This window comes from Aulonocara sp. 'chitande type north' Nkhata Bay, linkage group LG1, assembly GCF_057382095.1.
Source record: "Aulonocara sp. 'chitande type north' Nkhata Bay isolate Kocher_YH1m ecotype deep benthic linkage group LG1, A_spYH_male_GT1.1, whole genome shotgun sequence".
Lineage (NCBI taxonomy): Eukaryota > Metazoa > Chordata > Actinopteri > Cichliformes > Cichlidae > Aulonocara > Aulonocara sp. 'chitande type north' Nkhata Bay.
This window is the reverse complement of record NC_141344.1, coordinates 24,029,073-24,290,236: the sequence shown is the minus strand read 5'-3', so window position 1 is coordinate 24,290,236 and position 261,164 is coordinate 24,029,073. Positions and strand designations below refer to the sequence as shown.

Sequence of the window (261,164 nt, the reverse complement as noted above, 5' to 3'; positions counted from 1 at the left end):
ATACAAGTAAAGACACACATACATGTACAGTAGTGCAAAGAATATTATGTAAAGCCGCTCGACAATAGTGGAAAGTATACCAATAAAGTGTATCAATATGAGTCAAAGTGTGCGTCTGCAGTTCAGCATCAACAAATAAAGTTAACAGGAGTTCATGTGACTAGTTCACATGACATAGAAATCAGCTTTTAAACAGAGTGCAGTTATGGGTTTCTTCAAATATTAACTAGGTGACAATAAATGTCCTAAAACCAAAATTAATTTGCAGGTGACAGACTAACAATTTAAAGACTGAGCTGGCACGTTGAAGCTCCAAAGACACACCCACAGATCCACCAATTAAACTGTAAACAAGACATAATCATTTTTTTAAAGAAAAAAACTTAAATGAAATTAAACATGAATTGTTTTTGAAGTTTTTCAAAAAAAAAAATCCATGTTATGCAAAAACATGCAGGCAGAAAATGCATTACTTCAAAGATCAATGAGGAGAGAAGCAGAGGCCCCGACTTCTGAATCAAAACAACAACACATGCAGATGTTTGACATCAACGCCAACTACAGAAGTGACTTAACAGCAGTGAATCTTTGCACTCTGATGTAGTAAATAACCGGATGCTTGGACGTGATCACTAATCTTACCACACTCTTACCACACATTTACAGATGATTAAATACACAACTTCCTAACCACAGAAATCTGTGTGAGGTGGCATACATGAGATAGTGGCTTCAGTCTTTCCTACTTGCTGTTTTTGTTACAGTGAAGGAGACACAGGGATGATGCCTTTGTTGTTTTGTCATAGATGATGTGAAGGTAATCATTTTCATCAAGGCCTCATTCTTAGAACAGATTGCAAATGGTAAAGATGAATTACACTGGACTCACTGTTTCTTATACGAAGTAATTTTGATTATTAATTACATTATTGATTAACAACTGACTGAAAATCAGTATCAGATAATTAAAGGTATTTACAGGTTTATCTGACTTTTATACATCACATACACAGCTTCAGCCAAAGTGCCCACTAGAGGGCACACTTGTTCAAAAGTCTACAAATATTCTAAATCACAAAACTAATGAGTCATAATTCTGGTTTGTTTTTTTCAGATGTCAAACAAATCCAGATGCAACCTGAGAAGGGAACATGAAAGAGCCTGTGCATCAATCATCCAGGGATGAGGGAAATCTCAGATGGTTGATTCTGTTCATCATTACATTTATCACTGAGACATAACTTTCATCATACTGGTTACTTAACAGCCTTTTGGAAATGATTTTCATACTTTCATGTTACAGTAAAAAAGAAATAATCCCCCCTTTTGTTGTAGATGCGTAGTATTAGATGGTGGGCTCAAGCCTGAAGCTATCAAATTGAAGAGGTGGAGGTGGAAGGACGTCTGGTTGGTGTACTACAACCCTCCTAGCCGCCTGTGGATGCTGGGAGGAGACAGCACTGTCTTATGAAGCCAAGTCAACCAGTGATACATGCAAACTTGTATCCTGGGGTCCGTTCTTCGTACCTCGCTTACTACATCCAAGATCAAATGACACATCCAAGATCAAATCATCGCGCTAACTTTGAGCTCGCTATTCCGGTTCTTCGAACACACCTGTTGTTGACGATTAGTACAGCTGGATGAAGTAATGTGAGATCACTGGGTGTCGTAAAAGGGGCTACGCATCGATAGTAGAAACATTGATCGGCAACCCTCTGATTGGTCGGCGAAAATGTCGAAGGAGCACGCTCGGTATTTTTCGGCAGCAAGAACTCTTGATTGAGGGATTTCAGGAGTTTCATAGTTTAATTAAAACGCAAGGGAACACTGCAAAGGCTGCAAAAGCAAGGAGAGAGGGCTGGCAGAAAGTTGCTGACAAATTAAACTCGTAAGTAATTTAATAATAATAATAATAATGGATTGGATTTATATAGCGCTTTTCAAGGCACCCAAAGCGCTTTACAATACCACTATTCATTCACTCTCACATTCACACACTGGTGGAGGCAGCTACGGTTGTAGCCACAGCTGCCCTGGGGCAGACTGGCAGAAGCCAGGCTGCCATATCACGCCATCGGCCCCTCTGGCCAACACCAGTAGGCGGTAGGGTAGATTTATTATATCATATTACATTATATCCTCTTTCACATTAGAGCCACAACAGGACCCACTAGAACATGGGAACAAGTAAAAGTGAAATATAAGAATATTCTACAGAATGGTAATATTTATCACTTATATTGCTTTTAGTCTCTTGAAAAGAGAGCCTGAAATAATCTGTTTGTTTGTTTATAACAGCAACCAAGAAAAGGGCAGAGCAAAAAAAGACAGGTGGTGGTCCTGCACCCCCTCGTCAACAAGTTGGTTAAGTAAATAATACCCTCACGGGAAAATCGATATCTCTCTATGAGCACACTGTCGCGCTGAGCTAAAGGATCCTGTCTATCCCGCAATATACGCTGAATTCTGAAAACTCTCCTTATCAATCTTGCACCTTCCACAATGGGTGGCTCGCGTATACGGACAGGACATGGCTGCGACAGACTTCCCAAATCCACCTTCGCTTTTATAGCCGTGGTCTCTCATCTTGATTACACGAAGTAATTTGCAATTACTACTCTGAACTGTGAATTACATCTGAAATAATCAAATACATGAAATAGAATGATTTGTCCACGGGTCATTTTTGTCCTCGAAAGAAATCTTTTGCTATCAAAAATGTGTTTTTTATTCATCAAATGGTCTGAAAATAACAGAAGTTATTCATTACTATACTATGAATGATTGGAATAAGTTTTAAGTAATTTGATTTATTTATGGGGTTTTTATTGGATTTTATAACACTTGTGGTCCTCGTGGACAAAAATGACCCCAAAGTACAAAGTGTTGCAAAGAGCCGTATTTTCACACCATACTGCTTTCAAACATCTTTGATCTTGGATCACTGATGTGTGGGGTCAAGCACTGGTCATAACAACCACAACAACAACAACAACAGGCAGCAAAATGAGGAGGCAGGTGCTCTATATTCAATGAAATTTTATTTATACAGCGCCAAATCACAACAACAGCCGCATCAAAGTGCTTCATATTGTAAGGTAGACTCTACAATAATACATACACAGAAAGTATGCTCCAAAGCCTCCATTGCACTGGAGATTTGCATACCTTGATGAGCATACTTTTTTTTTTTACCATGTTGTGCAAAGCAAAGACCAGTAGGACAAAGCACATATTGTCCTCTAGTATAATGAGGAGGGAGAATCAATGTTCAGGAAGATCCAGGGTTAGAAGATATAGAAAATATTGTCAATATTTAGAGCACATGCTACCCTTTCTCTGAAAAAGCACATCAGCCACCTGCAGAAGTGGAAGAAGGCTATGAAGTGAAGAAAAGTGATGAAGAATCTGAACTATGTTCAAGTAGGTTCTCAGGCATCCAGGACATGGTAGTCTGAGGAGCTTGGAAAGAAAGTGACTGGGCTTCTTGAAGTTTCTTGAATTTTCAGAATGTGAAACTGAAATAGAAGATGTGTCAGAGGACTACACATCATCCATTTCAATCATGATGAAGACAAAGAATCAACCAGGAAAGAGGAGTCAGCTGAGACAGAGGAATATTTGCAGTAACGTGAGGAAACACTGATCTGGTCTTCTAACCTTCCCAGTGACAGACGATGCATGACTCTCTCATGTGCCTCAGAGAAAGATGATCTACCACAGTCCAAGCACATGTGCCAGGTCCCATACTCCTTCAGTGGCTTTTATACTCGAGTACTGAAAGCATTATACACAGTGTATTCTGCTTGTATTCTGCTTTTTAACGTTCACATGCTGATGGATGCATCAGAGACCAAGTTGGGGTTCAGTAACTTGCCCAAGGACACCTTGGTAAGAACTCCAGACTAGAGCACACAGAGATTGAACCAACAACCATCCAATTAGCAGATGACCTGCTCTACAGCCAACTCAATGACGAACAAGGAGGGACAACGAGAGAGGAAGAAAAATGGACCGAATGCAGCTGTAGGCATATGTGGGTGTGTTGATTCTTACTGCCGTGCATCCAGTAGAGTCGCTACGGCCAGTTTATGACATCCTGAGTCTGGTAGAGAAGTTTTCATGCTGACACAAGATTAATCATAGAAGCACAAAAAGGATATAATTTCTTGATAAAGACACAATAGATGATCATCGTTCATGACACAAACGTGCTCCCATTTGAGGTGTATGGTGTGTGTTGGTGTTGACTTGACTTGAAACACAAGTGGGTGTTTCTCCTGCTGTGATATAAGATCCTGGTACTGATGTGACTGTATGAGCACCAAGTCCTCTTCAGAGGACTCTGTCCCCTCCAACAGAACATCCAAGTAAACCAGGGAACTTTGAGATAAAAACATGGGCAGCATGTGATGCAGGTCCAGCTGTACATGGAACATGCTAGTGTGCGATGGCAAACAGTCTGTCCTGCAGTCAGGACACGCGAGTTGTCCCTAACATTGCAGGTTTCCAAAAGAAAACAATCACCTGTAACAGCTTGTTTACTGTATATGCCCCTTGGCCTGCAACTGCAGAAAGAAAGCTGTCCATGATGGGACCAGTGCAGAGGAATAAACCTGAGCTTCCTCCTGCACTTGGGTCAAATATGGACACGCCTTTGTCCTCATGAAAGTTTGCCTTCACTCAGACTCATGCCCTGGTGTTCCTACCATGCCAAAATATAGAAAACTGTCAGGCAATGAGTTGGATTATGTGCTGCCATTAAAAATTTATAAACGCTTGAAAAAAAACTTTCTCACTAAAGTTCAACATACAGCACTCTCTAGTTATTCAGATAGTCAAAATTATCTAAACAATTAAATATTTTATTTTCTCAATTTGTTTTTGCTAAAAAACAGGGTGTATTTTTTGTAAAGAAGGTCTGGTGGCCCTAAAATGTAAAATGTTGGGTAAATTTTGTTTTAATGTGTTGGTCTTAAGTAAAACTAAGATGTAACACTGAAATGATTGACAATTTATACTTTTTACTTTAAAAAACAGTCAAATGAAGTGGGGACATTTTTGACCCCTGAGGACCACAAGTGTGATTATGTGCTGCCATTTAAAAAATTTAAATGGTTCAAAAAAAAAGTTCTCACTAAAGTTCAACATACAGCACTCTGTAGTTAGTCAGATAGTCAAAATTATCTAAACAATTAAATATTTAATTTTCTCAATTTGTTTTCGCTAAAAAACAGGGTGTATTTTTTGTAAACAAGGTCTGGTGGCCCTAAAATGTAAAATGTTGGGTAAATTATGTGTTAATGTGTTGGTCTTAAGTAAAACTAAGATGTAACACTGAAATGATTGACAATTTATACTTTATACTTTAAAAAACAGTCAAATGAAGTGGGGACATTTTTGACCCCTGAGGAGCAAAATTGTATGGAAATCGGGAGGACATTAACCGTTTTGCCCCACTGGCAACAATTGTTGCCAAAGTTTATCACTGTCATTTTCGACTCACAATAAAAAATCTCAAAGGTACTAATGCAACTTTTTCCACTTATATGCTAGTAGACAACTTAGACAAAGGTTTTGATTTTTAAAAAATCGTTTCCAAGTGCTTCCTATCGCATGACATCATCTGCTTCCCGCTCTTTCTGGCTGAAGACATGGCGGATGCAAATCATCCTGGAAAGAGGTAATTTTCATAAATTTCTTATGACTTTCCCCCCAAACATATTTATAATTATTTAATCATTCAAGTCTCTAGAGTAACCCTCCCCAAAAAAATTGTACCTAGGATAAATATTTTTTTGTTCATGGGCTTATTTCTGTGAGTGGCAACAAAAGTTGCCAGTGGGCACATAGCATGTCGCTAACTAAAGGAAAACACTGTCTGCAGGATTGCTCCTAATTTACTTATTTAAAATTGTAGAATGATGTACAATGGCTCATTTTAGTCCTTTTAGAATAATTCCTAGCTAAATAAATTCACAGGTATTCAAGGCCTCTGTGTATAGGATTTTTATACATTACCATACATCATTTTCTTGCTAGCTAAAATTCGCTTGCTAGCTAACATGTATGTTGTCCTTTCCTTAGGTACACCGTAGCAGAGATCCTGGCCATGCTGCAGGACTCTGAAACTGTGGCGGACATCACAGTTGTGCCTGAGTCAGAAATGCACGCACATGACACAGACTGTGACAGTGACCAATCTGATGATGAGGCCACTGGTGACCATAACCGCCTCCCATCAAGAATACTCAAAGGTGAAGGCTTTCTACCTAATTCGGACATGCAGCTGCCAAATCCCCCCGATGATGATCCTGGGTGCTCATCCTCAGTGAGTCAGACAGAGACTAGAAAGGTCAGTGGCACAAATGAAAATGTGACCAGTCAGATTGTTGGGCCCATGCTCCACAAAACTAAGAACCAAGACAGGAAATTCAAAAAAATCAAAATTGCGGCCAAAGCACCAGCACAAGCCAACAAAAAATATCAGATCCCTCGCTATGTCCCCAAAGAACATGATCCTGGCTTCACATCAGATGATCCAGTGGATATCTTCCTCACATTTTATCCCAAGTCCCTCAGAGATGTCACACTGGAAATGTCCAATCTCTACGCTGAACAAAAAGGGAAAACGCTCAACCTGACTGAGGATGAACTTCTTACATTCTACGGTATTCTGTTGATCAGTGGATACAACACAGTCCCAAGGCGGCGTCTTCTCTGGTCAGACGATTGTGATGTCAGCAACAATGCTGTAAAAGATGCCATGCGGAGGAACAGGTTTGATGAAATTATGTCTTCTGTTCATTTAGTAGACAACATGAAGATCACAGCTGACCCGTTCTTCAAGGTGCGTCCCCTTTTTAAGCATCTAAATGACATCAACAACACAATCCCGATAGCAGAACATGTGGCAGTAGATGAGATGATGATTGAGTATTTTGGAAGGCATGGGTGCAAACAGTTTATTAGAGGGAAGCCTATTCGTTTTGGGTATAAAATATGGAGCTTAGCATCCTCCTCCGGGTTTGTCCATCAGATGGAGCCATATGTAGGAAGCCACACACATCTGGTGGAAACTGGACTTGGTCAGGGTCCAAGTGTGGTTCTTGGCCTGGCAGAGAAAGCTGAAGTGCCACCTGGAGTCAAGTTTTACCACGACAACCTCTTCACAACCCTGTCCCTGGTGGATGAGATGACCCTGAGAGGCTATGGCAGCTGTGGCACGATGCGACAAACTCAGCTCCATAACGTTCCCTTCACAGCACCCCAGACCTTCAAGAAGACACCCAGAGGAGATGCTGAGTATCTGGTTGAGGCAGAGAAGCTGATTGTAAGGTGGAATGACAACAGCGTGGTCACCGTGGTGTTGAACATGGAGAGGGAGTTCACCGAAACTGAGGCGAAGAGATGGAATAAACAGAAGCGGACTATGGACAAGGTCAGACAGCCCAAGTGTATCCAGGACTACAACACACACATGGGAGGAGTGGACCTGCATGACCAGTTTGTCAGCCGCTACAGAGTCAACATCCGGTCCAAGAAGTGGTGGTGGCCATGCTTCAGCTGGGCCCTGAACAGTGCCATGGTGAACAGCTGGTGCTATTACAGGTACACAAGGCTGTATGTTATTTAGTGATATCACAATCGAGTTGGTGATGTTTGACTCGAGGTCATCGCTAGTGCTCTTCGGTCGACAAGAGCAACAGTGATGATATCCAGACCAACATCACAAACTCAAGTGTGATATTGCTTTTACAGAACATTCTACATATGGGGCATGACGTTGTAGAAAGGATGAAACGATGCACATTCATGCATCTATCATGCTTGTTTTGTCATTCATTTAGGTCCTGGAAAAGCGGGGAGAAGGATCTCCTCTCCTTCCAGAGGCTGGTAGCCCAGACCCTCCTCCTGCGCCATGGAACAAAGCCAAGTAGGCAGGGCAGAAGATCTTCAATGGCGGTGGCGATAACTGATGCCACCAGGTTTGATAATTTGAACCACTGGCCCTGCAACACTGGTAGCAGGTACAAGCGATGCAAGAACTGCGGCGGACGCACATCATTTGCGTGTGGAAAGTGTGATGTGCCACTACATGTGGAGTGCTTCAAGAAGTACCACACTGAGTAGAACATGCATGAAAGATGATGGAATGTATGGGAAGAAATATGTTATATATGTATATATGTTTTTAGAGGTTCTAAGAAAAAAATGTTTGTTGAGTTTTTGAGTATAAAAAAATTGAGAATAAAGAAATCAGTTCAAATTGTTTGATGTTTTGAATTTTATACAGGGGGAACCTGAGGCTCCACCTTTTTGTTATTATTTATTATGACTATATTATTATTTTGTTCTTATTATATTATTATTATTACTTCTCTATTATTATTATTAGGTGACATTTGACCTAGTGACAAGCTGTGTGACTACTGGCAACAATTGTTGCCAGTCATAAAAATGCTATTTTCTTCAAAAAAAAGTACAAAATGGAAAAAATAAATACATAACATGATTCAGAGGGACTCAACTGATAAAATGATATGCCTTACAACTCTGAAAAAAATCTGGGCACAAACGGGTTAAGAGGGTTAATAGTACATTTCCCTTTGTTTAGGAAATGACCTGTATGTATCTGTGTGAAATCAATAAAAGGATCAAGTACTGCATTATCTTTAGTTATATTGATAATATTTATTTATGGTAAAACAGTGGTAAAATATCGCTGTTGCTTTCATATAAATGGAGCGGACATACCTGAGTGGCCGCGATCTAATCCTGTTTACATAAAGTAAGCCTGCTCCCGAGCAGGTTTACGCTTACGGATCTGTTGCTATGACAGCAAGTCCAGGATGAGCTTCGGGGAACCGAACGATCCAAGATCACGCGAAATCGTCAACAATCAAATCCAGCTAACTTACTTAGCGAGGTACGAAGAACGGGCCCCTGGTGATAATTGGAGAGATGTCTGCCAATAAGTCTTTTGTGCAATATGAGAACATCTGAATAAGCAGCTCCCCCTACAGCCTCCTGTAAGGTATACACCTTTAAAGAATATACTCTCATATTTCAGAGTTTAAGAACAATTTCAACCAAACAATAATCAAACACATAGAGAGGAAGAAACAGAGAAACACAGGAAACCCTAACCACCATGTTTGGAGGATCAGACTCTTTTGTTTTTGCTTTTTTCTTCAGTAATCAGACATATCATACTGCAATGTGTGCATACATGTACACAGAATAGCGTGAATGAAATGAAACCATAACAGTAGTATTTAACTAAAACTTCTAAAGTACCCTATATTAAATAATATTAACGCTGTGTTTTTCATGTACTTTAAAATGAAAATAATGTTTAATGTCAGTTTTAGCACATATTCGTACATGAACATGGCCGTTGTCGTCTTCTTCTTCTCTCATTCTCTCTCTGTCTTCTCTCCTGACGATTTCCTCCTCTTTTTCCTTATTTCAGCACCTCCCGACAGTACCACAGTCCCACTCTTGGATGAGAGCTTAAACAACAATGAAGTAGGACAAAGGAAGCTTTTATCACAAAAAAGTACATTTGGGATGTGTCCACTAATAAAAGGCACCTTTTTCTTGTTAAAAACAAAAGTGAGAAATAAACTAATAATGCAGGTAAAACAGAAATATTTCCTGGATTTTTGCTTCTATGGTAGTGAGGTGCAGCAGGGTGTGTACTGATGAGGGCAGCCTGACTCCTTCATTTAAATTTGGTTAGACTTTGACGTCATATTGTGAGTTGCTAACCTCTGGATTAGCTCACATGTCATCACACAGAAGATCTCAGAAACTGTAATGTCAATGTCAATGTTTTCATCCTGAATTGACTGAATAAAAATGGCAGTTTTATAAAAGTTACACATCCCCATTTTTGCCATTTCCTGTCTTGGCTGCTTCATTCATGTTGGAAATATCATATCCACTAGCAAGCTGACTCTGAGGGAGACCATCAGCCTCAGCAGTGAAGGGCAGAAAGGTGCATGTGGAATACACATTACGGAATATCTCTATGTTTTGATAATAGTTTTTCAACATCTAATATTTGAGATAATTCTGATCTTTTTGTCATTAATCTCTTGGATGAGCCCCCAACTGTGCATGGCCCCCTGGGCAAGTGTCCAGCATGCCCTTTGGGTGATCCAGCCCAGCCTGGATAGCAAAATGACTCTGGACCGGTGCTGTACCAAAAAGTGATTGTCTGTTCATATTTATTCTACTGTAAAAGACTTGTTGGTATAGAATATATGAAACATATGTCAAATGTTTCCTCATGAATGATATCATCCCTTCTATCCCTTTGAAGAAGTGAGGCTCCATAAATGCTAAAGAGGTAAGTATTATTTCTCAGTTGCAATGAATAGAAAATAAACTGTAGAAAAATAAACAGAAGAAAGAAGAAGAGAAATAACAATTTAACATAAACCAGTGACACACTCCAGGGTAGGGCTGGGCTATATCATACCGTTCTCGATAATACCGGTGTAATGTTGGGCAATGATAAGAAAATGAAATATCGTGATAGAATATGGGTAAAACGCGCATGCACAGTGCCTTTGTTTACATACGCACATGGCGGCGACGCGGAATGAGAAGAGCGAAAGTAGATCGTTGAATGAAATTGGTTCGGAAAAATGCTGCAACTTCAGTGGTGTGGAACTGATTTAGCTTTCGTCCGTCAGATACACAACAAAACACTATTTTTGGTAGCGCATGCTAGCGGGCTGTCGTTATTACCGTGTTTTTTGGAAAATACGGCACACTTAAAATCAATCCTTTGATTTTTCTGAAAATCGACAGTGCCCCTTATAATCCTGTGTGCCCTATGTATGAATTCTGGTTGTGTTTACTGACCTCGAAACGATTGTATGTGGTACACGGCGCTCAAAAATCTGTCAAATGTTTTAGTACGGCTTTGCTAAGCTACGAAGCCGCACCGCTTGATGGATTGTCGGAGCATTACGGCTATCGTAGGCAGGAGCCTTGCGGAGGCTGAAAATGGCCGAAACGCCCGATGAATCCAAGGTCCACTACTGACGATATGATAATCTAGATCAGATCTCTAATCCCTAAACCTATCCAAGGAAGAAAAAATGACAGATTAGCCTGGGTAAAAGACTGAAAGTTGAGGCACACAACGATGTGTGCTGCTGGGAAAGTTTCTGGGCTACCTTTCCTCATAACAGCCATCCCTCAAGCGTCTCTCCATTTAAATTGATGCATTATCAGGGACTGTAACATCTAGTCCTTTTTACTGAATCAGCAAACATCATTCCTGTCACAAGGCAGAAGCTGCAACCACCTTTTGCCAAAGTTACATATCTTATATTCATCCAGTTAAAAAGTGTCATTGACATTAAAAAGTGTTTTTTAAGAGTGATCTGGCCAAGAGCAGGGCTCTAGTACGGTGTACATTTTAGGACATCGTCAGGTCTCAGGAAAAAAGTTGTCAGGCATCAGTCTCAGACGAAAAAATGTCAGGTCTCAGACTCAGACGAAAAAATGTCAGGACTCAGACTCAGACGAAAAAGTGTCAGGTCTCAGAACACGAGCTATCAGACAGAGAGAAAATCTTCCTGCAGGTGGCTCCATGACATTTTTTCGTCTGAAACCTGACATTTTTTCGTCTGAGACTGATACCTGACAACTTTTTTCCTGAAACCCAACGATGTCCTAAAATGTACACCGTAGCGGTGACGCTAATCAGAAGGCTGGACCGTCCAATTTCCCCAGCCGTTTACTTCCGGCCTACCCGACCTTCTGAGGACCCGGCCCACGTAGATCGTGTAGGAATGTTTAGCTTATTTTAGAGTTTAGAAATGTGTTAACATAGAATGTAGAACTATTGTAGAGACATTGACACTGCCCTCTATGTAATAAAGGCCTCATTGTGTTGTGAACTTAGGAGTAGATTGTAGGAGACCCCTCCCCCACTTGAACTGTGAAAGTAAAACAGAGAGGAGTTAATGCTGAGTGGAAATTCCCCAGAGAATGTTTGGGTGGGGGTCTCAACATTTGTAACTGGATAACTGTGGTCTGGAAGGGAGATGGGCATGACCTGTTTATTTTCAAACCGTGCATATTGTTTAAAGCCTAAATTATCTGTTCACTAAGTTGAACGTATCGCAGTGTAAATTCACTCAGTATGTTAAAGAAACGGTGTGTGATCCGTCTTAGTTATTAGGAAAAAGTGGCGGTGTGTGATCCGTCCCCGTGCGTTAAAGCAGGAAACGTGTGTTACTATTAGTTAGAAAGCGGGGTTTAAGGCCTCGTCGCCAGCTGAGGGCTGTGTGCGCTCCGAGTTTGGCAACTCCACCCTTGGTCGGACGCGTCCTTGGGATTTGCCGAGGTGGTGACCTGGGCACTGGGGGCGCCCTAAATAACTAAAGCTAGGTGTTGGATCCTAGTCACGGTTGATAACCTGCATGAGAGTGGGGGCAAGTTGCTTTGTTAGTGAGAGAACGACTGCTTGGCTCGTCCCACTGACTGCAGTGTGTGTAGACTGTGTAGTTGTGTGAAAGCGCCGTTAGAGTCGGCGTCTCGTCTGAAGTACGGGAGTCAATTAAAGTAACAAAAAGAATTTGTGTCTAAAAGTGTGTGTTTGTGGTGTGCAGAAATTGCAGCAGGAGGGCGTGTCGCGAATTGTTGCAAACTGTGAAGTCAATTGGGGGGTTTAATTTGGTTTTATTTTTTATGGGGAAGAGAAACTGCGGTATCCAGTCCGTGGCGCAGTTTGAATAATTCGTGAGGCAAATGTGGCGCGATCTGAAGATCGTGAGCCTAATTGTCCTAGTTAGGTTGAGGTGTATAAAAGTGGACGGCACCTGCTCTGTGTGCTGATCAGGGCGTTGTCCTGAATCAGCAGAAGTGTCTCGCAGAATGTTTGAATGGGACTGTGGGTTCACACATGGAACGAACGAAGAGTAAAATGTGCGTGTGTGTGAGAGAGAGAAAGAAAAGGTGGGGGCGAGTGACCAGCCTGTGAGTGTGTGTGTGAATTGCTTGATGACAAAAAGGGAGACAAAGTAGATTAGTTGATTTTCTGTGAAAAATAATAGTTAAGAAATCGTAGTGATCAAATAGGAGAAAATGAACTAAAGTAATTAAAAAATAAACAGTGGATTAGTGTTAAAGTAATGATAAATAAATTGATAAAATTAACAGTGACATTTAAAGGTGATTAAGTACTCAAGGATGAATGGAGAATTTGATTGCTGACTGTATGAGAGCTGTTGGGGTGAAAGGAAGATGAGGTTGGAGGAGTGAGTTAACAGGTTAATGTGTGGGTGTAAAACAATGGGGTAATAAAAAAAGAGAAAGAAAATCATGAAAACAAAGAAAATAAAAAGTTTGGAAGTGTGAGTGGGAAATTGTCTCCAACTGGGGGAAGCAGTGATGCAACAGGTCACCTTCTTCCCCTGCTGGACACAAAAGAAAACATAATTTGGAGTGTTGTGGATGAAAATAATTATTAACAACATCAAGAAGATTTTTGTGTTTGCGGTTAAGAACAAATAAAAATTTCATTTTTGGGGTTTAAAGTCAGAGTTTAAAACAAAATAAGTAGAGATGTGTTGCTTTAGGAGTGATGAAAACATATGCAGTCACAGTGAATAATGAAAGTCTCTCAGTCTGTCGATTACAGGTGGGGAACGGACCTGGATCAATTCTCCATGGGCAGCAGTCGGAAGAAAATTATAGGTTAAAATCATTAGAAAAAATAGAAACACCCAGCCAGAATTTATTGGCTGAATTGTTTTGCAGCTTCCTGTCCTCATCCTGAACAAGCAAGCTCCAAGGAAGCTGATCTCTCCCTGAAGACACCGAGTGCAGTTCCAGAAGCATAAGCATGAACATCAACAGTGGACAGAAGTCCAAGAGACAATACCAGAGTTCTGAGCAGAGAGGTCCAGCAGCGCTGTGGGCAAACGGCATCAGAAAGAGAAGAACCACCATCTAGATTGGATGGATGGAGATGCGTTTCCAGCAAGCTGCAACCTCACTGTGTGCGAAGGACTTTTGAGAAGACTGTCTGAGTTTGACACTTGCCATGTTTGGAGCAAGATGGCAATGAAAGAGACAGTGGGACAAAGAGAGACACGGGACAAAGCTGAAAAAAACTGACTGCCATTGGACTGAAAAGTGGGAGAGAAGAAAAGGAGCAGAAGAGGGCTGAGGCTGCTGTTTTAGTGTGGGCAATCAAATTGGGTTAAGGAATCCGGGGAGACAAACGACTGCCTGGAAGTGGAGGATTGACACAGTGTCCAGACCACCACAAAAGGGGGAGGAAGACAAGCACTGAGGTATGCAAGTGTACTGTTAGAAAAATGGAAAGGTGACACCACACATGCAGATAATATGCACCAGAGATAACAAAAAATCATACACAAAGTGTTACACATTAAAAGAGGGTATTTGTAGAAGGGGTTGACAACACAGCGTGGTTGCCTATGGTAACCTGCAAGCATTTGTGGTTTAGCTGTGCCTGACTATGACAGAGTTTTTCATTTAGATGTTTCTGAAACAAAATTTGGAGTGAACGGAGTTTTGTTTCAGAAAAAAGGGGGAAGGTACATAAAAGGATACATAAAAACAGAAAATGTATTAACCCGACTAACACACAGACACACACACATGTAATGAAGATCAAACACAATTTTAAGTAGGCAATACTGTTACCATCATCCTGTCTGGTTTATTGAGTGGGTTGAGAACTGATACATAGACGACTGAATTAGTATTATTTTGGGGAACATGATAGCAGGGGTGAACAGAATCCTGCAGCCAGAGTTTAAATGAGTGAAACTAGCAGATTTTTTGTTTTTGTTTTGTTTTGTTTTTTGTTTTTGTTTCTGAAGTATGGGGAAGGTTTTACCATGGCACCAAGTTTTACATTTGGTGTTTTCTCACCTATAAGAGAAAGAATATTCTGTGACAAGTCTTAAGACCGGGCTTCTGTATTTTTTCTTTTTCTTTTGTTTTTCAGTTTTATTTATCATTTTTCATTTTATTTTTATTTTTTGAACAGTGCACTGATTTCTGTTTGTGAATTTCTTTTCTTTAAGCAGATCTGCACGTCGGGAATTAAAAGTGCTACACGTCATTGGGAAAATTGTTGCAAGTGAGTTTCTCCACATTAAAATGGGCTCTGGAGAAAGCCACTTATTTGGGACAATTAGAAAATGAGAGTCCCTCCCTAAAAAGGATTCAGCGAAGTAATCCGATCTAAAGTTTTTCTTTTTCTTTTTGAAATGACGTCATTTTGCTGAGAGTGGAAACTAAATGCGACGACAGGTTCCACTATCAGCAAAGAAAGAAAGAATGGATGAATGAATGAATGGAAATAAAAACAAACTGACTGACTGGTAAAAGCTGACAAGACTTGACCACGACTCAAGGTTAACCTCCACCCAGACAGGATAAAAGGGTGGATGAATTTATGTGTTTCTTTTACAGGAGCAGAAAGATGACAGCAACATCTGAGGTTGCATGACGATTTAACTTTTAAATGCCATTTTCTATGTTTGTGAATCTACCAGGGGTGTGTTGCTCACAGAAGTTACTGTGAGAAAGTGTGTACACACCTGCGCAGCGCTAACATTTGCATTCTTTTTTCTACAGCATTACAGTTCTTTATGTGATTTGATGATGTGATTTCTAACAGAACAATTGGTTGGTGTTTGTTTCTCTACTACAGGTTATGAGTTGGTGATGCTGTTACACTGTGTTGTTGGGAAAATGTTGAAGGTTACTTTGACGATGTGAATAACGTGAGAAATTTCCTGTGTTGAAACCAGTGTCATTCTTTTTACAGCAGGCTTAATTTTATGGTCTTTTACGGCACCTCTGAAATGTGGATGGCCGACGGCTGCCCACCAGGATAATCCATGTGTGCTCCTAATGTTTGTTTTCCTAAGAGTGCATGTAGAGGATTCAGCAGAAAACAGACAAGTGACATGAGAAAACAAATAAGGGATGCAGTGTTTATGGAATAGTTGAATATGGGCTCATTAGCCTGCCACTATTGAACTCATAGTGATAAAATGGGTGGAGTGACATTGTTTAAGGAAAGTCACAGATTAAATTGTGGAATAAATTGGGATGATTCATGATTTGGGACAAATTATGGTAATAATAGTGATTTAATGATTGGAGAAAACCTGCACATGATACTTGTCTGTTATGCTGAGTACGTTATCACTCTCATGATCTATAGTTGGTTGCAAATGTGAAGTTTGATTTAACAGATTTGTCTTCCAGGTTAAACAAGTTAAACAAGCTTAACATGTCACTGCTGATTAATGTTTTTACACAGGGTTACAGGTTGGAGTATGGCTGCTCCAAGTGGGAAACCCTGGAGATTGTTTTAGAGAGAATGTGCAACATTCTTGTGCATGGCTCATTGGGGAGTTGACACATGGTGAAAGCCATGTGGCAAGAGGAGTGTTATTTTTAATCTGTAGATGTCGTGAGGTGCCATGACGAGAAGGAGTGGCTGAGAGGATCGTCCACAAGATGAGAGCTGAGGCCAGGAGAGAGGCTTCAGGAGGATCAGAGATCATCTTCAGCACAGCAGACATCGCACACAGAGCTGTGCTACTGAGCTTCCAGGAGATCAAGAGGAGACTTCCCACAGTAAAATCTTAAATAAAATGAGAGATTCAATGTTGACGCTGAGGAAGACAACTAAGGTGTACGACGTGCTCTGCCTTAAATCTTCAGCAGCGTTGGAACATGAGAACCTGAGGGATGGAGAGAGCGTGCCAAGCTCCAAAAGTGACAGCGCAGAGGAAGTCCAGCGATAGAATTGTGATTCTGTGTGAGGCACAAATACTAGGAGACTGGGAAATAGTTGACACCACTTTTCCCAAGGATGAAGATCACCTGAAGTGTGTCACTTTGCCATGCAGATTTGATGCTCTGCAGAGAAGCCTTCTGTGAGGGAGAGATGTAAACAGACGAGCCTTTTATCTACATTTAACTCATGTCAACTTCTCTAGGCTGGTTGAGGGGGAATTGGAGAGAAACAGTAGTGTTAGGTGTGACTGTGGTTATTGTAACTGTGATTTTTCTTATAAGTGAATTGCCCAGAGACAGACCTGAATCCATTCCAGCGACTCCACCATCACAGGCCACGGTGAAGCGAACCAAACGTAGTGAAACAGGTAAATCAGATGAGTGTTTTGATTATTATGGCGGTGTAGAGTTGGACTACGTTAAAGGGTCCACAATCTCGTATACATTTAATCTTTGTGCTGTCATTAAATGCAAGGGCTTGCTGAACAGTTGAGTCCAACATCTTTAATGGCAGTACAAAATCAGATGGCGTTAGATATGTTGTTGGGAGAAAAAGGGGGCGTTTGCGTGATGTTTGGGGATATGTATTGTACTTTCATTCCAAATAACACAGTTCCCGACGGCTCTGTGACCCGAGTTCTGGAAGGCCTAAAGATGTTGTCCACCACAATGTATGAGCATTCGGGATTAGATGACCTGCTGGAAGTGTGGATGACTTCTGTCTTTGGGCAATGGAAAGATTTCATTATGTTAATTATGGTTTCTTTGTTTGTTTTTATTGCAGTATTAGTGACATGTGGGTGTTGTTGTGTGCCTTGTATCAGAGCCTTGTTCGTAAGACTCATCAATCGTGCTGTGGGAGAATCTGATACAAAGGCAGACACCATGATGCCACTTTTGGGAAATGGGGAGTCACAGTATGAAAACATTATGGTGAGCGATTTAGTTTAGTTTTATCTGCCATAGGGCAGATAAAAAGGGAGATTTGTAGGAATGTTTAGCTTATTTTAGAGTTTAGAAATGTGTTAACATAGAATGTAGAACTATTGTAGAGACACTGACACTGCCCTCAATGTAATAAAGGCCTCATTGTGTTGTGAACTTAGGAGTAGATTGCAGGAGACCCCTCCCCCACTTGAACTGTGAAAGTAAAACAGAGAGGAGTTAATGCTGAGTGGAAATTCCCCAGAGAATGTTTGGGTGGGGGTCTCAACATTTGTAACTGGATAACTGTGGTCTGGAAGGGAGATGGGTTTTATGACCTAGGGAGTTACCTACACCCACAGTGTTTTAACTGTCACGCACACACATCCACACGCACACTCACTCATGTGCACACACATACACACAGGTATGCGTACACAGTCACACACGAGCACTCACATAGACACGCAGGAATGCGCACATGTAGGCATTCATGTGCTCGTGCACATAGACACAGACAGAGTTTGCAGCACACCGTGGGGGGTTTTATGATGGGGACGCCTCTATAAAGCTGGCTGTAACGAACAAAGAGGTGAAGATTTTTTGCAGAGGGACACACCGGCCTCGTCTTCCCTTCTAGAAGTGCATGCTTAAATGAAGATGAATAAAGATGAATAAAGGTTTTGTGAAATGACTACTGAGTTCCGGTGCCGTCTCTGGATGCCTCGACGAATAAAAGAACCGGGGTAAAACTGATTTCTTAACAATCGCGAAGGCCGGGTCCTCAGGAGGATGCAGCCCATGAATTTGGACACAATCATAGTTTCTTTCCACTGTGTTCCTGTTAGAGATGGACCGATCCGATATTACGTATCGGTATCGGTCCGATACTGACCTAAATTACTGGAGCGGATGTCGGAGATAAATAAAAAATGTAATCCGATCCATTAAATATCAAAAAAGCACCTCACAAAACTTGCGACACGGCGTAACTCGGCTCATAACCGTAGCACTCGGAGCAGTGTGCTCACGTGATAGAGCGGCTGTGTGTATTTGGAGCCTTGCTACCAAACTCAGAGGAAGTTATCCCAGAGAGAAGTTAAGCAAGTGTGTAAGTTCATCTCTGAATGTTTGTAAAGCATTCCCACGTTAAGCTTATATGGAGCGACTGCCTCTTCTCTCTCTCTCTCCCTCCCTCTTCTGCTGCTACTTCAATCATGAAACTGCTTAATGATCAGCTGATCGACTTTTCTGTCACGACTCCCGTTTCTCTTGTTTGTTTTTGGCCCACTTTGCACCAGAAAGAGGAAACCAGCGATTGAATAACAGCAGCACGTTTAACCTTGATAAGCTGTTGTTAGAATTTATTTAATATTACTTTCTACACCAGGATCCTTTTCTACGTAGCTGACGGCTGGTAACTGTGCAGGGGCGGATCTAGCAAAGTTTAGCCAGGGGGGCGATAAGGCATTAACAGGGAAAAGGGGGCACAAAGACATACTTTTCTTTTTTATTCTCATTTAAAATGTCTAGCTTTTAATAAATAATTATCTGAATCTGACACCCAAAATTTTAATCTGATGTAAAATGTATAGAAGTCAATTACTGTATATAGTAACTATTAAGTCTAATATACCCTAGCAAGCTATAGTACTTTTTCCTTTGGGAAGGGACGATCTGTGCAGTCTGCAATTCTGTAGAAGAAAGATGTTGAATCTATTTAATTATTCTTGAAAAACAATTGATTTCTGTACATTTTCTTTTCACACTGCATCAAATTAAAGTTGATTACTTCGATTAAGCATCATGAGGTGGAGGGTGGGGGGGTGGTTCGCATACTTTTTTTTTTTTGCTGGGAGTTGCAAGTTAGGTTGCTTAATATTTCTGCTAAGTACTCTTTAAAATACCAGAATAGGGAGGATGGAGTAGGTTTAAGTTTATTAGATTGATCAGTTTTGCTGAACTATGAAATATTTTGGGTGCAGTGTATTTTTCATATACAGGTATAACTGAATAGCTTTAGTGTTGTTGTTTATTTAAACTTGAGTATGAACTTATACAAAATGCAGCAAGATATTAAAAAACAGTTTTATTGATTAAAAAACACACTATATCGGATTCATATCAGTATCGGCAGATATCCAAATTTATGATATTGGTATCGGACATAAAAAGTGGTATCGTGCCATCTCTAGCTGCTGTTAATGATAAACTACAAATTTACTCTAAATGACTATTGAATATCGATATTTTAATGTGAGAATCGATTCTAGAACATAAATAATTGGTATTGGAGGAATCAATATTTCAGGATCCATCCGCACATCACTAGTTGGGAGCCGAAAGGTCCTTTTTACGGTGGCCCCTAGAGACAAAGCACGTACAAACTCCAAAACACAACGAAAGTGCTCCAGGACGCTAGGGGCAGTGTTGAGCTTGATTTGCAAAATAAACGGCAAGTTTGTCTGTATGGGACGGTCTAGTCTTCCCAGGTTGCCTAGCAACCATGATACTAACCGCTGGAAACGTGTCATACAGCTTTGTTTGACAGAAATGAAGGAGAACATATTTTGTTCATTTGTTTGTTAAAACATGATTTTTGGGCTTCATTTCTGGACTGAACAGTCATTTAAGATTAGTTAGTAAATAACAATTAGCTAATGTTGTTCATGAGACTAAAGTCATATCACTTTGGTAATGTAAATATAATATGGCCAATATTATAGTTATTATATTAATCATTATTAGCTATTACAGCAGTGAACATAGACTCTGTGTCAAATACTGAGCTTCAGTACAGATTCAAGTTGCAGCTATTTATATGTCTTATCACCTTAAATCTTCACTCAAAGACAAGTATCTTTGACAGTGCATATATAGGTGTATCATATATAAGAGACAAATGTTGTTCCTTCAGTATGTTGGCATTACTAAATTTGGCTCATTGCTTACATATATTTATAAAAAGAAAATGTACAAGCTGTGATAACTGTTTCTGATAAAATGAAGAGTAGACTGATATATTAAATATTCCTTTATTGGGTGAGAAAATCAGACCATGTCATAACTGCTTTAAGTCTATACAGAATAGATATCAGAGCCTTAAACAGGCTGGCTTCTGCTAAATGGGTCAAACTGGGCAGAAAGTCTACAAACACATAACATCCTTATAGAATATGATGTAACACTATAGATCAACTTACCTCAGAATATATAAAGCATATAAACAATTACAGCAATATGATGCAACAAACACAGCAGTGCTACTAATCAAAAATACTCAAAGCTTCATAGAACTGAAACAAACATTTATTTTTAGGTCCATTCTGCTGCTGATACATACTTTAGGTTTCTGAATATTAAACTTGTTGCTGCCTTTCATAGTGTGTAACTTGAAGGCCCTGAGTACTTTCTCCCACACTGAAAACACTGGAATGATAATATTATTTGAAAATTACCTAATAAGACTGATTCAGGACAGACAATTAGGTATTTTAAACTTTTCTAGCAGTCCTTCACAAACAGGGAACAGTCTGTCTATTCTCTCCATCTGTCAGCTGCTGCTGGCTCTTCCTCCTCCTCTTCCTCACACACTGCTGAGTTTGTCCTGGTGGATCATCAGGGGTGCAAAGCCTCACAGATGATGTGCAGCAGTGGGTCCCTCAGTCTGTCCTCACTCTGGACACTTGCAGTTGTCACACATGGAAATCAAATGTGTGATAAGCTGCAGGATTCAAACTAGAGATGGACCGATCCGATATTACGTATCGGTATCGGTCCGATACTGACCTAAATTACTGGATCGGATATCGGAGAAAAATAAAAAATGTAATCCGATCCATTAAATATCACGAAAGCACCTCACAAAACTTGCAACACGCCGTAACTCACCTCAGAACGTTAGCACGTCGGAGCAGTATGCATCACGTGATAGAGCGGCTGTGGCATGCGGGACCTGTCGGTGGTCTGGATAGCATTTGGAGCTTCGCTAGCAACCCGGCATTTCATCTCCGACAAAGTTATCCCCGAGAGAAGTAAAGCAAGTGTGTAAGTCCATCTCTGAATGTTTGTAAAGCATTCCTGCGTTAAGCTTAACAAGCGACTGCTTCTTCTTGCTGCTACTTCAATCATGAAACTGCTTAATGATCAGCTGATCGGCTTTTCTGTCGCGAGTCCGTCTTTGTTTTTGGCCCACTTTGCACCAGAAAGAGGAAACCAGCGGCTGAACAACAGCAGCACGTTTAAGCTTGATAAGCTGTTGTTAGAATGTATTTAATATTACTTTCTACTCGAGGATCTTTTTCTATGCAGCTGACGGCTGGTAACTGAGCAGGGGCGGATCTAGCAAAGTTTAGCCAGGGGGGCCGATAGGGCATGAACAGGGAAAAGGGGGCACAAAGACATACTTTTCTTTCTTATTCTCATTTAAAATGTCTAATAAATAAAAGCTGTTAATAAATAATTATCTGACACCCAAAGTTTTAATTTGATGTAAAATGAATAGAAGTCAATTACTGTATATAGTAACTATTAAGTCTAATATATATATATATACCCTAGTAAGCTATAGCACTTTTTCCTTTGGGAAGGTACCATGTGTGCAGTCTGCAATTTTGTTGAAGAAAGATGTTGAATCTATTTAATATTTCTTGAAAAAAAATTGATTTCTGTGCATTTTTTTTAACACTGCATCAAATAAGCATCATGGAGCATCATGAGGTGGAGCGTGAGGGGTGGTTCCCTATTTTTTATTTATTTATTTTTGTTGCTGGGAGTTGGAACCCTATTAGTTAGATTGCTTAATATTTACGCTAAGTACTCTTTAAAATACCAGAATAGGGAGGATGGTGTAGGTTTAAGTTTATTAGATTGATCAGTATTGCTGAACTATGAAACATTTTTCCTCTCTTTTCTTTTATACATAAGGAATGAACTCGGAAGCTGTACAGACAAGAATACTCACGATTGCCCCAGTTGTTCAACACATGCAGTGTGATGGAGTGGATGACATCTACTTTGTGGTCCTGAGAGACAAAAAAAACAAGATGGGTTAGTCGGACAAAAGTTTTTTAACTCTTGAAAGGATGGTAAATTTAGGAATACTGTGATTACTATGAGGGAGGATATACAGATAGCAGCGGGTGCTAATCTCGAAGTACTCTGGATTGAAAAGTCTATTTAATAATAATATATAATAAAACGGCATTATCTGAGTAATTTTCATGGAATATATTATGAGCTTAATATGTTTTTTATACCTCACTCATGAACAGGGTGGAAAAGTCCATTTTCAGCCCTCCAATACTGAAAATCAATCCTGGTGGATGAAGAGAAACACAGAATAAGAAGAGAAGCTTAATCCTGAAGAAAAGCACGTAGTACTACCACAAGGCCAGCAGGAGGACCAAAAGTCCCAATGCGTTCATGGCTCTAAAGCAGGGGTGCCCAATCCCGGTCCTCGAGAGCTACCGTCCTGCAGCTTTTAGATGCATCCTTGTTCCCACACACCCGAATCAAATGAATGGCTTGTTATCAGGCCTTTGCCAAACATGATGGCATGCTGAAGAGGTAATCAAACCATTTGATTCAGCTGTGTTGGAGTAGGGATGCATCTAAAAGCTGCAGGATAGTAGCTCTCGAGGACTGGGATTGGGCAGCCCTGCTCTAAAGAGACCTCTGTTGCTGTCACTACTGTAGTCAACAAAATCATCAGTGTTGTAGTCCACAGTGTCACGGTCATCAGTGTTGTATTCAACTGTGTCTTGGTCAATATTGTCAGGGACTGGACGGGGCCGTCGCCTTTTGGAAACTCTGCACAGAAAAAACAAAATCATGTAAGAAAAAATCTACATGGAAGAACAAATGGATTATGATTACAAAACATGCATCTATGTCAGTGGATGACAACAAAGAACATGTAGACCAGCACTAACCTGTGTAAAGTCTCCTTGTAGGAGATTAAGGGCTCTCCTTGGCAACCATAATAGCCGTTAGGACACTCGAGCCAAACATTAGCGGGCATCATTCTAGCTTATAATCAACAGCGGATCCGGTTCGGATGAGCTGGGAAACGACTGGATCCAAATCAAGTTCCAGACTCGCTGTGCAAGTGGACTCCGATCCGGACCTGGTTCGCGGATCTGTTAAAGAAGACATTACAGGCTCTTTATTTTGGTAATACACATTAGTCCTTCTATGCCAACTAAAATATCTTTATTGTTATATTTGTTGCCATTTCTGCTATCCTCTTGCAGGACTCTAGAGTGCGACCAATTTGGTCGCAAATGCGACCAAATTTTTCACTGGTGCGACTAAAAAAAATATTTGGTTGCACCAACTGTTTGGGTAACAAAAAAACAAAAAAAATGTATGCAACTCTCCGTGTCCGTCTCATGGACCAAACCAATCAGAGATAGTCAAGGGCGGGACCTCTCTATTTGGCCGTGGTCCAGTTGAAAGTGCAGATGGATAGAGGGAGGTGAGTAGCTTTAAATATAACTGTGTTTTGTCAGAAACGCCAGATTCTCAGATTAAAGCTCACAAAACTATTTCAACAACCACCAAACAGCAAATGAGAGCAGGTACACGGATTCCACACAAAGACGTAAACACAGAGTGGACCCGACGCATCAGAATCAGCTTTGTCTTTCTCGGCATTCTCACCCGACGGCCCGTAGACGGACACGCTGTCGGAGCTCACCGATTCTGATGCATCGGGTCCGCTCTGTGTTTACGTCTTTGTGTGGAATCCGTGTACCTGCTCTCATTTGCTGTTTGGTGGTTGTTGAAATAGTTTTGCGCTGATTCTGAGCTGCAGGTTTTGTCTCTATCCAACCAAAATTTGCAGAGCCAGCAGCAAAACAAGCAGCAAACTGCGCTTCACATTTGATAAACATCGTCATGAATTCCCTCTGACTTTTGCTGTTTTGCTTCCACCACGATAAAAATCACACCTAATGCACAGCTCTCTCTCTCTCTCTTTGTACTTCAAGAACAGTTTCCCGTCTCAAATCTCTGTTTTCTGCATTATTCATTCTCTTATTACCCACCAGTCTACCGTTGTTTACAGCGCTGTCGGCCACTGTCGTTTTCTTTTCTTTTTCTTTTTTCACTTAAATGACCTTGGACAGGAAAGCCTAATTTCTGCTGTTCAATACTGAAGAGATTTAAACTTTTTAAAATTATGCAAAATTACAGAATATTTCAGAATATTTTTAAGGTTATCTGCTATAAAAACCCAGGCCAGAAAAATCTCCTTCATGTTTTTCTGTGTTTTATTCTCAGTTACTTTGACACAAAGGCATCTGCTGTGATGTTCACAATTCTGATGAAGTCACACATGTATCAGTACTGATAAATGATCAGAATTATAATATTTCTGACTGTCTGAGGCTAAATTGAATCGAATTGGGACTTTGAGAACCGGAATCAAATGGATTATAGAAATCAGTGATGATACCCAGCCCTAGTGAGCAGCCTAGGCCCGACAGAAGTGGATGTAGCTGTGAGTAACAAGAAAAGATGAAAAGAACTATTGATAACTTTTTTGTTAAGTTAAGGCCTGATCCGTCTGAAATTCATAGCCAGTGCTCTGACACAGTGCAGTCAGTCTTTGAATGCTGAAAAAGCACAGTGTATCCAGAAAACACATTATATGCTGCAATAAATGCACTGTCCAAGTGTCCCCTCTCCCCACTGCCTTTCAGCAGCATGCAACAGCAAACAGGTTGTCAGAGGAGGCCGAGATGATGATTAAGTTTAACATTTTCTACAATATTGACAAAACACTTAAAGCACAAGATTGTTAGTTAATAATTTAGAAATGAATATTGTCTGTATGGACTGCAACTTCCCCCCCAAAAAAGTGCACATGTAAAACTGCGGTGTTAAGCAATGCGGTTGAAAAATTTGAGTGCGCCTAACTTTTGTGCCGGTGCGCCCCATGGAGAAAAGTTAGTCTAGAGCCCTGCTCTTGGCCAGATCACTCTTAAAAAACACTTTTTAATGTCAATGACACTTTTTAACTGGGTGAATATAAGATATGTAAGTTTGGCAAAAGGTGATTGCAGCTTCTGCCTTGTGACAGGAATGATGTTTGCTGATTCAGTAAAAAGGACTAGATGTTACAGTCCCTGATAATGCATCGATTTAAATGGAGAGACTCTTGAGGGATGGCTGTTATGAGGAAAGGTAGCCCAGAAACTTTCCCAGCAGCACACATCGTTGTGTGCCTCAACTTTCAGTCTTTTACCCAGGCTAATCTGTCATTTTTTCTTCCTTGGTTAGGTTTAGGGATTAGAGATCTGATCTAGATTATCATATCGTCAGTAGTGGACCTTGGATTCATCGGGCGTTTCGGCCATTTTCAGCCTCCGCAAGGCTCCTGCCTACGATAGCCGTAATGCTCCGACAATCCATCAAGCGGTGCGGCTTCGTAGCTTAGCAAAGTCGTACTGAAACATTTGACAGATCGAGCGCCGTGTACCACATACAATCGTTTCGAGGTCAGTAAACACAACCAGAATTTATACATAGGGCACACAGGATTATAAGGGGCACTGTTTTTTTTTCTTTAAAAAATGTTACAAAAACACACCTGCTGTTCTTTTTTCAGGTAGAGTGCTCTGATGTGGCAGATTGAATGAAGCAATTACTACTGTGAGTCACACTGTTAGTAATAGTTGTGACCATTTTTGCTCTTCCTTCCTGTTGTATTAGATTTAAACGTTGGTGTAAACAACTTTAACAACAGCTTCAAAAACATCTGTGTCACAGACATGTTATAACAAGGACTTTATTTTCTTTTGAAACAGTGAACAATTAACGCTGATCATATCTTGTTTGCAGTTTAATTGGTGGATCTGTGGGTGACATTTATTGTCACCTAGTTAATATTTGAAGAAACCCATAACTGCACTCTGTTTAAAAGCTGATTTCTATGTCATGTGAACTAGTCACATGAACTCCTGTTAACTTTATTTGTTGATGCTGAACTGCAGACGCACACTTTGACTCATATTGATACACTTTATTGGTATACTTTCCACTATTGTCGAGCGGCTTTACATAATATTCTTTGCACTACTGTACATGTATGTGTGTCTTTACTTGTATAAAGTTGTGTGTGACCCTAGTTTGTCCCTGTGCTCATGTTGGTTGTGTCTTTTCTTTCTCACCTTCTCTCAAGCTTACTTCTGCACCCTGATGCTCCTCAATCAGCTCTAATGGATCTTCTGGGTGAATGAGGCAAGTTGTGTAAAGCACTTTAAGTGTTTTTAGTAGAAGAGCACATGAAAGTTTACACAGCTGTGAGGTTGAGCTCTCCAACCACTTCCTAGAGAACATGACGGATACCATTAAAAAAGAATTTTCAGTGCCATGATTCGACTGTTACTGAGCCCCAAAAACAGAGCCAGATGGTGGGATTCGTGTTTTCAGTATTTGTTTTCAAAGTGCTGCTGGGAAGAGGGGGAGCTGGGTGGGTCTTCTTTGAGACGGGAGAGGTAAGATTTCCAGATGAGTTATATAGTAGCAGGTGTGTAGTTCTACAGAGAAGATAATATACAAAAGTTACTAAAGAGTAAACGCAGAGAAATGAAGACAAGAGACAGAGCCCATTTACTACCATGGCAGGAATACAAACTGGTGGAGATCTATCACCACAGCTCCTAAATGCACAGCCTCTTGATTTCAAACTACCTGCAGATGTGAGTGGATGAGCTAAAGGAAGCAACTCCACACAGAGGTGGAGACCAGAACAAAGCTGCCTCAGACCGTCCGATCTGGCCCAGTCCCTGACTTTCACTCATTTAGAATTTATACATATGACTCAAAAGTCATGCCAACTTACAGGAGGTGACACCATTAGTCAAGAAAAAGGAAAAGAAGCTTTGTTTTGAAATTAACAGAACTAAATAAAATGAGTGTAGAAGCTTGTTTCTGTTATCAATAAGTCCAAATTTGGGGTTATTAAATAAAAATTTCCAGTGAAATCTGCAAAATTCATCCATCCATCCATTTGCTACCGCTTATCCCTTTCAGGGTCGTGGGGGGTACTGGAGCCAATCCCAGCTGTCATGGGGCGAGGGGCGGGGTACACCCTGGACAGGTCGCCAGTCTGTCGCAGGGCTAACACACAAGGACAGACAACCATTCATACTCACATTCACTCGCACATTCACACCTAGTGGCAATTTGGATTATCCAATTAACCTATCCCCACAAACTGCATGTCTTTGGACAGTGGGAGGAAGCCGGAGTACCTGGAGGGAACCCACGCAGACACGGGGAGAACATGCAAACTCCACACAGAAAGACCCCGGCCTTATCACGCTTGTTTAATATACACTGACAATTAAGAATACCAAAAGACATGAAAAATTTCTTCTTCTTAAAATTTTATTCGTGTTGTTTTAAAAATATCTCTAAATTTCCAGTGGAGACAATTTAGAGAATTTTTATGTTTTACAAGAAATTTAATTCAGTCCAAATGAGTTCCATTTGAGGGCCAATTCACAATAACACAGCGCTTAACAAAGTTAGTTGAACATCACCTAATGTAAGAATTTGGGGTGTTCTTATTTCTATGACAGGTGATGTAATAAATTTGTTAAGCACTGTATATGTAGAGTAAAAACCCTACAATATAAGAGAAGAAAAACCCCAACAATCAGATGATCCCCTTTGAGCAAGCACTTGGCAACAGTGGAGAGGAAAAACTCCCTTTTAACAGGAAGAAACCTCTGGCAGAGCCAGACTCAGGGAGGGGCAAGCCCTCTGCCACGGCTGGTTGGGGGTGAGGTGAATCAGACTGCAAACATCTTAATCAGACATGTCTTACCTGGTAGGATGGACATTCGCTTGAGGAAAAAAATGGGTTAAATGGACATTTTTTCCCTTATACAATATTTAAATATGTGTTGCAGCCTGATTCACTTTCACATTTTTCCTCTCTTTTCTTTTAAAGATGGTTTCATGGGAATTTGGTTGTGCCAGCTTTCTTTGAACTCGAAAGCTGCGTAGACACGAATCCTCGCAATTGCCCCACTTGTTCAGTAGATGCAGCGTGATGTAGCGGATGAAATCTACACTGTGGTCCTGAGAGACAAAAAAAAGATGGTGATTATTATGAGGGAGGATATACAGATAGCAAAGTAAGAAAAGTCTATGTGCATGTGTCTAATGGTAGAGTGTACTCACGGGTATCCTGAATGTCTTGTACCTGCCTGTCCACCGAGTACTACAATTGAGAAGAGACCATTTACGTTTACGTAACAGCTTTATGACAATATTAAACTGGCATTATCTAAATAAATTTTCAGCAAAAAAGTACATTTCATATTATGAGCCTCATATGTTTTTCATACCTCACTCATGAACGGGGTGGAAAAGTCCATTTTCAGCCCTCTAATACTGAAAATCAATCCTGGTGTATGAAGAGAAACACAGAATAAGAAGAGAAGCTTAATCCAGAAGAAAAGCACATAGTACTAGAAAGACTGTAATTGTTTGTGGAAGGAGATCATTTACCAAAACACAAGGCCAGCATGAGGACCAAAAGTCCCAATGCCTTGATGGCTCTAAAGAGACCTCTGCTGCTGCCACTACTGTAGTCAATAAAATCATCAGTGGTGTAGTCCACAGTGTCACGGTCATCATAGTTGTAGTCCACAGTGTCACAGTCATCGTAGTTGTAGTCCACAGTGTCACAGTCATCAGTGTTGTATTCAACTGTGTCTTGGTCGTTATTGTCAGGGACTGGACAGGGCTGTCGCCTTTTAAAAATTCAGAATAGAAAAAACAAAATCATGTAAGAAAAAATGTACATGGAGGAACAAATGGATTATGATTACAAAACATGCATCTATGTCGATCGTGGCTCAAGAGTTGGGAGTTCGCCTTGTAATCGGAAGGTTGCCGGTTCGAGCCCCGGCTTGGACAGTCTCGGTCGTTGTGTCCTTGGGCAAAACACTTCACCCATTGCCTACTGGTGGTGGTCAGAGGGCCCGGTGGCGCCAGTGTCCGGCAGCCTCGCCTCTGTCAGTGCGCCCCAGGGTGGCTGTGGCTACAATGTAGCTGCCATCACCAGTGTGTGAATGGGTGGATGACTGGATATGTAAAGCGCTTTGGGGTCCTTAGGGACTAGTAAAGCGCTATATAAATACAGGCCATTTACCATTTATGTCAGTGGATGACAACAAAGAACATGTAGACCAGCACTAACCTGTGTAAAGTCTCCTTGTAGGAGATTAACGGCTCTCCTTGGCTGCCGTAATAGCCATTAGACTGAAGTCTTTGGCTTCTTCTCAACATGGCTGTAAAATGAAAGGGAAACATGGGTTAAGTGAGTCTCTAACACAAAGCTTATCAGACTTCATAACTATGATTTGAGCATGTTTCCATCAGAAGCAAATCAGTGCAGATTCTCTTAGATATAAACTTCACGGTGCCAGCTTGTTCTTTTTAATGAACAGAATAATATTTGAATCACACCCATTTATGAAATCCGCTCTTAATACAGAATTTTATTTTCCCAGTGTCTTCAAAAACAAAGCGTGATATTGTTATGATTCATATCATAGCAACAGATCACAACATTTTCTTGCAAAAAAAATCTCTTTCACATGTCAGTTTGTTTGTTCACAATGTAGCTGTTAAAATTCAGAAAAAGAGGAAATCACCACAGCAGTAAAGAAAGAGTCAAAGCAACTAAATGAATTTGGCCCAAAATCCTGTCAAAGTCTTTAGAGACATTCACACTAGAACTAAAAACTCATTGTTTATAGATAGATAGATAGATATTTATTTATTATAGTTAATATAGAATTTGGCCTAAAATCATATAAAAGGGTCTTTAAGAATTAAAAACTCTTTGTTTTTATAGTTAATATACAAAAGGAAATCAATTTTTATCAGACAAGCTGCGTCTAACAGGTAAGCAGTAAAATCACCTTTACAGTAGAATGTAGCTACTAAAAAGTGCTTTTCTGACAATCAACTGGATATCATTTTTAAAATGTTCAGATTTGAAACACATATATTAAAAGTAAGATGTGAAGCCAAAACATACTCTGTTTTTGTACTTGTTGATTTTTAGTCTAAAGATTGCACTTACCTTCACTTAAAACGAAAGTTGAAGAAACTGAATCGCTAAGTGTGCTTTTCCGTAAATTTGGACGTTTAGCGCTTCTCACTGAACTCATCTGAACTAGTGATGGGTCGTTCGCGAACGAAATGGCTCTTAGAGCCGACTCTTTGACGTGAACGACGCGAGCCGGCTCCTTATTGCGAGCCGTCACGTGTGTTTTTTTTTTTTTTTCTTTCTCTCACCCTCTCTCTCGCACTTTTTTTCTGCTTCACTCAGCATGCCAGCCTTGTGCTTTACGCTGGGCAGAGGGGGGAGGGGCAGTAGTTAAACTCAGTAGCACAGGAACAGATCCAGAGGGGGAGAGAGAGAAAGAGAGCCAGGGACAACAACGTCACATTAGAAAGGTATAGTAATCATCCACAACTATTTTCAGTTGCAGATGATAAAGGATTCAGAAAGTTTATTCATGCAGGTCCATTTGACAGAGAATGTGCATGTTTCTTTTTGTTTTCATATTTTAATTTATATTTAATTGTGTTGTGGTTTGCAGTGTTTTGTGTTGTTTCACTTTAAATTTGTAAAAGGAAAAAGCTGAAAATTTAAATAGTTAAAAGTTGAAATGTGAATAGTTGATTTTTGTATTATATGATTTATTTATTACATTTTATGTGGAGTGAATAAATAAAAGTATTTTTACGGTGGCCCCTAGAGATAAAGCACATACAAACTTCAAATCACGTACAAACTCGGAAGCATGTACAAACTCCAAAACACGTAAAAACTCTAAAACACGTACAAACTCCAAAACACGTAAAAACTCCAAAACACGTAAAAACACATACAAACTCCAAAACACGTAAAAACTCAGAAGCACATAAAAACTCAAAACACGTACAAAAGACAACAGAAGTGCTCCAGGATGCTGGGGGCAGTGTTGAACTTTTGTTACCGAGTGGCTACACAAGCCAGCAAGTACCAATGACTGGATTTGTTGTGTGGTAGTAACAGGTAAATGAACATTTTTTTTTAAATTATTTGAATATATATGAGTGCCTGTGTATAAATACACAAACAATACACACATGCTTTCAATTGTGTAATTTAAGTGATCTAGTAGCTCTGCTTTGGAAGTTCAGTTCATGCTAGAAATGTGTCTTGGAGTTTGTACGTGTTTTGTCTCTAGGGACCACCGCATATATTTATATATAAACATATATAAATAAAACCACTTTTTTTACGTTAGTAATTCCTTTTGTGCATAATTTTATAATACTGTTAATAATAAATAAATTAAAGCAACAAAACAACCTGAAGAGCCGGTTCGGAGCCGAAAGAGCCGGCTCTTTTTAGTGAGCCGAACCGAAAGAGCCGGTTATCTAAAAAGAGCCGGAAATCCCATCACTAATCTGAAACAGAAAATTTAGGTGCAGAAGAAAAATTTCAAACCGCAGCTTTTTCAGTGACGTTACAAACAGACACATGCACAAATCGAATATAACGCACGCGCGTTCCATAAGAGCAGCACTTCGTGTGCGCACGCGCAAAGGTGTGAGCGTAGATCTGTTTTGTTTTTTTTTTATGAAATTTGCTCGAAATTTACCTTTCCTTCTCAGTCCCTTTATAAACACCGCATCATATTGTCAAAATTCATATAGCATATATCTTAATGTCACGGACCGGCTCTGGAGGACTCAGGGGTCCGAGAGCAGTGTCGTCTACTGTTCTGTCCACATTTGTATGTAGAGTATGTAGAGTGTGTGTGTGTGTGTGTGTGTGCGCGTGTGTCTGCTTCTCTCTCTCTCCCCGGTCCTCGGGGCTGTTGACGGAAGCGCGCGTCGTGGGAGAGGCGTGTCCGGGCGACTGTCGTCATCGGGAGTCCCTCTTCGCTGTTGCTGGCCCACCTGCAGCTGATTACCTGACCAGCTGGTGGTAATCATCCCTCCCGGCTAGGAAGAGGTATTTAACCTGGACTCGCGGCGACAGTCGACGTGGGATTATTACTCCTGACCGGTATAGTCTGTGCTAGGCGTGTGGCTAATTGTGGATTGTCCTTCTTCCTCCAGGAAAGTCGGGCGAAGAAGCGAGTTGGGGAGCACACACACTAAGGGAGCTACAGCACGGGACGCACTGGGAGCAAGGGATGAGCACCATTGGCAAATTGCATCTCTGAGTTAATTGTTGGACTAACCCGTCTATTCACTTTATTTAAAGTGCACTGTGGCATCGCAGAGTCCTGCGTTTTGGGTCCTACTTTCCTCATCCCCATGGTCTGCCAGCCAGACCGTGACAATTAAATAAAAATTTCCAGTGAAATCTGCTAATTGAGTAAGTTAAAAAACAAGATGCAATATGCTCAATGGTCTACCTCAGGGGTCAGCAACCGCACCCAAAGAGCCATTTGGACGTGATTTCCACGCAAAAGAAAATACTGGGAGCCGCAAATACTTTGACATCTAAAATGAAGATAACAGTCTACACTGACAAAAATAATCAGTGGGATAAACATAAATCATTGTAATGGGTTGCACTTCATTCCGGTCAAATATTTATAGAAACCACTTGTTTATCAGACATGAACTATTTGTGTTAATTGTATTGGACTACTATGTGTTATATTGACAAGATTATTTTATGGTAAGCTTATTTTATAACAAATTTCTAATATATAATATATAATCTAATATATAATTGAGTGTTCAATATATAAAACTACATTAAGGCTGATTTTTCTGTATGTACTGTACACTTTCTCTCAATCAAAGAAATAAGCAAAACATTTTTGAACAATGACCTGTATTTTTGAAAATACTACACAGTTGTAACAATGGACTTTCAATTCAGGCTTCCAAAATATACATGAGTCATATTTGTACAATGCATCTCTTGAAAAACATTCCACAACATTCCTCAAAGTTATCTGCTGTAACCTGAATTCAACCTTGTGGGGCCTTATGACATCGCGCTTATGTAAAAAATAGTTTTTTAAATGTAAGAGCCATAAGGTAATATGGCAACAGGGGTGTAATTATTAAAATGACACAAAGAAGAGACTTAAAATATCATTATAACCCACAGGCACAAAACCAAGAGACCTAAACTGATTAGTATTGGCTTGCTTCTATCATTAAACATCACAATCACTAGACGATGCAATCTGTTTGTAGTGGTGCACCTTGGGAAAAAAATTGCAAACTGGTGAAATTGGTGCAAGGCACCATTTCCATTGAGAAAAATGGAAATTCAAAGTTTTAATTTTTTTTTAAAAGAGCCATGGCTTGAAAAGTGAAAACTGCAGTAATAAAGGCCCCAAGTTGAAAAGTGCCAGAAAAATAAGTTTCACTATGTACTGCAACTTTACCAGTGCTGGCTTAAAAGAAAGGATGGTACATATTCGAAGAGGTAAACATGTTGTTCCCACATCATAACTGGAAAACTGTTCAATCGTACAGTCTGGTCCTGAAAACCTGGGCCTTCTTTGAAAGGCTGTTCCTTTTGAGCTCCATAACCAGTTTCTATAATACCTCAAAGGTATACTTTTCCAGTGGGTAGGTGAGGTTCAAAGTGTACATTAGTCCAAACAGCATTGCAGCTGCTAGGGTATAGTTATCCAAATCCTGCCAGACTCTCTGGCCTTCAAGGACTATCCTGATGTCCTCAGGGCTGCCATTGGCATCTCTTGACTTTATGATGTAAATTCCCATGGTTGTTTCCTTATTAGATCGTTGAATAATGGCTTCATCTGTGGCCTAGAAAATGCAGAATTCCAAAATTTAATTAAACAGAACACTGGTTAAAGAACATTATACCAAATCTTATTTTAATCTGTGTCACTATTCCAAAAAATACTAACATTAACACATTAGGTGAAAAAAAAAATGGATTCATTACAGCATGTGATTTGAGTCCTCAGAATGCTTAAAAAGGTAATGCATGAAGTGAAATCTCCATGCAAAGACGCAGAATACTGTCAGAGCATAGAGAGGTGTTCAACTATGAACTCCACACATAGTTCTAATGCAGGTAAAGGAAAAAAACAAACAAAAAACGCACCCATGGTAAATTGTGAAAATCCCAGGTGATTTTCAACATACTCCTGGCATAGAGTGACAAGCAGCATTTTGTTAAAATTATTATTTTCCCTAAAGTGTATACACAAATTAATTTTTTTCTTACCTGGGCCGTGGGCTCCAGAATGTTCTGAAGTCTTCTTCCTATTTGTCCTCCTCGCCTTTTGAAGACCTTTATTAGTTTGTCAGATAGCACATCTATCTGTGAGAGTAATATGGACTGCAGTGGCATGGTGGTAATGCGCTTAAACTCTGCATTTATCTAAAAAGAGAAGTTGTCACATAAAAATGCTGTCAAAATCTCAAATCTCACAAGGTTACATCCACACAAAGTTGTTATTTTTTGTCATATTACTATTTATTAGCTATGGGTCCCATGTTGCTGAGCAGTTCCATAGTTGCCTTTACTTCCATACCACCCAAAGCCTGTTTGCAACCACAGCAGTTGCCTCCTTCTGGCCATTTTGCAGTTCTGCCAAATGACCCATAAACTACATCTATTATTGTCATATACACATCAAGGTCTTTCATTAATACTTAGTTAAATTAGTTAATTTGACCTTTCCAGAAAATTTACCTTACAGAATGTGAGATAACATATGCAAATCTTCACTAGTAAATAAAATAATGTTATTAAAACATTAACTGTAACACCTCTACATAACAGCGCTAGAGAATTGTTCTGAAGCAACACCAATCTGCCCTTCAGCAGGGATAAGCATCATATATCGATACAGAAAAAATAAATTTAACATATTTATACTGTCATTATTTTTATCTCTTTAAGCCCTCCTCTCAGTCTCTCTATAAATCAGTTAAAATAATTTGTTGGGTTTTTGTGTGTCTGTAACATGTTATCAGTACATTACATTCACTGCCCCAGAACATGAAATAAAGCCCCACGTCACGCAGTTCCTCTCCTAATGAGTACTGCATAGGTGTCATGCCCTAAATAAACCCACTTTAGTGAAGACACCCCCCCAACACACACAGAGCACACCCCATGGCAAACTAGCTTATTTAACTGTTTAACTAAAACATTTTAGGTACAACCAGTTAACTAAATGGACACAAGTTTGTTAGTCTGTATTCACTGAGAAAAAACAAGCGAATGTGACTGGGCACACATTGAAAAAAAGCTAATGCACATTAGCAGGGGGAGGGGGGGGGGGTGGAGTTTCAACAGAAAACATAACTATTTTCTGTTATTTTGATATGACTGGTTTTCAAAGACTGAACATCCTTCTAAAACAAGTGAAAGGCGTGAGACTTAATTATGTTTAGACCAAAAATATAAATGATTCAATGTTGGATATATTTACTGTGTTTTTACTAATTTAACAACCTCATCATTGCATTAGTCGCTTTATGCTATAGCATTGCGCTTACATTAGCTTGAAGCTCAAGGCCGTCATTTTATTTAATTTCTTTTTCTGGGCTTACAAACAGGACACACAACATTTAGATAACCGTTACACTGAATCTTGGGTCTGTGTTGAGTCTTCCAGCTGCTGACTACAGAAGCTAGATTGACCTTTCAGCATGTTTATAGCGGCTGTGGCTATGTGCTGGTAATATTACCGTGTGTGAGCAGTCACATTGGCAGCAGACATGTTTCAACAAACTAGTCATATACAAACAATATTAACTCACATTATATATGTTAATTACTAATTTGCTTATCGCATAATTTCGGTTACCATTAGCTAACTGGAGCTAGCTAACATTGGCCTTTCATGGTTTTCGATAAACAGCCCACATACCTGTAAAATAACAACACCCCAGTAAAAGTCCACATATATAAAGGGTCTACACTCTTTCTCACTGGTGTGTTAGCTTTAAAATCTTATTTACCTTCAAGTGTAAAACTCCAGATGGTAGTAGATTTTCCAAAGCGAGAGACAAAAATGGCGGACAGTGCAGCCGATTTTTCCTTTCCAGGGGGCGGAGCTTGAGGATAAAACACGACTAACTTGTTTCTTTTCAACATGATTTGTTCTAAAAGAATGAATATTCTTAAAGAATATGTGAAAATTAAAAGACAAAAATATGTTTAGATGTGAAATTTAAATTTGTCATGCTGGATATATGAAGTAATTCTATGCAAATTCAACAACCACCCTATTGCATTTTTTTCAGTGTATATATTGCTTTTTTGTCTTTATGCTTTGTGTGAACTAAAGTGTGTTGCTTATGAAATCCATGAACTGCTACAGAGAAAATGTAATTTTCTCTATATTTCTGTCATTGTAGCCGCTAAGACTGGTGGACCTAAATTTTCCCCACCACGTCTGTTCACATACAAGAGGAAGGGGAGTGAGCGGGTCAGCGCTCAGGGCACAGAAACTTAGCTGGCTTCAAACACCATTTATTTCCATAAAAGAAACTCAGCCAGAGTCACAAATACAAGATAAAATTACCCGTATACAATAAAAAAAAAAAAAAAAAAAAAAGTGTTGCAACCTGCTAAAAACCCTGCCGGCAGAACTAACTATACACTATTAAAACAAGGCTAAAACATGTTTTCCATATGCTAAAATTACCCTCCCACAGTCCCATAATCCCACAGTCCAGCCACACATGGGCGAATGGTCCTTATCTTTTTTTTTTAATTTTTTTAAGAACTTTATTTAGAACAATAACAATGACAATCTCAAAGAGACAAGCGACATATTAAAACAATCAGAACAGAATCACATCTCCTATACACCACAATGAAATCGACAATAACTAAAAGTAAACATATATACACACACACATATATTTGCATATACACATGTATACATACACATTTATATTCACACATCTACATAATAATAATATAAAAAGATGAATAACCAATACAAAAATAAATAAGAATAAAAAAAGAATGAAAAACAAGGAACAGAAATAAAGAAGACAAGGGGATCATAAAATCTCTAAAAGTGAGGTTCCATAAACAAGACATATAACTTAAATAAGGGGCTAAGAAAAATCAAACTCCTCTAAAAATCTATGCAATTTGATTGCTTGGGGCTTATTTATCAGCTTAAGAGATTTACGGAACAGGGAGAGGTCGTTTTTAAGAGCAGGCCATGAAGGGGGGGATTTAGCATATCGGCATTTATGTATGTAATACTTTGTTAACTAAAAACTCACTATTTTTGTCCATAAGGATTACTCCAATTTGAATATTTTGAAAAGACCAAAAATCAATATATCCATACTGGGACAATATTAGGACATGGAGAGATTTCCATAAATTCTGGATTGTCACACATCCATAGAACATGTGCTCTGTTGTTTCCGAAGTTGTTTTACAAATATAACAGTTGTCTAACACAAATTTAAATCTGTCTCTCATAAATTCATTGGAGGGGTAAATATTTTTTGTAGTTCTAAAATGGACTTCTTTAAATTTGGGGGGAATTGGAAATGTTAAATATTTGGTTCTGATCAACGAGATCTCAGATTTGTTATAATCTTTAAAGACGAGTGAATGTTTTGTCCTACCTGGATATAAGGTGTTAACCAAATACCTCCTCAAAAACTGATTATTGCATTTTCCATTAACCAAGTCAAGACCATCTAGTTTAACTTTATGCAAATTTGGAGTCTGTATATTTGAAAAATTGTTCTTTACCGTATTTACAAGGACTGTTGGGATATTCTGTGAAACCTTTTTATAGAGCTCGAACGAGCAACTCGTGTCATATTTCTCATTAAGCCTGTTTAATTCAAGTATATCTCCATTTTCATCCATTATATGTGTCACAGACCAAATTTGTTTTGTCATCCATTCTTCCACAAACATAGATTTCCCCCGATTCAATATCACCCTATTATTCCACAATGGAACATTGTGGGGACTAAAGTTATGTTTAAACATTAATTTCCAATTTAACAGAACTTGTTGATGAAATTTGGAAAGTTTTATGGGTAGTTTAGAAATTTCAAAATCACATACTAAAAGGAATTGGATCCCCCCCAACTTTGTTGAAAATAAGAGATGGTATCAAGAACCAGATCTCATTATCATTTTTCAAGAAAGATCGTAGCCAATTAATCTTTAAAATGCCATTCATTATTTCAAAATCGATTGCTTTTAAACCCCCCTCTTCATAATCTTTTATCAAGTCCCTGTTACTAACATAATGATGTTTATTTTTCCATATGAAATTAAAATTCACCTTATTGATGTCTTTTATAATTCTTGGTGGGATGGCTAGGGAATAAACTGGATAGATTAATCTGGACAAAGATTCAACCTTGGTCAACATTATCCTGCCAAACAACGTTAAATCTCTCTGTAGCCAATGGTTTAGAGTTTTTTTTGCATTTGTCAATTGTATTCTGAATATTTTTTTCTTCACTATCAGCCATGCATTTAGTTATCCAGATTCCAAGATATTTGATTTCATTTTTGACAGGTATATCATACAAAGAAGAGTGAGAACAATTGTGGATACTCATGAGTTCACATTTGTCCAGGTTCAGGCGTAGTCCAGAAGCATCAGAAAAGATCTTTATTGGATCTAAGGCCAATGGAATTTGTTCTTTATTTTTTAGAAAGACTGTTGTATCATCGGCAAGCTGACTTATTATTAATTTGTGATTATTTATGTCTAATCCTTTGATGTTTGAGTTTATGACAGTAATAGCAAGTAATTCAGTGGCTACAATGAATAAAAGAGGTGAGATGCTGCAGCCCTGCCTGATACCTCTCTCCACCCTGAACCTGGGACATGTGCCTTCTAAAAGAGAAACACAACTATTAATATCAGTATACAACATAGTGATCATATCCAGAAATGCATCACCAAACCCAAAATGTTTAAATGTCTTAATAATAAAAGTGTGTTCAATAGAATCAAATGCTTTATGGAAGTCCAAGAACAACATAAAACCATCATCCTTAATTAGGTAATTGTAATCGATGAGGTCCAAAACCAAGCGGATATTATTTCGGATCAACCGTCCTTTGAGAAATCCTGATTGTGTTGGGCTAATTATTTCAGAAATACCTGTTTTTAGTCTTGTGGCTAAAACTTTTGTAAAAACTTTGTAGTCTGTATTTAAAAGTGTTATAGGTCTTAGATTAATTAGTTTTTTCTTATCTTTCCCCGGTTTTGGAATTAATTTTATAACTCCCTGTTTCATTGTTGTCATAAGCTCCTTATGATTTATACATTCATTTATTGCACTGAATAATAGTAATTTTAGGTCTTCCCAAAAGTGCTTATAGAAATTAGTTGTTATACCATCTGGTCCCGGTGAACGATCAGATGCCATGCTCTTAATAGCAAAATCAAATTCTTCTATAGTCAGGTCTTCATCACAAATTTCTCTAAAATTATCATCAATTACTGGAATCCAATTACTGATTTTGTCAAAGAAGGAGGTGACATTTTGTTCTGAGTATGAAGACTTATAAAGGTTACTGTAAAAAGTAAATACTTCATTTGAAATGCGTTTAGGGTCTGTACATTCCTCTCCGTCGATTATTAGGTTACATATTGAGTTATATTCTTGTCTACGTTTTTCTAGATTGCAAAAATAGGCAGTGTTCTTTTCACCCTCTTCTATCCACTTGGCTTTGGATCGCAAATAAGCAGCCTTGGCTCTATAAAGGTACATTTCGTCCAACTTAGATTGTAAATTATAAATTTTTCCTTTTTCTTCCTCAGTCCAATTCAATTTGGCATACAGATTCATAAGTTCTTTCACTACATTTGATTCCTCTTCTTTTCTTTGTCTGTTTAACTTTTTACCGAATGCAATTAAGGTTTTTCTGATTCTAAATTTAAGATATTCCCATTTGAGTATCGGTGTATTGATGGCTTCATCATTCTGGACATCTAAAATTAATTTTTTAATAGAATTACAATACTCCTCATTTCTCAGCATCTGACAATTAAATTTCCAATAATCCTTAAATGTGTTGTTTTGGTCTTTGCTTTGTAGTCTCAGAATAATGGCGCAATGGTCACTTAAGGGACTGTTAGAAATGACTGTTTCCTTAACATATTGTAAAATTGAGTTGGATACCAACCAATAATCAATACGTGACCTGCTTTGACCATTAGGTTTGTGCCAGGTGAATTGTTTTACATCTTCGTTTAACACTCTCCATACATCTATTAATTTATTATCATTAGCGAATTTTTCAAATATTGGGTTTTTATGTTCTCTTGAAAACTTTGAAGGCCATCTATCCAACCATTCATCAGGAGTCACATTGAAATCACTTCCAACTACTATATAATCATTAGGGAATTTGGTATAAAGTTCCTTTATAACTGTAGAAATTTGATGCAGCAGGTTCTTATTCTCTTGATCATTGTTGTATCCATAAACATTAACCAAAATAATCAGAGTATTATTAATAGTATTTAACACACAGGCAACCCAATGTCCATTTTTGTCTGCCATGTTGCACAAAAACCTACCAGGACATCTGTTGAAACAAATAGCAACCCCAGCCGACCTGTTTGTACCATGACTAAAAAAATTTTTATCTCCCCATTGTTGTGACCAAAATTTCACATCAGATTCCTCAGAATGAGTTTCCTGGAGAAAAAAACAATTTGCCTGTTGCCCCTTGCAGAACAGAAAAACAGCTTTGCGCTTAATTGAGTCTTTAAGTCCCCTTGTGTTAAAGGAAAAAAAAGAAATATTAGTTTTTAATCAGATGAACAGCTTTAAAGAGGAAGTTTAGGAGATGGAGTAGGAAAATCTTGAGGTAAAAGTCCCATCATCCGAAATGTTCCACTGTATATTCCTTTCGTAGTCAGATGTCAGCCCGTACCTGGAGTCTCTACCCTGATGAGTTTGCCTTCTATGAAACCAAAAGGGCCCCTAAAGCCTGCAGCCTTGCCTTCCTTCCGTGCCTGGTCGATTTTTGGCCACAATGCTTGTCTGGATCTCCAGTCCTCTGGGGTCAGGTCTTCAGCAAAGCGGATGCCTTCTTCTTTGCACACGGGAGAAGCCTTTGTTCGCCTCCAGATGTCATCTCTCACGGCACGTCTCACAAACAGAATAATGATTTGTCGATGCTTATTCTCCACCGCTCTTCCCACTCTGTGGACAACATCAACTGCTTCTTCCATCTTCGTCTTTAGGTCCGGAGCAATCCTTCCTAGAAGTTCCACCACTTCTTCTCTGATATTTTCATTTGTTTTCTCCTTTTTCCCTTTGATACGAAGACACCATCTTCTTTTGTATCTTTCCTGGCTCAATACACGATCCTTAATATCGTCATTATCTTTTTTGATTGATTCCATCTCTTTTTCCAGGTGTTTTATTTTCTTTTTGCATTCTTGCAGCTCCTCTGAATTAAACTGCACTGATTTAGCGATGGAAGCCAGCATGGCGCTATGTTGTTGAATTTGTTTGCTAACTTCGTCCATGCGGTCATCAACACGTTTTCCAAGACTCTCAATAGCTTTCAGTATAGTGTCAGTGGATGTGTTGGAGTCATTATCACTAGCCGTACCTTTTGCTTTTTTCTCCATATGTGGTTTCTCAGGAGTATTATCAGGGGTTGTTAACAGTCTGTCCCTCTTGTTGCTGCTGGAATTAGCAGTTTCCATCGGAGCTGGGTAGTCATGCTCGCTGTTTCTCTGGGTTGTAAAAGGGAGGTTTTTCACTGCCGGAGGTTTCGTGTTGTTGGTTTTCTTCATGTTCGGGCTGAAACGTCGTCAATATAGCTCAAAGGAGTGGATTTTATAACTTCAAGATTAAAACATCGGGACTTTAGTGAGGAGTTCAGACGGATGCGACTGCTCAGTCCGCCATCTTGCCCGCCCCCCCGAATGGTCCTTATCTGAAAGGGACAGGAGAGGAACTTCTCTTCCGGTATGATAATAATAATCAAAGTGTTTTTATTGAGTTTTCAGAAAGCATATCATTCATACAGAAAAGCTCGAACTCAAGTCCTACCGCACAGTGTAAGACAAAACTATACCCAGACAGAGGAAGAAAAGAAAAGGGGGAAAAAAAAAAAAAAAGGGGGGGGGGTGGGGGGTGGGGGGAGTTGCCAGTTATGGAGTGGAAGGAAACTCATCTTCAAAATAGGAAATGAAAGGCTGCCAGACCTTAAAGAATTTCTTGGTGTTGCCCTGTATAGTAAATCTGAGATGTTCTAATTTGAGGTGTGCCATCACCTCCTCCACCCAGCGTTTATGGGATGGCGGTGTTGCCTTTATCCAGTTAAGTAGAATCAATCTCCTAGCCAGCAATGAGGCGAATGCTATTGCCTTCCTCTGAGAGGCTGTTAGTTGAGTTTCCCTCGGTGCCACACCAAAGATGGCTGTCAGAGGCATTGGTTCCATATCCTTATTAGAAATGAATGAGAATGTTCTAAAGATGTTAGCCCAAAAGTCTTTCAGCCTGGAACAAGACCAGAACATGTGGCATAAGTTGGCTGGTACCTGTTTACATCTGGGGCAGGTCGGATCGGCCCCCTGGTACATTCTTGCCAGTTTCTCCCTTGACAAATGCAGTCTGTGCAACACCTTGAACTGTATCAATCCGTGTCTCACACATATAGAAGCAGAGTGTACTAGATCTACAGCCCCCCCCCCAGTCAACCTCTGAAATGTCCAGCCCCAATTCTTCCTCCCATTTCCGTCTTACATTGTCCAGGGAGGGGGAAGCCACATTCTGAATATGTGTATATAGCGTGGACATTGTCCCCTTAGCAGTCGGATCTGTGTCCATCAACTCGTCTATCCATCCGCTTTGTGGAAGCTCGAGGGAGGGGCTGAATGACTTTTTCACAAAGTCCCGAACCTGGAAATATCTAAAGTAATTAGTCTTGGAGGAGATTCCATAGTCCTTTTCCAGTTGAGCAGCAGATATAAAAGTACCATTTTTAAAAAGATGTTTGACACATTCCACCCCAGCTCTATGCCATTCCCTAAAGGCTGTTCCCCCGAGGGCTGGGGGAAACAAGTGATTTCCATAGATGGGAGCAGACAGGAGGGCGGTTCTGTTTTTAAAATGTGATCTGAATTGAGTCCAAATTTTCAGAGAATGAGATACCACCGGGTTGTTTGTGTAAAGATGTTTGCTCAAGGGTAGAGGAGCGCAGACCAGGGAGCGCAGGGACACTGGACTAGAGACATACCTTTCCATATGAACCCATATTGGGGTTTCATCCTCATCCAACTCTTTGACCCAAAATAACAACTTATGTATATTAGCAGCAAAATAGTAGTGCATATAGTTCGGCAGAGCCAGACCTCCCTCTTCTTTCTGTCTCTCAAGAAACTCCCGTCTTATCCTGGGGATAGTTTTTTCCAAATAAAGGCAGACGTACATTTGTTCAATTCCTTAAAAAATGATTTAGGAATGAAAATCGGTATCGTCTGAAATAAATAGAGGAGCCGCGGCAGTATAATCATTTTAACAGAATTTACCTTCCCTGCTAATGATAAGGGGAGCGACGCCCACCTTTCCATATCTAATTTCGCTTTGTCCAGTGCAACTTTAAAGTTATAGTCCAGTAAATTTTTATACTTACTAGTTACATTAACACCTAAATATGCGAATCTATCCTTATGTATTGCAAAGGGATAGGCCCGGAAAGAAAGTTTCCTCGCCTGTTTATTAATGGGGAAAAGAACACTTTTGTCTAAATTAATTTTATAGCCCGACACCCTCCCAAAATCTTTGATAATACCAAGGGCCACCGGGATACTAGTGGCAGAGTTTGACAGAAAAAGGAGGAGATCGTCAGCATACAAGGACAGCCTATGGTTTTGTGTCCCCCTTTGTATCCCTACCAATTCAGCAGCCTGTCTCAGCATCATCGCAAGGGGTTCAATTGCCACATCAAAGAGCAGGGGTGACAAAGGGCACCCCTGTCTTGTTCCCCGGAATAGAGAGAAGGGTTCAGATACGATATTATTCGTTCTCACCATAGCCTGGGGGCTCGAATAAATTATTTTAATCCATGAGCAAAATGTTGGACCAAAGCCGAATCTTTCGAGGGCCGTAAATAGATAGTAATACTCTATTCGATCAAAGGCTTTGTGGGCATCTAAGGATATCACAATCTCTGGCATAATGTTATCTTCAGCAGTATACTACATTGAACAGACGGCGGAGATTGCTGGAGAGTTGTCTACCTGCAACAAACCCTGTCTGATCAGGATGTATTATCTTACTTATGACAAGCTCAATTCTAGCTGCCAGTACCTTGGTCAGTATTTTATAATCACATCCAAGTAAACTTACTGGGCGATATGACTCACATTTAAGTGGGTCCTTATTCTTCTTAAGGAGCACAGAGATCAAGGCCTGTGACATTGTTTGGGGCAGAGCTTTTTTATCAAGAACTTCCTTAAATACTCTGCAAAGTAAGGGAATCAGTGCGGGAGCAAATGTCCTATAAAACTCACTTGGGTACCCATCAGGGCCCGGCGCTTTTCCTGTCTTCATACCCCGAATTGCTTTGTCTATCTTCATGACAGATAAGGGTTCCTCTAACCTATCTCTATCTGCTGCCTCTAGTGGTGGTATTTCAAGGTTTTCAAAAAAATTCTTCACTCGGTCCCTATCATTTATTTCTGAGGTATACAAGTCCTCATAAAAAGATTTAAATTGATTGTTAATCCCCTTCTGATCTGTAATTTTATTACCCACATTGTCTCCTATCTCTACTATCATACCAGCAGCTGCTGATTGTTTCAGCTGGTAGCTCAGGAGTTTGCCGGCGCGCTCACCATGCTCATAGAGATCTTGTCTCGACCTAAGGTATAAATCCTCCTCGCGCTGACTTGTCAGAATGTCATATTCGGTCTGGAGCAAAATCCTTTTTCTATGCAGCTCCTCAGATGGAGTCATAGAATTTGCCCGGTCAACTTCTTTTATTGCTGTCATTAATTCTGTGGTACGTTTCATTCTTCTTTTCCTTTCACCAGCACTGTATGAAATAATTTGTTCGCGTACGTACGCTTTTAATGATTCCCATAAAATGCCACTGCTTATATCAGGAGTATCATTAAGATCCAAGAAAAAAACTATTTGCGAATTGATGAATTCTTTAAAATCATCATCAGCCAACAATCTACTATTAAGACGCCACATCCTCTGAGGTGGTGTATAGTCAGGGAATTTAAGTTTCAGTGTGACTGGGCTATGGTCAGATAGTACTATACCAGGGTATTCTACATGCATTACCATTGGGGTCAATTTCTTGTCTAACAAAAGATAGTCGATTCTAGTATAAGTTTGGTGTGGCAGGGAATAAAAGGAGTACTGTCTAACAGTTGGATTTGCATATCTCCATGGATCGAATATACCATATGCTTCACAAAAGGAGTTAACGCATTGAGCAGATTTACTTAGCACACCGGGTGTTGGGCTAGAGCGGTCCAGAGTTAAATCTAGGACACAATTCAAGTCTCCCCCCAAAATCAAATTATGTGTGTCCAAGTTAGGTAGTAACGAAAACAAATCCTTAAAAAATTGAACATTATCCCAATTGGGTGCGTATATATTTGCCAACACTACTGGCATATTGAATAATTTCCCAGCTACAATAACATATCGACCGTGTTTGTCTTTTATGGCGGTTGTTTCTATGAATTGTACATTCCTGTGTATAAGGATGGCCACTCCTCGACTCTTACTCCGCTCCCTGGTCTCTTAAATATGAAAAGATTTTACTCCGTTTAGCCGGTTTGTTGATCGCCCTTACGTTCCAGCTAATCAAGTTCGTGCCCATTCCGCTCACAGCCATGTCCGGTGCCATGCCAGGAGTCCACAGGCCAACATGTCCACTACGCTCCCATGTCGTCCACCATCTGGATCACACCCTGAAGGTCTGGCAGCAAAAACAGAAAAAATAAAGGGACGGTGTCTGGGAAAAAATGGGGAAACAACACACACACATACACAAGTAACACATAACACATTGCATATATGAATACGAACCCAAACACAGTGCTCATTAACAAGCACCCTCGTGGCCAACCGGTCCACCATCTCCTACACACCAAGCCCACCGTGTGCGGCTCCGTGCAAAATATCCCATGGTTCTAAAAATATAATATCACCCTCTAAGCTACCCACCTCCTAAAAAGAGGGGGGAGGGGAAAAAAAACAAAAAAAACAGTCGGGGGGAACTTGTAGCAAAAAGATCCTTGAAAATAAAATCCAGTAATACAAAAATAACATGTAAGTAGTATAAAGCAATTTCTTAAACAAAATATTCAAATATAAAACAAGATGAGGTGGTACTTCACCAATATTGCAAAATCCAATCACCAATATCTTTCCTGAGACATTTAAGTCCTTACACCAGTGTAGCCCTTATACGTAGCCAAGCTCAGACCAGCCCATATGTTTCACCCGGGAGTCAGCGTCTTCTTGATGAACTCCATGGCGTCTTTTGGGGTCTCGAAGGTTTTCGTTTGTCCCCCTTCTGGTGTAATCACCAGCGTTGCCGGATAACGGAGCCCATATCTGACCCCCCCGTAGGTACGCAGGAGGCTCCTTGCTTCTTTGAAGGCTGCTCTCTTGTTGTTTACTTCCTGGGTGTAGTCTGGGAAGATATGAATTCGTCCACTCCGACCTTCCGGCGTTCTCTCCATTTCCCTCGCCTTCCTCAGTATCTCCTCCTTCTCTATATAGTAGTGGCATCTCACCACGAACGCTCTCGGTGGAGCCCCGGCTCCGTCTCGTCTCGCGCCGAGTGTTCGGTGTGCTCGGTCAAGCGTCGGTGTCACCGATAGCCCCAGTTTTTCTTTCAGCAGTCCAGCTATGAACTCCGACGGCGTCTTGCCCGTCTCAGCCCCTTCTCTTACCCCCACGATGCGTATGTTGTTGCGTCGTGATCTCGCCTCGAGATCTTCACTACGTCTCCTCAGCGTCAGCATCTCCTTCTCCAATTCTTTCAATTTCGTCTCCATGCTGGTTATACTGTCAGACTGGTCGTTCAGCGTGTCATCCACTTCTTTTTTCCGCGCTTCCATCTTGTTAGCCAGACTGACGGACGTCTCGCTTATCAGTCTCACCTCCTCACGTAGCAACTCAAACTGAGCTTTAGTGTTATCTTCCACACTCTTAGCCCACTTTTCCATCTCGGCTTTTGACTCTTTTCTTCCTTTTTCTATTTCCTCCTTGCATCTCATGATCTCGGTTTTTGTCTCCTCTCAGTATTTTGTAATCTCAGCATTTGTTTTTTTGATCTCGGACATCATGTCTTGAGCCCACTGAGGCATGTTGTCGGCGCGTGCTGGGTTAGCAGTGGCCTTGCTAGCTGCGGCGGCAGTGTTGCTATCCGCATGCAACTTTTCTACGCCGGCACGGGTCTGTCGGTTGGACATTTTCGGTCATAAATTGCCCCGTGAGCACCCTCATTCACTCCACAGCACGAATCGTATTAACCGAGCTTCCTCAAAATGGTAACAAACTGGCGATATCACTATTTTGACTACTTTTACACGGAGCCTCCGCACGCACGTCTTCACACGGCAAAGCACATCCGGAAGTCCCCCCTCTTCCGGTATGATAAAACTCGCCAGCAGCAGACCAGGGAGGAGGCTCCTATCGCAGACCTGTCTCATCCGGACAGCGCGTCGCCGCACAGTCCCGCCCTACTCCACACCTGAACACGGCCTCCCTCGTCTCACCGTCAGATGCAGGCAGAAGGGCATCCCTGCCCTGTTGTGCATTGCGGCCATCACCACCCACTGTTGCCGTTGGGACTGGATCGCCGAACGACTCGCGGCACCCCACAGTCAGGCAGCAGTTCGTTCCACACACGTGCGGGCTTGCACGCGTTCCTATTTCTCCTGCTCACCCTTCGTGCGTCGCTCCTTTTTTCCTGTCTCTGCGCTTACTATCCCCTTTAACAGGTCAACCTGGCGGCTGATAGGCCACCTTGGGGAACGCCCCCACCTCACAGGTGCCTACAATTGTCTGTTTAGTCCACAGTGGATTAAAGGGACATGGTACAACATTAACACACATAATATAAATATGAGGATAAAACCATGCAGTATAAATATCAATAAACAAACATGCAATATAAATATCACAATAAAATCATGCAAATAAAATCAACACTATGTACCAATACACAGATTGATAAAACATAAAAACACAAATTTCCACTGTGTGACATCATGACATGAATAAAATTGTAATTTTATTTAAATAAAATTTTTATTTTATTTATGTAATTAACACATTTTGAACTCTTAAAGAAATATAACAAAAGGAAAGAACCCAGTTGAACTAAAATGATCCATGTAGCAAACAAAAACTGTTGTGAGCCGCCACCCTTATATCGTCGTTGGGCTTTTGGAGCCTTGACCTGACTTTTAAAAAATAATTGGAAAAAAAGCACTATGCTGCTAAAAATTAAAAAACAGATATTTGCAAAATTCTGCGTAAATATGTATTTCACCTGGTTAATGTGTGTGGCGGGGCGTGGTCTGCAGCGCTGCTGCAGGAGAGGCGGACGCACCTGAGCGGCACCCGCAATCACGCCTCGCCGCCTTAACGTCTGTGCCATTTATGCTGTTTTGTTGTTGTTGGTGTACGTCGGGCTGTGAGCTGAAAAGCTACAGCCGGCTGTACAGCAACTGTGTGTGAAAAGTGGTCAATAACGAGATGCTGAAAAACATGTTCATGGAAACATCGTGGAGTCTGCCGTGGTATGTTTACAATGGGACTTCTGCTCCTGAACCTCTGTGCACAGCGTCTGCAAATCGGGGCTGTACGAAGTCACTTTCATCTTTATGCAGGACTGTAAGCTGTCGTCTGTGAGGCGCAGCGGTGTTTGTTTTTAACATAATTCACGGTGGAGAATAGCTGCTGACATAATGTGGATCCGAAGATCCATAATTGGCCTACCTGGGGTTGAAAGTCTGGATAAATGCATGGCGTTTAGGCGGGTACACCGGCTTCCGCGAGTGTGACGCTTATTTTGAGTGATCAAAAAATAAAAGAATATAATTTTATGTTTGTATTTCAATATCACAATAATCTTCCAATTTAGAACTACAAGTTAAAAAAGAACTAACATGAATAAAATACACTTCAGCTAATTACTTAAAAAAACAAAAACAAATTTATTTTCCCAAGCCACACGGAGCCGCACTAAAAGGACTAAAGAGCCGCATGAGGCTCCGGAGCCGCAGGTTGCCGACCACTGGTCTATCTGGTGTCCCAACTACAAACACGTGGTTAAACCTGAAGTTACCTCACTGTAGGTTTGCTTATAATAATCAGTCCGCTGTAACTGTATGCCAGGCGTTTATTAGCAGCCAACATGAACGTTGTACACTCGTAACAGGAAGTACACATAACCCCCAGAGAGAACCACAGCGACACCTGCTGGAACTCTCCGTAACAGCAGCAACAGGAGGCAGTATGGACAACCATAACATTGCTGTTATCTACACTCACTAAACCTCAAAGCCTGCATCACAGTGAAGGCTTTTCATATCACAGCACATGCAACATGGACTTTACTTTCTTTACTTTTGGGAGTTTAAATGTTCATTTTCAAAATTTAAATCCTCTGGCCATAGTGTTATCACGCTTGTTTAATATACTCTTACAATTAATAATACCAAAAGACATGAAAAATATTTTCTTAAAATTTTATTCTTGTTATTTTAAAAATATCTCTAAATTTCCAGTGGAGACAATTTAGAGAATTTTTATGTTTTACAAGAAATTTAATTCAGTCCAAATGAGTTCCAATTGAGGGCCAATTCACAATAACACAGTGCTTAACAAAGTTAGTTGAACATCACCTAATGTAAGAATTTGGGGTGTTCTTATTTCTATGACAGGTGATGTAATAAATTTGTTAAGCACTGTATATGTAGAGTAAAAACCCTACAATATAAGAGAAGAAAAACCCCAACAATCAGATGATCCCCTTTGAGCAAGCACTTGGCAACAGTGGAGAGGAAAAACTCCCTTTTAACAGGAAGAAACCTCTGGCAGAGCCAGGCTCAGGGAGGGGCAAGCCCTCTGCCACGGCTGGTTGGGGGTGAGGTGAATCAGACTGTAAACATCTTAATCAGACATGTCTTACCTGGTAGGATGGACATTCGCTGGAGGAAAAAAATGGGTTAAATTGAAAAATTTTTCCAAGTACAATTATTTAAATATGTGTTGCAGTCTGATTCACTTTCACATTTTTCCTCTCTTTTCTTTTATAGATGGAGTTCGTGGGAAGCTAGTTATGCCAGCTTTCCATGAACTCGGAACTTGTACAGACAGGAATACTCACGATTGCCCCAGTTGTTCAACACATGCAGCGTAATGAAGCGAATGACGTCTACTTTGTCATCCTGAGAGACAAAACAAAAACCAGATGGGTTAGTTGCATAATAGTTTTCTTGACTCTTGAAAGGATGGTAAATTTAGGAATACTGTGATTATTATGAGGGAGGATATACAGATAGCAAGGGGAGCTAACCTCTAAGTACTCTGGATAGAAAAGTCTATGTGCATGTGTATAATGGCACAGTGTACTCACGGGTATCCTGAATGTTTGGAGTGGATCTCCATTTTCATCATAGACGAATGTTCCCAGGTGGACACCACTGTCGTCTAATGCTCTCTTTCCCTGAAAAGACAGAAATAAATACAGATAAAGTTGTTATCTATATACACATATGTAAAATGCAACAGTTGAACAGTGGTGCAGTGGAAATCTGTGACTTACAAACACTGAAAACATCCTGGGAGCACTGGAGACCTTTCCAGATGGTGACACCATCTTAGAAATGTGACCCAGTGTCACATGACTGATGGCGATGCTGTGTTACAGCTTAATTGTTAAATGTCCCTGGGAACCCACAAAACTCCAACACACTGCTGGGAGCATGGGTGCTCGACCCTACAGAGAAAAGGAAACAAAAACAGAGTTCAGTTTGGACCGCTAGTGTTTGACTATTAAATCATGCAGATGTGTGAGATAGTATCTTGTTTTTTTGTGAAAGTAGATTATACCTGAATAACGACTCTTGAGCTTACACAGGGTGGTTTTGCGGGTATCAATGTAAGCCCCCACAGCTTCAATCCACCCTGTTCTGAAAGGTAGGATGCTGAAGACTGTTCTTTAACAATCTTTGCTCCTGTAGACAAAAACACAGAGTGAGAAAGGAATCGCAAAACAACAACAAAGAAATTCTTACGTGAATTCTGATCCGATTTCATGTCTTACCCAGTTCCTCCAGAGCAAAGTTGGGCATCCTGTCCCCAACTGGAAGAAGGAAGTCAATTCTTTTTCTTAAGTCCATTAACTCCCTTTGCAGCTCTTGTACCTTCCTTTCCACCTGTTCATGTCTATTCATTAAGTACTTCAAATGAGAAGAACCATTCGTGTTATAATATATATATATAATAATAAACTGTCATCTGATTAATTTTCAGGGAATATATTATGAGCTTCATATGTTTTTTATACCTTACTCATGAACGGGGTGGAAAAGTCCATTTTCAGCCCTCCAATACTGAAAATCAATCCTGGTGCATGAAGAGAAACACAGAATAAAAAGAGAAGCTTAATCCAGAAGAAAAGCACATAGTACTAGAAAGACTGTAATTGTTTGTGGAAGGAGATCATTTACCAAAACACAAGGCCAGCATGAGGACCAAAAGTCCCAATGCCTTGATGGCTCTGAAGAGACCTCTGCTGCTGCCACTACTGTAGTCAATAAAATCATCAGTGGTGTAGTCCACAGTGTCACGGTCATCGTAGTTGTAGTCCACAGTGTCACAGTCAACAGTGTTGTATTCAACTGTGTCTTGGTCAATATTGTCAGGGATTGGACGGGGCCGTCGCCTTTTGGAAACTCTGCACAGAAAAAACAAAATCATGTAAGAAAAAATGTACATGGAAGAATAAAATGGATTATGATTACAAAACCTGCATCTATGTCAGTGGATGACAACAAAGAACATGTAGACCAGCACTAACCTGTGTAAAGTCTCCTTGTAGGAGATTAACGGCTCTCCTTGGCCGTAATAGCCGTTAGACTGAAGTCTTTGGCTTCTTCTCAACATGGCTGTAAAATGAAAGGGAAACATGGGGTTAAGTGAGTCTCTAACACAAAGCTTATCAGACTTCATAACTATGATTTGAGCATGTTTCCATCAGAAGCAACTCTGTGCAAATCAGTGCAGATTCTCTTAGATATAAACTTCACGGTGCCAGCTTGTTTTGTTTTTAATGAACAGAATTATATTTGAATCACACCCATATATGAAATGCGCTCTTAATACAGAATTTTATTTTTCCAGCGTCATATTGTTATGATTCATATCATAGCAACAGATCACAACATTTTCTTGTTTTTCTTGCAAAAAATCTCTTTCAAATGTCAGTTTGTTTGTTCACAATGTAGTTTTTAAAATTCAGAAAAAGAGGAAATCACCACAGCGGTAAAGAAAAGCTCAAAGCAACTAAAAGAATTTGGCCTAAAATCGTATAAAAGGGTCTTTAAGAATTAAAAACTCTTTGTTTTTATAGTTAATATACAAAAGGAAATCAATTTTTATCAGACAAGCTGCGTCTAACAGGTAAGCAGTAAAATCACCTTTACAGTAGAATGTAGCTACTAAAAAGTGCTTTTCTGACATAATCAACTGGATATCATTTTTAAAATGTTTAGATTTGAAACACATATATTAAAAGTAAGATGTGAAGCCAAAACATACTCTGTTTTTGTACTTGCTGATTTTTAGTCTAAAGATTGCACTTACCTTCACTTAAAACGAAAGTTGAAGAAACTGAATCGCTAAGTGTGCTTTTCCGTAAATTTGGACGTTTAGCGCTTCTCACTGAACTCATCTGAACCAGAAAATTTAGGTGCAGAAGAAAAATTTCAAACCGCAGCTTTTTCAGCGACGTTACAAACAGACACATGCACAAATCGAATATGACGCACGCGCGTTCCATAAGAGCAGCACTTCGTGTGCGCACGCGCAAAGGTGTGAGCGTAGATCTGTTTTGTTTTTTTTTAATGAAATTTGCTCAAAATTTACCTTTCCTTCTCAGTCCCTTTATAAACACCGCATCATATTGTCAAAATTCATACAGCACAACACATGCGCTCACGAGCCCATGTGCAAAGGTGTGTTGCAGTGAATGAAGGAAACTTTTCCATATTCACTGTCACTAATTTGTTTGATTTTGCTGTGAGAAAATTGTGACGTATATGAGAATGAGGGAAGACCACGGTCATTTAAATACGGTATTAAAGTGTAATGAAACTGTTTCTCAGAGGGAAAGCGTGGTTTTAGGAGACTCGAGCCAAACATTAGCGGGCATCATTCTAGCTTATAATCAACAACGGATCCAAAGGATCCGGGCTAGATGAGCTGGGAAGCGACCGATCCAAATCGGGTCCAGTCATGATCTGTTCCAAACTCGCTGTGCAAGTGGACTCCGATCCGGACCCGGGTCGCGGATCCGTTACAGAGCCTGTAATGTCTTATTTATTTTGGTAAAATACGTTACTTCTTTTAGGCCATCTAAAACATCTTTATTGTTGCAATTTCTGCTATCCTCTTTGCCAGATTACTCTTAAAAAACACTTTTTCTCATGGTTCTCCCTGTTTAGTTATAAGATTTTATGTTTCAAATTACCATAAAATCACAGCAGACAAAGGGTGAAAAAACAACAACATCTAAGCAAAGAGAAAGACTGCTTAGTCAGTCCAAATCAAAAGTTCAAGAGAAATGCTAGAGTCTAAAGCAAATAATCTTCTGTGTGAAGTTAGACAGGGAGTTCACTGAGCCCAGAAGATATGGGGAACAAGTCCAGGAAGGAATCAGTATCCGGCAGAGGTGTAGTTTCACATAAACACAAAGTGCAGTCAAATGGGTTACAGATTATGTTGAATCACTGTTAATATGATTGAGGAAAGGGTCAGAGATTTCAACAAATTCAAAAGTGTCAGCCAGATGATAGCGAACCTCTTCAATACACAAACGTGCAATCCTGTCACATAGCCAAACCCTAAACAAGGGGAGAGATGGTGATTGCAGGCTCTTTTAGCTACAATCATGCTGGCTTTCTGAAGGGGACGATGTTGTTATGTTTTAAAGAAATTTAATTCAGCCCAATTGAATTCATTTTAAGTAGGGGCAATTCACAATAACACTGTGCTTAACAAAATTAGCTTCATATGTTTTTCATACCTCACTCATGAACGGGGTGGGAAAGTCCATTTTCAGCCCTCCAGTACTGAAAATCAATCCTGGTGGATGAAGAGAAACACAGAATAAGAGATGAATAAGAGAATATGAGATGCTTAATCCAGAAGAAAGTGTTGTAGTCAACTGTGTCGGGGCCAGAAAGGGGCCAGAGATGTCACCTTTTGAAAATATACATGTGTATTGCAGTTGTTGAAGAAAACTTTTCTACAATCATTCCTGTGTCCCAAGTTAAGTGTGTTTCAAATATTAATAAATATTGTTCTTTTCATAAAATGTGGTTATATTTGTTCAAATATTTAGGGTTTCTCAGAGGGAAAGTGTGATTTTAGGAGACTCGAGCCAAACATTAGCGGGCATCATCTAGCTTATAATCAACAACGGATCCAAAGGATCCGGGCTAGATGAGTTGGGAAGCGACCGATCCAAATCGATCCAAAGGTTGCCGGTTCCAGCCCCGGCTCCGACAGTCTCGGTCGTTGTGTCTTTGGGCAAGACACTTCACCTACCACGTACTGGTGATGGCCAGAGGGGCCGATGGTGCGATATGGCAGCCTCGCCTCCGTCAGTCTGCCCCAGGGCAGCTATGGCTAACTGTAGCTTGCCTGAGTGAATGAATAGTGGAATTGTAAAGTGCTTTGAGGGTCTTGAATAGCGCTATATAAATGCAATCCATTATTATTATTTAAACCAACTGTTAAGTATTATTATTCATATTGCCGCATTCATTGACCTTGTTTATAGGTAATTTCATTGTTTAATCACGTTAAAATGTTCCTAATTTAATGTTTAAAAGCACTTGAAAATCCCATGTAAAATTAGGGCAACAAACTGTATTGTCATTACTGAAAATAGCCGTATTTTTATGAGAAAGTTATTTTCTGGTATTTTCTGGTATTATTTTGGCACCCCAGCTGCCGGAATATTACTGTTTTTTTGTTCAACGAGTCATTTACACCAGATTAAATATGAATCCACAATCATTTTTTGGTACAACACCGGTCCAGAGACATTTTGCCATCCAGGCTTGGCTGGATCATCCCAAGGGCATGCTGGACACTTGCCCAGGGGACCATGCACTGTTGGGGGCTCATCCAAGAGATTAATGACAAAAAGATCAGAATTATCTTAAATATTAGATGTTGAAAAACTATTATCAAAACATAGAGATATAATTTTTTTCCTAACACTTACATAATTGGTAGAATACCGTAATGTGTATTCCACATGCACCTTTCTGCCCTTCACTGCTGAGGCTGATGGTCTCCCTCAGAGTCAGCTTGCTAGTGGATATGATATTTCCAACATGAATGAAGCAGCCAAGACAGGAAACGGCAAAAATGGGGATGTGTAACTTTTATAAAACTGCCATTTTTATTCAATCAATTCAGGATGAAAACATTAACATTGACGTTAAAGTTGTTGAGATCTTCAGTGCAATGACATGCGAGCTAATCCAGAGGTTAGCAACTCACAATATGACCTTTAAAGCTTATTCAGATGTCCTCATATTGCACAAAAGACTTATTGGCAGACATCTCTCCAATTATCACCAGGATACAAGTTTGCATGTATCACTGGTTGACTTGGCTTCATAAGACAGTGCTGTCTTCTCCCAGCATGCACAGGTGGCTAGGAGGGTTGTAGTACACCAACCAGACGTCCTTCCACCTCCACCTCTTCAATTTGATAGCTTCAGGCTTGAGCCCACCATCTAATACTACGCATCTACAACAAAAGGGGGGATTATTTCTTTTTTACTGTAACATGAAAGTATGAAAATCATTTCCAAAAGGCTGTTAAGTAACCAGTATGCTGAAAGTTATGTCTCAGTGATAAATGTAATGATGAACAGAATCAACCATCTGAGATTTCCCTCATCCCTGGATGATTGATGCACAGGCTCTTTCATGTTCCCTTCTCAGGTTGCATCTGGATTTGTTTGACATCTGACAAAAACAAACCAGAATTATGACTCATTAGTTTTGTGATTTAGAATATTTGTAGACTTTTGAACAAGTGTGCCCTCTAGTGGGCACTTTGGCTGAAGCTGTGTATGTGATGTATAATAGTCAGATAAACCTGTAAATACCTTTAATTATCTGATACTGATTTTCAGTCAGTTGTTAATCAATAATGTAATTAATAATCAAAATTACTTCGTATAAGAAACAGTGAGTCCAGTGTAATTCATCTTTACCATTTGCAATCTGTTCTAAGAATGAGGCCTTGATGAAAATGATTACCTTCACATCATCTATGACAAAACAACAAAGGCATCATCCCTGTGTCTCGATCTTTGAAGTAATGCATTTTCTAATTCATTAGCATACAATGTTTCTAATGCATTAAACAATTTTAACAACTGCTTCAAAAACATCTGTGTCACTGACATGTTATAACAAGGACTTTATTTTCTTTTGAAACAGTGAACAATTAACGCTGATCGTGTCTTGTTTACAGTTTAATTGGTGGATCTGTGGGTGTGTCTTTGGAGCTTCAACGTGCCAGCTCAGTCTTTAAATTGTTAGTCTGTCACCTGCAAATTAATTTTGGTTTTAGGACATTTATTGTCACCTAGTTAATATTTGAAGAAACCCATAACTGCACTCTGTTTAAAAGCTGATTTCTATGTCATGTGAACTAGTCACATGAACTCCTGTTAACTTCATTTGTTGATGCTGAACTGCAGACGCACACTTTGACTCATATCGATACACTTTATTGGTATACTTTCCACTATTGTCGAGCGGTTTTACATAATATTCTTTGTACTACTGTACATGTATGTGTGTCTTTACTTGTGTAGAGTTACTTGTGGCTCCAGTTGTCCTCGTGCTCATGTTGGTTATGTCTTTTCTCCGTCTCACCTTCTCTCAAGCTTACTTCTGCACCCTGATGCTCCTCAATCAGCTCTAATGGATCTTCTGGCTCAGATTCAGCTCGAGCACTGATTGTGATACTAAAGACACTCCAATACGCATGCATAAAGCACACGTAGGCCAGGGCGGAGCTGCGGGCAGATATACGTCACGATGAGCTCAGAGGTAGGATGACCCTTTCCTTCTTTCTTTGTCCTTTGTTTCGTCTCCTATGCTGCACCATTTCTGAACCACAGTGTTACTTTACTGCTTTGTATTGAATTTAATCAAATACAATCCCAATAATTATCTAATAAAACAATAGTTCATCTTGTTAAGCTACTTAAAATACCACTAAATCATAGCTGTAGTTAAAATTACAGGACAGCTGAACTGAATTTTTATCTAAAATGTGGCGTCTTTAGTCCTGGGTCACCCACCCCCATCCCCACTCAGGCTCTTGTGTGTTTAAGTGTGTATATGAAAGGTTCACATCAGTCCTTTCCACCCTCTGCGTCTTCATTCAAAGAGTGCACACGTCCCTTGGGGCTAATGTGTTTTTTTTAATGTTTGTGTGTGTATGTGTGGAGTGTATGGCCACGACATTATTCTCATCACTGACTTTCTATGGGAGGAAAAAATGATGGTCCAGCCAGCACACCCGTTCCTTCCTGTCTTTAGAAAAGAGATGGGCTGAAGGCGAACCTGCTGTGAAGCAGAGCAGCCCTCAGGAGATCAACAAGACATGTAGAGAAATAAAGATACTACAGACGCATCAGCACTGTACAGCTTGCTCAATTTTCCAAACTAACTTTGTCAAAGAAAAAGGTCCAACTCACATTTTTCTCAGGACACAATATTAAAATATACATTGTACATACATTGTATGCTTCATATGAGGGTGGCTGTCGATCCCCAACTTCTCCAGTCTACATATTGATGTATCCCTGGGGAAGATACTGAACCATGACAAGGCGATTAGGTACAGACATTAAAAAAAAAAAATTAGTTGAATGTGTGTGATTGGGTTAATAAGTACCATGGTTATCAATACATCTGAACAAGAAAATATATGACTGCAAATTTGAAAGGACTGCCAAGAATGTGAGACAAATGTTCATTTTGAAGGCACCTGTTCACCAGGATCGACAAAGATGTCTTTGATTAAGAGAAGAAAAGTGGAATATTTCAGCCAGTTTTGGGTTACCCACCAGCAAAATGTTGTCAAATGTAGTCAAACCACATGTAAACTTAGCAGTATATTCAACCAAAACAAGCAAAAATGTAAAACTAATCATCATGTTGCACTTGTTTTTCTTTTCTTTCGTTGTTTTTTTGTCTCTACACACTGACCATGGTGCATCGGAACAATTTGATTCTCATTGATCGAGTAGAGCTGATGGCTCTCCCCTACTTGTAAAATCTGGATTTAAGCAAGTCTGTCAGCCACAGCTAGAATTCCATATTGCTGAAGCTGATTCGTGGCTCTGACTCATTAAGAATTAGTAGGTTTGCTGATTGCAGAGCATTTGTCTCATTCCTGCGGTGAGCTCTAGACAGTCTACCTGCAGCCAGCACGAATGGAACAAAGCTGCTTGTATAATTAAGTTCTCCTGGCTGATTCAATTAGAGCAGCCATTGCATTCATTTTGCTGCAGATGTTCCTCAGCTGCTTGGAGAGACTAATGGAGGAGATGGACAGATATATGGGAAACAATTAGACGTGACATTATTGTACGGTGTGTTTGTGTACACATCTGTTCATACATTGGAAAAAAAGCATCATGTTTGTACCTAAAAGCAGAAAAAGCATTATTTTTATTTCTTTATTTCAATTTGCATTACTACATCACACACACAGCACCACATTTGTCCTCAAATGGACATCGCTTGTTTGTCTTATCCCCTCCTCCCATGTTTCAATTAGCTCCCTTGTGATTAAATTAGGGGACATTACTTAAGAAGGACATAAATAGCAGACATGATAATGGTGCATGAGCCTTAGATAAGATATGAGCTTGTGTCACATTGTGTGCAGAGGAGATAGAGAATGCATGTCCAGATTTCATCAAAGGTTTCCTCCACAGTGTGCATTTTATATTATTACTTCACTTTGTATATCGGTGTATTTGACCATCACTGAGCAGGATGATGCACAGGGGACTCCCCCCCCTAAAAATAAATAAATAAATAAAAAAAATAAAAATGTTTTTTATAATACCAGATAATAAAAAACACATTTCTTTGAGGTATCAAGCATTTTAGCTGCTTTCTAGTCTGTGTTTCAGCACCAAGACAGGGTTAAGTGATTGGGGCTTGGAGCTTTACTAAAATAAGATTTCTCCTTATTAGATAGAGTCTTAATAAATGAGCAAAGGGCTTTTGAGATTGCCTTCACAGTGCCACGGCTCCAGATGATGAGGCTAGCTTATATTCAGTTTTTATTAACTTGTAAAAATAGTTTAAAATGTGATTTAATCACTTCAGGGTTATTTGAATTTGTCTTCAAAAGTGGGTATCCTAAAATGCAATTCACTTCCTTCTTTGCCATAACATAGTTTTAAAAATATAAAAGTCTTAAAGTGAAAATTCCTTTGGCTTGATTATTTGCTGCATTACTGTTAGAAATACTCTGCCAGATAGTGTTTGTTTAATGTTAATGTTGTAATGTTTATATTTTTACTGTACGTTATTCTTGTGGCGCCGTGGCTTTACGTGTGTTGATGCGCTTTGTTGTGAGCTGTTTTGGTGTCACAGTATTGTTGTTGGTTGCTGGAAGCTCAGTCTCTTTCAGAGCTTTAAAAAAATAAATAATAACCAATCCTCACAGCAAATGGCATTTTCCAGCAAGCAGTTTGATACCTGAACAGCTACCTTACCTCGAGTCTGCTCTTTAAATTTATGCCCGACTGCAGCACGTGAGATGTGTATCTGAATGTGCCGTCTGTAATCTCATCTCCTTGTGTCCACATTCAGGGAAAGCGGGACCTTGATTCCAAGAATTCCTGCTTATCTCTTCAGGTTGGTCTGGGAAAATGAGCTCACAAAGAAATCAGAGAAGACAGCTGAAGCAGATAAAGTGCAGTGAAGGAAAAGTGTCTTAAGACTTTTATAAATGAAAGAAATTTCCACCGGCTGCTGTTGGTAAGACCGACATAAAGAATGTTGGGGTCTCAGTACAGTAAGTGTTACTTGGGAGAAATTTAATAACAAGTCACATCACTAGACTACAGTGAGATTTGAAAACCTCTAATTAAAAAAACAACAAAAAAAAAAAACCCTTTTTACTCCCCCAAAAATTATTGATCCCGTTTAGGGAATTCTTTGTTTGCTGGTCTCCTTTTGAGATCTAAGTGCATATTTTAACAACATCCCTTCGTAGAAGAACAGATGAAAAGAAACAATTAAAAAAAACATTAGAATTTCACGATGAAAACAAAGACCAAACTATCAATGACGCCTGCAAAGACATCCCAGGAGACTCTAAATATATCTAGTGCTTATGAATCAACAAATCTGTTTTGGTTTGTGTCCAAATTCTCTCCAGATGACAGTCCTCTGCAGAAAACCCTCCCCCAACAATCTCCTCCTCCCGTAAAGGCCTGGATAAATGGATTGACTTTTGGACAAGTGACAGTTCCCCCCCCCCCCCCCATAATTGTTAATTATCATGAGTGCTCTCTGAGGTACTTTCTATGAATGGAGATGGAACTCGCTCTCTTTCTCCACCCTCTGTTCTCTTTATGGGATTGCTCCAAGTCCTCAAGGACGTCAAGAAAGGACACTGATAATGTAGGGAGGCGGTGTGGCGGATGGGTGGGGCACCTGCGTCATTCCTGCGCTATTCCGGAGCTGGTGAATTTTATGGCATCGGACGCCATTAAGGTACACCACCCAAGTCTTATCTGCCCCGCCTGATCACGAGCAAGTCTGCCCACCCTCGGATGGCTCCTCCCTGAGTCCAGATGACAGAGAGTCCAGCACTTAAAGTAATGTAAATAACCAGAGAGGAGAGCTATTTTAAGATGCCATCTTTCACTGTGGACAAGGAGGGGAACAAAGATGCAAGCCAAGCGATTGTAATTTCAGTCACGTTTTTGGACGTTTTCTTGTTCCTCAGTCTGCCATCCAGCTAGCTGAAGGGCCTAACAAACAACAACACGTCTGGAGAAGCAAATTCATGTTCAGCCTGTCCCTGCATGAAAGAAAGTCTACATGTCAAAATAACTGACAGCGGGGGGGGTCGCAAGTGGTTAGCTCGCCAGAATATAAGGAAATGATTACAATTGGCTGTAATACTCTAAAATAACAGAAGAAATAGATATCTGAGGCTTTTTCTGGTCTTTGTTCCTTCTTTTTGTAAATTATAGGTTATTTTTTTCTAATTTAGTGTGAGTGAATAATAATCCTTTTGGTTGAACCCCTGCAATATGAGTCACAGCAATCACATGCCATTAAGGTTGGAAACCACTACCATAAAACCCCCACAACAAGACCTCATCCCTGAAAGCTCACGGTTCTCTGTGCGTTTCGTTCCCGACTGAATAAAACAGAGAAAGCAGCTAAAAGAAATATATAAAGAAATATAGAAATGGACGTGCTTAATGGAAATATGACAACTTCAAATATTCAGTATTGAAGATCATTAAAAAAACAGACAAGAAAGAAGTGAAGTGACAATTTTCTCTTCTTATAAAAATTATTTTTATATATTTTTATAATTTGCTTTTTTTATTGTTTCAATTTTTTATGACATCAAAAATAAATAAACATCCTTCCTATCGTATATGAATAATTTTAACCAGCATTATTTGTCATCCTTGATTTTTTTCTCCACTCTTGTATGTACATAAAGATACACATCACAGAGAAAATAATCTGTACACTGCTGACAACAAGCAAACAACAGATCCGTCTGAACCTGCCACCACATTGTTCTGCAACTCTTTGCAAATCATGAATAAAAGCTAGAAGTACACTATCGGATATAATCCGATTTTTTTTTTCTGTTTTTTTCTTTTTTGGTAGAGGTTACATTCATATTCAAGTCTTAGTTCACTGCAGTCTCACCGGCATCAGAGCTGTGGAAACGAGAGCATCTGTTTTACCGAGCTTCATTAAGGCAGCTGATTACAAGATCATTTTAAACACTAGTTTACATACTTTAAAACAGTGTCTACACCTGACATTAAAGAGAATATTAGCTAATGCTTCAAGTCTGCTACCATCACTACTGCTTGTATATTTTCTACACGGTGTGGCACGTGATTCGTGCCTTTCTTGATTCACAGTAATTATGAGTATAGGTTCATTGATCTATAACGAACATGAGAGACGTGACTTTCTGTCTGTCTTTATGTGGAATTGTGTGAGAACTAATTTATATATGAAAACCCAGTTTAATAAAAGAGAAAATCATATCCATCATCTCCTTTTGCTGATCTGTTTCAGTTACTCTCACAGGCGGCGCTCTGTAATCATTTCCGTACAGCTGTTAAGGTGTGTGTGTGTGTGTTATTGCTTTCATCTGATTTGTACATTGAATCTAAACAGTGGTTGTGCTGTCAGTCTGTGTTGTACTTCTGATTGAATATTTCACCCTCTTTTGCTCTGTGTGAACAGTAGCATCTTTCAGCAAGTGAGCGCCTTTCTTGTTATCGATGGAAAATTAATAATCAATTAAAAAGTCTCTAAACACAGTTTTCACCAAACCAGTTAATAAAAAGAATGAATATATAGTAGAAACAGCTATTGATAAATACTCTGAGTGTATGTATGTATGTAGGCGTGTTTGCTTTACTTCACAGAAAGACCGCTTCATGTCTTGACAATCAGCAAGCTGCTACACTATATATCCTGGCACGTAGCTGTTATCCAGTCAGGCGGGGTGCTGTATTTGTAGTCCCGTAAGACGATGTTTCTTTGCTGTCTTTTGATTCTCTGTCAGTTCAGTCAATTGCTCACTTTTTGTTTATTTAATTTTCTTCATTTTACTGCGTCATTCTTCCTCGTGGTGGGAGGAGTCAGGGCTGGACTCTTCCTCTTCCTCCTCTACTGTTTCTGTTGGCAACGTATCACGGCGTGTAAAGGCAGCCGCCAAGGTCACACTCAGCCGCGGTTTCATGGGCGCCATCTCCGACAGCCCGATGGCGTTGCCACGAGTCACAAGCGTAGTTTTATCCATGATCTCTCCGCTGTGCTTGGACACCACGGCATCAAGAAAGTCGTATTTGTGTGAAATCTTGCCACTCTCAAACAGGTACTTTGCCAGGTATGAGACAGCAACGTTACCCAGAAAGGAGGCCAGCATCGATACGGTCTTGAAGGGGAACTTTTGGACAACGATTTCTTCCAGTTCTCCGGTTATATGGTGCTTCCGCTGCTCAGTCATCCAGCCGGGGTAGTAAATGAAGGGAGGAAGCTGCAGGTAGGGCTCACCTCCGCCTATACGCAGCACCATACCAAACAGATATGCAGCTACTGAGCCGTAAGTGTTGGTTCCTTTGACAAAGAGCACACTGAGCAGCTGGGGGAAGATGATGACGTAAACCAGATCTGAGCTCAGGTACCAGAGGCCGTAAACCGTGCCGGTTACCAGGGCCATCAAGGTGGCAAGACCGCCGAATACAAAGATAGTGATACGCATCACCCACACAATTTCACGGTCAGATGCCTAAGCAGAAAGATAGAAGCGAAAAATACACGTCAAGATGAATTTTATTTAAACTTAAAGAGAAAACTGTTAGTGCATAATTACATGTGTCCAAGGACCAGACATGCACTTACTGACTGTCTGAAGGCAAGCTGGTAGATGTTCCTTGCAAACATGGAGCTTGCTGAAAGGATGGAGGAGTCTGCAGACGACATGACGGCTGCAGAAACTGCTCCCAGGCCAAAAAAGGAGACAAATGGAGGGCAAAGGTGTTGGAGGACAATGGGTAATATCATATCTGCTTCAGTTTTGTTTTTAGGGGGAATGGCACCGTAGGATGTCTGGTTCCAGTCTGAGGACGGCAAAATAAACATTTTAAAAGACATCCGTGATGAACAGAAGTGCAAAATACACCCACTAATATCTATAAATCTATACAAGCACATTCATGCAGAGAAATTCATAATTCTGCACCAACGAAATTCAACCAAATAAACAGAGAAACATTAAAGCCATAGCTGGACATGCACAACATGTTAAATATTAAATATATTTGCACTGGAGAATCACATTTGTTCTTTTAAATTTCTTGCTTCTGCAAATAATAGATATAAATAATATATATTTTAGTACAGGACAAAACAGAGCAACATCACCTGTTCACTGAGGAATCTGAAGCCAGAAAAAAATCTGAAGATCAAACTACTAATTCGGTCCCTTGCCTCCCTCTAATGTAATATTTACACAACCAGCATGGTTATTAAACTGATTGCTGTTTCATTATGGATGAGGCGAACCAGCTGCTATTTACCAGGTTCTCTCAGATCTAAGGGCAACATGGATCCATCCAGAGCAGTCCCAAACAAACACACACACACACACACACACACACACACACACACACACACATACACACACACACACACACACACACACACACACACACACAAACAGACATAGAATGACACCTTCTTCTGGCTTTATACACAACATAGAAGTACTTCACAAAAGACATGAAAAGAATATAAGATAGCAGCATCAGGTACTTGGCATCTATGGCTAAGTACTGGGAGGCAAACCCATGGCACACTTTGGCTGAAACACACTCATTGTTGAATCCAACCTTCGTTTTTCATCTGAAGGTTCTTGTATAGATGTGACACTATTGTGAAGTATCAACACCTGCCACAGTATTCAGGACAGCACTTCCACTTTACCATGATGACAGAAGACAGAGCTGCTGACCCTCATCATACATACATATATGAATACACCATACATTATTGTCTCTAACCTGTGGAGGCCCCGATGGCCCCGATGAGAACGGAGGGCACAGCCATGACGAGGCACCCGAAAGCAGCCAGAAAGGAAAGGACCTGGGCGTACGTAGCCGAAGAGGCTGACAGGACTCTCTGGAAATACACTTGCCAAGGTATTCCTCCTAACATCTGCAGCACAGTTCAAATCAAGTGAATAGCACTCACGGTCAATATAATCTCATTTATTATAACCCCAAATCATAAATCTGTACAACAAGCAAAATCCTCTAATCAAAAAGATTTTTAACTGGGGGGGATAAGAAAGTTATTAAAAGCACAAGATGAGGTCATGATTGAAGGAGAAAAATACTTTTAATCATTTGCATTTAATTTGTGTTTGCATAAAAACATTAAAAAAAACCCAAACTGTGCTATAAAGTAAAACCACATTACAGTCAACTATTACAGCTTCACAGCAGCTGCCGGTAAGCGGAAGATTCATTTTGAGAGTCTAATACATTTTATTGCTGCAACAAGCAGTTATTACTATGGCAAATTCACTTTTAGATGATTTATCAGAGTAATCAGCTGGCAGAATTTGTCTCCAAAATAAAAGAAGAAACTAATACAAATGTAAATCAGTGGTTACTATAGTTCACCGATTTTAAATGCCTCTGATTGGCAGCATTCACTATTTTCAGCTCATTTCAGTCATTTTGGAGTATTTGATCAACAAATCGTCTCACAATTTAATTTATCCATCTAATTAGTGTCAGTATTTTTCCAGGGTAATAAAGCAGTGAGATAAAACATGAGATCAACAGCTCGTGGTTACAGTACCAAGAGGCAGAAGTTGTCAATCCAGACCCAAGTGTCCCCCTTCTGGACGCTGCCTATCCAGGGTGACTGGTACAAGTGCTTCACGGCAGTAACAGTGATGTCTGACACCGCAGGGTTGATCAAAGCAAAAGGGACACTGATCCACTGCAGACAAGAAAAACAAGTATCGATGGAAAAGAAGATGAGAAGAGAGACGCTGCATACAAGAAAATCCAAATAAAAGAGGGTTCTTAAAAAAATATATAGAGGTGAAGCAGTATATATTTGCATGTTTTTTGTTACACTACCGTATATTAATGAGGGTGATTTAATTTTCAGATTGGCGTGAACCTACCAGACCAACAAAGATACAAAACAGCTGCACAACATCTGTGTAGGCCACAGAGTAAAGTCCTCCAACCAGGGTGTAAAAGATTGCAATAAGCGCAGAGATGACCACGGACATCTTAATGTTGATGTCCACGATGACACTCAGAGTGGCACCTGAGATCGTGAAGAGATGAACAGATTGAAAGGATGTTATGATCACTGCAGCATCATGAAGTCAAATGATGAAGCTTGACTTCACTGACCACACCGATCGCTTATCTTGTACTGATTACAACAGTAAAATTTACCGAGGGCTGATAAGATGGCGGCAGACCAGAAAATCTCGCCCATGAGAGCAGGTATGAAGAGAAGGCCTCCCATTCGTTTCCCGTACAGCTGCTGGAACGGGTCCAACATAGTGACGTAACCTCGTGAGCGCATGGGCTTAGCAAAAAAGAGACCACCTGGTACAAAGGGTGCACACATTACATATTATGTCCACAGCCCCTGGCAGAAAAAAACAACAAACAAACAAAAAAGCAAACCTAAAGAGTCCCCCTCAGACTCTTTAGCAGAATAATACTTGTAGAGGTCTGATTAGCACCCAGTAAGTAAGAGCATTAAAGTGCTGCTTTGTTTAAATGTAAATGGGTAGAAAGATATCAGATCTGTGTCCAAATTGCCCCAAATCCTTTCTCAAGCAATATAATATCTCAGAAGCAATATAAAATCAGCAATTTGCATTATTTTAAACACAAAGAAACACTCACCCAGAACTAGACTGAGTGCATATCCAAATGGGGCTTGAGCCCAAGCCAAGCCATAATCTGGAAGATACACATACTCTGCAGTGCCATTGATGTACCCTCCTCCAACCCAGGTCGCTGGAAATTTTGCACATACACGCATCAGATTAAAGCTTCCAATATGAATTATAACGAGCAAAAATCTGAACACAAACTTGGCCAAAGTGAAATACATTTACAGAACTAATTAAAACAATCAGAAAATATTAATTTAAGCTCATTCCACTTATTAAAAGAAGAAAGTGTCTTTAAAAAAGACACCAATCTCCTTTGTGTCACTTAGTTATAACAAGTTAAAACCTCACCTGTCATGGTGAATCCACCCACAAATAATCCAATATCTCTCCCTCCGACCATGATGGTTTCGCTGCGGTCGGTGCCCTCCGCCTCTCCGGAGTGCTTGTTCTTCCATGCCGCCCAGATGCCGACGAACAGGATCAGCAGATAAAAGACCGCGATAGCCACAAGCCCCTCTACATGGATGGTCATCGTCGCAGCGGTCTTCCGCTAGGAACGGGAAGGCATCAAGACCTGTGTGGAGTCAAAGTTAAAAAAAAAGAAGTAATTATTTGGCTTTTATTTCCGACTTTTGGACAAGAAAGTGACAGAAGCAACATGTTGAATTGTTAGGTTGGTTTGAAATAAATGTATAAAAAATAAACATCTTTCTATGCTCGATTTGATGTAATGACTACTTTAACTTTTAAAATGGTAAATTACTTTTTATTCCCTGTTGCCGATACAGAAGCAAATTTCATGTGCTTTTCTACCTTTACAAACAAAAGAAAAAAAAATCGAGGTAAAGATTAACCACAAAAAGCTCTTTATAAAAATATGTTTTTTGGCTATTTTGGGGTAAAATCATCTCCACATTATCGCGTAAGATGAAAATGTATTGAAAATAAATACCATGTTTTCTTGGTACGGTTTATCAAAATAACATGATACAGCCCAAGGTGCATGTTGCCTTGTTGGGGAAAAAACATAGAAACGATTCTTTAAATAAAAAATAAACCAAACAAATTGTTCAGAATTCATTTTAAAAATGGTCAGCGGTCCTATGGTAATAGACTTTGGTCTGTCCTTTTCTTTGTCTGTCTCCTGTAATGAATCATGTACGTAAAATTCAATTTACGCACAGAGCGCATGAAAAAAAATCATTACCCATTTTTGACACGTTAAAAAAACAAGAAAGCGTCCTGTGCAAAAAGCTATTTGCTAAATGCTTCTAAAAATGTAGGAAAACTTGAAAAACATGCAGAACTTACCTGAAGTATTTTTAGAGTCATGTGCTGGGGCACTTAAGGGTAACGGAGCGCGTAACAGACTTTTTCTGAAGACCCTCGACCTTCCGCCGCACAGTGAGGAACAGTCAAATTGAACTGTTGGTGGAGGTCTCCCGGGTGACTTACTGAGGCTTATAAAAGGGGGCAGGTGCCGTTAGAGAACTGAAACCTACGTCAGAGAAACCAAACGTCCCTCTTAATGAGCACCTTGTATTGAAACGCGTCACAGTGTAATGGCTGATGTGAGTGGTGGGAGGGCGGAAGAGATTCCTTTACGCCAAAAGGAGGATGGACGGACATCGTTCACTTTTTAAAGAAGCTCAATAGCCTGACATGAATTTGAATGCGGCGTTTTTACGCACCAAATAATCAATATGTTGTGGGGGAGTTTCAAGCTTCCAGTGGCTCCTGCTCTTCCAAACTCAAGTGATTGATAGTCACTTGACTGCGCAGCCACACTTCACGGCCTTTTGTCCGACGTCCTCTCCTCGTCTCACAATCGCAAACAGCTTTGCTCCGCGCAAGTTTTGAGCGTCGAGGACGTAGAAAGCTTGTCCGAATGTCCTTGCAGGCGAAAAATTATAAAGAGACAAATATCTGTAAATAAAAAATTACTTTAAATATATATCACTCAAATTTTTAATTCCTAAAACCTTCTTGAAGACACTCTCATCTTGGACCTATTAGAACTCGTTTAAGTGTGTCTGCCACTTCCCCTTCAGGATATACTTGAGCTGTGACCACTTAATGGCTTCCTCTGCACGAGCTCGTTTAATCTGGACCTCTTGCCAAAACTGAGGCATCCAATTAGGATGGATCCTGGAGAGCAGCGGAGAGATTTAACGATACGCTCTGACTGGCGAGCACACACATACACACGCGCGCGTTTAAGTACAACTGATATCTGATAGAGGGCTGTGGTTTTTACCAAGACAAAAGCTTGTTTTAACTGCTACCCATGTACAGCGCCCTCTTTGGGAAAGACAACATTCTCGTTTCAGCACCAAGGACAGTGGACAATATTCTAACCGCTCAGACTGCGTGAGAATCTGATATGTATGATTGCTACTTCCTTTTAATTATCATAAAGTTAATATTTATATCAGCTGTTATTCCATGATTTCTCTTTGAGCTCTTTTATTTCATTTGATTAAATCATACGGTCAACAAAACAGAGTTAGACATTAGTAATATGACTTTGGAACTTACCCAGTCTAAGAGTAACAAGGGAGTCTAACATGGCTTTTCAATATACGGTTAATTCTGCAAAACACAGTCAAATACGGTTTGTTTAAAGGCCAAATTACGGCAACAATATATCACAGGAGCATGTGAAAAGCTGAGTACTTGTATGATGGCTGAATTAAAAGTATGTTTTTTTTGTTGACATCTAACTTGATTCTAATCAATATTGATGCCAAAAGCTAAAACATCCGGCAGACAGCTGGAAAGCTTTCTAACGACATGTTTCACAGATGGCTGGGACACAACCCCGATACATTTTCAAGCTAAACACTGAAGCTAAGACTCTACATTTTGTTTAATGGTTGAAGTCTCATTACATACACATTCCTAATAATATTGTTACCTAAAACAGATCAGGTGTGATATATAGCATAATAAGAGCAAGCCTAATAATTGTCATGAATGAATGTTTATGTTTAAAGAAAGTAAATTGGTCAGGGCCCAAGGAGTGGAGGTTTAATGAGCAGCTGTTGCTGGCAGAGCTCAAGATGTCTGAGAGGAAAATCAAGCGCTAAGGAAGTCAAAGATTCACAGAGATGTGTAGAGAGGATTTTCCATATGAAACATCCATCAATTTCCAAAACATGAAACAATTTTTTTCTCCACAAAATGCATTCTTTGAAAGTTAGCACATAGATACAAAAGATAATAAAAAAATAAATAAACAGAGCTTCTGTGAGACACACAGCTTGTTGGGAGGATCTAAGAAGTCTGAGTTTGAATCACAGTCTGGTGAATAAGAAACTTGATCTCTCAGGGAACATCTGCTTGTTTAGAAAATATGCAGGCCTTTGGAGAATTTGAAGAGTTGACCAAACTTATAAAAATAAACAGTCAAGGTTAAAAATAAGTATTCTATCTTCCATTTCTAAGGTTTATCAGAACTTGACAAAATCCTGTCCTTAACCAGGTCTTGAAACAAGATTAATACAACCTGAGATGAACATGACATATTACATATTATTATTTATTAAGTGTGCGCGCCTCTATGCAAGCAGAGGTTTGACAGTCTGTAAAGTTGCAATAAAGTTGCACAGAAAACGATAACATCAAGTTATTCTGCTACACGTGGTTCTACAAGCTGAGTCAGTGTGTATTTAGTTGTTGACACGCTGCTTTTGCTTCATTTTTGCCAAATTAAAAAATTAGATGGTGTAAAAAGTCATGTTTTATAAGTCATCTGCAGTTGTATTTAAATAATTATATTGTGATTATTTTTAATTTTATGTGCCGATACATGAAACCTTAAAATTGAAGGTAGTGCACTTTTTTTTAACCATCACTATAAAGTAGCAATTCAATGTAATGTCCTTACAGCTAACATGAACCAGTACTCAGTGTCTGTGGAGACTAAGTGGGCTGAAAGTTACACATACACCAACTCTGTGCAGTGAAAAACATCACTGGTCATAGATTATTAAGCTCCTGATGTCAACAAGCTTGTTTCAGCTTGCTGTCCTTTTCTGTAAGCTAAAGTGATCAAATGAGGTCTGTTCTGCTTGCTTCATATCAAATCTGTCTGTGATGTTTTCTGTTATTTATTTACAACTCACAGGATTAAATTTGCATTCACATTCACAGCTGTTTGATATTGTCAACCACAGAAAGCTTACAATTCCTTTCATTTCTTTCATTGGATAATGCAAAGAATATTTTCTGCAGTACGTAACACCTGTATAATTACAATTTATAGAGGAAAAGCAGAACTCCAGACTGTGCAGTGAACAAAACAATATTTGGGATTTGTACCCTGAAAGCACCCAAAACACTGAAAATGATTCATTTTTAATTTAAAGCTCAATTAGGGGATGGATCCTGACAAACACACCCACAAACCCCCAAAAATGCAACCACACAGTCAGATCTGTACTTGTTTTTAATGCAAGCTTTCAGCCAGCTAAAGCACAGGACAAAAAGCTTGGGTTCTTGACTTGGTGCAGACTGAGCAGATGTTTTGTTTAGCTGGTCTGCCTTCTGATCACAAGTACCATCAGTCAATTCTAAGAAGCACAATGTTTGATACATTTTCCTTTCAGCAATGAAATAAGGCAAAAAAAGGAAAACGTTAAAATACTTTCAAACAAACATTACAGGCTAGCATTACAATCGTGTATGAAAATCATTTTACAGCTGGGTAACTGATCTCTAGACCCTACAGTTACTGTTACCCATGAACAAAAATACACACGACTTATTTTACAATTTTGTCACTTCGACTACAACTGGAACAATGGTTATCAAACACAAAGCAGAGCTGCATGTGATGTTAGCTGCAATAAGGTAACAGCTGTTGCTGTTTTCTTTTAATGCGGCAGTGAAATGGCCCTCTATGCAAACTTGAAAAAAGGCGACGCACTGGAATACGTGAAAATATTTGGTATTAACGACACAAACAGCAGAAGATTTGCCTATGCTGAAGATATATATGAGAGCAATAGATTGAAATGTATCCTCAGTGGCCCTGAGAAACACAAAAAGTTGAAAATAAGAGAGCATTTGGCATATGTCAGAGGTGGGAAAAAAAATCTTTCACTTATTTCCCAAAATTGTTTGACTTTTAGAAATTTGTGTGATATATGGAGGCTCTCAAAAAGCGTCCATAAAATTTCAGAGCACAGCATTTATCTCCTGCTGTAATGGCGCAGTGGAAATGAATCGTGAGTCAGTGGGGAAAAGGACACAATAAGGGATGAGATAAATGGAAACAGACTTCTTCAGTGAGAGAATGTTTTAAATATTATTTTTCCTTTCAAAACGTCCATGAGGAATTTTAAACATGAGCACTTTGCCATGTCTTCAGTCACAGATTTCTCACTGACCTTTTCCTCACAGTCAATTCATTCTTTACATTTTTTTACTGATACCAAGTTTTTTCGACTGACAAAAATACATTAATGAAAAAAAACAAAAACCCATTCTGAACATTGAATTTTGGTACAAATAAAAGACTAGACTGCGACTTCTGGCCGATGCCCCTTCACGCCCTCATGTTCGCATTGTTTTGATTTGATCTGGAAAAAAGTGAGAAGTATGGTTAAGAAGGAATATACAGCACAGGTTTCATTTATGCACTGCTATCACTTATGATGCAGGAAACCAGAATACTGACCAAGTCGTCTGTGGAGAAAATGGCATATGCTGCAGTAACATTGATTCTATGAACCTTCTGACTCCACGTTAAACTGACGACTCGATAATTAAGCGATAATGGTCAGAGCAGAGCATTCCTTTATGAATCTGACATCATTATTAAGGATATAGGAAAGGGTACACATCTAGGCATGGTTTCACTGACATCTACACTGGATGGCCAGGAAGTGTTCACGATGTCTTCTCTGGAGCTGATAATGGGCGTCTGTCTTGTGTCAGTGATGTAAAAGACAAATTTAATGCGACATGACCGTTCAAACAGCAGTCGCTTTCTGAAACATCAGACATGTATCGGATTCAGTACCACATACAAAAGTGACCCAGATCGGATTTGAAAATATCGGATTTGTGCCGTTCACACTGTCATACTGTCATGGTCCCTGTGCCTCCCCGGCCAGCCCAGTGTGGCCACAAGTGTTTGTTGTTTTTCTCTCGCTCTCTCTCTCTCCTACCTGTCTGCCTGGGCGGAGCTCTGATTGGGCTCCTGCCCTTGGCCCACGCACCTGCAGCTGATCTCAAGCGAATTGCAGTTCTCTGGCTTTTAAGGCTGGGGCTCTGAGCTATTCGTCGCTGGAATATTGAGTAACTCTCGTTAGTATTGCCTGGCTTCCTTGCGATTCTACTGTTCCCGTGTTTGCCTTCGACTTACCCTCGTCTGTGTAAACAGGTTTACCTGGATCAGCCCTTTTGTGACCCCTGGACCCCGTGAGTAGGAAAGTGAGCTGAGCTGCTTGTGTGGAGACTGTTTGGACGAGGAGCAGAGCGAGTGCGAAGAAGTGTGTCTCCCCAGCCTATTGATCCCCGGGACCCTGGTGTTTCCCCCCTCCCTTCACGTGTATATAGCGCACCAGTGTGATTAATAAAGTGTCGTTGAACTGTGCTACCTCAGTCTGCGCCTGAGTCCGTTCCACCCCCGTGACAGAATATTCCAGCCACCATGGACTCAGCAGATTCAGCTTCCTCCCCGTCTCCCTCCGCCCCGGTCACAATGGAAGCGATCTTACAACGCCACGAGCGAATACTTGTTCACCTCAGCGAGAATGTCGCTGCCTTAACGCTAGCAGCTGCTCAGCGCACTCCATTGCCGGAACCCTCGCCTACCAGCGAACCCGCCCAGGTGTCATCAAGCTCCGCAGTACGTGCTGCCTCACCGGTTCCGGTCCCGGCTGTGTGTGAGTTTTATCTCCCCACACCTGAGCTGTTTTCAGGGGATGTAGGGAAGTGTGCGGGTTTTCTTATGCAGTGCTCTCTCCAGTTTCGCCAGCGGCCTCATGCCTTCTCTAATGACGGGAGTAAGATCTCATATTTTGTTCAGTTGCTACAAGATCGTGTGCTGACCTGGGCACAAGCCGTGCTGAGCACTAGTCCCGAAATCACTTATGATGATTTTTTGTCTCTGTTTCGGAGTGTTTTTGATAAAGGCTCCACTGCTGCGGCGGCTGGGCTCCGCCTCATGAATCTGAAGCAATGTAAGCGGAGCATGGCAGATTTTTCAGTTGACTTTGGGACACTAGCGACGCAAGCGGGGTGGGGGCAGGAAGCATTAAAGACGGCACTGCTAAATAATGTGAGCGAGGAGATTAAAGATGAACTGATGGTGCGTGAGTTACCCTCCTCTTTAGGTGCGATCATGTCCCTATGCATCCGAATAGACGATCGCCTGTGTGCACGGCGAAGCACGCAACGTCGCTTCGCTCAGCCTCGGCCACCGAGGGACGCCTCACCGGGGCCTGGAGCGGCACGCGAGCACGGCGAGGTTGAGGAGGAGGAGCAGCCCATGCAACTTGGACGTTCGCAGCTCTCGCCCGCAGAACGTCAACGGCGTATGGCCGCCGGTGAGTGTCTATATTGCGGCCGTCAGGGCCATTTTGCCTCTTCATGCCGCGCACGGGCAAAAGGGCGCGCTCGCCAGTAGTTGAGAGAATACTGGTGGGCGATATAACGACTAAAAGTTCTCTCCCCCGGCTTATGTTACCTGCAAAACTCACCATTAAGAATGTTACCCACTCTCTTCAAGCTCTAGTGGATTCAGGTGCTGAGCAGAGTTTCATCGCTCTGGCGAAAAAGCTAAACGTCACACTACACGCCCTACCCGATCCACTTGCTGTCACAGCCCTGTCTGGGCAACGCTTGTCGGACATAACCCAAATCACAGAACCCCTGTCTCTTACTCTCTCGGGTAACCACTCAGAGTGCATCGAGCTTTTCGTGTTTCAAGCACTGCGCACCCCCCTTGTATTGGGTTATCCATGGCTGCTCCAGCACAATCCGCACATCGATTGGAAGAAAGAGAGAGTAACCGGGTGGAGCAATGACTGCTACATGAACTGTCTCAAAGCTGCACCTGCTCCAACCACATCTCCAGGGTCTGACCAGCCGGTCGAGCCCCCGGATTTGACCTCGGTCCCGCGTGTTTATCATGATTTGGCTGAAGTGTTTAGTAAAGACGGGGCGCATTCACTTCCCCCTCATAGACCGTATGACTGTGCGATTGATCTCCTGCCTGGGGCTCCGCTTCCATCTGGTCGTTTGTACAGCATTTCTCAGCCAGAGAGGGAGTCTATGGAGAAGTACATTGCAGACTCTCTCGCTGCGGGCATCATTCGGCCGTCGTCCTCCCCAGTGGGAGCGGGGTGTTTCTTTGTTGCTAAGAAAGACAAGACCCTTCGCCCCTGTATCGACTATCGCGGGCTTAACAAAATCACCGTTCGTAACAAGTATCCTCTGCCCCTTCTTTCTTCTGCTTTTGAGTTACTTCAGGGTGCCACGATCTTCAGTAAGTTGGACTTGCGCAATGCCTACCATCTGGTGAGAATCCGTGAAGGGGATGAGTGGAAAACGGCCTTCAATACTCACCTAGGCCATTTCGAGTACCTTGTGATGCCGTTCGGCCTGACCAACGCCCCGGCCGTGTTCCAGGCTCTTGTTAATGATGTTCTCAGAGACTTTATTAACCGATGTGCTTTTGTCTACTTAGATGACATTCTCATCTTCTCCAAGTCTAAAGCGGAACATGAGGTATATGTGAGGCAGATCCTGCAGCGCCTGCTGGAGAATAGGCTCTTTGTTAAAGGAGAGAAATGTGACTTCCACATGGATTCAGTGGCATTTCTGGGCTACATCATCACCAAAGGGGATTTGAAACCTGACCCGGCAAAAGTTCAGGCAGTGTTGGACTGGCCCAAACCACCCGATCGCCGGCAGCTTCAGCGCTTTCTGGGGTTTGCTAACTTCTACAGACGTTTCATCAGGGATTTTAGTAAAGTTGCTCTGCCTCTCTCTAGGTTAACGTCACCCAAGGTGCCATTCCACTGGGACCGGCTGGCTCAGGAAGCCTTCTCTCACCTCAAGGAACGGTTCGCCACCGCCCCGATCCTTCGCCAGCCGGACCTCTCCCTGCAGTTCGTTGTGGAGGTGGATGCATCAGAGTCTGGAGTAGGGGCCGTGCTCTCCCAACAATTCGAGGGTAAGCTCCACCCCTGTGCCTTTTTCTCTCGTCGTCTTTCCCCAGCCGAGAGGAATTATGACATCGGAGACCGCGAACTTCTGGCCGTAAAGCTGGCTCTGGAGCAGTGGAGGCACTGGCTGGAGGGGGCTGCACAGCCGTTCATTGTATGGACCGATCATAAAAACCTCGAATACATCCGCTCGGCGAAGCGGCTCAACTCACAGCAGGCCAGGTGGGCTTTGTTCTTCACCCGGTTTAATTTCACCATCACTTACAGGCCAGGCTCCCGTAACGTTAAACCAGACGCTCTTTCCCGGCAATACGCCCCAGTCGGAGAGGAGTCCGACCCTGGATCTGTTCTGCCTACTTCCTGTGTTATTGGAGCAGTTACATGGGAGATCGAAGAGCTCATCCGGGAGGCACAAGAAACCGACCCTGATCCTGGCACGGGCCCCCCTGATCGGCTCTTTGTTCCGGCGGCTGTCCGGTCCCGGGTGCTCCAGTGGGCTCACACGGCCCGTTTTTCCTGCCATCCAGGAGTTAACCGCACCACTGCATTCCTGCGCAGGTATTTCTGGTGGCCCACCCTCATTAAAGACTCACGGGAGTACGTCACCGCCTGCACCACTTGTGCTCAAAATAAGCACTCCAATCAACATCCGTCTGGACGTCTGCAGCCACTCTCCACACCCAGCCGACCCTGGTCCCACATCTCTCTGGATTTCGTCACTGGTCTGCCACCATCTGCAGGTAACACTACAATATTGACCATCGTTGACCGTTTCTCCAAAGCTGCCCATTTCATTGCGCTTCCTAAGCTCCCCACAGCCTTGGAGACTGCCCGACTCCTCACCACGCATGTTTTTCGGCTCCATGGCATCCCTGAGGACGTTGTCTCGGACCGGGGCCCTCAGTTCACGTCGCGGGTGTGGAGGGAGTTCTGCTCTGCCATAGGAGCCAAGGTGAGCCTCTCCTCTGGCTTCCACCCGCAAAGCAACGGCCAAACAGAGCGCATCAACCAAGAGTTGGAGGCCGCCCTCCGCTGTGTCGCCTCTCATAACCAGGCCATCTGGAGCGAACACCTGCCGTGGATAGAGTATGCTCACAACAGTCACACATCCTCTGCTACCGGCGTGTCACCCTTCGAGGCGTCTCTGGGATACCAACCACCTCTGTTTCCCATGGTTGAAGGTGAGCATACTGTTCCGTCTGTCCAACATCACCTCCGCAGGTGTCGCAGGGCCTGGCGGGCCACTCGGGCGGCTTTACTCCGGACGAAGGAACGGAATAAGGCACTCGCGGATCGCCACCGGACGGCCGCCCCTGTGTATGTGGTGGGGCAGAAGGTATGGCTCTCTACTCGCTTCGTGCCCTTACGTGCCAAATCTAAGAAACTCACCCCCAACTTCATCGGCCCGTTTGAAATCAGTGCTGTGATCAACCCTGCTTCCGTCCGCTTGGCTCTGCCACGCAATATGCGTATTCATGATGTGTTCCATGTCTCTCAGGTCAAGCCAGTGGTCTCCAGCCCGTTGTGCCCTCCTTCCAGGCCCCCGCCGCCCCCCCGGCTCGTCGGTGGCCAGCTGGTTTACGCGCATCTTGGACTCCCGCCGCCGGGGTCGGGGTTTTCAGTACCTGGTTGACTGGGAGGGCTACGGGCTAGAGGAACGTTCCTGGGTGCCCCGGTCGGCTATCGTGGGTAGGGGTCTGCTCCGGGACTTCCACCGCCTGCACCCGGGTAAGCCTGGTGGGTCGCCGGGAGGCTCCCGTTGAGGGGGGGGTACTGTCATGGTCCCTGTGCCTCCCCGGCCAGCCCAGTGTGGCCACAAGTGTTTGTTGTTTTTCTCTCGCTCTCTCTCTCTCCTACCTGTCTGCCTGGGCGGAGCTCTGATTGGGCTCCTGCCCTTGGCCCACGCACCTGCAGCTGATCTCAAGCGAATTGCAGTTCTCTGGCTTTTAAGGCTGGGGCTCTGAGCTATTCGTCGCTGGAATATTGAGTAACTCTCGTTAGTATTGCCTGGCTTCCTTGCGATTCTACTGTTCCCGTGTTTGCCTTCGACTTACCCTCGTCTGTGTAAACAGGTTTACCTGGATCAGCCCTTTTGTGACCCCTGGACCCCGTGAGTAGGAAAGTGAGCTGAGCTGCTTGTGTGGAGACTGTTTGGACGAGGAGCAGAGCGAGTGCGAAGAAGTGTGTCTCCCCAGCCTATTGATCCCCGGGACCCTGGTGTTTCCCCCCTCCCTTCACGTGTATATAGCGCACCAGTGTGATTAATAAAGTGTCGTTGAACTGTGCTACCTCAGTCTGCGCCTGAGTCCGTTCCACCCCCGTGACACATACCATGATTGGATATGGGTCGCATAGGGTCAAAAAAGTCAGATTTGATGCGCCTTCGCCTGCAGTGTGAACGCAGCCTAAGTGCACCCTTACTGCTTCCGTTAGAATTAAGAGGATAAGAGGCAGCCTGGTGCTGCTATCAAATACACTTGATTAATTGATGATCAGCAAGTGCGAGCACCACTATAAACACAGAAGTTTTTGGCAGTTGTTGTGCGTTAACAGCAGTGGATCTCCCAGTAAATTCACACAAAGGTCAGAGTTACATCTCAGATGCTACAGGCCTTAGTATACTAAATGTTAAAGTTCAACAGTAAAATTTGAAAAAGACTGAACAAGTATGGATTCCTTAGAAGGGTTCCCAGGAAAAAGCCTATTCTGTCTAAATAGAAAATTGCAAACTTCTGGAACAATGTCCTTTGGACATATCAGTCCAGAATAGAGGTGTTTGGCAATAATGCACAGCGCAATGTTTGCTGAAAACCAAAACACAGCATATTAGCACAAAAACCTCATACCAACTTTCAAGCACGGTGATGATGATTTAGGCTGGTTTTGCAGCTACGATACCTTGGCACCTGGCAGTCACTAAGTTGACCATGAACGCCTCTCTATATCAAAGTTTACAGAGGAAACCATCTGTAAAAAAACTAAAGCTTGGCTGAAATTGCATCATGCAGCAAGACAATAATCCCAAGCACAGCAGCAAATCTACAACAGAACGGCTGAAAAAGAAAAGAATCTATTGAGACCTTAAGAGAGCTGTGCATAAAATGCAAGCAAACCTCAATGAACCAAAACAACACTGTAAAGAAGAGTGAACCAAAAGTGGACTGGAATTTCCTCCTTCATGTGAAAGGCCGATAAAGTCATAAAGAAAAGGTTTACTTCAAGTTACTCCTGCTAAGCGTAGTTTTACACGTGGCTGAATTATGGGGTTACCATATTTTTCAGACCATAAGGTGCACCAGATTATAAGGTGTATTAAGTGAAACAAAACAGTCTGATAAGTCAAACTTTATTCAACTCATTCTTCTTGCTTCCTCCACTTCGGTACGGCCTGTATTATTAATATACTGCAACAACATGCTCTATTCCCATGTTGTTGCAGTATATTAATAACCGACTTTATATTGTGGATGGATTATCTCAGTTGTTCTCCTGACTGAAGTTCGGTCCGTTTACAGCATCCTGCCATGCGACTGCATTTGTCTCTAACCATCAGGAACGTTCTTGTTAACTTTTATCAAGTGGAAAAAGTTAGCATTCATCCTCCAGCTTCACTGTGTTTATGTTATGCAAACCTAGCTGTGTCGCTAGCGATCACGTAGCACATCATTATAAACCAGCTAGTTCAACTTTAGTAACAACTACAGAAGTCACTGCTGTTTAGTTTTCTGTCTTCATTTATGTTGGAAGTGATAGCAGAGCTGTACGTTTTAATTTTTTTCAGAAATCTCTCAGTCAGAACATGCTATATCATATTTAGGTGGAAACTAGCAAGCTAACTTCCTGTTAACTTCCATCTCCGTTAAAATATAATAAATTCTGTTTTCATGGATGCCTAGATGTTAAACTTAATTGTTACACCTGGTAAAGCAATAACACTGATCATTTTTATTAAAGATGAAAGAATTTAGACAGTTTTTAATGCCGCAGTGATCGTTTGACCTTGGGGACCTGAAGCGGAGTTTGGACCCTGATTACTCCGCAATGCTCCCGACTTCAGTACTGTACTGTACTGTTGGTTTTTGAGAAAATTAAAGGATTTTAAGTGCGCCTTATAGACAGAAAAATACGCCTGTTAAAAAAAAACAAAAAAACTAACTGTATAAATCTTGAAAGTCATTTAAAATGTATGTAATATGTACTCTAATGGTTAACAGTGAACTACACTGTGAGATGACCTCACTAGTGGATGTCCACTTTCCCCATTTTCATGTATATTCATTCCTACTATACCTTGTAACCAGTCGACTCCCTCCTGTAAACCGTCTCCTGTCAGAGCATTGGTGGCACTGAAAAATATCAAAATACACACTGATAAAAGCACAAAGCAGAAAACCTTCAAGTGACTGCTTTGCCAAATCCACATCCTTAATACTGAGGGTGCAAAGGCAAATCGAAAGAAATCCATTAACCACTGTGTAACAAATCCCTATTTAGGGTTTTTTGTCAGTCTTGTGATTTAACATGGGATACTCTTAGTATGCTTAGCTGTGTGTGGTGTCACTTGCACAGAACATGGAATTAATTTCTTTCTTCCATGTTTAGATTTAACAATGTGCACCAAGTGACACTGTATAATTCATAATATATGAAGATAACACATATAATAAGATGTATAATATATCTTATCTGCAACCAGCATAAAAAAAGGAATAAAATCGCAGAAGGTTCCGTATATTTTTTGTTCTGGTGAAGGATAAAAAAATATTCATTTTCATTGTCAAGTGTTAACGAGCTTGTGTCAATCAATAGAGTAATTTAGTCTCAGGTCACTGAAGTAAATGTTCTAGTGTAACAGCGAAGAGATAGAAATATTTTTGCTGGGTTAATATGACATCTTGTGGCAGATAGCAGATTTATCCTGTCTTCCTCCCATCATCCTAACTGGTTACTTCCTGTTAAAGGGGAGTTTTTCCTTCCCACTGTCGCCAAAGTGCTTGCTGATAGGGGGTCAAATGATTGTTGGGTTTTTCTCTGTATGTATTATTGTAGGTTTTACCTTACAATACAAAGCGCCTTGAGGCGAGTGTTGTTGTGATTTAGTGCTGTATAAATAAAACTGAACTGAAAAATAGATGTTCATCAGAACTATTTCCAGTCATACAATATAAATGTCCCAGTATTAATATCCTGGACTTCCGCCGAGAGGAAGTGATCAGTACAGTTTGGGCATCTTAGTTCAATATGATCGTACACCAGACAATAACAAAAAACAAACTTGCATGCTGTGTAATAAAACTTGTTCTGCCCTTGAAATGGACTTTCGTATAATGTGATGCATCAGGAAAACCGCGAATGGTGCTGGTATGCTCACATCAGACTGCAGTGTAGCTGTTGTGTCTATAATAACTACACTGCTTCAATGGCAATGACATAAAAGTAAAAGCTCGTACCAGATGTGCCAGGGTTTGTCTTTGATGTTCTCCAAACACAGCAGCTGTGAGACCTTAACTGAAGTCAGAGCATCCCTCATATCCATCTTATTAGCAAAGAACAGAATGGGGATCCTCCGGTGTTTAATATCTGCAAGGAGAGAGAGATTAAAGTTTCAGAGTTGTGCTGTTAATTAGAAATGTTATTAGCTTCAAATAAATGAACAATATTTTGAAACTAAATTTAAAAAGGCAATTAAAAAAAAGAAACCTTTAAACCTGATTTAATTTTACACAAAATAAATATGTGAACAAGTGGCTAAAAAAAAAAAATCCTTACCAGGATGATTTAGTAATGTGTCCAGTTCTTCTTTGGCCACTACCATCCTCAGTTTGTCTGCGCTATCAATGACAAATATGATAGCCTGGCCTTCCCTGGGAAGAGATGAGAGATATTAATTGACGTATATCAAAACAAAAATCTTGCAAAGGCTGTTTTGGGATCACACTCACTTGTAGTAATGTTCCCAAAGGTTTCTGTATCTGCCTTGACCTGACATGTCAAACACTGTGAAAGAAAGACTAGAAGAAGAGAAGAAAATCACATGTGTATGAAGTTTATGTAAATAACGAGACAAGCAATAAAATATATTAATCTGTAACAGATGTTCAATAATGTAAAGGATGACAATACTTTATTACTGGGTTTCAATTCAATATTAAACCACAGCAGCTACCTGGATGTCTTGAACTTCTCTATGCTGAAGCCAATTGTTGGGACAATATCTTGTACCTGGGCCTGAAAAAGAAGGGCACCATGTTCTCATTAGCAGCTTCAGGTGGGGAAAACACAGTATTTAGTAGTAGCAACATTCCCTCTACAGTACTGTCTTTTTCTCATTGTATTGGCTACATCTCACCCTATCCTTGACATCCTCCTCTGTCATACCAACCCCCTGCACGCCCCCCTTCACTACATCTACAAATCTTCTCTGTGGTTTTTCACTTTTCCTCCTGCCTGGCAACTCCACATTCAACATCCTCTTTCCAGTATATCCACTATCCCTCTTCTGCACAAGTCCAAAGCATGTCAGACTTGCCTTCCTAACTTTGTCTCCGAACCGCTTGACCTGTACTGTCCCTCTGATGTAGTCACCCTAACCCTAACCCATCTTTAGCTGTGCCTCCTGTCTTTTTGTCAGTACCCCCGTCTCCAAACCATATATCATAGCAAGTCTGACTACCAGTGTGTGAATGTGTGTGTGAATGGGTGGATGACTGGTTGTGTAAAGCGCTTTGGGGTCCTTAGGAACTAGTAAAGCGCTATACAAATACAGGCCATTTACCATCTTCTAAACCTTTCGTTTTACTATTGCTGGTATCCTTCTGTCATAAATCACCCCTGACACCCATCTCCACCCCTTACACCCCACCTTCACCTTTCTCATCAGCGTTATCAACATAAAGATGAGTGATGCAACATCTCTTGTATTAGAAAGACTTACATTCGAGGGCTTCAGTCTGTTGATGATGGTGGTTTTTCCACTGTTGTCCAGACCGAGACACAGCACGTTCACCTCCTTCTTTAAGCCCAGCCAACCCGCCAACTTGTCAAACAACCCCATTGGCTACTCAGCAACCATCAGCTGTCTTTATGACCTTCAAGTAACATAACATAAACACAGAAAGATTTAGAATACAGCAATACTTTACAGCAAGTGCTGGAGATTATACAGGGTACTTCACGTGTCCTGGAAAATTCACAACATGAGGACCTGCAACTCTAAAGAAGCTGTGGTCACGCACTGATCACCCACCTGTTGCTAATCACATGCAATGGCTATCAGAAACAAGTCAGTCCTAGGAACCCTTTTAAATGTTATACTTTAGCCTGGTGACCCCGAATGTAATCACACGGTAACTGGGCTGTGCGACATAATGTCATCTGTTGTTGTTCGATAACATTAAGCCACTTCTACAAAAATAATGAGTAATCTAGACTTTATGGGAATGGGAACGTGTCCTGTGTGGGAAACGTTTCATATTTCATTGCTAGCATAGTTACAGTACTCATCGTTAGCTCTGAGATCACCAAAGGGACAGCGAAAACTGAACAAGTTCACATTTCTGCTGCATAATTAGCATTCACACTCAAGTTGCTGCAATAACAGATGGACGGCATAACGCCAAGAAATAGCGTTTGTGTTTATGCCTCGCCAAACCCAACAACATTTAACCTTGTTATCGTTAGCCTCAGCTAACGTGCTTAGTGGGCTCTAGAATATAATTATCAGTCGCTACTGCTACTTCGTTAATCTCTTGTTGTTACTGAAGCTAGTTACCCTTAGCCAACCTCTTTCCACAAGCTTTACATCAGCGAGCCCTCGTAACGCGGTAGGCTTTTAAAGCCTAGTGCGGTACTCGATATTTAAATGAACAGTCTCAGCCATCAAGGCAATATAGTTCATCGTTGAGTTACCACGACAGCTAGTGATGCTTTAGCTATGGTTAGCTTGTATTATCCTGTGCTAAAGTGTATATTGAAGATGTACTTTACCTGTAATTTTCGCTTGAGTGCCTACGTTCGAGTCGCCCTTCCCTTCCCTTTACTTCACTTTACTTAATATTAAATCGTTTTTGCATTCATTTCTCTGCTTGCCTCTTAAGCTCCATGACCTGCTGAAAAACCCACTGAGTTATTTACACTGTGTTGCTGGGAGACCACCGAATTGACTCTAGTCTGACCCCTACAGGGCAGAACAAAACTTACTTCCAATCTGATACCTTTAGCAGCCAGGTTTTAGGCACGCAAGGTGTGTCAAACATAAGGCCTAGAAGGCAGATTCACCCCGGCAAAGACTGAAATCAGGCCCACTGGAAGGCTTTGGAAAATGTGAAGATTTTTGAACTGTATTTTACTGTATATATGTTTTACAGCTTTCTCTATTGATATGGACCTCCCCCACTGCCATTCACACTACACTAAAGTAGTGAAGTAATCGATAAAATTCCAAAAAGACAAAAAAATAAATAAATATCAAATGATTAAAAATACCTTGATTTTTAAATATATTATACATTATGGCTATTGTAAATACAGAACCGTCTGGGGAATGAGCTTTTTCTGTATTTTTACACATTTATCATGTAAAGAAAACTAATACTGCTGGAAATGTACTTCTTTTGCTTCTGTTTAAATATTTCAGGGTTTAAATGTTTAGTTGACTGTCTTCACATGGACAGAAAGGGGAGTTTCATTGGGCCAGCCCACTTAAAGATCAAAGTGGGCTGTATGTGACCCCGATTAAAAAGGTGTTTGACACCCCTGCTCATTTTCATACTGATCTTTACTGACAGTATCCACTTTCCAAAACAAGTTATTCTATTATCTAGAATAAGGGAACGAAACACACCAAAAACACAATCAAAGTAAATACAACCATGAAACAATTAATCTGAAATTATCATAAACAAGAAACATTTTTAAAAGTGAAGCAATAGTCTGTTGTTTGTCTTAATTAATCTACTGATGTCTTATAAGCAAGACATTACTAACATACTGAGAACCAAACTACTTTTATGTTAACCTTCACTGTCCAAAATATTGTGTAACTACATATTTTCACTGTTAAGTCCAAATCCCTATAGACAGTTCTGATATAAAATAATGACTGTAAGCCATAAAAAAAACAACATTTCTCACAGAATCTAAAACTGTCTACATACTGAACACCTACTTTGGCCAGACATGGCTTTCACCTAGCACCTTTGATAAGCACCCATGTGACAAACTCACCTGACAGTGACACAGAAAATGTGTCAGTCTTCTGAGTGACAATTAAGATAACTTGTTTTTGAGTGAGAGATGGCATCTATGGACATCTCTGTGTGTGTGTGTGTGTGTGTGTGTGTGTGTGTGTGTGTGTGTGTGTGTGTGTGTGTGCGTGCGCGAGTGTCTGAAATTGGCTCCCTTGCCACTTCATTAGGTATACCTGTTCACCTGCTTGTTAAGGCAAATATCTTCTCAGCTAGTCACAGAGCAGGAACTCAGTACAGGTGAATAAGACCTGCTGAGGTTCACACTGAGCATCAGGAAAAAAGATGATTTAAGTGAAGCATGATTTGGCATGGTTTTTGGTGCCAGACATGCTGGCCTGTGTATTTCAGAAACTGTTGATTTTCCTGCCCAGTCATCTCTAGAGTTTACAAAGAACCGTCAATAATACGGAAAACACCCAGTGATCCAGCCAGTTCTTCGGGCTGAAATGCCTTCCTGATGCCAGAAGAGAATGGGCACACTGTTTTGACCAGCTGGGAAGGCAATAGTAACTCAGATAACCACTCATTGCAACCAAGGTATGTAGATGAGCATTTCTGAACACACAAAACATCAAAACTTTGAAGCAGATGGGCTACAGCAGCACAAGACCATACCTTTTGTTACTCCTGTCAGCTGAGAGCAGAAAACGGAGGCTACAGTTCAGAAAAGCACCACTGAGACTACAGTTCACCAAAAGCAGAAAGTTTTTATAGATGTTAACTGGATTGATTAGTCTTGATTTCTGTTGCAACATGATAGAGTCCAAATTGATGTAAATAGCATCCTGTTTTGCATCAGCTATTCAGAAAACTTCTATTCCATATATCAAAATGTTTCCAACACCTTGTTGACTTAAGGTGTAATCCTGTACTGGCAAAGTGTACCTAATGAAATGTGTGGCGTATGTAGAGATTGAGGCCAGGGGTGGTTAAAGTCTGAGAGAAAACTAAGTATTAAAATAGGGTTGTTTATTCAGGAACCAACATACTGGATAAAACATACAATTTTCACAAGACTTTTTGTACAAGACATACTGCATCATCATGAAGAGAGAACATACATTTCTATAAAATCTTTTGACATTCAGCGGTCTTCAGTTCAAAAAACATGATTGTATTTTACCATTCGGTCAATCTTTATTCTTTTAAGTGAAGTGTTTCATAAACCAGCTGGAAAGGTAGTTATTAAAGTCACACACTGTACCACACATCACCAAATGATTTCTCCTGTCCTCATCTTCTCTGGTCATGAGGTAAGAAACTTTAGACCATTCAAAGTCAATACAAACCATTGGATTGTCACTTGGAAAGAGAAGAGGTATTGGTGAACACTTGAATAGACACTAGAGAAAAGAAGTCCTAAATTCAAGTGAATGCTAGTATTTGCTGAGATAATAAAGAGACCGCATTTGGCCAACGCCAGAGGTTGGTTGTTGTGGAGGCTGTATTGATAATGATCCAGATGATGATGTGTGTGCTAACTAGACCACATGTGGTCTAGCAGCAGACCGCTCTCATACGAGCAGCATGTGGTACCTGCTACACCTAAGAGTCTGGTGTTTTGTGCAATTAGTTGAATGACGATGCCAAGGAACTTGTTTCCAGCTCAGTTTGTACACACAGTCTGACTCTGTGCAATGGGCTCACACTTGAAAGCCACTCTGCTGAATGTGGTGAAGCTGCAGGCGAAGGGACTGTATGCTGCTTATGATTCTCCTCTGATGGCCAATCAAACAGACTCCAATACGTCTGATTTCACTGAAGAAAGAGGAGAGAAGAGATAAGAACAGCAAACCTACTTTCTACAACAAGGAAAACACAAAACTGTAACAAGCAAAAAGTTGACGGTGTTAACAATGACCACATTTAACGTGAAAGCACAATAGTGGCAGTGTTGTAGTTTATGTTACACAGTCAGCATATGTGAATAAAACTTGGCTTACAGTACTGTGTAAAAGTCTTGAGCCAACATTTCTTAATAATTTACATCCAAGGAGGCAAACGTCATTGTAATTTTTAAAGTGGTCTTGAGCAATAGTTCTCCAAAGCTCGTCTTTGGACTGGCTGCTTTATCACTCATTTTCAGTGAAGTCCTTTATTTTTTAAGGTGGTTTACACTGACAAATTGTACAAACATAAAAAAGCACCTGAATTAGTGTTGTGTTACTACCTGTATGTCGCAAAAACAAATAATTTGTTACAGTTTCTTTAGTTCAGTCTAAAAATTGTCAATGACAACACAGTTTGTCAAACATGAGCTTTTTTTGTACCAAAAAGATGATTCCCAAAGTGCTATTAGCTGAAAACCTGGCATATCTTTGCATAATATGCAGTGTGTTCTTAACAAATTAGAGGAAATTGGATAAGTGGAGTACAAAAGAAGAAGTAAAGGGCTTAAAAAAAACCCTCTACACAGTAGATGAACACTATCTGAAAGTAAATTTCTTAAGAATCAGCAAAAAGAAATTCAGCAAAGACAAGCAAAGAAGTGGTCTCAAATGAGGATGCCTGTCAAGAAGCATTCTTAACAAAGGGAAAGGAGGAGAAAAGCCTGAGGTATCAGTGTCAGTAGGTCTGATTGAGTGATGAATCCACATTTGAAGTTTTTGGTCAAACCAGCATCAGTATCTATGAAGGAGGTCAGAGAGGCACAACAGTAAGTGTGTACAACCCTGTGTAAAACACGGTGGAACCTGTGTCATGGTTTCTGGGTGCATTTCAGTCAGTGGTGTTGGGGATGTTTTCAAATGAAATCATGAAAACAGAAAATGCCATCCAGAAAATATCCGATTGACAACAGTTTCATTTTCCGCATGGCAATGATTCCAATCACACTGCCAATGAAGTAAAAGCATTCCTGGAAAGAAAAACACATAATGGATGGATTGGCCTCCCCAGAGACCAGACTTTAACATTATTGAAGCAGTGTGGGATCGTCTTTATAGAAAACAGAACAAAAGGCAGCCAACATCTAAAGACGAGCTTTGAAAGTCCTTAAAAAACCTGGAGAACTGTTCCTGAAGACTACTTAAAGAACTTACAAGTAAGCTTACCTAAGAGAGTTCAGGTTGTGTTGAAGAATAGGTAAGGTAGTCATACCAATATGACTTCCAAGTTTTTTTTTTAAAACTTTACATACTACATATTCCAATAATTCCCTATACCGATTTCCTGTTTTCCTAGCAAATTTAAGACTTTTAGCACAGTATTGCAGTTCAAGTTTCTTGACCGTGCTGTGGTTAAACCAGCAGGCACACACAGCATAAAAAATAGGATATTTAAAAAACAGCTGCACAGCACTGGACAAAACTCAATAGTTGAATCGTGTTTTTTACAGTGTCAATATTTCCTGCTTGTTTTATGCAACTTAGTTTCCTTTTAGTGTACGTTTTGATAGTGTAACTGCTCTCTGTATAATTTGGCTCTGCTCACTCTATGCTCATGATTGAAATAGAATCCAGCGTCGTGTATCCTGCTGCAAGAAAGTTGTTCTTATACTGGCTCATTTTGATGGAGTCGAGCCAGTCGCCGATAGAGATGAAAAGAGGGTAATCTGGCATGTCGTCTGGGGAGTCAGCGAAACTGATATGGCAAAGAGAAAAACACAGGAAATATTCTTTGAATAAACAGTTTAGATGCATAAGAATTACCAGTCAATCAAAATTATACCTTTACCTACCTATTCTTTTCTGATAGTTTCCTTCAGGTTCAACATTTTTATTGGTTTATGATGTGATGCACTGGGACGCTACAGTAATATGCAATACATGTCAAACCTCATAATTTTAGTAGTGTAATTATGTAGCTATAATTCTTAGACATTCCTTTCTGTGTAGTTAAATGCACCCATTCTGCATCCTGAATGTTTATGCTGAAATGCTTTTAACCGTGGTTATATGTGTCCTCATACTTTTGTGTATGTTTTTTAAATGCATGCATAGTCATATATGCCATCATGATTGCATGTATTTTTTTCGATGTTTTTTATGTAAAGCAACATGCTATAGTCGTAACTGTACTCAAGACCAGGAAAAATGAATTTGCCTTATTTTCAGTGCAGAACAGCTCCATATTTTCCAGATTCTACACTATCTTAGTGTCTGTATATACTGTATATAAACAATGGAAACAGTCTCTGCGTTATCCGATACTTACCTCTGAACATCATTGGCTAGATTCAGCAGCCCACTGGGATTAATTATGAGTTTGTCGAGGAACGACAGCACATCACTGAAGTGTGGGCGCTGGCTGTATTCCTTTTGCCAGCAGTGTAGCATGAGCTGATGCAGCGTCACAGGACAGCCCATTGGTGCTGGTAGACGATAGCCTTCTTCAATAGATAAAATGACCTGAGATGAATGTCAGTAAACATACTGTTGAATCTCAAATAAAACAATGATTCATTCATTTGTTTAAAGAGTTACACTCCTCATACAAGAGACAGAATTGCAAGAAATTGAATGAAGTGTTGACTATACTGAGGAGTTTAGAGCGAAAAGCAACTTACGTCTTGATTGGACATCTCCCAGTAGGGCCTCTCTCCATATGACATCACTTCCCACATGACAATGCCATAGCTCCATACATCACTAGCTGAGGAAAACTTTCCATAAGCAATTGCCTCTGGTGCTGTCCAGCGTATTGGTATCTTTCCTCCCTAACGCAAAATAGAAACACAGGATCCTCTTGTTAGGGCGATATTCAGACTTCAGTATCATTATTGATGCTGTAAAATCTTCCAGGAGCTGCACTCACTGTAGCTGTGTAGGCTGCTTCGGTGTCATCTTCAAGAACTCTGGACATGCCAAAATCGGAGACCTTACACACCAAGCTTTCATCAACCAAGATGTTGCGAGCAGCTAGGTCTCGGTGAACATAACCCATTTCTGAAAGATAGGTCATACCAACTGCGATGCCCCGCAGCATGCCAACCAGCTGGAGCACTGTGAACTGACCATCACGTGCCTGAGGTGGTATTAAGACAGAGAGGGTACAAACAGCGTGTGAAGAAGACAATCTTCAGGAATGCACCATACCAGTGTGAACATGCATTCCCCTTACCCGGAGGAAAGAGTCCAGTGCTCCATTTTCCATGTACTCCACCACAATCATTATTGGTCTGCCTGAGGAAAAGGAGAAGGACTTGATTTGACAGCTCAACGGAAAGAAAAGAGACCAACTGCAAAAATGCAAACCCCCCCCCCCAAAAAAAACCAAGAAATGGAAGTCAAGCTGTGTAAAGAGCTTACTCTTAGTGACCACTCCCTCCAGCCTGATGATGTTGGGGTTGTTAAACTGCCCCATGATCGAGGCCTCACGCAAAAAGTCTCGTCTCTGTTGGTCCATATAACCACCCTTAAGGGTCTTTATTGCCACAGAGATGTCCATCCTGCCTGGTACACGCAAACGGCCACTGCAGACTTCTCCAAATTCACCTACAGAACACAGTAGATTTCCTTTCACTTACATAATAAAACATATTCAAAGTAAAAACTAGAAAACAGATTAAATGCTGGGTATTGTTCCTGAATCCTTACTCTAAAGTGAAAACGACAGACGAAATAAAAATGAACATGACTCAGATAGACATGCAGCCTAATCACTGGAGGAGATATATGAAATTCATCACCACTAGGCCTACTGCACAGTTAGTTGTCTGACATATTTAAAACCATGCAACTGCACATGGGTTCCACCAGATGGAGCTCATATTACAGAAACCCCTGAGAAGGGGGCACCTTCATAATTACTCAGGGGTTTATAAGCCGACACAATCTGTTCAAATTAATGAACCATCAAACTCCATTATTCAAAGCCTGCAGTGTTAGCATCTCTAAGGTCCAATACTAATATGCTTCAGCATTTCTTTTTATATAGCAGACAAACATTACTGGCAAGTTTTGCAAATGCCTATGTATCACTTTCTTGGAAAAAACACCCGGGTTGAAGTCCGATTTCATCCGTTTCATCCGATGAATTATCACGACTTACTGATTTGTATTAGTTCTTTTACCTGCGCCTATCACCCTCTCGATGCATATGTAAGAGGGGTTTATCTCTTTGGCAAATTCCTCCACAGCCTGAGTGGGGTCTTCATATGTATCTGGATCCACATAGGTCTTTATTCCAGAAAATGGGACTAGAAGAGAAACAGACAATATAATGTATTCTTTTATGTATATTGTGGAGTAGCACATAAAAGTTAGAAATGAGGTTGAACTGCTTTAATACATGAGTACAAGTTGGATAAAGTTCTTACACATTTCTCCACAACAAGGACACACAACCAGACAGAGAGAACAGTGTTAAACACATGTGCTCAGAAGAGATTGTGAAAGGGTTTTTAAACACAAACTGAACTAAAGATGAATTCTGCCCAGGGAAAAAAAATGATAATTTTTATTGATTGAGTGAATGATTGATTTTTACACATAAGGTATGGAAATTCTCATATCTAACATTATCTAATCAGGTCCAGGAGGGTATAAAAGATCTCTTAACTTTGTCTCAGAGTGAGACGTTGAATGATAGGTTATTTGATTATGAAACAGATATTAGTTTTATCAACCACAGTGCATATTTTGTTAATCTATTCAAAACCTGAAGCATTTGCAAGCATAAAGTCATTATCTGGCTTCTCTAAGCCTGCAGGACATTCTGTTATACTGAAGCCAGACTGTGCAAGAGAAGGTGATTCTTTATTCAACTGTGTTAGTCCATAATTGGTCGACTATTTGCTTCTCTTATATTGTGAGGTTTTTCTGTTATTTTGTCAAGGGATGGAAAAGGGGGCAGAAAAAGAGAAAGAAAGAGCTGGGAAAAAAATCCCCAGAGCAGTATAAAAAGACATTGCAGACAGTTAGAATTCTGCATCTTCCTCTCTGGCTGAGGCTGGGGATGCTGCTGCAGTGGTGTGCATTATGACTGGCACGAATGATAACTGGAAGTTGTCCGTGGTACACCTCAAGCAGATGAGCTTGGGACTAAATGTACTTTATAGCTGCGTCAGCTTGTGTTGTGGAAGCTTGAAGGCTTCGTCTACCCACCTCTGTCTCCAGGGTGTCTAAGCTCAGCTCTATAATAGAACAAGCCTTTTCTACCAGTTTGTTGAGCCTGGTGGCATCCCCCCACCTGGGTGATGGCTCCCAAGCACACACGAGCAAAGAACAAATAGCACAGAAAAAACTGGTGCGACTCATATAGATTTCATTCTACTGGATAGAAAGAAATGACTCATAAAAGTACATATGTATCAGCAAGGCCATTGTTACTGTTTGGCATAAAGTAAAATTAGACTCGTTCTTAAATAAGCTGCTGAAAAAAATCTCTGTCCAACTTCCAGCACCATCAAGGAAAAGACTCGGAGAGCAGTATTAGGACAGCAGATGACTGAAATAATTATCAAATGTGGACACAAGCACCAAAATATGAGTGTTTGTTCCTCTGCAAAATCCCATTAGCCACTTAAATTTTCAAAATGTTCCAATTTGGCCATCCTTTGCATTTTATGAAACAACATTTTTCACTACAGAATGTCATATAACTGATCAATTTTGGAAGTTTTACACTTAATTTTGAATTATTTTAACAAGTCAGATGTGTTACTTGAAAACTTCCTCAGAGCTGGTTTGTTTGAAGTAAAACAAGATAACTGCAGATACACATAATATGTTACATGCTGCTCCAGTGGTCCAGTAACAGTGCTGTCCAGCTTGACGGATTACCCTTTTACTCATACATACAACTAGATTCAGATATTTAACATTCATCTGGTGCCAATGAGTGAATTTTATGAATTCAGTGCATGAAGGCTTCTTTACCCTTGGCTCAGCTCTCTCACACTGGCGCACTCTGTCATCAACGTTTTTAACGGCTTATTTTTTCACCGGCTAACACAGAGAGATAATCATGTACCGCCACACCAGCAGACACTTTAGAATCACCCGATAACCTGACAAGCATGTCCTTGGACTGGTTCCGGCCTGGAACCCTCATGCTGTGAGGTGACTGGCGGCACCACAGCGGTGTTGTACTGAGTAAGTCCTGTAACTAATCTGACTGTCGTAAGTTCATTAGTGTTTTATCCTTTCCCAGTTTAGTCTATGGTAAACTGACTGCAATTATTAGAGTGCTTTATTACTCTCACCTAACACTCAAAGTACGGCATGAGCTCCATCCATAAATGCATTTTTAACATTAACATGCAAACCTAGATGGATGCTTCAGAGGATTCAGAACAAACACGCAGTATTAATCACAGTAAGTAAGTGATCATAAAAGAGTATATGTACCAATTTTAGTTCTCATATCACCTGTAAACAATTTCCCTGTAATTTCATTTACCTGCTGCACTATAGAGAAGAACCAGATTAGTTACCTGCACACAAACAGTAGCAGTGCACACTTAGAGATGGGCCTTGTGTCCAAAGGACAAGAAAATGGTATGTCGGCATGTTACAATATTTTCCTCACAGTCTTTAATGCTCTTCTCGATCAATAAAAAAAAAGCCCCAATCAAACACACACAGGTAAAATTGTTAGATTTGTGTCGAGAGCCAAACTTGTTTCCCTGCAGGCCTCAAATCGGATCCTACAAGAGCTCTCACTGAATTGCCTAAGTAAAACACAGGGCACAATAATACGTCCTCCCTATGGGGCAATCTATAACCCTGTTTTTATCTGTAATTGTAGCACCACTGTAATTATTAACTGGAACAGCAAGTTTTGTCAAAAAACCAATAGTGGGTTTCTGGCAAACTGTGAGTGATTTAGCACAGAAAATAGGCCCAATCTGTGTGACAAAAGCCCAAACATAGTGAGAGGGGACTTGAAATGGATTTTTAAGAGTCAAAATCTCACCAATAGCATGCTCAATGGTGAGCGAGACAGAGGGATTTCTTTTTGTATTTTGTAAGACGATGCAATGTGTGTGTTTACTCAAAGTATTAAAACGACAAAAACAAGGAACATTGGCGCTGCAGGTTAATCTTCTGCTTTCTGGATTACTGACTGACATTAGAGTTTTAAAAATATATTTTAAAGTCCACATATGTGTATACCTGAATTTGTAGTTATTGGTGCAGGACATTTTAACTGTAAAAAACTTCTTTTAATAAGTACAGTTAACCTAATATTTGCCCTATATTGGCTGGATACCTGACTCTTACCTGAATATAAATTTAAAAATAACATTGCTTTTTAAGATTACTTGCAGTTTTCATTTTTTTGCCTTAATCAGTTCTTTTAAAAGGCTATTTGGCTTTGATCTTTTTTCATTGCACACTAACATTCGCCTAATGTAGGTTTGAACAAGCTCCAAATCCAAATCAATCCACCCTATCTACCAGCACGTGGATGGACTGTAATGAACCAGTGTCTTTAAATGCATCCTTTTGGTCTTATTTTGTTTTTGAGCCATAACAGGAATTACAAAGAATTGAACTGTAATAACTGAGTTTCATTCAACAGAAAATAAGAGAGTCCATAAATTCTGCTCATGACAATATAAAAAATGCATAATGCATAAGAATTGTTGCTCTAAGGCAAACAGTGACCACGCTTTGTATAACTTCTTGCAAAACTAAAGTCCTGGGAATTACAACAAATGTTGTCGCACTCATCTTACCTGTGTGAAATCCCACATTAAATACAGACACACACAGACACCCACCGTGTCCACTGTGAAAGCGTGTCCTCCTCTTCTCCTCAGATTTCATCCGAGCTTTGATGTACCCCTGACACCTGCACATGTAAGACACATTAACACAACAGTTAAAGATCTGAATGAAAATGCTAAATGAAGGTAAATTAGTTTTCATTATCAACATGAAGCATGACTATTTTTTCTTTTTTGCCATTTGGCTTCTCTCTGTGATCCCACATAATCTGCCTTTTGGTTTACAAAAAAATTCTATTTGAAAACCGACATTATGCCATTATGTTCTTTTCTATCACTCGTTTTAAGAGCAATTTTTGCTCTTTCCTTGATTTAGATCTTTTTTTCTTCTTCTTTTCTTCCGTTTTAGTATTCAGATCCCCACATGTTCAAACTTTCAAGGCTCCACAGATTCAGACTCAATTGACAATCAAGCACTTGTATTAAGCAAAAAGAACAATTTAGATCCTCTTTGCAAAAACTACCCAAGAAGAAGACTGCTCTTTAAAAATGTCATCATAGGATTGCATTTTTCTGAAATGTTGCACTTTATTTACACACTTTACAAGTCACTTACACAAGATAATACTTTATTGATATTTGGGTGCAGGTAAACCTGGTTCAAAGACAATGAGATAATGAATTCACACACTGCGACTCTTCTGGATTGGTATTGTTCACACCTCACACATAAAAAAGCTGCAACTATATATGAAAATCATCTCTGCAGAACAGTATAACAGGTTTAAAGCAGACACCTGGTTACCTCTGCAAAATTTTTATTGCCAGTTACAGTTCTGCAAATTGTCCAGAAAAATGGGGAATAGGTGGATGAGTTTACTGACAAATATATAGGAATACAGTCTATAATAAGAAATCTTAGATTTTATGATTCTAAAAAGCTTGAAAATGAATATTTGGTATGACCACCTTTATTCTTCAACACAGCCTGAACTTTCTTGTAATTTCTTTACGTCGTCTTCAGGAGTAGCTCTTTGGGCATCTGGAAGGACATTGAAAGCTCTACTTTGGATGCTGGCTGTCTTTTGTTCTGTTCAAAATGTTCAGTACTGTTGAGGTCTGGACTCTGGAAAGGTAAATCCATGACTGATAATGTTTCATTCTGTGTGTGTGTGTTTTTTTTAAAATCCGGGTATGCTTTTACTGGATTTCTGCTGAGGCTTCAGTTAACAGTAGATGGATCAACCGAAGGGCCAGATGCATCTCTATGGTCACGTGTCAGGTCTGTGCCGGATTTTATTTTTCATATTTCTTAAGGACTTTCAGATATTATTGACCTGCTGTAGTTTTCTATTAAAGGGTTTTGAGGAAGTGCCAGGAAATGCCAAGTTTTCAACTAACAGTCTTTGCAAAAATACATTGTTATGCCTTTCAAACTGTGTTAACGTTGACATTCTTCAAAGATTCAATAAAATAAAAAGATACTGGCAGCCGCCACTGCTGACCTCTTGGCCTCCTAGTCAATGTACATGTTGTCTAAGTATAAAAATCCTAGTTTATCTTCCTCTTGAGTTATTGCATTCAGAAAATTTTCAGAAAAGTTGACCTCTGACCTTGGTCTTGAGGTCACTGAAATTCAAACTTGTCTGAGACTTTTAGTAGATGGACCCATGGTATGAATTTAAAAAACCTGTTTCCTTCTTCTCACCCACCAGCCTGCCCAGTCGGGTGATGACAATGATGCATCAGTGTTTTACAGCTGAAGGGTAAAAATGACAACAAATAATGAGTTTTTGTGACAGAATAACAAAAGTAGTTAAGAAAAAATCTAAGATTGGTTCTTTGCTAAGTTTTCTGTTATATGTAGACAACCATGGTTCATCTCTTGAGTCAGGTGACTTTTTCCTTGAATGACTCATAGGTCAGTGTTAAGTGGCCTATCCCTCAAGCTCCTAATAAATACACCTATAGCAGGGCTGGGGAACTCCAGGTCTCAAGGGCCGGATGCAAGTAACATCCTGGGTCAACACACCTGATCAGTTCATTACCAGCCCTCTGTCGAACTTCAAGACATGTTGAGGAGGTAATGTAGGCATTTGAATCAGCTTTGTTGGATCACGGACACATCTAAAACCTGCAGGACAACGGCCCTCGAGGCCTGGAGTTCCCCACCCCTGACCTATAGCATCAATTTGAAAATATTACATCATCTTGTTCTTGAGTTATTGCATTCACAAGATCTGCAGAGAACTTGACCTATGACCCTCTGACCATTAAACCTACTATTATTAGATGCACCTATAGTGTCAATTTGAAACAACAATAATTTCCAAACATTACTCTGGAAATGCTCAGGTACAAGGAATGAATTGAAAATGAGTAAAAAAGCAGCGAGTGTCCAAAGAGATAAGAGACTTTCAGGATGTCTGGAGAACTATTGCTCACCAGCACTTTAAAAAATTACAAGCCAGTCTGGATTCTTGGCAAAAAAGAAACACTGTATTTACTGTATATACCTTAACTACATTTCAGGTGCAAACAAAGATAAAAGTAAACAAAGTAACAATGTTGGTGGCTCATTTCCCATACAGAGTCATTTTAACATAGATAGTGATGTCATCCTTTTTTCAGCTTTTTTGTAGACTGGAGTTTAGATATGTTCAGCTTAATGTAATGTTTGCAAATTGTGTAATCAAAGATTATCATTCGGTTTGTATCACAATTAAGTCAGAATCCAGACAGAGTATCCACACTTTCTGGCCATTTTTCATTGTTTATTAATAAGTGCCACTAATGGTAAAAACGCTGTGAACCAGAGGCAGACTGAAGACAACTTTGTGAGCCAACCTGGGGAGGTTAATGGAATGAAGAAAACTGCTGGTACATGCATTACATGCTGAGTAATTAGGCAGAAAATTGGTTCAGCCATTTGTAAAATAAGGGTGTCTGCTTGGTGGCAAAAAAGGAGTCCATTAACAGACTTCTGGTTGTGGCCTCACTCTGGAGATTATGAGAGAAAAAGGTGTGTGTGTGTGTGTGTTTCTGTGTGCGTGTGCACACAAAAAAACAGGGGATGTCTTACCGTCCAGTGATTAAAAGGAAGAGGGTAAGGATGACCAAAAGGGAAAAACCTCCTACAGATGCTGTGACAACCACCAGAACTTGACCCTGATCAGCAATATCAGGATCTGAGGAAAGTGAGAACAAAATGACGGTGAAAACGGCGGAAAGATCATTCATCTGAATATTAAGAACTCTCCCTCCCAGACTTGATACCAGAGGAAGGACAAACTGCTTTGCGACACAAAATGTACTGAAAAGACCGACTGTGGTTTCTCTGTTACTAATTTAAAACAGTATCCATGTTTATACCCAATGAAAAGAAACGATCCAGGCATTTTGTAAGTTTCCTCTGTAAAAGATTAGTTGTCTCTCCTGAAATGAAAAGCCTATTTAAAGTTATTGTTGCAATTTGAATTGATTGGCTTCTGTTTTGACATTTGATTTGTTCTGACTAGGTTATTATAATCTTAATCTAAAAGAGTGAGATGTGCATGATGCGGCTGGATTGCAAGGAATTCATCATATTAGATGGAAAATTCAGCTGTACATTGAAATTATTATTATTATTTTTTTATCAATTGCATGTGAGTGACAGTCATTGATATTTATTTCTCCATGAATGTCTTAAATGCACTTTCCAGGACTCAGTGCGGTCCTGTGAAAAAACTAAGTACACTCTTTCGTAGGATTTAAGAGGGTAAGCAGCTGTCAGATGCTGCTAAGAAAATGCACTTTAACTAGGGGTCACCAGGAGGAGTAGTCACCTCCATAAAAGGAGAAGTTTAGGCATTTTGCAGGTTTGGAGCATTCAGGTGAGTTAACATAATGTCACAATCTTCCAAAGAGTGAACATCCCAGACAGTCAGCCCAAGGTCAGAGTGCGCAATGTCAAAGGAATTGTGAAATCCTAAGGACTACATCTCAGATGCTACAGGTCTCAGTTGTCATGTTAGATGTTAAAGTTTAGGACATTACAATCAGAAAAAGACTGAACAAGTGTATCATGTTTGAAAGGGATGACAAGAAAAAGTTTCTTCTCCCTAATAGGTTTGCAAAGCTGCATCCAAACATACTACAAGGCTTCTGGAACAAAGTCCTTTTGACAGACAAGACCAGGGTGGAGATGTTTGGCCATAATGCACAGCATCATGTTTGAAGACAATCCAACAGACCATGGCATGGTGGTGGAGGGGTGAAGATTTGCGCTAGTTGCAAAGCCACATAACCTGGCCGTCTAGCAGTCATCAAACAAATTCCTCTGTATAACATCACATTCTTGCAACAGGGCAATGATCTCAAGCACATCAGCAAATCTGGGGCCTTAACAGAGCTGTGCAAAAATGAATGCTTGCAAACCTCAATGAACTAAAACAACATTGCAAAGAAGAGTGTGCACAATATGAGAGACTGATAAAATCACACAGAAAACAATTAGTTCAAGTTACTGGTGCTATAGGTGGTTCTACAAGCTACTGAATCATGACGAGTACTTATTTTTTCACAGGACTGCACAGGAAACAAAAAACTGTTTAATCACATCTGCCTTTAAACAAAATTTCTCTTGCACTGCAAAATAACATCCTTTTTTTTTCCGGTGTTCGTCTTGCATCCATTGTCAGTATCAGCTTGGTGATATATATTTGGTTAATAATAAGAAGTAGCAGGAGACAGGGACATTTCCTTTACTGACATGTAAATGTTTCATTTCACATATATTAAACATTTACTTGTGGATAACTTTTCTTACATTTCTCCAACAGTTATTGTAAAATTAAAGTATACGTGAACTGTGCGACTTATGAGTTGCACTATATAATGTCAACAGACTTATATCAAATTCACTCTTATAGTGAAATGTGAGAATATTCAAGTGAATATGTACACATTCATCATCTAAAGGGTGCCATACATGCTTAAGCAGACCATCAGAACTGGGAACTTATGGAAGCTTATAAGCACTTAAATAAATGGCTCACGCCTCAATAAGCCCTGATGAGTTTCAGTGACTCGTAGCAAAGAATGATCATAAAACGTCTCCAAGGATTATATAGAGTTGGTAATCGACAGTGATGGCTCAACATCTGTGGCTTTCCAACTCCCTTTCTCTCTTGTGCATTGTTTTAAAACATACTCCAAATCCATCTGGAACAACAAATCTGCCTGATTATCAGTGCCGTTCCTCCCTAGCACATACAAACCACAACTCCCAAGTGCCCCATCCCTTGCAATCATACCCTCAGCTGCTGTTGTAAACTCAAAGTTGGGGCTGTATGCTGTGTAGCCAGCAGCAGTGCGAGCGCGCACATGGAAAACATAAACAGTCGAGGGTCTGAGGCCTGTCACCACAACACTGGGGGCTTTGGTCCGTGTTGATGAGTAGCTCAGCTGCTCTTGCTCCTAGAAAAGCAGAAACAGATTGCCAAACATGATAAACAAAGCCACATTATGGCACAAGAGATAAACGTGTTTTTGCATAAACCCATTATCACAGCAATGTCTTAACAGAAGACATCATTTCTGTCCTATTAACTATCAGAGCAGATGGTGAACAAAGCAGGGATAATGACACATTATGGATGCTCTACACTTATGTTTGGCTTTCTCAATTATTCACTGTGGTGCATTCTAGAGCAACGGCAATAAAAAACGCTTTTGCCACAAAGAGAATTACACATTGTACATAAACATAGTCTGAGAGAAGAAGAAGAACGTCATTCAATATGACAAAAAGGGTTTACCTTCTCATAATATTTCACTTCATAATCCACTATGTCTGAGGGTGGCTTTTCCACTTCTGACCAGGAGAGGGCGATGCTGTTTTGAGAGGCCCAGTCCTTCCTGACTACACCCACCAGAGCAGGACCTGAGGGTAAAGTGAAAGAGTGCAGGGTTTTGAGTCAGCTGTGATAAGAAAGCTGTGAGAACAACAGCGCTTCAAAGCTTGAAAATGATGTATTTTTACATGACTGGCATTTCTTGATAAGAAGTGTCTGTATCCATCACCGTGTTTCTACAATCAACAAAAAATACTTGACTTATTTGACTGACTTTCTTCCAATTGGTTGGCTTATTGAAAAGTGTCTTTATCAAAAGGGTGAACCTGTAAACACATTAACACTTTGGGAAGCATAAGCAAGCAAAAAAACACAATAAACAATATGTTTCTAGCACATCTGGGGGACCGAGAGTCGCCTGGCCAAGAAGCCCAGTAGACTGAGGAAACAAGTGATCCAGGCCATTTCCTGCTCTAGCCTCTGTGGTGAACTCTGAAGTATATTCACTGAATTTAGAGTCGGTACTGCAAAAGGGATTTCACAAGTGTCTTCAGTCATCAGAGAAAAGATGTAAGCATCAAAGAACCAGTTATACGGCTGCAATTGCAAATGAAAAGCTAAATAAACATCTGAAGCTGAACTTATGTAGTTTGTAGTAGACAATCTCAGGTAAAATAGCTGTTGTGAAATATCACAAGTAGGGCAGAGAAATGCATTCGGCATCACAGGAATACCCAAGATAAAAGTAAGACAGGGAAAAAACATTGATTTTGAAACATTTTATTGTCCAGCTACTGTGTAATGTTCAGTCTCAGAGAGACATTTTTGTCACAGAAACCACTAGACCTACACCAACTGTTTATCATGTTTGTCATTATTGCTGAGTTTTGGGGGAATATTTTACACAAGGCTGCTGAGGACATCATAAAATCACCTAGCAGAGAGTCAAATATTTACCATCAATTATTCATAAAGCCTCTGCTTCAACACAATATGATTTGGCAAACTAACAGATCCAGTCCCCCCTGTTGCTGTGCGTGCTGTTTGAGAGATCATTGTTGGAATACAAATTCAGGAGCAGATTGATGTCATAAATTGTCCTCATGCTCAGAGAAGCAGATAACCTATTCTATACCGAAGTCCACAGACTGGATGCGGCACTTCACAAAAAGGTGACATGTCCCTATAGCGAGTCGGATGCATTGGGGTGCAGAGGCAACTCTTACATCTTGTTAAGAAGCCAAAACGTTCTAGCAGGAGCTCAGCCCAGACACAACGCTTCACAGTCCAGCGGCTCAACCACTTGTATTTATTTTTGCAAAAAGAAAAATGGTGCACACATGAAACATGGTGTTTGATGCTGACTCCTGCAAAAATGCACACTCTGGGTGACAAATATGCAACATGCACACATCTTCAGACTCAAAGTGGTTTAAAAATGTATTTCTGTGTGAGACTGTAACTTCAGATGACTGTATTCTTCTGTGATACAGATACTCCAAAATATATCCATGTCAGAAATTTTTTAAATATAATGTTGTTATAATATAATCTTGTTATAAAGACGCCATAAAGCTAAAACTATCATAAAACTAAAGAAATGGGGGTCCACACAAAAAAATCACCTGCCAGCTTGTGGAATCTTTTCTGTGACATTTTAATCAGGTAAATGTGTGACTGTAAAAATGCATTTAAACGAGAGTTGTCTGCGTAAATGTCGAGGTTGCAATTGAGAAAGATGTTTTTCAGTTGGCTTTAGTGTAATTGAGCAGATCTTTACTATATGCATAACCCACTTAGGGGATAAAACTTTGTGAGCATCGTGTTACTAGAAGGGATTTCTGTTTGCAGCATACTGTACTGTATAAATTTATGCCTTTACTGTGTGAGAGAACTTGAGCTCGATTTTTAAATTTTTTTTTTTTCTCTAAATCTCTAGAAACCTTCTGCGCACTTATGGAAGAAGTTATTTTAGGTTCGGCACAAATCAGTCTGCTGCTCAGACACCTTCTGCTATGGATGAGTGACTCAAAGAGAACAATTATGGTCATTACAGTTTAATCACAAGTCACAAGGCAAACGATAATTGACGATTGAGCTTACTCTATAAGCTCTAGTTGGTTTATTGGCAACATGCAAAAATAGGTTAACCCTCAACTTCAAATGCTCAAAGAAATAAAGAAAGGACATGGGGGAAGAAGAGGGAGAGGGAGAGAGAGAGCAAGTGAGCAGGAAAAGCTGTAAAGAAATCCCATGGGGTTGCATCTCCCCAGCATCTGAGCATATAAATAGAAGTCAGTCTTATTCCCAGAGCAAAGGAGGATGAAAACTGAAGAGAATCCACTGGAGGAAAAAGGAGAAACAGCGAAGTAAGAGAGAGAGAATCTTCTGAATCAGGACACAACATGCATGGATTCAGCATGTGAGAACTTTGTGTGACCTGTTGTTTTTGCCTTACAAAAAGAAATCATTATGATGAAGGCAGTAACAGAGCTAAATCTTTGTTTTTTTGTCTGTTTCTTGTTTCAGGCGGATCAACAGTAAGACATCTGCGGTATGGCGTAAAATCAAAAATCGACTGCCAGAGAAAAGAGCATGGAACAGACAGGACTTCTAATGTACAGTAATTCGAAGCTTTGCAAAGCTTTGCACAGGACTCTGTGCAGTCCTGTGCAAAACTAAGAGCACCCTTACTGCTTTCATAAGAATTCACAGGGTAAGTAGCTAATGTGAGCACCTCTATAGCAGCAGACGTTTTAGCAGTTTCTCTGGTTTGAAGCATTTCATTGTGTTAACACAATCCCAGGAGGGAATGTCCAAGCAAATTCATGCCAAGTTCAGACTGTGCAATGCTCAGAGAAACCGCAAAGAAACCGAAGAGATACATCTTAGACTCTACAGGCCTTTGTTAGCATGTTAATGGCTAAATTTCATGAGACTACAATAAAAAAGAATCCCACAAAAGAATCAGCTTGCTCTGTTTGGAAGGGCTGCAAGGTTTGCAAAGTTGCATCTGATTAAACCACAAGACTTCTGGAAAAATATCCTTTTAACAGATGAGACCAAAGTGGGGATGTTTGGCAGTAATGCACACTGGTGCATTTGAGCCAATCACGACATATCAGCACAAACTACTGATGCCAATTGTCAAGCACGGGGGTGGAGAAGTGATGATTTGGGCTTGTTTTGCAGCAACAGAACCTGGGCACCTTGAGGTCATTTGACCATGAACTCCTTTGTATGCCCAAGTACTCTAGAGTCAAATGTGAATCTGTCTGACAGCTAAAGTTTAGCCCAAACTGGGTGATGTAACAGGACAATGATCCCAAGCACAGCAGCAAAACTACAACAGAATGACTGAAATAGAAGAGAACTGAATAGTGAATCAAGGCGGTGCAATGGCCCAGTCAAACGTTAACCTGACTGAAGTGCTGCGGTGGAAACCCAAGAGAGCTGTGCATAAATGTTGAAGTGAAAAGTGGACCTACCCTCCTCCACATTGATGTGAAAGACTGATAGAGTCACACAGAAAATGATTACTTTTAGTTATTGGTGCTAAAGGTGGATCTACAAGGTACTGAATGATGGGGTGTGATTAGTTTTTCACAGGGCTGCATAAAATCCTATGAAAAATTCATTTTTCATGTCTTCAACATTCTTTCCACGCTCCTTAAAAAAAAGGTAAATTAAACTATTGATTGATATTAGCGTTTTAACACCTCTGATATAGGTGCCGTAAAATTTGGTGAAACAGTCTCATTCTTGGTGAAAAGCTCCACTGAAATCAAATTTTGAATGAATTTATAGCATTTTTATTGACATTATGCCCTTTGGAAAATTTGTCAGCTATAGTCAGATAGAATTGTTTTAACCACCACTGAAAGCTGTTAGTGATTTCTTATTAATAAGTAATCTTCGGGATTTAAAAACTACTATGATGAAGACAAGTCATTCAGTCTGGAATGAACTAAACAACAATGTGCAAAAATCTTAGGTGACTTCATAATTTAAACCAGAAGTTATTTGATTTCAATTATTTCAGCAAAGGTTCAGTGCATCATTCAATCTCACATTCTGATAACGGTTTGATTCAATTTGATATATAATTCAATACAAGTGATTCTTCTGTGCTGTGATTCTGCAGTCTAAATTTTGACAGGCTTAACAGATAACATGTTCCGCCTCTGCTCGGCTTTCTTTTTTTAAGTACGGTTTACTATTAACCCAGAGTGGGTCTATATTTGTGGCTGTCCACAAATATTGTAGGTGGACATTTTTAATCTGTGCACCGAACACCTTACACAAATATGCAGTGACTTTCTGTGTGCCTCCTCGCAGAATACTGCAGTGAACTTTGTGGGAGGCATCTTCAGTGAGAAATCCTCTGCTGAGCATCAACTACAGCAAGCTCAGAGCAGAGTGCAGTTCACGCTACATAAATACAGAGATCATCGTGCTCGCTCTGCAACGCATTGCTGCCTTTAGAGGTGAGAGGACAACAGCTGATGACTTTGACCTGTGCAGTGAAACCAACTATGGAGCAGAGAATGCAAAAATAGTCATTGAGATGAGCAACTGAGACACCATGACATTGAAAAAATACCCCTCAGAACAACAGTGTGACAATTAATTAACCAAATATCTCCACAATATCTCATCTGAGTCAATGAAAACTATTCTATTTAAAGATAAAGTGGCACCTTAACCAGGCATTTAACTTTTCAAGGTTAAATAAGCACCCTAGGAACTGAGAAGAGAAACGATTACTAATTCTGATTAATAGCTTTAACATATTAGCAGCATAATGAGTCATTAATAAACAATTTACCAATGATGGAAGGGTAACAGAAAATATATTGCTACTTTCCTCTCACTACATAATCCAGTTAATTTTTTCATTCTGCTTTTAATTGTCTATTATTCCATAATTGCCATAATATCACAATCAATTATTCGAATCACCTTGCAGCATCTGTCTTAACTGGTAATGAGACTGTCCATCCACAGTCTCGCTCCCCCCCCCCCCCAAAAAAAAAAAAAAGCTTAAGCAGACAGCATTTTTCATTCCATGAACATCCCACCTTAGTTGAATTTATTTTAAACCTATGCGGCGGTTTGAAGAGTTTAACATGATTTTCAATTTTTCTTTTTTAAACATCATCAAAAAAGAGCTTCCTGGAATATTTTTCCTTAATGCATAGCTAACTCATGCATACACCGACAGCCCCTTTGTTAGTTACAAAGTAACCAACATGGCAGCAACTCAGCACATTTAGGTGTGAAGACATGGTCATGACGACCTTTTGAAGTTCAAACTGAGCATCAGAATGAAGAAAGGCGGTAAAGTATCTTTTATCTTTGGCATGGTTGTTGGTGCCTGATGGGCTGCATGAGTGTTTCAGAAACTGCTGATGTGATGGGATTTTCCCACACAAGTGTTTACAGAGAAGAACCATTTAAAGAGAAAACATCCAGTGAGCAGCAGTTGTCTGGACCAAAATGACTTGCTGATGCCAGAGGTCAGATGAGACTCATCGGACTGCTTTGAACTGATAGGAAACAGTAACAGTAACATGCAACAGAAACCAAATAACCAGTTGTTATAAGCATATGGTCATGTCTGAATGGAAAAGACGCTGAATCTTGAGGCAGATGGGCTACAGCAGCAGAAGACCATGCAGCATGCCACTCCTGTCAATTACGAACATGAAACCGAGGCTTCAATTCACACCGGCTCACCAAAAATTAGAAGAAAGGAAAACTGTTGCCTGGCCTGGTGTATCCATTTCTGCTGTGACAATTAGATGGTACAGTAAGGATTTGGTATAAACTTTGACAAAACATAAATACATCCTGCCTTGTATCAGAAGCTTAGGCTGCTGGTGGTGTAATGGTGTGGGGGATATTTTCTTGGTGTACCGTGTAATGTTGCTGACCGTGTCCTCATCATGAATACACAGCTGACAAATCTCAAGCTAAAAATAGACCAAAAATCCCAGAGGATCACCTTCCAGCACCTTATTGAATATAAACCATGAAGAATTAAGGCACTTCTGAAGGCAAAAGCACTTCCAACACACTATTATTAAGGGGACCCTACTAAAGTGGCTTATATTAAATGTCACATGTTCATTTAAATTTGCATAAAAAACTCCATGTGATGCTGAGAATCAGCTGCTGACTCAAGCAAACGTGTCATTGCACAGATTCAATAATTCAATCTTTTAGTGAATATATTTCTTATTTTTAAAACTTTACCCATTTGTCATGTAAAATATGCAGAACAGGATCACTTTTATTTATCCAAACCACAACAAAGAAGCTGCTGTAATCTCCGTAACAGAGCTACAGTGTATGTGTTGTATCAATCAACAATCAAAGAAAAGTGAGTATTTCTGGTTTCTTTTCAGAGGAGTAATATAACAAAATGCAGATGAAATAACAGGAACGAGCTGAGGAAATGACCAGCACACCATGTAAAAGTGTGGGTGATACATGCGTGCAAATGTCTTATTTGTATGAATTTGCTTGCCTGCTTGTTTGTGTGTGTGTTTCTGGCTCTCTCTCTGTGTGCGTGTGTGTGTGTGTGTGTACAGTATGTCTACTGAGGAAAGGCAGTTTGACAAGTTAATCCACTCTAAACATCCTAATGGGAACATCCCCACAGGCTGCTTCTCTTCTGCTATGGAGATTATTTTTGCATTCCAACTTCCTCCCACTGGGCTTGCTGCCTTTGCCAGAGAGATGGGTGCCAGGCATGACACATACACACCTGACATCTGGTTTGCATGGTATGATGACAGCCCATCAGCACACATTTCAGTTTGTAAAAATAAAAACCTCGACACATTATTTCTCCCTGTATACTAAAGAGAATTATGAGGAATGACTGCGAAGTATTTTCTTAATGAGCAGGAGCATAAATATAATCTTATAACTGTCTGGACTCCTTGTTGTCACTTCATCATTAATGCTGCTTCATTCTCACTGCGTCTCACTGCTTTTGACACAGCAAGCCAGCGAATTCTACACATGGGCACAGGTTTTAAAATTTTAATCTGGATCACAGTTTGAAGAGTCACCCTAATGAGCTGGTTGATTGGCCGGCTCACCACTTTGGTCCAGACTGAACAGGCTCAACAAGTATTGAACAGACTACTGTAAAATGTGGAATTTGGTACAGGCATTTCCCAGGAAATGAATCCTCCTGACTTTGGTGATAATTGGACTTGAGATGTTAAAAATAATGATGCATAATTTTTTAACAGGTTTAGATTTTTTCCTAAGCCTACTTTTAAAAAATGAAAAATGAGGAGAATTAATTAAATTACTACTTTACTTTCTGTTTTATTAAATTGAAATCATGATGCGCATGATCACTATTATATAATATAAAGATTAGCCAATTTATCAATTAAAAGAACATTATTGGTCAAGATTTTGACAATTCATGAATCATTTAAATGGTTAAAGAGTGATTTGGGGGCCATAGGCCAAAAAAATTCATAATAACCTTTCAGCATATTCAAGTAGTCTGTTATCTATGAATGTTTAAATATACTATTTTACACAATTGCTGAATTCTACTTCCATTCATACATCAGGCTGCCTACGTATCACACATACAGGACCTGCTTGGCCATGGAAACCCATGAAGCGCCCAGCACCAGAGGAGGTTTGGAGCTCTGCAGTTATTGAGTCAGCAGAGCGTTGGTGACTTTTACGCTTTGTCTTTCAGATTTCCAACCATTGCAGTTCTAGGTTATTTTTCACAGCCAAATATGAATAAGTGTAGTGCAGCTCAGGTGACCCTGAGCTGCACTACACTGCAAGCATTTCACTAGAGTAAAAATTACAGCGTGTGAATCTGAAAAGTTACATGCCCACACCAGTGATTACGTCTGTTCGGACTCTTTGTCATTAAAAAAAGATCAGAGTTCAGAACGTTAAGGACATGGTTCGGCCAGCAGTGATGGTGATGTTTAACCCAGCAGAGGCTGCGACCGGTCAAACCAGCTGTCACTAATTATCAGTTCAAAGAGTAATGAGAGACTAAACACGACGGGCCTTCTGTTGGTTTTTGCAGTCTGTTCTTTGCAGACAAGAGTTTATGAAATAAAAGCTTCTCTTTGCACCACCGCTGTGCAACCAAGAGCATTTCTTCTTTCTCAGAAGCAACGGTGTCATCAACTCTTGATTGCATCGCTTTAGTTTAAGGAGTCACACTCTTCCATTTTCATAACTTATCATTTATTTAAGCTCATCAGTTTGATAGTTTTGGTGCAAAGTCATCAGTATTTTGATCAAGCAGTTCATGAATAATGAGTTGTGAAATATTTAGAGGGCTTTAGCGTTTACTTGAGTTCATTAGATACATATTTAATCAACATTTGGGTAAACATTAAATACATTTAATCAACATTCGGGCAAATATTGTGCCGGAGTGTCAATGTGAGCGACCACGGGAAAGGGATCAGCCTTCAAAAGATTCTTACATCCAGTTATATGTTGTTTACATTTCCCAAGCTTCAAATATCTTCATCATTCACTCTTCTCGGTTTACTTAAATAAATGTCAAAGCAGTATTACAACAATGACAACTATGATTTAGCACAGACACTCACAGCTCCTCACTGTCTCGTTTGAGCTGCTGATAACTGAGATCACTGAGTACGACTCTAGTTCTCATCAGGATTTAATCTCAATACAAACTTCATACGCATGCTGAAAGGGGAGGAAACGTGCACATACATCCCAGCATAATTTATTAATCCACCTGCTTCCCTTCCTTCATCTCAACCTTCTCCATCAATTATTTCACTACTATTCCCGACCTTGAAGTTTAAGGTTAAAGCTGAATTTCAGGTCTCTTATTTTTTACTAATTCAAGCCTGAGACGATGTTCCTTTGTGAACTTGTAGATCTAGTTGACCCCGGGTCTGCTGGGTTTCACTAATTAGGAATAGGTTCAGGTCACACTGACTCTGTCAGCAATTCAAAGGTCAGGAGTGCGTTCCATTTATTGACGCATTAAGCTGGAGGGAGAGATGGAGACTTAAGAGGTCTCAGGGTCCCCAGGAAAGAGGAAAGTAAATCCCCTTCCTCATTACTGTAATGAATAACCTAAACTGCAATGCAAAAAACAATATTCATGAAGTATGAATTAGTTCCTGTCTAACCACAGTGTATTATTGGTCAAGAATAATTACAATTATGTAAATGTAATGGGGATTGACATTTATTTATATATAACTCAAAAAATGAGAAAATTACAGTGAGCAGCAGGGGTTAGCTCTGCTGCTTCACAGCAAGAAGGTCCTGGGTTTGAATACACTGGTCATCCTGAGGCCTGGTTTAAAACTTCTTCCTGTGCCTGTGTGGGTTTTTTTCCGGTACCCCAGCTTTCTCTCACTGTACAGAGACATTGTTAGGTTAACTGGTGATTCTAAATTGACAATAGTTGTGAATCTGAGTGTGAATGGGTGTCCGTCTCTCTGTGTTAGCCCTGTGACAGACTGGTGGCCAGTCCAAAGCGTACTCTGCCTTTTACCCCTGAGAAGGGCATGAAAGCTGAAAGCTCTGCCTCCCATTCTACTTTTAAATACACAGAAGAATCACGAGTAAGCCTGCAGTCTGGGAGTGAAGGGCTCTATTGGAGTGATACGGTAGTATGAGGTCTTTAAGATAAGATGATTATAATCCATCATCAATTCTGTTTAATCTCTTATGAAATTATTAATAAATTCATCAATATGCTTTCTCGTTAAATAAACTGTATTAATACAGATCCTATTTGCAGGTAGGGTTACATCTGCCTGCTATTATTACCACCACCATTTTAAAAAAGCAAAACAACCAGAACTGGAAAACAAAACGAAAGACCGCCTGAGTGAACAGGACTTACCAGCTTGGTGTGTCGTGACGGTCACATTTGCCAGCGAGCGTGCAGTCATACCCAGCCCAGAGACCCCGTTCACAGCCTCAACGTGGAAGGTGTAGCTAGCGAGCATTGCAAAGTCCAGTATTGCTACAGAGGTGCCAGTAATGCCGAGTGGCCGTGGGATAAAGTGCAGGTCAGGCTCGCACGGCTCACACTGTGTCACAGCACCGCTGCTGTCACTCCCACCACAGCGCTGGCACAGTATGTTGTAAGTGATGTCCTTTCTGCCTCCTGTATCACTGGGAGGCATCCACTGCAAGAAGAGAGCTGTGTCATTGATGAGTGAGACCAGGTTCCTGGGAGCTGATGGAGGCCCTGAAAGAGAGAAGAAAAGTATTTAGAGACAGACATTTTTTTTTTTTTTTTGGCGACTGCACTTGCCACTTTTTGAGATGGATATTCTCCAGGACACTTATGCGACCTTGAATATGAAGCAATGGCTGGCACATGATCACCATAATCTGACAAGTTTGCACGCTGAGCATATTTTTATTCCTTAGCATGTGTGTTCAGTGTGTAGGTACAGCAAGTGTGTGGGTGGTTGGCTTTCAACATTTCCGGCTTCATTCCAGCAACTTGTGTCAATTTCCCGGCTAAAATTTCAGGGTTTTTTTTTCAGTTTTCACACCTGTACAATAAAAAAAAATCTGAGCTGTTTGAGTGTATCTTCAAATATCTGCATGTAGGCGTGTGAGAGGATAGCTCTCAGAGTGTAAGAGTGTTTCATTCCAGCATGATACTTGTCAGTTTCATCGATACACCGCTCAGAAATGTCCAAACTTGGTGAGCAGAAATTTAAATGTGACTCAATCACACTGTTAAAACTTAAACAGCAAAACGAAACTAAAAAAATAAATAAAACCAGAAACAATGGGGTGAATGTTGGCACAGCAGTCACAAAATTGGATTTCTGCAAGCAGGAAAGAGACGAAAGGTTTTGTAGCTTTCTACTAACTTGTACAAGCCATAGTAGTGGGGTCTTTGAGAGCCCTGTAGAAGCCTTTATCACAGTGACAGATGGTGGCCGCCTGGTCATGGCTAGAGCTGTGTAGAGGACACTTGGAGCATTTAGTGTTTCCAGCATACGCCTTGAAGGAGCCAGGCTTGCAAGCTGGAGAAAAAAGAGATGCAAAGGGTGAGTGCTCCTTATGCAACTGCATTTCCATCAGCGCACATACTCTTAATCGAAACTCCAGCTGCTTCGCTCCTCACCTGTGGTCTGACCTTATTTCCCGAGGTACTATCTGTCACCTTCTTATTAGCTCACTAAGCCACGTCCTGTAAAGTGGCCCTTCTAAGAAATGGCACACACCTGTAAAGCCATTTCTTTTTTACAGAATAGAGAATCACAAAATCACACAACCCACATGGTGAGCTTACAAGGTTTATTAGGCCACCTGTCATAAAAACAAGAAAACGCAAGCGTTCTAGAAATCTGTCAAAGACTAAACTAACCAAATAAATATGTTATTATTTATCAGGCAAATAAACTGAATTCATGTCATGATTCAACTGAATCAGTACTTCAAGTAAATAACAACAACAACAACAACAATAATAATAATAATAATAACAATGTTTAATACATTTTTATAAATCTAGATATATTTGGTAATTGCCAGTACTGTTAATTTAGGGCAGCCGTGACAAACCTTACATTGGGCAGTGGTCTAATAAATTTGTTAAGCACTGTATACGACAATATGTTGTTTAAAAACACATTAGCACACAAAGTAAAACACATGCTGATACAGTCCATTCATCTATTATCTTAATCACAATGTTACAAGAGGCTGGAGCTTATCCCAGCGGAAAATGGGCTAAAGGTGAGTCGTAATTATGTCTTCAGACTGTGAGAAGACACAGAAAAATCCAGACACATGTCCTATCCGTGATTAACCTTAGCACATTAATCCAGATATTATTCTGAATGTTTTTCATGCAACACAGTGGCTGATGGTGAACAGTACTTCTGGCAAATGAAGATGAGAGTTACTGTAGGTAGACGTTTGTTAGATGACTGGATATCAGAGAAATATTTCAAAACTAAACAATGCAAGAACACCATGCACTCACTGTGCTGTTTACACTAAATTCTGACTCCACCATCTGAATGTTACAACTCAAACTGAGACTCATCAGACTAGGCAACATTTTTTCAATCTACCGTTGTCCGGTTTTGTCAGTGTGAATTGTAGCCTCAGTTTTCTGTTCTTAGGTAACAGCAGTGGCATCCAGTGTGGACTTCTGCTGCTGCCGACCATCTGCTTCAAATTTGACGTATCGTGTGGTCAGAGATGCTTTTCTGCTCACCTCAGTTATACTGAGAGGTTATTTGAGTTACTCTTGCCTTTATCTGACCTCTGACATCAGCAAGGCTTTTTCATCAGCTACTACTCACTATTTTCTCTTTTTTAAACTATTCCCTATGAAAACTCCAGAGACTGGGAAAATCCCAGTAGATTAGTAGCTTTTGAAATGTTCAGACCAACTCATCTGGCACCAACAATCATGTCACACTCAAAGTCACTTAAATAATAATTCTTCCACACTGTCATGACCATGTTTATATACTTAAATGCGCTGACTTCCTGAGATGATATTTTCCTTAACTTTCAGTTGAACAGGTGTACCTAACAAAGTGGCCAGTGACCATATTTTTTGCTTAAGTCCTTCAAATTGACAAAAAAGGAGTAGTAGCTAAAGGCTAAATAACGATTTTTGGCAGCAATTTGTTTTAATCAGCAGGTTTAACCCAGTTTAAGGTCACTTTGTAGTCTTGCAAGTAGGTAAAAGAGGAGCGATTAACATACGAATAATTCATTATTAAAATGTTAACACAACCTGCTTCCTGCTGAAATCTCAATCCACTTACACAGTCCATTCTGCTGACCGGGTATTTGCAGTTTTCCATCCTTAGACTGTTTCACTTTACCTCCAGTGTTACTTGCCCATTTCTTTCTTTCCATCAACCCACACAACTCTCCTTTCCTTATCTTTTCAATTTTTCTCTCCCCCCCCCAACTGTTATGCTCTGCAACAATTTTCACCTATTCTTGTTTTTCATCTTTATTCCAATGTATTTTTTTCTTTTCCCATCTCTCGTCTTCTTCGTCGCTCTTTTCCCTCGAGGCTTATCAGAAGATGGAAAAACCACTGCAGATTGCCTCCTTTTCCCCTGACTTATCTTGGCACAGAAGAATAAAGCATTAATAGTGCAGTTATTTAATATTCTGGGAATTTGTGGATGATTTTATTGCCATTTTATTGCAGTTGAGTTGAGTGATTTTTTTTCTTTCTTTCTTGAGAATATATATACTTGTGGGTGGAATAATAATTAAAGAAATAGGAAATACTGTATATATACACTGAGAAATTCAATCAAGCCAGAAGGTTTATATAATTTCAGCTTCATTTTAATATCTTCATATATTTTCTGTAAGTAAGCAAAAATACATAGTAGTTAACTGACTTTATTTTTCCGTAATCACATCATCTTCATATATTGCCTAATGCATTAATGCCTCCATTGAAATACACTACCACTTTAAATTCTCTATTGACGCTAGCCTTTTTTTATCATAAGCGTGATAAATGATGTCCTGCTGTGACACAGTCCCCAGCACTGTACAAAGGATGACTGATGGAGGATTATTACTGTTTGAAATCAATTATATTCAATTATTTTTGTGTGTGTATATAGTAATGCTAAGATATAATGTTTCATGAAAGTCATTTTTGCAGTGACACCAAATCTGTTCGTGCAGTTTCTCCAGGATCTACATACATCAGCTTTTCAATACTCAAGAGAGTACTGCATGACTGAGAAAGAAACTTCCTCCCTCAAGCTGGATTGCTGCTACTTTAGTCAACCTAGTGATGGAAACTTTCTCACTGATATTATTACACTAGATAAGACAGGAAAAACTGCAGTCTGTCACATAATCTTGGAAAATTAATGTAAAGAGAAGATAACTTGGACTATTTTAAATACACCTCCCCCGTCCTGTTCACCGAACGGAGAAACTGATCTAACTAAACACTAATCTTCAGAGTGGTATTTTTTTGTGAGTGTGGGATAAAATTCATTTCTTCTTCCAAAGAAAACTGAAATTGTATCATAGTATCCCTGCCAGTGTAAGCCTGGCAGGGATACCATGCCAGAGTTGGTACCTCTGCCAAGTCTGGCATGTAAAATAGTAGAACTAGCATAGAAAATAGCCACTTTTATGAGTATATCACATAAATGTTTATCAAAACACCCCAGACACACTACAACTTGACATTTTCTGCTCAAACAACCCTGTGCCAAGTGTGGAGTCTTTCAAGTTCCTGTTCACTATTATCTCTCAGCTCCGGAAGTGGGAGCCCAACACCAACTCTATTCAAAAAGTCCCAACAGTTGACGTCCTTTCAGCTGAGGAAGGATGGCCTATCATAGGAGCTACTGATCAAGTTCTACACTGCGGTCATCAAGTCTGTCGTGCGCAGTCTGCTTCAGACACAAAACAGGTTAGTATGACTACCTACCTAGTACTACTAGCGCTACTATAAACTCTAAAGAATGTAGAGAAAATAACTGGCGTCCCCTTGTCCAGCCTCCAGAACTCCTCAAGAACCAGTGAGCAGGCAGCAAACATGATCAGAAATTCCTCACACTCTGGACACAACTTTTTCAACTCTTCCCCTCCGGCAGGTGTGACAGATCCACCTACACCAGAACAACCAGACTCAGAAACAGCTTCCTTCCCACTGCCATTATCCTCATAAACAACTAAGTTGTACCTATGCCAAGTATTTATTATTAGGTAGTCTAGGTAGTTATTGCATTCTGCTCTGAATCTACAATGACTGTGTTCTACAACAGTTCTACATGTACACAACATTATATTTCACACATAATGCATAATCGTTGTGCTGCACCAGTCTACTTCCTTACGCATGTGTTTGTCTTATATTTTATCTGTTTGTGGTTGGCAGTAAGCCTACTCTGTGTATAATGAATCCATATATAACATATATTGTTTAGACTTTTCTAAACACCCAGTTGCTGGTAATCAGATGAACTCGATTAATTGATCAACGGCGAGTGTGAGCAACTCTAGAAAGCTTTGAAAGTTTGCTGACTTGGAGCATTCAGGTGTGTATTAACACAATGCCACAATCTTCCCAGGAGTGGATGAGAATTTAGCCACAAAGTCAGACCATGCAATTCTTAGAGAAACTACCAAGAAGAGCTACATCTAAGACTCTGAATGCCTCAGTTAGCATGTTAAAGTTCATGACAGTATAACAAAAACTAAGACTAAACAAGTGAGGCCTGTTTGTTAGAGTTGCCAAGACAAAGCATCTTCTATCTACAAAGAACATGGCTTAGGTTTGCAAACTGCAAGACCTCTGGTACAATGTCCTTTGGGAGTGGAGATGTTTAGCTATATTGCAAAATATAAGAAAGCTGTGCCTAAACAAACGTCCACTAATCTCAAAGAAGTGAAGCAACATTGTGAAGAAGAGTGGTCCAGAATTCCTCTACAATGATGTGAAAGAATGAGACATACAGAACATTATTAAAGTTATTGCTGGTTCTATTCAATTAGGGCATATTTAGTTTTTCACAGGACTGTATATAGTGGAAACACCATCAACTGAAGTGTCCTTGTATGTGTAACACCCTTGGTTAAAACAAATCTGATTGTGATCTGATCTGTGAAGGACAGTTTTTAAATCAACTTATAATTTTCCCATTTGAATCGCCAGGTAACAAAAAGATCAGTCACTACTGTATGTGGACATAAAAACATGAGGTGAGATGGTAAGCACAACTACCAAGGTGCATTTGAGTAAGATCACATAGTTTGAACTTTACTTACATAAGCTGCTATATAACCTGCCTCTAACAGGCATAGAGCTGCCGAGAGTGAGGATCTGCTACTTTCTCCCCATTCTGCATACATATTATATATATATGACACTGCAGGGCTACTGAGTCCTGCTATTTTGTTGCTATTTTTCCCCTCTATGACTTCAAGCAAATTCCAAGAAAAATACCTTGCAACTCAATAACTGAATTCTCCAATGAAGAAAGCTGCAGAAAAGTCAATAATTATGTTGCTTTTGAATATATTTTACTACTTTGAGGATTTACTTTGGAATCAATCCAAGAACTGAGAGAGGAAAAGTGCTGTGCAGCTATCTTGCCACGTACTGTAATTTGACCAACAGTGAATGATGCAAACTTAAAAAAATGATAACCATTAAACCAAATCCTCTCCTGATTAACAAAACTGATTGTCGTTTTCATTCTAATAGATTTTTTCTTGAAACCAGGTCATCAAATGTTACTATATTTCTTTAAGTAGCAATGTTGAAAGCTTTTCATTAAACTTTGAATGACAGGTGATGCATAGTTAAGCAAAAATACTATGTAACAAAGGAAGAGGCGGGAAAAAACTCTATGGATAAATAGGTGGAAAGAAATGAGCATAAATTTGGATGTAAAGAGGATGAGATGAAAGATTGACATCCAGACGGAAATCCTTGCCAAAATCACATTGCTGCTTAGGTCCTAATGAGAAGAGTAATTTGTCACCCAGCTTCAATTTTTGAGGCACCTTCATCTGGATATTACCTTCTCTCCATGCAGAGGTCCTGCCAAAGGCAACAAACACACTGATTCATTTGAAATTCCAGCTGCTCCCTGCTTTCTAGTATAAGCTAGGAAGATCACCACCAAAAAGCAATTACAATACTCATACTGATATTTCTGTCCAAAAGTCAGAAAAAACATTCCAAACACACACACACACACACACACACACACACACACACACACACACACACACACACACACACACACACACACACACACATAAAGTAATGCTATTTGTTTGCTACCACTTTTTGGGGGGATTTTGTCATGTAATCTTCCTTCATGTCATGTATTTTTATTAAAAGGAATAATATGCTTCTTTTTCCCCCATTTAACAGTACATTCTCACATTTATTGGCCACTTTATGCTTCAGCAGGAAATCTATGTCGTAACCTACAAAGTAATAGCAAACCCCTCTGAACCCCACACGGTAGCCTGACGTGCACCTCCAGAGAAATGTAATAATGTTGGATCAACGCAGCACACAAGCGTTGTGATTGGCCTCTTCAGATCAGAGAGAATAACAATCATCAGGTCAGTATAAAGAATAATAATAACACATCAACAGAAAGACTCAGAAATGTTAGCATTTCAGAGGATAGTTGAAACTATCGCAATGGACACGAGGGAAGGTACAAAGAAGTGTAAAAACTAGAGAGACAGAAGAAGAACAACAAAAAATAACCCCAAAATAAAAAACTGGCCAAAACAAAGAGCGGGAACCCACAGGAGAAAAAAGCTTTGCCCAAAAGAACATTTGGCTACACTCTCTACGGGACTATCCTGCACAATCAAAAATTACACTGAAGGGAGACTATGGGCTCAAATTGTGGTCATAAATATTTTGTACTTGTAAATCAGGATTTGTATGTGTAAAAAGAATTTGTGTGTCTGTAAAAAGATTTATGTGTGGACTCAGCCAAAAAATACATGTTAAACTCAAGTTTCAAGTTACAAGTACGAATTTGACCCCATTTTTCTTCCTTTCATCTGATTGGCCAATGTCATGTCAATCACAAATTTAACTATCCAATCAGAGAACACATGGGTTTGGCTGTCGGAGGGGCGCTTTTTTGAACTGCAGGTCCTTGAAGGGTAATACAGTTTGAAGCTGGAGGATCTCTATATAAATATCCGATAGAAGCTAGGTCCCCTAACTTTCAGCAGCTGCTGAAAGGATAAAGTTGTGGTATATCAGTGGTTAGAAATACCATTATTACTTTAGGATTAGTTTAACACAAAGTCAGGGTTGACCCGGGACCATGACTGTGAGTCACAGTGCGCAGCATAAAGGTCCTTTCACATCAGACGCAGCATGTGCTGCTAACGCTAACTGCTAACTAAAAGCCAAGGATCCAGAATTTGTTGCGCTGGGGTTTTGCAGCAGCTCTACCTGTACTAGATGCACCTGCTCCTTGTCGTTTCTATCTCTGACTTTATGTCCTCTGCAAGAGTTTCTGTTTTTTTTTTTATCTTCAAATGTTCAATAAAAACATGCATCACTAATTCATAACGAAGAAAGCTTTGTAACTATCCCCACTAGTGAAGACTGTCATTTCCACAACATAGCGCCCCCCCCCCCCCCCCCCCCCCCCCCCCAGCACTGTTGGGTGAGTAAGCATGGGTGATATTAGGCTACTGAGGTTTCTCACATTACATCATGCACAACAAAAGTTGTCAGCCATTTTGGATATGATACAGCTACTGGTTACTAGGGAGATCTGTATTCCCCAACTGGTTGGCAATGGTTCAGAATCAGAATCAGAATCAGAATGGGTTTATTGCCAGATGTTGAGGTTTACAACATTAGGAATTTGCTGCGGTGCTTCAGTGCAAACAATAAGAATTAAAGTGCTATGTAGAAAGAAAGATATGTGCATGGGATATACATTAGATATATACATGAGAATAAGAATTAAGAGTGCTACGTAGAAGGATATATACATGAGTGCAGGTGGTGATCAGTGCCAAACATGGAATGATGCAGTGACACAGCGTAGGGTCATGTGTGAGTGGCGGGGACAGTCATGTGGTTATTGTTCATGTGTCCAACAGCAGAGGGGAAGAAACTGTTCTTGTGGCGAGAGGTTCTGGTGCGAATGGACCGGAGCCTCCTGCCTGAGGGGAGCAGGTCAAACAGACTGTGTCCAGGGTGGGAGGGGTCAGCTGAGATCCGGGCTGCACGCCGCAGTGTCCTGGAGGTGTACAGGTCCTGCAGAGATGGGAGTCTGCAGCCAATCACCTTCTCAGCAGAGCGCACAACACGCTGCAGTCTCTGTTTGTCCCTGACAGTGGCTCCAGCGTACCACACGGTGATGGAGGAGGTGAGGATGGACTCGATGATTGCGGTGTAGAATTGCATCATCGTCCGTGTTGGCAGGTTGAATTTCTTCAGCTGCCTCAGGAAGTACATCCTCTGCTGGGCTTTCTTGATGACGGAGGTGATGGTGGGCTCCCACTTCAGGTCCTGGGTGATGGTGGTACCCAGGAAGCGGAATGAGTCCACAGAGGTGATGGGGGTGTCAGTCAGGATGATGGGGGGGAGTGGGGCTGTGTGCTTCCTGAAGTCCACAATAATCTCCACTGTCTTCTGGGCATTCAGCACCAGGTTGTTGTGGCTGCACCAGGACACCAGACGTTCAACCTCTCTCCTGTAGGCAGACTCGTCCCCGTCCGAGATGAGTCCAATAACGGTGGTGTCATCTGCAAACTTGATTAGCTTGACAGACTGGTGGGTGGAGGTGCAGCAGTTGGTGTACAGGGAGAAGAGCAGAGGAGAAAGAACACAGCCCTGAGGGGAGCCGGTGCTGATGGTCCGGGAGTTCCTGGAGGATGCTGGCTTTACTGGATCAAATAGGTTGCAAAGAAAGTTACTTTTGTTGGTAGCAGATTTCCATGGTTACCTGTAGTTTCATGTTTTAATTTTTGTCTGTAAATTTGAGAAAGTGCTCACAAATTGGAAACAGGCAAGGTTCAAAGTAAAACTTGTGCCTCACTGCTGTAGCCAACATGTTTCAAAGTGCACAAATTTTACGCTGAAGGGAAACTATCCCTGTTTCCTGTTTCAGTTGCACTTTTCACAGTTTTGAGAGCAGCTGGGCTGTGTTTGTAGACATGTCCGTCACTTCAATTCAAACTATGACCGCACCAATATGCTAGCGACCACAGCAATGACAAAGCCTTGTTTTTTGTACCAGTTTTTTGCCAGCTGGGGAAAATACATTTTAGCAACAGGTGGTTGCCAGGAGGTCACCGACTGGTCTCTTATACAGTGGGGCAAAAAAGTATTTAGTCAGCCACCGATTGTGCAAGTCCCCCCACCTAAAATGATGACAGAGGTCAGTAATTTGCACCAGAGGTACACTTCAACTGTGAGAGACAGAATGTGAAAAAAAAATCCATGAATTCACATGGTAGGATTTGTAAGGAATTTATTCGTAAATTAGGGTGGAAAATAAGTATTTGGTCACCTCAAACAAGGAAAATCTCTGGCTCTCACAGACCTGTAACGTCTTCTGTAAGAAGCTTTTCTGTCCCCCACTTGTTACCTGTATGAATGGCACCTGTTTGAACTCATCATCTGTATAAAAGACACCTGTCCACAGCCCCTAACAGTCAGACTCCAAACTCCGCCATGGCCAAGACCAAAGAGCTTTCGAAGGACACCAGGAAAAGTATTGTAAACCTGCACCAGACTGGGAAGAGTGAATCTACAATAGGCAAGCACCTTGGTGTGAAAAAATCAACTGTGGGAGCAATCATCAGAAAATGGAAGACATACAAGACCACTGATAATCTCCCTCGATCTGGGGCTCCACGCAAGATCTCATCCCGTGGGGTCAAAATGATCATGAGAACGGTGAGCAAAGATCCCAGAACCACACGGGGGGACCTGGTGAATGACCTGCAGAGAGCTGGGACCAAAGTAACAAAGGTCACCATCAGTAACACACTACAACGGCAGGGAATCAAATCCCGCAGTGCCAGACGTGTTCTGCTGCTGAAGCCAGTGCATGTCCAGGCCCGTCTGAAGTTTGCCAGAGAGCACATGGATGATACAGCAGAGGATTGGGAGAATGTCATGTGGTCAGATGAAACCAAAGTAGAACTTCTTGGTATAAACTCAACTCGTCGTGTTTGGAGGAAGAAGAATACTGAGTTGCATCCCAAGAACATCATACCTACTGTGAAGCATGGGGGTGGAAACATCATGCTATGGGGCTGTTTTTCTGCCAAGGGGACAGGACGACTGATCCGTGTTAAGGACAGAATGAATGGGGCCATGTATCGTGAGATTTTGAGCCAAAACCTCCTTCCATCAGTGAGAACTTTGAAGATGAAACGAGGCTGGGTCTTCCAACATGACAATGATCCAAAACACACCGCCCGGGCAACAAAGGAGTGGCTCCGTAAGAAGCATTTGAAAGTCCTGGAGTGGCCTAGCCAGTCTCCAGACCTCAACCCCATAGAAAATCTGTGGCGGGAGTTGAAAGTCCGTGTTGCTCGGCGACAGCCCCAAAACATCACTGCTCTCGAGAAGATCTGCATGGAGGAATGGGCCAAAATACCAGCTACTGTGTGTGCAAACCTGGTAAAGACCTATAGTAAACGTTTGACCTCTGTTATTGCCAACAAAGGTTATGTTACAAAGTATTGAGTTGTATTTTTGTTATTGACCAAATACTTATTTTCCACCCTGATTTACGAATAAATTCTTTACAAATCCTACCATGTGGATTCATGGATTTTTTTTTCACATTCTGTCTCTCACAGTTGAAGTGTACCTCTGGTGCAAATTACTGACCTCTGTCATCATTTTAGGTGGGGGAACTTGCACAATCGGTGGCTGACTAAATACTTTTTTGCCCCACTGTACTTACCTGAATACCTGCTTGACCTGCTCTTATGCCAACTGCTGTTGAAAGCTTGCTAGCAGTGGAGCTCCAAGTACTGCAACCCTAAATCTGAAGAAAGATGAGAGGATCGCCAATTCCTGTTTGCACTTACCTGAAGAAACTTACAGTACCTGAGTATTATTCCACTTGGAAAATCTGTGTCTGAATGTTAAATTCCAGAGTAACAACTTACCTGAAAATACTTCCCTGATCAGAATCCCAGCTTGAAGACTGACCTCTGATCATTCACTGTTGTTATTTCTTCCTGACTTCTTTTCATTAAAACTGTTTCGACTGTGTCCTGCATTTGAATCCTTTGGGTGAAAGCTTGACAACTGGCTCCATAAAAATTCCCAAAATAATGGCCGCTGTCCCCACAGGCTATCATCAGATGATAGCTGAGGATCCTAAAGTGCCATTCGTTTTGCTGCTGGTCTGCTGAAATTACTGCTAATAAGGACAGTAAGTAAAACCAAACATTGAGCTGGAAGCTGCTGACATACAGATTTAAGATAAGGTGAAATTCAACATTAGGTGATAGCTCTCTGTGGTTTCATTGCTACAATGAATTATACATCTTGATTCGTTCCATAAAACATTGATAAGAGAAGCTATCCACAGTTATTCAAAACACATCAACTGTTGAAGTTTCAGCAGGTAACCTACTGTAGCTTGGTGAAGTGCAACATCTGCACACTTGCAGGAATGTAATGACGTACCAACCAAGAGATTTTGAGTTGTTTGGATGTGTGGGGTTGGAAGTTTTCTCTTGGCTTTACGTTGTCAGAAACAGATGGAGCTGAAGAGTATGTTTACCCTGGACTCTCAGCTTTGATATGCAGATAGGAAGTTCACAGAGAATGAGTGATGCTCTCGTCTGCGCTGCGTTACAGGCCAGAGTAAACACAGTCCTTAATGGACAGAAGAGGGGCACAAACACTCAGACACACCTAAGAGATGTATCGATTCCTCATTTCCTATTCCATTTTACTCAAATTTAAAGGTCACAACTTCAGGCTGGAAGTCATCAGTGAGCAACCTACTGTCAAAGCCTGTAGCTCTGTGGCATGGTCAGGGTAAGTGGCAAAAGACAGAAAGCAACAAAAATAGAGACTAAGCAACTTCAGCTTGTTGCTCCTAAATTGCTTCATTTGCATTTTTACCATTAACTTTATTTAAAAAGAACTGTGCTGGATTAGGTGGAGTTTAATTAAAAAATGCAATGCATTTTTAAGAAAATTAAGAAGATTTTGCTGAAACCATAATATTTTCATTTCTCAGCTTCTGAGACTTATCACTTATCCTACTGGTGGGTTTCTGGTTTCGTCTGCATATCGACTCTGATTCACATGAAATCTGAAAAGACATCTCTATTAGCTTCACCCACAATTTACTGCCTCTTTATGAATATGCTGCTGTGACGAAAGGATGTGGAACAAATAGCATTAGCACTATGATGTTGCCTTATCTAGGTCATGATATAACCAGCCTATCTCTGAGTAATCCTCTTGTGGCTGACAACGAATGAAAGGAATAGAATAATAAGACACTCGATTGAGATGTCAGAACAGTCTGGCAGAATGCTATTGGGGTGGAAAGCAGCTTTTGATAAGCGCTGATGCCTTTGTTTAGGCAGCTGGGAGGGAAAGATGGACGTGTTAGTGCAGAGCTCTGCTTATATTTGGGAGGCTGGGGCTTTCCCTTTTCTCTCTCTCTCTCTCTCTCTCTCTCGCCCTCGCTCTCTCTCTCTCCCCCTCTCTCTCCCTCTTTTGCTCTTTCCCCATGCTGCCTCTCAGACAGCTTTGATCACAGTACCCTTTGAAGCAGTGTTCCAAAATGAAAACGAGGAGAAAGCAGAAGTCATCGCAAGTTCATGCCTAAACTTCCTGCAACTCCAAGCAAAGTGCACATCTTCATTACTGCATATGCTCTGACGGACCTATGGAAATTATTGATGGGGGGTTGGAGGGGTGATTGGTCATAAATCATTAATTATCATGCCATTATGCGTTGTTTCTACTCATCACCACTTTAAACCCTAACGGTAAGTTCGCTGACGCTCTCGCTGTTTCAGATTTCCACAGTAGACCATCCCTGATAGAAATAACCTGACGTTTCTGACCACAGCAACAACCGCAGCAAAGAAAAAAGCAACACTGGTTTCCTTCACTAGGGACCCTACAGTAGATGCGTGAGTCTAAGAGGAACACCCATTTTGGGAAATGCACTTGTTTTCCTTCAGACAATCTGATAATAAGATCAATATTCGTTTCATGTTCATGCATCCGCTGCAGAGATGGGAAAAGGCCCAGTCGAAGCAAAGACAACACACAGGAGGGTACTGCTTTTGGTAAATGCTCAGCCTGCCTCTTTCTTTTTGTTTGATTTATAGATGTAGTACTTACTCGATTAGCTGATCACAAAAAAACCTGATCAAATATTTTACTAATTGATTTTACTAATTGAAGTTAAATTTTGAAATATTCCACAGTTACAGCCCGCAAAAGTTATTAACAACTGAAATTTAATTAGTTATTTTATTAATCATTTAATTAATTTTTAAGATGTTGTTGTTATATGTTGAAGCTTTTTTTTATGCCAACGATGCTTTTGATTGCAGGATGTAACCACATATGAGTATTCAGTGACTGCATCATAGCCTTCATCTACAATCGCATTAATTAACCTTAATGTCACCATTGTTGTTGCTTAAGTATTATGTGCATGCAGCCGTGTATGCTAAAGCTGATGTTGCTGCTAAAGAAATCACAGGAAAAACACTTCATTAGTTACAGCTTGCTAGTCCATGGTTGCAGCTTTTTGCCTTCAGAACTAGTTCTTCACAGCACAGATTCAACAAGGTACTGGAAACAGTCCTCAGAGATCAGTGTCTATAGTAACATGATAGCATCACACAGTTGCTGCAGATTTGGCAGATACAAATCTCTCTTTGTACCATATCCCAAAGGTGCTCTATTAAATTTAGATCTGGTTGACTGTGGAGGCCAATGCATGTTACTGAGTCAACTCAATAACATGCATTTGTTATGTGTGACATGGCACATAATCCTTCTGGAGTCAGCTATCAGAAGATGGGTACACTGTGGTCATAAAGGGATGGACACTGTCCGATTGACTGTGGTGTTTAAACTATGCTCAGATGGGCAGGATACAAGACAGGATACATCCATGCGTTCATGGATCTATGATATTTGATGTATTTAGCTATCCAACTGTTGCAGCAGAAATCAAAACTCATGAGACCAGGTGTGGTTTCTCCAGTCTTCTACTGTCTAATTTTGGTACACCTGCATGAACTGTAGCCTCTGTTTCCTGTTCTTAGTTCATCAGAGTGGCACCTGGTGAGACCTTCTGCAGCTGGAGCCCATCTGCTTCAAGGTTCAACAAGTTGCTCTTCTGCTTACCTTGATTTTAACAAGTGGTCATTTGAGTTACTGCTGCACTCCTATCAGCTCAAAGCAGTCTGGCCATTATCCCTCAACATCCCAGCCTAAAGAACTGCTGCTCATTAGATATTTTCTCTTTTTGAAACCCTTTCCTGTAAACCCTCAAGACTGTTTGTGGAAAAATCCCAGCAGATCTGCAATTTCTGATGTACACAAATGCCCATCTGGAACCAGCAACCAGGTTCTAAGTTCCTTAAATCACCTTTCTTCTTCATTCTGGTGTTTGGTTTGAACTTCAGCAGGTCGCCTTGGCCATGTCTACATGCCTTAACGCACTGACTTGCTGCCAAGTGATTGGCTGATTAGATATTTGCATTAAGAAATAATTGAGTAGGTATACCTATTAAAGTGGCTGGTGAGTGCGTTTCATCACTATTCTTCTTTCACAGTTCTTTCATATCTCTGGATAGTTAATTTGATTTGTTAAATTTATAAACAGCATTTGTCAGTTTAGGTTTATTAGAGTGAGGATCAGACATTGTGATAAAACACGCTAACACAGACATCTTTTTCAACTGCCAAGTGGGTTGAGTACATTTGAGAGAAGCAACTACTGGCAGCCAGAGGGGATGAAAAAGGAGAGCAGAGATGGAGAACATATAAAAGGGACACCATGAGAGTACTGCTCCTAAGCTGGCGTCTCATCTGGAATCTCTCCTGACAGGCTTCTGTGTTGTTTAACTTGAGATGATTGAGAGCGAGCGAGAGAGAAAAGATAAATAAAAGGAAGATAAAAGAGAAGAAGATAAAAAGAAAAAAAAATTACACCCAAGGAGCAAATAAAGGCGATATTAGAGCCTATCCTACATATCAGCTGTACTCATGACTGCTGGAGTTCTCTCTGTAATGCTCTGAGTAACTACATCACCACAGGGTTACTACATGAATTTCACCCCAATCAGCTGTAAGTCTATAAAATATAGTAAGGAACACGGAGTGCTCTTCAATTGTAATCATGCACTGTGGCTCAATTTAGCTCCTGCCATAATTACAAGTAAGTCTGAGTCTTGTAATGAAAGGGAAGGTTGAAGAAAGGTTTAGCAAAAACTAGGTGTGAGCTAAATTAGCTGTGAAACTAACAAATGAAGGCAATTAGCCAGCTAGCCCTCCATCATTGTCTAATTGAGAGAGCAGGCCAAAGACCATCTGAAACAAGTAAACAGTTTCTTTAAGTCCTTTGTAATCTGTTCAGTGGATCACATTTAGGTTATTTTGATTGGACTAATTATTCTTCCCAGTTAAATTTACCCTTCATTCAAATTTGTGTTGTACAGTTATTTCATTTTTAACCTTAATTTATATTTTATTGCTTCTTAGTTAAATTTAACCTTTTTAATTTTTCATATTTATTTCCTATCTTATTCATAGCCTTTTCCTTTTTTGTTTTCTTTAGGTCACGAGCAGTTGTCCAAGCATTTCACTACATATCGTACTGTGTATGACTGTGTACGTGACAAATAAAATTTGAATTTGAATTTGAATTTGAAGCATCCTAACAAGAAGCTTCTGTACATTTTCAGGTATCAAAGGGCAAAAAATCAGACCTAAATACCAGAAATCCACAAACGGTTTCATTTTACAAGAAATTACTTTCCCATTTCAGCCACATAATTGACAGAGTCCAGAGAGGGATCTCATGAGAGCCAAAGTAATGATTCCGAAAACTCTGAAGTGATACACACAATCCCTTCCTATTTGCATTGTTTGTGATCACGTAGCAGAAAAGGATGGCAACGAAGGAAAGTGAGAGTGTGAGTTGAAATGGTGAAATAAAAGAAGAGAGAAAGAATGGGGAGTGAAGCGAAGAGTAAACAAAGTGGACAAGAGAGACGAGACGATGATGAGGGGGAGGCGGGGCTGAAAAGGGATGAAGAGAAATGGGGATGGAAAGGATCAGACAAGGATGCAGGATCTTAGAACGAGAGGAGGGAATATCAGTCCTGTAAAGTCAAACTCTTGCAGATGACTGGGAGGCCCTGGAGATCTGTGAGCATGACGCATCCTCTCCTCTCCTCTCCTCTCCTCTCCTCTCCTCTCCTCTTCTCTTCTCTTCTCTTTGCTTTTTTAGCACACTGTTAGCATACCATACTTCTCTAAAATGAGTGCAGACAGGAACACACACAAATTCCCAGAGGGTTCCCAGAGGAACCCACCCGAGGGATTAATAAAGTTCTATCTTATCTTATCTTATCTTATCTTATCTTAAATGCACACACACACTCAGAGATACATCTCGGGCTGCTTCTCACCTTGGCAGTAGCCGTCCATTTCCTCGTGGCCAATACTACAGACACAGCGGCCCAGTGGTACCAGCCAGTCTCCATCAGCACCACAGTACAATTTGGGCGTGTCCCTCTCTTCTGCGTTCTCCACACACGAACCTCTCACTTCCACCAAAGAGGATGAGTCCATTTGTGGCACTGTTTCAGGAAACGCGGCCAAGTTTCTTAAAGTTGAGGGGCACCGTTTGTAGAAGACCTTATGTGAAAGAGGAAAACACAGTGTTCAGGTTAAAGAAGTAATACTGAGTTTATGCCCAGTCTATGCGAGACTGAGTCATGCAACCCTGTTCACTGACCTTTACAGACACAAGAGCAATACAAGCTCCCACATCTTGGAAGGCCAGGTAGAATCCCTTCTGTGTGATGGGGCCCACTTCCCTGACCTCGGTGTTAAGTCGAAGGACACGATCTCCAAGATCGGTCTGTGTAAAGCTTTCATCCGCTGCTATGGTGTCCACCTTAAACCAAACACACGCTTTACTCACGTAAAGTCACACAATGACAGTTCTGTCACATGACAAGAATAAAAACATGACAACCTTAGCATAGTCAGTAGGCCGGAAGCGTGTGCTGTCGGGGAGCGGCCCGTCTGTCTGCAGGTAAAAGAGATTGAAGGTTTCCTTACAAGTACCAGAAACCCAAGGGATGGAGTTGCAGTCTCTCAGTGTAAAGCGCAGCTCCACATATACCTGAGGTAAAACATAGATTAAACAATTACGTCAGTATTATAACCATCAATAATTTCATACAAGTGTGTTTATGTTAAGCCCTTTATTTAACAAAACGAAGCCCATTTCACAAGCTCTCTTCAAATCACCGTAACTCCGTTTTTTCTTCTACAGACAAAATTTAAATGGTTTTGGGAAGAAGAGAGGACACACTTTAAGGGGATATTGTACAAGCAAAAATGCAAACATAATAGGACTCTATTAGCACATACGAAAAAAAAAAAATCTCCTTCCCCATAAGAAACACGAAGATTATTGCTTTATACTTCCAAATTGTGCTTCATTTGACTATTTTTATTACTCTCTAAGTATTTTTTAGATCAACATATCCACTAAAATCTTGCATAATTTTTAAGTTAATACTGATGCACAGCCATGCTAACAAACTTGTTTTTATGAGCGACACCGAGCAAGGTAAGAACAGTTCAGCATGTTTCTCCATTTGTTGTGCAGTAGCCGTGCCTCAAGGGTGGAGAAGCCGAGTGAGCGCAGGCCGCTGTGGTGGCTTGACAATGGTGTTAGTCTTGCCCATGGCAATGATTGGCTAATCATTACTCCTCCCCTGAAGCTCAGTGGACAGATCGTTCTTCTATCAAGAAGCCACTATTTCAAGTCACGATGCCAGACGGCTCAGTCCCCTCGAGCGAGCGAGTGCATTGATTTAACAGTCTGTATGCGGGCAATTCTCAGTCTACAAAAAGAGGTAAATGTGAAACTTGGTGCAGCAACATAGTTGTGTTTCCCACCAGCCAATGTGCACAGAAGGCATCTTACTATATCTTTGTTACAATAGACTCTGTGTTGACTGTAATAGAAATCGGTCCTAAGCAAAGTGTCAGGTTCTTATAGCTATTTGTCTGTATTTCCCGGTAGGTTATACAGAAGACTGAACTTCCTCCAGGGAGTGTGACTCTTTCTCAACCTGGGGGCAATGTCAAAACCACAAACAAAGATTTCTATTCAAGTGTTTGTCTTTGCACAAGTTTTGTGATGTAGTCCTGACCCTCTGTGCAGCTTGTCGCTGGATCCACCCAGACCGCAGCCAGTTGTTCTGGTTTGGCTCCATTACATGGCAAACCTGGAAGGTGTGTATAGGTCTGTTCTGTTCATCCATCTCTGTGATAGCATCCCACTGATTAAAACAAAAAAAAAGGATAAAGTTATTATGTGCAATGTGTCACGACACTTTAACTCTATCATTTGCAAAATAAAACTAGTATTTTTGTTAGAAAATTAATATTCTGGTGTATACATAAAACAAAGTATTCAAGCTACATTCATAAGACCTGTGTCTGTTCTGGGTAATCAAAAGAATCTCTTTAAACCTGTTTTATTCATACTCAAAGCCAAATAAAATCTTTCTTTCATATTTTTAGTACTTTTCCACCTTTATTATGACAGAAACAGAGGGGAGAGATGACAGGAAAGTGAGAGCAGAGGGAAGACATGCGGCAAATGTCCCAGGGCAGACTTGAACCCGCGCTGCTGCGTTAGCCTCATGTCGTATGGGTCGCTTGCTTAACCCGGTGAGCTAAAAGATACCCTAAAGCAAAACAATTTGTTTATACCACACACACAGTCAAAATAAAACACAAACACATTCATGACACAATCGTCTTTGGATTTTATCAGTCACACTGAGACATGACAGGACATTACAGACTCTAAATTTAACTGTAAAATCAAAGGCAACATGCAATTCATTTGATAAGGTCAGCATCAGGTCAAAGCCAGGACACAGGGCAGACTTTGCTGTCATCCTCCTCAAAGAGAGTGCCCTACACTTCCTTCTTGTGCACCATGCTGAGCTGAGGACATGTTTGAAAGATAAAAGGCTGACACTTGTTGGTGCCTTCAAAACTGAAACTGTCTTTAGCACCTCTGTGTTTCTGTATTTCGCTGCCTTGTTTTAAAGGACCTGTTATCTTCTCTGTATTTCCTGATAATGGTGGCCACAGAGCATCTGCTGAGATTGGATTGTAGTCTTTGTCCCGATTCCCTCGTTGTCATTCCACCAACTAGGACCTGGTCTGTCACAGCTACTTAAATTTCCTCTGAAATTACCGGCCTTCCTTTTTTCTTCATCCACCGCCTCACCTCCCCCACCTCTCAGATTTGTTTCCATCCATAGCTGGCATCCATAACTTTTAACTTTTATCAGGACTTACCATTGCCACTTGTGGTTACCATCACGCATCATACGTACAATACATCACTGTTAAATGTGTTTTACAGATGTTTTTTGGGGGGGAAATGAGTCAATGACTTGTTAACTATAAATTGTTTAAGGCTTTGAGTGATTTAATAAATTGGTTAAGGACACTGAGCATTTGGTTTTGAAAAGGGGATTTAGTGTTTTACAAAATCAGAAAAACTGTAAACCATCAGTAATTTGTGGATTAGTGAGGATTAGCTGATATGGATATGGGTATGGACTATATTGGTATAGCAACATATTAGCATCAAATGTGCTAAAATGGAGATTATATTAGGATATTATAATAAACACACTCATGAATGATCTAGTTTCTGAGCTGCTTTGTATAATGTATATAAGCCTTCGTTGCTTGTAGTGAAACTTAATCTGTATAGAAACATGACATTTGAGAGACACAAATTCTCTCACCAATGTTTTCAAGCTGTTGCATCAGCCAGGCTCTCATTTGTCTGCTCCGCTTTAACGGTGTGATGATCAGAGCTTCAAAAGCCCTAACATTTATTGACAGATCCTCTTTCTCACAACTCCTGTGGCATTACATGGGCAGCTGTGATTGTGCCAGATGCACAGCTGGACATGTAGTTATAACTCAAGAACATGAGACACACTGAAGACATGCCAGTGCTTTGACTTGAGTCTGAAACTTACAGCATGTAAATCATTATTTCTATTGTATGAATGGTGATAAGACATTCTGTAAATGACTTTGCTAAAAGAAAATAATTTATTTTCTGTGACTAAAAGTCAAAAGGTCAAATTGTCATGATCCTGGGTCTGCGACCATGACAGTAATTTGTGTTTTCCTGAGACTATTAGTGATTATTAGTGGACTGAGGTTTAAGATATGTATTTCCTTATGCTTCTGAGTTTGCTTAGTTCTCTGCTCCTTGTTCAGTTGAGTCAGTTCCCTTTCATATCTAGTCTGTCTCTGTCTTGTCCCTATGTTTCCGTGTCTCTTTCGCTGTCTCTTGCTCTCTCTTGCCTCCGTCATATCACTGTGAATCAGTGTTAGTGATTTCCTGTTTTATTGTGATAGTCACTTATCCGGTGTGCATCGTGTTCAGTTTTTCTTCCCTTGTGTCATTAGTCAGACTTGGATCATCTGTGTTCCCTGGTGTGTTTAATCTCCCTGACTTCCTTGTGTGTATTTAAGTCCTCAGTTTCCTTAATTCTTTGTCCCCGTTGTTGTCGTCTTATCCCCTCTGATTGTGTGAGCCGTCTGTTTGGAGTTTTCCCTGTCACCCGATTTAGCATTCCTGACTTCCTGCTTTACAGTAAATTGCTTTATGACCTGTAAACTAAGCAATAAAGCTGCTCTTTAGTTCAGACCTGCTTCTGAATGTTGGATTACTGAACTTAGAAAAGATCAAGCGGGTGCAGAGTCTGCATTGCTTACAGAGATGGGTGGTGTTTGTTCCTGTTCCTCTTTCCTAAATTCCTCACATACAATGTCTTAAATAATCAAGCCCCACCTTATCTTAACGACCTCATAGCACTGTATCACCCCAAAGATGCAGTTGGCTCTCAGACTGCTGGTTTACTTGTGGTTCCTAGAAGTTTTAAAAGTAGAATGGGAGGCAGAGTCTTCAGCTTTCACGCCCCCTTTTCTGTGGAACCAGTTTCTAGTTTCTAGATCTAGCTTCTAGATTCAGGAGACAAACACCTTCTTTACTGTTAAGATTAGACTTAAAACTTTCCTTTTTGATTAAGCATATAGTTAGGACTGATCAGGTACCCCAAATCCTCCCTTAGTTATGTTGCAATAGGACTAGGCTGCTGGGAACTTCCTATGATGCTTCTTCACTTGGGTTTTTCAGTCTTCACATGCGTATATAGCACATGCTTCCATCCCCCCCCCCCTCTCTCTCCCTTCACCCCAAACCGCTCAGCCTTTCCCTGAGCCTAGTTCTGCTGAAGGTCTTTTCCTGTTAAATTTTTTTCCCCTTCCCACTGTCGCCAATTGCTTGCTCATGGGAGGTTATTTGATTGTTGGGGCTTTCTCTGTATTATTGTAGGGTCTCTACCTCAAAATACCAAGCGCCTTGATGTCACTGCAGTGTTACAGAAACCAAACTTAATAGCATTTTCATCAATTCAATCAGTTGTAAATTTTCATAACTAAATTTATCTGAGATTCTCTCAAAAGTATAGCTAATAATATAATGTGTAACTGTGTAACAGAAGTACCGTAATGTAGCTACTTCTTATAGTCTAGATCAGGGGTCGGCAACCTGCGGCTCCGGAGCCGCATGCGGCTCTTTTGTCCTTATACTGCGGCTCCGGGTGGTTTGGGAAAAAAATTAGAAGTATTTAGCTGAAGTGTATTTTATTTGTGTTTAGTTCTTTTTTTAACTTGTAGTTCTAAATTGGAAGATTATTGTGATTTTGAAATATAAAAATAAAATTATACCTTATTATTTTTTCATCGCTCAAAATAAGCGTCACACTCGCGGAAGCCGGTGTACCCGCCGAAACACCGTGCATTTATCGAGACTTTCGAACCCAGGTAGGCCAGTTATGGATCTTTGGATCCACATTATGTCAGCAGCTGTTCTCCACCATGAACTATGTTAAAAACAAACACCGCTCACGCCTCACAGACGACAGCTTACAGTTCTGCGTAAAGATGAAAGTGACTTCGTACAGCCCCGATTTGCAGACGCTGTGCACAGAGGTTCAGGACCAGAAGTCCCATTGTAAACATACCACGGCAGACTCGACGATGTTTGCATGAACATGCTTTATAGCATCTCTTTATTGACCACTTTTCACACACGGTTGCTGTACGCATACAGCCGGCTGTAGCTTTGCAGCTCACAGCCCGACACATACCAACACCAGCATAAATGGCACAGACGTTAAGGCGGCGAGGCGTGATTGCGGGTGCCGCTAAGGGTGGCGGTTCACAACAGTTTTTGTTTGCTGGATCATTTTAGTTCAGCTGGGTGTCTTTCCTTTTGTTATATTTCTTTAAGAGTTCAAAATGTGTTAATTACATAAATAAAATGTAATTTTCTCTGTAGCACTTCATGGATTTCATAAGCAACACAGCTTAGTTGCTCTGTGGATTCTTTTAAAAAGCAGTTAAAAACTTTTCTTTTCAAACAAGCCTTTTGTTGATCTACATATTTTATATTCTTTACATTATTTACATTTGATCTTTTACATTGTGTATAATATCTATTGATTGTATTGTTTATTTTAATATTTGTGTACAACGCTTTGTGACTGCCTGTCTGTGAAAAGCACTTAATAAATAAACTTTACTTACTTACTTTAGTTGTTCACACAAAGAATAAAAGTAAAAAAAACAATATATACAGTGTTATCTTCATTTTAGATTTCAAAAAGTATTTGCGGCTCCCAGTGTTTTCTTTTGCGTGGAAACCGGGTCCAAGTGGCTCTTTGGGTGTAAAAGGTTGCAGACCCCTGGTCCAGATATTTTGCAAGCAAATGGAAAATAGGTGCAGTTATTTGGAATAGTTTTCCAGGCTTCTTGAAGGACATTCAACGCTCTTTATTTGGATTTTGCCCTTTGTTCTGTTTTCCTTCAATGATGTTGAGGTCTGGGCTCTCAGGAGCATAGTCCTCAGTTTCTTTTGCTGCTTTGGCAGTTTGTTTTGATTGTCTGTCATTGGCAGACAAACCTTTTTCTAGACGGTGAATCAAAATCTGATGGTACATTTCCTCATTCATAATTCCATCATTTTTGACAACATCCCCAAAACCACTGGCACATTGTACACATTCAGTGTTGTAGCCCTCTCCCGAACTCCCCCATACAAACATCAGAACCCTAAGAACCCAGGAACATTTTGCACTGCACTGCGTTTCAGATCTGCACTGTTGAACATTATCTCTGTCTTCTTTCTGTCTCTATCTTTTACACTTGTCTGTTTCATAAAATGTATTCATGGCACAGACAAAAACCAATACAAAGGTGAAGCGTTTGACAAGCCTCATCTTAGCACTGTATTAAAGACTTTCTGTTAACAATACCTTACTGTGGGTCCTATCAGAAGGGAGACAAAAACAAGCGGCTTTATGCATGCCTTATGGAATAGTGGGGACTTTACTGTATCTCCTAGATAAGAGAAAATGCATATATATGCGAGAGTTGAAGAATTCTACAAAATAGGGCATTTCATGTTGGCCAGATACAATGGTTCTGGATTGGAAATAGAGGCTTTGCAGAAATCCCTGAATTTGGACAGCACTTCTACACAGATTTCGACTGCAAGGGAGTCACTATCCAATAAGCCTCACTCTGGAAGCCTCCTCTGCCACTTCTTCAAAGGGTGGCGGGGCTGAAGCTTCCTCCATGATTGCACACTATTATTTCCAGGTCACAGACCAGAGCGTGGAGATCGTGAGAAAGCCCAAGTGTCTACACTGAAAACACTCTGTGGCTGGTTATTGATTTCACACTTCGCCATTATGTAAAACTGTATCTGTGACATCCACAAAATGGGGTGTTCAAAAAGAAAAAAGAAGTAATATGCAGTGCTCCTGTGTTGAGAATTTGATATGCATACATTTTAAAACACACTCACACATATCCACACACACAGGCAAGTCACAGATTAAGTGTTCTCAAATATAAATAATTAAACAACACTTTAACCTTGACTGGAGTGTGCAGAAGCAATTAATCTTCTATTAATTAAGCCATCTGTTCTAGGATGCCCTCTGGACCCAGTGGAGGTGGTGAGTGACAGGAGAATGGCGGCTAAGCTGTCATCCCTGTTGGACAACGTCTCCCACCCCATGCAGCAGACTGTGACAGCACTGAGCAGCTCCTTCAGTGGGAGACTGCGGCACCCACGGTGTGGGACGGAGAGATTTCGCAGGTCTTTCCTCCCCACTGCTGTCAGACTCCACAACAAAGTTTGATTGATTGATTGATTGAATCTTTATTTTGAACATGTTGAAAAAGTATAAAAAAAAAATAGAATTAAAAGAGACAAATGAACAAAGCAAACAAAAGGAAAACGAGCAACCACAACTCCAAATAACGTCCATGTTCAAAAAGGAGCAGGAAGAAGCATAAGCTTATTTAATCCCACCCCTTTTCCACTATCTAGTATCAATAGACTACAGAAATACCTCCTTGCAATTACATTATATGTTATGTGTAATTTTTTTTTTTTTTTTTTAATATATACACATATATGTTTCTATCTATCCATACATACGTATATACACACATACACACATACGCACATATACACATTTTCAATAACCCCATTAACACCTCAAGGATACACAGCCTACAATTATATATATATATCCATACCAACAAACCCGTGCATGCGCACACACATGAAAATATTAGACAAGAACACCCTATCAAATCTCTACCTTTTCCCTGTACCCTGTAAAAACCATATCCTTAAACCGCTTTTTAAACTGCGCCATGCTTGGACATTGCTTCATATCTTTACTTAGTCTGTTCCACAGCTTCACTCCACACACAGAGATGCAAAAACTTTTTAATGTTGTACGGATACGAGGATGTTTTAAATTTAATTCCCCCCTCAAATTGTATCCCCGTTCCCTTTTAGAAAACATTTTTAGAATATTGTCAGGAAGCAGGTTATTTATTGCTTTATATATAATTTGTGCTGTGAGAAAATGAACCAGATCTGTGAATTTTAGAATTTTTGATTTTAAGAATAGTGGATTTGTATGATCTCTGTAACCAGTTTTATGGATTATCCTTATGGCCCTTTTTTGTAATATAAAGATTGATGATAGCGAACATTTGTAAGTATTGCCCCAAACCTCTGCACAGTAATTCAAATACGGTGCAATCAGGGAACAATAGAGAATGTGGAGTGATTTGTGGTCCAGAATGTGTTTTACTTTACTCAAGATTGAGACACTTCTTGAAATTTTGTTATGTATATGATTTATATGAGACTTCCAGTTTAATTTATCATCTATAATCACACCAAGAAACTTATGTTCAAGTACTCTTTCAATTTCCACACCATCTACATGAATCTGCACTTGTGCATTTCTAAGGGAATTCCCAAATAAGATAATTTTAGTTTTACTTAGATTTAGCGATAGTTTGTTCCTGTTAAACCATTTTTTAATTTTGCACATTTCTGAAGTAATTGTATCCAGCAGCTCCTTTAGATTCCCCCCAGAACAAAAAATATTTGTGTCATCTGCAAATAATACTAATTTTAATATATCAGATGCCTTACAAATATCATTTATATAAATAATAAATAATTTTGGACCCAGTACAGAGCCTTGTGGAACACCACAAGCAATGTCCAAGCATGATGAGAAATGGACACCCAGCTTCACAAATTGTTTCCGGTCACTTAAATAATTTTTCACCCATTGCAGTACAACCCCCCTAATCCCATACCGTTCCAGTTTATTAATTAATATGTCATGATTGATTGTGTCGAATGCTTTCTTGAGATCCAGAAATACTCCAGCTGCATACTGTTTCTGATCTATAGCATTCGTAATCTCCTCAATTGATTCGATTAATGCCAGAGATGTTGATCTTTTTGATCTGAATCCATATTGACTGTCAGAGAGTAATTTATATTTATCTAAGAATTTGTCTAATCGTTTATTAAACAGGTTTTCTAGGATTTTGGAGAATTGTGGTAGTAAAGAAACAGGCCTGTAATTTGTGAAGTGGCGTCTATCCCCGGTTTTATACAGCGGCACAACTTTAGCTATTTTCATTTTGTTTGGCACTTTTCCCGTCTGAAATGATAAGTTGCAAATATATGTTAGAGGTCCTACAATTCCTTCAATGACCTTCTTGACGATTTTCATGTCAATATCATTACAATCAGTAGATGTTTTATATTTACACATGTGTACAATGTCAATTATTTCTTTTTCCTCCACTGATGTGAGGAACATTGAGTTAGGGTTCCTATCAATCAGGTTTTCACTACAGTCTGCTGATGGCAGTGACTCAGGAATTTGTTCTGCCAGTTTTGGTCCAATATTTACAAAATAATGATTAAAGCTGTTGACCTTATCAGCAGTGTTTTCCATAATATTGCCATTATCGATAAAGTATTGTGGATAACTTTGTTGTCCAGAATTATTTTTAATGATACCGTTTAAAACATCCCATATTCCTTTCATATTATGTTTATTGTTGTTCAATATTTTACTATAATACTCCTTTCTACATACACGTATAATATTGGTCAACTTATTTTTGTATTTTTTATATTTATTTTCAGCATCTTTTGTTCTTTGTTTTAGGTATTCCCTATAGAGTGTATTTTTCTTTTTACATGCATTTTGTAAACCCTTAGTGAGCCATGGTCTATCTGAATATTTGTGCTTTCTGTTGTATTTTATTGTTGGACAGTTTTTATCGTACAACTCCATGAATATTCTTAAAAATATGCCATATGCAATATCAATATCAGCTTCTTTGTACACATTGTCCCAGTCCTGATTTAATAGATCGTTCTTAAATGCAGTCATCGTTTCTTCCGTCCTTACACGTCTGTATCTCAGTTGTTCTTCATGCTGATTTTTCTTATAATTAGTGTCATAAACTGCAAAAACTGGTAGGTGATCACTGATGTCATTAATTAATAATCCGCTCACAATGTTGTTTTCCATATTGTTAGTGAAAATATTGTCAAGTAAGGTGGCACAATGTGGTGTAATTCTGCTAGGCCTGGTTATTTTAGGATGTAAACTCAAACTGTGCATAGTGTTTAGGAATTCGTCGCTCATTTTATGCTTTTTTGGATTCAACAGGTCAATATTAAAATCACCACAGATAAACATAACTTTTTGATTTGTTTTAGAGAATATTTCCTCTATGAAGTCATTAAATACTTGAATACTAGAGCCAGGTGTTCTATATATACAGCTAATTATTACATTTTTTTCTTTTTCCTTATAAATTTCAATTGTTATACATTCTAGTAAATTATCAATTACAGTTGTCATACTTTCTACCACCTTGTAGTTTAGGTTTTTATCCACATACACAGCTACTCCCCCTCCACTCTTGTTCCTTCTATTTACAAAATTCACGTGACGACCGGCTAGCTAGTTGATGCTAGCGTCCTTCCTCTCACTCACCGCTGAATGCCAATCTACCCTGATCTTCTTGTTAACACTGAGATCGCAGATACACGCAGAGGAAATTAGTTTCTCTCATTAAGTACGGAGGAGACAAGATCCCTTATTCACCCTACTGAATCAGGGCTCTGCCCACCGGAGATGCCAGCAAGTGCACTGTCACTGAATGTTGTCCAGTGGCCAGGTAGGACTCACTTCCTTGGTTGCTTATACACTTGTAATTTTATAAGGGGACTCTGAGGTAATATTAAGATGTTTAATGATGCACAGACATACCCTGTTTGTTACGTTTGCATGAATATGACCTAAAAAATAAAAAATAAATGTATTTACTCAGGAAAAATCCAAAATTCACACATTTCCAGTAATGCTTCGACTGCATCCAGTTGCAAGGCCTCTGCAGGACTTATGCCACATGCCACTGAATCAGTCACTTAAAAGATTTTGAGCAGACGTAAAGACAAAGTCGGGGAAGTTTCTTCACCATACACGGTGCTCTGTATATCCTCATTACATTGCCCTCCTTACAAAGCTTAAAACAGAAACTGAGTATCTTATTACAAGAAGCAGACTTTCTGGTTTGCATAAGATCAGCATTAAGTAATTGGAGTTCCATTATGCATACAAACGAGAGAAAATGGTGATTTGTCACTCCGTGTGCCTCAGTGTTCTAAAATGCACCCTTGGGATGTGGCATGGTTCAGTGCAGGGAAAACAAAAATGCAAACCCTGAGTTTGAAAGATGAGCTGCAACCCACGCTCTCCGAGGCAATCAGATATGCACCTACTAATCGCTCTGCCTATTAGTCCAAAGCTTAGCAGACTGTGGAATGCAGAAAGTAGGTTTTGTGTACAAAGTGTAGATCTAATTAATGTACCGAACTCATAGTAATGCTGCAGTGTGAGGGAGCAATACAACAATTGCCTCATAAAAATGCTCGCTGCTGGCTTAGTAGTGAGGCGGACCATACAATGAAATACTGATACTTAGTTTGGGGCTACGGCATTTGATTTCATTAAAAATGCTCTCGCTTAATATGAAATACAACTGAAATCACATTTATTGTCATCACATCGAGCTTGATGCTAAAAGACCTGCAACTATTACACATGTGGCTGACTTTTAGTCCTCCAGATACACCTTCTCCAACTCCAGCACCTTCAATCTGCATACAGATAGTTATCAGAAGGACAGAGGAGGATGGAAAACACCATGTAATACTTCATCACTATTTATAGCAAGAATCGCAGTACCTGTTCAGGCTTGAGACAGACAGGCGCATAGCACCTGCTCAGTTTACATGAATTTAGTATGGTGGCCATATCAATGTATTCAAGAGTTTTGGGGTTGTGGTTGATGTACCTTTAGAAATAGTTCTGCTCAATTACATCCATAGGAATTAATAATGTTTATCGGGACTGTGCAGCTGAACAGCTCATAATGTTTTAAAATGTTCTTGCTACCAATTCTCTTAAAATTAACAAATATAAAAATATGCAGTGCTGTGAAAAAGATTTAGACAAAGATTACCTGAGTGATTCACAATATCATCACATAAAGATCCAGTTTTTAAATGATGATATGTTTTTTTAAAGAGAAAACAAGCAGTTCAACTTGGATGTTGTCGGTGCAGGTGTTTGAACGCAACATTTTATTGATGATACTTTATCTGAATGAGGACACCTCAGTGAGGACAGCCGTGCAGGTCAGTTTAGCTGCACAGTTTGTGCATGTACACGGATCAGCCACAATAAAACCAAAGGCATGTGAAGTGAATAGCCAAGAAACCCTGGGTAATAGCATTCATGTTGATGTTACCTTAACTTGTACAACCTAAAAATTACTGCAAACTCAGCATACTACCCATTTCCATGTTACTCACCGACGGTTTTGGCCTGCCCAGCAGGATGGTATTCAGGACTGGCTCAAGGAACATCAGTAAGTGAGAATGCTATCCAGCCTCCAAACTCCCCATATCTGAGCAATGGAGTCTCCACCCCACCATCCAAAATGCCCACAGGATGTGCTGCTGTTAAACGGAGTCTCAGGCACCTACTAGCACCACCCCAGGGGTTCCAACTGCTGGGAGCTGTTTTTGTGAGAGCTTCTGTGCACAACATGAATCAGTGGGTGAGGCTGGGGCTTGGTGTATATCCCAATATATCCTTTCCAAAGCCTGTCCGGACGATGCCTGACGAACTATTCCTATTTTTTCGGTTAAGTAGTGTTCGCTTCCTGCTTTGACACACCAATGATGCATTACGACACACTTTAGCTCTCGCTGCAACTGCTTGAGAAGTAGTTGAAAAACAATTTGATTTTGCAGCGATGTTCAGAATGGAAAACTTGCTACGTTGGGTTTTTTCTTTCTTTCTTTCTTTTTTTTGCTTCCAGCAGTTTATGTACTGAGCTCTTGACAGAAATTTGACAGCTTGCTTCAGATGGAACTTTTGCCTTGCAGATACAAACATCATCTTTCAAATCAGCTGATGGTTGGACAAAGACCAGGCTTACATGCATGAGAAAAAAGTTTTCTTTTTTACAAATGGTGGAGTGAACCTCACCTTTGGCAGCATATTTTTTTTAGAGCCAACTAAGTCGTTAAGCACTTAATTAAGCTGGAAAATTAAACATTCGTTGCAGATTTATTTCTATTTAATGTCCTCAATTAGAAGTAGATCTGGACCTTTCCTTGCCAACATATGGCTTATGTAATTATTTAAGTCAGTGATGGCAAACTTTGTGAGAAAACAGAGTGTACAAAGTCATAAAAGCAGTGGAACAAGAAGTTAATGCTGACAAAACCTCTTGAATCACTGGAGAAACGAACAACAAACAAGGAAGTTTTACCACTTCCTTGGGTAAAACTGTTCCAGCTTCTCATTAATACAAGTATCTAATCAGTGAACCAAATAGCAGCAACTCAGTGTCTGAGGTTTAAATCAAACATCAGGGTGAGGAAGAAATGTGATTTAAGTGACTTTGAACATGGTTGTTGGTGCCAGATGGACTGGTTTGAGTAATGGTTGACCTACTGGTGGCAGGTCTTTGCTTCGACCTGTAACGGTAACTCAGATAACCAAATGTTACAACCAAGGTATGCAGAAAAGCATCTCTGAATGAACAACATGTCAAATCTTAAAGCAGATTTGCTACAGCAGTACACAGAAACCTGACACTGCAATTCATATGGGCAGTTCACAAACTTAGACAACAGAAGATTGGTCTGATAGGTATTGATTTCTGCTGCAACATTTGGAAGGTAAGGTTAGAATTTAGCATAAACAATATGCAAGAAGAGATCTATCTTGCCTTATATCAACAGTTCAGACTGTTGTTGGGGTAATGGTGTGCGGGATATTTTCTTGGCACACTTTGAACCCCTCAGTACCAACTGACAACCGTCTCTTCATGATCATCAGCTACAGTGTGTCCATCTTCTGATGTCTGCTTCCATATCACAAAGTTCAAATCACCTCAAAATGGTTTCTCGAACATGACAATGAGCTCACTGTACTCAAATAGCCTCTGCTGTCCTAGGATATATACCTAAAGCCCTCTTCTGCACACAATTTGATGGTACATGCTGAAAATGATTCAACATCAATTATTGACTCACTTCGGGCCATTTTATTGCCAAAACAAAAAATGTATATTTCAGACACCCCTTCTCCAAGATATTTTTAGTTACCTAGAGGCAATGTTGTGCAACAATAGTAAAAAACAAAACAAAACATAATAATAGAGAAAATAATTAACTCATGTATCATAACTCAACTATGCAAGAGCAATAAAAACATCAGAAAAACTTCCAAACATCTCAAAAGATTATGAAACAAAGATCTGAAAAACATTTGAAACATATTTACATATCTGTAAATATCTACACAGAGGTGCACATTACACTTTGTACGCATCACTTTGGTGTATCTGTGCACCCAGGTACCCTACATCTTCCCTTGTTTGACTCCATTTTACTCATATAGTGCAAAATCACAACCTTTATTGCCTCAAGGTGCTTTATATTGTGAGGTAAAGACCCTAAAAAAATAAAGAGAAAACCCCAAGGAAGAAACTTCCAGCAGAACCAGGGTCAGGGAGGGGTGGCCATCTGCCCCGACCGATTGGGTTGTCATATTTTGTTGGCCAGAGTGATGCATTGTCCAAGAGGAGATCTTGATTTGAAATGGGAGCTGTGGGCCTGCTTCTTCTTCTTCTTCTTCTTCTTCTTCTTCTTCTTCTTCTTCTTCTTCTCATACTTTCGAGATATACCACCATTGGTTCGCCCTCTCTTCTTGTTTTCTTTTTTGGACTTTTACAGACAATTTGGAATTTGGGACCATGTTTTCACTTGCGTCTACATCTGGAAGCTTCCCAATGTAAATCCCAAAATTGTGTTGAATGCCTGATCTTTTTGTGATTCGGCGCTATATAATTAAATTAGAATAGAACAGAATTGAACTGAATTGTTCCAGCAACATGTGAAATGTGCACAAGTACATGACATTCTCCCACAGGAAATATCCCTCATCGCACCATATTGCCCTGTCAGAAACCTTCATAAAACCTGAGAAAAAACCCTTTCTACAATTTCATATGGTCACTTATTTACAGTATTTTTTATTTACAGGTCAATTACAAAATATTCTTACGTTCTTGTCAAACCATGTGGTCATGTGACCATGCGTCAGAAAAGGATGCCCCACCATCAAATGATGCTCGATAGTGACTCCCACAACTTCCACTGCACTGAAATTTGATGCTTTTTCAAACACTCTTGGCATAGTTTAAGTTCATATGTACTGAGCACAAGTCTTTAAAATCTCTTTTCCCAGGGCAACACTGTGCTGTAGAGGAGTAATAAAGTGAATGCAACTTATAGCAGTATTTCAGATGCTCTAAACATCTTTTCTTTTTGATAAGAACAAGTTTATTGATCTTTGGCCACCTTACCAGACTTTTAGACAGAATTCTGTCATAGTCATGGGTCCCTGTGTTTTGAGTTTTAGAAAGTTTATAGTTCCTTTGGGGTTTTATTCTTTAGTTCTTGTTACTTTTGAATTCTTGGTTCTGTCTACATCTTCAGTATTGATTTACATTTAATTCTTTGTGTTTCAGTCTAGTGTATCCCCCCAGTACCCTTGTTAAGTCTTTGCCCCCCACCCCCATTTGTTACTTCCTGCTTTATTTTGGTACTCCTTTGTCTCTTGTGCTTTGTTGAACTTTATTTCCTCCTTGTCTCGTTACCTAGATTCTCTTAACCTGTGTTTCATTTCGCCCCAGCTGTGTTCATTTCTTCTAATTGCTCTCTTGTGTATATATATAGAGGTGTCTTTCTCTCAGTCCTTCTCACAGTGTCTTATTTTACTTCTGTATGTTTTTGCTGCCAAAATTGTTAGAGTCTTTTATGTTGTGATGTTTTTAGTCGGGTTTTTTGACTTTTCTGTCAGTTTAAATAAAGGCATCTTTTCAGTTTATCCTGTTGCCTTAATATTCCACATTTGGGTCCTCCTCCATGACAGCTACACTAAGAATAATACAGAAACAAACTGAAAATGTATCTACAGTGTAGGCTTTTGTTTTTTCTTTGTTTTTTCTTTTTTTCTTCCCTTTCTTTATTCAAATCAGGCAACAAAGTATATATCTCCTTTACATTGACATAGTTTTTTTTTTCCTCCCATTTTCCCCTTTTCCCTTCCGCTCCCCTCTTTTTCCCCTTCCCTTCCTTCCTCTCCCCATCCTTTTTACATAAAATATAATTACCATTATATAAACAATCATAAACAATCATATCTATGTCTATACATACACATTTATTATCCCAAATAAGTATATTCAAAGGAGGGAGAGAGGGGAAAAAAACAAAAAAAAACAACAACAAAAAACCCCCCCAAAACAAACGAATCCCCCCCCCCCCCAAAAAAAAGAGAAAAAAAAAGAAAAAGAAAAGGAAAGAAAAAAAACAACAACACCTGCGTAGGCCCATAGGCTTTTGAAATGCCTCCACTAGGGTGAGTATTTATTCCTTCATTTTTTCCACAATATTTCTGTATATCTGTTTCAAAGTTAAAAAGACAGAAGGATACTAAATAATGAATAAATAAAGGACAACTATTTGAGTCACTGCAGAGAAGAAACCAATTGGGTACAACCAAAAAAAAGTTTATAAAAGAACAGAAAGACAAAAAAAATTAAAGGTAATGGAAGAATTTGAGAAACTCAAGGGCAGACAAGTGGGAAGCAAATTGTGAAACTACCTGATAAGAGAGACATAAGACTGCATACGGGAACTAATAGGCGGGAACTATTAGGAAATTAGAGGTGGGAATAAGACGAGGAGAGGAAGTGTAAAAAAAAAAAAAACTACACAAATAAATAAAACAAAAAGTAACTTAAAGACAGGGAGCCCCAGAATGTAGAGACAAAGGAAAGTTAGCAGAAACAGTGTAAATTATTATTATTATTTTTTAAAAAGTATAACAAAAAAACCCCGAAATCATAAGAAATCCAAAGAAGCCGATTTTAACCAAATATGAAAACCAAAAATAATACATAACCTGCAGTTATCCCAGCTTTAGCCAGCATAGGCAATGGCTGCACCATGGAAGGAAGTACAGAACTGATTTAAACTTCTGGCTGGGTTTGTATCTTGGACTCAAGCATCTAAATGCCCCCGAGGATTTTTCTTTCTTTTTTTTTTTTGCCAGTGCAAATAATGAGTCACTTTTGGCCATTTTCACTTCAGCTCACTTCCAAGGATATTTTGATATTGGCAGCTGTGATGACTGGCATCATATTCTCTCCAAATAAAGGAGCAGGTTAGCTGGTATTCCTTAGCTGTTAACAAGGAAAGATAATTTAATGATTGTCAAGATGGGGCAGCAGTTTTTGGTTATCACATGCAATGTTTTTATTTTTGGAAAACCATCCATGTTTTAGTAACACATCAACAGGAATTTATGTAATTAGTGCACAAAGTCAGAAATAAAAGTTAATCTGGAGTTTCCCTTAAGGTGAAAATCAGAGAATAAATAGTTCATGTTCATAGGTGCTGAAACATTAAGATAAATGACACGTGCACACATGCGCACACCTAACGACACTGCACAGACAGATAGCATTGTATTAAAAACAACGGAGGCGGCACTCAACCTGGCTAAGAGATTTGAGGTTTTGATTAAAACAAGGCAATTTGTCATTGTCAGACTAAAGGGAAGGGAGAGAGTGGTGTTATGAAAATGTCATTAAATCTCTGTAGTTTTGATGAATTATTGATTTGATATGAATCTAGGTGGTGGAGTTTTGCTGTGTTTTTGTTCAACCAATTAATGGCATTGCTGGTCCCCATAGCAAAAACGCTGTTTAGGCTGCGTGCAAGGGAGGAGAAGCTTTTTCAATATTGGTATTTGGCCCTGAAAATATCTCAGCCTTTTGCTGCTATTTATTGGTTTTGCTCGAAAGGATTTATTACACTTTTAATAATAGCCTGAAAGCACAAACAGCCCCCACCCCACAACCACTTTGTGTCTTGAATTAGACACGAAGTCATGAAAAAATTATTGTTGCTGCTGATGGTTGCTCAGTCCCCGATGAAATATTTGTAAGAATGAAATCTACAGCAGCGCTTCTCCTTCAGGCTCAGACCTAAAAGAATCATATACTGCAATTAAATTAGTTTAATCTCTAGATATTGTAATGGCTTGTTTGAATCTGTATTCATTGCATATAAATGTTGTCGCATATGTTCTATAAACAACAAAAGCCGAGAAAACCAGACTCTGTTAAATTAAGATCTCTGGGCTTCAGGAGGTTGGTTAATTGCATCTTCAGTATTTCACAAATGGTCTCAGCTTCAAAGTGCTGTTTTACTAAATTCAAATGTATTATTTTATAGTAGATAAATGTGGTTTAATAATCAACATACGTGAGAGAATTAGATACACATAACAAACGTGAACAATGCAGTGCTCACACTCCCTGGACACTTCATTGGATATGCCAAACTGTTATTGGGTAAGATCCCCTTTTGCCCTTTAGAACTGCTTTAATTCTTCACGACACAGATTCAACAAGGTGCTGGAATCATTCCTCAGAGATTTTTGTCCATGTTGACATGACAGCATCACACAGTTGCTGCAGATTTGTCAGCAACACATCCATGATGCAAATCTTTCATTCTATCGTTTTCCAGTCTGCTCTGCTGGATTGAGAGCTGGTGACTGTGGAACACAGTGAACTCATTGTCATGTTCATAAAAACCAGTCTGAGATGATTAGAGCTTTGTGACATGGTGTTTTATCCTGCTGGAAGCCACTATTAGAAAAATGATAAACAATACTCAGGCAGCCTGTGGCATTTAAACAATGCTCAGTTGGTGCTAAGGGACCCTAAGTGTGCCAAGTAAATATCCTCCACAGCTTTACAACATCGCCATCAGCCTGAATTGTATGATGCAAGGCAGAGTGGCTCCATGCTTTTGTGATGTTTAAGCCAAAATCTGACACAACTACCTGAATGTGCCTCCAAAAATGGTCTTCTGCTGGTGTAGCCCATCTTCTTTAAGGTTTATTTTATTGTGCAGAGAACAGAGATGGTATTCTGCATATAACAATTGGTTATTCTAGTTACTGTTACCTTCCTATCAACTTGAAGCAGTCTTGCTTCTCCTCTGACCTCTGAGCCAGAAAACTGCTGCTCACTGAATATTTTCTCTTTTTCTGGCCATTCGCTGTAAACCCTGGAGATGGTTGTGTGGGGAAATCCCAGTAGATTAGCAGTTTCTGAAATACTCAGACAGCCTGTCTAGCACCAGCAACCATGCCATGTACAAAGTCACTTAAATCTTTCTTCCCCATTGTGATGCTCAGTTTGAACTTCAGCACGTCATCTTGACTATCGCTTCATGCCTAAATTTTAATGAACGCGATATGATTGGCTGATTAGATATTTGCTTAAACCATTTGAGCAGCAGGTGTACCTAATTAATATCTAATTGCGTAAATAAATTAAATCAAAGGAAGAGTGGACTTCTACATGTTTACTTACTCATAGTTACGAGGTATAAATAATAATGTTATATATGAAGCTTTAATAGTGTAATACTTTAGTATTTAGTCTTTAGCAGCTGTCCTGTGATTTTTAACTGCACGAAGACACCAATTTATTTATTAATTTGAAGTTTGTCTTTTCATTTATTTGATAAATCAAGAGAGTTTGGTACGAAGTGGAAGTGGGTCAGAGGAGAGCTGCTCTTTGACCATGTATTTGAGAATGGACATCTACTTTTCAGCAGACCTGTACTTATTTCTTGATAGACTGGCTCACGATGCACCTGCTCTTAAGTTATGTTGTACAAGACATCTAAACAGCTATAGGGAAATTATAGGGTCCTTATATTTTTTTGATGCTGAAACACGTTTCGCATTTTAGCTCTAACTTAAATGTATTTGTTGTGTTGCTAACTGCATTAACAGTTGGGGAAATAAAGCTATTTTTATATGCAGTCTCTCTTTTTTTATAGGCAGTGTAATTGGATAGCTGACTCAAAAGCTGTTTCTCAGACAGGTGCTAACTGTTCCTTCATCGGTTGAGCATAAATTAAGCCGTTAAGAGGTCTGTAGATGATTCAAAGTGTTTATTTGTTCTGAGAGGTGTTTCTGTTAATCAACATGTGGTCAGAGGAGACCTCAGTGCAAAGCAGAACAATGTGGAGTGGCCAAATTAGCAATTTAGCATATTTTGAGGGGAAAAAAAATATGGGTGATCAGAGCAACATAAAAAGACAGCAACAGAAAAGAAACAGTGATGATCACAGGATCTTTTCAATGGTATGTACGCCATTATTCAAGTCTGTCATAAAGGAAATACAGAAAGTTCACTAAACTAATGACTGCTCTCCCTAGCAGAAAAGACAGATCAGACTTTCCAAAAAGACAAAAGCTGAAAATAGGGGAGCTGTTTGATAATGGCTATAATTCCTTAGCCTCTCCAACTGAAACTGAGAGTCTGCACTTTAAACTTTTAAATTATGCCTGCGTTCAATAATATATAGACCGAACTGCACTAAGTTTATTTCTTTAAATTCACTGAAGGTACTTTGAGTTATCTGATTAAAGGGTTACACTTCCAGTTTTGAGTGAAACTGCTTTTTCCCTGTGGAAGCTTCTTTGAATAGAAGCAAATGAATGCGATGTAATGATATTCCTGTATCGCTTAAGTCGCAGATGTGCACACCCACACAGTAATCAGAAATCCTGAGGATGGATCAGATTTCTGTGCGTAACAGTATCCCTGTTTCTTTTTGAGAAAACTGGTACACACATTCTGCTTTCTCCAAACCAGCTCAGACGTGTGAAATGAGCACAGCGAGTTTTGAAAAGCTGCCGACAGAAACGGCTGCTGTGTTTGCATCAACCATACTGCTGATGCAAACACAGCTCTCATGTCTACTGATTTTCTTTAAAGTGTGTTGATTTTTCCGTCCCAGCAGCAAAATTCACACATAATATTTATTATTAGTATTATCATTACTACTAATAATGGCTAGACAGCCTTCAGAAGTCTGGAAATCATATTGTCTGGATTTGCCAGGATTTTTTTAAATGAGGTGTTACAGATTTATTATTCAAAAAGCAGAATTGCAGAAAAAAAGAGTACTTAGATTTTTTTATTTAAATAATTATTGTATTAAAAATGCACAGATTGTATAATTAAAATATATTTAAAGTACATGAAGTAAACATGCTCCTTTTCAGAATCATATACATGATATCATTGGAGCATCATTTTTGATTAAATACGTTAAAGAGTGAACATCTCTTTAATGTTGCAGCTGTTGATGATTTTAATTGCTGATTGGTAGGTAGCTTGATCTATAACTATGCAATTAATCTTAAAAAAACAACAACAACAAAAGCAAAAGGAAGCATAACATGTGAATGTTTTTTTGTTTTTTTTTAAAAAAGAGCATGTACATTAAACAAGTACTTAAGTAAATGTATTCAGTTACATTCTTACTGCTTCTACCCATGCTCTAATGTCGTTGGGGGACTAACAAAGGTCTAGTCCGGTGGTTTTAGTGTAATGGGTTCATCCGCATAAATGTCAGAGCCATGGTTTGCAGCACAATATCGCACTTTAATGAGATTATCAGTGTTGTACACTTCACCTGTCAGTGGTTTTAATGTTGTAGCTGTGTGTGTATGTCCAGTACACCCTTCTCATATAGGTGGTGTACTGTGCGCTCCTGCATGACATCTGCCACACGGCTGACCTGCGAGCTATGCTGTCACTTGCTGTCCACCTCCAATCCACTTGTTGCCTCTGAGTCAACCTTCCTCTAGGGGCAAACTTAGCATATGTTCTTAACCCCTGCTGTGCTGTGTTTTGTGCTCCCACAAGTCACCATATCATTCTTCAGTGGATGTCACATTGCTCTAACTGCTGTCAGGAAGGCTGCCGTATAAAACACGCCGCCTGATGCCCACAGGATTTTTTTTAATAAGACACAAGAACTTGTCTCCTGTCTTCATTTGACTCAAATGCAAGAAAATCTAGTCTGCTGTGGCTCAAGTATTCGATTTTGGACAAGAGAGGTTCAAATTGTAGCCATCATTGGTCTACCATGTAAAAAAAAAAAGGAGGGGGGGGGGGTATCAGAAGTTTTTTTTGATCAATAAAACCTTAAACAGTTAATAGCCTTAATTCAAGAAATACCAGGGTCACTCACCCCATTGACAGGATAAGTCTTCCAGTCCAGTTCTCCCAGTACCGTTGTGGTGTCCAACAGAACCACTAGATAGGGCAGAGTGGTGGAAAAAAAAGAAAAGGTCTCGTAAAATGAAGGAGAAAAGTTAGAAGTGAAAGAACAACAGCATAGATGCAAAGAATGACAGGATAGAGCAAAAAGAGTAAGAGAGCGAGTGTGTGAGAGAGGTTGGATGGTGAATTTAAAAAGAAGAGAAATGGAGGTGACAAAACAGGAAGAGAGCAGACAATAGTTATCAAGCTGTCAATGAGGAGCTGACAGAAGTGTAAGGCCCTTATCAAATTCAACCACCTATGAAATAACAGCTCTTAGGAAAGTCCAGCGCAACACCAACACAAATCTGCTCTCTACCTCGCTGAAGTCTGGAAAAATTAGTACTCTCCTTCTCAGAGGTCAGAGCCAAAGAGGAATAAAGGGGACAGGTGGAAGTATTATCAAACTTTATTTAACTCAACAAATCAATAATTAAGATTAAAATTGTAATAGTTAAAAAACTACTTCAAGAGATATATGGTCAGTGTGGGATCATTTATGAATTGTTCAGTAACATGTTATAACATTTTCCTACTGCATTACGTTTTAAGTGTGATGATCTACTAAACGGGACAGGCAAAAAAAAAAAAAAAAAAGAATTCTTAAAAATGTCGAAGAAGCTCCTTTAAGCAATTACTTTGATGTTCCTCCACCTATAAGAAATGACAGAAGGAGTCCGAACCACAAAAGAAGCACGTATTCTCGGAAAAGTGGTTGCAGGAGGTGAGCTGGCTTCAAACAAATGATGAATGCACAGAGATGTGGTGCAGAATGTGCCGTGAAAATCCCACTCTAGCGGACAAAAACAGTGCCTTTTATATGTACGCAAACGCGCGTTGCAACTTCTTATCTGGTGCGCGTCTTTTATTTTGACAGCGAATGCGCACCTGCGGACCACTTATGTGCACCCCTGTTTATTAAAGCCCTCAGAGCTCAGCTGCTGGGTCGCTCTCCTCGTTGTGACATGTTTTTGATGCTTTCCAGTTTGGTTTTGTACACCAAACAACATTGCATACACCAGGGATGTCAAACATTTTACACTGTGGGCCACATACTTTGATGTTAAGTGGGCCAGACGAGTGAAACTCACCTTTGTGTCGGTGCAACAATGTTTAACGACACATTTATTCCCTGAGATATCTTATTGGGAGTGAAAGAAGTGCAATTTCAACAGCATGTCAGTTTGTCTACATGATAAAGACATGTTCCTGTAATAAATGGAAAACATCTGTCAGCATGACTCTTTGGGCGGAAACAATAAGAAATTACTGTGTAAAATTAGTTCTATTAGCTCATTGGACAGACTGTCCTGTAATCATAAGTAAACATCCTGTTTTTTTTTTCTTTTTCTTTTTTTGGTTTGTTGGTTTTACTGTGGATTCATTGTAAAAAGAAATAAAAAAAAATAAAATAATTTCAAAACATTCTCAAGTAAATAGTGAAAAAACAGGAACTTTTATGCCATTTACTTGTTCATCTGTTGGTTTTTGTAGTATAACTGAGTTTGAGGGAGGTCTTTATCTGTCAAATGCTGTAAAACTTACAACAATACAGTCAAAAGTCCAAAACTTTTTATCATCCTTGTTCCAAAGCCCTCCAGTGGGCTGGATTGGGGTCTTTGCTGGGATACTGACCCTCAAGCCTTATGTGTGACACTCCTGGCACACACCATTTCTCCACCCATGGACTCATGTGGACTACTGATTGCTGATTACACAGGTCCTTTCTCTTTTTAATTAATTTAAAATACTTTTTTTCCTAAAATGGCATTCCCGCCTTTGTAGTGTATGGATTAGTGTCCTCTTCATGCACCTCCTTGTAAAAACAAAAAAAAAACAAAAAAAGAAAACGCAGAATTTGTGTATAAGTTGTGAACATGTTAAAAATCTGAAGAGTTTTGGTGCTTGATAAGGCAAGTGGCGAGATCCCCGTGATTTCACGCTGAAAGGCACTCACATTCCCTTCACAGTGTGCTTCCATACTTCCAATTGGGTGCCCATTAATTTCTTCTTTGGCAATATTTGACAACGTTCACAGGTGTAATGTATTCAGTGATGGTGACCCATGGCAGCACGGAGAGCTCTTGCTATAAAAAATAGCACGGTAAAACAGAAACAACATTTTATCTCATTTCTGCAAGTCTTTACAACAGTTCTCCCCCTCCAGTCAAGAGCATTAATCAATGAAATCCCATCTATGGCTGTGACATCATCTCTGTGAGTGCACAGTCACAGCGCCTACCCACAGGCGCACTCACTCTCTATTGTGAGTGAAAAAGAAAGAGATAAAGCCCACCTCCGACACAGTGTGTTTGTTCATTTAGCTGTGATCACATGCAAAAATGTTAGCAGTATGACGTCAGGTCAGTCCCTTTGCTCCTTTGCACATCCATTATGGAGTCACGCCAAGAGTTTATGCTCTAATAGCTAATCTGACTCAGCGACCATTTGAAAAGACAAAAGCACGGAGCAGTCTGATTTCAGCATTAGTGTTAGTGGTGGTGTTTTTGCATGAGCATGTTAACAACAGTTTATTTGTGTGAATCCACGGCTGCATTGTGTATACAAATGTAGCAATCCCTCGCTGTCTGCACTCTGGTCACGGCTCAGGCATGAAGAGAGCCATTATCTGGCCCTTGCTAAGCCCCCTGAGCCAATTTGATATGATGAATGTGCAATTTCCTTTGTCTCCACACAGCCAGTTAATTACAATCTCTATCAATAAAGTATGTCCCACTTCAGTGGTCGACATTATAGACCAAAGAGTCACATCTTCAGACGACCTGTCACTCTAGTGTACGGTGGACTTTGCCAAATCTGGACTAATTTAATGGGGTTGTGACTGTTTTGAGAACAAGTTAGATAACCAGAGTAGATACACTTAATGAACCACTTTAGTATTTACAGAGACTTCATTTAGCCTTGATTCCCAGCTGGTAATTAAGGTCTGAATTATAATAAGGTGGCCTTGCCTCTGTTCAAAAGGAGGACATAGAGAGATGTAGGGAGGGAGCCTGTGAGACAGACCAAGGGAGACAGAAAGATATTGATTTGGACCAAATTAGAAGAGTCTTTGATGATCATGAGCAATGTTCCACGGCACGTTTGGCAGCACAAAATTTTCCAGTAACTCCCTTCTCTGTCCCAAAAAGTTGATTCTGTTCAGCTGGACGCAGCGTTTTCAGTGGGAGAAAAGTTTCGTCACTCATCCAAGTGACTTCTTCAGGCTCAGCTGACTGCAGTCCCTTCTCTGTCTGTCTCTCCTTCTGTTACACATATACATAAAGCCAAGCGCACACACAAACATACATGCATAGCAATGTGGGAATGAAACTATTAACTTCCACAACTATCTTTTGAGCCAGGAAATAATGGTCCAAGACCACAGTGGAGGCAATTTGATACACCGTTTTTGTTTTTCACGCAGGCACAATTACACTGGTAATCACTTATCAGGAGTCCAAATCACATTAGTTTTGTCTGTGCATTGCTTTAGAAGCATAATAACCTGAAGCTGGTTTTTTTTTTTGTTTTTTTTTAAAAAGGTTCTGCACTATCGGATTATTGCAGAGGCACACTTTGGGAGATGTACGGTGTGGCTCTGCAAAGCTTTTGGGACAAATCTCACTGCAACATAATGAAAGGGTTTGATGGCTTACAAGAGCTGTCCCTATTTGAAGGCAGGCTGTTTTGAGTATGTTCTGTAATTTTAACCATTACGTTGATTGGTTACATTTCCTTTCATCGGCCAATGAAACCTTTGCAACTGGAACTGCCATTCCTGTAGCCAGCTATTCATACCAAGGTAAAGGGCTGTATATCATCAGACAGGACATTCAACAATATTCTCCTTCTGAAATCAGAAACATGCTCTAATATTTCTGTATGCTGTAACGCTTTTTTATGCCATAGCAGATGGTCTGAACGGGATCAAAGGTGTGATCGGGGACTTCTGCTTCTAACAGTAAAACAATATCCTGTGTAATGATCTCCCGTGTCCTTCCTTTACCCGAGACACGTTGGGTGTCTGCACATTACAGGAGTTATGTTGCAGGCTGTTTCATATCAGAGGTTTCCTGCGGAGTTCAGAAGTGCCATGGGGCTGTTTTTCCGAGAGTCGGTCCTTGTTTTAAAAAGGCGATGTGATGCACATTCCTTTCAGTGGTTTCCCAGTCTTTCACTAATCTACAGGTGACAGTAACGCAACAAGACACGACTAATGATGACAAAGGCAGGGGAGAAGAACACTTCAAGCTCATGAATTTTTGAAAGAGGCTTTGCAATTGCTTGATAAGTAAGGAAATACGCATTTACCATTTTCTCACTTAACTGTCTGCACCTTCCTTTGAAGATTTCCATTTACAAGAATATCATCCTACACTTTTATGTTGTAAAGAACTAAAGAACCTCTGTTGCTTAGCCTTCTTTGACCTCTGATTCTTGTTGTCTAGTAAGTGCACAGACCAGAAGGGTTTGGTTTTTTGTTTTGTTTTTGAAAGCCTAATGCAGAGACAAACTGTGTTTTAAGTAGTAGTTTGCAGAATATGTCTGTGCATATATGCATGCGTGCATATGTGTGTGCGCGTGCGTGTGTGTGTGTGTGTGTGTGTACTCGCAGGTGGTTCATTAACACTATCTAGACACTGAGTATTCAGGATCCCTAAATATTTTAGGATATGTATATAAGGTATGAGGATAAGGATACTCCACAAGGCTGAGCTCCACCAGGGTGACAGACAGTTCTATAAGGACCCCTGGCTTTTTTTTTAAAGTTTCCTGGATGTGGTTAGAGAAAGCCACTGGGAAAAAAATGAATCATTATTTTCTATGAGATGATAATAAAAGTGGACAGCAGCATCTAATTCATCTGACTCTGAGCACAGATGATGCAGGTTCCTGAAAAAGTCATTCCAGCGTCTGTCTAAATGTTACTGCTGATCAGATGAAATGATCCCATAGAAAGGACGACGTGTCAGATACCTGCTTCGTAAAATACAAAGCAGATCAGTGGATAAAGAAAAAAAGAGTTTTTAATTTGGTGAATATTTCATTGGCAGTAATTGTACCAGATGCTAGTTTCAATAAATGATTTGAGTACGAGCCATTTATCAAGGAAGAACATTTGCTTTGTTTTTTGAGAATTTTTGCATTTTTATTTTGATTGATCAGAGGAAAAAAAGGGCAAAAAAATGAACTCAAACTCCTGGACTCACTGTCTAATCATAGTTTAACCAACACAGGTAAACACAATGTTTGCCTGTCACACCGTGGATCTCTTCACAAGCTGAAATCATGGCTCCGTTGCAGCTTGACCTTGTGGCTTCTTCTTGTTATGTTAGGTTTAACACTTGTTTGAAAGCTTTTAATCTGCTCTGTTTACGGACAACGAAATTCTATACAATTCAATGTTTTTGTACATTTTTTATAAAGTGCCCCGAGGCAGCTGCTGCTGTGACTTGGCATTAAAAAAATATAATGTAATTGAATTGAACTAAACTGAAAATCATGCCTCACAGTAAAATAAATAGAATGTAGAAGTATACATAATCTTAAAAAGAAGCAGCAGTGACAATATTAGAAAGTTTTTACTACTTGTACTGTGCGATGTGCAGTGTGTACATGTGTGTAATCGCCTACAGTGGAGTCGGTGCTTTCACAAGGACATGTGTGATGGAGGCATGGAGCTCTGTAGATGAGCTGCTCCTCAGTCTTTTAGGTGGTTTGTGTTGACCTTCATCCACCACACAGCAGAGGTTCATACAGGAAGTGGGTTGAATGTTTTTAGTGCCACAAATTGTGTTTATGTCTGGGGGGTCTGGTTCACCTTCACCGTGCAATTATTGTTGTTGTGTTATTCTATTTACTCCATTTTATTCTATTTGTTATTTTAATGCTGGCCTTGGAAACAGATTCAGTTCTTTCATTTTTTTAACATGTTGAATGACCACCTAACGATCTGTCGAATTCCTTATGATCATCAGCTGGACAAATGCTGCACTACATAGTGGCACAGCTGGTAGAATGGTTGTGATGCTGAGATTGTTCAGCTCAGGGCAGTAGGCTGTCTCCCCTATAAGCACCACTACTGTGTTTCCAACTAACTTTATAATGGCACGAATGGGGTTACAGTCATGGGTCAAACGTTTGGAGAGCATTGGGCTCAACATTAACCCTGTGAAGTACCCTTTACTTAGAATAGAGTGAAAGAGGTTGGTCAGAGACAAAGTTTATGATGCAGGTTTTTGCAGTTTGCTGACCAATTTCTGAAGAATGATGGTGTTTGATGCAGCTCTCTGAAGTCCACTGACATAACGGTTTCATCTTTTAGTTGAGGATGAGATGAGAGGTAGGCAAAGTTATACGTATCTAGCTTAGTGGTAGAAGATGCTTCTGATTTGTGACAGGGCATGCTTCTCGAGAGATTGATTGATTGATTGATTGATTGATTGATTGATTGATTGATTGATTGATTGATTGATTGATTGATTGATTGATAATACTTGTGAGATGTTCCTCACCTGGCATTAAGACCAATGTTGGGTCCTCATAGGGTGGGGTATTCAGTTGAGGAGACTTGCTGGTCTGGTCTGTCAAATGGGGAAAGAACTGAAAAGTGTCAGACAGCTTGCAGTCATCACTGGGTGGTCTTTTTGTCCATCAGTTTATACTTAAAACCTTTCCATATGCTGTGGGATGGTTTGTTGTAAAAATAGTTCACAATGTGCTCATGTGGCTTTGAAGTTTTCCCCATGATTCAGGCTTGTTTGTCACTTTATCTGACATCTGCATCCCACTCCCTGAGTGGTATCCTCACACTGCTGTTTATCCATGGCCTCAGGCTAGGAAACACCTAAGAGGTGTTTTTATGTTAACACATTTTCTGTGCAAAAGTTTATGTAACTAGGGACTTAACCAGCATGTACCTCTAGGCCTGATTCTTCTGCAAACAAATCCCACTCTGTGTTATCAAAATTGTGCTGCAGCACTGAGGTGGCTTCCCCAGGCTGTACTTGTACTGTCCTGATAGCTGTTTTTTTGTTTTTGTTTTTTTGTTTTTTTTTGGGGGGGGGGTTGTGTTGTTTCATTACACTTAAGCTGGAGTCAGACTTAGGGAAATGTGGTCTAGATGTAAATAAGACATTTTAATGTAATTTGAGTAGAATAGACTTTGGGTCTTGTTCCCTCTTGTTGGAAAGTTGACATTTCAGTGGATAACCGGCTTAAGATCTGGTTCAAGTCCCTGTCAGCTCATCATTACTACCATCATATAGCTTTTTTGGTGTTAGCTTAGCATTACCATGCAGAGGAATACTGCCATGGCTGTCACCGTCATGAATTCATCCGAGAGAAAAAATGTTCTGCAACTGAACAACTCCCAGTCCAGGCAGCTGTGTTTTTCACTGTTCCTCGGGTCCCTCATCTGGTCTGCTCTGTAAACAAAACTAGCATCTAGCTCTATGGCTGCATCACTTTTGTAATGACTGTCACACTGTGCATCATTATTCTCAGTCGCATCTCATTCTTGTTTACAATCCAACAGGAACTACAAGGAGCAGGCTCAGAAGCGCCGGTTTAAACAGGTTCACCCAATCATGGGTATTATATGTCCCCCACGGCACATCTGGCCCTTTGGTTGTCCCTGACCATCCATGTGAGGTCAATGGAAAATTAGGATTCCCATGTAAATAAGTATAAATCATTCAGTTTGTCCCATTTGAACCATCAAATACTCTTTGATAAACTCCTCCTCACAGAATTGCTCACTTCATTGCTTTGTTCTGAAGGTGAATTTACATATGTTTATGCAAGCAAATGCAGCTTCAGTATAAATGCATTGTAACAGATGTTTATAGAAGTTGTGAGATTGCTAATCCTGAAAGATGTCAGCTCACATTTAAAAAAAGAAAAAAAAAGAAGAACAAGAAGAAGAAAGATTGATACAGAATGTAGAATTTTAAACAAGACATGGACTTATTTGTAAAGACAGAGGTAAAGCTGTGTGCTTAGTTAGTTCGTAAACAGCAGATTGCTGTGTTTAACGATTACAACTTGAATCACCATTAAGAGACTAAACACGAAGAGAAAAGTGGGAATCTCAATCTGTTTTAGCAAATCTGCAGAAGCAACAAGAACTTTTTACTAAGCTTTACACATCTAGGGATGGAGCAGTCAAGTCCAGATTTGTCATTTCCTACAAAATCCCCAAAAAACATCTCTTAGGGAGTTTCTCAAAGTGTGTTTGTTAGATTCTGATGCACTAATATGCTGAAAAAGGATGCATTCGAGAGTATGGCTCTTTCCTGGTGAACCAATAATAACAACAATTATTATAAGGACAGAGGACATTGCAGGAATTTTGGAGTTTGAAGGCCTGTACTTACAGGATAAGTAATATCCGTGTGAATATTCCATTATTACTTCATTAAAAATATTTTTCAGGCTCAACTATTCTTAATTCAGCCGTTCCCTCTGACTGTGTGGTTTCGTAGGATGAATATGCACTTTTCATTTCTTTGAACCAAGCTAAATATTTTTGCATGTGAATAAACAGATCTTACCAATCAGACCACTGCATTTGACAAGTGTAGCTCAAAGTGTGCCTCAAAGACACACCAGTACTGAATACACAATCATATAGAAATAGTAAAATAATACTATTTTACCTCAGACACACAGCTAGACACTGCTCCAGGTCAATCGGCTCTCCAAAATTATTTCTCTGCTCCCTCAAATGTGGTCCCAGCTGTGTTAACAAGAGCTAAATCTGCTCCACAGACATACTGAAATATGTACGAATGCAGTCGGGGTACAGCTTAAACTCCTGGACCAAACCATGAAATTCTTCCTGCTGCTGCCTTCTCTTGAGAACTGTGTGAACCCAAAATCTCTGTTTCACCCTTTTCTTGTTTAGAAACATCAGGACCAGCTCATCATGGCTTGATGTTGACTTTATTTTTTTCATAAATTTTTGTCTTAGGATGAATTTTCAGCAAAAATGCAATAAGTTCAGTGTGTATATACGTCATCTGACAAGTTCACATCTGAAAAATGTTAAATTGCCCATCACTTTTATGCAATAGTGTCTAATGGCCTTTAGTTAACCTTGAATATCTATGACACACAACGTATGTATCTTTGTACTTGGGAAAGTGAAAGAGTGTGAGAATATGAAGGAGCTAGCACAGTTAAAGTGGACCCTCTGTCTCTTTAGCAGTAAATAGTTCTTTGTTGTTAGGCTAGCTGCACTTGAATGGAAAATCCAGCTGTTAGCCGTAATGTTCGGGATTGTTAAGCACTTTATAATTGAGAACGGTGTCTTTTTGAGTCACTGGACTGATAAGCTGGAGTGAGACACAATCACAGCTGATCCAGTCCAAACATCCATCAGCATGTCTGCAGGAAAAAAAGAAAATCTCCAAATTGGAATCTCCTTTTCTCAAATTTGGACTTTGCTTTTCCTCACTTCTAATATGACGTAATCCAGTCAGTGACATGTGACATGGAAAAAAATGTCTCCAAAAAGTGTGGTATCTCTTCCTCAGAGCCTCTGTTTTTTGGGGGGGATGTTTTTGTCCATCGCACACATCGACCTATTTTTCCTGCTAATATGCTGATTCCATTCATGATCATGCTTTGGTAAGAAACACAGTATGTCTGTGGTGTGATGTGTAGTAACCTGTTATGTTATAAACTGCTTGGATGTGCTTAGGGAAAAAAAGAGAATATTCTATTTCATAAAATAGTGCTGATCCCATCAGCTGATTGCGCCGCTCAGTATACCCGGCCAGAGGAGGAGAAATCAGAGTTTCTGACTTGAGTTTGTCCTGTGAACCACTCGAGTCACCTAACTCAAACAGACCCTCCTCCACACAATCTTCATTCATAAAGTGCTTTGAAAAGGCAAACATTAGAGCTAACAGGTGTTGGAAACAAGTGTTTCAGTGCAGCTAGCCAAACAACAAAGAGTCACTTACTGCTAAAAGAGAGACAGTGAAAGTTGATATCCTCGGTATATCCTCGGTTTCTTAACATAAAGCTCATTGTTACATCCAATACAAAAGTGATCCCCTTACAGTGTTGGGTAAGTTACATTAAATTAGTAACTTAGTTACATTACTAGTTACTTCTATCAAAAGTAACTCAGTTACTTCAAGTTACTCGTTACTTTCAGAGTAACTAGTTACTAGGGAAAGTAACTTTGGTTTTACTCAGAATTCTCTTGTTAATGTGTTGCTTCTGTAACTGGATACCCAGCAAGATTGCCAGTCTTCTAGCTTGCTTACTTGCCACAAGTGCACTGTGCCACCTACCAATAGAAAGGGAAAAATAATGTGCACATTTCTACGAGAGAAATCCCACACCTGATTCTATCCTAGCCTGCTTTTTACATCCAACACAAAAACTGCAGTCGTGGTGCTTTCGATTGTACTCAGAACTCGGAAATTCTGCCTTTCGAATAGGAAGATGTAGGTAACACCAGACTGCAGATGAGCTGCATACAGGGCTGGACTGGGACAAAAAAATCATCCCGGGCATTTTGACTAGAGACCGGCCCACCATTATAGGAAAAATCATAAAGCCTTTGAATGAAAATAAACACTGTTGTGACAGTGATGTACACTGTTCTGATGGTATATATGTATCAATCTATCAATGATGCTCAATCTATCATCTGTCAGCTACCTAAAAAAGGATCCTGGGGTTATTTGTCTCTCAGAAACAGTTCATAACTTCCCTTCAACTCATTCATGTCACCTAAAAGGTAAACCTGTTTCTCCATCACAGCTCTGATGATTCAGTAAGGACATCTCCTGGTTTCATCTTCATGTTTCCCTCTGACCAGATATACAAACCGACATCATGACCAGCAGGTTTACAGCTGTGGCTCCAGCAAACATCAGCTGATACTAGAAATTAATATTAAATAAATTCTAACAACAGCTGATCAAGCTTAAACGTGCTGCTGTTGTTTAGCGCGACATCCGCTGGTTTCCTCTTTCGGCGCAAAGTGAGCGATAAACAAACAAGAGAGAAAAGCCGATCAGCTGATCATTGATCAGTTTCATGATTGAAGTAGAAACAGGAGAGGGAAGGGAGAGAATGAGAGAGAAGAGGCAGCTGTGCAGCAAAGACACAGAATAACTCCAGCTTTGTGCCTTTTTCATTGTAGCTGAAGTCCGGGACAAACTGTTTTCCTTTTCACCTCAATACGAAACGCGTAATATTTTCTCTGAATACGAGACGATTCCGTTTTTTACGGGACGGTTGGCAACTCTAATAATTAACATTATGAACAAAATAAAGTTCAACATCAGTAACATAGCACCCACCCAGCTGTATAGAAACTCCGTCATGCTAGCTAGCACGCAGTACGAAAAAGTCAGCATAACGAAAATAAACTCCACCTAAACTTGGTTCATATCTGACCCAGATGGACTGCAGGTCATAACTTCTTACCTGAAGTTCAGTTCACCTGATACTCGGACCAGCGGCCGCTTCGCGTCTCTCCTCTTGCCTCCCTTTTCCTTCATCCACCTGCTGGCCTCCACCACTTGCTAATGTTATTGAATCTGTGGAAGCTCCGCGATAGCCACCACACGAAGTAACGAATAACAAGCCTATCTAAATCCCAGTAACGAGTAACGCGTTCCCGGTTTTGGCATAATAACTAGTTACCGTGCTCGTTACCACAATAATAACGTAGTTACTGTAACGCGTTACTTAATAACGCGTTAGTCCCAACACTGTTCCCTTACAATGCGATCTAGTTTAGTTCCTTTGTTTTTCCCTGAATTATTAGTTCTGTTATTATTTATGTAACATAAACTAATGTAAGTCTATTGATTGCAGCCAAACAACCAACCCAGTGATGTCAAGTTCTGTACTGACACAAGATGGTACTAAATATGTTCTAAAAACTTTCACGTTCAACATTTATTTCTTAAATTCAGCTTCACAGACAATTGAAATCCATGTAAGTTTTTGATAGCAGGGCTCCTTGGTGTAAATTAGCCTCTGTACACGAAGCATTTCATGTCCTCTTTAAAGAGTATATGGCAGGGACTGATTTCTCAATGGATGCAACATCACGCTTGGCTAGGTTATGAAATAGACAGCCATCAGTTTTAACACCTGCCAGTTTGTCCCGAGTCTGACTGGGAACAATGCTGCACTGTTAAAGCAAGTGCAAAATAAAAGTGTCTGAGATTATCCCAGAGCTCTAATTCATATTATTTCATTTTAATATACATCAGGAGACGTTGTGTAAATCAGTGCTAAAAATTAGCCATGTTGTTTAACTAAATTAGTTAACTTCCCCAATGCGAAAGCACTGAGTTATATATAATTTATTTCACATTTGGAGGAGTATGAGAATGCACATGGTGACATAGGCTACCACACAGCTGTCAGTTTCCTCAGCCTTGGCAAATTCCTAAAAGGAGTTGAAATTCTCGGGTTTGTGAAAGGAAAGGTAAAGTTTTGGATGTTATCACGCTTCCATATCAACCTCAGACATCGAACCTGACTTTAATCCCTTGTTCATACCCAAAACAGACTGAATTTGTCTCACATAGAAAACAAGACTGAGAAAGATGACGTAATTAATTAAAAGAGTAACACTTTGTATGAAGGTAAAAATATTTGAAATTCAGCAAGAACTTGCACAATTGTTTTTGTTGTGCATGTTGATTAAATGGTGATAGAATGTGTGTGTTTTGCCTCTGCCTAGTTCATATTTTAATTGGCTAATTGTAATATTTATTCTCATCAGTAATAGTTTATAAAGAGATCAAATTAATATTACTATTAGGCAGAATTGAGTTCAGCTTATTTGTGCAGCCCTACAAAACAGTTCCAGTTTTTCATGTGGCCCCTTGAGGAAAATTAATTTCCCACCCCTCGGTTACCCTAGCCCACTTCCTGCACTTTTCTTCGTGGTCGTGCCACTTCATTAGTGGGACAGTTATTCCTGTGGAGAATGGTGTGCACAACATCTTAAGCAGGATAAAAACTGCGTCAAATACAAGATCCACGTCATAGTCCCTGATAGATAGTAGAAAGATGGTAATCGACGCATATGTAACGAAGGCTGCTATTTTGTTAATGAACAATAGATTAAGAGAACTGAAAACGTGAGGGTGACAGCAGAAGAGAGCTGAACACCTGCATCTGCACAAGCCACCATTACAGTTCTCTTCACTTTACCCATTTTTTAATCTGTTCTATGGACCCCTTTGTGGGAAAGGGCACAGATGGTGAACACACACACTTTCTTTTTTTTTATTGTTAATTGTCATTAGAATAATTATTCTCATGTTTTAATTAAAGCATGCATGACTATGCAGACTTATCTGTGATAACACTACATAACAGTGCACCAACTATTTATCTACCCTTCATGTGGACCTCAATGAAGTATAACAGGAATGACAACTTGTCTGTGTTATGTGCAACTCTCCTAGTATAATTCTAACCAAACGACCTCAGGGAAACAGACACCTGTTTGGAGCTTCCAGTCTTCCCAGTGGATACCTGGGAAAAGAGTTCCTGTTCCATCCACAGGTTGTATGTTAAAAAAATTAATAAACCTAGATTTTTGTTAGATAAAAGCAGACAAATACAATCCCAATAAAATCTTTTACTCTCTGCATGGAGTGTTTACCTGACAAATGTAATTTGCCAGTAGAAGTCAGACTACAAAGAGAAACAGAAAGCTTCTGGTGAAAATCCTATCCTTTAGAGATTCTGCATGTTCACCTGCATTCATTTGTCGTAGAAATGAGCCTATAAGCAGGCTATATGGGCTTAGGTTTAGCAGTTTGTCATGTAGTAAAGTGTCATGCAGTCTGAAAGACTGCAGACTGATTCTACTTCATGTACCAGATGAGCAATTTTAATTTAAGTCAGCAGGGGACATGTGAGTCTGGGATCCACTTCTTCTCAACACTTCCATGGCTGAACTGCTGTCCACAGGAATCTAATAAAAGCAAGACTCTAGACTCTAAACCGAAACTGACAAAAGAAAGACTCCAAGGAATGAATTAGATACTTTACTGGAAACACAAACATGTCAGGCTCAATTGCTTACAAACTACACTTATTTAAGGTTACTCACAAGTTGGAGAGCCTCTCATTAGCTAAGAACAAGCCTAACCTATTATGTTACAAAAGAGCCTTGTTCTGACCAGCACATCAACTGTGTAGTTTTGCACCACAGTGTGGATGTCTGTGCTGAATTCCCACTCCTATACATTATAATGCAAAAAATGCTGCTTCCATATTACCGCCTATTCTTGTGAGAACGCTGACTTTACAGAAATGCCGTATAAGAGCCTCGTCTAAAAGGTTCTCTTTTGACAATAAGCAGATTGAAATTATTTATGAACAATTAAGTTTAAACGGTAATTTACCACTCCCTTTAACAATCTTCAATATACTTTATAGAAAACAAATATGTTTTATGACTCAATTAAAACCCCCACAGACACTATCTTCTGACTCTCATTTTCTTTTTTTCTATGAGGGCATAAACATGTGATTCACATTCAGAAAACTCACTCAGACACATTGCACCATCTAACATAGATTAGCTTGTTCACACTACATTTTAAGCACCTCACGATGTCATTTTTTCAGGTTTCCCCTGTGTGCATCCCCTCTTCTTTAAGCCTGTCACCACCACAGGCAGACAGACATCCTGTGGGGGAAAATGAGTGTGCGCCCACACACACACAGACACACACACTCCCACAAAAGACAGAAAAATGTAGTGAAGGAGACTTTGACATTTGGCTAGCGAAGCTCCTGCCATCTTTGAAAACGTGTATCCTACACATTAAACATTCAGGAAGGAATATTAAACTGACCTCTTTGCAAACGTGCAAAGAGGAAGATGTCAAGAACAGATTGCATTAGGGCAACCATTTACCCATGTGACTTGCAAGCACAACGAAGGAGAAATAACACTATTATTTCCTGTCTTTCTCAAACATATGCAACTGCACACTGATGTCAGCATGACTTGAAAATGAATCCTGAAATATGGAGAGCTATTCTGATGAAGCTACTGTCAACCACTGGCCCAGCATAATAAGATTCACCTGCCTTAGAGGAATCCTCTTCGCAATATAAGGGGCTGCCATTTACAGTAGCACTGAGTGGTTCCTATAGCTGTGGTGATGTTTCTGTGCACTTGGAGGTGAATAAGATGTCATTTTGGCTCAAGGAGCTTCAGCCTGTAGACCAAGCATTCACACCATGGAGCAGACAGCCTCCATGGTGTGAATCTTTTTTTTGTTGTTGTTTTTTGCAGTTGAACTCTCGGTGTGTTGTGTATTATGAAACTGAAATGCATGTGCAGTGCTGATTCTTTTTAAACCTGTGCCTTTCCACTGAAATGACTGTATGTTGAGTGTTTAAAAAAATTCACATTAACAATAGTATCATTTTAAGTCAAATGATCTGAAAAACTTCCTGACTTAATGTTGCCTTTGGATGATGTGTGCTGTAAGCAATACAGGATCATTAATTAGGACAAAACACAAACGTATTGAAACCAAGACTGACATCTATGGGTCCGGCCGACAAAATGAAAATCTCAGATGCATTTTCAGGCTGCAAATGCAGAGTGCACTTTGAAATCCGTCAAACGCTAATGTTGTTGTTATTGTTTGACAAATGCCGGGAAGCTGCATAAGAGAGAAAATTCCACAAATCACAAATAAAAAGCAAATCCGTCAGGCTTTAATGGGTGAACAAATTATTAACTTGTTTCGTTAAATATTCATCATGCACGTGTTCTCAAATGTTGAAAAAGGCTGTACTTTGCGTTTTGCGTGTGAGCGTGCGTGTTGTGTTTTTGTTTGAGGAGACTAATTTGGTGCATCCACCCTTGTTCTAAGTGTGTGGTCATTGTGACGCCCTTTACTCACCTTGATTTGAGGTTCCCGGGTCCGACAGGATACTTTTAAGCAAGAACAAAAACACGCAGTATTTCCCACGGGAGCTCATCGTTGAGTCAGACAAGTGCGCTCAGAAGTGAAACGTTGCACAGACTCCTAAACAGATCTCCTCGCTGAAATGGTAAGGTTTGTATCATAAAGGAGGATAGTGAAAGCCCCCCAGCCCCCAGTATCCAGATTCAGGAGGTCACGGTCGCATCCACGGGAGTTCGTTCTTTCTCTCTCTCTCTCTCTCTCTCTCTCTCTCTCTCTCTCTCTCTCTAGGCACGCATACCGGACACCTCCGTGTGAGCACGGGCAGACGAGAGATGTACACCGCCAGTCTTTGTGCGCAAAACCCCGACAACTTAAGCTGCAGTAACTTAAATGATAACAACACTTAATTCGATGAGTATTGATCTGTGAACCTCAAAACACGCACAGGGTAACGTTTGCAAGCGCACAAAACGACAAAAGTGTCCAAAAGCGAAGTTCCGACGATTGTGTGCGTGGCAAAGTCAGTGGGCAGCGCTTGTTAGTCAGTGTTTTCATCCCCAACCGAGAGAAGAAAAAGGGAACAATCCCGAACGACTCACTTGCAGCCGGTGCATCCCCTGTTGTGTTTCTGTATCACTGCGTGTATCTCGCGCTCCCTCTCCCTCCTCTCAGGATAGGAGGGATGCTCTGGCGCAGGCTGAGGAGCTGTTTTTTTTTTGTACCACAACCAGACATTCAGCTGCCAAGTCCTTGCAAGCAAATAAAACTTGTTCTTGTTGATGTGTGACCTCATTTCTCACTTTACATCATGTAAAATGCGTCATTTCCATCGGCTTCTGCTGTGGTATTGATTCCATGGGACGTTAGGGGATATAGAGGGAAATATGAAGCCATTATTAGACTAGTGTATCAATTCTGTGCTGTGATGTAGGTTATACCTGCATTGGATTATGTTGTTGGAATAGTAATGTGTCTGGGGCAGTTTCTATTTATGGTGGCAGGGAGGAAGGAAAGCAGACAGATATGGTTTAAGTTAATACAGAGTATGATGGACTGAATGTGCACTCAAACAGACACACACATAGATCTTGCAGTGGGTGTCTTAATAGAAATGAACCAAATTAATGATTTACAGTTACACTGTAAGCTCTGGATAAAACATGTGTAGAGAAGACCTTCATCTCAATTCCAAAGACCCATCCTGATTAATGGCCTGTGAGCCTCAAGCTGTAACACAATAGTGGAAACAACTGTTAGAGTCTGCAGACAGAGGGATGATATAATCACCGTATGGACTCCAGAGTTACAGGTCAGGTGAGGGAGAGTAAATGTGCTCCAATCTGGGGCCTTTTAGTGGAGTTTGCATATTCTCCCTGTATGATTTTTCTAGGTACTCCACCTTCCCGTCACGGTCCAAAGACATGCATGCCGTTAGATTAACTGGCAGTTCTAAACTGACTATGAGTGTGAATGGTTGTCTGTCTCTCGATGTTAGCTCTGCGATAGTTTGACAACCTGTCCATGATTACTGAGACTAACTTTGGTAAATCTAATTGTTATAACCCAAAGCAACTTGAATGCTTTTTTTTGTTAGTTTTTTTAAATCAAGTTGTTTATCAGGAAAAAGGGCAACTGAATGAATCCTGAATGGAGAACATCTGCTGTCAGTGGCTTCTTGTTTAAGAGAATGCATTTACTTTTAATTAAAGTTCTAGATAATTTAGCCAATTTTAAGTAGACAAAAAATATTAACTTTCAAAATCAACTTTTTTAGATTCCCTTTCTTTAACTTTGTTTTTATAACAAATATAGAGCTCATTGGTTCTTTGGCTATGACTCAAGTGGTTACCTAGTGTAACATCACCTGCTTCTTTCGGCACTAACGATACAGTGGTGCTGTACACAGCAGCCTTTCTTGGTTCGTTATAAAGTGTAATGTACATAATATGGACACTGCCAGTCAACAGAGTTTAAGCCTTCTGATAATGTTGCTGCAGGTCTCTGGGAGTCGTGTCAGCCTCCTTGACAACAACCACATAAAAATGATGGAAACACCCCTGAATCTCACAGACAGTGAAACCTGAAAATGACCATATTTTACAATATATTTTAAAAAGAGAAAAAGAAAAAAAGTAAAGTATTTGCACTTGTTTTCAGCGTTATGTTTTTCTCTTGTATCCTCCATTTGAACTGCTGTTTGAAAGACTAGTGGCTATTGATCCTAACGGTCAATTTTAAGCCATTTACTTCCCGCAGAGGGAATTGAATGTAACTGCTTTCCATATTTTCATGATTCTATTTTTGCTCTATAAGCAAACGGAGTGAGTGCATTTTTCCTACAAACAATTTTTTCTCAAAGAATGAGTCCTCAATTAAAATCATCCATTTCCCAGAAATTTAGTGCAGATATTCAATATTTCCTAACGATTGCAGTTGTCACTGTTACAGGCATGTTTGCGACTGCGAATTTAGATGTCACAGTGAGTGGAGGTTTAATCTATAAACTATGTTGTCTGACATCGGTATGCAGGCACCAGAGGAGTGAGACATCAAGCATAAAGGGGAGTACACACAGGAATAGACTAGCGCTGATGTAGCCACCAGAGACCCTGAGATGTCAATGACATTTGGAGACATGTGGCAACGACAGGTGAAATAACTGCTTCTGAAGTGACGTTGATGACTAGATATTGTTGACTGACAGATGACGGAGTGTCCACTGGTGACTTGTTTTCTACTAAAAAGTGATGGGCAGAGAGGGAATCGCTTTATATAAGGATGGGGCTTTATGAACCTAAAGAACTATTTAAACTATTATTTTATCAGTTCATACCTTTACATTTGATGATATCTAGCAACAACCCTGTCAAGTTTGACATTGATCATATGAATGAAGTGCAAACAACATTCATGCACATACGGGGAATTCGTAGATTTATTATATTATACATAAATGGTATAAATACCAAATGAATGTGTGCAAAGGCAAATTATCTCAGCAAATGTCACTGTTGTGATTGTTTTAATTATATTGGCTTGTTGCCTTTTGTAACAGCAGCATCATTAACGCCTCTCAACTTTACCTTTTACCTGCCGCACATGGTTTTAGTGTGTTAACTTTAAAAATAGCACACAACCAATTCAACCTTGAATCGAAAGCACAGCTGTGGCTTTACACTAAAGCACCTGCCAAATGAAGAAGTGTGAATAGAAAGAAATAGTACTTGGCTGTTGTTGTACAGCAGGTGATTTTTAAAAGTAAAAGTCATGATAACTTTAATCAAGCAAACCCATGTCTCTTGATTACTGCCGACGGACCCTCGTAGCATAACCACTGAGGGTCACAGCAGCGGAAAAAGCACCTGCTATTTTAATTCATGGGGATCTAACTGGCAAAATGTTATGAATATCCATCATATCGTTGCTGAGATACTGTATTACCATCTAAATGGCTGACTTTATTACCCATAGCTGTGACAGCATAGCTAAAAACTGTAAATCACTAGTGTGTGGCCAGTGCAGTTTTGCAGAAATTTTAGTTCTTGTTTTGACAATGCTCCACCTGTGTGTTAATTTTCATGAATATCAGCCAACTACAGGGTCCACAATAACAACAAGCAGCACTGGCATCACCTTTGCCTCGGGACTCACCTTGTTGGGGAAATAAAATTTTATGAAATAAAGGCTGAAAATGGCTAAAAGTTCTTGGTTTGTTTTTTAGTAAAATTACTGTGATTAACTCAAAGTAGACATTACTCAGTCACAAGAACAAATACCACAAAAAGGATAGCAGTGTGGTGTAGTGATTCCTCAAAGTCACAAAGTGAGCAGAGTGGTTGTGAATAGAGCAGCTTTAACAGTGAGAAGTCTTTCAAGATCCCAGGACAGAATGACCTGTGAAAGAATAAACCCTCATTAAGTCCTGGATAGGGATTATCACTCTTCAGCTGCAGACTGACTGGGACCATTAAGAGCTTTAGAGCATCATTTCCCGCAATCCATTTACTCTTACACATCTCCTCTGCTGTAGGACACCACACATTGTGCTGTGTGATTATTCCTAATGTTGTCTGCCTGTCAGGCTACATTTTTGTTTGTCTTCTACTTTTAGAGTACCCATTCCTCCTCTCCAACTCTCCTCCTTTAGCCTTCGTTCTGTCTTGTCACACTCTTCCGCCTTTCCTCTCTGTGTTTTATTCTCTCTCCCTTCAGCCTTGTTGTTCATTCCCTCTGCCTCCCTCACCATGTCCTCTGTTTTTCCCCTTTCTCCTCCCTTCCACAAACAACCCACTCCTTCCCTTCAGATCTTGTGCTGTTTTACCGAGCCACCTACGCCCGCACTTCTTCCCCTCCGTCCATCTCATTCTGTTATGTGTGACCTCTCTCTCTCTCTCCCTCTCTCTCTCGCTCTCTCTCGCTCTTTCTCTATCCTTCTTTTCCTCTCATTCTCCCACTCCCTCATTCTCTCCCCTCCTCCCGTCTTCCTCTCTCTGAATATTTTATGATTTGGTGGCACAGTGCTGAGGTGAGGAGCCTTCCTATGTCTAGAGCTTGCACAGCACAAATATTTACTCCTCAAGCCGAGCTTAGTTGAGTGTTAGGACAGTCTAACACTGTGTGTGTGTTTGTGTGTGCATGTGTGTGTGTGAGAGAGAGAGAGTTTGCCTTATAAGTAACAGTTATTACATGTGACATTGGCCCCAGAGGGGGAAGAAGGTCTTTGGTTTCATCCTTCTCTGATCTTACTGCTTCATTGCACAACTCTGAAGTGTTGCTAGATAGATAGATAGATAGATAGATAGATAGATAGATAGATAGATAGATAGATAGATAGATAGATAGACAGACAGACAGACAGACAGGCAGGAAGATAGATGGACAGACAGACAGGCAGGAAGATAGATGGACAGACAGACAGAAGTTGGATAACACTGGGACAGGAGAAAGGAGGAAAAGAGGATGAAATGAATAAAAGCAGCAGATAACGTGTTAGAGAGTGGGGAATATCACGTTAGCTGCGCATTGACAAATGTCTGTTCTGTTTTGGCTGGCGAGAATGGAGCTCAATTGCAGGTCTGGAAGAACATCAAAACACAATTAAGAGCTGACATGGAACTGGTCATGCAGAAGAGTGAGGACAGGGGAAGAAGAAGAAGTGGAGCTAGGGGAAGGAGGAGGAGCACTCAGCAAAGAGAAATGACAAGCTATCCTGATGTACGGGAAGCAGACGCAGAAACAGAGAGACAACACTCTTTTATTGGCTATGATTAGGAGAAAAAAGTTGCTCGGAAATTGATTGTGGTGCAGGTGTGAATGTGTGCGTAAATGCTTTAAAGGTTAAGTTTCTTACTTGTTCATCATACAAATGAACAATTTTTGTGTACTGGAAATATGATTTAGAAAGACAAATTTAATTTCCCCCTAACTGGATTTGAAATTACAATGCATAAACTTCTCTAAAGTCAGTGTGCAGACTGAAGAAATAATGGCATATTAAATCCAAATGAATACAGTTAGGTCATCCATGGGTAATCCATGGGTTCCTTACAGGCCGGATTTCAGCCTCTGATTCCCCCCGAAAAAGTAAATAGATGGAAATGCACTGTCACGTTGTGTAACTTTATTCCAGAGTTCAACAACTGTGTGACAGACAGTTGCACATGCATTTGTGATCCCCACAAAATGAATTGTATAGTAACTTTGCTAATCCCAGACTCTTCCATTCAACAGCATTACAGACAAACAGCTACAATTAAGCTTCAGCTGATACCATGTTGTGCTAATAACATGGTATCAGGTCTGCTGAATGTAGCACAGCTGTGTCTCAGACCATTTAGTAATAGATTGTTATTGGCCCTCAGTCCACTTATTGTCAATTAGTAAAAGTTAAAGTTGGTGCTTGAAGGCAGGTGGCCAGTAGTTTATTATAAAAACATGCACCAGGAGGAAAAAACTAATCCCAGGATGGAAAATAAACAATCTCTCAATTAGAGCTGGGCGATATGAGATTTTTTCATATCACGATATGTTTTTTTCATTTCAGGCGATAACGATATATATCACGATATAAGCCAAATAACTATATTTGTAAGATTTAAATGTGCCGTTGCTCACAAGTAAAATGTGAAATAATCAGCAGCTTGTTTTTATTTAAATATTTATTTCCCATAATAAGTTCAACAGGGTAGATGTACTTAAGGAACATGAGACTTTTTCAGATAAATAAAGGCAAATATTGCAAACTACACAAAAGGCAGCCACTAAAGCGTTTAAGTTTCAAAATAGAACAAACGAAACAGACTACTAAATTGTCAATTCCACTTAGAAACAAAATATTAATTCTAAAAATAAATCTTAGTTTGTTTTACAGAAGAACAGACAAAACTGACTAACTTTTGTCAATATCAAATAAACTGAGAACTAAAAGGAAATTCTCAATCTCTCCTTGTTGTATAGCTTAGCTTTTCAAACAGTTTTAACAGTTACTTTAGTCTGACAAAAGCCGAATGACGAATTAGCGCTTCCAGTCAGAGACTGAGGCTACGTCCACACGTACACGGGTATTTTTGAAAACGGAGATTTTCCGTTTTCGTGTGACGCATGCACCAGTTTATTGTATTTCCAGACTTGCTTTCGGCACAATTTACAGTGCACGCTACTCTGTTTTTTGTCAGACTTGAAATAGCCGAAATACCTTCACCCTACGGAACTTCTTTGGCTCTTCCGTTCGACAATCTCTCCGGCATTGGAACCATCATCTGTTTTCTCTTTGGTCACGCTCGGTTGATTTTTCTAGTCGGCACACTCATTTCCTCCATTACGCGCTGGCTCCATTACCCGCTGGCTGCTTCCCAAACAAACACACGTGCGGCTTGGCACTTGTGCTGTACGTAACAAGTCACGCGACGTGACGCTGCGGCTCTGATTGGTTCGGCTCTGCGCTACTTAATTTGGATTGGCTGACCTTTTTTTTTTTTTTAAGAGGACAAGAGCGGCGAGGTCTATCGCGATAGCTTAATTTCTCTATCGAGTAAAAGTTATATCGCGATACATATCGTTATCGTTCTATCGCCCAGCTCTACTCTCAATTCTGCATTTCTGTAACCTGTGCATAAACCGAAATGTCAAGAAAGTGATTCGATTGTTTTATTATTTATTTATTCTTTTAAATTTATTCTTTATTTCATCAGATCACGCCAAGGCCGTGTCACCTCTCTACACATTGTTTTGAATGCACCTCAGTCTTTTTATAGATCATGAATTTAATTATGTCGGAACAAAATGTTCTTCATTTTGAGTCACAGCCCTTTCTGTTACATTTTCCATTAACATTTATTCCTTTCGAAAATTTTAATTATTATGAAGTGGCTGTATTGCAAAACTTAAAATATTATCTACACCTGCAAGTCCAAGAACTTACAAATTATAAAACCATCAGACATATCCAACTTTTAACATTACACTTTAGTGGACTGTTTAACTATAACTATTAACCAACATTTTAGCGAGTTACCGCTGCTAATAAACAGCTCTGCGCTGAAAGAAAGGGGGTATGAAAATAAAGTCATGTGTACGTTAAGTTTAATTTCCATTCTCGGCTCATTCTGCCCTTTTGCAGGCTTGTAATGTTTGATAAATCTCACTTCCCCTTAGGGGGGAAGTTTCATTTTAGTCAAAAGCAGAAAGGTCACAATTAACATCTTGTTCATGTTTGTGTGATCCTGGGAAAATAATTATAACTGTGAAAATAAATAGATACGGTACAGATAACATACATTCAGCCCTTTCAAAGACATGCAAAACAGGACACTCTTCACATCAGTCACCATCGCCACATCGCCAAAGAAGAAATATCACAAAGTTTGCGCAGACGAGTGTTAATAAAGTTGGCTACACTGAGTCTGACCTTAACTTCTCTAAGATATTGAATAACACTGTGACAGCATTAAGAGTCAGTAGAAGCAGAGGCTTTATCTTTATTGTGTGAGGGGATATAATTACTATTTTTGTTTTGTTTTGTTTGTTTTTTTAATCAGAGTTTCTAAGCCTTTATTTTATGTCAGGTTAAACACTGGATAAAACTAATTAATTGGGGTAATAACGATATCTGGTTTGGTTATAATTCTGTTGGTTTTCTTTTTTATAATTTTTTAACAAAAATGGATCTTATATCTCCGCATAAGCAAGGAAAAAACCCTTGAAAATGGAGCGCTGTGTATCAGGTAGCGAACATAAAGCACTTAAATGAAAATCAACTTCAACAAGCAAATCATCTGAAAGATCTAAGAGAATTTGTTAAAACAAAAAGAAATGCTTCATTTTAGTCTTGTGTGGGTTGCTCAGAGTTTTGATTAAAGGTGTGGGTGGAAGTGGTAGAATTACAGTATCCTTAAAAAACGTGGACAAATGCAGGGCAAAGGAGACATGGCAGGCCTGAAAACTATGTACAGCAGATGAACAGTAAAATTCAGCAAAGCCCTGACAGAGGACCTGAGAGATCAATCTGTCCCTTCAAATCCAGATCCGATCCATCTACTGTTTACTGAAGCCTCATCAGAAATGGTCTTAGTGGAAGGGGGAGAAAAGGGAGAAAAGACTGAGATATGCTAAATTACACAGGCACTGAAGTGGAAGTGGCAACAGGTCTTATGTAGTGATGAATTACGGAATAAACAGGATAAATGAATACTAAGTTAAATTAATGAAAACATCTATGTTAACTTGACCACTTTGAGATCTCGAACAGTGCATCCAGCATGCAATCTTTATATTTTATACTCTGAAAACTTTCAAATTTGTCAACTAAAAAAAAAAAAAGACCTTTCTTTGGTTTAGAGCTCACAAAATTTTCAATTTCCTTTCAAATACGTGTTACATATTCAGCTCAGCATCTCAGGAGTAAAGAGAAGGTGAGATATCAAACATCTAGAGGACATCACATAAACTGCAATGTTCCCCCTCTCGCTGCCTACTGAGCTAATTTCCTTTGTTCTTAAGCTCAAAAAGGCTTTTAGTCGATGCTTGACCACATTTGAGCACCTACGAACACCTGTTGTTACACGATCGATGTTGGTGGCAGGAGGGGAAGCCCAGATTTGTGGTTTAGGAATTGGATTGAAGCTGTGTCTAAGAGGCCCAGTGGGATGCAGAATCCTCTGAGTGATTAAAGGATGTGAAAGGCTTCATGCCCTTCAAAAGTATTTGATAGCTACAGGTTTGCACACACTATTCTTCAATATAGCAGACAGCACAAAAACTGAACTCTGAACAGAAGTCATCTGTGTTAAAATTGTCAGACTGAAAGCAATTTTCCAGGATGGCCTGCAGCTTGCATGTTCCTGTGTAACACTGTCTGTTTATTCAAGCCCAAATAGCACTATTGGATAAATTGTTAATAGCTTGACATCTATGAAAAGCTCCTTCGCTGGCTCATTCTCTCTTTCTCTCTCTTTTAGGATTAAGCTCAGGCCCTGTTTGAGCCAGTGGGACCCATGTATCAGTCCTCCAGGGGGATACTGCAAAGAAGTGTCATCAGGCTTGTGCCTTCTTGCTGACCAGAGAGAAAAGTACCATAGTGTGGAGGTAAACACAGACGACACGAGAGCTTTCGATAAACACTGCTCGTTTATTACTCATCACCACAGAACTGAACACTTTCCCTCCAAAACACAGCAACAACACTTTCTGAGAACTGGGTGTGAGTGGAGCCCTCCAGTGGTCCACCACACATGCCCCCCCCCGAACACCCAGTAGGGTCATCCCCTAGTCCAGAACCCTTGCTTTAATTAAACGTCCAGAACAGCTGAACTGGGGAGGTGGAGAGCTGGCGGAGGGGAAACGAGCCTGAGGGCCAGGCTGGCACGGGCAGTCAGGAAAAATTGAAGATAGCTCGGGCCCCGCCAGGTGGGGGGTGCTTCCAGAGGAAGAAGCAGGGTTGTCCAGTCCAGTGGAAGGCGGGCGGCCACGGCGGAGGGCCTGAGCCGGCACCACCTGGTCATCCAGAAGCACATGTGCTGGTTTAAGTCTGTCAATAGAAACAGCCTCCTGCCGACCCCCAAAATCCAAAAGGAAATGCTTCCGGCCCGGTTGAATAACCCGAAAGGGGCCGTCATACAGTGGACGCAGCGGAGGCCTATGAGCGTCATGCCTGACAAAAACAAACTGCGAAGAGTCCAACGACCTCGGAACAAAGGTGTCAGGCACACAATGGTGTACTGGGCCAGGAAGAGAAAATGAGTCTCTTGGGGGACGGAGAGACAGCACAGAGGGAGCGAAGCACGGGGGTGGGCTCTCAGGCAAGAATTCCCTGGGGACCCAGAGGGGCTGACCAAGGACAAGTTCAGCCAGGGAAACCCCAAGGTCTTCTTTAACTGCACAGCGAAACCCCAGTAAAGCCCATGGAAGGCGGTCAACCCAGTTGCCATCTGTGAGAGAAGCACGGAACGCGGCCTTAAGCGACCGGTGGAAACGTTCGCACATCCCGTTGGCCTGCGGGTGGTACGCAGTGGTGCGGTGGACCTTGACCCCCAGGCCGTCAGCCATGGCAGACCAAAGCTCGGAAACGAACTGGGGGCCCCTGTCTGAGGTAATGTCGGCGGGGGGACCGAAACGCGAAACCCACGTTGACAAAAATGCCCTGGCCACTGCTGCTGCTGTAGTGGACGCCAGAGGCACTGCCTCAGGCCAGCGGGTTGTGCGGTCCACTACAGTCAAAAGGTGCGTGAAACCTTGTGACTGCGGCAGAGGACCAACCAGATCCACATGCACATGATCAAAACGCCTCCCTGGAACGCGGAAGGATTCGAGGGGCGCCTGTGTGTGCCTATGGATCTTAGCGCGTTGGCATGGGATGCACGCGGCTGCCCAGTCTTTCACCGATTTACGAAGGCCCGGCCAAACGAACCTAGAGCTGACCAGCTTGACCGAGGCTCGGACGCCTGGATGAGAGAGGGCGTGTACGCGACGACGCCATGAAAGGGGAACTACAGGGCGTGGACGGCTGGTGGAAACATCGCAAAGCAGGCTAGGCCCGCCGTTCCACATGGGTCTGTCCTCCAGTACAAGGCCCGTTTGCGCAGACCGAAGGGCAAGGACGTCCGGGTCGGCCTGTTGGTCAGCGGCCATAGCCTCAAAGTCTATGCCAACATAAACAGGAGAAACCAGCACGTGGGATAGACAGTCAGCCACGCAGTTGGACTTACCAGCCACGTGCTGAATGTCCGTTGTGAACTTGGAAATGGCTGCCAACTGGCGCTGCTGGCGCCCGCTCCACGGATCAGAGACCTTGGACATCGCGAATGTCAAAGGTTTATGATCGACGTACGCGGTGAAGCTCCGACCCTCGAGAAAAAAACGAAAATGCCGTGTGGCGAGGTGTAAGGCCAGCAACTCCCTGTCAAAAACGCTATATTTGCGCTCACTGTCTCTAAGCGTGCGACTAAAAAAAGCGAGCGGTTGCCAGACACCGGAGACCCGCTGTTCTAACACTGCGCCCACTGCCACGTCCGACGCGTCGGAGGTCAACGCAATCTCCGCCGACGGAAACGGGTGGGCTAGCAGGGCGGCGTTTGCCAGCGCGGTCTTGGCCCCAGAAAATGCCTGGATGCGTTCAGGGAGCCAATCAATCGGGTCCTTAGCTGTTTTACCCTTCAAGGCAGCATAGAGAGGCTGCAGCAGGTGCGCAGCTCTGGGGAGAAAGCGGTTGTAGAAATTGACCATCCCCAAGAACTCCTGCAGCGCTTTAACGGACGCAGGACGCGGAAAAGCCGAAACGGCCCGGACCTTGTCTGGCAACGGAACCACACCGTCAGCGGAAATGCGGTGGCCCAAGAAATCCAGAAATGGCAAGCCGAACTGGCACTTGGAGGGGTTGACGATCAGGCCGTGTGCCGCCAAGCGCTGGAAAACCTGATGCAGATGGGACGCGTGCTGACTCTCAGAGCAGCTGGCCACCAATATATCGTCAAGGTACACGAAGACGAAAGGCAGCCCGCGCAAAACAGAGTCCATCAACCGCTGAAAAGTCTGGGCGGCGCCTTTCAGGCCGAATGGCATGCGCAAAAATTCAAACAGGCCGAAAGGGGTAATAACGGCAGTTTTGGGGATGTCTTCGGCGCGCACGGGAACCTGGTGATACCCCAGCACCAAGTCAATTTTAGAAAAAATCGAGGTGCCGGCGAGGTGGGCGGAAAAATCCTGGATGTGGGGAATGGGGTAACGGTCATTCTCCGTGACGTTATTCAAACGGCGAAAATCCCCACACGGCCGCCACCGACCGTCTGACTTGGGCACCATGTGTAGCGGAGAAGGCCAGGCACTATTCGAGCGCTGCACTATGCCGAGGCGCTCCATTGCGACAAACTCTTCCTGAGTGACGGAGAGTTTTGTGGGGTCGAGGCGGCGCGCGCGTGCGAACACCGGGGGACCGACCGTCGGAATATAATGTTCAACCCCGTGCTTCGTTGCCGTGTTCGAGAAATTAGGAACAGTCAGTGAAGGGAACTCCAAGAGCAAACGCTGAAAAACATTCCCTGAAGTCACTAAATTAGCCCGATTCAGGGGCTCGATGGCGCGAGTGAAACAGGGCATTGAAGAAAAAGACAGTGCATCGATTAAGCGTCTGTTAGCGACATCGACCAGCACTCTGTGGGCACAAAGAAAATCAGCGCCCAAAATAGGTACAGAGCTAGCGGCAACAACAAAGGTCCATTGGAAATCCCGACCATGAAAACAAACAGTCACGAACCTTTCCCCGAACGTTGCGATGGGAGAGCCATTAGCCGCAATAAGCTGCGGTCCGCAGCCTGCTGCTAAACTGTCGGCTCCGGACGGGGGAAGGACCAGGAAACGTCTCCCAGAGCGCGAGTCTTCTATGAAGAGCAGTTTTTCTTTGTCGCCAGCGGTCGCGGCCGCTACAGCGCGCTGGCAGGGTCCATGTCCCAAGGTCGGAAAAGCGCAAGGCGGCAGGCAGCGGTGCGCTCTGGCGCCAAAACGCTGATGGTAGAAACAGAGGTCCCGTCCGTGGTGTCGCTGTGCCGCGATCTTTGCCGTCAGCGAAGGATCGGGTACGTCGTGGCAGGTCAGCGGGGAAGTGGAAGGCGGCGCCGGCGAGGCTGGAACTAGGTGGTGATCGTGGAAAGTGCGGGTAGCCAGGAGAATACGATCCGCGTCCTCAGCCAGGGAGCGATAATCCTTCATGCCCAGAAGCGGAGAGTTGGTGAGGCCGGCTCTCACGGCTGCCGGCAGCTGTCGGAGGAAGATGTGGGCGAAGAGGAATCCCCCATCGTCCGGTCCGAGAAAGGATAGCATGTGCTCCATCAGTTCGAGAGCCGTACCGCCACCCAGGCCTGAGAGGGAGAGGAGCTTCTCGGCTTGCTCTGCGTCGGTGAGGGCATAGCGCCGAAGAAGCAGCTCCTTAAGGGCGGCGTACTTCCCTCGGGTGGGTGGGTCCCGGAGGAGAGTCAACGCACGACGGGTGGCTAGCGGGTCGAGAGAAGCCACCACATGGTGATATTTCGTGTCGTCAGCCGAGATGCCACGAAGGGCGAACTGAGCCTCGACGTGCACGAACCACGACAGGGGATCGTGAAGCCAAAAGTACGGCAGCTTGAGCGCCACAGCAAACGTAGCTGCAACCGGAGACAGAGAGCTGGCGGCTGCTGATGCATCCAGAGCGGAGTCGGCGCCACCATCGGACTGCAGCATGTTCGAGTCAGGGGTCACCAATGTGGAGGTAAACACAGACGACACGAGAGCTCTCGATAAACACTGCTCGTTTATTACTCATCACCACAGAACTGAACACTTTCCCTCCAAAACACAGCAACAACACTTCCTGAGAACTGGGTGTGAGTGGAGCCCTCCAGTGGTCCACCACAATAGTACCATTAATTTTTTTGGACTTGAGAGTGATGTTACGACTCTGTGATTGGGGAACTGTCGAAGGCTTCGGCCCGCCTGGATAAGCTGTTTAGAAAATGGATGGATGGATTTTGTCTCTTCTTCTGAGTTCTCAGTTATTTTTAGTAGATACATGATGCCTGGGTTGGACCCCCTTTTGCCTTTAGAGCTGTCTTCCTCATGGCACAGATTCAACAAGGAGCTGGAAACATTCCTCAGAGGTTTTGGTCCATATTGACATGACAGCATCACACAGTTGCTGCAGATTTGTTAGCTGCACATCCATCATGAGGATCTCCCATTTTATCCCAAAGGTGCTCTTTTGTTGCCATCATCCATATCCTTCAGGGTTCAGTTTTTTTCAACACCAGAGATACCTGTCTGCAGGCTTTTGTTATAACGAGTGCTAATTTGAGTTACTGGTTCCTTCCAGTCAACTTGAAGCAGTCAGTCCATCATCCTCTGGCATCAACGGGGGATTTTTACCTTGAAAACTTCTGTTCAATGGATACTTTCTCATTTTCGGACCATTCACTGTAAACCCTAGAGATGGTTTTGTGCGAAAATATCAGTAGATCAACAGAACTAAAATACTCAGACCAGCCAGTCTGTCACTAACAACATGTCACTTTCAGAGTCACGTAAATCTAATTTCTTCCCCATTTTGATGTTCATTTTGAACTTTAGCAGGTTGGATATTTGTGTTAACAACCAGCTGTATGTGATATATTACTGTCAGATGTTTGCTGCTGTTTGGTTGCCACTTTGGTTCAAATCTCTAACAAGTATTGAGTGTATAGCTATGAAATTTTAGACAGATATTCATAATTTATAGCATAGCAACCTTAATGAATTTAATGAACCTCTGACTCTTCTAGTAAGCGGTGCAAATTCGTATTTATCCTAAGAAGAATCCCAGCATCTACTTTATGGATGGGCAATTATGGCTCACAGAAGGATGACTCATACAGGGTTTATTGATCTTCTAACATGTAATGCAGCATTAACATGAGCTTTGCGATTGTGGTTCTGAGTACTTTGTGCATAAAGATCAGCTAGCAGCTCTTAGTATTGTTTAAAAAATGCCTTCATTTTCATCATACTTGTTCAGTTTTTCTTGTATAGTCTAACATATAAGAGTTTGCCCTCCTCTCACCTTCCTTACATTCATCTTTTGGCTCACTGGTTGCAATAAAGGTTGGCAGCTCTTTTGACCCGCTGTCTCTTTTTGCTTCCTGCCAGCTATTTCTTTTCCGCTTTATCTTCCACCTCATTACCTTTTAGTTAACATGATTAACCTTACTTGTCTGCAATTTGTCTTTAACAAGTGTCATACATTGTACCATGCCTGAGTAAAGATTCAGAATATAACATTTGCAGTGATATCCAGTTATTTTCTCCAGCTGGACTTTTTTGTAATGTTCATGAAACATATGCATCCGACAAAGCAGAGAAAAAAAATGTTTCACTGCACTGCAATACATCCTCACTTTATGTTGAAGACTGAGATTTTTATATTATGCTCATTAATTAGGTGTTAATTGGGCAAAATGCAAATCCAACACATTTTGTGTATCAGACTAAATGTGTTGGATTTGAATAATTGGACTAGGCTGCCTTTGGCAAAGCAAAACAATAACTTTATACTGGTTAAGCAATATACACTGAAGATACACTTTATTAGGTATACCTGCAACTCAGTGGATTTAGGCAAGTAGATACGGCCAAGATAATGCGCTGAAGTTCTAACCAAGACACTTGACATGACAAGGTCTAACTCACATTTCCCATTCTCTTACTAAAAGCATGCTGGGAAAACCTGAATTGCATTTCTGACAGTGAGTTCATTAAGTGAGTACAGTATGCAAAATGATGGATGGGTGATGTGGAACGCTAACGTGTATCTATTAAAACTACAGCTGGAACTTCTTTAATAATTTAATCCCTCTAATTTTCGGATTATTGATGGGCAAAGGAGTGGACAAAACATGGCCAGGAAAAAGGATTGAAGGGAATTTAAATGGTAGAAGAAGATAAAAGATTTATGTTATCATTTAATTGGGAAAGGAACAACTAGGAAAAAGAAATAAGACCATTTCTCACAACTATAAACCTGATTTTTGCTTCAGACATCCTGATGTTGTAGTTGCTTCACAATTTTGTAACATTTTTTTTCTTTCAGAGGTAAACTAATCTGCTTCTGACTGTAAAAGCAGTCGTGATGCATCTGCCACCTTTTTAAAAGTGTAATTTTTCTTTCTTGTGTGTAAATATCTTACTTTTGAAAATGTTGCCCTCTGCGTTAAAAGAGATATTCTGAGGGTTTGTAATTGGTGTAGGTCATGCTGGAGAGGAGCTAATTTGACACACAAGTCTAGGAAAGTGATTATACACTGCTTCACAGTGTGACTAAAATCTCCAAGCACCTTTTAATAATAAATTTATTATTCATGATGATAATTGAACTACTTCTGTAGAACCATTTAGTCACCTGCATTATTCATTTAAACTTGCTGTGCATAATGAATGTGGCAAAGCAGCAACAACAGAAAAGGCTGTCTGTGTCTGTTTTCAATCTTGGACCGATAGTTCCCGAAAGGCTTTCACACTTACGCTTCTTGTTGCTTGTTGGCACATTTTTGCTGACATAAATTAAGAAATAATCAAATTTCTGATTGTGCCAGTTCAGGACGTAGTTTGAAAGGGTGACAACTTCTTGATTATTGATTAGGCACTTGTTACATGTCTAATTTAATAAAACACGTCTACATTGGTGTACACAGTCCATGATATGCGCTCTCTCTCTACCTCTTTGTACGCAAGAACATTAATTTCTGGTGCACAGTGCAGTTCAGCTAATGTTCAGCTATGATTGTCATTATTGGCCCAATTACTTAGAGTCTCATGGTGCTTTATTTTAACAAGGAAACAGTCCCCATGGATAATATGAAAGGAGCAGTGGTGCTAGGCAGGTTACCTTTGAAATATCAGGGCTGTTTTTGGATTCGAGCCTTTACTGCGTTGGCTGGGACTCTCAAGGTTTTAATGCAAGGCTTTGCCCAAGGCTTTGCCCAATGCTTTTTGGATTTTGGACTGACATCACTCCCAAATAAGTACTATATATATATATATATATATATATATATATATATATATATATATATATATATACATATATGTGTATATATATATATGTTGCCCACTTATGCCTTCTTCTTCCAGTAGCCCACTTCTCATCAGTTTGTCCTGGTTCCTCAACGCCTGATGTTAATCCAGGCAACGTCCGAATTGGTATGGCTTAATTTTTCTGTCTCTCACTCATACCCAAGGTAGGCTTGGTTAGCATGGGGGGTTATAGAAATCCTACCAGTGGCTGGACAAAGCTGGACTGAAAGACAGCACAGAGACACTAATCATGACAGCACAGGAACATGCTCTAAGTACAAGATCCATAGAGGCTGGGGTCTGTCTCACCAGGTGCAGGCTCCGTAAACACGTCCCTGAGACACTCATGCCTTCTGGCAGCGCGATCCCCTTCTTTTCTTACCATCCGCTTATTCAGTCTGAATGACATTCTGATGTCTTTGCTGTATATCATGTTGAAACAGATAAGTTACACCAGTAAAAGACCAAAGTTGGAGTGACTCCTGTTAGCTAAGAAAATGAATGTGAAGCAATGATTCATTCAGGCAGGAGAATGGAAAAATGTTGTCTGGTCTGATGAGTCTCGATTTTGGCCGTAACACCAAGATGGCAGAGACCGAATTTAACGTAAACTACATAAAAGCATGGCCCCATCCTGCCATGGTGAGGGGATATTTTCTTGGCACATTGTTCAAGTTCACATTTATTTATATAGCACTTTTAAAACAACAGCTGTTGACCAAAGTACTGTACAATAAAACGGACAAGGCAATAAACATAAAAAACAGAATAGTGTTTTAGAAGAGTATAAAATCATAAAAAGAATAATAGTAACAAACTCACGATGAATCAAAAGCCAGAGAATAAAAATGGGTCTTTAGACGACATTTAAAAGTATCCAGTGTTGGGGAGGATCGGGTATGCAAAGGCAATGTATTTCAAAGTTTGGGGGTAGTCACAGCAAATGCCCCGTCTCCTCTGTGTTTTAATCTGGACCTAGGGATAACCAAAAGCATTTGGTCTGCAGACCTTAAGGATCTTGGAGGAGAATACCAGGTTAGGAGATCAGCAAGATATGTAGGGGCTAGTCCATGCAACGACTTAAAAACATGTGTTAGGATCTTAAAGTCAATTCGAAAGCTGACTGGCAGCCAGTATAGTGAAGCAAGTACAGGAGATATATGATCTTGCTTGCATGTGCCAGTTAGGAGCCGGGCTGCAGTGTTTTGAACTAGCTGCAGTCGGCCAATTGATGAAGAGGTGACACCAGAGTAGAGACTATTACAGAAGTCAAGGCGAGGTGAGATGAAGGCATGGATCGCTTTCTCAAAATCTCTGAAATAGAGAAAAGGCTTAACTTTTGTAATTAGGCGAAGGTGAAAGAAACTGGTTTTGATTATATTATTTATCTGTTTAGCAAATGTTAAATTGTTGTCAAAAATCACCTCTAAATTTCTTGCAAATGGTTTTTTATAATTTTCTAAGGGGGCAAAGTCATAATGGTCAGAAGGACCAGTTTTCTGTTCATTTAGATTTAGAAAATTTAGAGCCATCCATGCCTTTACATCTTCTAGACAATCAAACAGTCCCTTTAGAGGAGTCACAGTTTTTCATTTTAGTGGAAGGTAAATCTGAGAATCATCTGCGTAACAGTGAAAATAAATTCCATATTTTTTAAAAATAGATCCCAACGGGAGCATATAAATTGACAAAAGGACTGGACCAAAGATAGAGTCCTGGGGGACCCCACAAAAAAGGGTTGTCTTTAGAGAAAGTCTGTAAAAGTATTAGATAAGTAGGATTTAAACCATTCCAAAGCAAACCCTTTAATTCTGGCACATTGTTGTAGTCGAGAGATAAGAATCCTGTGATCTACTGTGTCAAAAGCAGCACTGAGGTCTAATAATATTAAAATAGCAGAATCTCCCAAGTTGGTAAAAGTTAAAAGGTCATTAGAAACTTTTAAAAGAGTGGTTTCAGTGCTGTGGTACGTTTTAAAACCAGATTGGAATAGTTCACCAATGTTGTGTTGGTCTAAAAAGGTCTGGAGCTGCAGAAGGACAATTTTGTCCAGAACTTTTGACGAAAAGGACAATTTAGAGATTGGGTGGTAATTTGATAGAACTGTTGAGTCCAGATTCTGCTTTTCAAGGATGGGTTCCACCACAGCATGTTTAAAATCAAAGGGAACAGACCCAGACTTAAGACTGCTATTGACAACAGAAAGCAGACATGTACCAACAGTGTCAAAAACATATTTCAGTACCTAGGTGGAATGATATCCAGGGTACATTTTGAAGGTCTCAAGTTTCTGTCTACTTCGTTAAGTAATGAAAGTGATACTGGCTCGAAGTGATCAAAAACAGCCAAGGTTGGTGTATAAACACCTGGGTCAGAAATGGGAGGAATAATGTGGGATCTAATATCTACAATTTTATTAATGAAGAATTTCATTAGATTCTCACTTGTTATGTTCACTGCTATATGAGGATCAGCGGTGGGAGGATTAAGAACTGAGTTTGTAATACCAAATAAAATCCGAGGTTTATGACAGTTGTTGGACACGATCTTGGAAAAGTATTTTGTTTTAGCTGCTCTTACAGCTTTAGCTGCTCTTACAGTTGGACACGATCTTGGAAAAGTATTTTGTTTTAGCTGCTCTTACAGCTTTCTGGTAACTTGACAGGGATTCTCTAAGTGCTTCAAACGACACTTGGAGACGGTCCTTTTTCCACTTTCTTTCTGCTTTTCTACATGCCCGTCTGCATTCCCTGGTGTCATTATTTAACCCTTGTATGGTGTTCAGGTCTGTGAGACCCGTGTTCAGTTTTTTTCAAAAGAAAAATTAAACAATTAATTATTTTTTCACGTGTAAATGTGTTGTGTCTTTCCACTCACTCCACTTGATTATAACTGATTTATTTATAACATTTTATATAAAAGAAAAACGAGAAGCACATTAATTCATAAATGTGATCTAACAAAGGTAAAGGGAAAAAATTAACCATGTTTGCTGTTCATATGTCTTGTAATTGGGATGAAGTAAACATCTGTTGAGTAATTTAACATAAAATTGTTTGATAGTGTTAATTTGGAAAGCCAAAACTCTAGCGGGTCCACCAGACCCATGAACACTGGCTGAGTAACAAAAATACGAACACCACACAAGGGTTAACCACAGTTGCGTTTTAGGTTTTACAAGGTACAAGGAGCAATGGAATCCAGTATTTCCAGACAAGCTGAGTTGAACAGGGAAAGCAGACAATCAGTGGTCGAATGAGTGGTACTGTTAGTAGGTAATGCCTGATTTAGATTTTTGTAGGAACGGGCGAAGCGATCTGCATCCGAATTGATCGTACGAGATCGGAGTTTGTGCACAACAGATCTACCAGGCTGACCCAAAAAGGGAAACTCAAATAGGACAGGTATGTGGTCTGAAAAATTTATGTTTTACAGATTTCAGTGTCAATGAGTAAGAGAGTACAAGATCCAGGGTATGACCGTGTTCGTGAGTTGAGCCTTAGACTGACTGAACAAGAACAAGTTCAGAGAACGGGCTCAACTCACCCAAGTTCAGCCAAGTTTCGGTTACCAGGAGAAAGTCCAAATTCCGAGTGGTGAAAAAATCATTCAAAATGAAGATTTTGTTGGCTAGTGATCTAACGTTAACCAGGGCCAGTTTACCTAGCGTGGAATGCCCCGCTGGCCGGGATGATCGGCATAGGGGGAGAAGGTTTTGATTATCCACTCCCGCTCTGCGAAGACGTGGGGACGGATGCCGAGGGTGCTGGATATTAAGATGTGGAGTCACCGTTATAATCCAACGGGGAGCCGATTCAAGGGAGCTCCAGGAGATAAACCATTTGTTGTCTGGGGCAAGGTTCTTAAGAAGAATACAAGGATTAGTCACCGGAAATATCACCATGCATGCCGCCACACAATTTATGAATTTGACCAGTATTCCGGCTCATTTCCCTCGCCTTCTGTGGTGTTTCTTCCTGAGGGGAAGGCTAGGTGGATAGCGGCGGAGAAACAAAGTTATGGTTTCTACCACAGGTGGAACACGGAAATCCTCACATCCTGGGGGCTTTCGGTACTGTTCCTCGACAGTGGCATGGATGTTTAACAGCGATTTGAAGTCGTAGACCCGAAGAGAAGGGCAGTATTAAAGAAAACATAAATTAACAGAGCTAGTAGAAACAGTACAGGTAGCAGCTGATGGCTGTGGTCCTCTCAGTACAATATAAGTATCATTTAAACACCACAGCCTACCTGACTATTGTTGTTGATCATGTCCATCCCTTTGTCCATCCCCCCCACGGTGTACCCATCTTCCAATGGCTGCTTGCAGGATAATAATGCACTAAGTCACAAAGCTCAAATCATGTTAAACTGGTTTATTGATTATGACAATCAGATGGCCTCCATAGTTACCAGGAACAATGGAACAATATGGATCATATTAATCTTTATATATTAGAAACTATGATTTTGTTAAGTCCATTCAACTTTAGAAATCCACTTTATTACTGTTTCCTGGATGTTACAGTTGATTATAACATTTTGGAGAACAGCTACGCTTAATATTAGTTATTCAGAACATGGTGATATTTGTGCCTCATATAACAACCAGTCTTTAAGCAAGGGATGCCTTTGTGACTAATAATCAAATGACAGAGCTACACATGGGGATATGCGTATTAGATGAGGATTAGAAAAGAAAATCACTTGGATGTAAGTTTTTTCTTTATATTTCACTACCTACTTGTTACTGGTACTTGCTATTAACTTGGGAAACTCATATTATGGTTAAACATATTAGGCTTTACAGCAATGGGATTACTAAATGGTCACCTAAGAGATTTTTCACTGAGGTTAATTTGATGTGCCACAAAAGGAACAGTTATGAATGATTCAATTACCAATGTCTAAATTCCATTTTCCTACTTACATTTAATTATTCTGGTAGCGTTTTTGCTGGCTCGCTGTCACAAGGTACAGCTTAATGGAGGCTTTTCTGCTGTGACTAGTCAAAACATTTCCAGGGAGTATGTGCACCATTTACATTACATTGATTGTAATGAGACAAAAATCCACTAAAACTCCTATAGTTTCAGTAACCTTTATGACTCAACATTAAATGAGTTTATAATTTTAATTTTTTTGTTATTTTACATTGATACAATCACAACCTACAACTTGTTTGTTGCATTTAAAGTATTGTCATTGCTTATGGTTACCAGTTGAATTAATACAGCTGAAGGGTCTATACATCCGTAGTCCACTGACATTCTCACTGTGCTTATTGTTTGCATCTGTGAGGTAGACCAGTTAGCAGGCTTGCCATAGAGTTTGGTGACATTAAAACAATCTAATCTAATTTGCTTATTTGTATTATTGTTAGTCAGTTTCATAGAAAAGTAGATAAAATAGAGCCTACAACAGTTGTTGCTGGCCAAGAGGCAGGGTACAGCCACAGCAGAAGTTTACAAGTCTGACTAATAAACCACACTCACATTCAAACCAGGCCAATTTAGAGTCATGACGTAAGATAAGATAAGATAAGATAAGATGACCTTTATTAGTCCCACAGGTGGGAAATTTGTTTTGTTACAGCCAAAGTGCAAAGTTATGTAGCAGAAATTAGAAGACACTGGAATGGAATAAAATAAAATACTATATACAATAGAATAAAATAGAATAATATAGAATAGAATAGAATAGAATTCAACTTTATTGTCATTGCACATGCACAGGTACAGGGCAACGAAATGCAGTTTGCATCCATCCAGAAGTGCTTTAGTGATATAGGTATATTACAATATATATTAGCAATAGTATAGATATGTAAGTATATTACAGAAATGGGTCTATTATGGTATGTTATAATGTACACGGTATGAAGTATGTTGTGAATATTCTATAACTAAGTATGTACAGGCTGTAGTGAGTACAAGCTATGTACAGGCTATGAACAGGATATAAATATGAAAAACTATACAGAATATGAAATAAATAACTTTACAGAAATCTGAGATATACAGCTATACAGAAATGGGAACTATGCAAGTTGTAAACAGTTGTAGGATTAAAGATTATTGAATGTACAGAATGATTATTTACACAGAGCTATACAGTAGTGCAGTTAAGATAAGTGAGATATAATTCCTACAGAGGCTATATAAAGTGCTAGTGGTTGTGAGTGGTGGTTCACTCCATGTTATTATTGTGTGTTTGAGGGTACAGTTGTCCATTGTGGGGGTGTGTATGTTCAGTCCATGAGTTTAACGTGGGTCAGATGTCAGGAGGCAGAGTTCAGGAGTCTGACAGCTGTGGGGAAGAAGCTGTTCCGGTACCTGGTGGTCTTAGTCCGGAGGCTCCTGTGGCGCCTCCCAGAGGGCAGGAGGGTGAAGAGTCCATGTGATGGGTGACTGGGGTCTTTGATGATTTTCCCAGCCCTTTTCAGACACCGCTTCCTGTAGATGTCTTTTATGGCAGGAAGTGGTGCTCCGGCGATGCGCTGGGCAGTTTTCACGACCCTCTGCAACGCCTTCCGGTCCGAGGCAGAGCAGTTCCCGTACCAGACTTATACAGTTGGTCAGGATGCTCTCGATGGTGCAGCGATAGAAGTTCACCAGGATGTCTGAGGACAGGTGGTTCTTCCTCAGAGTCCTCAAGAAGAAGAGGCGCTGGTGAGCCTTCTTGACCAGCTTGGAGCAGTTGGTCGTCCAGGTGAGATCCTCGGAGATGTGGACTCCCAGGAACTTGAAGCTGCTCACACGCTCCACAGCCGTCCCCTTAATGTGGATGGGTGGATGTGGGTCAGCATTCCTCCTGTAGTCCACGATGAGCTCCTTGGTCTTCTCGGTGTTAAGCAGCAGGTTGTTTGTGTCGCACCACTCAGCCAGACGATCCACCTCCTCCCTGTAGGCGGCCTCATCGTTGTCACTGATGAGGCCAATCACCGTGGTGTCATCTGCAAACTTAATGATGGTGTTGGAACCATCAGTATATAATATATACAACAGAATAAAATAGAATACAAATGCTATATACAACTGAGTAAGAAAATACAAAAGTACAACTTTGTCAGAAAAAAGAATTGCACTTATAGCAGTCTTATTGCACACGTGTGGGTCTGTGTGTGTTTGATCAGTTGAAGTCTTTGTTGTAGAGTCTGACAGTGGGGAGGAAAGACCTGCGAAATCTCTCCATCCCACATTGTGGGTTCCGCAGCCTGCCACTGAAGGAGCTGCTCAGTGCTGTCAGTCTCCTGCATGGGGTGGGAAATGTTGTCCAACAGGGATTCTCCTGTCACTCACCACCTCCACTGAGTCCAGAGGGCATCCTAGGACAGAGCTGACCCTTCGGATCAGCCTGTTCAGTCTCTTCCTTTCCCCGGCAGAGATGTTGCCACCCCAGCAGACCACACCATAAAAGATGGCTGAGGCCACCACAGAGTCATAGAAGGTCTTCAGGAGAGGGCCCATGCAGAGGAACCCAAAGATACCCCACGCAAGAACAGGGAGAACTTACAAAATCCATATAGCAATGCCCGAGCCAGTGTCTAATAATAACTATTAAATCCCTCATGACTATTTTCAAGAAGAACAACTTATAATTAAAGTAATTCCACTGTGAATTGAACATGGATAAATGTGAAAATTACCTCAGTAATTCAAACCACCCATGTGCTTGGATTCCAAACAGTGGACAAGCTGACAAAATTCATTTTTGTGGAACTCTTTGGTAAAGGTTAAGAAATGATTGTGCTTTTGAATTAACTACAATGATTAAAAGTGTATCTAAAGTTACCGTGGCCTCTCCATGGTTTTAAAGCAGATCACTCCCTGACATTAACGAAAGGCGGGGAGGGGTGGGGGGTTGTATTTCATGACATGAAAAAGGAAGGATACAAAGGAATCGGTATCACTACAGGATGTTTTCTCCCTCTTGCATGTATAGGGATTTGTGAGTATTTATGCAGCCGCTAGTGTTTACGTTGTGCTCACTACAATAATGGTAAACACTCTTGGATTCTCCTCCATCTCTTTTCCACAGGGTGAGCGGTTTTCAAAATGTATGTTATAGGTCTTGAGTGCTGAGTGCACTTGTAGGTTTCACAAGAACATCAAAACACAATCAAGTCGTGTGGATCCCCGAGGCTCGGGGCTGGGAGCTAGCACTTAGGGAAAGAAGGGATTAAGGCTGGAGTAAAGGAGGGACTTCAGAAACAGGGAGATGAAGATATAAAGGGAAGCAGAAGGATGTGCACTTAGGAAAATAGATGAATGAAAAGCTTTGGACAAATGACTTTCCGCCATGACTTCCATACTGTTCAAACCAGGTGATCTTTAAATACAAAGCCTAGATGATATTACATTGTTCATATTAGTTTTTATAGGAGGTAGAGTTTATGACTAATTGATTCCCTCATACATTCATTCAGACGTTTTTACCCTCCTCCTTCATTAAGCACTGAGTTCACTGAATCGATCCAAAGCTCAGCTCCAACCCAGAAACCTCTTAAATTACTGGTGTCACAATTCACTACTGAGCTGAGTGAACTCTGACAGCCAGAGAAGGGGATTAAGGGAAAATTAAAAGACTTTTTTTTACTCTCTTTTCTCTTTTTCTTTTTTATGGTCAAGAAATCCTACTTCATTTTGTTCACTTTTGAAGCCTGCGTGTGAGGAATGGTAATTGAGCCATCACTCCATGAAAGAGAGAAAGATGAATAGACAGCAGAGAGGGAGAGTGAGAAGGGAGAAAAAGTGACATGAAGTAAAACTGTCTCACGGAGTGAGATGAAAGGAATCAAACTGATGTTCCGTAAATTTTCTTAATTTGAACCTGTAAAATTAGCAACAAATTTCCCGCTAACTGATTTTTTTTTCATTATGTGTTCACTCTCTTGAAAGCTTGCGTGGTGCAAAGGTTAGGCAATTAGACACTGTCCAGCTGAGGAAAAAAACATAACAAATTTAGGGTTGTGTATTATTTGGATTTAAAAAAAATCTTAAAGTGTCAGTAAATCTATTTAGAATCTTAAATTCAGGCTTAGAGGTTGGACATTATATTTAGGATACATTTTGAAAACATGGATGTTTGTTTGCTTAGTAAAGGTTATAAATTTGAATCCTAGGTAACTTACTTTTTGAGTTATTGCCTTCACGAGATTTTCAGAAAATCCAAGAGTTTTCTGTTTGGAGTTTGCATGTTTTCCCTGTGTGCGTGGCTTCTCTCCGGGTAATCCAACTTCCTTCCACAGACTGATTCTAAATTAACCAGAGGTGTGAATGTAAGTGGGTGGTGGTGTACTCTGCCTCTCGTCCTATGATAGTTGGAATAGGTCCCAGCCCTCCCGTGACCCTGATAAGTAAAAGTGGGAGAGGATGGATGGATAGATTTAAGTCATATTTCTATTTCTATACAGCAGTAAAACATGTAGTTGGAAGACATTACCTTGAGACTGTAATAAACAAAATTCTATGGATATTTTAGGCTAAAACAGTTAATCCATTATAGGAAAATAATCGTCAGAAACTGTTTTTAAAAATAGAACAAAAGCATCATCTTTATCATGCTGCACAGTCATCTGATGCCACACTAAGATCTCAGATGTTTGTTTTTCCCAACCTGCACATTACTTTGGTGCTCTTGATTTTAATCCACACTTCTTCGCCTTGTTTGTTTCCTGTTATATTTGACTAACCCTGCATAAAAAAGAAGTTTCATCACAGTTTGTCAGGGTATAATATTAACATATAAATAACCTTGACTCGCAGCTCTCTTTTCCAAACCAAGAGACACAATAATAAAAATCCAGAATACAAAGAAAAGAAAAATGCTTTACAAACAAGAGAGACACGTAAAAACTATTTTGCATTATAATGCATCAAGGAGTTCAGTATATATGCTCATGCTGATTCACATACAGCTGTGAATAATAACAGTCTTGTAAAAGAAAGTTTTCACAGGACTATGTAATCCAGTGAAAAGTGAAGCACGCCCTTACAGCCTTCCATAGGAATTAATAGTAGAACTATAATTCAAGTAATTAAATGATCTTGATTAAATGATCATCAGCAAGTGTGAGCATCTTTATGAAAACAGAGGTCTTCACTCTACAGGCCTGTGTTAGCATGTTAAATGTTCAATTTTAAGAGACTATAATTGGAAGGTTTGCCAGGAGAAAGCCTCTCCTCTTTAAAACAAACATGGCGGCACAAATTCGGGTTACAATGATGCATTAAAACAAACAACAAGACTTCAAAAACAATGTCCCTTTGACAGATGAGCATGGATGTGCTTGGTCATAGTACACAGTGCTATATTTGACACATACCAAACACAGCAAAGGCTGATAATCTGGACTTGTTTCAATACCACAAGACCTGGGCACCCTGCAGTCATTGAGTGGACCAAGAACTTTTCTATATATCAAAGTAGTCTACAGTCACATGTGAAGTCATCTGTCTGACAACTTCCTTACCCATAGTATAACACTCAGGATTGTGGACAAGATGGCGCCAGCAGTATGCACGGCGACACGTCCGCTAACCCTGCTAACTTTGCTTTGGCTTTGGCTAGCCTTATCCTTCTCCTTTCTATCCCAAAATGCTCTCGCTCTGCGTGTGTATAATCGCCAGTTACTCCTTGAAATCAAAGCTTCATATGACCTCGCTCTTAAACAATCGGTGGTAGGAAATGCTTATGGGCCTCCTCCACCACTCCTAGAGCCCTGTATCCCGGCCTACTTGTGTCAACACACCTTCACAACGTCCTGGAAAAAGCGTCCGAGGAAACGAGGAAAGCGGGCTGGTACACTCATCAAACTCCGAGCTGTTCTCCGCGCTTCTCGCGGAACTACTGGACCAGCAGAGTGCATCTCGAGATGGATCCTGCCTATTGTCCCTGGAACTTCCACGTCACTTGATCCCTCGTCCTCAGCTTTTTATTTTCCTAAGCGGCCTCGGACCCGTGGATGCGGTGTGGACCACAGAAATCTTCGCACACTTAACCGAGCTGGAGCGTCCGATGCTAGGATCTACACATTCCAAATGGCTTTGCTAAATGTAAGATCATTAGCAAACAAGACGTTTGTATTAAACGACTTCATAAAGTCACAACAGTTGGACTTTCTATTTCTGACGGAAACATGGCTCCAACCCGGTGAGTCTGTAGCGTTTTCGGAACTGGTTCCTCCCAATTTCTCATTCTTCAGCCTCCCTCGGTCCTCTGGCAGGGGGGGAGGCCTAGCCACTGTGTTCAATCCTCGATTTCATTGCCATCAAATATTACAGCATGACTCATTTTCTAGTTTTGAACTCCAGCTGTTTGAGTTACACCTTAATCCTGCTGCGCCTCTGTTGTGTGCCCTTATATATCGCCCTCCCAAGTTTAATAAGGATTTTATCAAAGAGTTTTCTGATTTTATGGCTGGAATCGCTCTTAAATACGACAGCTTTTTGATCCTTGGCGATTTTAATATTCATGTCTGTTGTGATTCGAAATTTTTGGTCAAGGACTTTTTAAATATTATTGATTCCTTTAACTTGACCCAGTGGGTTTCTGGTCCCACGCACGAAAAAGGTCACACACTGGACTTGGTGCTTTCCCACGGGTTGGAAGTGTGCATTACGGATATATCCGAATTACGCATTTCCGATCATCTTCCTGTGTTGTTCACTCTAACACTGCGCTGCTCGATGGACAAGTCGAATGCCCCACTGCGCAAAAAGCGAGCGCTTAATGTACTAACAGCACCTGCCTTTTCTGCTGCCTTTATGGACTCTGGAATATTGAACTCCAATTGTAAAAATGTTGAGGACCTTTCGGCTATTCTTCATTCTACTTGCACTTATATCTTGGACTCTATTGCACCATTCAGAACTGTGCGCGCTAAGAATTCATCAGAACCGTGGTTGAACGATTACACCCGCTCCCTCAGACGCGACTACAGACGCGCTGAAAGGAGATGGAAAAAGGACAGATTGTATGTTTCCTTACAGATTTTAAGGACTTGTCTCTCTGCTTATCAAGAAGCTGTAAAAACTGCAAAAACACAATTTGTCTCAAACTTAGTATCAGCAAACGGTCATAGGCCTCAGGTACTTTTTAACATTCTTAATCGCTTTTTTAGTTTATGCGATAATCCTGGAGTTACTTCTTCACCAAGTATGTGCGATGATTTTTTAGCATTTTTCAATAACAAGATCTTATCGATTAGGGCCCTTGTTTCGTTGTCTGTTGTCTCAGTTCAAAGCCCTCCACCTGTGTGTTCAGCTGTCTTAGAGCAGTTTGATCCCGTCTCCCTTAAGGACCTGACCGCGATAGTTAGTGGCCTAAGATCATCACACTGCCCCTCTGATTCTCTTCCCCCGAGTCTGCTCAAAAACACTTTTAATATTGTTGGCCCTTTTATTCTGAAATTGATTAATACGTCCCTTACTACAGGCTGCGTCCCACTATGCTTCAAACAAGCTGTAGTTCAGCCTCTTCTTAAAAAACAAAACCTGGACCCAACTGTTCTGTCTAATTACAGGCCCATCTCAAAGCTTCCTTTTCTATCTAAAGTTTTGGAGAAAGTGGTCTATCTACAGTTGCAGGCACACCTCGATTTTAATATGATCTCAGAAAAATTTCAATCTGGTTTTAAATCATTACATAGCACTGAGACAGCACTTTTAAGGATTTTTAACGATATTCTCTTAACTATGGATTCTGGCAGCCCTGCTGCCCTTTTACTGTTGGACTTGTCAGCAGCTTTTGACACAGTTGACCACGACATCCTGTTATCACGGCTAGAATCGCATGCTGGCCTAAAAGGATCTGCCCTTCAGTGGTTTCGCTCCTACTTGACAGAAAGGTTCTTTTATGTCAATATGGGCCCCCACAACTCCAAATTAGCTCCTCTTAAATACGGCGTTCCTCAAGGCTCTATTTTGGGTCCCGCCCTCTTCGCACTCTATTTGCTGCCATTGGGCTCCATCTTCTCGCGGTACAGCATTTCATTTCATTGCTTTGCGGATGATCTACAGATTTATCTACCTTTAAAATCAGGATCAGATCAACCGCAGCTCTTATTACGCTGCCTTGACGACGTTAAACAGTGGTTATCATTAAATTTTTTACAGTTAAACGAAAACAAAACTGAGGTTGTCATTTTTGGCAATTTCAATCATATCGACAGCACGTTGGGTACCCTCTCCTCGTATTGTAAAACACATGTAAAAAACCTCGGAGTTTACATTGATGGTTCTTTTAAATTGAATAAGCAGGTGAGTGCAGTAGTTCAGTCTTGTTTTTTTCAGCTAAGACAGCTAGCCAGGATAAAGCCATACCTTCCGGCTGACGTCTTCGAGCGTATCATCCACCTTTTTCTTACTTGCAGATTGGACTACTGCAATTCATTGTATTATGGCCTAGATCATGCCACCATCCATCGCCTTCAGATGGTTCAAAATGCTGCTGCTCGCCTGCTAACTGGTACCAAACGGAGAGAGCATATAACCCCAATTTTAGCCTCTTTACACTGGCTCCCTGTCCCCTACAGGATCCAATTTAAACTCTTACTTTTTGTTTTTAAGTCACTCAACGCCCGAGCCCCCCCCTACCTGCCAGAGCTCCTCTCTGCCTATGCTCCAGGAAAACCCACGAGATCTAGTTCAAAACTATTGTTGTCCATTCCACGGACTAACCTCAAATCTCGTGGTGATAGATCCTTCTCTGTGGCAGGTCCCAGACTTTGGAATAGTCTCCCCTTTAATATTAGATCTGCTCAAACTCTTGAGCAATTTAAATCTTTACTAAAGACACACTTTTACGCTCTGGCTTTTAACACATTATGACCCAAGCATTTTGGATTTATCTGAATTAGTTAGTATTGTTTCAATTCTTCTATTTTATTGTTTCTATTGTTATTATTGTATTACACTGTAGTTTTTAATTTTATTGTTATTGTTAAGCACTTTGTGCAGCATCGGCTGTTGGAAATGTGCTATATAAATAAATCTGACCTTGACCTTGACCTTGACTCAAGTTACACTTTAGCACCAAAGGTGCCAGGTTGACTCACATTTAAATTGAGTCACGCAACAGGACAATGATCCCAAGTACAGCAGCGAATCTACAACTCAGTGACTGAAAAAGAAAAGAATCAAAGTGTGGCACTAGTTCAGTCAAAGTCCATACCTCTACCTGGCTTAAATATTGTGTCAGGACCGTCAGAGAGCTGTGTATAAATTCAATTTAATTTTATTTATACAGTGCCAAATCACAACAACAGTCTGCTCAAGGCGCTTTATATTGCAAAAGTCTGAAGCAAGCACTTTGGCGACACTGGGAAGGAAAAACTACCTTTTAACAGGAAGAAACCTCCGACAGAACCAGGCTCAGGGAGATGCTGCTATCTGCCGCAAACGGTTGGGGTGAGAGAAGGAAGACAGGATAAAAAAGATGCTGTGGAAGAGAGCCAGAGATTAATAACAAGTATGAATAAACCAGCAAATGAATGAGGCAAACCTCAATGAACTCGTCCCATCAGTTTAAAAATGAGGCACTCTGGCCAAGTGCTTGCTCATAGTCGGTCGTCTGATTGTTGAGGTTTTCTCTCTACTATTGTAGGGTCTTTATCCTAAAATATCAAACGCCTTGAGGCAACTATTGTAGGAATTTGGTGGTGTATGAATAAAAATGGATTGAATCGAATGAATGAATCATAGAGTGTACTTGATTTTTCATGTGGCTGTATTTAGTTCAGCATATTTGAGCAATCTTAAAGCAATTTTAGACGCAGAATTTATTTATTTCTGTCACATTATTTTGTCCTCTAGATTTTAATCTGTAGTTTTTACTAAAAAAAAGACTTAACTGACTGAAAAGAACTTTCATCTTAGTTTCTCAGCTTATAATATTAACATATAAATAACCTTCACTCACAGTTCTCCCATCCAAACTTAAAGATACCAAAATAGAGACCACTTAATAAACAAGAGAAGCACACAAAAACAGCTTTGCTTTTTAATGCATCAAAGAGTACAGGGTACAGATTCACACAAGGCTGTGAAGAACTATATGCAGCTTACATCAGATCCTGTGATGCATGTGCACACATGCATGCAGAACTTGAACCTATATGAATAGCACCTGCAGTCAGCTGATGACACGCTTTACAGATGTGCGTTCTCTACCTCATCAGGCAGTTTGTTTACATGAGCAACATTTTTGAGTGTGTCACTTGTGGTTTCTGACACCATAAAGTAAAAGAGTGCACCAAATTAATTGTGACGATTCATGTCACTGGACAAGAAGATTCAAACTGAATACATGTGAATTCAGCTTACCTTATAGCAACAGCACCTTATCCCAGCAGTCAATGGGTAAGGAAGGTGCCAGGTTTTGACAAAAAAGAAAAGTGCGCAGAGTATTTAATTTATTTGATTCTTTAAAAAAACGCTCCCCATCATAGCCCAACAGTGAATCATTGAGTACTTGTTTTTTAATTAACAGGGAAACACTTGCTACTTTGAGCACATTTGTATGCAGCATCATATTTAAATGTATTATTGTTTTGGTCAGGTTTAACTTTTTTGTTTATATGCAGGGTAAAACTGTCAGCCTGGCTGGGCATCTTTCATTGTAATGCCAGTTCTCCAAACCAGCAGCTCTTCAAACTTCTTTGCATTGTTTTTTATTTTTTGGGGTGACACTGGGAAAGCAATCTCAGCACCCACAACCATCGATATTTATCTTAATTATACCTGTTTACTGCCACAGAGAAATGTGTATCTTCACATTTCTCTTACAACAGTAACGATTTTAAAATTTAAGGCAATAGAATGATGCAATGATGCCCCGATGATTCAAAGTTTAGGCTGATTTCAATCCGGATTTACATCTGCTCACAAGATAGACAATTACAAAATCAATCTTCATACGTTCCTGACAGTTTTTCCATTTCAGCGTCATTATATTTTCACAGACTTTTATCGTATCCATCTCTAATATGCAGCAAAATCATTATTAGCTTCATATTACAATCGGCCTGTGTGAGCTGTGTATTATCTGTGGAGACAAACAACAGGCTATGGTTTGTTTTGTTTGCCACTGATATGGACGTTGATATGAAGTGTTATTGCTGTCACCACATTTATATCAGCTGATGGGAATTTCAGACCTTTTTGTGCCTCATTTACATTTACCTTATTCCTCTCCATCACACACACACAAACTATACTTGTGATTACAGGTGTCCAGGTCCTGTTATTAGGCAGTGTGGTGTGGGGAGATGATGTCTCAGTAGACCCCCTGCAAAAGACAGAGCAAGAGTTAGGACATTAATAGGCTGAGAAAAGCCATGCAGCATCACTGTCTACCTGTGTGCTAGGACTGGCAAGATCAAAGGCTGACTCTGAGAGAGAGAGGAGGGGGTAGAGAAAGACAGCCAGAATACACAGACACAGAGGAAGGGAGAGGAAAAAGTCATCCAGTGACAAGGAGACAGAGAGAATAGCGAGTTCTGAAAGCACAGAAGGGACAGGAAGGCAGGTAAAGAAAAAATCGACAGGGAGGATAAATAGAAGACATTCCCTTCTGCCACCTGCCTTATTGCTGACTTCAGTTTATGCGCCGCATTGGCCTCCATGTCACCTTCTGCATTTTGTGAATCTTGTGAAACCCTTGAAACAAGACGGGCGCTGAACTTGTCTGGTCAGCACACTGACTACTGAGTTGTGCTAATTGGGGGGAAAAAGCCTGCAGTGATCATGTTTTCCTCAAAGAACGATGTAGGACTACATTTCTACAGAGATGGAAAAAACATATATGGCATGTGAGTAACAAAAAGAGCCATAGATCACTGTAATTACACTCAAGCTACCTAATATGGTTAAGCTACACATAGAGAGCCATAACGAGGTTTTACACAGGTCCATAAGATTTTGGATTTTAGTTTTGCCTCTGTGTTCCACTACTGCGGTGCTCAAATCAAACAATCAAGTTTATTAACTTTCATGCATGAGAATCTACAGTACAAGGATATTTTCAAACAAATACTGTACTGTATCTTTTAATCACTTTAAAACGATCAGCATTCTCTCTGCAAACCTCAGCTGAATCCAACGCCCTGACTGAAATCATTAAGAACTGTGGTCTATCAACACCTCTAAAAACAGGCTGAAAATTTTGTGAAAGAGAGCCAGACTTGTAAACACTGATGTCTGTTTTTTCTTGTTTGGGGCTTATAGGTATGTGGATGTATTGTGTGTTTTGTGCTTGACTTTTTACATGACATTTTTGTGATCTGCTGTATATAAGAGGCAAGGGGACTGCAGACGTAAAATAGCTCTGGTACAATGGAAATGTCAGTATTTATGTTAATATTGTACATGGCCTCTTTTCAATGAAAACTGAAAAAAGGTGAAAAAAGTACAATTAAAGTACAATCTTAACTTTCAAACTTAAATGCTTTAATAAAACTATTCCATTAACTATTGACCATTATAGCCAGTTATAGTGGCTATAATGGTATAGGCTCATATATAACTGGATAATTTACTGACAAGCACTTCCTTGTCAGGTGAACCCTGTTTCCTCAGTATTTCCTGATAAAATTAAGGACATGTTTAGGCTGAAAAAATATGAACCTATAAGGAAAATAGCAAAAATTTCAGGAGAGGCCAAATCAGAAATGTGGAAAACAGTTGGTTAAACTCAAGAACAGGAAGGTGTGATGTACAAGTGCAACAAGTTTAATGGTGACTGCTGATCGAAGTAGCAGGATGAATTGTGACATTGCGACGAGATCACACTTTCTGCTCAGATTCAGACAAAAGCTGCAAAACTGATCACACAGAGCTTCACAGTGCAAATGAATAATGATCCAAAGCATATTTCAAAAACAGCCCAAGTGTTTCTCAAAGGAAAGAAATGAAACATTCATAAATGTCACCTGATCTCAAACCAGTACATGGACCTAACTGTAAACAATACTAGTATTTTCTATAATCACATAATCGTACATATATAATGCCTGATTAGAAAGTGAAAACATTTCTGTTCCACCAAGTTCCCATTAAGCAATTAATAGACTCTACTGAGGACATCTGGAAAGAAAATTGAAAGAAGCAGGAGGGAAAGAGAGAGAAAGAGAGCCAGGGACAACAACGTCACATTAGAAAGGTATAGTAATCATCCACAACTATTTTCAGTTGTGGATGATAAAGGATTCAGAAAGTTTATTCATGCAGGTCCATATGACAGAGAATATGCATCTTCTTTTTGTTTTCATATTTTAATTTATATTTAATTGTGTTGTGGTTTGTAGTGTTTTGTGTTATTTCACTTTAAATTTGTTTAAAAGGAAAAAGCTGAAAATTTAAATAGTTAAAAGTTGAAATGTAAATAGTTGGTTTTTGTATTAAATGATTTATTTGTTACATTTTATGTGGAGTGAATAAATAAAAGTATATTTACGGTACCCTAGAGACAAATCACGTAAAAACTCCAAAACACGTACCAAACACAACAGAAGTGCTCCAGGATGCTAGGCCCAGCGTTGAGCTTTTGTTACCTAGAGGCTACACAAGCCAGCAAGTACCAACGACCGGATTTGGTGTGTGGTAGTAGCAGGTAAATGAACATCTTTTTAATTATTTGAATATATGTGAGTGCTTGTGTATAAATACCCAAACAATACACACATGCTTTCAATTGTGTAATTTAAGTGATCAAGGTAGCTCTGTTTTGGAAGTTCAGTTCATGCTAGAAATGTGCTTTGGAGTTTGCACGTGCTTTGTCTCTAGGGGCCACCATATATATTTATGTATAAACATATATAAATAAACCACTTTTTTTATATTAGTAATTCTTTTTGTGCATAATTTCATATTATTGTTAATAATAAATAAATTAAAGCAACAAAACAACCTGAAGAGCCGGTTCGGAGCCGAAAGAGCCGGCTCTTTTTAGTGAGCCGAACCGAAAGAGCCAGTTCTCTAAAAAGAGCCGGAAATCCCATCACTAAGTGGTAACTCCTAACTGCCCAACTTTTATCAAAATAGAAATAAGACAGAAAAATAGACACGAAAGAGATACTACACGCTGCAGCACACATTTCAGTGTGACTGGCTGAATATGAATAATAAATACATTACGTGTAAGTGCTTAAGTACTAACATAAAATATGATGAATAGACTATTGAATATCCAATCTAAGCGTTTTAAAGGTAGGCTCCAGGAAGGCTCCATTATTCCTGAATTACCTCAAACTACTCTGCAAAAATATGTTCTTTATGGCAGTGTCACCTATTCGATCCTTTAAATACCCTCACCCCCTAAAGTTTTCCTTTATGAACTTTTAAAATCATTGATATGAAGAATATCAGTTTTTAATCAGCTGCTTCATACTTCTCTCATCTGACTTCCATTCCCCTTTGGGTGAAGAATCTAGTATTCATGCTTTTCCTTCAGTCAAAGCGTGTCCACTCCAACAAGGTTTGAAGTTGGAAAGTTGAACAGAAGTGAAGTAAAAACGCGACGAGGCATCTCAATCTAGGACACCTTTACCGGATGAACAGTCAGATCTTAGGTATGTGTTCCAAAACTGATTCATCCATCCATCCATCCATTTACTTAACTGCTTACCCAGCTTGGGGCTGTAGCCAATCCCAGCTGACACAGAGCAAAAGGCGGAAGACAGGGTACTCAAAGGTGATCTCAAAGGTGAATACTGATGGATTGAAACAACAGATGTGATTAGCATGAGAATTAAGAGTGTAATTAGCACATCTTGAGTGGGCACAATAAATTTAGGTAAGATTTGTATATAAAAACAGCACACACTAACATGTTTTTTTTAATGTCACTTAAATAGTTAACCATTTTTTGTGGGTATAATAAAGGTCCCACAAAGTCAGCATTTCAGAATATGGACAGGCATTAAGATAAATCCATTAAGTGTACTATTTCTCTACAAGGCAGGGAGCATGTTTCTTAAGTGCTGAATTAGAAAACTAGAATGTGTTAATGAATTGGCATAGATAATTCCCTTGGACCTGTGTTAGACCCAGTCCTTTTAATACCTATGCTCAAACAGGAAAACTAGAGGAATGTGGCTTTTTTATTTTTTTGGTATTGCTCACCATTCTGTTTCTGTAGCCTGACAGAGGGTTCAAAAGTGATTGTGAACCATTCTTAGTAATGTTTAAGTAGTCAGTAGTATCAATTCACATCTGAAAATGGCATACATTTGTGCCCAGTTCTGACCTGCTTTCCAATTTGCATAGAATTTGTGGATAAGTGATGACTCATTACTTAAAACAGAAAAGACTTTTCTTTCAAATGCCACTTTGCTGAAAGGCTTTCGTTTTATATCTCCAGATCAATTCTGTCTTTTCTTTGGATAAATGAGTGTCTAGGCCAGGGTAATCTGTCCTGCCTTCAGCCTGTTAAGCCTGTTCTTTGTCTTCATGCACAGCTGTTATGGATGTCTCTCCTTCCTCACGGCTGCTGAGGTTCATGAGAGGTCTGAGCAAGGATCAACAAAAAAACCCCAAAACACTCCTCTTGTTGGTATAGTCAGTCAGTGTTGCGGTGCTCTGCTTTTCCAGTTAAACTAAAACTGTGGAAAAGCTTTTAAAAAGTTGGGTCAGGTATGAAATAAACATCTTGCTTTGCAAAATTTTACATTTTGTTCAAGTATTACTTAAACTACTGTATCTATAAACAAGTTTAGCTCTCCTCTAGAGAGTACAGGAGAGTTTAGCTCTCCTCTAGGACACTGATTTTTACTCTCCATTTGAATGTCACTATTATCACCTATTGCTTAGAATATGAAATAAAGCTGGATCGTCTCACTCTCCACTAAATCTCTCCTCCAAAACAACAACATATAAAGTTGCAAGTAGCAATGGCCAAGCAGTTTAGCAGGTGAGAGCAGAAGCTCAATCGAATCATCCAAAAGTGTGCTTGTAAGAACCATAAACTGTATGTCAAAGCTGGACGGAGCATCTGTGTCAATAAATATAAAGCCATTCCAGAAGTTCCTTAAACCTGCATTCTATCTGAAGGCCACCAGATGGCGATAGCTGTGGTTGAAAAAAGCTTTCGGTCTTGACCCCTGTAAGCCCTTTCCTGCTGAGTTTATAGGCTCAATTACCATTTCAGGTCATACTGAATTAAAAATGTATGTCTGTTTTGAGAGCCTTGTCATATTATGTTTTGAAATGGAAGATTTTGCGTGATATGAAGCAGCACACTCATTGGCTAATGGCTTGTCAGTCAAATGTCATCAACCAATGAGTAGCAGCTTCACAGTCAAACCTGCCCTGCCTCATTACTTTTTGTGTTTTTTGGGGGGACGGGTGGGGGGTTTGCTTACCAAACGCCAACAGCAGAAATGAGGCTTAAAAATAGGAGTCACAAATCAGAGGGTCATATTGAGTTAGTTACGTCCATCAAGACATCCAGGACAATTTTGTGGCTTTTTTTTTGTTGCCTTTATTACATTGTGGAACAGTGAAAATGGGGAGAAAAAGATGCAGAAGACACCCAGCTAAGGGCCATGGATTGGACAAACTTAGACTGCTGCACTGGCCATATGGCATGTGGTCACCTGCTCACCCACTGAGCGAAATCAACACCCTGGCTTTTTTAAGTTTGCTGACGACACCGTCGTGGTGGGCCTGATCTCTGATAACAACGAGACGGCCTACCTGAAGGAGATTAGGAATCTGGAGAACTGGTGCCAGAGGAACAACCTCCTTCTAAACGTCAGTAAGACAAAGGAGCTGATAGTGGACTTCAGCACTAAGCAGGAGAGGAACTACCAGACCCCCGTCATCAACGAGTGCCCAGTGGAAAGAGTGGACAGCTTCAAATACCTCGGAGTTCACATCACGCAGGACCTTTCATGGTCCTGTCACATCAACACCGTGGTGAAAAAGGCCCAACAGCGTCTCTACCACCTCAGACGCTTGAGAGACTTCCAACTGCCCTCCAAGGTGCTCAGGAACTTTTACTCGTGCACCATAGAGAGCATCCTGGCGGGAAACATCTTAACCTGGTTCGGGAACAGCACCATGCAGGACAGACGAGCTCTACAGAGGGTTGTGCGGTCAGCTGAGCGCACCATCCGCTCCGAGCTCCCTGACCTGCACTCAATCTACAGCAGGCGGTGCTGGACCAAGGCCAGGAAGATCGTGAAGGACCTCAGCCATCCCAACAACAGACTGTTCTCTCTGTTGAGGTCAGGAAAGCGATTCCGCTCCCTGAAGACCAACACAGAGAGACTGAGGAGGAGCTTCTTCCCGCAGGCGATACGGTCTCTCAATCACACCACCACACAGTACTAACCCACACATATAGTTCTTACACACACACTGGACTTTCTGGACTTTGGTTTTGCACAACACTGGTCACTATATTCTTCATTTCCGGTTAATACTTGTACAGCTGCTGTTATTGTGTATATATTTATTTATATTTAGATTTCTTCATACATTCTTATATAGTTCTATATTGTGTATTGTGTATTTTGTTGTACAGTTATTTTATTTTCAACTTTAATTTATATATTTATCTTTATCTTATTCTTCCCAGTTAAATTTACCCTTCATTCTAATTTGTGTTGTACAGTTATTTCATTTTTAACCTTAATTTATATTTTATTCCTTCCTAGTTAAATTTACCCTTTTTAATTTTTCATATTTATTTCCTATCTTATTCATAGCCTTTTCCTTTTTTTCTTTAGGTCACGAGCAGTTGTCCAAGCATTTCACTACATATCGTACTGTGTATGACTGTGTACGTGACAAATAAAATTTGAATTTGAATTTTGAATTTATACCTTTTATAGTCCTGATGAAGATGATAAAACAGGATGTGCTTTACAGCATGCAGCATCCTTCATTTTCTCAGTCAAATCCACCAGCCAAATCGGCACTCGAGACTATGTACTGCACCAAGTTTGGCCTTAATTAAAGAAAGTGATTGCAAGCATCATCTGTGTAAGGTTTGGACTAGATCATGCCAGGGAAAGCTGTGTTTAAACCTTTTTAGGACATCATAGGATTCATCAGAGTCTTTGCAAGGTATCCAATGGTACCTAATTTTTAGAAAAACCAGCCTTAAGTTTTCCAGCTTTGATCTACTGATGGCGCTTAAGTATTTGAGAGACACAAAACATGGTAAAAAAAAAAAAAAAATCAGCGGGCTCTACCAATGCAGTGTGCAAATGTCAAAACTTTTAAAGATATGGCTCTAGGGGCTGCCATAGAGCCCAGTGGCAGAGGAAGAACAAGGAAGATGTAGAAAGAATTGTATGAAAAGTTAAAACACAGTGAGCTCCCCCTCACCTTCACTGGTCAGCCTCTAAGAGCAGAACACTTTTACTTTTGTTTGTCTTATAGTTTCTTTTGCCTTTGGAGTCTGTGTGTATGACAAACGCTTGTAGATAAAAGAGTGGGAATATCTGTGCTTCCTTCTTTTATCTGGAAGTTGTTTCTGTTGCTTTCACTTTCACTTCTATCCCATTAATTTTCCTCTGGCACTGTCTGTCTGTGCTGACAGTGATGATACCTTGTGTTTCTCCAAGCCAAAAAGTACATAAGGACAAATTTTACTCTATATGCAGTAAGTCTTCAAATAAAACATAACATTTTTGGAAATGTACTGCATTTGGATTACACAATAAGTTGATGAAGTTTGGACATTTTCTTTCTTTTTTTTATTGTCTGTGTGTGTGTGTGTGAGTGTGTGTGTGTGTGTGTGTGTGTGTGTGTGTACTACTTTGTAGGCTCAAGTCTGCCAGTGTTTGTCTTTTTAGGGGGGAGCCAGTTTGCTCATTTCCTGGCAGGAGTATGTGTGCATGTTTTTTTGTGTTCTGTAATAGAGCCTGATTAAGAAAACATGTGTTTTTAATGCAGATTAACAAAAACCAATCATTGGCTGACCTCAATTTTTCATTCTGTTCAGACATCGCTCCTCAGAGATTAGTCGCGAAACAATCAATCAAAAGCAGCAATCCTGCTCTCCCTTCCACTGATGGAGTATCGGCAGATGATGATGTTTGAAATGAATGATGGATACCCCAAACGGCACTGAATCTATAGACCCAGTTGTTAGCTGTCCGACACGTTCATCGTCAAATCCTTAAGTTAGACATTTATTTGTTTTACAGGGTGTTTCTTCTGGTCACAACCTAATTGGATTTTACAGAAATAATGAATTGGCCTGTTCAAGTCGGTGCTGTAATATAAAGAATATCATATTATAATGTTCTAAGCAAAAAAATAAATTAGTTGCTGACTTCCTTTGCTTGATTGAGTGGGTTTCAGACGTTGTTTGCTGAAAACTGCTTGCTGCACCAAGAAACTGGGTTAATGGCAGCAATGAGACTGAAACATGAGGTAAATTTATAGATTGTGGTTGTAGCTTTATAGCTTACACATACAGCGTGCTGCTGAAGAGCTTTCAGTTTGATTTGCATGCTATAGCTGGAATTTCAAATCCATTTTTCATCATGTTTCCATCACTTTAAAATGATGATATACATAAAAATTGTAAAAAAAAATAAATAAAGGGGTAACGGAAGTAAGTATTAACTTCATGCCACCATGTCCAAACACAGAGTGACAGAGCTGAGTGTAGCTAGACTAAAAAAAAATGGCTTTCTAGCTTTACAGAGCTCAGACCAGATTAGTCTGCTTCGCTATAGTGTCCTCTGGCATTCGGGACTATCCTATGCTCCACATCTCTCTCTCCTTCATTCTATCTACTGTTCTACAGTTCCTCCTCTAATTTTCCCTCCTCCTCTCTCCTTATTGTCAATGACTAGGGTTTTAATGATTATATCTGGCGGTGTCACAAATTAATTCCTGCCTCTCTGGCAAAAAGCTGTTCCCCACCTGATTATGCAAAGCAGGCCTACATTCTCTCCCTTTGAAGTGGAGGAAAAGCTGCTTAGAGATTCTCCCCTTGAGGAAACACTGCAATATGGGGAGCGTCAACAAACCAGGGTTCACACAAAGGTCAGCAATATGGTTAACCCTAATGAAGCCCCACTTCATCTCCACATCTCACCACTTTTAAGTTGTGCTGATGTTATGGTAGCGTAATGATTCGCTCATATCAAAGACTGGAGCTATTTTTCGAAGACACTCAAAAGTGGAGCAGAAGTAGGGCGGCCAGTATAAATAGCCATATAAATGCACTCAAATAATGCTTGTGTCTATGGCCACACGGAGTAGTCGGATGAAACCGGTGCAACGCTATCTCAGCAATGATGTCTTTGACGGTGTCTCGGAGGGTTGCTCGGAAGCACCGGCCTTATATATTTGATGCTTCCACACATAACTGCCTTTGCAAGAGCTTATTTTGTCACTCCATTATGTGCAGAAAGGTTGGAATATATGACTTTTTGTATATTATTGTCTGTGTTTACTGCCAATACACCTTTTTCTTCTGATCTGAGCAATCACAGGGTGATGAGAAGCTACAAATCTTTCATGAAATATCTACTTTTCACACAAGAAAAGTCCTCCCAGATAATACATCACTGCAAAATGCAACAGTAACACTAAAGGGGTGTATGACAGCACATATGAGATTATTTCTGGACAGTGCCGTAGAGCAATAGCAGAAATAAACAGAGAAACTGTGTGTTAATTTGATCATTACTGCTCTTCCTGGCTATTAAACAAATCTCTCAGACAGAAAAACTTTAGTTTCTGGTCGAGTCGGCAAACATTTGGACTTGTTTTTGCATTACTTTGACAACATCCAACATTCACATTGAGTATGGGTGTTTAGACAGAAACTTGAAAAATTCTTTGAGGACTTGTGTCAAAAGTAAATAAGGCTTGGAGACGGTGGTGCTTGTCTTCTTATGTCAACTCCCATTCTCTACCATTAAAAGGGAATTTAAAAAGTCGCTTCAAACAGACTAAACTGTGCAGGTGTTTTTAACACAACTCTTACATCATCAGCTCTCTCCATCTTGGTTTCCTTCGCTTGACTGGGTGGCAGCTTCTTTTCTGCCCATACTAATAGGGTTTGTCCACAATCAGAGAGGCTAGGACCACCTGGCCTATGAAAGCCTTAGCCACTCAGTTACTATGTGGTTCTCCGCTTGAGCAGCACAAAACTGCATCTGCCATCTCTTTACAAATTCACTCGCTTACTACACTCACCATTGTTTAAGCTATCATGATTTCGTAATTCCTAAATAAACATTTTCTTAATTGGTATTTATGTGTGCGTGCCTCCCTTGTTGTCATGGCCATGCAGCCCGCTTTGCGACACACGCCTGCACTTCCAAGAAAATAACAGCAGCAGTTCAGACTCAGACACAGACCTGCCAACAGTTTCTGCAATTCTGACAGCTTTGTTCCTCCTGCAGGAAATGTGTGTTGTTGCTTCATTTTTTAATATCTGTCTGAGTGTGTGAGTGCTGTTTGGGTTTGTATTTTCATTTTAGCCAGCAGCTGAGTGGAGAATATTTTCTAAACACGGCGACGTTACAGATTTACAAGCTTTCTGATGTGTGCGCATGTCCTCTGAACCAAGGTGGTCGTCCTTGTTAACCGCAGAATGGAAAGAAGGTGGATTCAGAGGTAAACAATACATTAATGTTTAATATAGAAAAACTCAGTTTGTTTTTATTGTTGCAGCGGTCACTGGGAGGCACTAACTTATTAGCTTTTTAGCTTATACGGTGAATTTTTTGACTGCTGCTAATTTACATATAGTTTCTGCAGCAATATTGCTGCTGACTAAATATAATAAGTCCTGTATTCACTCTTGTTTCAATGTGCATTGAGTCACTTCCAAGTTAACCATCGCCCTCTGAGGCTGCTAAATGCTTCAATTAGATAATTTTACTGACAAAGAGCTGATGGTGTGAAAACAGTGAAAATGAACCAAAATGATACAGATACAGGGTGGACAAGTAAACAACTGGCTGAAATAAAAAATAAAGCCTTCCTAAGCCTAGGGGGGCAGCGGACCTGTGGAAAAAGAAACTCGTGAGTGATCAGGTGGCTGCTTTCATGCCATTTTCTCTTTATTTCACACAAACTGCCATAAAATACTGCTCACATGTGTTAAGTACTGGAATATTGTCTAAGTTCTGTCTTTGATGCGGATAGCTCGAGGTGAGTTTAACTGATGTGAGCAGCGTTCTATTTTTATTTGCTTAAATCTCCTGCAACACACCCACACACACACAGAGAAGCCAGCAGCTACAAACAACAAAAAACTGTAGCTGCAGCACTTATAGTTTAGCAGATGGTTGGTGTTGCACTGTTAAAACAGGAGCATTTATGACTTTCTTAACCACGTTTGTTTTGACACCGATGTCTTTATATCTGCGTGTCTAAACTACTGCTGCTGCTTATTTCCTCTTGCATAATTGGCACAGGTAGGCACTGTGCGTATTTGCAGTGTTTTTAATCTAAATTTAAATTTTGGTGTTTTGCACAAAGTTATTGTGCAAGTTTAGTTATGCCATTTCACTTTTTGTCCCCGTGCATGGTAAGATTTTATTTCCGTGTTCTAATCCGAGCTAAAAACATGGGTCCCCATGACTTGCCAAGCTGAGGGACCACAAGAATGCCAAGTCTGTGGCGATAAAAGGACACAGAAGCGTCTTGTGTCTTCGGGGTTGCCTCCTGAGTTGTCTGTCCATGTCCGGGGTTAGAGCTGAACGTAAAGTATTTAGATAAAGGAATGGCAATCTCCTCCCACAGGTCTTCAGCTTCAGCCTCAGGAAAGTCCTTCAGCACCGTCTCAACCACAGAAAAGTTCTCAAAGCTGGACAGAGTGCAGGTTGAATAGACCACAGTGCCTCCTGGACACACCGCCAACAGTGCAGACCTGTAATCAGCAGACAAATATTCCACCTTAGACCTCAGCTAGAATTAAATTGCATCAAAGAATATGCTGTAACCATTCAACCAACCAATACACATTTTCACTTTAAAAAACTGTATATGCTGTTTCTATATTGTGCTTGTTGGTGTTATTTGACTGATTTAACTGCAGTCTGATCTGCAAACTACAACTAAAACTGCAACTGCTACAGCTTCCACTTGACTCTCCAAGCTATTTTGAGTTGGAGACCTGAAACAAAGTTTATTTACCATCCAATCTACCTGAAATCTTTTTTTCAGGGAGTTTGTAATTTTACTGACGGTTGGTGCAGTGTTTAGCAAAGTCACCTCTTAGTAAAATGGTCCTTGGTTTGAACACAAGAGACATCTAGGATCTTCCTGTGTGGAGTTTGTGTTCTCTCCGGGTTCTCCGGCTTCCTCTCACGGTCCAAAATCATGCTTCTTATGTTAAGTGTTGATTCTAAATTGACTGTAGATGCCCTATAATAACTGGGACAGGCTCCAGCTGGATAACCGGTTAAGTAATGGATCACTTCCTCCCTGACTGATCCTTTCTCACCTCTCATCTTTCTTGATTATCTAATTACTTATTTAATAACGATGTTCCCACAGCAGTTCTGCTAAATCCAGTTACTCTTCATTTCTTGATCTACAAGTTTAGAACTTATCTCTCATTTGTATTCACTACTGGACTACGGTACCTTCCCTTCATTCCTTCAGTGCATTTTAATTGCGTGCTCATTAGGATAGTGAATGTTTTTTTTCTCAACCTGTAGAGATATTAGAGTACCATAAGGCTAATGCATAAGCAGGAATTTCCAATGTCAGAATGGGTGCTTACCTAAGCAGCTGTGCTTGGAGTGAAGGAAGCCTGGCTCTCTCCTTCAATCTTTGTTCCCCCTGCTGGCTGTTGCACGAATACAGCCAGCTCCTGTCATTAGAACATGGAGCATCAACCAAAACCTACGGCAGCGAGAGAAAGGAATGCGAGTAGTTGGTGCCCATGTCAAAGAGGAAGAGCAAGGGAATAAAAAAATGTAAGGAAAATGAAAAATGCTGCAGGTGTCTAAAATAATCCACATAAATGTCACTTTCCCCACGGCACCTGAGCCATCAACAGACCAATTTTGGTCAGTGGAGGTGGAAGATAAATTTCGCCTAAAAACCAAACCATTACCATTTAAATAAAACTGAATAAAAGACAACAGCTTTGAAGTTTTTACATCTGAACTTTGAACCTTTCAACAAGTTTGTTCTCAGATTTTGGAAATCCCTCAAAAAAGCTCCTCTGCATTTTGTTTGCACTCTATTACCTTTCAGCCTTTTTCCCCTCCTACGGTGCCTTACTCTAACTCTTTTTAGCCCTTTTCCTTTTTTCAATATTGTGTTCCAATATGAGTCACTTTGAGTTCTTTGATTCCTCCCAGCTATTTGTCTGCTTCTTCTTGGCTCCTAGTTTGAATAAACAGTTTTCTTTTTTTTCCTCTCTGCTGAGTTTATTAGTTTCTGTTCAAAGGCTTGCTGTCCTCATTCATTTGTAGCTGTGGCCTTGGAAAATAAGTGTCACCCCATTTTACAGGACAAAATCACATGCTGCCATAAACATGATAGGATTTCTTTGCCAACCTTGTCATATAAACCCGCTTCGCTCTGCCCAAAAGACCGTCCGTCCTGTGCAGACACAATCACTCTGCTTTTTAGTGAGTGAGGCAAAAATGACTCCAGGGTTTTGGCAAGCCAGTCCCGTCTGTGAAGATCTGGTTCATTACAGCAGAGAAGCGCTGGAACACAGCACAGGGCAGCATTACTGATTATAGTATTCAATGCAAATGGGTTATTCGCAGCAGACAAAAATATTCCTTACAATCATCTGCAGCGACTTAGATGCAAAGTGTGTGTTTAATATTCAAAATAAAAGCCAACATGTTTCTTTTTCCCCCAAGTTCTTTTTACCAAGCACACATAATCTGGAAAAAAGGCTACACTGTGAACATCCCTTTACTAATAGAGTAATTCATTTGGGGTTGTTTTAATCCGATTAAGTATAAATAAAATCAAAATAAAGTCTTCTAAAAATGTCTCTTTTACCTGGGCTCGCACTTTGCATTATGGCTAAGGCTTTCCCCCCAGGAGCAGAGCAAAGATCCAGAACCTTTTCGCCATCTTTGACTTGCAAAGCCAGCACTGGAAGCAAGGATGCAGCATTGAGGAGGTAGTACTGCTTCAGCTGGCCAGGCCTGTGAGCCTGAGAGGGAAATCGCAGGGGGGACGGGTGGATGTAGCACTGTAATGAAGGAGGAGGAAAACTGAGGGCGGGTTCTGACTGAGAGTCCTGACCGAGTGCAAAGGAGCTGTTGTCAGACTGGGGATGGGGGTCACCTGGAGAGCCCTTGGAAATGCAGAGAGTTGACAGAGTATCTTTTCCTTCTTGGTATTTAGAATTTAACACCGTGGAGGGACCATTAGAATGCAGCACTGAGACATCTGCTTGTGGCAACAATGTGGAAAAGCCCTGGGCTCGAAGAATCTGTGCAATGCCTGTCACTGCAGTGAAGCGATTGAGCATGATGCCATACTGCCATGACTGAGGGTCCAGCAGCACTTCTCTGAGGGACAGAATTAATCTCAGTTTGGAAAAGGTGGAATTACTGTCCACGTGCATAATGATTACTTCAGGTGAAATTTACCTTGCATATGGCCACAAGTCACCAAGTTCCTCACTGTACTGCTGGTCAAAGTGATCGAGCACTGGTTGACACAAAGTTCTTTGCTTCTTGTGCCTTTTTGTTACCTATTACATGAAGACCAGGCAGAAATAAAATTAGGCAAATCTATACAAAGTAAACTTAAAATCCACTTTAGGCACATTTTCTGCTTAGACGTCGAAAGTCCCACTCAGGTAAAAACTTTTTTAGACCACTATCTCAGGAAACACATCTTAAATAAACACTACATACACTGATAAATGTACAATTTTTAATTTGTTATTCTATTTTCCAGCTCAATAGTTTATGTACAAAAATAACTGATGTACATTCAAGTTTTGCTGATGTTCCCTTTAGGTTATGGAAGAGTGAAGTTACAAAAAAAGAAAAAAGAAGAAGAACTAGGGTCTTATACAGCAGCTACCCCTGGTGGATATCCAGTGTAAAATCAACCCTGGGAGGTTTGACTGTACGTATTACATGTAGATCTGGTCAAATTTATTATCCCAACTAGCCTGATGGGGCTTTGACGTCCATCTTTATTGATACTTTGAATAACTACAAGAATCTGAGTCAACTGGTTTAAATAGCTATGAGTTTTTATTGCAGTAAATACAACAATATTTAAAAACGCGAAAACTAGCATTGCAACTAATAAAAAACATGTTATTAAAACATTTTATTTAACATTAACATTTACAAAAACTAAATTTTTAATTGGGACGAGCAAGCACACTCTGGAAACTGAAAGTAGCCTGGGTTAAAAAAAAAAAAAAAAAAAAAAAACCAAGACGAAATTAAAAAATCTGATTAAAAATAAATAATGAAATACAAAACTATAATAACCACGCTGCTTTTATTCCCCCTGAAAACATGCAAATAATAGATTTTTAAATTTAAATTAAGAATTTTCTATTTTGTTGAAAAAAGTAAAAAGTAAATGACAAACACGGGGGGGGGGGGGGGGGGAAGTAGGATACATCATATTCCCTGATGTTTGTTTACCTGGTTATTTCGGGGATCCTCTGGATTAAGCTGCTGAGATACATTATCGCGGTCTGTGTGACAGTTACACCAGCGACACCGCCACAAACGTGTCGGCGTTAACTTCTTAGTTTTAAAGCTAGATTTTCTCCAGATACGGCACAACTGCGTTACTGAAAACATTTATTTAGCCCGTCTTATTGATACTGCACAGCTGACACGTCCGAATTTATTTTCGGCAACGTTCAAATCTATTTGACACAAAAAACACAGGCGAACACTAAAAACTAACGAGTACGTTCCTCAAATCCTTCCCCTCACTACAAAAACGGTGCTTTAGTTCCACCTATTAAACCGGAAAACTGTTGTCGTTGTCGTGGGTGTAATAATGGACTCAAACCTGGCGGAGACAGGTTGACTTACAAAATATCCAAGCATTTAAAAAAAAAAAAAAAAAAAAAAAAAAAGCATTAGACCCAGGTGAGGAAGGACTTTTGTGTCTACATAACGTACAATGTCAAGGAACCGATTTTAAATGGAAATTTTAGAAACTCTGTTAGCAGCATAATCTAAGGGATTTATCTAGTCTCAGCGAGGGTCGAATTATTTCGTTTCAAATAGACGCAATACAGCAGTTCTACAACCATCTATAACATATGGTGGAGCCTCTGCCATGGTTTGGGGGTTCAGTTTATCCATAGATGTGTGGAATTGAGTCAGATTTTGATCATCTAATTGACTATGACACACACACACACACACACACAGTAAAAGCATACCTGGATAGAAAAAACAGAATTTGAACACTGTCGATCATGGACTGGCCTCTCCAGAGATCGGACCTCAACATTTTTTGCCTTTGTGTTGTATTTCCATTTAGGTTTAGACATTTCAATAAATCGCTGCACCCATTTCCATGGGCATAATCTAAATAAATAAGCTACATTTGCTTTTAAATCACTTCATTCCACAGCTTGGCATTACAACAGTACGAGTTTCTTTTAAAAGGGAACAGGTCCATGATCCTACCAGGTATCCCCCATTATGTTTATTGAAAGCCCTCCCACCTCCCCTCACAAATGTACAAAAACATTTGAGGAATTAAACATTTTATTTCTGTTACTGGTTGCATGTTTGTTAACAAAAACTGCTGATTAAATATACAACGAGGACACAACAGTCCTTGAAATGTTTTGCCAGAGTTTCATACGTGAATGGATTCAGATCTTTCAAGAACACAAAGATAAACATGATAACCAGCAATCACACAGCTGTTCAAACTGCTTATTCTTGTTAACATTGTGAGTTATCCTTTCACAGCTGGTTTTACATGGCGAACAGAATGAGGAATGCAACCATCAGACAGAAGAGACCCATAGCTTCAGACAGAGCGAAGCCCAGGATGGCGTAAGAAAACAGCTGCTGCTTCAGAGAGGGGTTCCTGTGAAGACAGAGGGGCCAGTGAGATCAAGTAGTGCTGATGCCTAAGAAGTACAGCTAATGAGGCATGTTTAGACCAAAGTTTTCCATGATTGACTTGGCTTAAAGCACAATCAATAATTAGTCAGTGCTAAATAAGTCTTTAATATCTTATTTTCACGAACAAACATTATTCCTCTAACTTCACTTTCCCAGTGATTTTAAGTGATGCCATTTAGAATGAAGTATGCCAAGTATCTTTTGGTTTTATAATTAATCACCAAATGGCAGAAATCTACTCAGGTCTCCTCTTTCTTTTGTCATTACCTGTTCACTAGGTCACATTATTTTGAGAACTTGGGTATTAAGTAAACAAGACTAAAACGTTCTCTTCTCGACAGTAAAAAAATAAAATAAATGGCCTCATTACTACTACAGGGGACTTGTTAAATTTACCTGGCATATCCAATGATAAGGCTGCCAAACACTGTCCCAATTCCGGCTCCAGATCCAGCGACTCCCACAGTGGCAGCTCCTGCTCCAATGAACTTGGCAGCAGTGTCGATGTCACGGCTCACGGCGCTGGTTTGGAATCCCCGCAATGCCACTTGCTGCTGGGAGACACCGCCGCTCAGTGGTGCCAGAAGCGAAGCAGTCTGAAAAACAACCACCAAAGTATCAAACACAATAATTCCCACACGGTAAAGTTTACTTCTAATGCAAGCATTACTTCTGCTAAAAATTTAGACCCATCAAATAAGACCTCTCTAAAAACTTATTTTAAGATGTACTACATCTAGCTTCTAATCGTACCTCATCACATTATGGCCCATTTTTGTGGGAACATGAAGATTTACCGTTATAAAATTTAGTTACTAGTTATTGAGATTCTCATTTAACTTTAATAACCCCCACATGGAGTTTTCCCCATTTGAAGATTATTATAGTTGTATATTTATAACAGAAATACACAGATGCACAGTGTGTAGGGTTGCAAAAACAAAATGGAAGACGTTTCATACACTCTCGTTCTGTTTGTTCTTTCATAACAATGAATTAGTCATTTTTGCTTTGGCTCTGACCACAGACAGCATGTTAAATCTACCCGATTACGATATGTGGCCATAATTCCACAGTTAACAATTCAATATACAGTTCAGCCTGCAGAAATGTTTCTTTGGGATAATGTGAGCAGGGTGGCACTATTTGTTGGTAATAAAAACAATCAATGTGCTTCTTTGTTAGAAGATCTCAAATATATACAACTACTGCTACTACTACCATTTAACTTAAAATAAAACAAATCTGTATTTTACCTTTTCTATTTTTTGCACAGTGTTAATATAGAAAATGACAAATGTCACTTGATGAATGGTGTGCTCTGCGGGCAACTCACCTCTGCTCTCCTGCCGTCTGACACTACTGCTGCTGAGAGCGGTCTGTACAGCGCCCTGGATCCAGCACGGACCTGTGTTAGAGGGGGGAAATTGTTTTGACATGATTCGCCATAATTTATGCTAGAACAGCATTAGAAAGACCTACATCAGCTGCAGTGACAAAGCTTTTACATATATATAACACTACAAGTCAATAACAGAGACCCATTAAAATGTTTCTCTTGATTCTCTTTTCAAGCCTTACATGGAATACGTTATATCCTTTAGATTAAGTTTGTGGACTTGGAGGAAATGATGGAAAACCAAAACAGTGAGCTTCCTCCTGATTAGAAGCTAGGACGTCCTTGTAGGTATGAGCATTAGCTAACTTTAGCAGAGGGTCAAAGACTGCTTCGCAGCCAGTGTTAGCAGCCTACTTTATAATAATTTACAATGACGGAAGTGCAGCTAACAATACTCAATCAGTAAACAGGCGCAGTTTAGCAATTATCAGTTTTCATTCATTCAATCAAACTGACCAGAGAGGGCGTGGAGACGAACTTAGAGCAGGCATACATTACGATGGGACGTTCTGGTCAGGTCACCCACAGCAGCTGGAGTTTATCCGAAGTCTACAGATAAAAACACATGAAACACAAAAAACCAAAGCGTTAGTTATTTGACACTGCGCCTTTTGCTAAACAACCAAGTACAAAGTCTGCAAAAATCAGGTAGACACGCAATTAAGGTCAAGAGGAGAAAAAAAACCGCACAATACCGCTAAAGGCAAGTTAGCTGAAAATCAGACGAGCTACACGACGCTGTGAATAATAGACTACAAAAATACGGAGCAACAAAGAACACTTAAGAGCATATATTTAATTCAAACCCAGTTTCTGACAGAGGAGGCTAGCACTCACCGGTTTGCAGTAGAGGTCGAACGCACGAGAAGCTTGCGCATGTGCAGTGTCACATTTATTGGTTGGTTTCCGGTGTCATGGGAAAAAAAAGTGATTTCCGGTATCTGCCAAATTGATCACCGGCATTAAAACTTTTGTAAATGACTTGTTGGCGTATAATCTGTCAAATATGTCTCAAATATATCTCTCATGATTTATATCAATGCATTTTCGTCCAGAAGAAAATTCTTGTTACATGGTAGAAACTGCAATTACTTTTTGGCAAAGTGACTTTATGTACTGACCTGAATAAATGTCACTCACATAAAAAAAAGCAAAAAAATTTTTTTTCAAGAGAGATCAGGCTGAGAAATATGATCCGGCTGCAGAAATTGCACCAAACGTAAGATAAGAGTTCTATAAATATATTTTAAGTCGCCAAAAGTACTTGGTTGATGCTAATGTAGATTAAAAAAAAACGCAGAGTCATTAAGATAACAAAACTGGTAATTCATGTATCTTATAACTCTTTCGTAAATCGTGGTGGATACAGTATACTTACCAATAACTGACAGACAATTGACATGAAAAACACAGGAATATCAGAAATCACCTCAGAAGGAAGCATTATAAAAACTTTCTGTCAAATCCAAAGTTCTGTACTGTTTTTACTGAAATTTATTTATTTATTTATTTATTTTACTAATGTTTATTCAGTTACTAAATCTATGCATCTTATATGGCTTTATTTTTTATACAAATTCGTTGTATTTGTGTTATGGCCAATAGATGGCGACATGATGTCTCATCTGAGAAAGGCATGTGTCACATTTGCTGTACATGTTATTTACACATTTTGGGTTGCTGATTTAAAAAATAATGTCAGTTTTTCTTTCTCATTTTGTTGTTTCACAAGTGGCAATTAGAAACACGATCCAGATATTTTTATTATTATATTTTTCTATATCTTTGAATGTTTCACTACATCCAGTGATGGAGGCTGTTCCTTGTCTGTACAAATGCCAGTCTAAAAGGTGTCCTACTTAAAAGCGGCAATTACTCTGCATCCGTGGGAACTGTTCATTCTGTCCAGTTAACAGAAATACATGAGAATATGGAAATTGTGTTGGAGAAGCTGAAATATGATGAGAACAAGCTGGACTTAATTTTTAAAAACTAAGTATTTGTGACTAACTGTATGTGATTTTTTTCCATTTGTGTTTTAAACATCATTCAGTTACATAATATCAGCTATTTTCTGGAAAAGAGTATAAATCCAGGGTGGTGTAGTGATGGTTTGTTTTTTCAGGGTGGTGTGAACTAAACTATACTTGATTATGTAATGTTGAAAGATTTAGTTTCTTTAATAGTGAAACAGTGGAAAAATGCAAACATCAGCAGAAGTAATACTTAAGTAATACTTAAGTCACACTCATTGTGCAGTATTATAATATTAAACACCTGGCACACTATAGTCGAGTTCAAAAGGTTCAACTGTAATGCCTGCACGTAGCCACAAGAGGGCAGAAACGCACCATTCAGAGTTTACAATATCCACTTGAACGTGACACTTAACAATATCACTACCAGCCGTGCCGTCATGCTGTTGGCCTGATATTCAGCCAAATAATTATGCAGAATATGCTGGATCCATATTTAGCATATCAATACATCCAGACGTGAAATATAAAAAACTAAGGCTTTCTGTGTTTCTCCTTTAGCACTAGAAATAGTCTCCACACACACCATTTAAAGCCTTTTGCACAGTCAAACAGTATAACCAGAATAACGGATAAAGATTAGACCTGGCTGCTTAAGAGGAGGCGTCTACAAATTCAAGGACGGTTTTGATGATTGCATCATTTATTTCATCGTGGAAAGACCAAGGTGGTGGGATATATGGAGTATAATCCACCACCTACAGTGTATTAAAATTTTATGCATTTATAGCACCGTTTAAAAATGCTCCGAAAATTTAATTTAAATGTGGTTGTATGAAGCCCTTGTCTAATTACAAATATTTAGCTTTTTATAGAAAGTATGTATTATATTATATTATATTATATTATATTATATTATATTATATTATATTATATTATATTATAACAACATATCATTCTCATGATATTACATACATGTAGCATTGACCACCGCGCTGTGGCCACTGCTCATAGATCAGATCAGTTGGATCCAGACAACACATTTCGTTAAGATAATTTAGTGTGTGAACCTGAACACACTTGCATCGTGACGATGTGAGGCTATAACATCCCACCTAGAACCATCTCCTAGATATATATCAAATATTTATACTCCAGCTTTAAGTGGGTTTCCCCTCTTCAAAGTCTCGAGACTTCTCTGGCCGCCCCCTCAGAAGTAAGCTCCATTTGAGGATGCGGAAGGGAGATTCCTCAGCTCTTCCAATCATACACCCCCTCCGCAGCATGATGTTACCGTTACGCACCACTACAATAAACGGAGACGCGAGTCTCCGGGGCGAATCCCTACTACGTCACTCTACTCCTGTATAAATAACCCGAGCAGCGACTCTGATCAGACTCGAGCAAAAACCGCTTTTCGGCTACAGCAACTTTTTATACCAAGGATTACTGGATTGCCTTCGTTGGATTTAATTTTCAGCACCGAGTAAGTGTTTTTAAGGGGCCGCTGGGGAGAGATTTCAAGCTTTGGTTAGATTTTGACCTTTTTTTGTGAATAAACATGTGGGCAGGTCAGGTCGACCATTTTTATATATATTTACTTTAAATGTGGAATAACAGCTTTTATTTTACAATATGACTTACAATGGTAAACATATTTGTAAAATGATCTCCCACTGTATTTCTGTGCAGATCTTGATAGCGCTTCTTTCTTTAAATGTGGCTGAAATGATCGCAAATTTACGCATGGCACATCTATCCACAGATCCTCGATAGAAGCACAATGACTTTGAACAAGGGTGACAAATTGAGGAACATGGACAAGAGGAGAGGAAGCGTGCCCTTCCCAATGAATTTACCCAATCTACACAGGAGAAGCATGCCCGTGGACGACCGCGACCTGCGCGCCACGACGCCACAGACGGGACAGACCGACGAGCTGTCCAATTTACTGCGGTGCACGTCCTACTCCCCAAGCGAGCAGCACCGTGGCAGCTACGCCTCAGACTCCTCCGACTCGGTGATCTCCACCAGCAGCGAAGCGGACTCCCAGGTGTACAAAGTGGTTCTCCTCGGGGAGCACGGTGTCGGCAAGTCCAGCCTGGCGCGCGTCTTTGGAGGAGTTGAGGATGCTAGTCACGACTGCGATGAAGCAGGTAAATGGTGATGCTGGGGATGAGTCATCAACCATAGCAACCCACACTCTCAGACACACACAATGAAGATGTTTCATTGTCTGTGAAGATATGTAATAAATGGGCATGCCAACGGCTGCTTTATTTAATTTTATACAATACTGAACAAACACTAAAATATATAGAAGGACGGTTATAACATATTTTAAAGTAATATTACTTTTTAAGTGCACTATTACAATTTACATCACCACACTTATTTCCAGTAGATTTAAAACAAATGCTGCAGTTTTTTAAATTACAGAAAGGCTGCACTAAAGCTGTACAATTCAGTATTATATGAGGACTGTGCATGCATTGATTATTGCTATTTCCACATACAGTGCGGCACCAGCTGTCAGAAGCACACCCAATAGCACTATGTGAAGGGAACCTACAAAAGGCCAGTGATGGCGTGATCACAAACTGTGATCTGGTTTAATGAGTAGACTCAGAAAGAAAAAAAAGTGCCAAAAATCAGAGTGGAAAAAAAAATAGCAGCAACACACTTTGACAGCAAACACGATTGCTCAGATAAAAGACACTTTGCTCTCCCTGCCAGTGTGTAACACAATATTTATTTTTCCTCCCTTAGGAAACACTTACGATAGATCTATGTTGGTGGATGAAGAAGAGGCATCCATCGTGTTGTATGACATCTGGGAACAGGTGAGACTTATATATTATTAATGAAGTGTTTGTCCATTTGCATTGATTCAGGGATTTTGAAATTGTAAAAGGTGCATTCAGCCATGTATGATGTTAAATTTAGTCTCTGTTTCTTTCCTGAAGGATAACAGCCAGTGGTTGAAGGACCAGTGCATGAGAATGGGAGACGCCTACATCATTGTGTATTCAGTGACAGACAAATCAAGCTTTGAGAAGGCATCGGAGCTCCGCATTCAGCTGCGCCGTGCCAGACAGTCAGAGAACATTCCCATAATCCTTGTGGGCAACAAGAGTGACCTGGTGCGGTCCAGAGAGGTGTCCGTAGATGGTAAGTGAGATTAATAAACTCGATCTTAAAATGTGCAGTCAGGGGAGATAGATTTGAATCCACTTGACTAAAGCCTTGCTTGAGGCATTTCAAGACAGAATCTGACAGATGGTTGAGCTTCACTGATTTTGCTAGGGTCAATCCACTTTTCACAGCTGACTGCTCAGGTTGATTCAGGTTCCTCTGCAGCTCAAGCAATCTGCCAGAGATTTGCCGCTTTCATGACTTAGGGCTAATTCGTCATCTCTAAGCTTACAGTTTTCCATTTCAGTGTGAACTTTCTCAGGGTTTTAATCTTCTTTCCTGTGTTCTGCATTACAGAAGGAAGTGCCTGTGCAGTGGTATTCGACTGCAAGTTTATCGAGACGTCTGCATCACTTCACCACAATGTGCAGGACCTGTTTGAGGGCATCGTCAGACAGATCCGTTTGAGAAAAGACAGCAAGGAGGAGAACGCCCGGCGCATGGCCAACTGCAGACGCAGAGAGAGCATCGGCAAGAAGGCTAAAAGGTTTTTGGGTCGCATGGTCGCACGCAAGAACAAGAAAATGGCTTTCAGGCAGAAGTCAAAGTCCTGCCATGACCTAACAGTTCTCTGAGTGACAGATGGGACAGAAGGACAATTTTTTGACCCTTGGCCTCTGAAGACCAGATGCTGTGTGTTTTAACACTAACCCAAAAGGACTAACAGAACTGTACTGAAATATATTTTTGTTTTCTAGACATCAACCAAAAGCATAAAGAAGCTATTGTTAATGAAATGACTGATGTTGTTTGAGTTATATCATGGTGATAACCTGCATTTATTTTATTGTCTGCCTTAAACACATTGTCATCAGTATGTATGAAAAAAAAAATCCACAAAGGCTTGTTATTTCTATGTGCTGCGAAATTGCCTTGCGGTTAGGTTAATGTTGTGCCCTTTAACTAAATGGGTAGGGGGTGGGGGGTGATGTATATACTAATATTTGAGTCACGCTGAAGGCAACATACATCTCATTGTATTGTAAGACAAGGCAAAGGATAATGATGATAGGTATTCTGGAGTCATATTTTACTTGAAGTGTGGTACGCAGGTTCGTGCCTCGGCAGAGTTACTGAGGACTATTCAAAACATCTGTTATTCTATGTTTTTTTTCCCATAACGCTGAATTCAGGTTGTGAATGTCTGAGTAAAGCAATAAGTTATACTAGTCTTGTGAATTTTGACATGATTTGAAAATTCTTTTTACGTTGAGTTCCTTTTTCAATAAAATATAAAAAACAATCCATAAACTGCCTTCTGTCTTTAATCCCAAGGCACCGAGGCATTCAGCGTAACGCAGCAGAAATTGAGTAAATGTGGACGTACATCCTCATCAATATTCATTTGATCTTATCGGTGCAATGGAACCTCACTGGTCACTGGTTTTGCAGGAAGGAAAACAGGCAGTTAAGCATGTTCCTCGCAAAGTGTTAACCATTAATCCACCAAAAGGAGTACAAGTGCTCAGTTTTTCCACCCAATTTAAACTCCTCTCACACCTCTCAGAGGGAGCACACGCATCATTTGGAGAAGGTAAGATGAAACATTTTTGTTTAGAGAATAGAGTTTGTTTATTAATTTTCTTTATTAATTGCATGTTCCTATCGTAATTACTGTCGAGCTACAGTATACCCACAGCTTATCTTTTGTACTTTGGAGGCTTTAATTGCAGCTAGAGGAGTTTGTAAGTGATTACCATGACCATAATTCAGAGTGATTGGGTACTGCTACACAGCTACAAGATATTTGTCAGGCATTAATGATGAAATACGCTTTGTTTTTAGATTAACCTAAAAAGAAATTTACTTTTGCTTTCCAATCAAAAGTGTCTTTCTTGTTGTCCACTGTGTGGGCTCAAATGTGGCATTTAGTGGTTTCATAGGTGGTTGTGCATTTGAGTGCACGCTGTTGCTCATTTAAAAACTGCGAAATCCTCTCGTAAGTGGTGCCTCTTTAACAAAGTGTTTGTCGTGCTAAGACCAGTTGGTCTGAAATGCTATGATTATACATTTATCCCGTTTGCAAGGGGGAACATGGCCGAGAGAGGAGCTACACCAATGCTCTTCACAGCTCTCATAGTAAGCAGATTTTTTTGTATTACATTAACCTTTCATACTAAGATAGCATTATTGCATGAACCTTTAGCTGCTACCAAGACAATATTTTGTTTCACAGTGGGCAGTACTTTATACATCTGCACCATGTGCTGGGACGAATGTTAAAATTGGTGTCCCTGAAAACTACGATGGTATTTTCCCATGGTATCTAACCAAGGTAAGGCACTTAAAACTTCTTGTACTTCTTGTGCTCATTTTCCAAGAAAGCAGATGTGTTTCTCTAAACGTAACCTTTTTAATCATGGCGATTAGGTAATTATATATCTAAGCAGAAATACAAGCTGATTTGATTTCAAATGCACTTTAGTAAGAATTCTGTGTTGTAAGCGTGACCTTTCACTATTTAAAAGTCAGAAATGCAAAATTTAATCAAGATTTAACATTTAAAATCATCATTCGGTAATCAGTAACATGTTGAAAAATAAACTGATAGAAAAGGAAATTATGCTGCAAACCAAAGCTGGATCTGTGTGTTTTCCTGCACTCAGACCTGAAAGTGTATAAACCTGGTAATTGGCATGTTCACAATGCTTGTCAGGTGTCAGCCTCAGTCTCTGCATATAGTCCATCTGGGTGGCAGACAGGATGTTTAATTCATACTTGTCAGTCAGACCTCCTCTGGGTTATGCAACAGCATGAATGTTGGCATTTTATTGGGCTGGACTGTGGTGTCGTCACGTCTTGTATGAAACATAGGAATATATTTAGGCTTTGATGTCAGTCTGGGTGTCATTTTGACTCACACACAAATAGCCTGTTAATGGCCACAATGGAGGATAATAACCCCACTTTGTGTTATAAATGGAATAGACATAATAATTGCTTCACATTCGTTTAAGGCAAAAACCTTTTCATGAAGTTGCGTTCGTCAGAGAGGGCTAAACTCGCAGATTACTGTAAATACGCAGTTTCAGCGTCTGCTCTAAAGTAGATTTTTCAGATGCTGCTATATTTTTTCTTCAAAGCATCCATGAGCGTCCTCTCATTAAGCACTGCAACATTGTATGGATTTTTTGTAATCAAGTAATTTCGTCATTGGGGAAGTTGAATGGCAGGAGGCTGGTAAATAGAAATTCTGAAGCATATTATACTGTCAATAAAACACTTATAAAAGCTCAAACAAATCAGCCTGTTGGTCCATTCCTGCTTTGGTAATGCCCTTTCACCCACCCAGAAGACCTCAAAATAAATCATAAATGCAGTGAAGGATGATGTGAGAGCTGGGACGGGGTGAGATGGAGGCAGATGATCTGTTGTGGTGGCCCCTGAAGGGAGGTGTCTAAAGAAGGCGAAGAAGAAGTAAAGATGTCCTACTCAGTCTAACTCAAACTCTATCTTATTCAAACATAAGTACACTTTGTGGCTCTTTTGGGGCTATTTTAAGCAGATTAGCACACTTTTAACTAACAAAGTGAATAAAGAGAGACAAACGCGTAGCCTCCAGATGAAGACATCGGATTTAGATTCAACTTTGAGAATTTCCTTTATCTTTTATTCAAGTATTTGAATGTTATTTTTTTCACAAGAAGCCCAAAGGAATGTTGCTGCTTGTTGGCAAACCACAGCTCTGCTTTCTCATAAGGCACATGGAACAAATGGTGGTCAGCTATTGTGGGAGCTCAATTATTGTCTCTTAGTGAACACGGCAGAGAGTAAAAAAAGCTCAATTTTAACCAACTTACCAGAAAAGGATAAAACGTGAAGAGCAGATTATCGCTTGCACTTTAATCATGCTGCATTTGTTGCAATGTCATCTAGTTTAAATGCAGGTGCATCTGTGTAGTTGCTTGTAGTGCATGTTTTTTCATTAACCATTAACCAGGATGACAAACTGATTGTTTTCATGCATACTTTTTGTCTTCATCCCCACAGCTTCAAAGCCTGCCATCTAATTATAGTGACCTGGTGGTAACAGGAGATGATGAGGGCATATTTGGAGTCGATGCTCAGTTTCTGTACGCCCTAAAACCACTGGACAGGGAAAAGCAGCCATCTTACTCTCTGCAGGTATAAAAACATTTCTTTTCTGATCATAGTGCACCGAAAGCAATTTTCAGTCATGTTTCGGCTAATGAATGACTTTCTCCAATGTGCCATACAGATAGTTCACATAGAAAATACATTTTTATACTCTTGTTCATCATCTTGTTCATAATGATCACGTGCTGTTGTTCAAAGCAGTTTGGGGCTGCTAAACGATTCGCATGAACAGGGTGGACGCGGGCTCCAGCGTGTGTTTCTTACAGAACATGTTTGTGTTCGCGTCACAGGTGTCCTTCAGAACGTCAGTGCATCATCAGAGCTTCAATGTTGAAGTGTGTGTCATCGACAAGAATGACAACGTGCCTACGTTCATAGAGGAGAGCATGAGAGGCAGCGTGCAGCTCGGGCTTCTCAAGGGTACGAGAACCTTGCACTCAGATGTGAACGTATTACACAGCCAATTTAAGGCTGGGTCACATTCGTCAGTCCTGATTTATGAAATATGCTGAATGTCGTCAACAGTGAAAAAACATGCCTCATATCTCCGTGGAAACGGCAGTTTAACCTTAACATCAGTATAAATAGATTTAATAACGTTGCAAACAGCATCATTTCAATCACACACACACAAAAAGACTTTGTCATGGGTTTTGGTGATCACATTTATTTGATACAAAGGCCCCAGTGTATTCCATCTGAAGTCCTTTCGATATACACAGGGTCTAGCTCATAGTATTAACTCAATTATGTTTTTATGTATTTCTCATTTAAGAAAACCATGATGGTACATACACCTTTGTGTTGATCAGCTTTCTGTTTGAATTTCCCACAAAGGTCAACTCACTGAAGCTAATTCTGTTACTGTTTTACTCTGTCTGTGCAGACTAGGCATTTTGTAGAGTTTTCATCTTTTAACTTTTAAGATTTGCTGTTACACAACCCATGTTTTTGTTCTTTTGCCTTCACATCAGCATGTTTTCTTGGTATAGTTAGGATGGAAATTGAGACATTTTGTCCCACTCTTTAATTCTGTGTCACCCGTATCTCTCAGGAATACCATTCATGCAAGTGGAAGCGCTAGATCGCGATGACCGCAACAGTCCCCACGCTGATCTGCGCTTCAGCCTGATGGAACAAACACCCAGGATTCCCTCCAGCCAAATGTTCTCCATCCATGCCGTCTCTGGGGAGGTTTCACTCACTGAGGAAGGTCAGTCTCAACCAGCCGCTGAAAGGAAATAGTCAAGATAATTTTGTGGGGAGTGTTTTATCCATAAAGGGAATCTTCAACATATATTTTCCCAACAAATCAGCATGGAGGGTCACCTAGAGTGCAGCGTTACAATGTAGGTTTAACTTTCTGCAATTTGAGAGGCCAACTCTTTACATTTATTAAAAATTGCTTTCTTATTTCTTAGGAGCTTATCATGTAGACAGTTTGTCCTCTTGAATGATGAAATGGCATGCAGTGAATTCTAATGGACCGGATGCTCCTCTACCTCATTCATTCATCCCGTTGCTCCATTCAGCAATGAAATCAGATGCACTAGCAGTCACGCATGCCAAAGCAACAAAAGGAAGCAGCTCTGTGTTGGTATGCTGTGGGTCATGAGCAGTTCTTTTCTTTACTTTCACTTCATTTCACAAGGCCACAAAACCATTACACAACCTTACTGTTTTCTGTTAAGGCTTTAGAGACCCTTAATCTGGCTTTTCAGTTTTTGCTTGCATCTTGAAACAGAGAGGGAAACATGCTCACCATCATCAATGTCGAGCATTCTTGACTTGATTTGCAGTCATAAACAGGTTTATCTTCACCATCATGCACAAGACTTGCACTGATTGGTCTACTATGTTGCCAGCAATTGTCTAGATTTCATGTGCATGCATAGTTTTTGCTTGAAAAAAAAATCCAGATATTGACTATGGCAAACTATTTTTATATCTCTTTGACAGTGAACCTCATTATTATCTTCTTCATTGTCACAATGGAATCTAAATTGTAGCCCATGTATGAGCTGCTGTGAGCTCTTTTCTGCAGATATCAACACTGAAACGATGCACTTCAGTCCACCAGTGATTTAGCATCCAAGTGTCCAATAACCTTTAAACATCTAGTGTGTGTAAACGTTTCTAAAACACAATTCTTTTATTTAAATAAGTGATTTAAATAATTCCATATTAAAATCAAAAAGTAAATTCTCTGTAATATCTCATTTATTTCCACATGAATGTGCTTAAGTAAAGGAAATCTGTTATTGTCCAAATATGTTGTCTGCAAGAGCACAATACTCACACCAAGTAATCCTTTTCCCCCATAAAACAAAACAAAGAATATCAGGAAATATTTTTATTATTGATATTTTCCTGAAAAAGCTGTTGGTGGTCAGTTTCTAATCATAGAGGCAGACATATGTACAGAACCTTTAAAACACTTCTGAGAAACGCAAGTTGAAGTTGTTAAAACAGGATCAAAATGTGAACATAATGAAAAGTCTTGGAAAAGCCTGACATCACAAAAAAGCCAGTAATGTATAAATATTTGATACAAAAGTATTACAATAACATTATTCAGTGATATCGCTTCTAGTCCAGCGGACACACATGCGAGAAATTCTTGTGTGCCAGTGCTATTTCTGTAGCTTTGGAATTGCCCTTTGCTACGATTTGGCAGGAGCTGGATGACTTTCACACTTGCCGGTCCTTTCTGGCCCACGCTGCTGATGATTTCCACAAGATGAGCAGCAGTGAAAATTGCCTCCTTGATTTTTGCACCTTTTCTTTAGGCTACCTGGTCACAATTACACTTCAAGTCGGCTGTTTATGTTATTTTGCTTCCATTTAACAAAGAAATTGCAAAAGAACGGATAGAAGGAGCACTCAGACATGTGAGGACATGTTAATGCTTTGATTATTGGAGTGTCTTTATGTTATTATGGTGTGTTTGCTTGTTTAGCTTTCAGGACTTTTGCCTTTTTGCACTCTGGAAAGTAAAACATATGTTCCAATAAAGTGCTGTCTTGTAGAAAGTCTTGTAGGCTTTCTTGTATAATTTATGCCTCTGTCACCACCAGGAGCCTCTACTCTGGACCCAGAGATGTGTGGTCGTTACAAGCTCTCAGTGATGGTGAAGGATATGGCTGGGAGGGCAGATGCCTTCTTCTCCGCTGGCATTGTTACTGTTGAGGTGACAGGAAACACCTGGGCATCACCTGACCCTGTACGGCTTCAGGAAAATCTTCCGGGCCCTTACCCCATACCCATCTCACAGGTCAGACAGCAAAACACCAAAAAGATTGTATTGACTCAGCAACAGTTCAACACAAATGCACCATGTTAGCACTGTATGCACCATCTAAAGTAAAGCCCTTTGTACATGATTAAAAAAAAAAAAAACAATTAAATGGTGCGGCATTATTAATGTAGTAAAAAGATGTTATCATGTTGCAATCAAGCAAACGCTGTCAGTAGTGTGGTCTGAGTAAAGTGGCCTCACATTGCTTGTTGCTGTTTTTAGTATTTCCTTCTAAGTGACCAAATACTAAATTATTGAGGCTGTTCAAATGCCATGGATCCTTTCAGGCCACCTCCTGACTGAGTCACTTTAACTCCCATATTTACTCACTCACTGCTGCCCGCCCACAAACCTACCATCACTCTGAGGGGTATTACACAAATCTTACAGCTTTAAGCCAAAATCTAAACTCAAATACACAGAACATATGGAGTGCAATTTTAATCGTATTGTACGGCTTACTACAAATATTTGAATATCTTGTATAATCTAAAGAAATGTCCAGTTCAATAGAAAGTCATTCCTATTATTTTTTGGCACATTTCTCTTCTTCTTGCTGCTGTGATGTAACCTTAAAAACTACTGTGTAAGTATTTCTATCCAACTGAGACTTATTGTAAATTGAATATCTTTGAGTTTTAACACCTTTAGTTGTCCACAACAAAATATCCAAAGCCATCAGCTTGTAAAGAGACATTTGTGATTTCATGACATTTCTGATTAAATTAAGTAAATACTAATTAAAAAGCAATGAAAGATGAATTGATAAAGAAATCTAAGTGTTGCAGCCTCACAAAGGAGTGTTGAAATCAAAAGTAAACTTTGGTGATTGCATGAAGATATGAGTACGATTTCATGTCTGAAACTTGAAATACCATGGAAAATTTTTGATTGCCATCTTTTCTTCAAAAAAAGCCAACAATCCCACAGAGCCGGTCCCTTTTTCACACTGGATTAACTCCAAAAAGCATCTCATGGTATCTATGTAATTTCTATTTATAGGTTGGTGTCTGAGCCTGGTCTTTTCTAACCCTTTGCTTTTTATAATGTTGCCATATCTACTACATGTCTATTAATAACTCAATAATGTAACACATGGCAAAAAAATCTGCTTGCGGTGGTAGTTACCCTTTGTCAGGAAATCTTTTAAATCTACACCTGCATTAAAAAAAAAAACTAATCTTAGTTATTCACTTCCGAGAACTGTGGAAACAATGGGGCCTGCAGAGCTGAATATAAAGCTCAATCAAATTGTGAGAATCGCTTTGGCCAGCAGGTACACCGCAATACCTCCCCCTCCTCTGGTTTTCTCCCACCTCCCCCTCACACTCGCCCTCAGTCTCTCTTCTCTCCTGTTCCAACGTCCCCTGCCACCCACAGAAAATGTGTGGATTCACAAGCGTGGGCTGATTTGATTTCTTTTTTGTCATATTTTCAAAATAAAGTTCAAATCAGCTGCAAAGTCTACAGTTTTATCGTAAAGGTTTAGTAGTTATTTATAATGTAATACTCCGGCTCGGTGACCTTTTTATTATTTAATATCAACACATAGCATCTGTGTCTCTATATGTAAACAAGGCTGTCTGGAAATCTCTCAATGAGCAGATTTCCTGTGTGTTTCTCTTTTAATTCCTAATGAAAAATGTGTTAGTAGAGTGTGAAATGAGCCCTCTTGTTTCTTTACTGAATCATCTACGTGAACAGTAACTAAAATCACACAAAACCGGATTAGATTAACATGGTGTTTAGTTGGGGGAAGCCTTATTGCGCCCACGCGGTGTTCTAATACTGCTGTGCTCAGTAGGTGGTGGGGCTAACTGCTGTTATGACACATACATAGAGAATCGTGTCCAAGAACCCACTCTATACATCCCACCTCCCCTACTGTCTCAGATAAATGAAGCAGTCATGTCGGCATCTACTCAACTGTGACAAATCTTGTGTTTTACATGCTGACACCGTCCTTGGTGTGACAGATGCCGAAATCAACCTGCTGCTGTGGGCCACGTGTAATTTGTGTGCAGCCATGAGCCATGAGTTGTAGACAGACTGCTGGCCCTGTGCGGGCCCAGAACAGTTTCAGCTCTGGCCCACGTGTCAGCCTAATGTGTACCTTAATCAAGCCATGTAATAACAACATGTGCCAGAACATGCAAAACTGTGCAAAAGTAACATGACTCCGTTCAGACAGTGAACGGACTGATTCTTATATAGCGCTTTTCTAGTCTCCCACGAAAAGTGCTCTATACAACATGCCACAGTCACCAGTCACACACTTTCTCTTAACTGAGTGCTTCCTAACTACATTCATACACATTCACACTCTTGACATACAGACTGAAGGAGCCAGGGATCGAACCACTAACCTTCCAATCAGTAGGTGACCTGCTCTACCTCCTGAGCTACAGCCAGCTACTATAGTAGTATAGTATTGCAACATGGCATTTGGGTCTTCTAACTAAAACAGGAAAATAGGAACATAAATAGTGCCATCATTGCCAGACCTGGCGCACATCTGGTTGACATACACTCTGCCAGCTTGAAGCCCAGATCCGGGCCAGACCTGTTTTCTATGGGCCTGGGCCACATAAACCAAACCACAATTGAGCCAGATATGGCATGCCATCACATAAACAGTGCCATCTATGCCAGGCCTGGCCCATATCTGGATGACATCCGTCTTATCATGCCAGAAGTCAGCCAGCAGTGCCGGCTTGATACCAGATCCGAGCCAGACCTGGTTGCTATGTGGGAAGGTGGCCGTACCAAATATTGATTCATAGCTTGGTTTTGCATTATTTACTGAATTTCAATGTTTGCACATTTCAAGAAATCACTGCAACTATTTTGCATTTTTGTATATAAAACATCAAGGAATGAGGGGTGTCTCAAGACTTTTGCACAACACTTATCTTCTGTCAGCTTATTAAATAATGAGAAACTAGCTTCAGCTTTATTATTATAACATTGCCTGATTTGGGAGGTTTACTTGACGTTATTCAAGTACTGATTAGCATCATGCCCCAAGTGCTGCCAAGAGGCGCACAGCCACTCTTGACCAAGCTCAAACACAAGATATCACAGAGACAGCACGTGCTTGGAAAACTGAAACATGGATGGAGGCAAAACAGATGATTTCATAGATGATTTGTATATAACTCTATACAAAAGAGTCAGTGCTCATCAATCACATGTCTTTAAAGTTGCAAGGTCTCAAAGCACACAATAACACTGAAAGGCGGCCAGCTGTGTGAAGTGGCTTTGTGTATACAGAAGCATTGCACATGGGCAGTTATATCCAAAACAAGGGACGAGTGTCTGACAGTGAGCTGAGGAGATGCACATGCCCTGGGTTTGCATCAGCTGTGATACAACTGGGCTCTTGTCCTTGTTGGGTGCTGTTTGATTGCTACTAGGGCCCTTTCAGCCCATCTGCACAGCCCTCTGTTAGGGGGTTGTAAAGCAGAGTGGAAAATCCCCTTCAGCCTTCATCGTTAGTTTTGGCTGTGCTCTCTGTTCCCCATCAGTGTCAGCGCATTTAACTGGCTCCGTATCATATAAACAAATGGTAGCTTAGCTCGGTATTTATACATCTTACACGCTCGGTCGCAAAGCTTTCTATGTTTACAGTTTTTCGCTCAATTTTCCTGCTACGCCCAGATAAGAAACCATATTCGCGTTTAATTCACTTGCAGATATGTAAAACTGAATACTCATAAAATGTTTGTATACATTTGTCTGTGCTAATTTAGGTCAAATGGAGTGGCAGTCAGGCAGAGTATGGTCTGGAGGGGGAGTTTCCAGAGATGCTCTTCACCATCAGCAGAGAAGGAGTCATTTATCTCAATGCCCCGCTGGACAGAGAGACACAAGACCAGGTCTGTACTTTGAGCCAAACATCTCCAGCACCTCATAATAAATGACATTTCACGATTAGAGTCAAAAATTCCTCTATTAAAGATTGAGCCCTTTATTTCAATTTCTGAACCCACAGTACGTGAAAACTTTGATATCAAAGATGATGTGTGTTTGTCAGCTGATGTGTTTATAAAGACTGCCCTGATTTAAAAACTCTTCATACAGGTGCATTTCATTTATGTTTAAACTAGCAGGATGATGTGATTCATTCACAAGTATTTTCACCATCTGATGACAAAATTATTAATTCAAAAGCTGAACAATGAGAAGTGCCAGGCTTATTGTCCCTAAAAGGGTTCTTATGTTGTTCATTGGAAGAAAGTCCCTGTTTTTAATTAACTCTCCTATTACTTACAACTTAATGGCTTTTTTATTGTAGGAACCCTGGTACACATTACTTCAGCAAAGCTGAGCACTGAGTCACAGCCTAATTACAAACCAAAACCTGAAAAGTGCTCTATTCATTAAACATATTCTGCCTGTGACAAGAAGATTGTTGTATAATGGCTTTAAAGATCGCGAATCTAAAACTCTTCATTGCAAATCTGTCTCACTTTAGATCAAAGGAAAGATCATCCTTTGTATCAGGATTACAAATTAAAGTCCATGTGTTTGCATTTTGCTCTCAAGCTTTGCAGACAACCTAAACTCCTGTGAGCTTTGAATGACTCAGTGAGCAGAATATTCTGGCACAGATGCACCAAAGAAAAGCACAGAAAGACTGAGCTACAATTGGGTGATGTGATTATTGTTAAAACGCAGTGTTCTAGCACATTACCCTGTCTTTTTCTTCACTGACCTTTCAGTGGAAGTTTGAAAATGATAATGAAAGTTTAAACTGGTGTCTCATGGGTTTAATACAGTCTCTCACAAACAGGAAGCTCAAACTGATATGATGACTTCCCCTTATATTTATTCAAGACTTTTTTTACACGTTTTTTAAGGTTATATATATTAAAGTATTTACGGAAAACCAACAAGGCTTTGAAAAAACTTAAAATTTTGTTTGGTGTACTGCTACCACTGGTAAAATAAGTTAGAAAAGATACATTTGTATATTTGATTTTAACCCGTTTAGCCCCACTGGCAACAATTGTTGCCAAAGTTTATCACTGTCATTTTCGACTCACAATAAAAAATCTCAAAGGTACTAATGCAACTTTTTCCACTTATATGCTAGTAGACAACTTAGACAAAGGTTTTGATTTTTAAAAAATCGTTTCCAAGTGCTTCCAATCGCATGACATCATCTGCTTCCCGCTCTTTCTGGCTGAAGACATGGCGGATGCAAATCATCCTGGAAAGAGGTAATTTTCATAAATTTCTTATGACTTTCCCCCCAAACATATTTATAATTATTTAATCATTCAAGTCTCTAGAGTAACCCTCCCCAAAAAAATTGTACCTAGGATAAATATTTTTTTGTTCATGGGCTTATTTCTGTGAGTGGCAACAAAAGTTGCCAGTGGGCACATAGCATGTCGCTAACTAAAGGAAAACACTGTCTGCAGGATTGCTCCTAATTTACTTATTTAAAATTGTAGAATGATGTACAATGGCTCATTTTAGTCCTTTTAGAATAATTCCTAGCTAAATAAATTCACAGGTATTCAAGGCCTCTGTGTATAGGATTTTTATACATTACCATACATCATTTTCTTGCTAGCTAAAGTTCGCTTGCTAGCTAACATGTATGTTGTCCTTTCCTTAGGTACACCGTAGCAGAGATCCTGGCCATGCTGCAGGACTCTGAAACTGTGGCGGACATCACAGTTGTGCCTGAGTCAGAAATGCACGCACATGACACAGACTGTGACAGTGACCAATCTGATGATGAGGCCACTGGTGACCATAACCGCCTCCCATCAAGAATACTCAAAGGTGAAGGCTTTCTACCTAATTCGGACATGCAGCTGCCAAATCCCCCCGATGATGATCCTGGGTGCTCATCCTGAACAGTGCCATGGTGAACAGCTGGTGCTATTACAGGTACACAAGGCTGTATGTTATTTAGTGATATCACAATCGAGTTGGTGATGTTTGACTCGAGGTCATCGCTAGTGCTCTTCGGTCGACAAGAGCAACAGTGATGATATCCAGACCAACATCACAAACTCAAGTGTGATATTGCTTTTACAGAACATTCTACATATGGGGCATGACGTTGTAGAAAGGATGAAACGATGCACATTCATGCATCTATCATGCTTGTTTTGTCATTCATTTAGGTCCTGGAAAAGCGGGGAGAAGGATCTCCTCTCCTTCCAGAGGCTGGTAGCCCAGACCCTCCTCCTGCGCCATGGAACAAAGCCAAGTAGGCAGGGCAGAAGATCTTCAATGGCGGTGGCGATAACTGATGCCACCAGGTTTGATAATTTGAACCACTGGCCCTGCAACACTGGTAGCAGGTACAAGCGATGCAAGAACTGCGGCGGATGCACATCATTTGCGTGTGGAAAGTGTGATGTGCCACTACATGTGGAGTGCTTCAAGAAGTACCACACTGAGTAGAACATGCATGAAAGATGATGGAATGTATGGGAAGAAATATGTTATATATGTATATATGTTTTTAGAGGTTCTAAGAAAAAAATGTTTGTTGAGTTTTTGAGTATAAAAAAATTGAGAATAAAGAAATCAGTTCAAATTGTTTGATGTTTTGAATTTTATACAGGGGGAACCTGAGGCTCCACCTTTTTGTTATTATTTATTATGACTATATTATTATTTTGTTCTTATTATATTATTATTATTATTACTTCTCTATTATTATTATTAGGTGACATTTGACCTAGTGACAAGCTGTGTGACTACTGGCAACAATTGTTGCCAGTCATAAAAATGCTATTTTCTTCAAAAAAAAGTACAAAATGGAAAAAATAAATACATAACATGATTCAGAGGGACTCAACTGATAAAATGATATGCCTTACAACTCTGAAAAAAATCTGGGCACAAACGGGTTAAGAGTTGTGAAAAGTGCTTAAGAACCACAAAATGCCAGAAGACTCTTAATCTGAATACAGCTTTGCGCTATTATTTAATAGTAAATAGTATTTTCTTCATTTTTGTCACTAAGTTGTTGAAATCTATTCTACATACTTTTATACATACTAAATACCATTCAGGAATTGCAGTGTGCAGTTTTTTTTTATCAGTGTGTGCTACAATATGGGACTTTGCACAAATGCTGAACATTTAATATTTATCTAGCCAATACTTAAGACATTTTTGAATGAATCTGTCCCAAATTCCATATTCTGGTTCATTTTGATGATAAGAAAGATCAGTGAAAATTTCATGTTTTTGTCTTTAAAAGTTTTTGAGATATTCATGTTGAAACATTGTTTCCAAAACAGTCTGAAAGTGAAAGAATTTTTCAAAAAAAACCAAAAAGCTAGTTGAATGAGAATCAGAATCATCTTTTATTTGTGCACGCAGACATTGAATGTGACTTCAGTTCCCTTTGCTTTCTTCAAGCAAGAAAAAAAAATTCATAGCACTCATTGTATATGTTCACTGGACCATAACATTCTTACACAAATCTGAAATGGTTGAGCTGGAAATGTGCAAAAATTGGCTGATATGAGATGAGACAGAAACTAGGAAACCAGAATCTCAACAAAATCCGTGAGTATAACCAGGATCAAAAAGTAAATGTTTACTCGTATTGCAGAAATGTATCCTATCATGCTCTGCACAGAGGAAGACTTTACAGTCGTTAGTAGTCTACTGGGCATGTAATCCCTTTTTTTTGGTCTGCTGCTAGAAAGTTGATGGGAGCGTGGGTTGCGTGACTCGTAACCCACAGTGTTAAGGGTACCACATGTGACCAGATATTTCCCTCTCTGCTTTTTCTTCTTTTTTCACCTTTTCTGCTTACTTAGTTTCATATCAGCATTGTGGTTGAGCGTCCCGACGGCAGGGAGATTGCCAAACCTGTGGAGCTGAGGGTGATGGTGGGTGACGCTAATGATAACAGGCCCACATTTCCACAGGCACAGTACCATACTGTGGTGAAAGAACTGGCTGCTCGAGGTAACATATAGGTTTTGGATGATTTTTTTTGTTTGTTTGTTTGTTTTCACTCATGCAAGTCCTACTAATCAGATTACAGTGGAATATTTAGATACTGCATCACACAGGCTGTGTGCTTTGAGACCACACACCAAGGAAGAACAATGCTATTTCTTTGGCCAAAATACAATCTTGCATGTAAAACATCTTTAAAAGAAACTCGTCTTACAAATTATGATGATAATAAAGCAACACAGTGAATTTGAATAGTCATTTTCTAGAATTATTTTATACTGTTTCACAGCTTAGTGCAAAAACACAGCCTGGATGCAATGTTGTTGTGATGAAAGGGTGGAGAGCGCCAGATACATTTTGTGAAAGCAGATTGGGATCTTTGCCAGGACACAGGGGAAGCACCAACACCCCTCCTGTGCTCCTAAAAAGCACACGGTGGGTTGTAACGTATCAGGTCCTTGGCATAAAAGCTTTTGTTGGTGCTTTAAAACATTCTGATTCGGGGAAATGAATTACACAGGGCAATCTGTTAATCTAAATGGAATCACTGAGTGAGGATTATATGAGAAAGCTATTGTTGTACTCTCTCCCTATTTTAAATCAGTGTGCTGTGAGACTTGTCATTTTAGCTTCTCTTGTTATTACTTGACAAAAGAGTTAAAAGAGAGAAAAGGAGAAGTCAAACTTGAAAAAGATTTGAAATTTGCCAAAGAAAAAGAGCATGTACATAATAATGTATATATTGTATATGCATTATACATATTTTTTAAACATAAAATGTAAAGATAATTTTCAAAATGGTCAAATGGTCAAATTCTATTTGTGGTTAAAAAAACAAAACAAAACAAACATGGATTTTTTTGTTTCATTTTTTTTTACATTTTTTAAACAGTGTAGAAAACCCTTTTTTATAGAGCTAACTGAAAATATCTTCTGATGATAAATCTGAAAGCCTCCTCCTCCTCTTTATTCATATATTTTTTCCTGCAGGGACAGAAATCCTGACAGTGCAAGCGGCTGATAATGATGACCCTAAGACAGACAATGTACGAATCTTCTACCGCTTAGTCGGACAAATTCCAGAGAGTCCTCGTGCCCTCTTCAGAGTGGACCGTGACTCAGGGGTCATCTCGGTCCAAGCGGATAGTATGGAGGGCACGGCACCGCAGTACACTCTAACCATCACTGCTGAGGATGCCAAAGGTGACTATGTTTAAGGCAAAATACAACCTTAGCTATAACGCAATTTTCATGAAAAGGTGGTGTTTATCTTGTACTTTAGGGAGTTAAAGAGAGGCAGTATAGCAGTGATACAAACAGGTGCATCAGAGACAATTATATATAAAACATTTCATCTTTCATAATGACTATAATAGGCAAAAGTTAATTACTTTTGTGAGCAAGTGTGTCAGTAGCCTCCCTTGAGATTTCCAGGAGATGTATATATGTTAGCCTCTAGGGTGACAGATGATGTGATCTGCATGACTCATGGACTCAGGGTGTGACGAAGGCTAACATGAGGTACTTGCTGTTCCTTCAGCATTCTTAATTTGTGAGAAGGGCTGACCTGAGTCACTAACAGAAGCTGTGATCCTGTCCCTGGCAGGTCTGAACAGTTCCTGCACTGTGGTTGTGACGGTGCAGGATGAGAATAACAACCCACCAGTGTTCTCCCAACACGAGGTACGAGAACACGTGTTCAAACAGTTACTTGCGCACAGAGATTAGGACGCCTTTCACGCATTGATCTGTTTGGGGCAATATAAACAATAGCTTTGGAAAAATAGCAGGCTAAACATCATCTGTGGATTTTGGACTGTGAACGCGCTTCGCAGGTCACTGATCTAATTTTCCTGGCGGGGAACTAGATATGATACTAATCTCAGGCTTATATAGATGGCATTATGTTATTGGAAGACTTTTATTTGGCTCTCTGTACTCCAAGTGGACAGTGTTTTTAGAGTTTAATCTGATAAAGCTTTCTTTAGAGACAAATTTCCACTCATTTATTTATAGGTCTATCTACAGCAGGCTACATCACGATTACACAGCTCCATCCAGTGTCGTTAACATGGCAGAAATTGTATAAGAAGCAGTGTTATCTTAGCCATTACAATCTCACAGAAAGTTCTGTGAGGATGGCATCATAAATAATGCAGCTCCAGGCCCACTGTGTAATTGGCCAGTGGTTTTCTATGAAAGAAGGTTTAATTTTGGTCAAGGACAGAAACCAATCGACTGCAGAGCTTTGACATCAATGTCCAGATCAATCAAAGATTTGACATAACACCTGACACCGTGTTATTCTTTACATCCACGCCCAGTGTAATGGACACTTAGGGATTTTAATCAAACAGCTTTCAAACATTGTTGGATGATCATTACAATGCTGTTAAAAACAAATGCACACTTGCTTAGATAATCGCTACCACAGACACACAAACACAGAGGTGGAAAATGCTCTTGAACAGGTCACGCCTGAGTAGTGCAGCTTTTTCCATGGCAGTGCAGCCCTATAGGAGGTGATGTGGGAGGTGAGTGGTGACAGGACTGGGTTCAGCAACCCTGTGGATGGGGCAGCCAGATCACAGGCATGGTTGCTTCTCTAGAGGACATCCAGGAGTGGCAGATTAAACGGCTGTCTAAACACAGAGAGGTTCACAAATAAAGGTCAGCTCACACCAGGGGGGCAAGAGGGGGCAAATGTATATTGTCACATGCAGTCACCCATCGTCTCAATAGAAAATTGGGCAATCGGTCATCACTGGCATTTATTGGTGACCGCACAATCTTAACATCAACAACTTGCTGGCAAAAGCTGCAGTGGCCTTGACAAGAAATAAATAATCATTATCATTATTTAGCATTCGCTGGGGCTGTTATTGCAAAGCCAGATTCATTTATGTAACACCAATTCACAACAACTGGTGCCTCAATACTAGAGAAAAAAACCCCAACAATCTGTATGTCCCTCATGATTTCCCGTCGTCACCCCCTTCGTTGCGCCCCTGTCAAAGTTCTGTTTTTGGTGTGCCACCATATTTTTATATGGCCGCCCCTATAAAACTATTCTAGAGGCACTCCTGCAGGGGAGGTTTTCCTTAAAGAGGGTCAGGTCAGTGAAAACTAGTGTGAGCTGAGACATTTGAGATCAGCTTTTTTTTAAAAATGCAAAATGCTTCCATACACTTTTTCACTTTTTTAAAAGATAGTCTTTTTCTTCTTAGTGATCATTCACTCTGTGTTTTCTCGCCATCAGTACGGACCCTTTCACATCCCAGAGGATGCCCTGGTGGGTACGACAGTGACAGCTGTGCTGGCGAGGGATGCAGATGTTCGAGGTGGAGACAGCTGGCAGGTGGACTACCGTTTAGAGTCTGGAGATGAAGAGGACGTCTTTTCATTAGTGACAGATAAGCAGACCAATGAGGTCACACTTGTCCTGTCGAAGGTGAACAACACCAACTACACTGAAGCTCTACACTCATACATTTGACTACCAAGATCAGCTAAAAACATGATATAAGGTCCATCAGTCTGAATGAAACTTCTTTTTTTTTTTTTTCTGTTTTGAGAGGAGAGACAATACAAAGATCATTTCCTCTTAGGGACACAGATATTAATGCCAAGGACAATTTTTGGCATAGCTGCTTGTATCTGTCCTTGCAGCATGTGCATGTCCTAAGAGATTATTCACTCACAGTCACAGAAAACTAACCTCATTTTATAAATGCATGATTTTAATATCACCCTATGTAGATATTATGCATTGAAAGACAGTTGGAAAAGGATTTTCAGAAATGTCAAAATTCTAGTCCTGCATGCCTATAATAAAAAGAGTCCTGCACGACATTGGCGTAATCTCTCCTGTCCCCAGGGTGCATCACCCTTCGCCTGCCCCCTATAATCCTACAGGGCATTTTAGGGAGGCATGTGGTGTCTGTGTGTGTCTATACTCTAATGGTCTGCACTCTGTGAGTGGCCAGGCAGGCGACAGTCTATTATTTTCAACCTCTTGTGGGAGTTGATGAATGTGATTGAACTGTGAGCTGCACAGGCCCCTCTGAGATAAAGCAGAGCATTTCCAAAAGCTAAAAATGGATCTCGATCTATTATTTCAGTTTAACAGACAATGGCTTGTTTTCAAAAGTGATGTCATGCAGTTTAAATTCCTGTCTCTATGAGTAGCTCTTACGTTGACCTTGTGAGATATCACTATAGCGAACGCTGCATCACCAGAAAGGATACTGTAGATTAGTTAGCTTACCGTAGTAAAAATTAAAGCTTAAATCTTCCACAAGTAAAGCCCCAGTGGATTAAAATGCACTTAAGCAAATCCTTTAATTCACCAGATTACAGGGTGAGGTCAGCACTAGAAAGCAGAGCGATTTCATTATTAGAAATTGCAAAGCCAAATGAATAATTAGATTATGTGAGCAGATACTAATGGCATTTTACCACACAGGCTGGAGAGTGAACGAACTAAACAAAAGGGATGGGATCAAATCAGTGTGGAAAAAATTGGTGACATCGCATTGAATTAAAAAATGAATCATAAAAAGTCTGTAAAAGAAACTGGAACTTCTGTTGAAATTAACGTGAGACTGGGCTATCAGAGGTTTGAGTTATTGGTTTCATAAATATATACACTCACTGGCCACATCATTAGCTAATACCTGGTTGGACCTTCTTTGACCTTCAGGATTGTCTTAATTCTTCACGACAAAGATTCAACAAGGCACTGAAAGCATTCCTTAAGTATGATTTTGGTTCATATTGACATGACAGCATCACACAGTTGCAGCAAATTTGTTGGTACTGCATCCATGATGTAAGATCTGGTGACTGTGGGGGCCAATTGAGTAAAGGGAAGTCGACGCTATGTTCAAGAAACCAGTGGCCATAAAAGGGCAAACATTTTCAGCAGCGATACTCAGGTAGGCTGTAGCACTGAAGTACTAAGGGGCCCAAATTGTGCCAAGAAAATATCACCACACACCATTACATCACCACCGGCAGCCTGAACTGTTGATACAAAATAGGATGGAGCCATGCTTTCATGTTCATGTTCAGTCGAATGGTACAGCAGAAACCCAAACTCATCAGACCAGGCAATGTTTTCTCATTTTCTACAGCATATCCAGTTGAGCCTGTGGGGATTGTAGCCTCAGTTTCCTCGTCTCAGCTGACACAGTTGGCATTCACTGTGATCTGCTGCTGTAGCCCATCTGCTTCAAGGTTTAACAAAATACTCTTCCGTATACCTTGGTTATAACGAGTGGGTATCTGAGTTACTCTTGTCTTCCTATCAGCTCAAAACAGTTTGCCCATTTTTTTCTGACCTCTGGCATCAACAAGTCATTTTCACTCAGAGAGCTCACTGGATTTTTCTCTTTTCCAGACCATTCCCTGTAAACATTACAGTTGGTCGCATGGGAAAATCCCAGTAGATCCGCAGCTACTGGTTTACTCAGACCAGCCCATCTTACACCAACAATCATGCCACATTCAAAGTCACTAAACTGCCTTTCTTTCCCATTCTGATGCTCAGTTTGAACTTCAGCAGGTCGTCTTAACTATGTCTACATGCTCAAATACACTGAGTTGCTGCAAAGTTTTTGGTTGATTTATTTCTGTGAATGAGCAGTTGGACAGACGTCTCTATTAGGTGTACCTAGTAAAGTGACCGGGCATTGTATAGGTATGTATGTGTGCAAAACAGTTCATTCTGACCAGCCTCACTATTTTTCTTACACCAAGAGAGACTAAAAATCTATCTCACTATCTGCATAGCATCAAAACTATCTAGTAAACATTGTTATCCCTTCAAGAGTTTAGCCTGTAAAGACAGAAGAAATAAACGGATGTGTAAATGTGTAGTTAAATGGTGATACCCATCACGTTTTGAAGAGAGATACACTACTGTTGCTTTTACAGTTTTATGTATATCAATATGTGTATCAAATTATTACAAATACACAAATGTGGTAGACATTGATGTTTTTATGAAACATATGAGGATATTTATTTTGGTGGTGTTTAAATATTGTGTATTACTGTAATTTAAGCTAATAACTATTTACAGCAAGAACATGATGCTACTGTAAAGGCACTTAATTCAAAAAAGAGTAGCATCATCAGGTGAGTAACGCCAGGGTCCATACACATGCTCTCATGCGCTGACACACACTGAGCAGTTTGGTGTGTCACTTCCAGTTAACAGCAGTACTCATCTATTCTCCAAGGTGTGCGTTTTTTTTCTCCCTGGTAACAAAGACACGTGTACTCAGCAGGATGATGTCAGGCAGTGCCAGTTTGCCGATGTCTTGTTTTATGGGGAAAAAAGAAAACATGTTTACTGGCAAATCCTGACAACAAAAACAAGCTTCAGGGCAGGATTCAAAAGATTACACCGAATGAAATCAGTTGTGCCCAGTTGTAATAAAGACTGAGGGATGGGATTCGTTTTTCCTTCAGCTGGGTTGTTTTGCCTCTAAAATCTGTAAAATCACAGTCTTTTCCCATCTTTTCATCATCCCACTGTGAAACTATTTTTTGAATCCTACAATCAGAGTCAGAAGGTTCAAGTTACTATTTTAGTGCACAGATTATGGTAATCCTATCACTGTGAAACTGCTACTTCCAATATTTGGACCTATAAATGTTTCAAATATTTTTATTGAGAGCAAGTATCATGATTGTAGTTTTTACAAATTGACATAACATAGCTTATGCTCCTTTTTTTCTCTAAACTAACAAGGCAAATAATTAAACAACACCAACAACAACAACAAAAAAAAAAAAAAAAAAAAAAAAAAAAAAAAAAAAAAAACAAAACAAAAAAAAAAAAAAACAAAAAAAAAAACCCCGCAGTCACCCATAAGGGGTCCCAATACCCCGGCTGTCGGCAAAAGGGAAGAGAAACAAGTAAACAAAGTTTTATATTTTCCCAAGGTATATAAGTAAAGGGTGCCAGATTAATTCAAAATCTTTTACATTGTCATTCATACTATATCTTATTTTTTCAAGGTGAAGAGTGTTTATAAGTTCAGTAAGCCACATTTTTAATACAGGAGTCTCATTACCTTTCCAAAGCTGCAGGATCAATTTCTTTGCAATAATCAAAGCATATGCCATAAACCTTTTTTGAGAATGTTGTAAATTTTGTGTTTCGTTGGAAATCCCAAAGATGATTACTGTCGGATTTGGTTCAATCTTACTTTTAAAAATATTAGACATATAAGTAAAAATATCATACCAAAAACCCTGAAGCCTTGGACATAGTGCAAAACAATGTAACAGATTTCCATAGTGTATCTTGCATTTTTCACAGAGGGGGGAACACTCTGGATACATTTTGTGAAGTTTTTCCCTTGAATAGTGTAGTCTGTGTATAATTTTGTACTGAATTAAACAGTGACGGGAATTAATAAAAGGCGTATTTATATTGTGTAAGGCCTCCTGCCAGAAATCTTCTGATAGGAGAGTCCCAAAATCTTTTTCCCACTCCTCTTTGATTGAAGTAGTTGAAGGTATACTCATCTCCTGTATTGAATTATAAAATAATGAAAATCTCTGTTCAAACCCCCTTCCATCACTAAGACATCTGTCCAAAGGATCGGACGATATGTTTTCAAATTGTGGCAGGTATGTACGGATATAGTCTCTTAGTTGAAGATATCTAAAAAAATGACTGTGAGGCAATCCAAATCTATCTTTTAAATGTTGGAATGACATAAAAGTATCATTTAGGTATAAATCTTTTAATTTACAAATTCCCAATTCCTGCCATATATTGAAAGCTCCGTCTACACATGATGGAAGGAAAGAGGGGTTAGCTGTAATGGATGTACACATTGATAGTTTTTTCAATTTGAAGTGCTTAATTATTTGTCTCCAAATTTGTACGGTATTATAAATCACTGGATTCGAATTGTAATATGAGTTTGTCAAAAGAATAGGAGAGAGTAGTATTCCACCAACACAGTAAGGAAGGCAATCCTCCCGCTCCATCTGTAAGCCGTTAGGGAGTATTGCTGTGTCATCCAATAGAAGGGAAATTATTCTTAAATTTGATGCCCAGTAGTAGTACATAAAGTTAGGTAGTGTAAGTCCACCAAGGGATCTATGTTTGCATAGGTGGTCTTTTTTTATTCTATGTGTTTTATAATTCCATATAAATGGCATAATGATGGCGTCCATCTTTTTAAAAAAAGATTTGGGCAAGAAAATTGGGATGTTTTGAACCAGATACAAATACTGCGGGAGGAATACCATTCTTATTGAATTCACTCTCCCTATTAAAGAAATAGGAAGTGTCCTCCAGTACTGAATGTTATTTTTAAGTTTCTCCAGTAAGGGAAGAAAATTCTCTTTCATTAGGGAGCTGTATTTTTTTGGTATTGTAATGCCCAAGTAAGTGATTTTTTCATAGGATATTTTAAGTGGGAGAGATGTAAGCCATTGTTTATTCTCTAATTTAATGGGCAGTATTTCGCTTTTTCCCCAATTAATCTTGTAACCTGCGAAAGTACTGAATTTATCAATCACGGAGAGAATTGCTGGGAGGGATATTAATGGTTTTGTTATGTATAATAATATGTCGTCAGCATAGAGCGATATAGAATTAGAAGTGTATGTTGTATCATAACCGTGTATATCCATATGGGTTCGAATTGTCTGTGCTAAGGGTTCCAAAGCCAGGGCAAATAATAATGGACTAAGAGCGCATCCTTGTCTTGTACCTCTGCTGAGTTTAAACTGAGTTGATAATGTCTGATTTGTAAGAATTCTGGCTGTGGGATTATTATAAAGTAGTTTTATCCAAGAGATGATTTGGACCTATAAATAGCACATGCTGTCACCCCAGAGGATAAAACAAAGTTGTTAATATTCATGGCTAGGTTTTTTGGTTTTTTTTAAATTATTATTAAATTAATTTTATCCCCTTTCATAAATTTAGAGAATGAAAGTCTTAACTTCAACAATAAAGCAGTGTGTTCAGTTTATAATGTACTATCTTTTCCACTGTCATGCCCTAGTTGCTCAAACAGCATCATGGAAAATCTTTCACTGGTGGCTCACTGAATCCATTGTTTTTTTTTCCCTCTGTATCTACACTGTCTAGAAATATAGTAACACTGTCAGTAAATCCAGTTTCCTTGGGCCTAAGATAAGGGGACTAGACACACAAGGGGGGTGTACTGTGTCCCTCTCCTGCTGGCAAAAAGGACATGCTGTTTTTTGACTCTCTGTTTAGTGTGGTTACACTTGAACCTTCAAAAATAAATCTACTTTTATCACATTTAGGCTCATATGAAAGAGTAATGTAGGGCACAGCATCAGCAGTGCCTGTTTTAACTCAAGGACCAACCTGGAACTGAAAAAAAAACCCCACTTAATACTTTTAAAATATATCAATGCCTGCGTCACACCATACGACACTTAGGCCTGGCTCCAGCACCCCCAGCGACCCTGAACTGGATAAGCTGAAGAAAAGCAGAAGAAAATGGATGGATGAACGGCATGTAGCTTATTAAACAGAAAAGTTATTATAAAAGTGACTGAGAAACTTGGGCTTGAGTGACGCAGCTGCAGTGAACAAACACCTTAACAGAGAGTCCTCGTTACTGATTTGTTTCATGTAAATCAATACAGAAAAGGATAGACCACACAAATATGTCTATCCCTTGCATTTACCTGTATTGCTGCCATGCTTCATCCAGTAATCAATATTCTTGATTTCTTTCTTAATGATCTGAAATTGGCTTTCCGCTCACTCTGAATGTGATTGTGTTTATTGCTTTCTCTTTCTGTGAAGTTTTGCTTACGCAGTACTTTGCAAATTCTGCTTCTTCTATTGTGTAGGTAGTTGTCTAATGCAATGTTGTGAGTTAAATTAAGTAATACTTAAATAACACTTTGTGAAACTTGTTGTGTGCACGCATCTTTTCACAGGTGTTGGACTTTGAGCGCGAGAGTGAGTACATTCTCGTGCTCAGTGCCCAGAATCCAGTTGCCTTAGTCCGTGGCCGGTACGGCCCCGCATCCACAGCAACGGTCTCCATTTATGTTGACGATGTGAACGAGGGTCCGATCTTGTCTCAAAGCCATTATGAGGTGACTGTGAGAGAAGGGGAAGAACCAGGACGGGTTATTGCCACCATCCGAGGTTACGACCCCGATTCTCACCCAATAAGGTAACTAATTTAAGCTGGGAGGGGTGTGAAATTCCATGTTTTCAATTTTACAGAGCTATGGATGTTTCCTGGTACAGATATTCTCTTCAAGGGGACACCAAGAAATACTTTTCAATTGGGAAGTATTCTGGTGAGCTAAAGACTGTGCAGGCCTTGGACAGGGAGGAGAACAGCACGTACACCATGGAGGTCATTGCAGTGGATGGACGTAAGATCATTTCCATCATTGAGTATGCAACACAACGGTTTGATTAAAGGCAGACTCAGTTTCCAAGGCATAGATATAGTCAATTATTTTTTTCTTTAAGGCTTACTTCATGTCTGGGGAAACCTGATGTTCATATGTTAAAAAGTCTAATGTACAACAGTTTGGTTTTTTAGCATCTTTTTACATCTTAGGAAACTCCTCCCTGTCTGCGTCCACCCTGGTGACTGTCTATATCCTGGATGTGAATGACAACAGTCCAGTGCTGGTAGGAGATTACTCCTGGAAGTACCTGTGTACACCTCGCTTAGAGGACCAAGCTTTGGTGCTTGCATCACGGGACAGTGATGGACCGCAGCATGGAGGACGACTTAATTTCTCCCTCCGCAGCGATGTCACAGTTCGACGTAACTGGAAGCTAACACCTATTAATGGTAGGGTGAACACAAACTGTGTAAAGGTCCAGTCAACGCACAGCATACAATGTGATTCACAGTGAAAAGACAGGCGGAATAAATAATGTACTACTGCTAGAAGAAACTCCCCTAAGCGGCTTCTGATAAATTGTATGTAACCAAAAATACTCAAAAAAATTTAAATAGTTTTTTTCTACCTTCCAAACTTGGACTGAAAGTTGTTCTGTTATCTTTTTTTTTCAGAAAGGTGAAGTCAGATGATTTTAGTTGCCAACATGGTCTGAAAGTGAGCCAGAGTGGATGTAACAGTGAGCTCAAATAGGCCCACAAATCATAACTGAAAAGAGTCTTCACTAAGTGAAATGAATCACCACTAAACCCCCTTTCCAAAAGTAACAAGTCAGATTACCAGCCTTGAAAAAGCTCTATCTAGTAACAGTAGACGATGTGAGCCAAAGCTGCTGACCTGAGTTCTGTAACATGGAAAAATTAGACCCTATCAGGCAGTTTGTGAAGGTGTACGTGAATGGTGTGTCTTTCTTGTCTGTGTAAATTGATAATCTGCTCTGATTAATGTCGAGCATAAGGAAGTTAATTTGTTGGAGAGGACAAGTTATTGCCTTCCAGCCAAATGGATCTTGTGAAGGGGATAAATCGAATTTTGAATACAGCCAGTGGACATCTAATTTTCCACAGTGTGCCAAATGTTTTGCATTATTTTTCTTACATGAATCAAAATCAGTGAATTGCCATCAAGAGTAGAGATGTGCAAAATGCCCTGATTTATTTTCTGCCTGAAAAACATCTCCAGTCTTATATGAGATGCTAGGTATAATATATTATAACTATCCTTTTTTTTGTAACTGCTTGTGTTGTGCTCACTGAATACAAACTATTTACTGCAATGACGTCTGTCATTAAGTCATTCACACAGCTCAACCGCTTCCCTCTCAGTTTTTTTTAGCCTTTTCACTCCCCTGTTCCTGTTGGTATTGATTGAGCCCAGCTGTAATTATATCTTGTCTGTAATTTCTTTCACGTCACCGCTGGTTTCCTGCCAACTAATGGAGCCTAAAATAGGAATTTCCCAGAATGCTTTGCACCTGGTCATAGTCAGTAATGGTTTTAGCAATAAATGTGTGCTTTTGTCTGTCTGATTTTGCAGCAAACTTGTCTATTTTTTTTATTTTCTTTTAAATTACAATTACATCAACCTCCAGTGAATGAAAGAGCAGATCTGTGTGTGCATGAGTAGTACAGCCATTCATCTCAAGTCTTTTGGGAAGCTGAGTGACAGTTCTTTTCACCGAAGACATTCAGTTAATCAAACGGCATGTTCATGTTCCTTTTTCGCATGCTCTTAATGGCTGTTCATAGCTGTAAGGGGAAATGCTTTTTCATCACAAGCTTTCAGAATAGCTCTGGTCGGGGTAGGTGGCTGGTCACACTTCGAACTTATAAAATGTCACGTCAGATTTGACACAGTGCAGGCAGAGGATAAATAGATCGACATTAACAGCCTCTGCAGAGGTGCTGCACAGGTCATGTTTCCCTACCTGACAAATGGAACATGAAGGGGGATGATGCTAAGGTGCAATCGGACAGTTTAAGACTATCAGATAAGAGTTCAAACAGCTTGATAATATGCTTCTCTTTACAGGACAGGGTTCTTACGTCATGCAGCCAGGCTTGTGTTTTAGCCTGATTTACAGAGATAAGATAAAGAGTCACAGGCTCCAGACCACTCCATACAGAGCCCCATCAGAGTCTTTCTGCTTGCTCTTTATTCATACAGTTGTATGGATGTGTTTGGCCTGGGTTTTTCTTCCTTCGGTTATTAGAACTTAAAAAGTACTTGTATACTTGTTGTATGTGATCATTTTTTTCATAAAAATAGTTGTTGTTGACCACTTTTGGATGCAACAGAAAAATAAGGCTTTTAAATTGAACAGATTTTCACAGCTGACAAGTACCAGGTTCATTTGTTATTTTGTTAAGTCATCATAAATGTGATGTATAAAACAGTCTCTATCACTTTTCTGCACCAACTAACAAGTGTTTTGTCCTTCAGATACTCACACCAACCTGTCCTTAAATATCCCATACCTGCCCCCTGATGTCTACATCGTGCCCTTCACCATCTCTGACAGCAGCTCTCCTCCCAGGAGCACCTTCATACACTTGCCAGGTAATGCTGACACCTCTGCTGATAAGCTAAAGCGAGTACATAGAGGTTCTGGGACAAGAGTGCTGGAACAATCAATAGAGATCAACCCCAGTGTGCCAGCTTGTCCTAGCGCTGCTCTTGTTTATTAATGATGCAATGGTGCTTTACAAATGATTTTTCCAGGCTCGTGATTACACAGCTCTCTTAAGATTGTGTTCTGCCTAATATAACCATTCTGACATTTCATAACACAGCATCACACATCTTGCACACTGGTTAGGATAAACTACAGTCACATGAAAAAGAAATTTTTCACATGAGCCTATGCAGTACTGTGGAAAGCTAAGTACATCTCCATAGTGCTGCTACTCAAATGCACTTAACTGATCATCAACACATCTGCGCACCGTTATAAAAGCACAGGTTTTGCCTGCTTGCTGGTCTGGAGAGATTACATGTGTGTTAATACAATGACACACACGTACCAGCAAATTCCTCCCATGGTCAGACTGTGCAACGTTATGAGAAACTCCAAAAAAACGCAAGAGCTAAAACTCTTCTAAATATTGATGTTCATGACAGTACAATTCTCTTACCTCTAAAAAGAACATAGCTCAGCTTATGTTTGCAGCACTTCGTTTGAGTAAACTCCAAGACTTATGGAACTGTGTACTTTGGAGAAATGAGCCCAAAGTGAAGCTGTTTGGCCATAATACACAGTGCCACATTTGGTAAACACTAAGTACAGCATATCAGCACAAACATCTCATACCAGCTGTCTAGCAAAGTGGTGGAGGGATGATGATGTCAAGGCTCAGACTCAGACCTGGACTCAAACAGAAAGGTAAAAGTTCAGCAGGATTATTGCTGGTTTCCAAGTAAACAGGGATTTATGCAAGGTAGTTATGTCTGAGTTGAGCTGGTGGAGGGGCAAACAAAGATAGCCACAGATTTCTCCTCGTGGGTAAAAACCACTCGAGGCTCATCACAGGGAGTCTCAGGACTGGGAGCATCTGCACAAGGGACGACCAAAAGAGTCAAACACCATGGTAAGCGCAATGATTTGGCAATGACTGAGGGATTTCTTCAGCCTTGAGTATTAGGAAAGCAACAGCCAGTTGCATACAGAGGAGGGAAGCACGGCAGAGCCTCCCCTCTAAAACAAACTGATAGAGTTAAGCCATACACATAATACACACAGAAAGGAGAGAGAGGGAGAAAAAACAGGACACAACAGAGAGGAAATGGCAGGTTGGCAGAGGAGGACCAGGGGATTCACAACAGATGAAGCATTCTAGGGTCATATGTGACTAAAACTTGGTCACAAGACAGTGATCCCAAGCACTTGTCTTGTGACCCAAGTCCAGACTGTAACCCAACTGAAATAGTGTACATAATATGTGTAGCAATGCGAGAGACTGTTAAAGTCATACAGAAAATGGTTATTTCAAGTTATTGCTGCTGTGATTCTACAAGCTGTTGAATAATTTCTTTCCCCACAGGACTACATGGAGACCTGTGAAATCTTTCTTTTTCACACACAATATAACTGGAGAAGAAAATTTGGTTTATAATGGGTTGTTTTGAAATTATCAAGTGACTCCAAAACTTTATGCTCCTCACAAGCAACTAGATAAATTTACTGCATCTTCAATATGTGCTAACATAGTTCTTTTCTTTCTCAAATGGCCAGTCATGTCACGGTCTGCGGAGGCAGACCGTGCGGAAAGGTGTGTGGTGGACCCAGGTGCGAACACAAACGAGGATGCAGGAGTGGATTCCAACAAAACGAGCCTTTTATTATGGCTGATGAAAAGAACAAAAACAGAATGAGGGCAGCATACGTGTAGTACTCAACAGAAAACCTAAACTGGACAAAACTAAGGAAAGACTATGGCTGGAGGTACAGAACACAGGAGGTGGTAACACAGACGACGTGAGACAGACTGTATGAAACACAGAGACTAAATACACATGAGGGATGATCAGGGGAAGTGGCCACACATGGGAACACAGCTGACACACATGAACTTAACGACAGGACAGAAGGAGTGAAACTGAATACACTGACCGTGAATACAGACTTTCAAAGTAAAACAGGAAACATGGAGATTAGACAAGACACATGAACCGGGGAGACGTAGTACAGGGGAGATGACATAACCGACAGCATGGACTTGACAATATAAGACACGCAGACATAAACACACGAAGGGCAAGGGAGACTTAATACACGGGTAATATGTACAAATGGCTGGACTGCCTTAGTGACCCTAAACAAAGAATAAACATCAAAATAGGCTAAAACACAAAACACTGGGTCGCACGACCCAGGACCATGACAAGTCAGCCTTTAAATATGATAGGTCGGGATTAGGAACTTGAGTAATGGTTGCTGAAAATGAGCCTTTAAATCCCTATGAAGATATTACATTAATACACCTGCACTATTTTTAATGAATGCCATATGTGATTCCTTGCTTGATATTTGACTATCTAAATCCACTGGTTATAACATCCAGTATTTGTATTTATAGTAAAAACGTTATGCATAACCTAAATTTTGTCAAGGAATCACAAGACGACACATCAATCCTGAATCAAACCCTGTTTTGATGTGTTAAAAATCCCTGATTTGTGAGTTGTGTGTTTGCTATCTCTCCTGTTAGTGACTGTGTGCCCCTGCAATGTCAGAGGAAACTGCAAAATGGCTGCCAAGCAGCTGGAGGGCATGCCAACTATACAGTCTGCAGTCGGCATTTTGCTTGGCACCTTTGCAGTCATAGGTAAGCAGGACAAAAGCTGTTTGATTACTATTAAAGTCTATTTAAAAATAAGTGGGAATGTAATATATGCCTTATTATAAAATCTAGAAAAGTAGGATTTAATCATCTTTGAGAGGTCTTGGAGTTGCATCTAAATTAGCAATAAAACTGTGATGTAAATGCAGTGTTGATTTTTTGCCCTTCCAGGAGTGATCCTCATTGTTGTATTTGTGAGACTGTCCTACCAGAACCCCAAAGAGCCAAGCAAGACTAACCAGGAGAGAGTTCCCCTTAAGATGTCAATCTAACTACACTGTATTGTCCTACTTATGGGACAAACATGACAATCTTGTTTCAGGGCAATAAATTCATTACGTGACCGTGAATGTCTTTAAAATGAATGTACACTTCACTTGCAGTTTTAAGTTCATATGTATGCAAACTATGTTTTAGTTTAGTCTAGAGCTCTGATGTATGTTACGTGCTTAGGTCTGTGCTTGCACATGATGTGAGTTTATCTTCTAAGTTTGTCTGTCTTTTGTTATTGCTGTAGAGCGGTTAATATCTCTTAAAATGGTGCCCAGTTACTGTAACAAGAAAAGTTACTAATTGTGCTGGAAAATCTCTCTAAAACATAAGAAGTAAAAGATAATGTTACATGAAAGAGTAACATTTTTCTAAAAGGGATTATTTTGTAACATTGATCTTACGCTTTTGTAATTTGTAACACGTTACTCATTATGTTAAACACATCTGATCATAAAACTATGATGCCATTTCTTTGAATCTTATAAAAAAAATTGCTGGAAATACAAAAGTGTGGGGAAAGTGTGCCTCTCAATGCTGACATGTGATTTTATGTTACTTAACACATGAGTAGAAATAAAAAATGTTTTAAGTGCTGTATATCTGCATAATTTATTTACACCCCAATCCAGAATGCAATCATTTGCAGATCTTATAAATACAACTTTTATTCACAATACCACAAAGAAAACATAACAAATCTTTAAACTGAGACTTTTTACTATTGCATGAAAAATATTAGCTCATTTTGAATTTGATGGCAGCAACATGTCTCAAAAATGTTGGGGCAGGACAATGAAAGTCTGCAAAAAGAGTGTAAATACGTAACTAAAAAGCAAAAACAGCAATCAGTTACATGATTGGGCATTTCAGAGAGGCAAAAAACTGCATCTACAAATTGTGGAACAATTTCAGAATAATGTTCCTCAATGTAAAATTGTGATGACACTGAACATCTCATCATATCTACTGTACATAACATCATCAAAAGATTTAAATATTCTGGAAAATTCTCTGTGTGCAAACAACAAGGCTGAAAATCAGCATTGGATGCCTGTTATCCTTGTGCCCTTAGGCAACACAGCATTAAAAATAGGCGTGATTCTGTCATGGCAATAACTGCATGGGCTCAGGAACAACAGTTCAGTGTACCATCCAGAAAGGCAGTTGAAGCTCCATCATGCAAAGAAGAAGCCATATGTGATCATGATCCATAAACACCTTTGAGCCAAAGCACATTTAAAATGGGATGAAGCAGAGTGGAAAGCTATCGGATGAATCTGACCACAGAACAGTGAATTTATTAAATTAATGGAATTCTAAAATGAAAATTCTTTTTTCAGTTCAATTCATTTTTATTCATACAGCACCAAATCACAACAACATTCCCCTAAAGCAGACCCTACAGTAATACATACAGACAAAATAACCCCTATGATCAAGCACTTTGGCAATAGTCCAAAGGAAAAACTCCCTTTTAACAGGAAAAAACCTGCAGCAGAACCAGTCTCAGGGAGGGGTGGACCTGTGTCGCGACCAGCTGGGTTGAGAACATGGATACCACATCCTCTAGACCAGGGGTGGGAGACTCCAGGCCTCAAGGGCCGGTGTCCTGCAGGTTTTAGGTATCACCCTGGGTCAACACACCTGAATCAAACGATTCATCCATTTCCAGGCCTATGGAAAACTTCATGACATGTTGAGCAGGTAATTTAGCCATTTAAATCAGCTGTGTTGGCTCAAGGACACATCTAAAACCTGCAGGACATCGGCCCTCGAGGCCTGCTCTAGACTAAAGAACAGAGGGAGCACCTGGCTTGTTAACAGTGCTTAGTTCAAAAGTCTGCGTGGGTGTAACTATGGAACAGGAAGTTTGCACATCTGGAGAGGCACCATCTTAGCACCATTTTAGAGGAACATGTGCCCTCATCCAGAAGACGTCTTTTTTCAGAGACAATCTTGTTACATTACTTGTTATATTACAGCAAGACAACGCTAGACAACCCGATAAACAACAGGGCTTTGTAATAGAAGACTCTAGGACAGGGGTGGGCAATCTCAGTCCACGAGGGCCCGTGTCCCTGCAGGTTTTAGATCTCACCTTGGGTCAACACACCTGAATCACATGATTAGTTCGTTACCAGGCCTCTGGAGAACTTCAGGACACGTTGAGGAGCTAATTTAGCCATTTAAATCGGCTGTGTTGGTTCGAGGACACATCTAAAACCTGTAGGGACACCGGCCCTCGTGGACTGAGATTGCCCACCCCTGCTCTAGGAGCTGAACTGGCCCACCTGCAGCCAGACCTTTTACCAACTGAAAAAAAAAAAAATACCGCAAAGAAAAAAGAAAATCAAGCAAAGGACCGTTAAGCAGTTAGAGTCCAATATCACACAAAAATCAGACAACATTTGTCTCTAAAAAGTTGAGCAACTGCTCACCTCATCAGTTCCTAGATTTTTATTTACAATTTCCACAGTGTCCCAAGTTTTTTGCAGTTAGGATTGTATGTATTTAGCTCTATTAGTATGATATTATATTATTCACATATACGAGCCTCTTATACCTGAATGAATCATCAGCCAGTTCCTGTGGCAACATACTGTCTTCCAAGTTATAAACCAAACCACTTTTCATCTCATGAGACAGCCTAAATTTGACCTGTGACTGTAACTGCATTAGCAGCATGCTCCAGTTTCTGTAATTGAGGCTTTTCAAATGCTGACCTAGACGAACAAACCGGCAAGCAAAGCTATATTCAGACCATAGTGCTGCTATGAATAGCTCAGCAAGGTCCACTGTATGACATTCATGCAGGAGAGTCCAGTGAAGTCACCCAGCTTTCATTCACAAAAGACAAAGCTTTACATCTTTAAAAAGATGCTGCACTGCTTATTTAGACGTGACCAAATATTCCATCAAACTGATTAAGAACTGCGTTATTAATCTTGTGAGTCACTTTCAGCTGGAAAATATATATGTTTTAGGTACACATACCTGAAAATACAGTTATTTTCTCACTAAATGAAATGTGTATATTGGAATTTAAAAATGACAGATAGAAAACAAAAATGGAATACACATTTCTACAGTAGCAGTTGTTTTCGTTTTAAATTTGTTTCCCAGGTTAGATGGTAGACTATTGTGAACTAAATTGCACACATTTAATATTCTGGGCATCATGAAATTTAAAGACAATACAGCAACAATAGAAAAAAAACTTGATAATAAATCCAAAAATTACATATTCTCCATCAAAACACGAGTATAAAAACTGAATGCTCGCCTAACTAAACATTTTCAATGTGCACTGACTCACCAGATACACAGACGATGCTTACGATGGCCTACGCACACACTGCGCGTTTATATTAGTCTGTTTATATCTCTGGCTAACTGTTCCAATCAAAGCAAGCTCAAAGTTAAAAAAGAAAACAAAAAACTGACAACCACCCTGAGGCAGATGAGAAAGAAGTGGGGTAGGGATTAGCTTGTGACATGGGGTCAAACGTTAGGTGGTAATAGCCTTCAACTTTAGCCTTGATGTGTTCCCGTAAATCTTCAGATGTCAGGGATGGCTCAGCTGGATGATTTGGAGTGCAAGGCCACGGAAAGATGTGGGGTGAGATTTCAAATTACTTCAAGCAATCTTGGGAAACGAGAGATAACTCACTGCATACAAACAGACAGGAAAGCACAGAAAGAGTGCAGAGCAGTGGACGGTTTTCCCCAAGTGGCTGGCCGGTTTTCCATTGCTCAGTTACCGACACAGTCGAGTGTTTTTCCTAATCCCTCCTCCCTCTGGTCTGAGTTTCCCCACAGCTTTGGCTATTTTAAGCTTGTTTTAAGATCACTGTAGTTCACTTTGGATCCAAACTTAACAGTTTCCCCATCTGTAGCTGTTAGACATGCTATGTGTGTATCAGTCTTCTATTATTATAATTTTGATGCAATATGTTTGTGCTCTTGCTGAAGAGGTCTTTGTGAAGAGGCTTCACATATTGGCTACAAACAAACACCTCTGCAGTTAGGCTAAGGTTAGTTAATTAATTAGAAATCTGTCATCTCATTATTTTAGCGTTATTGCCACAGTTTTACGCTTTTAGTTAGCTCTGACAGTCTGATGGGGGAGCTAGGTGCTTAAGAGCCCTCTATTTCCCACAGCCAAACATCTCATGAGAGATCCTTCTTTTATGAGAAGGAGACAAACACAAGTCCAAGTACAACTATTCCTGCAACAAATACACACAACTAGGCATAACCACTATCAGCTGTTCTTGTGGACTCTTCCTTTGAAGCTTCAAGTTTGGCAATTTGGCTTTCACCATCTCATTTTTTTCTTTTCTATTATGGTTCTGCAGCCAAAAAAAAGAAAAAAACAGAGGACACTGCAGGCTCAAAGGCAACTCATCAAACACAAGGTTGCTAAACCTCAAATTAGACCCTGATTTATTGTCTTTATTTTATGCTGCACAATACAATAATTTACAAATTAACATGATACTGTAGTAAGGCATGAAACTAACAACTGAAACTAAACTGTCTAATCAGCTAGTTAATTTAAAAAGGTTTTGTTGTTGTTGTTTTCTTTATAATGTGCAGACAGAGCAGTCGCCCTCTGCTGGACACTAAGAAAGAATGCAGGTTTCACACATTTCCGCACTGGCTTTAGTTTCTCTCAGGCTTGGGCAATATAGCCCCCAAAAATGACATCACCATATTTCAAAAATATTAGGGTTGACTATATTGCTAACGATATAGAATAGAATAAAAAAATACTGAACAATGTTTTATTGATGCTTTCAGATTGCAGGCAGCAGCATTCATAAGTCTAACCTGAGTATTTTGCATCCTTCTTTTCCAGTCAGCATCTGTCACTGATGGCATTTACTAATACAAAGTGTGAATCTGTTGAAAAAAGGTGCCAGCACCATTACAGTGAAGTAGCAGTGACACAGCATGAAAGTAGCCTAGGTGTTTTCCCCAGAAATTTAAAATAATAGTATAACATCAATGCTTAACACTTTAACCAAAGTAACTTAACTTATTTCTACCTGGGTTGTTGTATTTTGGGTCGAGTTTTTTAACCAGTGGAGCTTTGTTTACTGTTGGGCCGCAGGTTGTCGAAATAGTTCCTTTGATTACCAGGAGCTATTACCTTTACCATGTCTGACATCTTGCTCTTGCTCTCAGACATGTCTGAGCTTGTGTAGTGCACATCCGGGAACATAAGCATGGCGTTGCTATAGCAATGCCAAAGGATACTTTTTTCACAGAATATTCAGTAAAAGGACTAAATGTTATAATCCCTGGTGTAATTGTATACTGTAAGATAATGCATGGCCTTAGTTTCTGTGTACACTTTTTATAACTGAAAAGGGGTTTAACCATTCAAAGCAACACAATACAGCTTTTAATATTACAGC

General features: G+C 40.1%; 11 protein-coding genes across 18 annotated transcripts; 2 read left to right on the top strand and 9 right to left on the bottom strand.

Moving 5' to 3' along the window:
• Positions 1–17,926: 17,926 nt before the first annotated feature.
• Positions 17,927–23,884, bottom strand: LOC147339134 (uncharacterized). The gene is made up of 5 exons (XM_086297833.1): positions 23,682–23,884; positions 23,423–23,559; positions 23,007–23,065; positions 22,712–22,772; positions 17,927–17,964 (listed from the first exon to the last, which is right to left on the bottom strand). The coding sequence occupies exons 1-5, from the start codon at positions 23,771–23,773 to the stop codon at positions 17,927–17,929; spliced, it is 387 nt and encodes a 128-aa protein (XP_086153959.1). The 5' UTR covers positions 23,774–23,884.
• A 4,274-nt stretch (positions 23,885–28,158) lies between these two features.
• Positions 28,159–32,533, bottom strand: LOC147339133 (uncharacterized). Its single transcript, XM_086289652.1, has 7 exons — positions 32,238–32,533; positions 30,863–30,955; positions 29,972–30,062; positions 29,278–29,522; positions 29,115–29,173; positions 28,948–28,987; positions 28,159–28,845 (listed from the first exon to the last, which is right to left on the bottom strand). The coding sequence occupies exons 1-7, from the start codon at positions 32,347–32,349 to the stop codon at positions 28,721–28,723; spliced, it is 765 nt and encodes a 254-aa protein (XP_086145778.1). The 5' UTR covers positions 32,350–32,533; the 3' UTR covers positions 28,159–28,720.
• Positions 32,534–33,618: 1,085 nt separating this feature from the next.
• On the bottom strand, positions 33,619–37,099 carry LOC147339132 (uncharacterized). Of its 2 annotated transcripts, none has more exons than XM_086289631.1 (3): positions 36,757–37,099; positions 35,009–35,164; positions 33,619–34,581 (listed from the first exon to the last, which is right to left on the bottom strand). In XM_086289631.1, exons 2-3 carry the CDS (start codon positions 35,132–35,134, stop codon positions 34,348–34,350), a joined length of 360 nt encoding a protein of 119 aa, XP_086145757.1. In that variant the 5' UTR covers positions 35,135–35,164; positions 36,757–37,099; the 3' UTR covers positions 33,619–34,347. The 2 variants fall into 2 exon arrangements, with proteins under 2 accessions (XP_086145757.1, XP_086145765.1); XM_086289639.1 differs by lacking the exon at positions 36,757–37,099 and adding an exon at positions 35,311–35,591.
• A 13,447-nt stretch (positions 37,100–50,546) lies between these two features.
• LOC147339131 (uncharacterized) lies at positions 50,547–53,778 on the bottom strand. Its single transcript, XM_086299050.1, has 9 exons — positions 53,626–53,778; positions 52,841–52,928; positions 52,491–52,717; positions 52,328–52,386; positions 52,085–52,220; positions 51,871–51,995; positions 51,584–51,757; positions 51,395–51,484; positions 50,547–51,206 (listed from the first exon to the last, which is right to left on the bottom strand). Exons 1-7 carry the CDS (start codon positions 53,711–53,713, stop codon positions 51,683–51,685), a joined length of 798 nt encoding a protein of 265 aa, XP_086155176.1. The 5' UTR covers positions 53,714–53,778; the 3' UTR covers positions 50,547–51,206; positions 51,395–51,484; positions 51,584–51,682.
• Positions 53,779–62,641: 8,863 nt separating this feature from the next.
• Positions 62,642–72,051, bottom strand: slc5a7a (solute carrier family 5 member 7a). The gene is made up of 9 exons (XM_086289600.1): positions 69,077–72,051; positions 68,114–68,339; positions 67,773–67,886; positions 67,311–67,466; positions 67,028–67,176; positions 66,694–66,837; positions 65,889–66,042; positions 64,729–64,946; positions 62,642–64,615 (listed from the first exon to the last, which is right to left on the bottom strand). Exons 2-9 carry the CDS (start codon positions 68,295–68,297, stop codon positions 63,941–63,943), a joined length of 1,794 nt encoding a protein of 597 aa, XP_086145726.1. The 5' UTR covers positions 68,298–68,339; positions 69,077–72,051; the 3' UTR covers positions 62,642–63,940.
• A 146-nt stretch (positions 72,052–72,197) lies between these two features.
• arl6 (ARF like GTPase 6) lies at positions 72,198–85,133 on the bottom strand. Of its 2 annotated transcripts, none has more exons than XM_086289612.1 (8): positions 84,934–85,133; positions 83,882–84,035; positions 83,114–83,175; positions 82,890–82,958; positions 82,717–82,811; positions 82,398–82,527; positions 81,238–81,293; positions 72,198–73,350 (listed from the first exon to the last, which is right to left on the bottom strand). In XM_086289612.1, exons 2-8 carry the CDS (start codon positions 83,999–84,001, stop codon positions 73,325–73,327), a joined length of 558 nt encoding a protein of 185 aa, XP_086145738.1. In that variant the 5' UTR covers positions 84,002–84,035; positions 84,934–85,133; the 3' UTR covers positions 72,198–73,324. The 2 variants fall into 2 exon arrangements, with proteins under 2 accessions (XP_086145738.1, XP_086145745.1); XM_086289619.1 differs by lacking the exon at positions 84,934–85,133 and adding an exon at positions 84,719–84,854.
• A 2,031-nt stretch (positions 85,134–87,164) lies between these two features.
• On the bottom strand, positions 87,165–168,272 carry LOC147339128 (ephrin type-A receptor 6-like). 4 transcript variants are annotated; one of them, XM_086289577.1, is made up of 21 exons: positions 167,655–168,272; positions 158,241–158,309; positions 151,652–151,716; positions 130,614–130,742; positions 129,422–129,571; positions 129,179–129,340; positions 128,850–129,078; positions 112,544–112,699; positions 111,553–111,903; positions 101,613–101,737; positions 101,109–101,271; positions 98,894–98,999; positions 95,866–95,936; positions 92,209–92,334; positions 91,445–91,630; positions 91,257–91,318; positions 90,951–91,160; positions 90,703–90,852; positions 90,351–90,544; positions 89,628–89,777; positions 87,165–87,953 (listed from the first exon to the last, which is right to left on the bottom strand). In XM_086289577.1, exons 1-21 carry the CDS (start codon positions 167,731–167,733, stop codon positions 87,839–87,841), a joined length of 3,048 nt encoding a protein of 1,015 aa, XP_086145703.1. In that variant the 5' UTR covers positions 167,734–168,272; the 3' UTR covers positions 87,165–87,838. The 4 variants fall into 4 exon arrangements, with proteins under 4 accessions (XP_086145703.1, XP_086145686.1, XP_086145712.1 ...); XM_086289560.1 differs by having other exon boundaries at positions 91,257–91,630; XM_086289586.1 differs by lacking the exon at positions 158,241–158,309.
• A 43,473-nt stretch (positions 168,273–211,745) lies between these two features.
• On the bottom strand, positions 211,746–216,937 carry nsun3 (NOP2/Sun RNA methyltransferase 3). The gene is made up of 6 exons (XM_086289527.1): positions 216,307–216,937; positions 215,284–215,387; positions 214,685–215,202; positions 214,223–214,377; positions 213,438–213,559; positions 211,746–212,579 (listed from the first exon to the last, which is right to left on the bottom strand). Exons 1-6 carry the CDS (start codon positions 216,466–216,468, stop codon positions 212,246–212,248), a joined length of 1,395 nt encoding a protein of 464 aa, XP_086145653.1. The 5' UTR covers positions 216,469–216,937; the 3' UTR covers positions 211,746–212,245.
• Positions 216,938–217,377: 440 nt separating this feature from the next.
• LOC147339126 (ATP synthase F(0) complex subunit C3, mitochondrial-like) lies at positions 217,378–220,143 on the bottom strand. Of its 2 annotated transcripts, none has more exons than XM_086289539.1 (5): positions 220,001–220,143; positions 219,620–219,712; positions 219,101–219,172; positions 218,161–218,360; positions 217,378–217,726 (listed from the first exon to the last, which is right to left on the bottom strand). In XM_086289539.1, the coding sequence occupies exons 2-5, from the start codon at positions 219,656–219,658 to the stop codon at positions 217,612–217,614; spliced, it is 426 nt and encodes a 141-aa protein (XP_086145665.1). In that variant the 5' UTR covers positions 219,659–219,712; positions 220,001–220,143; the 3' UTR covers positions 217,378–217,611. The 2 variants fall into 2 exon arrangements, with proteins under 2 accessions (XP_086145665.1, XP_086145673.1); XM_086289547.1 differs by lacking the exon at positions 220,001–220,143 and adding an exon at positions 219,859–219,883.
• Positions 220,144–222,464: 2,321 nt separating this feature from the next.
• rrad (Ras-related associated with diabetes) lies at positions 222,465–225,585 on the top strand. The gene is made up of 5 exons (XM_086289516.1): positions 222,465–222,625; positions 222,905–223,295; positions 223,909–223,982; positions 224,106–224,310; positions 224,632–225,585. The coding sequence occupies exons 2-5, from the start codon at positions 222,923–222,925 to the stop codon at positions 224,907–224,909; spliced, it is 930 nt and encodes a 309-aa protein (XP_086145642.1). The 5' UTR covers positions 222,465–222,625; positions 222,905–222,922; the 3' UTR covers positions 224,910–225,585.
• Positions 225,586–225,777: 192 nt separating this feature from the next.
• cdh16 (cadherin 16, KSP-cadherin) lies at positions 225,778–256,329 on the top strand. 2 transcript variants are annotated; one of them, XM_086289495.1, is made up of 18 exons: positions 225,778–225,868; positions 226,362–226,413; positions 226,511–226,609; positions 228,325–228,459; positions 228,723–228,852; positions 229,487–229,645; positions 231,510–231,706; positions 235,483–235,608; positions 239,536–239,686; positions 240,671–240,883; positions 241,287–241,363; positions 242,940–243,131; positions 249,638–249,879; positions 249,957–250,087; positions 250,279–250,518; positions 252,572–252,688; positions 255,337–255,453; positions 255,640–256,329. In XM_086289495.1, the coding sequence occupies exons 2-18, from the start codon at positions 226,369–226,371 to the stop codon at positions 255,738–255,740; spliced, it is 2,472 nt and encodes an 823-aa protein (XP_086145621.1). In that variant the 5' UTR covers positions 225,778–225,868; positions 226,362–226,368; the 3' UTR covers positions 255,741–256,329. The 2 variants fall into 2 exon arrangements, with proteins under 2 accessions (XP_086145621.1, XP_086145631.1); XM_086289505.1 differs by lacking the exon at positions 225,778–225,868 and having other exon boundaries at positions 226,257–226,413.
• The last annotated feature ends 4,835 nt before the right edge of the window (positions 256,330–261,164 follow it).

Excerpts from the sequence above, each read along its gene's own strand:
- LOC147339132 (XM_086289639.1), bottom strand. The coding sequence starts at position 35,433 with ATGAAAGACCTTGATGTGTATATGACAATAATAGATGTAGTTTATGGG. Across the intron at positions 35,165-35,310 it reads AGGCTTTGGGTGGTATGGAA|ATAAATGCAGAGTTTAAGCG; the intron begins GTAAAGGCAACT and ends TTCTCTTTTTAG. Across the intron at positions 34,582-35,008 it reads TTCTGGAGCCCACGGCCCAG|GCCACAGATGAAGCCATTAT; the intron begins GTAAGAAAAAAA and ends TGCATTTTCTAG.
- rrad (XM_086289516.1), top strand. The coding sequence starts at position 222,923 with ATGACTTTGAACAAGGGTGACAAATTGAGGAACATGGACAAGAGGAGA. Across the intron at positions 223,296-223,908 it reads TCACGACTGCGATGAAGCAG|GAAACACTTACGATAGATCT; the intron begins GTAAATGGTGAT and ends TTCCTCCCTTAG. Across the intron at positions 224,311-224,631 it reads CAGAGAGGTGTCCGTAGATG|AAGGAAGTGCCTGTGCAGTG; the intron begins GTAAGTGAGATT and ends TCTGCATTACAG.
- slc5a7a (XM_086289600.1), bottom strand. The coding sequence starts at position 68,297 with ATGACCATCCATGTAGAGGGGCTTGTGGCTATCGCGGTCTTTTATCTG. Across the intron at positions 67,887-68,113 it reads GGGTGGATTCACCATGACAG|CGACCTGGGTTGGAGGAGGG; the intron begins GTGAGGTTTTAA and ends CAAAATTTCCAG. Across the intron at positions 67,467-67,772 it reads TGCACTCAGTCTAGTTCTGG|GTGGTCTCTTTTTTGCTAAG; the intron begins GTGAGTGTTTCT and ends CCTTTGTACCAG.
- cdh16 (XM_086289495.1), top strand. The coding sequence starts at position 226,369 with ATGGCCGAGAGAGGAGCTACACCAATGCTCTTCACAGCTCTCATA. Across the intron at positions 241,364-242,939 it reads CAGTGTTCTCCCAACACGAG|TACGGACCCTTTCACATCCC; the intron begins GTACGAGAACAC and ends TCTCGCCATCAG. Across the intron at positions 250,519-252,571 it reads GAAGCTAACACCTATTAATG|ATACTCACACCAACCTGTCC; the intron begins GTAGGGTGAACA and ends TTTGTCCTTCAG.
- LOC147339126 (XM_086289539.1), bottom strand. The coding sequence starts at position 219,658 with ATGTATGCCTGCTCTAAGTTCGTCTCCACGCCCTCTCTG. Across the intron at positions 219,173-219,619 it reads TCGTCTCCACGCCCTCTCTG|GTCCGTGCTGGATCCAGGGC; the intron begins GTCAGTTTGATT and ends CCTCTAACACAG. Across the intron at positions 218,361-219,100 it reads CAGACGGCAGGAGAGCAGAG|ACTGCTTCGCTTCTGGCACC; the intron begins GTGAGTTGCCCG and ends GTTGTTTTTCAG.
- LOC147339128 (XM_086289560.1), bottom strand. The coding sequence starts at position 167,733 with ATGAGCTCCCGTGGGAAATACTGCGTGTTTTTGTTCTTGCTTAAAAGT. Across the intron at positions 101,738-111,552 it reads CGTCACGACACACCAAGCTG|GTCCTGCTCTGGTGGGTGTA; the intron begins GTAAGTCCTGTT and ends CTTTACCCTCAG. Across the intron at positions 99,000-101,108 it reads GTTTACAACAGCAGCTGAGG|ATCCTGATATTGCTGATCAG; the intron begins GTATGATTGCAA and ends CACTTTCCTCAG.
- nsun3 (XM_086289527.1), bottom strand. The coding sequence starts at position 216,468 with ATGTTTTCAGTAACGCAGTTGTGCCGTATCTGGAGAAAATCTAGCTTT. Across the intron at positions 215,388-216,306 it reads AGGATCCCCGAAATAACCAG|GTAACAAAAAGGCACAAGAA; the intron begins GTAAACAAACAT and ends TTCATGTAATAG. Across the intron at positions 212,580-213,437 it reads CTCCAAGCACAGCTGCTTAG|GTCTGCACTGTTGGCGGTGT; the intron begins GTAAGCACCCAT and ends TGCTGATTACAG.
- LOC147339131 (XM_086299050.1), bottom strand. The coding sequence starts at position 53,713 with ATGAGTTCAGTGAGAAGCGCTAAACGTCCAAATTTACGGAAAAGCACA. Across the intron at positions 52,718-52,840 it reads TACAAGGAGACTTTACACAG|AGTTTCCAAAAGGCGACGGC; the intron begins GTTAGTGCTGGT and ends TTTTCTGTGCAG. Across the intron at positions 52,221-52,327 it reads CCACCCCGTTCATGAGTAAG|TACTTAATGAATAGACATGA; the intron begins GTATAAAAAACA and ends TCTCATTTGAAG.
- LOC147339134 (XM_086297833.1), bottom strand. The coding sequence starts at position 23,773 with ATGATGCCCGCTAATGTTTGGCTCGAGTGTCCTAACGGCTATTATGGT. Across the intron at positions 23,560-23,681 it reads TACAAGGAGACTTTACACAG|AGTTTCCAAAAGGCGACGGC; the intron begins GTTAGTGCTGGT and ends TTTTCTGTGCAG. Across the intron at positions 23,066-23,422 it reads CAGTAGTGACAGCAACAGAG|GATTGATTTTCAGTATTGGA; the intron begins GTCTCTTTAGAG and ends TTCATCCACCAG.
- arl6 (XM_086289612.1), bottom strand. The coding sequence starts at position 84,001 with ATGGGGTTGTTTGACAAGTTGGCGGGTTGGCTGGGCTTAAAGAAGGAG. Across the intron at positions 83,176-83,881 it reads ACAGACTGAAGCCCTCGAAT|GCCCAGGTACAAGATATTGT; the intron begins GTAAGTCTTTCT and ends CTTCTTTTTCAG. Across the intron at positions 82,812-82,889 it reads CTTTGGGAACATTACTACAA|GGAAGGCCAGGCTATCATAT; the intron begins GTGAGTGTGATC and ends ATCTCTTCCCAG.
- LOC147339133 (XM_086289652.1), bottom strand. The coding sequence starts at position 32,349 with ATGGAACGCGCGTGCGTTATATTCGATTTGTGCATGTGTCTGTTTGTA. Across the intron at positions 29,523-29,971 it reads TACAAGGAGACTTTACACAG|GCGACAGCCCTGTCCAGTCC; the intron begins GTTAGTGCTGGT and ends AATTTTTAAAAG. Across the intron at positions 29,174-29,277 it reads CATGCTGGCCTTGTGTTTTG|GATTGATTTTCAGTATTAGA; the intron begins GTAAATGATCTC and ends TTCATACACCAG.